General features: G+C 44.9%; 1 protein-coding gene across 2 annotated transcripts; it reads left to right on the plus strand.

Moving 5' to 3' along the window:
• Window positions 1–1,387: 1,387 nt before the first annotated feature.
• Window positions 1,388–136,220, plus strand: ANKRD27 (ankyrin repeat domain 27). Of its 2 annotated transcripts, none has more exons than XM_029608418.1 (29): window positions 1,388–1,441; window positions 1,740–1,874; window positions 19,143–19,253; window positions 28,756–28,912; window positions 36,120–36,271; window positions 45,108–45,167; window positions 45,285–45,338; window positions 45,435–45,500; window positions 45,580–45,656; window positions 46,638–46,759; window positions 57,974–58,052; window positions 65,026–65,158; window positions 67,793–67,885; window positions 71,964–72,088; window positions 73,525–73,607; window positions 80,388–80,503; window positions 81,059–81,151; window positions 82,382–82,579; window positions 83,431–83,490; window positions 83,595–83,714; window positions 84,971–85,015; window positions 105,716–105,835; window positions 107,077–107,274; window positions 118,964–119,083; window positions 119,858–120,019; window positions 131,719–131,812; window positions 132,651–132,738; window positions 134,024–134,096; window positions 134,360–136,220. In XM_029608418.1, the coding sequence occupies exons 2-29, from the start codon at window positions 1,773–1,775 to the stop codon at window positions 134,834–134,836; spliced, it is 3,378 nt and encodes a 1,125-aa protein (XP_029464278.1). In that variant the 5' UTR covers window positions 1,388–1,441; window positions 1,740–1,772; the 3' UTR covers window positions 134,837–136,220. The 2 variants fall into 2 exon arrangements, with proteins under 2 accessions (XP_029464278.1, XP_029464279.1); XM_029608419.1 differs by having other exon boundaries at window positions 73,564–73,607.
• Window positions 136,221–220,590: the final 84,370 nt, after the last annotated feature.

Below are 220,590 nucleotides of genomic sequence, written 5' to 3' on the forward strand. Positions count from 1 at the left end.
CCCGTCACCTCTCTGCCCAGACTCTCTTTCAGACACACACCCGTCACCTCCCTGCCCAGTCTGTCTCACACTCACACACACACACACCTGTCACCTCCCTGCCCAGTCTCTCTCACACACACACCCCAGTCACCTCCCTGCCCAGTCTCTCACACACACACCCGTCACCTCCCCGCCCAGTCTCTCACACACACACGTCACCTCCCCGCCCAGTCTCTCTCACACACACACACACGTCACCTCTCCGCCCAGTCTCACACACATCCGTCACCTCCCTGCCCAGCCTCCATCTCTCACACGCACCCCAGTCAACTCCCTGCCCAGACTCCGTATCTCACACACCTGAATCACCTCCCTGCCCAGTCTCCGTCTCTCACACACAGCACAGTCTCCTCCCTGCCCGTCTCTCACCTACACACCAGTCACCTCCCTGCCCAGTCTGTCTCTCTCACACACACCCCAGTCACCTCCTTGCCCAGTCTCTGTCTCTCACACACACCCCAGTCACCTCCCTGCCCAGTCTCTGTCTTTCACACACACCCATCACCTCCTTGCCAAGTCTCTGTCTTTCACACACACCCCAGTCACCTCCTTGCCCAGTCTCTGTCTCTCACACACAGCCCAGTCACCTCCCTGCCCAGTCTCTGTCACACACACCCATCACCTCCTTGCCCAGTCTCTGTCTTTCACACACACCCATCACCTCCTTGCCCAATCTCTGTCTCTCACACACACTTTGCTTAGAGCACCAATGCTGTGCTCCCCTTTAATTTCGCAGGGGTAGATTTCCCAGGGCTGCCGCTGCCTTCTCAGCCAAACTGAAGCAGCAAACATTTATTTTAGAAAAATATGCCACAGCACTCAAGCCTTTCTTCCGGCTGTCGGGATATCCCTAGGCTCCCGCGGCCCCCCCATCTGTAATCAGCAGGGCTGAATACAACTTTCACTTTTTGCCTCGCTCACTATTTCATCGGAGAGAGTGAGGGAAGGGGGGAATCCCCGAAGCAACTGGCCACTTCATGCTTGCGATTCGCGTGGCTTTGGGGAATCCCTACTCTGTCGCGGTTCCCTGCCACTTTGGAAGCGGGGAATCCTGGCGCGGGTGACCTCTTTTATTTGTGGCTCGCCGCTGTTTAATTTCAGCACTTTCACGTAGCGGTCACCGAATCTGGACACTGTCATTCCTCCCAGTCCCCCCTCAAACCACCCCACCCGGCTGTGAGATGCACCCCTTCTTCCTGTCTCACCGGCCAATCAGCGGCTTCCTCCTCCCACTGGCAGGAAGAAGAGAGGCTTCCGATTGGCCAGCGGGGGCAGGAAGAACGTAGGAGGCTTCCGATTGGCCAGCGGGGGCAGGAAGAACGTAGGAGGCTTCCGATTGGCCAGCGGGGGCAGGAAGAAGGGAGGAGGTTGCCCATTGGGCCGCGGGAGCAGGAGAAAGGTAAAGGGAATTATTACGGGGGCTTTGGGACACCGAGAGCCGCGACACCGCTTGAGAACCACTGCTCTAAAACTTTAGCATGCTGGGGTTTTTGTTTGTAGCGCATACAGTCATTTGCTTGTAAAAAAAAAAAAAAAAAGGTCTCCTTGTTTGGATGCCCTACATTTTTGAGGAATGCTTCATCAGTGTTCTGTGCAAAAAAAGTTATCGACGAGATTTCCAAAGCACAGGGCATGGACAATAAAGTGGCCCAGTTGTCTGCATTCTTTGTGATGGCGCTTTCCTCTTCTCCTTGCAGGAAATTCTCTGCTTTGCAGTGCCCAGAGTCCATATGGCTATGTATGATGAGGACCTCTTGAAAAACCCATTCTACCTAGCAATTCAGAAGCGGCGTCCTGATCTCTGCAGTAAAGTTGCAGAAGTCCATGGCATTGTAAGTAAGGAGATGTTAGAATGACGTTAGTTACCCTGCTCTGGTTTTTGTTTACTAAAACATGACCGCGTATCTTAATCTCTGTTTTCTCATCCTCCCTACAACATCCTTCCTCCACCCATTAGGCAAGTCATTCCTATCCATGTCCTTCTCTTTCACTGCCTGCTCCTGACTCTGTGCTTTCCACTTTTCTGTGCTGTAAGACTGGAATAGAGTCCCTGAGTTGGTTCATCAATCCCCCCCCCCCCCCCCCTTCTCACTGACTTTGACACTTAGTTTTCTTTCTTCCTTTGAACCATCTTTTTCACTCTTTCTTGGGAATTTTAACCTCCATGCTGCTGACTCTTATGCCTCCAAAGCTCCGCACATTAACCTCCTCATTGGGCATACATCTCTGCTCCATTGCTGTTACTAACCAGCATGGCTGCTGCCTCCTCCTCCTCCTTCATTCTTCCCCTCTTTGACCATCATCTGATAATTTTGAGTTGGCCACTCAGTCACCACCAACAGCTTCAGGAATCTCAAGGCTATTGACCCTTGCATGTTCTCTACTATTGTCTCATCTCCTCTCTTCTGCAATATTGCTGGAGTCATTTTATGAGGCAGTTTCTTCTTACAGCGCTATACACTCCTTTTTGCTTTAGACACTCTTGCCTATCTCCTTACCCTTCCTGAAAGGTGCATCAAACTCCAGCCTTGCTTAAATCCCAGAAATAATTTCCTGCATTCCTCCAGTAGGGCATCTCTGGCTAAAATCCCATTGCCATGCATGCCTCCTCCTAGTCTACTGTTGCATTTGCCAAGCAAGACTACTATATTTATTTGACAGACTCTCTTTTCCAACCATTGTCATCTCTGCCATAGTCCATCTCCTCCTCAAACTGCCTCCCCCTCACCCCCCTTCAGTCTCTGCCCGGGCAATGGCTGCCTACTTTTCCATGACAAAGCTCCCTAAGTTGGGTTTGAGCTCTCAACCAGATCTTGCTCTCCCCCTCCCCCACTTCATTCCTCTCCCCTTCCTCTGGTCCCTAACACGCTCTCCTCCTTTTCTGAACTCACAATGAAGGAAACCAGTCCATCTTCCTCAAAAGTCGCCCCTTTCAATCCTCTGATCCCATTCCCATTCTGCTCCTCAGCACCCGTTTAGATTACCAGGGAGACAGAGGTGTGAAATCGCACTAATGCTTGAATGGTATTCCCTTTGAACACGTGTGCACTTTTTTCTGTAAATAGGCTTAAGGAGCTGCTGGGATTAGTGCAGTAATTGTAGCAGATGAGGACTTTGCTCAACTTTCAAGGGGGTATCTGAGCAGATATTGCTTCCAGTGCCAAATGGTGTCTAGTTTGAAGTCACTGCCATTGAAACAACAGCTTTAGTCTGTAATCCAAATGTAAGTTTGTAAGTGCAGGCCTGTTTTTAAAAGCGACACCTAAAAAACATTTTAAGCTTAAGAATGGCAAAGAACAAACCTACAGGTGGTGCATGTTTGGCACAGACTGAAGCCATTGTATTGACTTTCTTCTTTTCTGAAGCTTCAGTAATGCAGCAAGTTTGTACCATGAAGTTGGAGTCACGCTCTTTGCATTAGATGCAAGGTTAGTTTGAAGAGTTTCCAGATGGGAAAACGTGAGGTCAGCTGCACTTTGATGATTGATTGGTTCTCTAGAGCATCCCTTATGATCAGAAATGATTAAAGGACAATATAGGATTTCTTTCTATATCCCAGTTGCATCTGGACAAAGAGCAGCGCAGTGGTGCTGCAGTGTTGGGTGTTCTTGTATGAAGTAAAGCAAGAACATCTTATGGGGAGATTAGGTCAGAGGACTGACGTTATCAGCAGACAAAGAAGGCAGCAAATGAGCTGAGAATAGTTAAGGCGGGCGGGGGGGGGGGGGAATTAAAGAACTGTGGGGGATGTGAGCTGCTTATGGGATCAGCTGTTGGGCGAGAGGGTATCGACTGGCATGGGAGGCAGTGAGGGACTGGTGTAGGGTGGCAGCTGAGTTGGGGGACAGTTGGGGAGTATGGGGGGGAAGTAGGGTGCATGTGTGTGTGTGTGTGTGAGAGAGAGAGAGGGGATCAATGCCAGGGGTGGAGGGAGAGTGAGATAAGAGGAAAAAGAATCTTTCTCCACTTCCGCTCCCATCTCGTGCTGCATCTTACTAAGATACCTTTTCTGCTACCCACAGAAAAAACCCCCCAAAAATATACAGGAAACCAAGGTGGAGGCATGACCTGGTCACATGTGGTTGCCTCCTTGCTTTTCCGCTTGCCGAAAAGCTTCCTTATGCCTTGCTGTCTAAAAGGATGGGGGAGAGTACAAGACACCATGCCCTCACGGTCAGCAGTTTCCGTTTTTCCAGGATCCCTGCTGTTATGGGGGACTCCGATGGCTCCGCTGCAGTTCTTAGAAAGGGAGCGTCAGATTCGCCAGGAGAAGAAACACCGTTGAGCCCCCCCCCCCCCCCCGACCTGCGACCTCCTCCTCCAAGTGGGTGATGTGGATTGAATGTGCCACTTGGAGATGAACTCACTGAAGTGACCGCACAGGAGGGGGAGCCCCTGTGTGCTGGCATCTGTTGGGAGGGTAGCCTTGCCGGTAGAGTTAGATTCTGGGCCTGAGGAGCCTGTGCATCTGTCCCCTGTCTTTTTATTTTTTTTGGGGGGGGGGGGGGGGTGGGAACTGGTGCTGCTTGCTCCGGGTCTGTGTTTACATCGGGACCCTCTTGGATGGACTTTTCGGGTACATCTGGCGAGACTCTGTCTGGGCTGGTTAGTCTGGCGGTGGTTGTAATGGACTCCTGTGGATCTAATAACTACAGATGGCGAGTTAATTTCTGATTGCTCTTCCAAACTTTGAAGTCTGTCACATAAGATTGAGGCTATAGTTCTGCTGCCTGTGGGACTGATGAAAAAACATGGTGGTGAGGTTACCAATCTTCAGTCTCTGAAATGCGACCATGGTTCAAGAACATGGGGCTCTTTCCAGATGGGTTGAGTACTAGAAGAATTAGGAGAAACACCTTGGGACTGAGCACACTAATCCTTTATTTAATAAGATGCCTTTCCTTCCCTCCTTCTCAGAAGGCTCAGGTTTCTCCAGTTTCTTTTCAAATGTGTGGCTTTACTTTCTTGGAAACCTCTAATATTGAAGTTTCAGATCTTACCACTTTACTTGTCTGTTTTTTGTTACTGAATATGTTTTGAGCTTTGTTGTGAAGCTTTATTTTTGGAATATTAAGCTGTAAGAATATTCCTGGATTTAGCAAGAACAGCTTGGGACAGGCGGAAGGGATTCCTTATCAGACAAGAAGTATGTGAGTTAGATGCCTCTTTTCTACTAAGATATCCCTGTAAATGTATCATTGGTATTATGGTTTTCCTTTGTTTCAGAGCAGCTACATATTTTTCTTGATTCAAAACAAAATCGGTCATTACTCCCTAGGTAGGACCGGTTGAGGTAATTGGAGAGCAGCTTTATTCATGTTTTATTGCCGTTTTCTTCTACTCCCTGGGCTTCCATTGGCTTCCCCTTCTTACTGTTTTGTGGGCTATTGGTGCAGAAGGAAAATTATTAGCTTTTGAGTAAATGTATGTTTTCTTCTGATGTTTTTGTGTATCTTGGTGTGTTTCTTTACAGACTCTCTCATGTACTTTGTAAATTTGTAAACTTAAAAAGAACCAAATAAAAAATCTAGACCTATGAGAGGTTGTAAAATAACTCCATAAATGTAAAGTATTAAATAATGTAAAATGTTTTCTATGCACATTTGTGCCATATGCTGTAAAACTCTGAAATGAAACTTCTCCAGAATTGTCCCCTTCAGAATTGGATCTGTTAATAGGGCAGATGGGTTTGGACTTGTGTGTCTGAGGTGGCTCTTTCTGGATAACTCTTTTTAACTTTCTTTTTATTTGAATTTCAGCATAATACAACAAGTGTAAACTTTAACTGAATATTTAGCTGAACTTACCTGGATAACTTTAGGACGGCAGTTTGTCCAACCAAATGTACTTGGCTGAGTATTGGCACAGCCCAGACAAAGTGAAACTGTGCCCTGGGAACAATCCCAGTACCATTCTTACATGAGTGTTGAACTCCCTGCACTTTTTTCTTTTTTGGCCGGGGAATGGGGATAGTGGGAGAGAAAGCATTCAGCTCAAGGGTTTTGTCCATTGTGTTTAAAATTTTGCTGAATTTTTAGTTGCACTTTTTTCCAATTTGCTTTGTGTGGCTGGATGAGTTACTTGAAAATGCTGCATGAAAATATTGTCCTGATTGGATTGAATTGAGGTGAATATGCTTGGTTGTCAAGATATAAGAATTTAAAGATATTTTTAGACACTAAGGAAGTAATTTTTTCAAAGGAGTTGTGTGTGTAAAAGTAGCGCATATCATAGCAATTTTCAAAAGCTCACCTACATAAGTACAATCTTCTGAAAACTACCTCCTGAGCGCTGTGCTTGGATCCTACCCCCAGTCTGTCAGAACTTAAGTTGTGCTTTGCAAGTTTGGAAATGAGCAGCTGAGGGCTGGTGCCAAATTTCTGGTTATGTGACTGTGGATGGCCTTTCCTGGTTAGGAAAGTCTGTTCCCTCCAGTCTTGTGCGCAGCCTTGTGACAGCTCTGTGTGTGGATCAAAGTATTAGTCTGAATAGATGTAGTATCTCTCTTTGAGAGAGATAATCTTTTGTGGGATTTATTTCAACCATTTGTGTAGCAGCTGCTCTTAACAGAAGAAAAACCTTTTTTTTTTAAATCCAAAATAATCAATATAAATAATTATCAGACACACATTTGTTTCCAGTTAAGATTTGGGGAACTTTGAACTGGTTTCCATATATGATTTTTGTCCTGAAAACAAAACTCTGCAATACATGATATGGTAAACCAGTGGAAAAGGTGGTAATATGTATATAATATGTATGTGTAACAGCAATAGATGCTGCTAGTGTGTGTTTGTTTTTTTTTTTCTCAAGGTTTGTTTGCATGTTGCCTGTTTTAATAAGGGTTAACAACACATTTCAGTTGTAAGGGAATTTCTTTGCCAGTTGTGGTTGTCCTGACGTTTTGCAGAAGCTTTTTATCCTAAGATCAAGAGGGGCAGGAGGCATTGTAATGAGGGAACCTCTGGCTATCCTTCTTTTTAAGCAGGCACAAATGTGCAGGCCTGGATTTACGAGTACGCATCCTGGGCCTGTGCCTAGGGTGGCAACAATCTAGGGGCAGCAGGCTAGCCTGAAGGTTTACTGCCTTCCACCTGTGCTGAATGGTATTAGGCAGAGAATAGATCTCTGCTTCCTGGTTCAGCCCCCTCCTCTACCAGGCAGTGTGCAGGGAACAGGAGGGGGAGGGGGGTAAGCTATTCTGCGACCTGATCCAGCCTTTCCACTCTGGGAAGATAGTGGGGTAGGGGGGTGGTGGTATCTGTATGCCAGATTGGGTGGGAGGTTAGAGAGTGGATGTAAAAGGGAGCAGGCCTGCAGCACAGTAGAGATGACACCTTTCCCTCCCCTTACTGCAGTCCTGATCCTTTTTAAATAAGTGCCTTGGATTTTATTCCCCAGATCCTGGAACCTCCCTTCTTCCTATCGACTCACTCTTCCCTTCCTTGATCCCAGATTCCTGATCTCACCTCCTCTTACCTCATTCCTGGTCATCCTCCCTTCCGGTCCTCATCCTTGAGAATTCCTCTCTTTGCTGGTATATCAGATCTCTTATCGTTACCCAGTAAATTATACTATTTTATTTTTATGATGTAAAATAAAAGATGGAAATGATTGTCAATCTGTTTCAGAATTTTTCAAATTTTTACCACAATCCTACTTGTGAACTGCTGCGGGAAACTGGGGGTGTACCCAAGATCACTTTATGGTAGGGGGGGGAGAGATGGAGGCAGGGTGACAGCCCCTGGGGCAGCAAAATCCTAACTCCCATCACTGCAAATGTGGAACTAGAGCAGACAGATGTGAAACACTAACTTCTGATGCAGGAAGGAAACGGGCTTTAACAAATTTTAAGGGTTTAAGAATGCTCGCGGCTTGTGGTGCGGTATTTATTTATTTACATCTTTTTACTATACCGACGTTCAAGACTAAGAATCTTATCACGCCGGTTTACATCGAACCAAAATTGGGAAAAAGTTACAAATAAGTATCTTCAAATCAATTAAATATAAGATACAGATGAGAGAATAAAATACAACAATGGGGATGACATAACATAAACTGTTAAGAGTAGTTTAGGTGGCACGATGTTGCCACTCAAGAATTTTCTAGAGTAAACCAGATCTCGGTGACAAGTTTAAACCCTTGCAATATTTTTGTTTATTACATTTTCAATAATTTTATAATGACACATTGTAAATGAAATATAGGTATTTGTAATGATTACATAAACAATTTTCAAAAATAAATTTTCTCATATAAACTACATACCTGACTATTAAATGTAATATATACGAGCTAATTGTAAATAAGCGGTTTAAAAAAGTAAATAGGGATCTCACATCCCATATATCAATTAACAATCGGAGGTAACGCTGGGCTTCTCGTTATCTGCTTCTAGCCATTCTCTGTGGTAGTTGGGGTACAGGAGTCCAAAAACATTTGGAGCTGAGAAACTTCAAGAAATGTATTTGATTTGAATAATTAATCTCATGTCTGCAAGGATACTTCAAGATGAATCTAGTGCCAATAGCTTCTGCATCTGGTCTCAAACTCAAGAAATCTTTTCTCCTAAATTGGGTTATCCTAGCCAGATCTGGATAAATCCAGATTTTGTAGCAGTGGAAAACTTGCAAACCTTCGTTTCAAAAATAATCTCAAAACCGCATCACGATCTGTTGTAAAAACAAACGAAACACATAATGTGGCCCTTTCTTAATTTCAGTAGCTATTGACCTTTCTAACATTTCAGACAAATCAAGAGATGTTCCCGGTTCCCCCTTTTCAGCTGAAATACCAGATGCAGATTTTACTGGCAGGTAGAACAACTTAGAAAAAACTGGCAAATTTTGCTGTTACATCTTCAGTATTTGCATCAAATACCTATTAAACATTTCTTTTGTGGAAATTAATCTAACCGTTGGGAAGTTCAGTACCCGAAGACTCAAATATTTTATAGAATTTTCTATATATTCTAACTTTTTTTTTTTCATTCAGCAATTCAGATTTAACATATTTCTGCTGAAACACCTCTACTTTTTCCAATCGGTTTTCACATTTTACTATATTTAATTTGTTTAAGGCTACTGAATTTTCCAGGTTAGTAAAACTCTGTAGAGCATTCATAGTATTCTGAGATAAATTTACTATAGCTTTCTCTAATGATTTAATCGCAGTCCAAAGTGAGTCAAGTGTAATCTCAGATGGTGTTTGAGGTATAATTAAATCCTCCTTCTGCTTGGGCTCTGCTTCACCCCCCACAGCCTGGTATCCTCTCATCCCACCTTCCCCTGGATGGGGCACTTCCAAGGCCCATCAAGTTCAGATGTACAGCTCTGGGGCTGAGTGATTATTGCCTCGGCCAGCAGAGCTGACTCCCGCTCAGCTCGACTTCCGCAGCGGCCCTCTCCTACGGATTCGTGCACAGTGTCTACGTAAAGAAAGACAAAATCCGTGGTTGAGATGTTATGGGTTCAGGAGATGAGGGAGATTTTAACATAAGAAATTGCCATGCTGGGTCAGACCAAGGGTCCATCAAGCCCAGCATCCTGTTTCCAACAGTGGCCAATCCAGGCCATAAGAACCTGGCAATTACCCAAACACTAAGAAGATCCCATGCTACTGATGCAATTAATAGCAGTGGCTATTCCCTAAGTAAATTTGATTAATAGCCGTTAATGGACTTCTCCAAGAACTTATCCAAACCTTTTTTTGAACCCAGCTACACTAACTGCACTAACCGCATCCTCTGGCAACAAATTCCAGAGCTTTATTGTGCGTTGAGTGAAAAATAATTTTCTCTGATTAGTCGTAAATGTGCCTTTCTCTTAGTATGCGGCATATCACACCAAACTAAAGTTCAATATTTCAGGTAAATAGAACTTTCTTAACGACAACCTCTGCTAAGAACCAACTTAATTCATAGGGGCTTCAGGAGGTAAAGAGATCAGAAAAAAATAGTAAAACACTGGAAATCCAGGAGATCTTGATATTACCAAGTTGCTGGAGAGTTTTAAAATAAAGCAGCGCGGCTTCGGCGACGCACTGGTGGCGACTTCGCGGCGCAGGAGAGCCGGTTTTAAAGCCCTACCGGTCCCTGCCAGCTGATGTCACAGGAGTGCGCTCGAGCCCCTGTTCTGTACGTTTTCCTGGGAAGATAGCTGTGGCATAGCGCAGGACGCCGGAGCACTGGTCTTCCCATCTGTTCTGTCACCCTGGCCGTATTGAGATCAATGGCGAAGATGACACCCAGGGGACCCTCTTCCGTTTGACTGCCAGTGTTTTAAAGCTAGGTATTTTCTTCTTCCTTCAGGCGTTAGCATGTGCCAGGGGCTCTCTTCCTTTCTGGATGACACTCTGATGCTCAGCTTGGCTTATTAGAGACCCCTGCGTTCTGTGAGCAGCTGCTCGCTATATCTGGGAGAGAGGTTACATCTCGGTTTGTAGTTCCTGGGACCGACTTGCAGATGACTTGAAAATAACTTTTTTACATGAGGCTTTTTTGTCTGCTTGGAAGGAAGAGTGGTTCTGCATTTTTAGTATTCATGTTCTCAGATGAACATGTGTTATTGATTGACCATGATGCCGCCTTTCCAGTTGAAGTACAGGGAGATAAAACGACTTGCCCAGGGTGAGTCAGAGGGGAGTCTTGAACTCATGGTGACATTTCACTCTGTTCAGTGGCTTGCAAACTTCTCAGAAACCCCCTCCCCTCCCCCAGTGCATCAGAGTTTCAGGATATCTACAGTAAATATGCCTCTGTATGTGAGAATTTCATGCATATTCGTGGTAGATATCCTAAAAATCTGACTGGCTTGGGAACCTATAGGGTTAGGTTTGATCCCCTACCTATCTTCATGTATGTTTACAGATGAATTCAGAGCAACTTTAAAGAAAAGTGTTTTTATGTGGTGTGTATGGCATCCTAGCAAGTGTAACTAGGATTTTGAGTTGGAACTGTTTCAATTTGTAACCTGGTGTACAAATTCAGGGCTCGATGGCCTAATAAGGTTGAGGTTTTAATACTTATGGAGCTTCAGTTTCTGGACTCCTAATGAGACAGACATAGTATAGGGTATTAATCATAAGTGTATACACTTCTGAAAGACGAGAGAACTAGCACGCCGAGTGTGTTTCTTGACCGTAGGCTTGTTCTGTATTTCTAACTGTTCCTCCAAGACTCATTTCACAATAGAAACGGCAAGATTTTCTAACGCAGCAAGCCTTTCTGGAAGCAGTATTTTATATCTGTGCTTCTCTGAGCCACCTGCACTAGCCGCAGAGAATAAAATTACCGCTCTTGTCTCTGCTGCCTCTCTGCCCTCATTCAGAATTCTGGCTTAGTGAGACCCAATCCATTTTAAATGAGAGGGCAGGCAAGCCTCCTGCTGTTCAACAGTGACTCTGGCTCCTGCTGTGGCCCTGCTAGAGTCCTCTCTTAAAAGCTGCCACAGAGAAAAATGACGGCTACAGGAATGTTGCTAGTACATTTTTAAAAAAAGAGCTATTTTGAATGTTTATCTTCAATGCTTGTGATAGAATAGTGATTTGGTTTGCATTTAAATAATTTGTTGCTAGAACTGTATTGGGAAAATACTTGTCCAAACTTGTAAATCTTTACTAATGCAGTTCAGAGATATGTCCTTATTTACCATGAGTAAAACTGGGTTCTAACAGGAGCTTATTTTATTTATTTAACAATCCTTATATTCTGTTGCTTCCAGAGATCAGTTTGGTGCGGATTACAATAAATACATTCATAAAATAGTACAATCTAGGCATTTACATTCTATGCCAGACAGCACACACAAAATAAAAACTTTTTTTTTTTAATCATCCCATTCCGCATTCCCCTGACTAATATAATTTGAACCTAATCATTACCCCCAAAAGCTTCCAAAAAATAAACTGCCTCTAAATATTTCCTAAATACCTTATTATCTTGCTGCAACCTCAGAAGGCAGTTTGTTCCCTTCGTTAGGAGCTAAGTAAGGAAATACATGCCTTCTAGTTAGACCCTTCTTATACTGGTTGGCCAGGGGAACTACTAATAATTGGGTTCCTTCTGACCTTAAAGATAGACTTGGATTATAAAGTACAATATTATCTTTCAGAACACAAGAAGATAAGCAATTTAATAATTTAAAAACAAATGTCATAAGTCAAAACCTGCATCGCCATTTGACTGGCAACCAATGTAATTCCTTAAGTACCGGAGAGACACGATCTCTTTTTGGTATTCCACCTATTTCCTGCGCAACTGCATTCTGCACCAACTGTAACACTCACAGCAATAATTTCGGCAGACCAATAAAAAATAGTCTACATGACTAAGCACCAATGGTTGTACTATAATTCTAAAAAATTATATGGCAATAACATTTGCAATGGTAGAACAAGCTTTAGTTTATAAAAAGCAGTTTTCATTACATGATATATCTGGAGTTTCAGTGATAACTCAGTCTAAAAAAAACCTCCCAAACTCTTTCTCAGATAAAATTGGGACAGAATGTGTCTCTGACAACCTAACTCTTCTCTTCAATGCACTTTGCAACCCATAGAATTTTGGTCTTATTCATATTCAAAAATAAACTGTGCTTTCTCAACCAATTTTGAATCTGCTTCATAACTTCTTGAACCAGTTTCTCAGGAATATCACCACCAGGACCACAGGGGAGAAAAAGTTGGAAGTCATCAGCATATATAAAATATCGAATGTTCAACGAACGAAAAATGACTCCAGTTGGCGCCAAATACAAATCTATAAAGCACAGGAGACAACGCTGAACTCTGTGGTACACCCCATTTAATAGGATGCCAAGAAGAATGTGTAGAACCGATCTGAACTCTTTGCACTCTATTTGTCAAGAAAGTCCGGAACCAGTTTAAAACTATACCCCCCTACTCCATAAGAAGACTAAGTTCTTTTCAAAATATCATGGTGGAGGGTGTCAAAGGCTGCAGACAGGTCAAGCCACACCAAAATATCTGTTTGACCCTGATCTAAGCAACCTAACAAAGTATCGGTCAATGACAAAAGCAACAACCCTGTCGAATAGTCCTGTCAGAAACCAAACTGAATATCTTCCATATAATTTTCTAACTGGTCCAACACAACCTTTAAAAATTTTTTTGCTATAGTTTGTAAGTTAGAAATGGGATGGTAATTTGCTAGCTCTAGAGATGATACTGATATCTTTCAATGCTGGCCTTACAGTGGCCTATTTCCAGATGTTCGGTATGACTCCTTCTGCTAAAGTTTGTTAATCAAACAGTAAATCCTTCAGATTTTTAACAACTGAAATGGGCACAGGTCTAAGAGTGACCTAGTTGATTTCAAGGATGTCACTTTAGCTTTAATTTCCTTTACTGTAGTTACTTCAAAATAACAGCACTGCATTTTCAGGGCACAATGGCTGAAGCTCAAAGAATCAGTAAGCAAAGAACCAATTTGCTTCTGAAGTCTCAATTTTATCATCAAATTAATCAACCTTCAACCCACAATCCGGACTTCTAAACAGTCATTACTAGCTCCCTGTGTAAGATATCTCACTATCTTAAATAGCTCCAATGGCTTATTAAAGGATTTTTTCCAAATTGGATATAAAAAAATTTTTTTTTGCCTTAACACAACGTTCTCGGTACTTCTTCATTGCTTCCTTACATAAAAAGAGGCATTCACTGTCCTCCTTCCATTGCGTTTCAACCTTTTGAACAAATCTTTTCATCTCTGCAATGCTATGTGTATACAGTGCAGCACATTTACTCTTTCTCCCAGGACAAGCAGGATGGAAGTCCTCACATGTGGGTGACATCACTGGATGGAGCCCTATCACAGAAACCTTTTATGTCAATGTTTCTAGAACTTTTGACTGGCACACTGAGCATGCCCAGCATGCCATAATCCTTGTAGTCACAGGGGTCTCCCTTCAGTCTTTTCTCCACGCTGCGGTTTGCCTTGCGGTTAGGAGCTCTGAGAATTCTCACACAATTTTCCTCATGGAAAAAACTTTAAAATCACTTCATTAAAAAGTTCCCTCATAGGGGTTTCCCATCGCGATAGTGTTTTTCATCGCTCGGTGAGTAAAGTTCACTGTCCCCGGTCTGTTCCTGCCCCTACCTTTTTCGGTGTCTGCAGGCCGTCAACCTCTGCCATCATGGCAACAGGTTTCCGAAAATGTCCGGAATGTCCCCGTACCATGTCTGTTACCAACTCCCTATGATGTCTATGTGCTGTGCCTCGACTCATCACATGACGTTTCTCACTGCCCAAGTTGTGCCCAGATGACTCCGATGGGTCGACTCCGAAGGGTCGACAATATGGAGACCCTGTTTAAAATCATGCTGACTCTATCGACGTCCACTCAATCAACACCGGCAGGAGCATAGAAGAAATTAGTCATCAAACCTCGCCGGGAGCACCAGGGCAGCGGTGACCATCCGTCACAGACTCCATCTAAGGCATTGATATCATCTTCCTCTGTGCTAGAGAGACCCGACTGAGCACTGAGGGAAGCACCGGCAGACATGAGTCTACTCCCGGTGTCAGCACCGACACCACATCGGCCTCGATGGCTATCGAGCCGCTTGCAAAGAGGACACGGGTAGAGGAGCCCTTAACACCCTCTCCACCAGAAAAACCAAGGTGATCCCCACCGATATCGGTGCCGGGTACTGAGCCCCCATAAGACCCTGTGCCAGTAGCACCTCCACAGGGTCTTGTGGGGACAGTTTCATCCACCAGGCAGTGCTCGATGCTCTCTGAAACTTACAGCCATCGATGCCGGCCCCCCTACAGACACAAGACACCAGAGCCATCGATATTTATACCATTGCTAACCAGACTGGGTGCACTCACCAGTGCCCTTCCGACACAGCCCGGGCCACCGTGTCAAAGCAACCTGAAAGTCCCGATTCCCATTCCGGGATGCTCGGAGGACGAAGGCACAGATTCCAGTCCCCTTTCAACAACACCGATACTGGATCCGATGCCTGGTCCATCAGGTCTCTCGGGACAGAGAGGCCCACGTTTCCCTTCTGTGCTGCCGAAACCCACACCGGTGCCACGTCATCTTCCATTGAGGCCATCAAAGGATCCATCGGTGCCAACACGTCCTCCAATACCAACCTTCTTCCCTCCCTTAGGATCTCGACTAGATAACTTTTCTGTCACATGGGAAGATGTTGACACCAACACATCCACGGAGGACATCTTATCAGAACCATCTCCTCCAGAGGAGAAAATCTCCCCCAGAAGATCTCTCCTTCGCTAATTTTGTAAGGGAGATGTCGGAGACAATCCCCTTTGACCTGATTACAGAGGAGGATACACGCCACAAAACATTGGAAGTTCTCCAATTTGTTGTTGCTCTGAAAGAAGTTATGGCTATCCCTGTCCACAAAGTGCTAATGGATCTCCAGCATCGTCTCTGGGCGTATCCTTGTACTGTCCAGCCAGTGAATAAGAGGAAAGATGCAACTTGTCTGGTCCAACATATTCCTTGGTTCCAAAAGCCACAACTACCCCATCAATCTGTGGTGGTTGAGTCTGCTCCAAAAAACAAAAAAGGCCAGAAGACTGCGACCTCTCTCTTCAATACCTCCTGGCAAAGACCAAAAATTCCTTGATATTTTGGGTCACAAAAATATTTCAGGGCTCTATGCTAGTGTCACGCAATACTGTATACCAGCTTTACATGACACAGTATCAAAGGAATCTCTGGAAGCAGGTTCAGGGAATAGCAGACTCTTCCCCAACAACAGCAAGATAGTCTCAACGCCATACTACAGAAAGGCCTTGAGGCTGGGAAGCATGAGGTTCGTGCTGCTTACGACTCCTTGAAACAGATTCTCGCTCGTCGGCAACAGGAATCGGTGCTAGGAGGTGGGCCTGGCTGAAAGCATCTGACTTGAGACCTTAAGTCCAAGACAAACCTGCTGATTTGCCATGTACGGATGAAAACCTTTTTAGATACAAGACGCAGTGGCTCAACTAAAAGACCACAATGAGACCCTGTAGCAATTATCTACAGTTACTACTGAGGCCCCTTCCTCTGCAAGGAGATCTACCAGAAGGGACCTTAAAATGGTTTTCTATCACCTACATGTCACGTGAGGCCAACCAGGCTGTCTCAGAGCACAACCTCGACAGCCTAAAACATCCAGGAATTCTTTGCTTCCATGTTTACTAATAGGATGTTGGGGAGATATCAATTCCGGAGGTGGTTTTCAAGGGTGATTAGTCAGATGAACTGAACCAAATCACTGTGAACCGGGAAGTTGGTTCCTACTCTGTTTCCTGTCTTTTAAACAGTTTGTAATCCACGAAAGGACATCGCCTCCTATCCCATGACTTTTTAGTTTTCTTAGAAGCCTCTCATGAGGGACTTTGTCAAACGCCTTCTGAAAATCCAAATACACTACATCTACCGGATCACCTTTATCCACATGTTTAACCCCTTCAAAAAAATGAAGCAGATTTGTAAGGCCCGAAAGGGAATAGGCACTGCTATTGATTGCATCAGTAGCATGGGATCTTCTTGGTGTTTGGGTAATTGCCAGGTTCTTGTGGCCTGGTTTGGCCTCTGTTGGAAACAGGATGCTGGGCTTGATGGACCCTTGGTCTGACCCAGCAGGGCAATTTATGTTCTCAATCCTAGAGGAACATTGCCAGGAAAAGTCTTCCACTAAAATGCATTAAAATGTGACTTTGCAGTTAAGCTGAAGGAGGTAAAGAGAGAGGAAGAAGGCGAGAATGGGGAAAGCTGCAGAATGTGTGTGCATGGGATAGGTAGAAGAACCTTGGATGAGTTGCTGAATGAGGGAGGGAAATGGATCTCGCTTTCCAGAATGTTCAGATGATTTTATTTAACACTTTTCTATCCCAACCTTCATGAATAAATTCAAATCAAATCGGTTTACATGTAACAAGGGGTAGAACTTAACCATTTGACAAGAGGCGAAAGTTACATATAACAAGGAGGTAGTAACTTGGAGGGCTAAGTTAGCCGGAGGCAAAGGACAGCAAAACTGAATAAACTAAATAAAGAAACAGAGGCAAAAATATCAAGCCTAAACTAGGCGGGGCGCCTAGTCAGGTAAGCAGAGTCCTGTCTGGTAGAAAATGGATGGTTTTGAAAGTTAAGGGATGGCTTGGAGGAAGAGCCAGGTCTTAAGTTTTTTTCAAAAGGTTAGAGGGCAAGGTTCTAGCCTGAGGTCAGTGGGCAGGTTATTCCATATGGCCGGACCCGCTGTAGAGAATGCTCATTCTTTGGTGGTTGATAGACGCGTGGATTTCTTTGGGGGGACTTGCAGGCTATCTTTATACGCTTCTCTGATGGGTCTTGTGTGTCTTAGTATTAAGTGTGTGTATTATAATTTGTGTGTCTTAGTATTAAGTATTAGTATTAAGCGGATTGATCTCTGTTCTGCGGCATGCCATTGTCTTGCAGCCTGAGAAGTAAGGATACAGAATAGATTAGATGCCCAAAGGTAGTCCAAAAATGAGCTTTATTTGGAGACGTGATCTTAAATGTGCCCGACTCAGGCCGAGTTTCGCCCCACTTGGGGGGGCTGCCTCAGGGGCTGCTTTTCGAGTGGGGATGATACTTGATCACTGTATCCACAAAAATTGTTGCATTACCTACAGACCACCAGACTATCAGAGAAATTGTGATTTAATGTTATGAGAGCACGCTCATACACATTAAAGACGTGCTATACACAGCCCCCAAGTGGGGCGAAACTCGGCCTGAGTCGGGCACATTTAAAGAGCACGTCTCCATTCAAATAAAGCTCATTTTTGGACTACCTTTGGGCGTCTAATCTATTCTGTATCTTGACGGCTTTCTTAGACAGCCTACTCTCCTGTTTCGTTAGCCTTAGAAGTAATGCAGCCTTAACTGGGTTCCATCAAGCATAGCTGGGCAGCCCTTGAGTTGCTGAAAACGTGACTTATTCTTAGAATTCCCTTTTTCACACCGCAGGCTCCAGTCTGATTCCTAATGGGGCAGAGCCCCTGAGACCTGCATTATGCTCAATACCAGGACTTTTACCAGATTTACTAGTGCCATTCAGTAACTCAAGAAGCAGAGCTCCTGTCTTTTTGTCTAGCAGGCTTCTAGTTCAAAACCCAGTTGAACCTTTTTTTTTTTTTTTTGCCACTTACAACTGTGTATTCTGACAAGCGGTTCATTGTACAGAAGATCCTACAACTATTGGTTAAAATACTTATCCTCGTCATGTAAGTTGTCCGAGAAGAAAACCGTGATTATTCTACTTCAGTGCAAGCAAATTTAATGTGAAAATGAAAACAAAACCATTAAGAGAATTGATGTAGATAATGCTTACTGTACTTGCTATTCAGACTAACATGCAACTATAGTTTTGGAAAACATGTTACCCCTTTCCTAATAGGGTTGAGAATATGCTAGGTCCTTTATATGTTGAATTTTTTTCACAGACAGGGTCTGTTGCTTTGGTAAAAAAAACAAACAAAAAACAACCCAAAACCGATGTGAACAGTTGTGTTTTGAAGGAATAGGCATGTGGATTTATGTTGAAATCATGGTCCTTGAGGTGTTTGAAATATTAATTTGCCATCTCTTGCATTGGAAGTACAGCACTTGGAACTTCCCCAAAATACAAAGCAAATAACTGTATGTATGTGTGTGTACTTTTTTTTTAAAATTTTAAACTATACAAATTTAAATGGTAGCGATGGGAAATGTTGATTGTGTAGTTACCTACATTGGATTCTAAATCATCAAGAGGACCAGACTTCCAGATTGTGGGAAGCCTTGTCTGAGCTTAAATCTTACTCAGAAATTGAGGACTTGGCAATCGGGAAGCCCATGCCATTTATATGCCAGGGATGTATTTTAGGTTTTGCATTACCAGTATATTACGTTTATTGCATCTCCAACCTGCTCATAGTGATGTACAAAGTATTTACCCAACCTGCCATTATAAAATTACTACAATCAATCCATTGTATTTTATTGCTGTATTGTTTGCTCATTGTATTTTTGTTGTAAACCAGTTTGAAAGAGGTGTTATACAATTGTAACATAACATATATGAAGTGTTCTCTTTAATTTCAGATACTGGTACCATGCAAAGAGAGCCTGCCAAGTAACCTCTACTCGACGTGTCCTTTTGAGTCCTATGTACTGAAACCATTGGAAGGTGGCTTTCAGACACTAAATGGAAAGGTAACCCTGTATTTTAAAGAACCTGACTGTAGCAGATTGCTCCATGAGCAGAGAAGGCAGGACCTCCAAATTCCTTCAGGATAAGACTTCAGAGATGCTGTTTATAGAAATGACAGCAAAAAAAAGGACCAAATGGTCCTTCTAGTCTGCCCAGCAAACTTTATTGCAGAGAAACATGGGGGTCGCCTGCGCTGGGCAGGCGACCCCCATGTTTCTCTGCCCAGAGCAGCCGTTGCTACCCTTAAGTTATCCACAAGCCTTATGCTTCATGTACTTTCCTTATGGCTATAGAAGCAGTCCTGTTGTGGGCTTTTTTTTGTGTGTTTTTTTTTTCTTTTCTTATATCTGTGCATCAAAGTCAGGGTGTTGGTTGTCTCCTGAATCTAAATCCTATTTCCTGCCACATTCTCCCCCCCCCAAATCAAAGCAGAGAGCGGTGTTGCGGTTGCATCAAGGCTTATTAGTTAAGGGTAGTAACTGCTGCTCTGTGCAGGTTACCCCCATGCTTGTCGGCTCCCCAGACCATAAAAGTTGGGGCCCTCGTTGATTGTTGTCTGAATCCAATTCCCCTTTTCCCCTGCTGTTGAAGCAGAGAGCAATGATGGAGTTGCATTAACAGTTATCAAGGCTTATCGGTTAAAGGTAGTAACCATCACACCAATAAAGTTACCTGCGTGCTCCCTTTTCTTTTTCCATCTTCTAGCCTTCAGGGATGCTCAGTGTTTATCCCATGCCCTTTTGAATTATTTCACTTTGTTTCTCTTCACCACCTCCTCTGGAAGGGCATTCCAGGCATCCACCACCCTTTCCATGAAGAAATATTTCCTGACTGTTCTGAGTCATTCTCCTTGAAGTTTCATTTTGTGACCTCTAGTTCTTCTAATTTCTTTTGAACAGAAAAGGTTTGTTTTGTGCATCATTAAACCTTTCAGATAGCTGAAGATCTGTATCATATCTCCCTGCACCTCCTCTCTTCCTGTGTATACATATTGAAATCCTTCAGCCTCTCCTCATAAGTCCTCTGTTACTGACCCCTTACCATTTTGGTCACCCTTCTTTGGACCGCCTCCATCCTGTCTATATCCTTTTTTAGATACGGGCTCCAGAACTGAACACGGTACTCCAGGTGAGGCCTCACCAAGGTCCTGTACAAGGGGATCATCACTTCCTTTCTCTTACTAGATATTCCTCTCTCTATGCAGCCCAGCATTCTTCTGGCTTTAGCTATCGCCTTGTCACATTGCTTCACTGCCTTCAGATTGCCAGACTATCACCCCAAGGTCCCTCTCCTGGTCCATGCACATTCGTCTTTCACCCCCCCCCCCCCCCCCCATCTCACAAAGCTCTTTTGGATATTGCATCCCGGATGCCTGACTGTGCACTTCTTGGCATTGAATCCCAGCTGCCAAATCTTCACCCACTTTTCATTCTCTACTCCTTCAGGCACTCTGTTGCAGATCTAGTATCATCCGCAAATAGACAAACTTTACCTTCTATCCCTCCTTCAGTGTCTCTCACAAAGATACTGACAATACATTCTCTTGTGTAAAAGTTGTCTCTCCCATTTCCTTCTATGCTCTGGTCAACCAGCAGGGGTCCTTCCACAGGGTCGTCTTTAATGAACACAGACTTGAAGTATTTAATATTTCTACCATTTCTTCGTCTGTCTCTACACATTGCTCCTTGTCATCTTTCAATTTCACGGTGCCTCTTCGGGCTTTCCTTCTCTCTCATATATCTGAAAAATGTTTTGTCACCTCACTTTACCTCTTTGGCAATCCTTTCTTCCGCTTGTCCTTTTGCTGTCTTGATTTTCTTTTTGTCTCCCTCAGTTTTGCCAGATATTTTTTTTCTCTTTTTGGGATCCTTTATGCTGCCTGATCTTTTTGCCTTTATTTTTTCAGCCACCTCCATTTTAGATCCAAGTCTATTTCCTTTTCCTTGTACTATGTTTATTTTTCTAACCTAGGTTTGTTGCCTTTGTTAATAGCTCCCATTTTCTCCTGCTCTTCTACAACTTCCTCCCAGCTGCCATCCCCATTTTGTCAGAATCCATATTTTTGAAATTCAAAAACTTGGGTCTTCGTGCGACTTCTTGGTATCTTATTTGCAATACCCTTTCAGGTATATCCTGCCCAGAACGACTGTCTGAGCTAAGTTTACATTTCTTCCTTGAATATCTGAAATTTAGCAGAAAACAACGTGCTGCAGCCTGTTTTGAACGTTCAGTGGAGGGTTATGTGGCCTTCCTCCGCCTCCCCATCTCTCCAGCACAAGCTCCACATGGGGCTCCTACTTGCCCAGGCTGACTCCAGAATGAATCCACTTTCTGCCATCCTACTGATCCACAGGCAATAGCGTCCCTGTATTAAAAAAAAAATCATAATTATTTGGGGAGACCAGAGTGAAGGAAAGAAATAGATTTTGTCTTGAAATGGTGGGGGTCAGCTTAAAATGAATAAAATTTAACTGGATTTCGCCTACCTTTCTAAAACAGGAGCTAAACCGTCCTAGAATTCATGGCTAATACCTGGGATGCCATTTTCAAATCTATTTTACGTTTCTCAGATTGAAGTTATATTTTTTTTTTCCAGGAAGTTTTTAAATGCTTAAGGCCATGTTTTAAAGACCAAAGAAGTAAACTGGAGCCTGTAATTTCATAAAAGCGGCAACAATAATTATGACTGCTATAAACTGGTCCAATAAAACATGTTTTAAATCCTTAATTTAAAAGTCAAGCCATCTGCAGCTCCAGTATAATGAAAAATTCAGAGTATGGTGTACCTGTATTTTCCTGCTCTGTAGTTGGACAAAATAGAATATTAAACCTGGTGTACAGATGTACTGTGTGATTATACATCTCTATAGCGATATTAATACTTACATCCACTGCTATTGAATTATAAAAACTGTATAATTGTTTTATCTGATGTTGTAGTGGAGCAGAAGAAGCAAGCTTGCTTACTGTAAACGGTGTTTTCCGTAGATAGTAGGATGAATTAGCCAAGTTATTTGGGTGACGTCATTGGCGTTCTCACGGACATTTTCTCCAAGGCAGAGTGTTGCTTTGCTGTGCCTGCACAGCATTTCCCATGCGCAGTGTGTCATTGGTCTCCTCAATTACTAATAACGCTAAAAGGCAGCACCATGGTCAGCCAGGAGCAGAAAAAGCATGTCCAGGGAGGAGGAGGGGTACTTATGGCTAATTCATCCTGCTATCTACCGAAAATACTGATATAGTAAGCAAACTTGCTTTCTTCCATTGATAAGCAGGCTGAATTAACCATGCTATTTGGGAGTCCCAAGCTTCAGGTAAAAATAAAAATGCATTGAACAGAGGTATTAGACATCTGCAGCCACCATCACGTCTGATGTCCTACCTTGTTAAATTTTTTTTTTTTTTAAACTCCCCAGCAGACATGGTTTTCTGGCTAAGCTCACTTGATAACATTGCCTGCCCCAACCCACTATCTGAGGCCGCCAGCTGGTCTAGGCAGTAGTGTGCAGTGAAGGTATGGACCGATGACCAAGTAGCCGCTCTACATATTTCATCAATGGGCACATTCCGTAGATGTGCGATGGAGGACGCTGTGGCTCACACCTGATGAGCAGTAACGGAAACCGATAAGGGCAAATGTGCTGAATTATGACAGAATTGAATACAATCTGTGATCCACTTGGATATCGTTCTCTTGGAAACTACTACTCCCAATGATTTAGGGTTAAATGAGATGAATAATTGTGAGGATTGTCAGCGAGGCTGAGTCCTCTGTTTATAGTAAGCCAGTACTGTTTTACAGTCCAATAAATGGAGCAGAGACTCGTTTATTCTTATGTGGTTTAGGAAAGAAGGTAGTGAAATGGGTTGATCGATGTGAAAAGCTGAAACTGCTTTAGGTAGGAATTTGAGGTGAGTCCTGAGTTCTACCTTGTCGTGATAAAATTGCAAGTAGGAAGAGAAGTGAACCAAGGCCTGTAGTTCGCTCACTCGTTGGGCAGAGGTTATTGCTATGAGAAAAACCACTTTCCAATTGAGAAAATACAAATGTCAGACTGTAGAGGCTCGAAGGGACCATTCATTAGAGCTAACAAGACCATGTTCAAATTCCAGGACACCGGGGGTTTCCGGACAAGAGGATGAAAATTGAAGCGTCCTCTTATGAAATGAGATACCAGGAGGTGGGAAGCTACTTGAAGAATCCTTGTCCCTTTCATGATATGCATCTGTAGTTCTTAAGTGGACTGTATGGATTATGTTGCTGCTATAATAATTTGCTGAATATCTGCTGAAAGAGTCGAGCCTTGCAAGATCTCGTGTTCAACATCCAGGCCGATGGATGCAGGAAAGAGCAGAAAAGATGATGAAGGGAGCCTTTCCTCCTAAGTCAAGAGATCTGGGTCTTGACTGAAACCTAACGGACCGCTCTTGGAATACTGTACCAGATACACAAACCAGGGTTGTCTCGGCCACGCGGGTGCTAGGAGTATTATATGAACTCTATCCTGGATCATCTTCTGAACTGTTTGAGATGAGAGGAATCGGAGGAAACGCATATAGGAGGCCCCTCAACTACGACATGAGGAAGGCATCCTGTGCCCTTCTGTGCCGGCTTGGACGGATGGAACAGAACTGCGGCATCTCTTCAATTTTGTTAGGTGGTGAAAAGATCTACCCAAGGTCAAACCCCACTGTAGAAAGATTCCCTCTGCCACTGACTGGTTGAGCAACCATTCGTGAGGATGAAATACTCTGCTGAGACGGTTGGCCAATGTGTTTGCAATCCCCAGTACATATGTGGCCTTTAGGGTCATTAGGTTGTTGAGGGCCCACTCCCAGATCCATACTGCCTCTCTGCAAAGAAGCCAGGACCCTGATCTGTCCTGCTTCTTCACGTAAAACATGGTTACCTGATTGTCCGTGTGAATCATGATAGCATGGTCCTGCAGCAGATGAGTGAAGGCCATTAGAGTATATCTTGTGGCTCTGAGTTCTAGGAGATTGATCTGGTAAGTCTGTATCTCTTGTGACTATTGACCTTGAGTCTTGTAATTCAGGAGATGCACTCCCCAACCCTACAAGGATGCGTCCGTGGTGAGGACTAGGCTGTGTGAAGGGTTGCGAATTGAAGCTCCTATGGTCAAGACCTCTGGAGTTAACCATCAACAAATTTCGTCCTGCATGGAGTCTGACAAGGTTGAGAATACTGGGCCCATTGAGATTTCAAGCCCCATTGGAGATGCCGCATATGTAGGTAACTACATGAATGGCTGCTGCCATGTGACCCAATAGTACAAGGACTTGGCGCACAGAGACTATCGATCTGAGGAGTAATTCTGTACACAGATGATGAATCTGCTCGATCCTCTCTTGGGGAAGGAAGGCATGAGCTAGACAGTCTTTTCTGGTCCCTATGAATTGTAGAATCTGGGTCGGTTTGAGTACGACTTGTAGTAGTTGTTGATGAGAAACCCTAGAGACTCCAGACAAGTGATTGTTAAGAACATAAGAAAATGCCATACTGGGTCAGACCAAGGGTCCATCAAGCCCAGCATCCTGTTTCCAACAGTGGCCAATCCAGGCCATAAGAACCTGGCAAGTACCCAAAAACTAAGTCTATTCCATGTAACCATTGCTAATGGCAGTGGCTATTCTCTAAGTGAACTTAATAGCAGGTAATGGACTTCTCCTCCAAGAACTTATCCAATCCTTTTTTAAACACAGCTATACTAACTGCACGAACCACATTCTCTGGCAACAAATTCCAGAGTTTAATTGTGCGTTGAGTAAAAAAGAACTTTCTCCGATTAGTTTTAAATGTGCCCCATGCTAACTTCATGGAGTGTCCCCTAGTCCTTCTACTATCCGAAAGAGTAAATAACCGATTCACATCTACCCGTTCTAGACCTCTCATGATTTTAAACACCTCTATCATATCCCCCCTCAGTCGTCTCTTCTCCAAGCTGAAAAGTCCTAACCTCTTTAGTCTTTCCTCATAGGGGAGTTGTTCCATTCCCCTTATCATTTTGGTAGCCCTTCTCTGTACCTTCTCCATCGCAATTATATCTTTTTTGAGATGCGGCGACCAGAATTGTACACAGTATTCAAGGTGCGGTCTCACCATGGAGCGATACAGAGGCATTATGACATTTTCCGTTTTATTCATCATTCCTTTTCTAATAATTCCCAACATTCTGTTTGCTTTTTTGACTGCCGCAGCACACTGAACCGACGATTTCAATGTGTTATCCACTATGACACCTAGATCTCTTTCTTGGGTTGTAGCACCTAATATGGAACCCAACATTGTGTAATTATAGCATGGGTTATTTTTCCCTATATGCATCACCTTGCACTTATCCACATTAAATTCCATCTGCCATTTGGATGCCCAATTTTCCAGTCTCACAAGGTCTTCCTGCAATTTATCACAATCTGCTTGTGATTTAACTACTCTGCACAATTTTGTGTCATCTGCAAATTTGATTATCTCACTCGTCATATTTCTTTCCAGATCATTTATAAATATATTGAACAGTAAGGGTCCCAATACAGATCCCTGAGGCACTCCACTGTCCACTCCCTTCCACTGAGAAAATTGCCCATTTAATCCTACTCTCTGTTTCCTGTCTTTTAGCCAGTTTGCAATTCACGAAAGGACATCGCCACCTATCCCATGACTTTTTACTTTTCCTAGAAGCCTCTCATGAGGAACTTTGTCAAACGCCTTCTGAAAATCCAAGTATACTATATCTACCGGTTCACCTTTATCCATATGTTTATTAACTCCTTCAAAAAAGTGAAGCAGATTTGTGAGGCAAGACTTGCCCTGGGTAAAGCCATGCTGACTTTGTTCCATTAAACCATGTCTTTCTATATGTTCTGTGATTTTGATGTTTAGAACACTTTCCACTATTTTTCCTGGCACTGAAGTCAGGCTAACCGGTCTGTAGTTTCCCGGATCGCCCCTGGAGCCCTTTTTAAATATTGGGGTTACATTTGCTATCCTCCAGTCTTCAGGTACAATGGATGATTTTAATGATAAGTTACAAATTTTTACTAATAGGTCTGAAATTTCATTTTTTAGTTCCTTCAGAACTCTGGGGTGTATACCATCCGGTCCAGGTGATTTACTACTCTTCAGTTTGTCAATCAGGCCAACCACATCTTCTAGGTTCACTGTGATTTGATTCAGTCCATCTGAATCATTACCCATGAAAACCTTCTCCATTACGGGTACCTCCCCAACATCCTCTTCAGTAAACACCGAAGCAAAGAAATCATTTAATCTTTCCGCGATGCTGTTGTAGGAATACTTGTTTGGGGGAAAACTAACAGCCAATTGTCCAGATAGGGAGTTGGACGGAATACCCAATGAACTGTTAGGGGAACGGTCCAGCAGAGAGTCCTGACAAACTGATTAAGGTGACTGCAGCCAAACATCCTGTTTCTTATCTGGAACTGGGGATAGTAGTATCCCTGGAGAGGGAGGGGTGCGGTCTGGAATCCTGTCCCCACCTGGACCTAGGAGATGCGGAGGCGAAACCTCTGGGTGTAAAGATGAGAATGGGTTCTTGATAATGAAGGAGATCTGATCCTTGGCCTGTTGGGAGTGACTGGTATGTAGATCCCCAGGAGGCCCGTATTACAGTGCCACTGCAGGTGACAGAGAACATATTCCTCGAGAGTGTACAGCCACAGGCAATATGTTTGAGAAAGGTGGATGGTCCCAGGACACTTCCTCCTGTGCAGGACATCTATCTCTGAGTGTTCCTCCTGAAGAATGAAGTGCTGGAGGTGCAAACGGGAGGACAATCCTAAATAAACAGAACTGCTGTCCTGAGAGGAGGTTGACTTGGAGCTGATGGAGACAGGCTTGGCAGGAGAAACCCAAGGGGATGGGATAATATGTTCAGAATCAGGTCTACGTTTCACCCCGAACAAGACAGGGATCTTTTCTTCCTTTGATGTGGCTGTTTTGGGAGTCACTTCTCTTAGTCAAGACAGCGGGACCGCATGTATCATTTCCCTTTGACAGTGCATGCGTCGAATCTGTTCGGTGCATCAAAGAGGCATCATGTGTGGTCGGGTGACGTATTTGTATCGTTGCATCGTAGGGAGTGGCACAATTTTCATCGATTTACTTCCTGCGTTGTTCTCTGCTTTGAGGTTTGCGCCGATGCTTCCCCAACAAAAACCTCCTGGCAATGTCGTGGGGAACAGTTTGGGGTCCTGGGAATGAATGAACAGAGCACCTCGGGAAAAGCATATAACTTCCTAATGCAGAAGAGGCTCCTTCCTTGTCCCGGAGCCTGGCTATCTTGGCTGTCCTCTGCCTCTGCGGCCGCAGTCTCGACGCAACGCTTGGTCTGGGCCTAGGCAGAGGTAACAATAGTTGTGGTTGTCAATCATGGATATGATATGCCTGCACTGACAATATTTGAAACCCGGCTCTTTTGAAGACGTTTTAAAGAACACTAAAAAGTGCTGTTTTGAGGATCGCTAGCACGAAAAATAAGAAATTCCTATGAGGAGACTTGAGGAGAAGGGGAAAATAAATCCGTGCCTGAGCGTGGAAAAAAATGAACCGAGCAGACCGATGTGCTGTGCACGGGAAGCGCCATGCAGGTGCAGCAAAGCAAAACTCCTGTTTTGGAGAAAAGAATGTCAACGAGAGCGCAGTAGAAGACGTCACCCAAATGGCATGGCTAATTCAGCCTACTTATCGACGGAAAAGAGAGAAATCCAAACATACAAATGCTGTTATCACTCTTTGCTATAATAGAAATGTTTAAAGTACACTTTTTTTTTTTAGCGATCTGCAGGAACCTGTTTATCTACTTGAAAGATTTCATTGAAAATCACAATTTGATTTCTATAGACATTGATGGCTTGAGTTTTTGTGTGTGTGTGTGTGTGGGGGGGGGGGGGGGTTGCCCAATAGCTCCTCTTTTCTACCCCACCTTATAGCTTATTCGAAACATATTCTGGTGTCATGAACCAAGGACTTTTTCCCTATATTAATAGGACCTAGCTTCCCACCGTTCCTAGTCTGTTCATTGCAGCAGTGGGGTCCTGAGGATAGCAGCCATACACCAGGGTACAGGGTCCTTCCAGAACCCTGTATCACGGATGCTAAATATGGCCACCAAATGTCAGCCTTAACAACGACCACATCTCCTTCCTCTCCCCCCCCCCCCCCCCCAAATGGGACTGTGAACGCTGCCTCCACAGCATCCCTAGCCCCGGCTGATCTGGGCTGCAGATGGACTTCATTTGGCAACTGATCCAGAGAGCACTGCTACAAAGTCATTTGGCCCATCCCACGGAGTTTGATTTTATGCATGTATCTATTTTTTAATCTGATGGTTTTGCATAGGCATGGAATATAAAAACTTTGAATTGGGCTCATTGCCATAAATGCTAGAAATAAAGTGAAAGGAAAATTATTATAACTTGGCAAAAGTCGTACTTATTATTATTAATTTATTTTTTTAATTTTAGGAGATTCTTATACAAGGCAACTTGATCAGATTAGGAAATGGCTTTAATTTTAACCTCTCAGTGCCTGTCCTGTTTGAAGAAACGTTCTACAATGAAAAGGAGGAGAGCTTCAGCATCTTGTGCCTAGCTCGCCCCTTGGAAAAGGATCAGAGTTCGGGTGGGTATTGTCGGAGGACACATTCTCAGTTTATGTTGGTCTTTACACAAGGGGAAGTTAATTGTGGCCATTGTACTACAGATTGCTCTAACTGCTCATCTTAACCTTTTTTGCAAATAAGTGAGGCCACAGGTACGCAGCTCTGATCCTTGAGAGCCGCGGATGGGTCCGTTTTTCAGGATAGCCGTTAAAGAACATTCCTCTGTTGCATTTGTGTACCTTTTTAGTTTAAGAGCTTTGGTAATTGTATGCTTGGATATCCAGAAAACCCCAGCCATCGGCAGGGCTGACAGTCTGGAGTTGCCTATCAAATGATCGTTTTCTGGTCTAGTTCTTTCCTTGGCACAAGCAACACATCAGATTTATTTTTTAAAAGACGTGACCCAGGGGGTTGAAAGATTATTTAAAAACATTTTGAGCCAGACCAAAGTTTGAGGCACCAGGGAGTGCTCCAGTCCTGAGGGGGTGGAGTAAGGGTAAATGTGGCAGTGCTGCTTGGCAGGAGGGGGGTGGGGTGGGTAGAGAGGGGCATTGAGTTCCTCATCAGAAAAAGCTTCTGCAGACTGCGGTACACTCTCACGGACCTGTCTGCCCTGCTCATGGGTAAAGGATATGCTCAAGGATCAGCCATGCAGATACTTACATCCATGGGAATAGCGAACTCGGAGGCGGGATTGGATCAGGGAGAGTGACAGCACACATAATTTTGCATTTTCAAAACCATGTGTAGCATTTTCTTGGTGGGGGAAAAATATGCAGCAATATCATATACAAATTGCTGTGGTTATTTTTATTTTTTCCCCTAGGCGGGTCTGCAAAAGGGAATATATGTGCGTACTTCAGGTCTGGATTTAGGCACAGGCAACATAAGCAACTGCCTCTGGTGCCAAATTTTTATAGGTGCTGAAGTGTTGGCACTGCTGCTTATGCCTAAACTCTGACTTTTCTAGTACCTGGACAGATGAATTCAGGACCAGTTGGGTTATGCGCCTCTACTAGCAGATGGAGAAAAGCTGACATCGCAGTACATATACTCCTGCAGTGACATCAGACTTGCAGTATTCTCAGTCTCCCTACTGGAGATTGATTCAGATTTTTAGAAGGAGAAATAAAAAAGAGATTTAATTTGCCCTGCTCTCCTGCGGTGATACTAAATGGTCCCTCCCCCAGTTGAGAATTCCTGAAGTGATTTCAGTGGTCCTTCAGATGATTGCCTTGGTTCACTAGCTGGTTTTTTTTTTTTTTTTCAGCTGGCATGGACTTAGCTGATAAAACAGCTGAAAGGCAGCGGGTGCAGGAAGCAGAGCACGACGGTGACGGTATATGCCCTCTCCCCCTGCAGCTGGAGACAGTCTCTGTACTTAGTCGGGAAAGGTTGAGCTCAAGTGAAGTTTAAAAAAAAAAAAAAAAAAAGACAGTAGAAGGGTCATTTGTAAGACCTTCCCCCTTCCTCCGATCTCTGTGCTCGGCGCACCGTTCCGACTTTCGTTCCCACTCCCAAATGTGTTAAGGGACTTGGGCAGCCTGGCAGGTTGAGCAGCCCAGATGGGCTAGGCCCTACTGTTAGGCTTTTCTCTGTGCGCCACGTGGTAGGCTGCTGCGGTGTTTTTCGCGTGCTTTCCTGCATGTTAGACTGCCCTCTTCAGGACCATCGGTGTGTGCAAGTGCGTTTGGCTGTGTCCAGGTTGTGCATCCAGTTCTTGGGCATCCAGGTGGTGATAGCGGCCATGTTAGGCGCTCGCTGCCTGTGCGCATAAGTTGGGCTGCATTGGTTGTGCACTTAAGTTGGGAAGGCAGCAGTGCAACACCTAAATTTTACAGCGTGAATTCAGCTGGACACACACCTCAGTCGCCGGTGCAGTGTACTGACAGAGACTGATGGCAGCTGTGACTAAGAAACCGAAGTGCCTTTCCCTCTGCACTGCCTGTCATATTCGGGCATCTCAGCTTGGTGTACTCTCTAACTTGTGCCAGCGCTGCTTAGAGGTTCAGGAAGAATTATCTTCTGATTTTACCAAGCCTGGTTCTTCCCAGCCTGATGGCGGCCTGGGTAAAGACATCTCAGGAGGGGCGCCTGACCTTGGAACTCCCTTGACTGGTTCATCAGCGGGGGACAGTAGCTCAGTGGGCACAGCACAGGTGCCTTCTGGTTTTGTCATGGATCGTTCTGTCTTTTTCTTGGGTTGAATTTTTTTTTTTTTTTTTCAATTATTGCAATCCTTTCTTCAGGCGCAGTCATCCACCCGGTCAGGTCAGAGTGCAGGCGGTGACTTCTCACTCGCCTGGTACTACTGTTAAACCCCAGAGTACACCTAGATTGGCAGCAGGTCCTCCCGATAGGAATCTGGATGATGAAGCCGGTTCTGACTCTCTGGAGGATGGGGGAAATTCCTCCGGGACTAGAACTGGAACTAATGTTGTGGCTCTTTCATAGAGATGAGCTACCTGCTCTGATTTCCCAGACTTTAAGATGCTGGGAGTACCTGGGGTAGATTCCATATCTGAGCCAGAAAAATCCCATTTTAGTTTCTTTGCATAAAGCCTCTTATTTTTTTTTTCCCTGTTATGGAAGCCATTCAAGAATTGATTGATCTTGAGTGGGATGTCTTCGAGGCTAATTTCAAAGGGGGTCGGCCTTGGAAGGCCTGCACCTACTGGATCCAGTGGCGAGAGAATGTTTACATTTTTGCAAAAGTGGACGCACTTGTCTTTGCCGTCTCCGAGCAGACGACTATCCCCGTGGAGAGGAGTGGCCTTGAAGAATGTGCACAATAGGAGGATTGAGGCCATCCTTAAGCATTTGAATTAGTGGCAATGACCTTCCAGATAGCTTCTTGTTTCCTTGTAGTTCTGTCCCTTTTTTTTTTTTTTTTTTTTTTTTTTTAACTTCTCTCTCAAGAGGTCAATGAATCTGGAGTGGATTCCAGGGCAGTTATGGAGCCAGCAGTCGCTTTTTTTGGCAAATGTGAGCTGCGATTTGGTCCATACCTCAACTAGAAGGATGACTTCTGTAATAGTGGCCAGGCAACAGTTATGGCTGAGAAATTGGTCGCCCAATGCAACCTCCAAGGCTAACCTTACGAAATTGCCTTTTAAAGGTTCACTCATTTGGTAGCGATTTGGAGAAACTGGTTAATAAGTGGGGCGAATCCTCTGGCAACTGAGGAACCGAGGATAAGAAACAGAAACCGCCCTGTTTTGGCATGAGGGGTCATGACAGGGGATCCAAGCGTTTTTGTCCCTATGGAGGAGTGATCTTTCAGAGAACTCAACCTTTCAGTAAGTCTCAGTTCTTTTTTCCCAGGCAGCCAAGACGGGGTGCAGGCTCAGGTAGTGGAACCTCCCGAGCTTCCTAATGAAGGTTTGCAAACCTACCCCGGAGCCAGGAGATAAGATGGGTGTCTCTCTCTCTTATCAGGGGTGGGCCGAAATCACATTGGATCAGCTAGTTTTGCAGGGTTCCTTGGGATGCTTTCATGATGTCTCCCTGCCACTCCCCTCAGAAGTAGTGGGCAGTAGAGCGTACATTGTCAAGGCTCCTCAGTCTGAGGGCTATGGTCCCAGTGCCCATTTCTCAAGAAAAAGATGGGTCGATATTCCATTTATTTCGTTGTGCCCAAGAAGGAGGGTGCCTTTCGTCCCTTCTTGGATTTCAAAGGGGTCAACTGTCATTTGCTGGTGACATTTTTGCATGGAAACATTTTGCTCGGTGATAATGGCCGTGCAGTCGGGGGAATTTCTGACCTCCTTGAATCTGTCAAAGGTGTACCTTCATATTGCCATCCGGTTGGAGCACCAATGTTTTCTGCGTTTCATGGTGTTGGGGTGCTGTTATCAGTTTTGGGCACTGCCTTTTGGTTTGGCCACCGCACCCAGAACGGTTTCCAAGGTTATGGTGGTGAAGGCAGCAGACTTGAGAGAATGGGATCCTGGTACACTCATATTTGGATGACTGGCTGATTCGGGCCAAGTCTCTTCCAGAGAGCCGTCTGGTGACCTGCAAGGTGATCTCCCTGTAGCAGGAGCTCGGTTGGGTGGTGAACCTGCCTAAGAGCAGTCTTCAGCTGTCTCAGTTGCTGGAGTATCTTGGTTTTGGGTTTAACACGAAGCAGGGCAGGCTTTTCCTGCCAGAAGCTCGTATTTAGAAATTGATGGTGCAGGTGTGTCTGAACACTATTTGCCCAACAGTGTGCTCCTATCTGCAAGTATTCTGTTTGATGGCAGCGACCTTGGAAGTGTTGCCATGGGCAAGGGCTCATGTGCATCCTCCTTCAGCACTCCTTGCTGTCTCATTGGAGCCCACAGGGCTATTTGATTCAGCTCAACCTGCCAATGGAGATCTGCTCTCAACTACAGTGGTGGTTACAAGTGATTCATCTAAGAAAGGGAGTTTCCCTAAAATCACCAGACTGATAAGTACTTGCGACAGATGCAAGCCTTCAGGGTTGGAGAGCTCACTGACAGGACATGACAGCGCAAGGGCACTGGAATACTGAAGAGTCTCTGGAACATCAATCAACTGGAAGGCTGGGCAATTCGCTTGGCATGCTAGCAGTTCAGCAACAGGTTGCAGGGTTGAGTGGATGGGATAATGTCGAACAATGTAATGACAGTGGCTTACATCAATCGGCAGGGAGGAACCAAAAGCCAGCAAGTGTTGCAGGAGAGAGACCAACTTATGGGATGGGCAGAAGTGCATCTTCAGGAGATCTCTGCTTCGCACGTTGCAGGAAAAGACTATGTAGGAGCAGACTTTCCTAGTAGGGAGAGTCTGGACCCAGGAGACAAGGCGTTTTAGTTGATAGTGGATCACTGGGGTCTTCTGATTCTAGACCTGCTGGCAACTACTTGCAATGCATAGGTTCCTCGATTCTTCAGTTGCAGGAGAGATCTGAAGTCCTTGGGTATCAGTACTCGCATGCAGGAATGGCTTGAGGACAAGCTGCTATATGCCTTTTCCCCTGTGGCCAATTTTGGGCAGAATTGATCCTCAGAACCAGGGTCACAGAGGGATGGCACCAGATTGGCCCAGGACACCATGATATGCGGATCTGCATCGGCTTCTGTTAGATTCCCCCCTCTGGTTTCCAGCATACAGGAATCTTTTGCAGCAGGGACCTGGTCTTCACGGAGATCCAGCTCTGTTTCGTTTTATGGTAAATGTAACTGTACTTGTTAAATGTAACTGTACTTTCGGACACCACAGTTCTAGTTTTTGTTTATAATGCACTCCTGTTCGATGTAAACCAGCAAGATATGTTTTCATGATTGCCGGTATATAAAAACTCTAAATAAATAAATAAATAAAATGGTATGGCCCTTGAGAGGACTTGCTTCCTGAAGCGTGGATATTCTACTGCGGTGATTGCCACCTTGCTATGAGCAAGAATGTTCTCCACTTCCTTAGACTGTGCGGATTTGGCGAGTTTCAGGCTTAATGTGTGGATTGAGGTGTTCTCTCATGAGGTTATGATCCCACTCATTCTGGAATTTTTGCTGGATGGATTGGCTCTTAATTCCTTAAAAGTGCAAGTAGCAGCTCTTGCCTGTTTCAGGGGTCAGGTAAATGGTAAATCCTTATCAGCTCATCTAGATGTGACCCGTTTCTTGAAAGGAGTGAGACATCTTCATCCTCTCTTGCGGTTGCTGGTACCCTTGTGGAGTCTTAATCTGGTTTTGGTTTTCTGGGCGGCCCTATGTTTCGACTGATGTGTGGTCTTTCCTTGCGGTTACTGACCTTGAATTCTGTGTTTCTTGTGGGATTTGTTCTGTGTGTCGAATTTCTGAGCTGTAGGCCTTGTCTTGCTGGGAGTCATTCCTTCAAGTGACTCCAGGGGTGACTATAGCTGTGTACTGTTCCTTTCTCTTTGCTAAAAGTGGTCTCAGACTTTCACTTGAATCAGTCTATTTCCCTACCATCTCTGGATAGAGAAAGAGATGCAGAGGAATATTGACTTTGAGACCCTTGGATGTCAAAACGTATCTGGATGTTTCTAAACCTTTTTGGAAGAAGGGTTGCTTGTTTGTCCTCCATGGTGTTAGTATATAGGGATAGCCGGCTTCGTGGGGAACAATAGCTCGCTGGATTAAGGAGGTAGTCACGTATGTGGATGCTGACAAGCTGTTACCTAGTCAGATTAGGGCTCAGGTAGTGTCTTGGGCGGAAGTTAAATTGTTGTCTCCCATCGATATTTGCCGAGCTGCATTGTGGTCCTCCTTACACATACTTTTCCCAGGGAGGACGCAACCTTTGTACGTGCAGTTTTGATAGGGCAGGAGGCTGCCTGTGGTCCTATTTGGGAGTAGCTTGAATACATCTTACTGGTACTGAATTCATCTGTTTGGGTGCTTGGAAATGAGAAATTACTACTTACTTTCATTTTCCTTAAACTAGATAGATGAATTCATGTTCCTGCCCTTGGCTGCCAAAATGATTGTGTTATGGACCTCCTGCATGGCTACGTGTTCCAGGGGTTCAGTGTTTCCTGTTGGTTGAGTACTAAAATGGTTATCTGTTATTAATCAAGTTTTTGCTAGTCTGTCTACAGTTGGCTTTTGAAGAGAATACAGGCAGGCTGATGTTGCTGCAGGAGTATATATACTATGACATCAGCTTTGCTGGTGGAGGTGCATAACCCACTGGTACTGAATTCATCTGTCTGGTTTAAGGAAAAGGAAATTATCAGGAAAGTAGTAAATTTCTCAATGGTGCCACACTGTTGCTGCTCTTCTCTTGCGGCATCTACTCTAATGGCAGCAGTAGAGACTACTAAGAAAAACATCAGCATGGGGGTCTTTCAAAGGCCTTTTGTACTGATGGGACTCTGCAGCACTCTACCTCTTGTATGGGTTTCCCTGGTAACAGCCCCTGCAGGAGGAGGGGGTGGAGTGCCGCAGAGCCTATCCATGCCCTTGCCTATATGCGCACATTGGCTTAATCAGGCCCTGGCACGCTTTCCCTTTTGGAGAACTTGTGCAAAATCCATGGGAAAAACATTTTGTCCATGGCTTCTTCAACTACCCACCTGGTCTTAAACATTAACCCCCCCCCCCCCCCCCCCCCCATATCACAAGAGCGATTGTTGTGTGCTTTTGGTCTTGGCCAGATGACGGTAATGCTTAAGTGGCTTATGTTCAGTGACTGGCGTCCCCTTCAGTGCGCATTCGATGATTACCCTTCTTCGGTAACTCTTTCTTTTCATTTCAGAGGAACCTTCAACCACATCAACTTGTTCTCTGAAAACAATAGAAGACGTCAAAGAAATTTTAGGGAGGCACAGTGAAAAATTTGACAAAAACATTGCGTCTTTTCACAGTACATTTAAGGAGCATGAAAGAAAAGGCCTGAGAAACCACATGGTAAGTAGCAGGCTGAGATTTGGGCAAATTCAGGAATCTGATGTTATGCATTTCCTGCATTTCAGAGCTGCTAAGTTTTGTCATTTCTGTTGGTGGTTCCCCAGTAATTCCTGTGGAATATAGGGACTTTTTTTTTTTTTTTGTGACCTTTTTGACAAAATGTGAAATCTTGAACCAATGAGAACTTGATAAGCAGGTATAGCAATTTCTTTGGTTTGGAGTAGGGATCCCCAAATGTCACAACCCAGTTGGGTTTTCAGGATTTCCACAATAAATACCGTATTTTTCGCTCCATAAGACGCACTTTTTTTCCCCCAAAGGTGGGGGGAAAATGTATGTGCGTCTTATGGAGCGAATATAAAAAAAAAACCAAACAAAAATCTAACAAACACCCCCCCCCCGACTCCCCCAAGACCTGCCGACTTAATTTCCTACAACCCCCCCCCCAAGACCTGACAAATTAATTTCCTGCAACCCCCCACCCTCCTGACCCCCCCAAGACCTGCCAAACGTCCCTGGTGGTCCAGCGGGGGTCCGGGAATGATCTCCTGGGCGTGGGCCGTCGGCTGCCAGTAAACAAAATGGCGCCGACGGCCCTATGCCCTCACTATGTCACTGAGACCGACCGCTGCTATTGGTCGGTCTCAGTGACATAGTGAGGGCATAGGGCCGTTGGCGCCATTTTGTTTACTGGCAGCCGACGGCCCTATGCCCTCACTATGTCACTGAGACCGATCGCTGCTATTGGTCGGTCTCAGTGACATAGTGAGGGCATAGGGCCGTCGGCTGCCAGTAAACAAAATGGCGCCGACGGCCCTATGCCCTCACTATGTCACTGAGACCGACCAATAGCAGCGGTCGGTCTCAGTGACATAGTGAGGGCATAGGGCCGTCGGCGCCATTTTGTTTACTGGCAGCCGACGGCTCACGCCCAGGAGATCGTTCCCGGACCGCTCCTGGACCCCCGCTGGACCACCAGGGACGTTTGGCAGGTCTTGGGGGGGTCAGGAGGGTGGGGGGTTGCAGGAAATTAATTCGGCAGGTCTTGGGGGGGTCAGGAGGGTGGGGGGTTGCAGGAAATTAATTCGGCAGGTCTTGGGGGGGGTCAGGGGGTGGAGGTTGTTAATTTAAAGGGTTGGGATGGGGGGGGGGGGTTTGGGGGTTCCCACAGAAAGAAAAATTTTCTGATCTGGGGAGTGGACCGAAATGGCCCTCCCCAGACCCGAAAACAAAATGGGGAGAAAAAAAAAAACTATGCACTCCCCTAATTTGCTCCATAAGACGCCCAGACGCAGAGCCGGTTTAGCACAATTTTTTTTTTTTTTAATTTTCCCCCTCTGAATCCTAGGTGCGTCTTATGGTCAGGTGCGTCTTATGGAGCGAAAAATACGGTATATATGAAATCTGCATACAGTGGAGTAAATGCATGCAGATCTCATGTATGTTCATTCTGAAAACCCAACTGTGTTGCGGCCCTTGAGGACATAATTTGGGGGATACCCTGGATTAGAGCATGGGTTTACAACATCGACCTGCTCTACAACTCCAGCCTTGCCCTTTTGGTTTGTTCCACCTTCAGGAAGACATCTACACACAGTGGCTGTCAGCCTGGTGCTAGACGAGCCCTTAGCCAGCCTTGTTTTCAATATATCCACAATAAATATTCATGAGAAATTTGCCTACAATACAGGCAGTGCATGCAGATCTCATCCATGTGTATTCATTGTGGATATCCTGGAAAACCAGAGTGATTATTGGCTCCTCTAGGACCATGTTGGGGACTACTGTGGGAGATGGTTCTTTATTTTGTGGCTGTATGTGCTGCCTGTGCAAAGCTCTTGCTGGCTAACAACAAAACATACATATTAAAATGAAGATCAAAATAAAAATATGAATTATATCAACTGAGAATACATAACAGAGCAAAAAGGCCAACCTGAACAAATGTGTTAACATGCCTTTTAAAAGTTTTTTATGGCAACGAGCCCCAAAATGTTGGGAACGGCGGTAGAAAACGCTCATTTCCCCCGTCTCAGCCAGATGAGTCTGACGCACTGTTGGAATACCTAAAAGCCCCTCTAGCAGAATCGCAAACCTGGAGTATCGTGTTGGCCCAAGTATCATGGACAAAATAAATGCCTGAACCACAGAGTGGAAGTTCACCACTGGTAACAGTGGTCTAAGACCATGTAGTAGTTTTGTTTTTGTTTTTTTAAATATAAAAACAGATTTAATGACTGGCTTGGTTTGCTTGATAAATGACAAATTGGAGTCAAGTAACACACCTAAATTCCTAGATCATTATCTGACTTGCAATTTTACGGCTTCAACAGTAAATTCAGATGGAATTAATGAGCTGTTGCAATGTATCACTAAAATGTGGCAGATAAATTTAGCAGTAAGCAAGGAGAGAATCAGATGTAACTGCCCAAGAGGTTCCAAGAGGGATATAGAATTATGTCATTTGCTTATAATCTGTATCTCTCACAGAGCCCAGCCAGTAGGTTGCAAATTGACGAAAAATAGATATTCCCTGTACGTACCCAGATCAGCCTAGACTCCTGGGTTTTGCCTCCTGTCCAGCAGATGGAGACAGAAATTTTTGCTGACATTGCCACGTAACCTGGTGTACCACCTGCAGTCTGGAAACTTGGTTTAAAAAAAAATTATATATATAAAAACCAGGACACCTCAGAACCAGGAGGGATGGCCCCACCAGGACCTGCCAACCTCCTGAGGGGAAACTTTTTTTTTTTTTTTTTTTTGTGGATATTTCCCCTCAGGAGGTTGGCAGGTCCTGGTGGGGCCATCCCTCCTGGTTCTGAGGTGGACGAGCAAGGGGTTGGGGACCCTTATTGCTTGGTCCTTCACCGCCGGGGGTGGATATCTGGTGGGACTGGTTCCCTCTCTCTCAGGAGGACTTGCAGAGTTTGCTGCCACTCTTGTTCTGAAAGGGAAGTAGCTTTGTTCATTTCTGTAAAGTTAGAAAAAAAAAGTAAATTTATTTTTTTATTTTTTATTTTTTTAATCTGTTGACTGAGTGAGAGTGGAGCTGAAGCTCAGCAGGGGCAGGCTGAGAGCATGCAGCACGACAAGTGCACTGCATGTGGCAATGCGCGCACACGGTGCTCTCATGCTGACTTTTTTGTTCCTGCTGCCTCTGGGGGGGAAAGGGCAGCTTTGGACGACTGTAGCGGCATCAGAAAGGCAGCACGGGCCTGGAAGGCTCTCGGGTGCATTGGGGGGAAACAGTGAGCCCCTTCCCGATTAGTGCGGGAATGGTGGCCATTTTGTCTTCATGGTTACTTCAGAGGCTGGGGGGGAAGGGTATTTAACTCTGCCGCTGTCCCTGGCAGATTGGAGCCTTGTGGAGGGCTGGGGAGCCCAGGGAATTAGTAGGGTGAGGACGAGGACCTCCTGGGAGAGGATTCTGATGATTTTGAAATATTTCATCCTGTTGCATGAGGTTTATTGGCAAGGAAAGCTTGCGGGGTGGTGTGGTTCTAAGCAGGAGGGGTTGGTAAGTCTGCAACCCAGGAAGAGGTCCAGGGTTTCATGGGCTACTGGGGCTACATGGGTTCGGCAAGTCCTTGGTATGCCCGCTTAGTCAAATGCTGCAGACAAACTCTGATTTGGAGGACTGGGATCTGCCAGAAAAGGATCCTCCTGAGGCGGATCTTTCTTCAGCGGGACAGGATACGGAAGAGGGGCTGGGACAAGCCCTGGCTGTTGAGGGGGATGATCTGAAGGTGGTTTGTCTTTTTTTTTTTTTTTTCCACAGGGAAGAGTTAGGGCCCCTGATCCCCTATGGTCATTAAGGAGTTAGGGATAAAGGTTTTGGGAGAGGAATCCAATCAGGAAGAAGTGGATTCGGTCATGGATGGCTTTAGAGGTCCAGCGAAGGCTCTTCCTTTCCATAAGTCAGTTAACTTAGTGGTCGGGGTATGGGATACTCCGGACATCGGCTTGAAGGTTGGTAGAGCAATGGATAAATTATATCCTTTGTCAGAAGACATGCTTGAGCTGTTGAGGGTTCCAAAAGTGGATGCATCAGTGTTTGCAGTTACTAAAAAGACAACCATTCTGGTGGCTGGTTCTGCAGCACTGAAGGATCTGTAGGATAGGAAGCTGGAAGTCCATCTCAAATAGATTGTTAAGGTGTCTGCCCTAGGCATATGTGCTGCAATGTGCAGGAGATTTATACTTTGGGCTGGACTGTGATTAGGTGCAGCAGTTGCAGGCGGATAAAGCAATATCTATCTGCATCAGATGTAAAGCAGGCGGAGCGGCTAGAGGCTGTGGTGGCCAATGGAGCCGATATGACCTCATTAGGACTTCTTCTAGAACAATGATGTCTGCAGTGTCAGCCAGGCGACATCTTTGGTTGAGAAACTGGTCAGCAGATGTTTCATCCAAGTCTGTTAGGAGCATTACCTTTCAAAGGAAAGCTGCTTTTTGGAGAAGACTTGGAAGAGCTGATAAAACATTTGAGAGAGAATAAAGGACATAAATTGCCTGAGGATAAGCCGAAAGGGGGAAAAGGATCTGTTTCCTATGCATTCTCAATTCAGAAGGAATAGGGTTTCAGGAGGAGCCCAGAGGCAGACCACTGGGAGGCAGCAGTTCTGGAACCTGTCCTTTTAGAGGTGAAAGCTGGACAGAGATGGCTCTGGCCAGGGTGCTGGTGGAGCCAACTCTGCCTAATGAAACGAGGCTGGTCCATTCCTCAGTTCCAGTTATAGGGGTCAGTTTTATTATTATTATTTATTTATTTTATTTATTTATTTTTTATGAGGAGTGGGCCAAGATCACATCGGACCGGTGGGTCTTAAACATAAGACCAGGTTACACTTTAGAATTTGCTCGTCCATTAAAGGACTTATTCATGGTCTCTCCTTGCACTTCTGTGACCAAAAGGCGAGTGGTGCAGGAAACCATCAGTCACCTACAGATGCTGGGGGCTGTTGTTCCCGTCCCCCCTAGAGAAGCGAAGGATGGGAAGGTATTTCATATTTTTTTGCAGCGGTGCGCAAGGAAGAGTTCTTGGCTTCCCTGGATTTGACCAAGGCGTACTTGCACATAATGATCCAGCTGGACCATCTGAGATTCCTGCAGTTCATGATCCTAGGGACGCGTCTTCAATTTTTCGCCTTTCCATTCAGATTGGCAACTTCTCCGAAGACCTTTACCAAAGTGATGATTGTGGTGATGGCAGCTCTCAAGAAGTAGGGCATCCTAGTTCACCCTTATGTGGATGAACTAGTCAGAGGTCCTTTGCAGGCAGGCAGTGGAGTTGGTATTGCAGTGGGTGAGATCCCTGGGTTGGCTAGGAAATATGTCAGTCATCTTTCCCCTTCTCAGATGATGGAGTTTCTGGGGGCATGTTTTGATACCAAGGTAGGGAAGGCGTTTCTCACCAGGGAATTAATTTGCAAATTGCAGAGGCAAGTTCACAGTTTGTTAGAGAAGGCGGTGCCCAGGATGTGGTATTACTGCAGGGTCTCTGTTCCATGGCTTCCACTTTGGAGCTGGTTCCTTTGGTGTTTGCTCATATGAGGCCTCTGCAATCGGCATTGCTCTTCCCGTGAAACTGCTCTGATAATGGGTTCCATCTACCTCTTACAGAGCTAGCCAGGACCAGTCTCTCATGGTGGCTTGGTCGGGAGCAGTTGTGTCGCAGAGTGGACTTGGAAGTTCTGGAGTGGATAGTTGTTACCACCAATGCCAAGCTCAGTCAACAGAGGGCTAGGAGTCAGCAAAGGAAGCATTGTGGTCTATTAATCATTTAGAGATGAGAGTGGTTCAGTTCACATTGCATGCCTTTCTACCCCTCTTGCGAGGGCGGCCATGAAGGATCTTGTCAGATAATGCGATGGTGGCTTGCCTCAACTGACATGGTGGTACCAAAAGTTGTGTGGTGGCTCAGGAAGCCCAGGAGTTAATTCGCTGGGCAGAGCAGCATCTGGTAATACTAGCAGCATAGCCAAGATAGACAATGTGCAAGTGACTTTTCTCTGACAACAACTGGATCCCGGAGAATGGGAGTTGTCAGAGGAAGCAATGCGTCTTATCCGTTGCAGATGGGGCAGATCCCACATGGACTTATTGGCAACTTGGCGAAATGCCAAGGCACCATGCTTCAGTTGCAGAAGGGATCAATGCCTTGGTTCTTCCTTGGCTGCAGGGTATTCTCCTTTACATATTTCCGCTGTGGCTGCTGGTGGGCAAAATATTGTGGCGAGTAGAGATTCATCTGGGAGACAATCTAGTGGTACTGGAGTGGCCTCTGTGGCCATGGTTTTCAGATCAAGCGGCTCTCCTCTGTCTCGCAGCTTGGCGTTTGAGAGAAAATGCTTAAGGGAGAATATTCCGAGGATGTCTTTCTAGCTTGCAACAGAGTGGAAATGACTTCTGCCCCCTTGGCGTATGTGAGAGTCTGGAGAGTTTTTGAGGCTTGGAGCGCGGCGCAGGTGGTTGAACCTACTGTAGCATCTGTAGTGCATATTCTGACCACCTTGCAAAGAGTACTGATGAAGGGGCTAGCCTTTAACTCCCTCAGTTCAGGTGGCTTTGGGCTGTCTTTGAGGCAAAGTGCAGGGAGCGGCTCTAGATGCACTTGCGTCCTCCGGTATGGAAGTTGTGTCCCTCCTGAAGTCTTAACTTGGTCCTTAAGAGGATGTGTGCAGCTCTGTTTGAGCCTCTTAGAAGGGCAACTTTGAAAGATCTTACCTTGAAAGTTGTGTTCCTGGTGGTAATTTGTTCCACTAGAAGGATTTTGGAGGTTCAGGCTTTATGTAGGGATCCTTTTCTGAGAATTCTGGAGTCTCGTTGTGCGTGGATCCTTCCTTCCGAAGGTGGTGGTGATCCAATTAAGTCAATCGGTAGAGCTTCTGGCCTTTCCAAATGTGGATACTATAGTGTATTTTACCCAAATCTTGGATGTAAAGCGGGCGTTGTTGCAGTATCTTAAGGTCACTAATAGCTTCCGGTTGTCAGACCATCTTTTTGTGCTATGGAGTGGTGCAAAAAAAGGTCATAAAGCTTCAAAATGCACCATAGCACAGTGGTTGAAGGAAGCCATTGGTCTGGCATACATCTCTCAGGGTTGTTGTATCCCTGAGGGTTTAATGGCTCACGCTACTTAGGTGATGTCCTGGGCTCAATGTCAACAGGTATTGCCATAAGAAACTTGTCGGGCGGCTACTTGGAAATCATTGCACCCTTTCACCAGGCATTAGTGTTTGGATGTCCAGGCCCTGGAGGACATGGGCTTTGGTGAAAGTGTACTTTGAGCGGGACTCTTGTAGTCCCACCCTGTTTAGGGAAGCTTGGGTATATTCCAGGAGTCTGTACTGATCTGGGTACGTGCAGGAAAAAGAAAATTGGTTCTTAACTGCTAATTTTCATTTCTGTAGTACCACAGATCAGTCCAGAGTTCCGCCCGGTTGATATGGGGAGAATTGGAGAATCTGCTTGATCTGTTGTAATTAGTGTGAAGAATAGCACAGATTTTGTTTACTTCCTCACGATTTTAAGGTTGGAAAGATTTATCCATTATAAGTTTCCACTTCCTTCTGATCGTTCAGGGGGATGTGAGTACTTATAAGTATGGGGGTGACTTGTATAGCATGGCAGATACTACCTACTATAAACTTGCTGGCAGACTGCATGGACTGTTTGGTCCTTTTTTGCCATCATTTCTATGTTTCTGTGTTATTTGTGGCTGTGTTCGTTAGTATCTTGGCTTGGGTACTTCTCAATACTGAGGACCTACAGGTGGCATACCAGGTTATGTGGCAGTGTCAGCAAAACTTTCTCTGTCTCCATCTGCCGGAAGGGAGGCAAAACCCAGGAGTCTGCACTGATCTATGGTACAACAGGAACGAAAATTAGCAGGTAAGAACCAATTTTCCTTTAAACAGTGTTGTCGAAAGGGCTGAGCCCTGTAGAACACCAGTATGCATCGGAAAACCTGTTAGATGTATTTTATCCAAATCTTGCTTGCTGCAGCCTGCCTTCAAGGTAGGATTGAAACCAACTTGAGGACTATCCCTGCATTTACAAATTTTCTCAGCCAGTAGAGGAAAATGTTTGTATTGATTGATTAGTATCAAAAGCAGCAGAGACATCAAGAATGGTAAATACATAACTGTTGCCACCATTGAGACATCTGATGGCATCAGCTGTTGAGAGAATTAGGATCTCTGTATTCAGATTTTCTGAACCTGAACTGAGAGCCATCCAGAAACTGTGGAAGACCATCAAAGTTCATGAATTGCTTCTATACAGCCGATTCAATAATCTTTGCAATAAATGAAAGCGAGGAGATTGGCCAATAGTTGGTCAAATTAGAAGGATGTAGCACTGGCTTTTTCAACAAGGACCTCACCATGCTTCCTTTAGTGTAGCAGGCATATGGCTTTCAGATAGCGAGTCCTCCTTAGCTTTTAAAATAGGCTGCCCATTCAACCCTTGCAATGTTGCTAACGCCTTTCAGTGTAGAGATAATGTTAGAAATTTCTAACTCTGAGACAACTTTGTGTGTATTTACTGTGTTTGGTCACCTTAACAGGAAAAATGAAACAACATAAGGAACATTAATTTTGGAAGGTGCTCTGGTGATCATAACTGTGAAGCCCCAGTTGGTGGTATTAAAGAAATCATGTGTCTGCTTGGGACCGTAGCTGGTTCTGTCTTCAGCAGTAAGGAAGTCTAGCTGAACAAATGGATTCAGATTACTTAGAAATATATTTGTTAAATGTCGTCATAAAAAGATCCCTGTCTTTTTATAAAGTGATGATATTTATTACTGAATCTGGTGTTTTCTGGTCTTCAGGACTCTGTTAATGCACTTTACACCAAATGTCTTCAGCTATTGTTAAGAGACTCTCATTTGGTAAGCTTTTTTTATTTATTTATTTTTCCGTGTAACAGTTTTCTGTGCTGCCGCTGTATTTCTATGCTTGAAATAGCTAAATATTCATTTCCCTTTGTATATGTCTTTAATATTTAGAAAATCATTGCAAAGCAGGAACCTCAGATGAACCTGATAAAACAAGCAGTAGAGGTAAGGGCTCAACAGAACAATTATTGAGAATTTTTAATTTTATATGGGAAAAAAACTGAGAATATTAAAGATATATCTTTCTCCCTTGCTCCACAGATGTATATACACCATGGTATTCATGATCTAATATTTAAGTATGTGGGAACCATCGAGGCTAGTGAGGTAGGTCTGGAACGCTGTTAATCCTGCTGTACTCTGAAGCTTTTCTGGAGTATTTACTTAGTTAATTGTTTGTTTGCAGGATGCAGCCTTTAACAAAATTACAAGAAGCCTGCAAGACATCCAGCAGAAAGACATAGGGGTTAAACCTGAGTTTAGGTGAGTCACATAGTTGCATGTTTAGGCCGTATCGAAAAGGTCTCTAGTCAGTTTTCTGATTGGCTTACAGCTAACTTTCTAAGACAGTTGGCTCTTCCAATTTGCCCAGTTGAGATCCTTCCTCCTGGTTTTCTACTATCCTGGGTAGATGAGCATACAAATTCCCATACATAAACCTCCAGCTTCCTACCCAATGTCTTCCTGCCAACCCTCAATCCACATCCCCCTCTTCCTCTCTGACAAAACACATTTAATCCAAAATCTGACGGTGTTGACCTTCATCACTCCCCACTTGAAGGCTAAATCCAGCCTTGTCATTTTCCTCTGATTCATACAAGACTGGTACTTTAGAAGCCAATACCCAGGTTCCCTTCCAGGTCTCTGTACCAAGTTTAGTATTAACCCACACAGCCATTAAAGTTAGTGAGGCTGTTGTCTAACACATCCAGCCTTCCCATGCTTATTTGTTTGGGTTTTAAATGTGATCATTCAATACATGTTACCCCCGGCCTTCTTGGATGTCCAGTGCTACTGCTGTTTAAAGCTGTAAATTCCAGCAGGATACCCCAATGCCATTTTGGAAGCTTGATGCTGTTTTACCACTGCTGCCCATGGTAATTCAGAGGAAAAGGAAAAAATAATGTCCTATTGTATGCCTGGAGTTTCCCACCTTTTCTCTGATAGTTGGTAGAAGGCCCTGATCAATTCCTTTCCATATATGCTTGGTCATACTTGATATATTTACTCCAAAAACCAGCTCAGGTTATGCCTTACTAAACTTTTCTTGTTCCTTTGCATACTTGTCAAGAAATCTGCTTATTTTTCTGTCCACTTTTTATTATCCTTAGACAGTCTGCCTGTGATTTTTGTAGTATGCTATTTGCATTGCTAGGTTTAATTGGAGCTGTCCTTGTTGTAGCCACTTGTGTTTCCATGACATCATGATGTCTGTTCTGCATTTTTATTTTTATTTTTTTGTAGTTTCAACATTCCTCGTGCAAAGCGAGAACTGAGTCAACTGAACAGATGCACTTCACCACAGCAGAAGCTGATTTGTCTGTGGAAAGTGGTGCAGATTATTATGCAGTCTCCAAGCCAAAGAGGTTTGTATTCCAAGAAAGAAGCCGATAATGATTTATTAATTTTGAGAGAATCATGCCTTTCTTTTGTTGGCGTACCTCAGTTGTGAAATGAAGACCCACTGTGCCCATGCAATATGTAGTTTTCTTGGTAGATGATAGCAGCTAAAGACCCTTTGACCCGCTCATTCTGTTCAGTTTCCATCTCTTAGCTGTAAGAACTTGCTCGTCTACTGGGATAATGTGCCTTATAAACGTTGGTTGTCTTGTCTTCACTGTTCAGTTCTCTTCTACTCCGTATAGACAAGCACACAAATTTGCATGCTTAAGCCAACACCCCTGGCTCTACTCAACTTGTCAACCCTGTTTTTACTATAATGCTCTGTTCCAAGCATTTTAAAATTCTGCCATAGATTGGATTCCACACCCTCTGGTTTAATTATAATTTTACTTGAGCTTCACCCGACTTTCCAAGGTGGTTAACCCAGTCAACACAGAGTGCATAAAAATATAGAAAATAATATGTTTATCCAATTTTATACACTGCATTCCTGGCCTAAATAAGATTGTTCAATGTGGTATGCAAACATTAATAAATCCATGTTTTATCTTTCTTCTAGAATGTAACACAATTGTTTTAGCTGGAGTGCCGTAGCAAACTTATTCCACTAGTAAGGTGTTGCCACTTAAACTGTACTCTTATTTATATTTTGCACGTCTCTCTCAAAGCAGCAGTAACTAGCAACACCCCTTGACTAGAGAGCAGCTGATACTGTGGAACATGCAATGTTAGTTTTTCCTTCATATAGAGGGGACAATTCCCCTTGATTACTTGAAACATCAATAATGATTAATTTAAACGAATGTGGGCTTGAACTGGGAGTCAAAGCAATAATCTCAAGATTGGCATTATCTAGAATATTTAGGACAACCATTCATCACTCTAGCTGCCACATTCTGAACAACTTGTAGCCTATGTGTGAGCTGTTCTGACAGGCCCACATAATAAGTTATTACAATAATCCAGTTGTGACATACATAAAGCTTGGATCACCAAATGAAAAGACTTTAAAAAAAACCCCACAATTGTATGTGGGTTTAAAAAAAAAAAAAAAAATCAACCTTTTGTTTAAAAATCACATTTCTTACCATTTGAGAATCATGGGAGGACCAAATTAAACTCATTATCCGAGTTTACACCTAAACTCTTGAGTGTAATAAAAGCTATTATCTTTCAACTCAATCTGAACAGATATGGAAGCCAACAACACATCTTGTGTTCCTACCATCCAAAGTTCTGTTTTTTGAACATTTTAAACCAGTTTGCTATTAAAAGAAAACAGTTTGCCAGTGTCTTAATTTCACTTCTTGTATTATGGGGTCATGATCTGAATGTTGTCATATATACCTTTTTAATCCTAACCCAGCTCTCAATTTCCTTACACATAAAGTTAAAGGGAGCATGAGGAGCCCCACAAGAGACAGCTTCAAGGGTGAACAACCACCCCACTTTAAGGATACAACAGGTGTTCTTTCCAAAAGGAATGATCCAATCCATTGGGCAACCAAGCTTCCTAAACCTACTGTTTTTATATTTTTCCACAAAAAAATCACAGCTAAAGTAACTAACTAACTTACTGTCATTGTTCTACTCCATTTTGCCCTCTTGATGTACTATCCTGGAGTTAACTTTCTTGCCATTGGCCACATTAACCCACACCACTGGCACTCCCTAAACAAACTTATGGCACGACACGAGCGGTAAGCGCCGAGACTAGGTAAGGTAGAAACCTTTTCTTCTAAGTCTCCGGGCTCCAAGGCTTGAACAGCCGTACCAACCTTTCTCAGAGGTTTAAATCGGGTTGAGCAGCCTTCCTCTGGCAGGCCCTGATCTGGTCGAGGGTCTACACATGTGGAGACTCTCCGGGGGGGGGGGGGGGTCGCCATCTTGTTGCCAGGGTCGTCGGCACCATCTTCCCCCCTCGCCGGCGGTACACGTGGAACAGGCCAGAGGCCCGAGGCGCATAATTTGAGTGCGTCCGTAGGGATACACGCTTAACTGCGCGCACATCTGGGTTGTGCACACAGCGGCGCGCACAACTGCACGCATAACTGGGCCACGCGCACAAAATCCGCCGCCTGCATGCATAACTTGTGCGTACGTACTGCGCATAACTCCTGCGCATAACTCCTGCGCTCCAGGCACATATAATTCTCGCACGGATGAATTTTTAAGCCCTACAGATGTACAAACAAATGCACCACCATCCAAGAAGGCCAAGGGACCCTTTCTTTGCCGAGCCTGCCACTTGAGAGCTGTGTAACCTGAATTAGAATCCCTGCTGTGCCAGCAGTGCGAACAGAACCAGGGAGAGCCCAATCAAGACCTCACACAGCCAGGAGAGGGATCCTGAACCACTGATGATGGCACCCCGGACCTAACTCTGTCCAACTCAGCACCCCCACAGGAAGGTTCCTCCGGGGCTACCACTACAATCCCTTCTGGCATCATGGACCAAGGAACCTTCTCCTGGGTGGAATTTTTCAAAGGGCTGCAAATCTTTGTCCAGGCACAACCAGCCCAGGCTGTCCACTTGCTTCAAACTCTGCCGAAAGCACAAGCACTTCCCAGCACCTCCTGAGGCTCTAGACATGTCTCTCCTACCCAAGATCTTCCTGGATGGGGAGCCAGACACCTCAGAGGAAGAAACAGACTCCCTGGAAGAAGGGGAAATCACCCCAGGGATGAAGCCATACTGACCATGCTCCGATTCTTCCACAAAGACGAATTACCAGCCCTCGTGTCCCAAACTATGAAGACACTGGGTCTCCCAGGCACAGAGACCCTACATTGGAACCTAAAAAGAATCCCATGTTGGTGTACCTCCGTAAAGCCTCATGCTATTTTCCTATGTTGGAGCCCATCAAGAAACTGGAATGGAATGCTCCAGAGGCCAGTTTTAAAGGGGGACGGGCACTAGAAGCCCTATACCCGCTGGAACCCACGGCCAAGGAACTTCTACGCTTTCCTAAAGTGGACGCTATGATCTGCGGAGTCTCAAAACGCACCACAATCCCTGTGGAGGGAGGAGTGGCAATGAAAGACGCCCAAGACAGAAGGCTGGAAGCCATTCTTAAGCAGTCCTTTGTCTCAGCAATGATGCTACAAATTGCCGCCTTGGTGGCACGTTCCTGTTTGATTCTCTCCAGAGACACTACCATGCCTGGAGAAGCGATGGAACCTGCGGTGCCCTTCCTCACCAATGCTACCACTGACCTTGTGTGCACATCATCCAGGGGTGTCGCCGCTGCGGTGGCGGCCAGAAGACAGTTATGGCTCCAAAACTGGTCGGCTGACACAACTTCCAAGGCGAATCTCACAAAAATGCCTTTTAAAGGATCTCTCCTGTTTGGAAGCGAACTGGAGAAGTTGGCCAACAAATGGGGTGAATCCCTAATATCCCGATTTACCTGAAGACAGGAACAAAAGAACATATCAGCGCTCCTCCCCCCCCCCCCCCCCGAAGAACCAAGGGAAGAGGATTGCAGCGTTTTAAACCTTACAGGAACACACAGTCCCAAGCACCTCGTACTTGGTTTCAGTCCTTTTGGAACAATCGCATTAAGAGAGGAGCAAGCTCAGGGGCAGGCTCTGGCCGTGCCCCACAATGAGAAGATGCAGATCCATCCACAGGAAGAATACATAGGGGGCAGACTTACCCTCTTCTACCAAAGATGAGTCGAAGTAACATCGGACAAGTGGGCCCTAACATTCGAGAGGGGTATGCCCTAAAATTCCAAAGCATCCCCCCACACAAATTTATGAGATCGCCATGCCACTCCCACTCCAAGAGACTGGCAGTGGACACCACGCTAGCAAGACTACTCAGCCTGAAGGCAATAACTCCGGTGCCTACGTCTCAACAAAATACTGGTCACTATTCCATCTATTTTATCATTCCCAAGAAAGAAGGAACATTCTGACCCATCCTGCACCTCAAGGCAGTCAACCGTTACCTGAAGGTATCACACTTCCGCATGGAAACCTTACACTCTGTGATAATGGCAGTGCAACCGGGAGAATTCTTAACCTCCCTGGACCTATCCGAAGCCTACCTTCACATCCCGGTCCATCAGGACCACCAGTGCTTCCTGCGCTTTGCGATACTGGGCAATCATTACCAATTTTAAGCGCTACCCTTCGAACTAGCCACCGCTCCCAGAACCTTCACCAAAATTACGGTGGTGGTAGTAGCGGCTACACTGGGGAAAGAAGGTCTGGTACATCCTTGCTTGGACGTTTGGCTGATCAGATCAAAGTCTCCGGAAGGGAGTCGCCACGCGACCACCAGAGTCAAGAACTTACTACAAGAACTCGGGTGGGTCGTGAACACAGCCAAGAGCTGCCTATAGCCCTCCCAGTCACGAATACTTGGGAGTCCAGTTCGATATCAAGCTGGACAAGGTTTACCTTCCCCCTCCAAGGAGAAGGAAACTACTGGGTCAACTGTGAAACCTTTTGAACTCTGTTCGCCTCAAGGTATGGGACTACCTTCAAGTCCTCTGCCTCATGACCTCAACTCTGGAAGTTGTTCCTTGGGCAAGGGCCCATATGCAACCACTACAACGCTCCCTACTGTTACCCATTGAACAAAGAATACAATACAAAACTTTATGCACCATTCATAAACTGATACACGACGAAAAAGCAGAATGGCTGAACACAGCCCTCCGCTTACATACCCCACACAGAAACCTAAGGTCAGCAAACAAAGCACTGCTAACTATATACCATCAGTCAAAACAGCCAGATTAACACAAGTAAGGGACAGGGCCCTATCACTAGCAGGACCGATAATATGGAACACCATGCCGGTAGAAATCAGATTGGAAAGAGACATCAAAACATTCAGAAAAAATTTAAAAACATGGCTATTTAAGCAAGCATACCACAAAGAGAATCAAGAGTAGAACCCAGGGAACTGTTATTGCGGTCAAGCAAACACCCACACAAACACACTCCTTCCTTCTTAAAGTGTGTCTCCTCTCCTATATTCTAATCTCCACCTTTATCTTAAACTTCAAAGAACTAAAGTTAAGTAACACCAAACTTTTAGCAGAGTTAGAAAATCTAGACATAACTTATAACACTCACCAAATAGTATTTATTATGATATAATGTTACAGTATTTTTGATGGCACCTGTGTAAGAGTTAGAATTCCAGACACTTTATGCAACATAGTTTTTGTGCCTTATTGTGAACCGTTGTGATGGCACCCGCTTAACGACGGTATAGAAAAGATTTTAAATAAATAAATAAATAACGGAATCCAGTGTCCCAGAACTACTCAATTCGCCTCCAGCTACCGACAGAGGTTCGGCATCAGCTTCAATGGTGGCTACAAGAAGAACACCTAAGCAGAGGTGTAAAGCTATCCGCACCAAAGTGGATCTTGCTCACCACGGATGCGAGTCTGCGAGGGTGGGGAACCACTGTCAGGAACTAACAGCCCAGGGACAATGGAACAAAGAGGCAGAATGGAACATAAACTGCCTGGAAGCTCGAGCGGTCAGACTCGAGCTTCCAGGCCTGCCTGCGATTCAGCCACAGACTCCGAGGCGAGTCTGTCAGTCATGTCTGACAACACCACAACCGTGGCCTACATCAACCGCCAGGGAGGAACCAGGAGCCAGCAGGTGTCTCTGGAAATAGACCCTCTCATGGAGTGGGCAGAAACAAACCAAGGGATTTCAGCCTCCCACATTGCGGGAAAAGACAACATCTCAGCGGATTATCTCAGCAGAGAGAGCCTAGACCTGGGGGAATTTTCACTGGTGGACACATCCTTCCAGATGATAGTGCATTGATGGGGCCCCCCCAGCCATGGACCTCCTAGCAACTCGTCACAATGCCCATCCCCAGATTCTTCAGCCACAGACTAGAACCACAGTCTCCAGAAATTGACGCTCTCGTCCAGAACTGGCCAGAGGAAGACCTCCTGTATGCCTTCCCACCCTGGCCGCTACTGGGCAGGGTCATTCACAAGAGAACACCACAGGGGAGTAGTCCTACTAGTCGCCCCAGATTGGCCAAGAAGGCTATGGTAAGCAGACATGCGAAGACTTATTGGCAGGGAATCCTCTGAGTCTACCTCCATACAGGGACCTTCTTCAGCAGGGACCGATCTCCCACGAAGACCCGGCTCAATTCTCTCATACGGTATGGCCCTTGAGAGGACTAACCTAAAGAAGCGTGGCTACTCAAAAGCCGTGATTGACACCCTGCTCCAAGCACACAAATTCTCCACATCTCTGTCTTACATATGGATCTGGAGAGCATTTGAAGCCTGGTGTGATGACCGTGCCCTCCTTCTGAGGACAGCCAAGATTCCCACGATCCTAGAATTCCTACAGGATGGCATGCAGAAGGGGTTATCTCTCAACTCCCTCAAAATTCAAGTCGCTGCACTGGCCTGTTTCAGGTTCGAAGCGGACTTCATCAGACTATCAACTCATTCTGATGTGTCTTGCTTCCTGAAAGGAGTTAAACAATTCCGGCCACCTCTAAAGTGGCTGGTGCCTCTGTGGATCCTCAACCTAGTACTAGACTTACAAACAGCTTGTCCCTACGCCTCTTGACCTTAGACTGCATTCTTGATCGCAATATGCTCAGCTCTGTGCATTTCCGAACTTCAAGCATTATCCTGTCAAGAACCGTTCCTCAGGTTCACCCCAGGCACCATATAGCTGCGTACGGTACCATCCTTCCTTCCGAAAGTGGTTTCCCAGTTCCATATGAACCAGACCATATCCTTACCATCACCAGATGAACACAGAGACTCAGAAGACTCATGCCTCCTTCACTACCTGAATGTTGGCAGAATCCTAGTTCGATACCTCTTGAGATTGGAATCCTTGTGCAAAACTGATCCACCTGTTCATTCTTCACAGTGGAAAGAAACAAGGGGAAGTGGCATCGCGGGCGACCATAGCCTGCTGGATCAAAGAAGTCATTAATGCTGCCTACATAGAGGCAGGAAAACCACTACCTCTACAGGTCAAGGCGCAGTCTCCTGGGCTGAAACCAGGCTGCTTTCGCCAGCTGAGTTCTGTTGGGCGGCGACATGGTCCTCCCTGCACACATCCTCCAGATTCTACTGCCTGGATGTCCAGGCCAGGGAGGATACAGCCTTCGCAATGGCAGCACTAAGTGGGCCATGGGCAGCCTCCCACCCGGTAGGGGAGTAGCTTTTGTACATCCCAACCAATAGTCAACAACCAACTCTCAGACTACCTAGAAGATCATAACATCCTACTACCAGCACAAAATGGCTTCAGGAAACTATTCAGCACAGACACTCCTCACCCTCACCGATACCATCCTTCGAGGACTCGACTGTGGCCAATCCTACCTTTTGATACTCCTTGATATCTCCTCCGCCTTTGACACTACTAAACAGACTCACAGAAATCGGACTATGCGACACCACCATCAAATGTTTCAAATCATACCTCAGACAGAACCTTCAAAATAAAAAATATACAACAGAATCCCCCCAAATACCTCTACCTCACGGCATCCCGCAAGGCTCTTCTCTCTCATCCACCCTATTCAACCTTTACCTCTTCCCCCCTCTGCAGATTCTTCTCAGAATCAGACCTCTCATACTATGTCTACACAGATGACCTATAAATCTTACTCCACTTAAACAAAACCATAGAAAACACACTAAAAACCTGGGCCCAACTCCAGTCCAAAATAAGAGCTACTCTCACAACTGTCCCTCTCCCTCAACCAAAACAAGACCGAAATCTTATACATAACAAACGACCACACCACACTCCTCCCCATTGACCCCACACCCAACTGCACGGGGACCCAGCTCATGCACGTCTTAAAAAACCTTGGAATAACATCGACAATGAACTAAACCTCAAACACCACATCTTCTCAATGATCAAAGACAGATTACAAACCTTGAGAAAGCTCAAACCACTCCTCCATGCCCAAGACTATCAAACTGTCCTCCAAAAGATTCTCTTCTCCAAGCTCAACTACTGCAACTCTCTCCTCCTTGGCCTCCCTGCCTCCACCCTCAAACCTCTACAGGTACTACAGAACGCTGCTGCCAGATCCATCACAAACAGAAAATGCGACCACATCACCCCCATCCTCAAAGAACTTCACTGGTTACCCATCAACTACAGAATCCAATACAAAACCCTTACCCTCATTCACAAAAAAAATAATCAATAACAAGATGAACTGGTTAACCATTGCACTTCTCCCTCACAAAGAAGCCTCCGATCCACCAAATCCAGGCTCCTCGCTATCTCCCCCCCCCCCCCCCTCCCTAAAGCAGCTCACCTTTCCTTAGACAGAAAATGCACCATATCAGTAGCCGGCCCCACACTATGGAACTCCCTCCCTCTCCAGCTCAGAATAGAACACGTGACACAAACCTTCAAAAAAAAAAAAACAACTCCTCAAAACATGGCTTTTCCTAAAAGCCTTCCCGCCAGAGACCTAGCCCACCCTCCCCCAACCCCGCATCTCCAAGAACACACTCCTCTGCAACTGCCATCACCTGCAAGTGAAAGCAGTTCCCCAAACCCACAGCCGCCCCCCCCCCATCTCTCACCCCCCCTTCGTCAAACTCAACATACATTGTCCCGTTCCCCCTCCCCCCCTTTCCTCCAAGCTGCCCTCGCTCCTTGTAAACTCCTCTTAAGCTATGAATCTAACCCGCTCCTAACCTATGTTACCATTTTTGTGAGCCCCCAATTTTCCTGAACCCATGTACGATATGTATTATAACTAGTTCCTTGTTAACTGTTCTAAGTTATACTGTAAAAATAAGCAGCCCATGTCTTATTTACTGTTCAGTTTTATGTGAACTGATGTGATATCTAGATCGAATGTCGGTATACAAAAACAATTAAATAAATAAATCCCATTGGTCCTGAGTCCATCTGGCTACTCGCTAGGAAATGGAGAAATGACTTACCTGATAATTTTGTTTTCCTTAGTAGAGACAGATGGACTCAGCATCCCGCCCAAGGCTGCTCCAGAAATAGAGAACCTTGGATATCAATCTCGAGACTGTATGGGTAAGCCTCGGCCTACCTTTATGTTAAGACACCCGCGTTTATTGCTTCAGCGCACCAACGGGCTCCAGTGCCAAAATGTTTTCATATATAATCAGTTGAACCTGATTATATATATATATATATATATATATATATATATATATATATATATGAAAGTTAATCAAGCATACTCAAGTGTAATCAAGTATCAAGCAACATATATCCACACTGGCTTTTCGAGGAGAATATTGAAGAGCTAAGCTTCCTGCACGGGTATATGTAGTGACATCAGCTTTGAAATCTGACTCCGTCTCCCATCTGCTATCAGAAAAGCACAATACCCATTGGTCCTGAGTCCATCTGTCTACACTAAGGAAAACGAAATTATCAGGTAAGTAATTTCTCCATTTTTAAAAAGCATTTACTTGAGTAAATGGCTTTTGAGAACTGCTACAATAGTAGTTACATTTACGTGCATAACTGCTTTTGAAAATTACCCCCAGAGTCTTCACTGGGGTATGTCATTGGTAGGGGCAAAAAGCTGTTACAAAGAGCCAGGTTTTCACTAGTTTCCTGGGGCCAGTCTGGCAGGAAGTCCTGTAACTGAGACTGAGCCTGTGACAGTTTTCTTCCTGATGGTGACGAAGCCCATTATGTTTGGGGGTGGCACTTCCAGTTACACCTGAGTTTGTGAGTGCAGAGGGTGAGCAGGTATATAGGAAGTAGATTAGGGCTAGGCCTTTGATAGTTTTATAGGCTAAGACTAAGAGTTTGAATTTGATGCAGTAGAGTGCCGGGAGCCAATGTAGGGCTTTCAGAACAGGGGTTATGCAGTCAAATATGCTTTTCTTCACTGTTATGCAGGCTACAGCATTTTGTGTGAGTTGCAGATGGTGGTTTAGGTTGTTGGGGACTCCAATGTAGAGGGAGTTGCAAAAGTTAAGGTGGGAGATTTTCAAGGCCTTGACAGTCGTGAAGGCATTGTCATTCAAGAGAGGTCAGAAACGACAGAGTTGGTGGAAATAGACAAAAGCCATTTTGGACACTGGATCTGGGCTGTGGTGTCGAGTATAAAACCTAGGCTCCATTCTTGGGAGCTGAAGGCTAGGGTCCTTCCATTAAGAAGCACTTTTGCAAGGAGGTGGTTGGGTTCTTTCTCCCAATTCGTAGCATCTCTGTCTCTCTTGGAGTTTAAGCTTGCAATGTTTTGGTGTAGCCAGTTGACTATTTTTCATAAGCAGTAATCGAAGTTGATGGTTGAAGCTTGGTTCTTGTTGAGTGGAATCTGTAACTGCATGTTGCTGACATAAGACTAGTATTTTATTTAAAATTTTAATATTCTGCCTAGACCAAGATGAAACTTGACATTCTCTGAGCTTGCCCAGAGAGGGTGGAGTGTGGAGGGCATATAAAAGTTGAATAATGTAAGTGGTAGGCTAGAGCTTTGTGGCACACCTCCAGAAGAGTGCAGGAGGTTGGAGAGCTGCTCCCAGTGCTACAGATTGGTTGCGGTCAGATTAGAATTATGAACAAGAACAGTAATAACTATTAATGAAGTATGTAAAGATCTTTTCAAATAACCAGATCTTTTGTAGCTTTCCAAATAGAACTAGGTTTAATACTGACTTAAGGTCTTGCAGGATAGCATTCCAGCAAGCAGGTACCATACATGAAAAAGCTGTTTTATTAATTTTGTTGCTTTCTATCCTATTTGAAATATGTAATAACTTCTGAGAACAGCGCAGAATGCCCTGGTGCATATTGAACATGGGAGCTAAGATAAATTAAAATATTTTCCTGGTTGATTCTCTGTTCTCTGGGTTACAGGAAGCCAATGAAGCATCGTGCTTCTATACCTAGATATTAAATGCACAGCATTTGGTTTGATTCGCTTGAAGTCTCCTCAGTTGGTACATGGAGCACTACGTAGTGGGGATTACTGTAGTCTAAGCATGTTATAATTAATGCAGGAGCTACTGAGATTAAATCTTTTTTTTTTCTTTAACAAAGGGTACGGATTATGGATGTTCCATGAATGGTAGAAGCAGGCATTTGGCTCAGTGGTAAATCTGTAATGGTTTATCGAGATTTTAACTGTTGGTCTGTTAACATCCTGCACTATTTATTTTTTCCTGTTTCTTTTTCAGTTAACATGGAGACCATGTGTGCAGATGATCTTCTCTCAGTCTTGCTATATTTGCTTGTAAAAACAGAGATTCCTAATTGGTATGTCCATTTAATAGATTTTCTTTTTCATAGTAATAAAGTAGTAAAGTATGAAGCATTTTTACAAATTGACTATTCGAAGCAGCAATGCCACTGAAAGGCAATAAATAATGCATCCCTTAGAAGTAACCTTCTTATATATCCTAAGCTCTTCCCTAGAAACTCATCCAAGGTATGTCAGATACTTGCCAATGATACAGTTGTCATTGCCTTTCACTGGCTTAGTTATGCATGAATTTGGAAATGCGCACTGCACTAGGTCACAGTCCACATGGCTCTTGGATGATTGGGGGGAGGGATTGTACAGCTCTTGGAATAAAGCTGTACAATCTTAAAAAAAAAAACAAAACTCCTGAAACATGGCATGTAGCACGGATAGCTACAGGCGATATTAGATTGTTTTATTATTATTATTATTGTTTCTTACTGTGATAAGGCAGTTTACACAAATAATTTAAATACCTTGATTCTATTGACTAGAAAACTTTTAAAATAACTTCTTGTTTTTTTAGCTAAAATCCAAATGTAGGGTCTGAGCTAAGACCCCAAGGGTAGTCCCTTCTTGGCCTTTCGGTTGAGATTGAGAATCCTGTACAATATGAGGGATTAACACCCTACTGCTTGACTCCCTTGGGGACACAATTACATTATGACCATGGCCAAAGCAGGTTAAACCTCCTGCTTAAAAAAAAAAAAAAAGTGACTTTCATTAATGTAACACCAGGAAACTATTCAATTTAAATTAAAATATTAGTTAGAAAGGTAACCAGTCTTAAATGCAAAAAGCCATTTCAACAGTGCTCCGATGCAATACTATTGTATTTTAAATATTGCAGATCTATGCAACTTAAGCAATGGTGCTTTAAACGTTAATGGAATAGATTTAATCTGTTTAAAATATTTGATTTTTGATACACTGATGCTTTATCAGATGCCATCCACTCATGGTTGAGTAGGAGTAAGCGTATTCCACTAAAATATATAATTCTGCAATAGCTTACCAGATTGCAGAGATTTTTCCCTTTTATCTAGGCAAAAAGGAACCTGCAGTACTTGCAGGTTTCCTGCAGAATTTCATAAACTTTTAATCTGCACATCATTCATCTTTATGGAGAACATGGTACATCTATGAAAAGATCAGTTACGATCCCAGTAATTGAGACTTTGTTTTGGATATTTGCCATTCCCTGTATGTACCCAGATCAGTCCAGACTCCTGGGTTTTGCCTCCCTGCCAGCAGATGGAGACAGAGAAAGCTTCACTGACACTGTACATAACCCAGTGTGCCACCTGCAATCCCTCAGTATATTTCTCTGTCTCCAGCAGATGGTAACTGGTGTAAAACCTGCATTCTGGAGAGAGAGGAGGATTAAAAGACAAAATTTCTGGATCCTCCCAGGGGATTGTGAGGTCCGGGGGGGCCACCCCCCCCCCCTGGTTTGAGGTAGATGAGTAGGGAGTTGGTGACCCTTCTGATAGCTCGGTCCTGGGATGGACGTCTGGTGGTCCAGATCCCTCATCCCCCACGCGACTGCCTGCAGTTCTGCACTGCAAGCCCAGTGGAGCAGGGAAGTGTCCCTTTTATATGGTTTGTCCTGGGCTGGGTTGCTAAAGTTTGGTGAACGGAGATGGATATAACCAGTGGTCTGGCTCTTTTCTGATCTGCTATGCGGCCTGTGCTTCTGGAACCTGAACCTCTGCATTAAAGGAATGTATTGGCTTCTCTGTATCTCTTATTCTCAAGAGTAAGAAAAAAACCAAGGAACTAGTTAGAGGAATATGTGCAGCAGTGTGGTGCCTGGGGGAAAGCTACCTTAACAGCTCGGGGAGCTCAGCGATGGGGATTTTCAGCAGCTTCTCTGCCTGAGGAGGACACACCGGGTGTTGGCTTCGTGGCACTGAGGACTGTTGCCCTGCTTATCGAGGTGATGGTGGTGCCATGGGTGTGGGGAGGAGCAGCGTGTGAGTGCAGCAAAAGTGGCATGGCGTTTGGGGAGGAGGGGGGAGGGGTTAGCATTGAGCATGACCGCATCGATAGAACAAGCCTCATGGGTGAGAGGTTCTAGAGCTGAGGCTTTCCCTGTCAGCGTGGAAACGGTAGCCATTTTTTTATTTCCCTAGCAGTGTCAGTGGGAGAGGGCAGGGGAATCCCCTCCAAAACTATCACCAGCTGTTCCCTGTCCCACAGAGAGGCACATGCACTGAGGAGTCAGATGTGGTTGTGGTAGAGGTCTTCTGCCAGTTTTAATTTGCTTATGTGCAAGCATGTTTAGTGGAACAAGCCCCAGTCTCCATGGATTCTCGGCCAGTCAAGAGGCCTAAGCTGTTGAGAAGCTCTTCAGGCCGATGATTTTCATTGTTGGATGTTAAATGGATCTAGGCCTAAACGCGCTGAAGGCGCAAGCAAGCTTTGCTTAACTGTGTAGTAGTCCATGGCAGTGGTTCTTTTTCCGCATGTGTAGGCGTGTGCGCATATTCTTGCTACTTGGCAGTTTCATTTGCATTAAGCCGTAGCCTAGATTTATGTGCATATGTCTGCATCCTAAACTTGAGCGCATATTTGCGCAGGTACTTGAGCATAAGGCTGTGACCTAGACTGGAGCACGTATTTGCACGTGTCCTAGAGGGGTGTGCCTGGACCCACAGGAGGCTGCCTAGAGCCGAAGTGCAGGTGCCAGGGACGAACAGGTCAAAGTGCCTTGCTATTTGTGAGGCTTGCCGTCTGATAGCATTCAGTTCTCACTCTCTTTGTGTCAGTGCTGTTTAGAAGTTCAAAGCAATTTCACTACTACTGCTTTTGCACATATTGGGACATCCCCTCGGCCTATGGTGTCTCTGCAGGAGAGTAGAGTGGGAGGGTGAGGCAATAGTCAGTTCTCCTCCTCCTCCCTTGTTCCTGGGGCAGAAGCTTCCCCGAGAGAGAGAGGTTGGAAAGAGCAGGTTTGGGCCTATGGGTTCCGATTATAGATCCATCCTCCTTCTCCTGGGTGGAATGTTTCCAGGACCTGCAGACCTTTCTGCAGGGATGCCCAGCGAAGGTGAAGCAACATTAGTGGGCAAATGCCACAGGGAGGCTGTCCCTGAAAATGTTCCTGATGAGGAATTGGCTTTCTCACCTCTAGAACAGGGAGAAAAACTGTATGAGTGCCGCTTCGGACTCTGCTCAGATTTTTTTTTTTTTTTCTTTTTTTTCACAGAGATGTCTTGCTGAGTTTATTGGCTCAGACCCTAAACATGCTTAGTGTGGCCGGAGGTCAATTTTAAGTTAAACTTCCTGTTTCTTTTCCCCCCATATCCAATTCAAGAGATATTGGATTTAAAAAGGTAAATGCAGCTCTCAAGGTTCTCAGCTTCCACATGGAAACTCTGTGGTTCTTCATAGCAGCAGTACGCAAGGGAGACTTCCTGGCATCTCTCGCCTTGATAGAGGCCTATCTGCACATGGCCATCAGTCCAGAGCACCAGAGATTCTGGAGATGCATCTCCAGAATCTCTGGTGCTCCGGACTGATGGCCATGTGCAGATAGGCCTCTATCAAGGCCATGTGCAGATAGGCCTCTATCAATGCTCCGGAAAATGTTCCCTAAAGGGAACATTTTCAGTTTCAAGCCCTTCCCTTTGGCTGGCGACTGCTCCACTTACCTTCACCAAGAGTGATGGTAGTGGGGATGGCCATATTGCAAAAGGAGGGTGAGTGGTGTATCCATATCTGGATAACTCGCTCATTCGTGTGAAGTCTGTTGACAATCGGTACAAAAGGTACTGATGTGCTTGAAGTCTCTAGGATGGGTGGGGAACATAGCAATGAGCCATTTAGTCCTCTTACAAATTAGAGTATTTGGAAGCTCAGTTTGACACACTGGTGTAAAGTGTTTGTTTCTCATGGAGAGATTGCTGAAATTGCAGAGTCAGATTTGGCTTCTGCTAGAGCTTTCGGTGCCTAGGGTCTGGGGCTATTTACATGTCCTAGGTTCTATGGCGTCAACACTGGAATTAAATCACTGGGTGTTTGCACATGTGCGGCCTCTGCAGGGGGCTCTTCTTTCCCATTGGAATCCGTTTAGAGTTTCATCTTCTGTTAGAGGGGGAAGCCAGGGACAGTCTTTTATGGTGGTGTAATCGCACCAGTCTTGAGCATGGTGTGGAATTGGAGATTCCGAGTTGGCTAATAGTCACCGCCGATGCAAGCCTCTCTGATGGAGGGCGGTGTGGCAAGATCAGTCGGTGCAGAGCCAGTGGTCGAAACAGGAGGCCTCATGGCCTAACAATCGGTTAGACAAGAGTGGTGCATTTTGTATTGCTTGCCTGTCTGCTAGTACAGATCCTATCAGACAATGGACGACGGTGAGAATTTGGAGGATCTTCCGAGTCCTGGTCTGCTGTTGGAGTGCAGCCTCAGTCTGTTCAGGCTTTTTTACGGAAAGGGACTGGTCTTTAATTCTCTGAGAGGCCAGGTAGTGACGCTGTGTTGTCTTCAGGGGTAAGGTGCAAGGGTATCCTCTGTCTGCACATCCAGATGTTATACGGTTCCTTCAGAGAGCTAAGAACTTGCTTCCTTAGGTGAGGAACATTTATTCATCTTAGAATCTGAATCTAGTCCTTCGAGGATTGTGTGAGGCTTGGTTTGAACCACTAAGGAGATCTATGATTAAGGACTTGACTCTTAAAGTTGTTTTCTTGGTGGCTATTTATTCAGCCAGGAGAATTTGAGCTTCAGGTGCTGTTGTGTTGAGATCCCTTCCTACAGATGTCTGATTCAGGGGTATCTTTATGTATGGTGCCTTTTTTATTGCCTGAGGAAGTCTGTGTTCCATCTTCGTCAGACAGTAGAGCTTCCAACTCTCATGGATTTGGATTTCTCTACGCTTCACATGGGGGAGCTTAGATTGGAGGCATTCATTATTGAGGTATCTAAAGGTCACTTATTTCACCTCTTTGTAGGTCATATCACTTTTGTACTGTGGCGTGGTCTAAAGAAGGTGGTCCTTCAGTGTGGTGACTGAAGGAAGGGATCGAGTTGACTAACTTTTCTAAAGAGCGCCCACTGCTGGGGTTAGGGGTGCACTTGATGCATTCTTGGTTGACTTCCTGGGCTGAGTCACAACAGATGTCTCAGCGTGAAATTTGCTGGGTGACTATTAGGAAGTCGTTGCACTTTTTTTTTTTGCTAGGCATTATTGCTTGGATGTGGGGGGATCTGGCTTCCATGTGCTTTAGTGAGAGTGTTCTACAAGCAGAACTCTGCATGTCCTGGGTTTGGGGTGCAGGGATCTGTCTGCTACAAGACACTGCCAGCTGTCCTCCCACCTTACTTGCGATCCTAAGTCAGGTAAAAGGCAACATGTATTCTCCTCAGAAATAGACTTTTATTTATCAGATTTGGCAAGACATAGCATTTAGAAAATGACGACTTCCTCTAACATCCTGGCTACGAAACACCAGTTTTCCCGAAAGAAAGTTCTGTATCATGGGTGACGATGAAACATGCCATAAACCTTAGCCTGTTTAAGATATTAATACTTACCCTGATTCCAACTTCAGGCGATACCTCTGTGCAGGAAGGAGGCTCGCTTCTGGCTCTAGTGCTTGCCGGCTGTCTGGGCTGGTTCTCACCCTTGCTAGTCTGACTCCGTGTCACTCTCCGCACCTGAGCTGAGGTCGCCTCTTTCTGATCACCTGGCCACACCTAATCTTCTCCCTTCTCGATAGCAGGGAGGGCTGGTTTGCTTCTGGCCCCACTTTCACTTCCAGGGGACACCTCTGCACAGGTTCTTGCTCCCTGGGTTTGCATTCAGGGTTTGTGCCTCTTCTTCCTCCGGAGGTCTGTTGCTTGCCTCCCTGCTCCCTTTTGGTTTCAGGATCGTGCTCCCAGGGGGTTCGTTCATTCATTTTTTTTCCTCTTCCTTGCCCCCCCCCCCCCCAAACACCCGTCTTATACTTCCTTGCTGAAGAATATGCATAATCTCGTGGTGGGTGGAGTGTGTGTTGCTGCATTACAGGTCTTTTTCCCCCCCCTCCCTATTACTTCAGGAGGAGAACCGCTATGTCTGTATGCCAAGCTGTGAGTGTTTTTCTCCATCACGCTGCCTGCCCCCCCCCCCCCCCAAAAGTGTGAGTCTTTCTGACCACTGTTTGCTTGGCTGTGCCTGACACTTGCTTAGGATCTTAAGTCATTGCCTCTCTGTCTGCCTTAGATTTTCACAGGACTGACAGTGTATTAGGACAAGGCCTCTTCATTTTCCACAGCAACAAGGTTTAAAGCACCTGGGCAAAATTCCTTCTCTTGCTGTGTCTGGAGCCTTTCAGAATTTGGCCTGTACATGGCTATTATAATTCATAATTGGTGCATCATTGGTAAACAGGAGGTATCTCCCTACGGTACCACCTGAGTTAAGGGGGAGCTTACGTACATCCCAGAAGCCTGGACTGATCTGGGTATGCACAGGGAAAGGAAAATGTTGCTTCTTACCTGCTAATTTTCGTTCGTGTAGTACCACAGATCAGTCCAGAGACCCGCCCATTTACTGGGGGGGGGGGGGGGGGGAGGGAGACAGAGTCTGCCGCTCGTACTGTTGCTTTGTATATAGTGTGAGTTGTTGGAGGTTTTTCAATGTTGATCACTAATGTTAAATTTGGGAAATGAGTTTTCCATTGTCTTTTTGGACAACTTCACCTTCTTCCAGCTCGTTGGAAGGGAGAGAGTTTGCTTAGCAATTTAAGGTTGTTGATGTCGGCTTGGGTACAGATCAATACTGAGCGACTGCAGATGGCACACTGGGTTATGTACAGTGTCAGTGAAACTTTCTCTGTCTCCATCTGCTGGCAGGGAGGCAAACCCCAGGAGTCTGATCTGTGGTATTACAGGTAAGTACCAATTTTCCTTTTTGCAACAGATCACAGTATGCTTTTTGTAAATGAGGCCTCTCCGTAACCAGCCAATAACCAAAAATGACTGTTACTTTAACATTTTTAGGATGGCAAATCTGAGCTACATCAAAAACTTTAGGTTTTGTAGCTCTGCAAAAGACGAATTGGGATACTGCCTGACCTCAATTGAAGCTGCAATTGAATACATCCGTCAAGGAAACCTCTCGGAAAAATCAACAGTAAGCCTCTTTTCTTCTGTGGTTCCAATAATGCTTTTAGCAATCGGGGCAACGAAGACTTATGATATAAATGGAAATTCAAGCCTGTGCTGATGAGATCGCCTCAAATATAATATAGCATTCATCTTTGTTTTTTTTCCTCCCTTCTGTTGAATTCCTTTCCCATTTCTTGGTTCCGCTTCAGCTTAATTGGATTGACCATACATGATTGGAAGATACATTTATCAGCAGTGTGACCTGGACCAATCAAAGGCACATATAGGCTGATGCAATATAGTGCGCTCAGTTGAGTGCATGGCTTAACATGTGCTTGGACACACCTTTTGGACACGTGTCCAAAACCCTTTATGCAATAAGGGGATTATTTATTTATTATTTATTTATAACTTTTCTATACCGAAGTTCAAATAAGAGTTAATTATCACTCCGGTTTACATTGCAACCTTGAACAAACAGTGACAAAAAATAATTGTCTTACATAGAAGAGGAGGAGAAACTTGGATACAACTTAAGCAAGGGGAAAATATAACAAATCGAACTGTTAAGAGCTAAAAGAGTTGTCTTGTTGGGGTGACGAGGAAAAATCTAAGGGAAGGGTTGGAGAGGTGGGGGATGGAAGGTATGCGGGTTACCATAGCTTTAATGAGAGTCAAACCATTAGTGTGTCCAAACCAGCACATAGCTAATAGCGCTCATCACATGTAAATTCATATTAATGAAGCTATTAGCTATTACCCATCTATGCAAAAAAAAAAAAAAAAAAAGTGTGCCAGATATACACATTTTTACTCTCAAAAATTAACGCCTGCCCCTGCTTTTCTGTTGTTCCTCCTACTTAATATCGTGGTGTTATTAAGTCGAAGGAACCGAAAATAGGAGCAAGGAAAAAAATAAATTTTAATAAAAGTGTCACCGGTGGTCAGGTTAGGAAAATCAGTGCCTGTCAGTTGTTTGAACAATTTTTAAAAGTCTTCAGGGTTGAAGTGTTAAGCTCAGGGGGGGTCCTAGATTTTTTAAAAAGTCATTTTGTGCTTATAAGCATTGAATTATTGAAATTACATGATCACAAATATGTTTGCTCTGTTTATACTCTCCCGGGTTGGGCAGGGCCCTGTGTGCAGCATCCTTGTTTGTTCTCCAAAGCCAGTCTGGAAGCTGCTTTTTTTTTTTTTTTTTTTTTATGTTTTGGGCTTGCCTGAACAACAACATTTGTCAAGCTTTCCTGTGATGTCAAATAACATTTAGGGCTGAATTTTCAAAAGGATTAACATTGCATAAAAATCTTTCATCTGATCACAAATGGGCTTTTGAAAATTGGGGGGGGAGGGGTGTTGTGCATGTAAAAATATTGCTAAAGTGATTTTGTGTGGGAAAACATTTAGGTGTATGCTTGTGATCTAGGAAACTGCGTGCGTCAATCTACATGTCCGCATTTACACCTGGGCCCTAGCAGGCTTTAATGCGCGTGCGTACCTTGCCCTGGGCTCTGTGCGCACCTTGCCCTGGGCTCTGTGCGCACTCGCTGATTTTCAGAGTGGACTTAACATTGATCTACATGCAGACTTTTGCCCCCGGGCGGGCTGTTAGAAAGTTACCCTCCCTGTTTCTAATCTTCCAAAACGACCTGCTATTTTTATTTCTTCTTTCTGGCATAGTGAATGTCCAAGTCAGGGAAAATATGGGGGTCCGTTTTCAGCCGCTGTGCAGCTCGGCTAGTTAGCCAGACAAACGTATCCGGCTAACTAGCAGGGTATATTCAGCGGCAGTCGCGCAGCTGAATATACCTGGTTATCTTAAAGTTAGCTGGTTACGTCTAACCGGCCTACTTCAGGACAGCCCTACAGTCTGACTAGTTAGACGCAGAAGTTAAGCAGCTAACGCCACTGCTTCTCAGAACGCCTCTTGCCTGCCCGTGGATCGCCCCCTTCTTACCCAGCTAGAATTTAGCTGGATAAGGGATAAATATAGCCAGGTAAACCATGTGAAATGGATAACTATTTTGAATATGGTCCTCATGGTGATCTGTATAACATCTGGAGTTGGCTGAAAGCTTCTTTATAATAAACATTGAGAACAATGAACCCTGGTATGATTCTGTTCTATTTCTGTACAGAAGTAGATGTTGCTTTTTTTCACTGAGGGGAGAGCAAGGTTCAGAAGCCATTTACCTGTGCAAATGACTACACACACACACGGGTAAAAGGGCTTGTGGAAAATTGCCCGTTGTATGTGCTTAAAAGCATGCACAATGTTCTACAACACACAGACTTACCTATATCGTACAGGAGGCATTCCTGGGGCAAGTTTAGGACAGGGGAGATGGGTGTCATTTTAATTGGGCACAAGTCTCTGTGGGGACTTTTTTTTTTTTTTGCTTTGCCCCTTGTGCAATTTTCAAAGTGAAAATCATTTTAAAAATGTACCCCCTCCCCAAATGATATTCAAGTACAGTGTGTAATAAATATGAACAACCCTGACTGAAACCAAATTGCTTTTAAAGAATAGAATTTGGCGGCTTTCTATTGACAGGCATGCTTCTATTTTTAAAGTGTCAGAATGCGTTTTAATGAATTTTAAACCATGAGACAATTTTGTTTATAGAAAGACATGTAGTCTTTTGTTTTTGTTTTGCAGGAGTCCAGTGAATTTAACGACAAGCTATTCTTCAGGCAAAGAATGAACTTGCTTTCGCAAATGTCTACCACTCCCATTGACTGTTTGTTTAAGGTGAAGCATGAAAAGCAGTTACTGGCAGCAGCAGACAGCTTTGATTGATCAGCATCACGGCTGCTGGAATATAGCAGCGTGGTTAAAGTAGCCCATGTGAATTATTCTTTTAAATCTGGTTCTAGTTCTTTGGAACCTTTTGGTACAGACTGCTTTAGGTTATGAAAAAAGTGACCGAATCCAGCACAACACTGCCCTGCTGTGTGAGGCAAATCCGTTTTCAGTCCTCAGCGGGTGGAGCTGACATCCCAAGAGAATCCAGGTGCCACAGGGCTAACGTTGTGGAGTGAACGTGGCACGGTCACACTAAAGCATGGATTCCCAACCCGTGGAGGAGGAGGACCACCTCAAATGGTTACAAAATCAGTGGACGGGGGGGGGGGGGGGGTGGGAGTCACAAGAAGCAGAGCCAATCCACCCCTCCCCCCTTCTCCAGACCTCCATTCCAACTTACAAGCATCAGTTTGCAGCCTGTGAGCCTGGAAACTCATGCAGAGGGCTGGAGCCTTGAGCATGCACTTATTTAAGAAAATTATATTCTGCATATTCCAGTGTTCAAAACAGATTCCAGGTTTACATAAGTATAATTAAGTAAATAAAATAGACCACAGACATAAAACGGAATAAAAATATATATAAAACCAGTAAAAGGAAAGGCAAAAAATAAATAACACAGCGATTCGGAGGCCCTGCACTTACTACTTCTGCTGGTTTCTTGTTTCAGGAAAGTGGGTCTGTTTTTTTTTATTTTGGTTGACACCTGAGGTCATGTGACTCTTCCAGTGTTGAAGGGCAGTTGTATTGGATACGTTTCGGGGTAACTCTGCACTACAACTTTGACAAAAGTTAATTTTCTCTCATTTCCCCCCCCCCCCCCCTTATTTTCCACCTGATCTGAACATTCCCCCATATTGTTGCCTGGTTTTTAATTGTGACTTTATCTTGGCCAAGTTGGGGTAATATCAGTCGAAATGTGTTTTGTTTTGTTTTTTTTCTCCCACTGTTCATCCTCAATAGTGATTTGGGTTCCCTGGCTGTGGACCAAAGCAGGGGAGGAGAAATCTTGCAGACTGACCCTCTCTGAATTGCTTTTCTGCCAGCGGAGGGTGGAGGTGATTGAAGTAGTGGTGATGGTGCTCGGGCTCCAGCTGCCTGAGCTCTGTGCACCCCGGCTGGCAAAAGTCTTGAACCCAGAGTCTTCTACATTACAGTCGAGTCATGGCGTGGGCCCTAATAATATCCAGGTTTTTCACCCTTTCTTCCCATCCTCTCATATTTGGTGGATGTGTTTCCTAGCATAGTTTTCTCTTGTATTTTTATTTTTGTGACCCAGCGTTTTCTTTCAACTCAGTTGGAACCAGGACTGAAGTCTGCTTCCATGAACTACCCAAGGATGCTTCCCCCTATTTTGTATCTCTGCCTTCAATCATGGACCTTGAATCTAGCCACCATGTGTCAACTTTTTAAGCAATGGGCCATGATTACCCCCCCCTCCCTCTTGCCCTGCCCTTGGGATTGTGAGCAGTGCCTCTGCTGAATCCTTAGCTGACTCTGGGATCAGACCAGAAATCTTCTACATGGCAGTATACAGCACTTGCCACCTGAGCTGCCGGGCCACGCTCTCACGCATGTTCCCTGTATGTACCCAGATCAGTCCAGACTCCTGGGTTTTGCCTCCTCTCCAGCAGATGGAGACAGAGAAAGTTTTACTGACACTGCCACTTAACACGAAGTGCCACCTGAAGTCCCTCAGTATTTCTCTTTTTTCCAGCAGATGAAAGAGGTGCAAAACCTGCAGTCTGAGTTTAAAAAAAAAAAAAAAAAGACTAAAAGATTCAGGAGTGCTTGCCTCCCAGGGGGTTGTTAGGTCCTGGTGGGGCCATCCCCCCTGGTCTAAGAGGCAGACAAGCAGGGGGTCAGGGACCTTTTGCTTGGTCCTTTATAGCCGGACAGGGCAGAAAACTTGGGGTTCTGGTTCCCTTGCCCTGAAGGACAAACTGAGCCTGTGGCCATTCTTCTTTAAGGGAAGTATTTCAATTTGTTTCATTGCCTATTCAAGCTTTTTTCTTAAAAATAAAATTATACAAGAAAGGAAGTAATTAAAGGCAAAAGGAGTGAACAGGGGTTGCCATGGGATGGAACTCTTTACCCCGGCTCTTCTGCTTAAGTGATTGGGCGACTCAGTTTTTATTTCCAGTTCCTGATACCTGCTGTTCTAGAGGAACTAGGTATAGAGATCCCGCGAGAGGAATCTCAATTGGGAGCAGTGAAACCCGGTCATGGTTGGCCTCAGGGGCCCAATGAGGTCTTTTCCATTTCACAAGTCTGTCAGCGCGTTGCTGTTTAGGGAGTGGGATACTCCCAAAACAGGCCTGATGGTCAGTAGGGCCATGGATTAGTTGCATTCTTTGCCAGAGGATACGCTTGAGCTTCTGAAGGTCCTAAAGATGGATGCATCTATTTCAGCTGTTCCGGTTGCCAGTTCTACAGCTCTGCAGAACCTTCATGATAGGAAGTTGGAGGTGCACCTCAAGAAGATTTTTCAGGTGTCTGCCCTTGGCGTTTGGGCTGCTGTGTGTAGCAGCAGTGTCCTCTGGTTCATAGAAACATAGAAATGACGGCAGAAGAAGACCAAACGGCCCATCCAGTCTGCCCAGCAAGCTTCGCATTTTATTTTTTTATCTCACTTATCTGTTTCTCTTGGCTCTTAGTAACCTTTTGGTTCTATTTCCTTTCCACCCCCATCATTAATGTAGAGAGCAGTGTTGGAACTGCTAGCTTAATTAGTTAGGGGTAGTAATCGCCGCAATAAGCAAGCTATACCCATGCTTATTTGTTTACCCAGACTATGTAATTCAGTCCTTGTTGGTTGTTGTCTGTATATAGATCCACTTTTCTTCATTCCCCCTGCTGTTGAAGCAGAGAGCTATACTGGATATGCGTGCGTGAAGTGGCAGAAGGTGGATCCTTCCTGGAGCCTTAATATAGTCCTTAAGAGCATGTGTGCGCCTCCATTTGAACCACTGAAATGAGCTACTATGAAAGATTTCACTTTGTAAGTTGTGTTCCTGGTGGCAATCTGTTTTGTTCACCAAATCTCCGAGCTTCAGGCCTTGTGATGTAGGGAGGCCTTTTTGAGAATTTCAGATGCAGGAATGTCCTTGAGAACAGTTCCTTCCTATCTGCCGAAGGTGGTGTCGTCATTCCACTTAAATGAGTCAGTGGAGCTCCTGTCCTTTCCAAGTTTGGATCCTATAATGCCTCTGGCGTTACGACGGTTGGATGTAAAGTATGTTTTGTTGCAGTACCCGACTGTCACGAACAGCTTCCACTTGTCAGATCATCTTTTTGTGCTGTAAAGTGGTGCCAAAAAAGGTTCATAAGGTGTCGAGCCACAGTTGCGTGGTGGTTGAAAGAAGCAGGAGATCTGTAGAGTGGCAACTTGGAAATTATTGCACACTTTCGCCAGGCATTACCGTTTGGATGTCCATGCCCCAGAGGCCATGGGCTTTGGTGAAAGTGTGCTTTGAGTAGAACTCACAGTCCCATCTTGTTTAGGGAAGCTTTGGTACATCCAAGAAGTCTGGACTGATCTGGGTATGTATTGGGAAAGGAAAATTTTGGTTCTTACCTGATAATTTTCATTCCTGAAGTACCACAGATCAGTCCAGAATCCCACCCAGTTGAAGAAAGGGGTAATTGCAGAGTCTGCGCGATCTGTTTTAGTGGGATTACTCTATAGAATGGCACAGGGTTTTGTGTGGGCGCAGGTTTCCTCTTCCTACTACTCGTTCAGGGGAGATTGATTAATCAAGGTGTCGGTTCTATTTGTTTGAGTTCTGGCTTGGGTACAGTTCAATACTGAGGGACTGCAGGTGGCATATCATGTTAAGTGGCAGTGTCACTAAAACGTTGTGTCTCCATCTGCTGGAGGGGAGGCAAAACCCAGGAGTCTGGACTGATCTGTGGTACTACAGGAACGAAAATTAGCAGGTAAAAACCAATTTTCCTTTTGTTAAAAATGTGGATCTTTTCCTTCACTGAAACTTTTTGACTAGCCCAAGATCTTGTTTTACAGCACATTGCCTCAGGCAACCAAGAAGAAGTGGAGAGATTGCTGAGCCAGGGAGAGAGTGATGAGGACACGGTACAGATGTGCCACCCTCTCTGCTCCTGCGATAACTGTGAAAAGGTTGTTTCTGGGTAAGAGGAATTCTCATTTGCATTGTAACTTTTTTTTTCCCTGCGGTATCAATGAATTGTGAATTAATAAGCTTTTGCGTTTTCATGCTGCCTCAGCATGGTAAAATTCCACTCGTAAATAACCCGGTAAGCCATCCTTACTTGCCTTCTATGTTTACATTCTCTTATCCCTTTTTTTTTTTTTTTTTTTTTTTTTTTAAATCTCTCTCATACTAATCAATGTCTTGGGTCTTCTCAGGGACAATCCTGACGGCTAAAACATTAATTAATATGAGAGAATAATGTAAAGGGAATTAATTTTTACCCACCACCTTGTGTGCAAATCTCTACTTAGACCTTTTGTTTTTCCAGAGATTTTGATTTTTGGGTGCTGAGTCCCAGAGTCTCTGTATCTCATCTATGCCGCTAAATGATTTGATCTTTGCTGGTATCACTGATACACTGTTTTATTTTATTTTTTTTTTAATGTCCTGGCAGTTTCTGCCTGCTTCTTTTGGTTTCCCTGCTCATTTTAAATTAAAATTGAGATTCCATTTGATGATTTTTTTTTTTTTATTTTATTTTTAATTTTGGGAGAGACCACCAAAGTACTAGAATTGAAATGGTTTTATAGAAAAAAGGTTTTAATTAGGTAAATGGCAGCCAGAAATGCAGTTCTTATCAACTGGATAGAAACTCTAGTTCTCGCTGTGGATTTTCATTAAGGACAATGGCTTTGAAATGCAAAAACAGCGAAAACAAGAAAGCAAAGTCCTTTGTGCTAGTGTGCCTAAATTATAGGCTGGCTGGGTGACTGGAAGAATCAATGACAATGAAATGTTCAAAACTGCACAGTAAATGAATGAGGGGAGGGTTAAATTTTTTTTTTTATGAAAAATCAGTCAAGCTTTTTTTTTTTTTTTTTTTTTTTTTTTTAAATGAGTGCACCATCAGAGTAAAGTGCTGCTCATAGTTGTAATCATTAGCTGTTTGTACAGATGGCTTTGCTAATATAAAGATTTTTTTAAAACAATTTTTCATTGTATATTTCAACCAATGTAAGAGATATAAAAGTTACGATTACATTTAATCTTGAAATACTTTTTTTTAACTGTCTTTAAAGAGCAGTTCCCAGCAAAGCCAAGGACCTAGGCAGGATGAGGAGTAGCATGGCTTCCCATCTACCCTATCCCGTAAATATATGTATTCAGTATTTCTAGTGTACGTGGAATTCACGCCAGGGAGAGCTTGTGCGTGTAGTGCTGGGCTGGAGAGCAAGGAAGTTCTCATTGGTCTCCTCAAACTTATTTAGACTTTCATCGTGAGCCTTATAGCTGTATCGCCTTACCATGCGTGACCTATAAAATGCTCTGCTTACCAGGAACTAACACGATGATAAAAGCCGGAATCATGTACGTTTTTATCTTTGCATTTTCTTCTCCTGCCACGGATTGTAGGAGGTTGAATGATCCTTCTATTGTCACTCCATTTTCCAGAGACGACAGAGGTTATACACCACTTCATATTGCTGCTATATGTGGTAAGGTTGCATTATAGTTATTAATATCAGATGAAATTGGGAGAAATCTTGGATTGTATCAACATAGAATAGGAAAAATAACTTTTTTTTTTTTAATCTATTGAATTTATAATACTTTTTTAACTTATTTTTAATTTTATAGCCTGCTGAGCCACAAACCTCAACAGGGTTACAAAATACACACATAATTATTACAAACCACATATAAAACAAATTTAAAGAATTAAAATATATATTTTTTTTTGTTCTAGCTGACTGTAGCAGTTACTGTATTAGTCCATTAATGCTTCTGTACCCAATTTGTCATCCCTCCCGCATTTGTCTGTTTCCCAATTAGGAAGGACCTCCATGGTGCTCTATAACAAGTGAAGGGGGTGTGTGCTTTTTTTTTTTTTTTTTTTATTTTGGTGTCCCTAGTCAGATGCCCACAAGGCACTGTACATCCGAGATGAGGAGAATGGGAACCTCTGGCCTTGGTCTTCCATTATTTTTCAAATTTGTAACCTGCCTTTCTCCAGGGGCTGCAAGGTGGTGTACAATTTACTTCCAATACAATCTAAACAATTAGTGTATACAGTCTGCTGCTTACATTTTGCCTCCTTTAATATTTTGTTTCCACTTTATTTCTTTTCAAGTTGTTGCTTAAATTTTTGAAAGACTTTCCAATAACAGCATATAATATTTTGACACTTACAACATCAATAACAAATTTTGCCTGGAATAAGAGTAGCAGCAGATGGCAAGCACAAGGCCTACTGTTGTCTTTTGAATGCACAACATATGAGAGAGATGTTGGGTTTTATTATGTAATGGAGACGGGAGTAGTTATCATTTAGTTCTCCTAATGACTTGAACTGTGACTTTTTTTTTTTTTTTTTTCCTGCCACTATGCAAAATAAGAATCTTTTTCCAAACCAGCAGATTCCAGATCTGGGCTTCAAGAAACAATTACAACGAATGTTTGAGAGACATGTTGGTCTAAGAACAAAATATTTTGGCTTCAGTCTCCGCTGTCACCAAACGAACCACCATTCCAGTGGTGGGAGGTACGGCTTTGAAAGATACTCAGGATCGTAAACTGGAGCTACATCTCAAGCATATTTTTGAGGTTCTGGCCTTAGGTGTTCAGGCAACAGTCTGTAGCAGTCTCATGCAGCGGGCAGATCTCAGGTGGGTACAACAATTGCTCAGCACCCAGGACCTCCCATCTGTAGAGGCGAAACAGGCAGAACGGCTGGAAGGCGCTATTGCATAGGGGGCTAATGCCCTTTACGATATCCTCCGGGTGCAGGCCAGAGCAATGACTTCAGCGGTGTCGGCCAGGCGACTTCTTTGGCTGCGGAATTGGTCGGCGCGTCCTTCCTCGAAGTCGCAGTTGGACATGCTTCCCTTCAAGGGTAAGTTGCTTTTTGGTGAGGACCTTGAACAGCTTATTAAATCTTTGGGAGACAAAAAGATTCATAAGCTGCATGAGGACTGCCCTAAACAGTCGGAAGTCCTTTTTTCCCTCGCGCTCTCATTTCCAAGGGCAACGTCGGTATAAAACCAGAGTGCGGGGATCCTTTCAAAAGGGGTGCTCCCTCTAGATCACAGTCATGGTCTCATTCCTTTCGTGGCCACCGTCCCTTCCGGGATGGTAACCTGCCAGGCTCAGCCGCAAAGTCCTCCTCGCAATGAAATACGGCCGGGCTGTTCCTCCGTTCCCAGCTTAGGTGAACGTCTGTCCCTATTCGACAAGGAATGGGCCAAAATCACGACTGATCAGTGGGTCCTCGATGTGATCGAAAAAGGCTATGCGTTAGAATTTGCTCGGGATTCCCGGACCGGCATCTGGTCTCTCCCTGCGGCAGTCGGAAGCACCCAGCGGTATGTCAGATGCTTGGCTGCCTGCAAGACCTCGGAGCCATAGTCCTGGTTCCTTTGCTGGAACAGGGCTCTTTTCGCCCAGTCCTGAACCTGAAGAGAGTCAATCGAGCCCTTAAGGTTCTTCATTTCAGAATGGAGATCCTGAGGGTGGTGATTGCGACAGTTCACTTGGGCAAATTTCTGGCCTCTCTCGACCTGATGGAGGCCTACCTCCATATCCTGATCTGCCAGGAGTATCAGAAGTATCTTCATTTCAACATCCTGGGGCAATACTTCCAGTTTCGGGCACTCCCATTTGGTCTCGCCATAGCACTGCGCACTTTCACCAAGGTCATGGTTGTGGTGGCGGCTGCTTTACGCCTTGATGGAATCTTAGTCCATCCCTACTTGGACGACTGGTCCATTTGGGCAAAGTCGGAGTCCCTTTGCAAGGCAGCGGTCAAGTCTTGCAGTCTCTTGCCTCCCTCGGCTGGATAGTCCACTTTCCCAAGAGCAATCTTCAGCCCTCTCAGGTCCTGGAATTCCTGGGAGTTTGCTTCGACACTCGTGTGAGCAAGGTGTTTCTGCTTGAATCTCGGGCGCTCAAGCTCATGGATCAAGTGCAGAATCTGCTGTCCATCTCGGTGCCTGTGGCCTGGGACTACCTTCAAGTCCTGGGCTCTATGGCTTCAACTATAGATTTGGTTCCTTGGGCTTTTGCGCATATGCGTCTGTTACAGAAAGCTTTACTGTCCCGATGGAAGCTGGTCTTGGAGGAGTTTCTGACACCTCTGCCATTCTTGGACTCTTTTTTTTTTTTTTTTTTTTTTTAAATTTTTTAACCACTTTTTTTATACAGACATTAAAATACACATCATATCTGTTTACATCTTAACAGAAGGTGGAAATTACAAAGAACAGGGGGAGGGGGACAACCTAAAAAACAAAAGGTAAGAGACTCTAACGGGGAAAAAGAAGAACTAAAACGAAGAGAATAAGTGGGCAAGGGAACAAATTTACAGAGATTACTGGGTGCGTGTTGCTAGGTGAGGTTTGGTGGCAAAAAAGGAGGGGAGGGCGAAATGGGAACAGGGATAGGTGAAATTAATCTGGAAAAGCCTGGTGGAAGAGCCAGGTCTTTAGCATTTTCCTGAATTTGAATGGGCAAGGCTCCAGGCGGAGGTTGGAAGGTAAAGCATTCCAGTGCGTCGGGCCTGCAATTGAGAGAGCATGGTCCCTTGTTGCTGTGAGGCGGGCCTTTTTGAGGGATGGGACTTGTAGTGTGGATTTGAGGTTTGCTCTGGTGGGGCGGGCAGATTGTGTGAGTTGGAAGGGTTCGCTGAGCCAGGATGAGTTATTTTTGTGGATTTGTGTATGATGGTAGGAGTTTTGAAAAGGATGCGTGATGATAGGGAGCCAGTGTAGTTCTTTGAGGATGGGGGTTATGTGGTCAGTTTTGCATGCGTTGCTGATCATCCTTGCTGTCAGTCACATTTTGTAGTATTTGTAGGGGTTTGATGGTGGAGTAGGGGAGGCCTAGGTACAGGGAGCTGCAGTAATCAAGCTTGGAAGTTAGGGTGGCTTGGATGACAGTTTTGAGATCATGTGTGTGGAGAAGGGACTTGAGCTTTTTTATAATATTGAGCTTGTAGAAACCTCCTTTTAGGACGGAGCTAATGTGTTTTGTTTTGTTTTTTTAGGTTCAGCTGTGGGTCGATTAGGACGCCAAGTTTTCGTACAGGGGGCTGAGATAAGAGGGAGATGGCCATAGGGTCATTGGAGGGAAGGAGCTTGATGGTCTGGTGGTTGTGGATGAGGAGAAGCTCAGTTTTTGATGAGTTGAGAGCAAGTTGTAGGGAGGTGAGTTGTGAGTTGCCGATATGCAGTGGTGGCTCTCGCTCACTCACCTTCAAGGGCATGCCCCTGGAAACTCCCAGTGGATTATTGTTACGATGGATGCCAGCCTCTCCAGATGGGGAGCGGTGTGTCAAAATCAGTCTATCCAGGGCCTGTGGTCTGCTGTTCAATCCCGGCAGCACATCAATCGTCTGGAGGCCCGAGCTGTTCGCCTGACACTGAAGTTCTTCCTTCCCTTGATACGTTGCAAGGCAGTACGCGTCCTCTCCAACAACACCACCACTGGGAAGGAAAATTGGTTCTTATCTGCTAATTTTCGTTCCTGTAGTATCACGAATCAGTCCAGACTCCCGCTCTGTCTGCATTTATCTCTGATTCATCCGCTCGAAGTTTTGTTCTTCATTCACAGCATTTTGGATAGAGTTGCTTCCTATCAGACATTTAAGGCACCGGAAGTATCTATTCGATAGATATATATGTAAGAGCGGTTATTTACCGGGTTTTGAATTGTTCAAATGGGTTGTTCAAATTTCCAGTTGCTTGCTTGATCTTAATACAGTTATCTTTATATTTTCTGCTTTGATAACGTTTATACTGAAGGGACGCAGGGGGGCTCTGTCCTGATATAGGATACCTTTTCAGTTTTTCTCTGTCTCCATCTGCTGGACAGGAGGCTCAACCCACTGTCTGGACTGATCTGTGGTACTACAGGAACGAAAATTAGCAGGTAAGAAACAATTTTCCTGTCTTCCCCCATCTGCCATGAAGGACCTTTGTGTCCATCCCATGCACGCTTGCATTCTGCCACAGTTTTGGCTTCTATAACCTCCGCTGGAAGTGTGGTCCAAGTGCCTACCATCCTGTCTGTGAAAAAAAATATTTTCTTGCATTTCTTTTCAGCTCCTTTTGAGCCCTTGCCCTTAAGCTTTTCATTTCATTGAAAATGGTTCCTTATGGTACTTTGTTGAAGCCCGCTAGATACATAAAGTATCTGAATGTAGTGCACTTTGAAGTGTCTGAAAGACAGAATATTCAAATACCTTTAATCTTCCTTTTCCCATCTTCTAGTCTACAGAATTCACCTTTAGCTCCCTCAGATTCTCTGAAAATGGCTGTAGTGTGGCCCATGCATCATATTGGTGACTTTTCTTTGAATTGCCTCTGGTCGCTGTCCCCTGGTAGTTGTGGTCTCCAGAATTAAGTACAGTCCTGAAGGTGGAGCCTTAACAGAACTGCAGAGAGAGACTCCTTCACTCTTTCTTGTAGTGATGCCTCTTGCTTATGCACCCCAAATGTAGTAGTCACCTTCCCCCCCCCCCCCCCCCCCCAACTGCTTTGACATGCTGCCTGGATACCTTGAGGCCATCCAAGATGCTCCCATCAAGATCCCTTCCTGTTTGGTGACTGCTAGTGCATCACCTCCAAAAAAAAAAAAAAAAAAAGTATCTGGCCCTTGGATTTCTGCATTGTAAATGCTTGGGATATGCTTTTTGGGGGATTAAAATGAAGTTACCATAAATTTTGCCAGTTTTTTTCCAAGTTTCAAAATCCTCTTTTACCTAACTTACCCCCTCTGGCACGTCCATTCTTGCCAATTGTCATATCTGCAAACTGGCACACTTTCTCTTCTAACCCTTCTCCGGTGTCACTTATTAAGGCAATGAAAAGGTGGGAACCTAGCACCTACCCTTGTAGGTGCTAGGTTCACACTTTCCCTTTACCACAGCGAACTCCATTGACCACCACACTCTGAGTTCTGTTGCTCAACAAGCTTTGTAATTTTTGTTCCAACCTCCAGACCTGACTAGCTTGTTCACCACTCTGTGTGGAATAGTCAAAAGCTTTACTGGAATCCAGAGAGGCCACATTTACTGCTCCCCTGTTCTACTCACTTCAGGATAGAATTCAGATTTGTGGGGCGAGATCTTTCCCCTTGTGCAACTATGGTGCTCACATAGGATTCTGTAACCTGTTAGCTTCAAGGTACTCTTTCTGTGCTTAAACACCACTGGTATTAAGCTAGTAGGTCTGAAGTTTTCCACTTTTATTTATTTTATCCACATTTATTAATCACTTTCAAGTTAAAATGTTATCACCCAAAGCGATGTACAAAATAAAAATACAATGGTAATAATCATAGCATAAAATACCAAAAAACCACGCACCATTCAAACAAAAACCTACACAATTTTTAACTTGCTGTGTACTATCTTCTTTCTTATCAGGATACTATTTCCTGGTAAGCTAAGTAAACCACTTATCTCCTCTTTATGAGTAATAAATCTTAGAATTTGTAGACATAAAGCAGGTATTTAGGGTTTTTTCCCCTAAATTTAACAAATTGGTTTCTTTCCTCACCTCCTTAGGAAGAGTATTCCATATATTTAGGAATGACCTGTGACCCAAGCATAAATGCTTGAAATTTCTTACTGGAGGAAGTTATAAATGTTGTCCCCAAATTTCTTTTGGGGACATTCCACTCCAGAGTTCCTTCTAAAGAAGGAGAACCCATGCCATTTAAAACTTCAAATGCCAAAACCAAGTTTTTAAATACAGATCTGTCTATAACGGGTAACCAGTGTAAATCATGCAATAATGGTTCAGCAGCACTTCTACGAGACGTCCCCAGGACCATTCTTGCTGCGGCGTTTTCAATCACTTGTAATTTTACGAATAGACTGACTTGGTAAACCCATGAGAATTGCATTGCAACAATCCGATGAAGATAGGATTAAAGCATAAGCAACCACTTTTAAGTACTTTAAACCCCAAATATGGTTTCAATTGTCTCAACATTTTCAATTTGGGATAAACAATTACGGACCACGTAAGCGACGTTTATCAGAAGAAAAATCTGCATCAAGACTCACCCCCTAGGGATTTAACTTTATCCCCGTTTCCACCCTTGTGGAGCGGCACTACATCTGCTCTTCTCCGGACTCTTAGAATCTCTTCAGCGATAAGCTGAACAGAGCTGTGAAGGCCACACACTGTGTACTCCTAGTTCTGATGAGATACGTAATGCATTTTGTTCCAGTGATTTACACTCAAAATCATTAAATTTTTTTTTTCCCACAGGGCAGGCACCATTGATTGACCTGTTAGTCTCTAAAGGTGCTGCAGTGAATGCTACAGATTACCACGGATCGACGCCACTCCATCTTGCCTGCCAGAAAGGATACCAGGATGTCACTGTAAGCAACTGAAGATTAAGCAGCAGTTACAGTGGTGGTATATATCAAAGCAGAGCATGCTAATGCCTTTAAGTGTAGGTTCTGCTTAGTTTGTAGGCCATGCCAAGGGTGTTGCTAGCATTGCTGCCATACTTGTAGTTATAAGTCTAGGAATGACACCTGCCACTTCTGGTTGGCCTTGGATTTGGATGAAATGGTAGCAACGTTAGCAGCGTCCAGCTCCCAAAGTAGTTGAGACATTGGATGCAGCTGTCTGCAGATGTTGCTTTAAGGGTAGTGCCTGAAACCCTCCCTCGGAGGGCTGCCTGCTGTGCTCCTAGACTGAGCCTAAAAAGGTTTATAACCTCTAACCTCCCTCTCATGTGGTATCGCAGAGCTCTATGCATCATATTTAAAGCAGAAGAGATGGAGGTTTATTTAATTACCACGATAGCTTGGTTTCATAACAAACGTTGTACTGAGACTGTACTGTCTCAAATTCTTCTTTTTTTTTTTTTTTTTTTGTTTACCCTTTTAGTTTTGTTACTTATAGTTTGACTTTCCTTTGCTTTAAAGCTTCTCTTGTTGCACTATAAAGCATGTACAGATGCTCAGGACAATAACGGGAACACCCCACTTCATTTAGCTTGCACTTATGGACATGAAGATGTAAGTAACCTTTTAGAAGTGAATACTCTGGTATAATTTTTACCTGCACCTGTAATGAACATTTATTCTTTAACAGTAACATGGAAATATTTGAAGAGCTGTTTTTAGATGGTCATTTGAGTGTATACAAAGATCATTTTTATTAATTCTGATAACCTAAAATCAACCACTCCTTTATGTGGATAAGTTTATAACATTGCAGGTAGCTTATGTGGCATCTTAAGTGCGTAAGGCATGCCAGTTTTCAAAGTGAACTTGTGCACACATGTTTCCTTTGTGAAGTTCTGTGTAAGTTCAAGCTCAGACTTGCTTGCATAAAGTTGCAGCTGCTCTTTGCAACCCGTAACTTATATGTGTGTGTGTGAGTGAATTTACACATACAGGGGTTATTTTTCAAAGTATTTACAACATGACCAAATAGCACATATGGTAGCAGCTTTCAGAAGCCCAGTTACACAGGTGATGTGCATTAACGCATGTAAAACCCAGTTTTAAGCATGTAAGTTCTCTTGAAAATGACCCCTATACTTTTTAAAATCGGAAGTATGCATGTGCATCCAAATTCCACCCCAGCTTTGTTCCCTGGAACTCGTAGCTCTTTGGGTGTGTGAAAGTGTGCACAATTCCCAGGCAACTTTAGAACGAGCCATTTTCGTGCATAAACCTGTGTTTTATGCAAGTAAATGGCTTTGAATGTTCACCCTTGGTTGTGGATAAATTGGAACGAATTGTATTTTTTTATATAGAAAATAACTTTGCCCTTGATGTTTATATTTTCTTTACATGAGTTCAGAATATTTGTCTTGCATGCTTGTACATTATCTCCCTTTCTTATTTATTTTTTACATTTAACAAGTGTTGGCTGCTCTGTAAATACTCAGAAAAGGTGATATTTTTGAGTATCCTAGAGATTACATTTCCCACCGATACTCTGTCGTTCTTTCCTGTCTCTGTATGCTACCCGCCTACTAATCTCTCCATGCTTAGGACAAGACAACCTTTTAAGAGCAAGATAAAAAAAAAACAAACTTCATTAGTAATTACAGAAATCAGTTTGGTAGTGAGTTTGCTCTATATGATTTTCATGTAATTAACTGCCATATACTATAACTGCTAAAGTTCAGAGAAGACAGATTGGGGAGGGGAGGGAATAGAACTCAGAACACACTAACGTTTAGTATTTCCTGTTGTCTTGGAGTCTGCATCTAAATTTTCTCTGTTTGCTTCCAGTGTGTGAAGGCTCTGGTCTACTATGACGTGCAGTCCTGCAGACTGGATATTGGGAATGAAAAGGGTGACACCCCTTTGCACACGGCGGCTCGCTGGGGGTATCAAGGGATCATAGAAGTGCTGCTTCAGAATGGCGCCAGCACAGATATTCAAAACAGGATGAAGGAAACGCCATTGCAATGCGCTTTAAATTCCAAGGTAGCTCTGTCTGTTCACTGCTCTGAGTATATATGGGGGGAAGGGGGGTGTTAGTAGTTTCGAGTTCTTTCTACAAGGACTGCTAGCAACTAAGAGTTTGATAGTGAATAGACAGTGCTACAAGCACTTCTTACACACCATTCTATAAACGCTTGCTACGTTAGGAGACCAAATGCCAGGCAGCCCTCAAATCAAGCTGGCTTAAATGCAAGCAGCCTTCTGAGCAGGATTCCAACACAAGGAAGCTGTGGTTGCAGCTGTGGAACTGCTGGAAAGGAGCAGCCCAGGGCAGTCCCATGCCGCCGTCCTGGAGGAGCCACCGCCTTGCCTGTCCCCTGCTACCAGGGGGGGGGGGGGAGCGTGAGCCGGCACTGTAACGGCCTAGAGCAGCCGCCTGCTGCCAAGCCACAAAGGGAGAGAGAGAGAGAGCTGCCACTGTAGTGGTCCTGGGCAGCGGGGGAGCGGTGAGGAGGAACAGCTGCTGCAGCCCCCTGCTGTATGCCACGTATAAAGGAGTCCTATTGTGGATGGGGAAGGAGGGGAAAGAGACTGACAGAAAGGAAGCAAAGATCAAATTAGAAAAAAGCCTTTAGCACGGGGGGTGGGCCTGAGGTTGCATGGTCGAGCTGGCGTTTCCATGTAGTGAAACCGTCACCAGCAGGTTGATCCTGGGCAGATGAACCATTGCCCAGTTTCCCAGTTATTTTTTTTTGTTTTAGCATCCTTTGAAATTTCAATTCAGTTCAACTGGGGTGTGAGCTATAAGTATACAATTTAATTACATGTAAATCGAGCGTTTGCCTAACTTTCTCCTTGAGTATTGCCAAATGCGTCTTTATTTCTTCCGACAGATTTTGTCTCTACTGGAAATTAATTCTGTTAGACTTGAAAGAAGGCAGAGCACTTCTGAGGTAATTAGTAGGGTGAGCTTAAATGCATGGGGAAATTACTTGGGTATCTTCATTAAACAAATGTTTTTGGTTTTCTTTTTTCCTTTTTATTGCTGCTGTAAAAGTCACCAAGTAGGTCTCCTCTGTGTTCCGCGGAGTCGTTCGGCGGGGGATCGTCCGCATCGAGCCTGTCTTCATCATCTGCAGATCCCAAACAAGAAGACGTGAAAAGCGGCAGTAAAGAGGTACGGGCGCATGAGTCCCGAGCTGCCGAGGCTCCTGTAGAGATCCAGTAAATACGGCCATTCGGAAGGCCGCTTCTCACCACTTTAATGTAAGGAAGCCTATCAAAGCTCGGTACCAGTTAGCTTGTCTTCCAGGACAGCTTTCTTATGATTGATCTGCATTTTTTTTTTTTGGCCAATTCTTGGTCTGCGCATTCTATTTGGTCACATGCTTTGTTCTCGGCGCGTCGTGGCAGCGGCTTTAGGCTGGTTTGCCTTGCAGCGGTACTAGAAAGAATCATTGTGCATAGCTCAGTTAAAGGGAGCCAAATTTTTTAGATCCTTCCCTTTTTCCTTCTGAACTGTATTTAATTTTGGAGGGGCAATAATTTGTGAAAGTTGGTCTTGCCTGGGGGACATTTGCCAAAAGATAAAAGTTCCTCCTCCCACATTTTGAATTGTTTTCATCAGCTTAGTGAGGGAGAAAAACATGTTTTCCATTTTGTTGGAAAGGTTTCTCTGCTGTGCCCTATATATATATCGGAATAGTTTGAGCTTGCCTGTCAGACGGTTAAATTCCTGGTAGTTTCAGTGACTTTAACTGTGAGTTATCCTGAGGTGTGTAAAAACAGATTATGCGCAGGAGTAAACCTGTGCAGGACAGAGTCAAATACTGCCAAATCATTTTCACCTGCTTTTCAAAGGAAGAAAAGTAGGTTTATGAGATCAACGTGTCTATGCTCATGGTTCCTGTCCCCTCTCCACCCCAGAACATGTTAGAGGGATTCTGGACAGAGGCATTTGTTGGAGGATCCACATATATACAAGGATGCACGTGCATTCTGGAAAGTAGGCTCCATTTGCGCAGCTTCCCATCTTGCGTCAGAAAACAAATTGTGGGCCAAATATCTCTGTGTTGTGCACAGTTGATGCAACTCGGGGATTTTGCAGGATTGAGGCCAATGTGGAGGAAGAGAGTCTCCTAAGACACTCGGCACTATTCAGTGAAACAGCCGCCATGCAGTTTTATTTCTGCAGTGCCAGAATGCATGTAGGCTGCATTATCTACTGCTGGGATTTGGCTCTGTATCTCTTTCTAACATTCAAGGCATGGCCTGCTAATGAGGGATTTCATAACTGCTTGCTCGACAGCAGTAATTTCTACAAGATCAGATTAAGAGGTGAATAAAGTGCATTGGATTTTCAGTTCAATTCCTACATTTACAAGGGCCATTAAACCTCTCTTCCCCTTTATTTTTGTCTTGTCTTTTATATAGGTAGAAAAACTCTTAAGAGCTGTTGCTGATGGTGATCTGGAAATGGTAAGTTCTTATGACGAAGCGCATATAAAAATAAATGCTCCTGAAGCTGGAGAACTTCCTAGCTGTGTCATCGAGTTATAGAAACCAGGAAGTCAATGTTCAGTAAGCGAGCAAACGGGAAAAGCCGTGTACATAAAATTATGTACAGATGTTTACCGGACTGTTCAGTGGGACCTGTGTGCATAAGTCTGCTGCTGAATAATTCTGCATAAAATTATGTGCAGAATTTTATCCGGCTAACTTTAGAAACAGCTGGTTTTCCAAGCAGACTTCCACGTATAACTTTATCTGGCTGGCACTGAGGATGACTCTCAAACAAATGCATGCAGAGGCATATGCGTGAATATATGGCCGCAAGCGGATTTGTGCTAGTATTTTATAATCTCTGCTTATGATATACATACATTTTATAAAATGTGTATCCCTACTCGCAGCATACATACAAATACATGCAATGCATTGAAAGCGCATACTTTTCCTACCTGTTTTAAAAATATGCACGTCTATTTTATGCATAACAGTAAAGTAGGACTTCCGCACGTATGTCAGCCAATTTTAAAACATTTGCATGTAAATGAAATTAACCAGTTTACCAAACCAGTCCTCCAGATTATCAAGACGTCTCTGATCCTTCAGCCTGAATGCCCTCAGACCTCCCACCCAGTCAGTACTACACGATCATGTTTAATATCACTTTCCCCTGATAATTGGCAGGTGTAAAAACGTGTGGGCATGTTGGCAAATGTATACGCATACATTAAGGTTTAAGGTTTATTGCTTTTTCTATACCGTCACATCAGGGACCTTCACAACTGTTTACAAACTGTTTCAGAGAAATACAATAATATAGTAAAATAAACAGCTAAAATTAAAAAGATAAAAAGTATAGAAAACACATAAATGGTAACTTGTGAGCGCAAGTGTTGGCCCTACCTAGGAAGACCCCCCTAGATTCCACTTTCTTATATGCGCGTAGGTGCTTGCGAATGTGAAAATGCAGTCGTATTTTCAACTTTTATAAAGTACGGAATACGTGAGTAGAGGCTGCTTACGCACTTGTAACGCTCTGAAAATTCACCCCATAGTACATAAAGCTTTTAACCATGCTTTGGAAATGCTTCCAGCTCCACCTTTGTTTATACGGGGGAAATACTGTGTGCAAAACAAGGTAGGGGGTTCAAAATTTTAATATTGGTCTGCAGCTTCCTTACTCATCCACAAGGAATATCTAGTTGCTGCCGCCCAGATCTCTCCTTTAATACCCCTTAATTCTGCATAGTGCTGGCTGCAAAAGGGATATCTTCAGAGTGTTTACTGTTTTTTGTTTTTTTTTCTTCACACAATTGCGCCTAAAAAATCCACAGAAAAAACAGACGAGGCCAGACCCGCTGAGCCTAAAATGGCCGACAGCCCTGATGGTGCACCTAATTCAGGTTCAAACGGCAGACCTGGCATCAGCTGTAGTTGTGATCTTTGAGAAGACGCTAAGCACACTTACCTCCTCGTTTTGCTGACTTTCAAATTCAACTTCAAGACATGCAGGGGAGGATTTCCTCTACAGAGGATCGAGTTTGTAAGTTGGAGCCTGTACACACTGAAAGCTCGAATGTGAAGAATAATTTCCTATCCAAAGTTGAAGACCCGGTGAAACAACTTGAGGTTTGCGGGGTTTCCAGAATCTTTCAGATTTCTCCCTTCGTACTACCCTGCTGGCTGGAGATTTCAGAGGACGCGGGGCCCGTACGCATTGAGCGAACACACTGGCTGGGACCTAAAGTAGATTCTGTGCTTAAGCCCCTGAGCTCTGCCCATACATTTGAAATTCTCCGACTCTATAGGAAAACTTCCACTCGCTTATGAGGGCCATAAAATTGTAATCTTTCAAGATTATTCGGCACAGGTCGCAGCAAAAAGAAGAGCATTTGCACCAGTGTGTACACAACTCTTTTAAAACAAACAAAACATTTTCCAGTAATCTTGCAGTGCCCTGCTAAACTGAGTTACACATTGAGGTAAATCTCTGGTTTTTCAGTCTGTTGAAGCTGCCACTGTTTCTACAAAATATGGACACTTGAAGTCTCATTATTCAGATTTCATTTTTCTCCAAGAGGTAGTTATCCTCTTGTGCAAGCTGCAAATGGCTGTGCTTAATTTACATCTTTGCTTGCCAGTTTTAAGAAATGTATCCATGGATTTCTAAGTAATTGCTCTGCTGTAGTGCATATTTTTTGGGTTTTTTTTTTTCTTCTCTTTAATTTTCAAGAAGGATTTTTTAATGTTCTCTGCACTTTATTTATAAGGGGTTATTTTCCTTTTGCATATGACTGAATATGGCACTGATTTGTCCCTATGCCATTAGATACCGTTATATATATTCTACAAATTTACCTCTGCTACTATTCGACATTGAGACACTCCTTTTATGTTATCTGTCAGCATACATAAGAATTAACTGACATTTGTATTTATATTGCTGGACATTTAGAAGGTCTAGTGTTTAATTTCTTGTTTTGAAAGTGCAATTCAAGAATTTTCTACTCATCAAATACCACCTGTGTTTGGTCACAGTCATGGATTATTTAGTTTTAATTGGTTTTTTTTTATTATTATTTATGGTGTGCACTTTAACTTTCCTTGATGGGGGGGGGGAGAAAAACAGTTCCTTTCTTTTTGAACCGGCCTGTCCTGGGAGCATAGTAATGGCGGCAGACAAGGACAGACGGTCCATCTGGTCTGCCCAGCCAGGCCTCCCACGGTAGTATCTGCCGCGCCGTGCGGATCACCCCCGTGCACCAGTCGGTGCTGCTTGACTGCTTTGCTTATGGGCTTGGCTGTACAAGCAGTCCTGTGCTTTTTTTTGTTTTCCCCTAATGCCTGAGCATCAGTACCCCAGACAGTAACAGTCATGGCTGGTGTCGGTTGTCCCTAAATCCAAATTCCTCTTTCCTTTCAGGCTCTATTTCCCCCCCCCCCCCCCCCCAATTAAAAAGCAATGTTTCACTTGTATCAAAAGCATCAGGGGCTTATTGGCTAAGGGTAGTAATCGCTGTACTGTGCTGCTTACACCCAGAAATCTTGCTAGAGCTTTACTCTGAAGTTTATTTTTCTCTCTTAGATTTATTTATTTTTTATTTTGCTTTGATTGCTGCATCCTGACAATAGTTTATTAAAGAGATTTTGTTTTGGGGACCTTAGCAGACTGAACTGTGTCCCCTCCTGCCGTAGATGGTGCTGATTATTCTAATCATGGGGGTGAGAGGATTTGTTCCTGAGAGATTTCTTTGGTCTCTGTTTGATGTTAGCTTTGTTTAATAATATCTAGAATGTGAGGTTTTGGTTCCTTTTTAGAACTGTAGTGGTATCAGCATATTTGTGTGAGCGAAGCTGTCAAAGTACTTTCCTTACTTATTCTCATTCTTTCTGAGAGTTTAGGCTGGGAAATTCCTGGATTTCTTTCCATTTCATTTCACATCTCACTCTTACTCTTTCTCTATAACGGGTCACGTCTCCTGTGCTGAATGTTCTACTTGGAATGTTCCAGGTATTAGTTCTGTTACAGAAGGCTTTAAGGTATTGCAATACTTCAGACGCCAACATGTACTTGCCTAGAGCCCAGACAGATGAATTCAGAACCAGTGGGTTATGCAGCTCTGCCAGGAGATGGAGACTAAGCAAAACTGACGTCACAGTATATCTACCCCTGCACTGACAGCTTGCCAGTATTCTCCGTCTCCAGCAGATGGTGGACATACATCTCCCTACTGGGGATTGCTTCAGATTTTAGAAGGAGAAATAAAAGGAAAATTAATTTGCCCCGCTCTCCTGTGGTGATAACAAATGGTTCCTCTCCCAGTTGAGAATTCCTGAGGTGATTTCTGTGGTAACCTCAGATGAGTGCCTTGATCTGGTAGCTGGTTTTTCAGCCAACGTGGACTTAGCTGTTTAAACAGCTGAAAGGCAGGGGACCGATCACAGCAGTGAGATCACAGCAGGAGAGCTTTGTGTAGGGCTTTCTCCTCTCCTCTGGGCTCAGCATGCTGTTCCGATGTTCATCCCGCAGCCTGGTGGGTTGAGCAGCCTCTATTGGCTAGGCCCCGTGCTGAGGCTTTTTACTGTACGCCGTGTGGTAGGCTGTGTCAGTGTTTTCATGCACTTTTTTTCCTGCACCTTAGGCTGTTCTCTTCAGGACCATCGGTTTGGATAGTGCATTTGGCTGTGCATCCAGGTTGTGCACCCAGTTTTTGTACGCTTAGTCGGGTGTCTGGGCGTCCAGGTGATAGCGGCATCCGTGTTAGATGTGCACTTCCGTCTGTGCACAAATTGGACACGTTGCTTCTGCTCAAGTTTTGGGGCGCCTAAGTTTTTTTATAGCAAGGATTCAGCTGGACACACACTTTTCAGTTGCCCGTTAAGTGTACTGTCGGACTAATGGTGCCTATGGCTAAGAAACCTAAGTGTCTTTCCCTCTGCACTGCCTGTCAGCCTGGTGTGCCCTCTAACTTGTGCCAGCACTGTTTGGAGACTCGGGGAGAATTATCTTCCTCTGCTTTTACTAAGCCTGGTTCTTCCCAGTTTGATGAAAGTTTGCGTAAGACGTGTCAGGAGGGGCATCTGATCTTGAAACTCCCTTAACTGGTAGCTCAGTGGGCACAGCACAGGTGCCTTTCTGGTTTTGGAATGGATCCTTCTGCCTTTTCTTGGGTAAAAGTTTTTCGAGGATTACAATCCTTTCTTAGGGCGCAGTCCTCAGTACTGTCTAATCCTGCCAGGACAGAGTCACAGTCTGGTACTACCGTTAAACAGCGAAGTACACCTAGATCGGCAGCAGGTCTTCCCAATAAGGATCCGGATGGCACAGATGAGGAGGCTGACCCTGACTCTCTGGAGGATGGGGAAATGCTTCCGGGACTAGAACTGTATATGACTGTATTATGGTTCTTTCATATAGATGAGCTGCTGGCTCTGATTTCCCAGACCTTGAAAATGCAGGGACTGCCTGGGGTGGATTCCATGTCTGAGCCAAAGAATAATCCAAATTTGGTTTCCTTGCATAAAGCCTCTTGTTTTTTTCCCTGTGATGGAGGCCATTCAAGAAGCCAATTTCAAAGGTCAGGTTTTGGAATGCCTGTAGCCTCTGGATCCAGTGGTGAGGGAGTGGTTGCATTTTCTGAAAGTGGATGCCCTTGTCTGTGCAGTCTCCAAGTGGATGACTATCCTCATGGAGGGAGGAGTGGCCATGAAGGATGTGCACAATAGGAGGATTGAGGGCATCCTTAAGAAAGCACTTGAAGCTGTGGCAACGAATTTGCAGATAGCTTCTTGTTCACTGGTGGCTCGCTCTTGTTTACTTCTCTTTCAGGTGGTCATTGACTCTGGAGTGAATTCCAGGGCAGTTATGGAGCCAGCAGCCACCTTTTGGCAGATGTAGGCTGAAATTTGGTCTGCGCCTCAGCCAGAGGGGTGGCTTTGGTAATAGCGGCCAGGTGTCGGTTATGGCTGAGAAATTGGTTGGCTGATGCGACCTCCAAGGCTAACCTTACAAAATTGCCCTTTAAAGGCTTGTTTTTGTTTGGGAATGAGTTGGCGAAACTGGCAAATAAGAGGGTCAAATCACCAGTTCCTCAGTTACTGGAGGATCAGAGTGTTTTTGACCCAGTATAGAGGAATGACTTTTTAGAGGACTAGGCCTTTCGGGTAGGTCTCTGACCTTTTCATCCTAGACAGCCCAGACAGGGCGCAGGCTCTGGTAGTGGAATCTCCCGAGGCTCCCAATGAAGAATTGCCAACCCACCCCCAGGAACAGGAGATAGGGGGATGCACCTCTTTTTTTTTCCCCTCCCCCCCCCCCCAAGAGGTGGGTCGAAATCACAATGGTCCTGGACTCGCCAGCCATAATAATGGGGGACTTCAACCTCCATGTAGACGCCTCTCCCCTCACCCCTAACTGTGAAGCACTCCTTACCACCCTGGGTGCTATGGGCTTTAAACAAATCATAGAAAAACCTACCCATAAAGCAGGACACACTCTGGACCTCATCTTCATCAATTCTAATATATCTTATAAAAATGATCCTATCTGTACCACAATTCCCTGGTCAGACCATTCAATAATTACAACCACACTCATGACTCAAGAAAGCCCTAAACCTCCTCAACCACCTTCCACCATCCAATTTAGGAAAACCTGCACTTCTGACACACTCAGTGATCATCTCACCAAAGAACTCCCCAATCTGGACACCACTAGCCCAGATGCAGCCTTCCTCTCTTGGCACAATATCACTGAGGCAATAGCAAATAAATTATGTCCTAAAACGGTGAAAATAATCAACTCAATACAGAAGAAGAAACAACCCTGGTTCTCCCCAGAACTCAAGCAGATGAAACAAAATCTCAGACACAAAGAATACGAATGGCGCAAGATCCCCAACTCCACTAATTTATCTGATTACAAACGCACCCTCCACAACTACAGGATCACCATCTTAAAGACAAAAAGAGACTTCTATGCCCACAGAATACACGACCTTCAATTTGATGCCAGGACCCTATTCTCTTACGTCTCCCAACTCACAAAATCACCTACACCCACCATTCCAGACGACCAAGCACAAACCAAAGCAGACGAATTAGCACTCTACTTTCAGAAAAAAACTGCAGACACATTAGCACGCCTACCGAACAATGCAACTCCAACCTCCATAATTTTCAATTCCAGGACTTATATTGGGGCCATCCTTGATTCCTTTGAACCTACAACACCACTGGAAATCGAATCTATACTTAAGAAACTAAAACCATCAAACCACCCAACAGATCACATTCCAACTAAACTACTGCTTCTCATCCCGAATACTATTTCCAGAGCATTGGCCAACATTATAAATTGCTCACTTGCCCAAGGAATCTACCCGGACAGGCTGAAAACCGCATCCCTCAAACCTCTCCTGAAGAAACCTAACCTCGACACAAGTGAACCCTCCAACTTCCGCCCCATATCTAACCTCCCTTTTTTAGCAAAAATCATGGAGAAAGTTGTTAATACACAACTTTCTGTATACCTGGAAGAGCACAATATCTTTCACCCATCCCAATATGGCTTTCGTAAAGCAGCTAGTACAGAAACCCTACTTATCTCCCTTGCCGATCACATCCTCATGGGCCTAGACAAAGGTCAATCTTTTATCCTAGTCCTTCTGGACATTTCATCCGCATTTGACACAGTGAACCACGCCATCCTACTAAATCGCCTAGCAGAAATCGGATTAACAGGATCTGCACACAGCTGGTTTAACTCCTTTCTAAGTAACAGAAGCTTCAAAGTAAAAATCAATAACAACGAATCCCCAGATGTCAAATCAACATTAGGAGTACCACAAGGCTCTTCCTTGTCACCCACACTATTCAATATATACCTCCTGCCCCTCTGTCAACTGCTTACGGACCTAAAATTAAAATTCTATCTCTATGCAGATGACGTACAGATTCTGATTCCCATTACAGAATCTCTCCCTAAATCTCTCGCCTTTTGGGAAATCTGCCTCAAATCTATAAACAGTCTGCTCACCAACTTGAATCTAGTTCTGAATGCAAATAAGACTGAACTCCTAATCATCTCCTCGGACCACTCGGCCTTAATCAATCCACCAGCAGGCAACACCCAGATCACGCAAGTAAGGGACCTTGGAGTAATCATTGATAACCGTCTGAATCTTAAGAAAGCCATCAATAACACTACCAAGGACTGCTTTTATAAATTACAAGTCATGAAAAGGCTCAAACCCCTCCTCCACTTCCAAGATTTCAGGACAGTGCTCCAAGTCACACTCTTTTCCAAAACAGATTACTGTAACTCTCTTCTCCTCGGGCTCCCTACTTCATCTATCAAACCATTACAGATGCTCCAAAATGCTGCGGCAAGAATCCTGACTAATACCAACAGAGGAACACACATCACTCCCATACTACAGAACCTGCACTGGCTGCCAATCAAATATAGAATATTACACAAGGCTCTCACTATAATCCACAAAGTCATTCACAACCAACAACAACTAGACCTCCAGATTCCCCTTAAATTATACTCATCAGACAGACCGATTCGAGAAGCATATAAAGGCACCCTGCAACCCCCTACAACGAAATCTACTCGCCTATCATCTACCAAAGAACGAACCTTCTCTACAGCTGGCCCAACCATCTGGAACAAGATGCCCACAGAACTCAGATTAGAACCATGCCCGTTTACCTTCCGCAAAAAACTTAAGACATGGCTCTTCATCCAGGCCTTCACTTAACCTACAGTTCCAGCAATTCCTCACTAATTCAGACACTGACTCCTACCTAAACTCTCTGACAAGTGTAGCCTATACACTTATGCCTCTTCTCATCATATTATTGTATTATCTAATTTGTTCAGTTATGCCTTCTATCGCTCCGGCTATCCTAGCCCTCCAGGTTAATACCCCTTGTTATATGTAACTTTCATTTCTTGTTATATGGTTGACTTTGTTATTCCCCTCATGTTATCTGTAAACCGATCTGATATGAATTTTCTTTCATGAAGGTCGGTATATAAAAATGTTAAATAAATAAAATAAATAAATAAGTGATACGAGAAGGATGTGTGCTGAAGTTTCGCAGTGTTCCTTGGGACATGTTAATGGTGTCTCCCTGTCACTCCCTACAGAAGAAGCAGGCAGTGGAGTGTACATTATCGAGGCTCCTCAGTCTGAGGGCTGTGGTTCCAGTGTCCACGTCTCAAAATATGGGTCGATATTCCATTTATTTCTTTGTGCCCAAGAAGAGGGCTCCTTTCGTCCCATCCTGGACCTCAAAGGAGTCAACCGTCATTTGCATGTGACTCATTTCACATGAAGCATTGTGCTCAGTGGGAATGGCCGTGCAGTCAGGGGAATTTCTGATCTATCCGAGACGACATCTCTACATGTTCCCATCCAACTAAAGCACCAACGTTTTTCTGCGAGTCACAGTTTTGGGACACCATTATCAGTTTCGGGTGCTGCCTTTTTGTCTGGCCACTGCTCCTAGAATCTTTTCCAAGGTTATGGTGATGGTTTATTTGTATTTATTTAGCTATTTTATATACAGTCGTTCCAAATAAAGATCACTATTTTACAACATGACGTACATAATATATCCATTGACAATTACATTGACTTAATGAAGTCAAACAACTTGCATATTAAAAATTGACACATACTTGGGGTAAGGTATTTAGTTCAGAAGATAGGTTCTTAATGACTTTGTCCTTGAGGGTGTATGCTCTGTGTTCAGGTGATTTTAAGTTAGGATACAGGCATTTTGAAATAACCATGTTTTAGGTCACGTTTGAATTTCATTGTTTCTGGGGTCAGTCTTAGATACTCGGGTAGAGAGTTCCATAGCATTGGGCCAGCTATTGAGAACATGCAGTCTCTTATTTTTGTTAGGTAAGTATTCTGTAATGATGGCACAGCTAGTAGCCCTTTGTTTGAGATCTTAATGATCTCTGTGGCCTGTATAATTGCAGAGCTATATCTACCAAACCAGAGTTGTTAGAATGGCTGGCGGAGTGTATTAATGTTAGGACTTTATAGTTGATACACAATTGTACAGGTAGCCAATGAAGAGCTATCAGTGAATGTGATCGAAATTCCTTGAACCAGTTAAGAGTCTAGCTGTGGCATTTTATAATAGTTGTAGTTTTTTAAAAGGCGATTCCTAGATCAGTTAGAAGTTGAGAAAGCATATAGATGTTGAATAGAGTTGCTGAGAGAGCTGAACTCTGGGGGACATCTGCATCAATCGGGAAGGTGTCTGACAAGTGGTTGTCTAGTTTGACTTGGAATGACCGTTTTGATAGGAATGAGGAGAACTACTTCATTACATTGCCGTCAATTCTGATTGTTCTCATCTGCTGGCATAGTAGGGTATGATCAACCGTGCCAAAGGCTGCTGTTAGGTCTAGTACCAGGAAATAGGATTCTTCATTGTTAAATCCCCATAATATGGGGTCCATTAAGGATACAAGTAAAGTCTGTTGTGGCAGAGTTGAGGATGGAAACCTAGTACACCCATTTCTCACAGGACAAGCAGGATGGTAGTCCTCACAGATGGGTGAAATCATCAGATGGAACCTAGCTCGGGGGCTCCACGCGGGGTTCCCCTTCAGTCTCATTTTTTTCCGTGGTGCAGTTGCCTTGCAGGTTTTTGGAGCTCTTCAATTTTTTTCCCAAAAAGAAAGGAATTGTTCTTTCTTTGCCAGTTCTTTCCCACTCCGGGGTCCCCCTTTGTGAGTCGGTTCCTCCGGCGTTCAGTAAGTAAAATTTTCATGTTGCGGTTGGTTCCCGAGTGTCTGCCCCTCTGTGGCTGTTGGCCACTGACCGCACATCTTTTTTCGATGGCGACCGGTTTTTGGAAGTGCCCCCAGTGTCTGCAGGCTGTCCATTATGGACTTGCGTGATGTTTGCGTCTTTTGGCTGGGACCTTCCCACGGTGTCCATCCGGTGCCCCAGTTGTGCTCAGATGACACCCAAGGGCCGGCGTGCCTGCCTGGATAAGATGGAGCACCTGTGCGGTCCCTGACAGTCTGTTCCATCGACTCCAGTCCCAGGGAACGTCTGGCCAGGGTGATCATAGTGACCAAGGGCCTTTGCCCTCGGTGGCCCGCCGCAAAGAAAAGGGCACGGGGGATCGCTCCTCCTCTGCGTCGAGCCAGTTCAAGACATCTGGATTGTCTTCCTTGGCGCCGGAGAAGGACAGGGCCGAGCATAGAGGGAAGCACTGACACTGGCACAGACTGTAGTCCCTGCACGGTGCCAGCACAGATACCGGAGATGTCTCGGCCGAGCCCCCTTCTTAAGAGGCCCTGGGGCGAAGAAGCCCCCATCCTCTTCCAAATCTGGGAGCCCAGGGTGTTCCCCATCGATTCTGGTGTTGGTTATCGAGGCTCCAGCTACACCCCCATCTATGCTCACTACGCCTGAATTTCGGGAGGAGTTGGACCTCACAGGTGCTCCATCTTATCCAGGCAGGCGCACCGGCCCTTGGGTGTCATCTGAGCACAACTGGGGCACTGATGGACATCGTGGAAAGGCCCCAGGCAAAGGATGCAAACGTCATGAAGGTTCATAATCTAGAAACTTTGACAAAAGTATACGGTGCCGGGCTCCATCTGATGATGAAACCCATCTGTGAGGACTAACATCCTGCTGTCCTGGGAGAACACCTTATTACAGTGCTCCCAAAACCTGGCACGGATCCTTCTCTTCCAACTTCTTACCTACCTATTTCTCTGATCAACTGTGGTGATACATTTTTGGCAAATACTGATATTGTCTAGAACAGTGGTCCCCAACCCTGTCCTGGGGGCCCACCAGCCAGTCGGGTTTTCAGGATATCCACAATGAATATGTATGAGAGAAAATTTACATGTTATGAAGACAGTGCATGCAAATTCTCATGCATATTCATTGTGGATATCCTGAAAACCCGACTGGCTGGTGGACCCCCAGGACAGGGTTGGGGACCACTGGTCTAGAATATTACCACCTTTTAATTTTAGAATCCCAGGTTGGCTGTGTGAGGAGCTGCCATTCAGTTGTTAATGTTTTGCAAATTGATTGCGTCTATTGAACAAACCAATATTTGTAACTTGGGCTCTTTATTAGCTTTGACGCCGAAAAAGCCTTCAACGGGGTCAACTGGTAATTCCTTTTAGAAACACTTGGGTATAAGATTGGAGGTTATTTTTTGGAAGTTTTAAAGGAACTATATTCCCTTCTGGTAACCTCCTTTCTTTTTTTTTTTTTTTTTTAAATCAATGGTTTACCATCTAGTGTATTTACTTTGAATCCAGGGAACGAGACAGGGATGCCCTTTGTCCCCACTGCTTTTCTTATTCTCTTTGGACCCTCTGCTGACAACTTTACATAATAATCTGGGCATTCTTGGTATCCCTATTCGATTTTCATTTAAAATAGCTGCTTTTGCTGATGACATGCTACTGCAAGTGCTCAATCCAAAAGATTGCCAAGGATTTTACATGCGTTTAAATAATATGGGGATTTGCCAGGCTTAAGTCTCAATCTAGACACATATGAAGGGATGCACCTTGGGACTTTTACACCTGACCAATGGGAGGGTGAATTTCCATTATTTTATTTAAAATCTTTTGTATACCACCTATACAATTTTAGGTATGTCTAAGCAGTTTACATAAATAAACATACATAATTAAAATGTGAAGATAAGCTTAGGCAGGGAGTAAATAAATATTACAAAAATCAAATCATAAAATCACAGTAAATAAGACAGGAAATTTTTAAAATACAAATCAGAAGAAAGGGAAGAGTTGTCATACTGCTTGAAGCTTGCTAAATGCAATGGAACATAGATATGCTTTTAACATTTTCTTAAACTCCTTTGTATTTGATTAAAAGCCTGAGTAAATCTGGGATTGGATTCCAGAGGGTAGGGCCTGCTACTGAAAAGGCGCATCTTTTCGTTAAATCGAACCTTGCCATTTTCATTATAGAAAGGTTTTTTATCGATAGTCCGTAGGTGATGTGGTGGTTGATACAGCCGCAGTGAAGAACAAAGCCATACAATAGAAGGTTTGTAAATTAAGTTATGAATAATTATCAAAACTTTAGATTGAATGCATTGTCGTATAGGAAGCCACTAGTGATTGAAAGACTGGGGTGATGTGGACCCTAGAGTTTATATTAGTAAGGAGATGGGCAGAGGGATTTTGAACCAGTTGAAGTGGGTGGAGAGAGAGAGGTATTGGGAAGCCCTAGGTATAATGAGTTACAATAATCCAATCCTGAAGGTTTTAGTCTTTTTAGTAAATGGATTTTGTAAAATGAGTTTTTCATAGCTGAGGAAATATTGGCAGACATTGATAAAGTTGAGTCTAAAGTAACTCCTAAATTACGTGCCCGACTTGAGATGGGAATGATACAGTTTTCAAAAGTAAATTCGGGGGGGACCACAGGAAGAGTGAGGGATGGTAGATATATGTATCATTTCAATTTTGAGGCATTCAATTTAAGATGGTTGTGAGAAAGCCAGGTATTTATGGCTTTCAGGTACAGATTAATTAGGGCTAATGTATTAGACCAGGATGAGGTGTATTGTATAATAAACTGAATGTCATCGGCATAGATTTCAAAGTTTATGCCTAGACCAGCCAGCAAATGACAGAGAGGAAGCAAGTAGATATTAAATAGAATAGCGGCAGAGAAGAACTTGCGGGACACCAGAAGTAGTGAAATACTAGTTTGAGAGGTGCTGCCCAAGATTAACTTTTTTGGGGGGCAGTTAAATGGAAAGGACTTTGAAGGACAGTGGCCTCAATGCCTATAAATTGTAAGTTTGCAAAAAGGATGTCATAAGTGTCAAAGGTGGCTGAAATATCAAGGAGAACTAGAATATAATTTATGTTGGAATCACAACCACAGATAATAGTCGAAAGAAGAAAGGAGGAGTAATTCAGTGCTGTGATGTTTGAGGAAACCATGTTGGTTTGGATGAAGAATATTGTCATTGATATAATCAGTTAATTGATGGAGAACTATGGATTCTATAGTCTTGGCTAAAGTGGGCCATAATGCAATTGGACGAAAGTTGGTGACATTGGTGGGGTCTAATGATTTCTTTTTGGGGCTGGATAAGATAGATATATTTTAATGTGCTTGGGAATGTACCAGTACTAAGTGACAGATTAACAAATTAAGGTAACGCAGATAAAATAAGTTCTCAAATGTCTTAATAGCTGTCCTGAACAGGGGTTTTAAGGACTATTGGAAGCCTTCATGTTAGACGACTCCACCATAACTCGTATACTCTCTATTAGTGAAATCAGACCAAGAACAAATAGCTGGAGGGAGATTAACTTGACGGATAGGAAAAAGAGTGAATACAGAGGAGATCTTATTTGTCTTATCTCTAAAATATTGTGCAATATGATCACAGAAAACATTGGTAATATGATTGGATGATTCAATTTTTACTGTAGTTGGGGATTTCATGATATTAAACAAGGTACTGGGGTTGCCATTGGCTGCCTGTATTTTGTTAGCATAAAATTTATTTTTTGACCATAATCAATTTTGTTTTGTATTTATTTAAATGGAAGAAGTAATCGTTTTTACGTTCAGGAAGTGGGGTTTTGTGCCAGCATCTTTTAAGGTATATTAATTTAAGTTTCATATTACGTAATAAAGGAGTGAACTAAGAAGCATTAGGCCTAGAGAAGGTAGTGCAAAGTTTTTCTGGGGCTATAGATAGTCAAGAGAACTAGAAATTGAAGAGTTCCATTTTTCAACTAAGTGATCAATATCTGTATCGGCAGCAGTAGGGATAGTAGGGAGAAGAGTGATGGCAAAAGATTCTGGATCAGCTTTTTCTCCAAGGATAAGCAGGATGGTAGTCCTCACACATGGGGTGACGACATCAGATGGAGCCCGGCACGGAAAAAGTTTGTCAATGTTTCTAGAAACTTTGACTGACACACTGAACATGCCGAGCATGCCACTATCAACGCGGGGTCCTCTCCAGTCTTTTTCCATGTAGCTGAAGCCTCGTGGCTGTAGAGCTCACACCTTTTTTTTTTTTTTTTTGCTGTGGAAAACATCATTTTTCTTCCCGAGCCCCATCGGGTCCTTGTTTTCAGGTTTTTTCTCTCGTTTATTGATAAGTTCCTTGGTAATGTGCACTTGATTAATGACTGTGTTGCTTCTTGGTGGCCATCGGGATCTGGGGGCATTGCATGATGTCCATGGCTGTAATCTTTGTGCCCAAAGGACCCCCAAGGGTCATCTGGCATGCCTGGACAAAATGGAGAAGCTGTTTGGCACAAAGAAATCAGAAACAGTGGTGTCTGGGACTTCAACACTGCAGGGCAAGGGAATCTCTGCCACGACCCCCTCTGTATCCCCTCCTCTAATGAGCCCCGGTCCAGAAGTAGAAGCAGGGGACTGAGCAAGGTACATATCCTCGTGTTCCAGATCAGGTTCCTCTGCATCTTCCTCGGCTCCACGGAGGGAGCGGTGAGCACTGGGAATGAATGAAAAGGCTTGGGGGATAACCTGCCCAGAGCAGCAGTTACTACTCTTAACAGAATCATGGGGGTAACCTGCATGGAGCAGCATTTGCTGCCATGGGAAACTTGCTGGGCAAATTGGATGGGACCATATTGGTCTTTTTCTGCTGTCATTACTACATTATTATGTATGTCCAGGAAGCACCGGCACCGGTTTTCATTCTTGAAGACATCTGACCACGGATAGGCACAGACATTGTCCGTGCTCCCCCCCGAAGCAGTCCTGTGCGGAGGATGTTGTAACTTCCGGACAACCCGAGGAACCTCAGCGATCCCCACCGATACTGGTGAAGGGTTTGGTTCTCTTCCCCCCCCCCCCCGGTTCTGGGGGCAATCCAGTTCCACTGCCACCTCCTCAGGGTGTCTTGTCTTCAGCAGCCTTTGAGGAGGAATTGGAGAGATGTGTGCAGCTGGCGGTCAGCTGGGCCTTGCAGTGCATCGAGCCTCCAATTTCACTAGTACCGCCACCACCGCAGGAGCAGTCTTCATTGGCGCTTGCGCCTCTGGAGCGGCTGGACCTGCTGCTCGGTGTCTTACTGATGCAGCCAGCCCCAATGCCTTTAGTCCCTTCACTATCAAAGGGTGCATCACTGCTGCCTCCACCAGTTCCAATTCCAGTGAGTGATTCCTTGGATGAGGAAGGGTCATTGTGGTCGGCGCCGAGGCTGTGCATGACTCCCCGACCGGCACTAGCCCTCCCAGAGCTTTCAGGCCCTGTGCTGTCAGCCATCGATTTTCCCCTGGCACTCATGATGCCTATGGGACCATCGATGCCGATGCGCCCCCGGATTCCATTGGTGCCTACTTCTGTCCCAACGATGCTCCAGAGGCCTTCGGGGTCTTGACTTAAGACTCTAGTTGGGGCTCCACCTCAAGTGTCCCCTGGCTTCCATAGTGAGGAGGATGCGCCCCTACGATCCTTGGGAGGGAGAGGCATCAGTTTCCTCCACAGATAAATCTGAGGACTTGCCTTCCGAACCTTCTCCACCAGAGGAAATGTGTAGTCCCCACCAGAGGATCTGACATCTGCTGTATTTGTAATCGCCATGGCACCACTTGTGATCTTGTTCCGTCATTCAGATATTTTGGTGGAAGGTGGTATCCTATGTGAACAGAATTACGGGTATTGACATTCCCTGTGATCCAGCAATAGTATTTGATAATTTTCTTTTCCCCCTGGAAATTAATATATTAAACTTTGGTTACGTGGCAGTTTTTGAAAAGATTGAGGCTAAATCAGCCTCTCCCAGATTGAAGGCTGAATGTCTGCATATATAGATTCTTTGCCCCACAGATTGAGGAGCCAACTTTTAAACGACTTAAGATCTGTTATTTTTTTTTTTTCATATCTTGTGGGTAGTACTTTATTTAGAGTAATGGACATGTTTGTCATGCTGACACTAGGGATAGTTATTGTTTTGGTGATGTTAATCTGTTGAAAAGTATTTTCTTTGATATGAAGAGCCCCTACACTGTAACCATGTTACTATTGTGATTTTTACTATTCAATAAAAAAACAAAACATTTGACTTATTTTCTGCTCTGTTTAGTAAATTCTTTCTGACACGTACTTGGCTTCACATACTTAGAAAAGTTGAATATAGAAGAATGGTCATGATCAGTTTTGACTTGACAATGCATTACCAATTTGTTCGTTTTTCATGAAATTTGTTTCCATGTTCAGGGATGATGCTGGAAAGAATAAGTCTCTTCGTCATTTGTTACACAAAGTTTTTTTTTTATTTACGTTTCTCTGATTGGGCACGTCCCCATGGGAGCTGAATTTTTGGGGTAGCATGCCCGGCTCGGGGTCATGTGACTGACATGGTGGTGGTGGCCTTGCAGAAACGTGATGTGATAGTGTGTGGTGTTGCAATAGGACGGGATTGTGGTGGCAGTGGGGGGAGGCAGTGGAACTGCCTTCTTTTTCGTGCAACATCAGGAATCTTCAGAATTAGGCGACGATAGTTTACCCGTGACTTTACACCTTGAGTTGATTAAACTCAAGCTGCTCCTGGAAGCTGGCCCTCTTGTAAGACGCTGGGGATGAACAGTTTGAGGGGAGAGATGTTAGGTCTAAGAAACGTTCCTGCTCTGTATGGCATTTTTTTTTTTTAATTATCTTAAGGCTTGGGGATAACTAGACTGAGCGAAATTGCTGTCCTTAAGAGAAACCATGGGGGTAACCTGCACAGTGCAGCAGATACTACCATAAGAAGCTTTCTAGACAGACTGGAGGGGACCGATTAGTCCTTTTCTGCCGTCATTTCTATGTTACCGTGTTACATTTTAGAAACGTGGAGCCAGGGCAGCCATTTTTCTTTAAACACTACGCGTTGGTTCTCGCCTGTTCATACTGTAGTATGGTCGGGTTCTTGCTAGTCCTATTGGGAAGCAGTTGTAGATAGGGATGTGAATCGTTTTAGGACGATTAAAATTATCGTCCGATAATTTTAATATCGTCTTAAACCGTTATGGAACACAATACAATACAGATTCTAACGATTTATCGTTATAAATCGTTAGAATCGTGAGCCGGCACATTAAAACCCCCTAAAACCCACCCCCGACCCTTTAAATTAAATCCCCCACCCTCCCGAACCCCCCCCCAAATAACTTAAATAACCTGCGGGTCCAGCGGCGGTCCGGAACGGCAGCGGTCCGGAACGGGCTCCTGCTCCTGCATCTTGTCATCTTCGGCCGGCGCCATTTTCCAAAATGGCGCCGAAAAATGGCGGCGGCCATAGATGAAAAAGATTGGACGGCAGGAGGTCCTTCCGGACCCCCGCTGGACTTTTGGCAAGTCTCGTGGGGGTCAGGAGGCCCCCCACAAGCTGGCCAAAAGTTCCTGGAGGTCCAGCGGGGGTCAGGGAGCGATTTCCCGCCGCAAATCGTTTTCGTACGGAAAATGGCGCCGGCCATACGCGTATGGCCGGCGCCATTTTCCGTACGGAAAATGGCGCCGGCAGGAGATCGACTGCAGGAGGTCGTTCAGCGAGGCGCCGGAACCCTCGCTGAACGACCTCCTGCAGTCGATCTCCTGCCGGCGCCATTTTCCGTACGGAAAATGGCGCCGGCCATACGCGTATGGCCGGCGCCATTTTCCGTACGAAAACGATTCGCGGCGGGAAATCGCTCCCTGACCCCCGCTGGACCTCCAGGAACTTTTGGCCAGCTTGTGGGGGGCCTCCTGACCCCCACGAGACTTGCCAAAAGTCCAGCGGGGGTCCGGAAGGACCTCCTGCCGTCCAATCTTTTTCGTCTATGGCCGCCGCCATTTTTCGGCGCCATTTTGGAAAATGGCGCCGGCCGAAGACGACAAGATGCAGGAGCAGGAGCCCGTTCCGGACCGCTGCCGTTCCGGACCGCCGCTGGACCCGCAGGTTATTTAAGTTATTTGGGGGGGGTTCGGGAGGGTGGGGGATTTAATTTAAAGGGTCGGGGGTGGGTTTTAGGGGGTTTTAGTGTGCCGGTTTTTCGATTTTTCGATTTTTCGATTTTTTAACGATTTTTCACGATTTTTCACGATATTTTACCCCCCCAAACGGCAACAATACGATTCCCTCCCCCTCCCAGCCGAAATCGATCGTTAAGACGATCGAGGACACGATTCACATCCCTAGTTGTAGACCATCTTTGTGCTTTAATTATAATGCTGCCAAAATGAGTATGACCAGAAAAAAAAAAAAGCCCTTTACAGATGTTATAACATTTCAGAGCTGAGCAGGGATCCTAAAGAGCTTTAAGATCTTTGCTTGGAATACATAAAGCCAGCCTTGTTTCATCTTCAAAGCAAGTAGAGTTGTTTGTGAAATTTCAGCCTTTATTTTTCCAGTTAACATACTACAACGGTGTCATTAAAGCTCTTAGTGCTACCATATAGTGTTCCATGTTTCAGACTGAATAGATTTATATGTGTGAGTACTAGTGAAAAGTGCCTGGCATTGCTCAGAAAGTCGGGTCTGTAACGGCCTTTACCAAAATGAGAGTAAAGCTTTTGGAATGGGAAGGCTGAGAATATGGTTGAGAGCAGAAGTTAAAGCAATTGTCTTATGTGATACAAACTCAGATAGCGCTGTCATTCTAGGTCTTTAAATCTCTTTACATTGGAATTTGTTACTGTGCAGTCTCTTTCCCCCTGAGGAAGCCAGACTGGCCAAACAAAGGCCCTTTGTTGGAGAAATCAGAGGATTGTACTGTGGGGAACAGTGGATCACTTTTTGGAGTTTTTTTTTTGAGTGAATGGAATTAGAACATTGTGCACCATTTGCACAGTTTATGTGGACCTAGTACTCATGGTGTGTTGCACATTTTCAAGGTTTTAAACAAAAAACCCCTTGAGAGGGAACTTGGATTTGTTAAGAACAATTGTAAGTGAGTGTGATAAAATATTTGTTATAAATGTTTTACTATGTTTTGTTTATGCTCCATGTCATTTTTATTATATAAGTATTTTTGAACAATAAAAACGTGTACATTTTGTATATTTAATACCAATTAACATTCTGTGTATTGTATTTATATATAGATATAGTTGTTTAAACCCACAGAATATAAATGTTTGCATGGGTTTTATTTTATGTCTATGCAGTTTAAAATGTGCAGGGTTTTTTTTTATAATGGAGCACAAAGCACTGAAAACAACCAGTCTGTATCAAAATAACATTTGGCCAGCAAGCGGTTTTTGCTTTAAATAAGAAACCTTTTTGTTCAAACATATCAGATGGTTTGCATAGAGATTATGCTTTAGCCATCTAAGAATGAAATACTTCCTGCCTGTAGATTGTGAGATTGTAGCTATAAAAAGGCAAGCATTTTGAACTCCAGTCCTTGTCCCTTTCATTTAAAAATAATTATCTTGATCCCTTTGACGTAAGCCAACACCGGTCCTCGGTCTAATCTTTGAAATCCAAACTGACGGGATTTAAGAGATGTGGCGTGCAGGCGAGTGGTGAAGGCTTGATTAAGCGAGGAAGGAGTCACTGGTGGTTTGCTGTACTGCCACTTCTTCTGTTGCTGCTGTTTTCTCCATAATCATTTCTTTATTTGTGTAATCGCTGAGGATGGAAACCCGCCTGTGACGCGAGACTGGTATCATAAAAAAAAAAAGCTGCCTAAAATTCACGATCTGTTCATAGGCCATCTGTGTCTCAGCGCTTTGTTTTTCCTGATTTCTGAGTAGCAGACAAATTCAGGGTTTCTCTAACCAACCTATTTATCACCCCTCTCGCTTTAGACTCTTTGAGCTGGTCTGGCAATATCCAACAGGTTGTGCAGTGTGCTTTACTTGTCCCTTTTGCCCTGATATTGCCAATGAGTGTTGACATGGTTGTAGGAGGCCTGCTGTATCTGGTCCTTGGTAGCTAATGCACTTCAAATTTCGTTGGACAGTGGGGTACATGACAAGTAGGGGTGTTGTACCATATATATATTTTTTTTTCTTAAATTTCCAAATTTGTTTGCTTATAGTTATCGTGCTAATTTTGGTTTTCATTATGGACTCTTGTGTGCATATACTTGCATAAGCATTAGATATTGAAAGCAAATGCGCTGCAGTTTAGTAAGTGATTCATCACACTCTTTCTTGACAGGTGCGTTACCTTTTTGACTGGGTGGATGAAGATTTGGATGATGGAGAGGAAATGAATACAGGGAAGTTGGAGTTCTGCCATCCGTTATGCCAGTGTCCAAAATGTGCTCCAGCACAAAAGGTTTGCTTGGATGTAGTCATCTCGTGAAGTGAACATACTGTGTGCACTTCTGCCTGGGAGTCTTTTTCTATTTAGCAGAGGCCCAAAATACAATGATCAAAATTCTGATAGGAGATTTCTCAGGAAAGGCCCAAATGATTTGTAGTGGATTTGCAAAAGCAGGTAAGAGAGGGGGAGTTTCCGATTTTGGTAAATTGTAAGTTCTGTACTAATTATGATTTTAGTTTCTTGATAGATTACTGAAATGTATCATTGAATGAATAAAAATGAAAAGGTAGCCATTGTTTCCACTTTGACTTCGTTAGGAGGGATGCAATCTTGGGCACAGGATATGCAGATGTATTTTATAGAATTTCTGACCCACCTTTTGTGGCATCCTTTGTATAAAGTGCTATTTGTGGCACAGAATAGTTTTGCCAGTCTTAAGTATTTATTCATCAGATTTCTACCATTTTCACTTTTCGCCTTGATTGGGGGGGGGAGGAGGGGAGAGAGTTGCAGTTCATTGCCAGAGGTCAGTTTGAAAGCTGAATTAAATTGCAGTGATTAAATGCATTTCCTTAATGGAGGGTTTATGACCTATTTTAAAAATAACCTTGTGGTGATCGTATCACGAGAAAGGGTCATCTCTGGGACTGTTTTTAGCTGCTAAGCCATTAGAGGTCACTATTGAGTGGTGCGGGGGTAACTTCTGCCAGCTAACTAAACTAGATATTCAGCAGGAAACCTAACCTGACGAGTGAGGGCTTAGATTTAACAGAGTAAGTTTAACGATAACTTTCCATCTGCTTTCCATCACCATAACCAGACCTACCTGGCTAAGTTTGTCTTCCTCCCCCATCCCACCCCCAGCATGCCGCCGCCTCCTTTTTACTTTAGCCTGGTTAAAACATATATTCACTGTGAGGGGTGGGAAACGGAAACCTCTGGGTGTGTTCGGCCATCTCCCAACCTTAGTCAGACAAACCCATCGAATGTTGGCCTCTTCATATTTTATATCCTGTCTCGCGTCCTGCTTCATTAAAATTCCTTTTCACTGTACATTTAGCCAAAAATCGTTGTTCAGTAATGTGCCTAACTGTCCTGCCTTTCTAGAGAAGGTCGCTACATTGTGGTTAAAAATGGCCAACATTTCGATGGGGCTTTGACAGGTCTCTCCCATGTCTTTGAATAGCTCTCAAAAAGAGTTGTTGTGCGCTGTTTAGAAATGCCTTGCTGATTTTAATATTTCCCCCCCACAGAAGTTTAGCAGAATTCCGGTTAATGGGCTTGAAGTAAATGTTACCAATCAGGAGGGATTCACGCCTTTACATGTCGCCGCTCTGCATGGTCATTCTGTTCTCGTCTCCCTGCTGTTGAAACACGGCGCTAACCTTGGCGCAAAGACGGCCACTCGCGCGGTGCCTCTTCACTTAGCCTGCCAAAATGGGCACGATCAGGTAATCCACGCTTACGAAAGCAAAGTGTGTGTCTGTTTGGTGCATTAATGCTTTTGTTAGGCGCGGACAAACCATTTTACACAAAAATAGACTGGCACTAGAAGGGGGAGGAAGAAATGATTCAGATAAGAGGGAACAGAAGAGAAGGCAACTAAAGGTGGCTTTAGGTGAGATCTGAATGGAGTGAGTGAAAGAATCATTGATGTAAAGAGAGGGAACACAGGGATCCAGGTCATGATACCAAATCTGCAAGAAACAGGTCCGAGGTTGATGGGGAAAATGCATGCTGAACCATAGACAAGGGTGAAAGGGGGGGGGAGGAAAGTGATGGAGAAAAATGAATGACTGAAGGTATTCTGCTCTAATTGGCAGAGTGGAGAGAGTATAAGCTGAAGAAAGTGTGTGGAGGGGAAGGGATGTGCATGTTTGGATTTATTTAAAAAAATTAAAAAAAAAAGTGGATTTTAGTGGCTGGTAGATGAAGGTATGTATTGAGAGCCGAAGTAATACTGAAGTGGAGTAAAATGTGAGTTTGGGTGTTCTCTAAAGAATAGCCCAATATCAAAACGGATGGTTAGTTTTTAGAGTCCGCTTGTTTTTGTAATGAGGGAGGAGGAATAGCCTAGTGGTTAGTCCCGCTGTCGCTCCTTGTGACCTTGGGCAAGTCACTTTACCCTCCATTGCCTCAGGTACAAAACTTGTAAGCCCTCTGGGGATAGGGAAATACAAAAGGGGTTACAGAATTCCTCTGTACAAGGAACAGAAAATATTCTTATTAAAAAAAAAAAGTCATAGTGCACAGACTTAGAGTGAGAAGGGGATATAGTGAATATATGAGATATAATGGAATGGCATAAAAGTGGATGCATATTGTGAAAATTAAGGATGGCCAAAATTGTGGGAGGGGAGAAAATATAATAAACAATTGGAAAATTAAACTAAAACAGGCTTCCAATCTGAGCTCTAGGGGCATAGAGTTCCAGAGAGTAGGTCCTGCAATAGAGATGGCTCGCTCCCTAGTGTGGAGGTAAGGTGTGCAGTTTTGAGGGTGGGGGTGTAGAGGGTAGCTATGTGAGCTGTTCTAGTCGGACCGATGGATGGAGGAAAGCGTGGGGCATCATCAAGCCAGGTGAGATTGTGGTTGTAAAGGGATTTGTGGATGATTGTGAGGGTTTTATGTATGATGCGGGCAGAGATGGGGAGCCAATGCAATTTCTTAAGAATGGGGGTGATGTGGTCAGCTTTACAGGTATTAGTAAGGATTCTGGCCATTGCGTTTTGCAACATTTGTAGGGGTTTAATGGTAGAGTAGGGGGAGGCCTAGGAGTAAGGAATTGCAATAGTCCATTTTGGTGAGACTGTACGGAAGTCTTGGACATGGAGGAGTGGTTTGAGCTTTTTGAGTATATGGAGCTTGAAGAAACATGACTACATCATCAAGATGGCAGGGCATTTTGATGAACAGTAAATCACAATTAACATACAGTGCTCATTTCAGAGCCCGTTTAATAATTTTGGGTGCATATCCACATTGTAAAAATTGGTTGTACATAATTGGGGCTTGTTGCAAAAATTAATCTCTAGCTGAGCAATTAGGATGGCAACTAGAGTAAAATAAGTGTTTTTTATCAGTTGGTTTGTGGAATATCATGATAGAAAAAGTAAGTTTTATGAACAGTAACCAAGAAAAATTTGGGAACAATGTGTACAGTAAAAGAAAATTGAATATGATTGACTGGCTAAATTGTTGTAATAAACATAAACTGAATTTTGGAGCCTTGCCAAATTTAAAAATACATAGTTTTATGTACCTGAGCCAAGTGATGCAATGGGACCAAAAACGTGAAGGGTATAAAAATATAGCTTCAAAGTGTGACACACATAGGTATGCGAGGTCAGAACCATAGTGGCTCCCATTGCAGTGCCTTTAATTTGTTGGAAAAAATTATTATTGAAAGTAAAGAAATAATTTGTGAAAGCAATCCAGATGAATTTGACCAGAAAAGTTACCAAAACAGAAGGAATTTCTGAGCGATGGGAGTAAAATAAAGGCAACCAGATCAATGGCTTCTTGCTGTGGAATATTTGTGTAAAGGGATTCTATATCTAGGGTAGCTAGAATGAAATCAGGATTTGGTCAAGAGTGGTTATAAAATGGCCGGAGTCACGGATATAGGATGGTGCTTCAGAGACAATGGGCTTTAGAAAATCTACAAACCATGATAATGGTTCTAAAAGAGGATCAATCCTGGAGATGATTGGTCTCCCCGGTGGGTTCGTGAGCGATTTGTGAATCTTGGGATTAATATAAAAATTAGGAATATGTGGGGGCGATTCTGTCAAAAATAGGGCTTCGCGGTTAGTGATGAATTAAGCTTCTAAGGCTTGTTGAACCACAAAAGAAATAAGAGTTTGAAGAAATGATGTGGGGTCAGTAGATAAGTGTGTATAGTATGAATGCTGGCGTTCTACTTCAAGGATGTAGGCATCGCGATTAAGGATGGCAAAGCCTCCCCCTTTATCTGCAGGTTTTAAAATTATAGAAGAAAGGGAATTTAGAGCCCTATGATCCTGCTGAGACATATTGTGAAAGTGATGAGTGTGTTTCTCAAAAGACTGGAGATCATGTAACACTAAACACTCAAACGATTGTAAAAAAAAAAAAAAAAAAAAAGGGTCAGTGAAACCAGGAGGTGGTTGCCATATGGACTTAGTGACACCAAAGAATAGCCCATCTAAGGAGAAAAATTATGGGAGAAGGAAGAGAAACTTTCTAGACAGGAAAGAAAGAAGTAGCCTTGCTGGAGTCTTCCTTGGAGTTAGTGAGAGAGAGGTGTCTGCCATGAAATTGGAAAAATGGATGGTTTGACAACTTTCACTCAACACACTTGATCCATTAACTATTCTTTTGGTTTAATTCTGTTCTGAAGAGCTGCCTATATTTTTAAATGGAGCATTTCAACCTAATTAATACAAAATCAGACCTTGGAATTCTCCTTGCTGGTGCACGATACTAAAAAATACAAAACATAGCACTATAGCAGGGCTTCTCAACCCATTCATCGGGGACACACCTAACCAGTCTGGGTTTCAGGACAGCCACAATGAATGCGCATGAGAATTTGCATGCACTCCCTCCATTGTATGCAAAGTTCTCATGCATATTCATTGAGCCTACCCTGACTCTTAAAACAGTTGTTATCATTATCCTAAGCACTTCGTTCCTTAGTCTTTTTCTTTCCAGCAATCTTTGCTTCCAAGTTTACCTCCCTTGTTGAATGTAACTTTGTTCTTCCTGTTACCTACGGTTTCGTTACAGTTCCCCCTTTTTGATGTAAACCGACCTGATATGGTCCCTACCATGAAGGTCGGTATAGAAAAGTGTTAAATAAAAATAAAAATTGTGGCTATCCCGAAGCCCAGACTGGTTTTGTCCCAGAGGAAATAAGAACCGTAGAGAGAATCTTTCTTCTTTTTAAATTTTGAATTCAACTCGTTGGAATAGAATTGTAGTACCACTAGGGAAGGGGACAGCAACACTCTGCCGAGACTGAGGGAACACTGTACTTGCACAAGAGTAATCTGATAGGCTGGGAGAGGTGCTGAGGGTGGGCGTGCACAGCTCCAAGAAGCGAGCCCAAAAAATGACAAAAGAAAAGAACTTTTTCACCTGCAGGAATTATTTCAGTCTAGCTGATGGTTGGCTGAAAAAGACTTTCCTAGCATGTAGCCAGATGGACTCAGGACCAATGGGTATTGTGCTCTCCTGATAGCAGATGGGAGACGGAGTCAAATTTCAAAGCTGAAGTCACTCAACATATACCCATGCAGGAAGCTGAGCTCTTAAGTATTTCTCTGTCTCCATAGCAGATGCGGACACTATCCCACACACTAAAATAGTGTTAGCAATTACAACAAAGAAGAAAGAGAGAAAATTTTACCTTCAAGAAGATGAGCCCTGCTCTCCTGTAGTGAAACCTAAGGGTCCCTCCCCTGTCGAATTCCTGAGGTGATTTCTGAGATCCCTCAGAGGTAAGCCTTGGTCTGGTAGCTGGTCCCCGGTGTGGACTTAGCCCCCAGAGTGGCTGAAAGGCAGCGGGTGCAGATTTGAGCACGGCAGTGAAGGTATTTCCCTCTCCCCCTGCAGCTGGAGACCGCCCGGCACGTGACTGGTAAGCGCCGAGACCAAGTAAGGTAGAAATCTTCAAATTTAAAGCTCCGGTCTCCAGAGCTCGAATAGCCATACCGATCGTTCCTTCTGACAAGGTTTATAAGGACACCGATCGGGTTGAGCAGCCCGGCCTAGGCCCCGATCCGGTGCAAGGGTCCACATACGTGGAGACCCTCGGAGGGTGCCATCTTGTGAGCGGGGTAGTCAGCACCATATTCCCTCCTCGATTGGTGATACGCACGGGGCAGGCCAGGCGGCCAATGCGCCTAACTTGAGCGCGTCCATAGGGACACACGCTGAGTTGTGCGCACCCCGTGCACACAACCATGTGCACCCTGTGCGCGTAAGCGAGCGCACCCGGCACACACAACCAAGCATTTCTGTGCGCATTGCTGCACGTGTAGCCACGTTTTGAGAGCTTCCCCATGCACAATCGATGGCATCACCTTCCAAGAAGGCCAAGGGACACTCCCTTTGCATAGTCTGCCACATAAAAGCCACGCAGCCTGAATTGGAGTCCTGCCTCTGCCCGCAGTGTGAAGAGGCCCAGGGGAAACAGAAGTCCGGTCCCCTACTGTCGAAGGGGTCAGGAACTACGGAAGACTGTTCCCCGGACCTATGTATCTCTGACTCTGCCTCCCCTCAGGAGGGCATCTCTGGGGCCCCAACTCCAACCCCCACCTGGGCTCTACATGGACCCAGGGACCTTCTCCTGGGTGGAATTATTCAAAGGGCTGCAAACCTTTGTTCAGGCAGAACCAACCCTGGCTGCACACAGGCTCAATCCATGCCGGAGGCACAAGATCCTCCTGGCACTGCTTGGATTCCTCAAGGTATGCCTCGCCTAACCAAGAATTTCCCTAATAGGGATTCTGACACCTCAGATGATGAGTGACTCCTTGGAAGAAGGAGAAATCCCTCCAGGGATGGAACCATACCGAACCATGCTTCACTTCTTCAACAAGGACGAATTACCAGCCTTGTTTCCCAGACTCTGAAGATCCTGGGCACGGACCATATGGCGGAACCGTAGAAGAACCCCATCTTGGTGCCCCTGCATAAGGCCTCATGCTACTTTCCTATGATGGAAGCCATCCAGGAACTGATTGACCTGGAATGGAATGCCCCGGAGGCCAGCTTCAATGGGGGCCGGGCCTTGGAAGCCCTATACCCTCTGGAACCTGCGGCCAAAGAGCGCCTGCGTTTCCCAAAAGTGGACGCTATGGTCTGTGCAGTCTCAAAGTGAACAACTATTCCCGTTGAGGGAGAAGTGGCACTGAAGGACGCACAGAACAGATGACTGGAGCCCATCCTTCAGCAGGCCTTCGACGCAACAGCAATGACACTGCAGATTGCTTCCTGCTCCGCACTGGTAGCACTTTCCTGTTTACTCCTCTCGAGATACGCAAATACGTCCAGAGAAACGATGGAACTGGCGGCATCCTTCCTCACTGACACAAGCTCAGATCAAGATCAGCCAGGGGTGATACCTCGGTAGTAGCAGCCAGAAGACAACTATGGCTACGAAATTGGTCTACGGACGCAACATCTAAAGCTAATCTCATGAGAATGCCTTTTAAAGGATCTCTCTTGTTTGGAAGCGAATTGGAGACCTTGGTTCTCCCTTGACTGGCTTCTCCACAGGAGAGGGCAGTTCTGTGGGACCATCCTGGATCTTAAGAATATCACCATTACCAGTTCCAGGTGCTACCCTTCGGTCTAGCAACTGCCCCCAGGACCTTCACCAAAATTATGGTGGTTGTGGCGGCAACACCGAAGAAAGAAGGGATCCTGGTACATCCTTACCTGGACGACTGGTTGATCAGAGCAAAGTCTTCGGAGGAAAGCTGGCAGGTGACCAGAAGAGTCAGGAGACTTCTACAGGAGTTCAGATGGGTCGTAAACTTGGGCAAAAGCAGTCTACAGCCCTCTGTCACTAAAGTACCTGGGAGCCCGGTTCGACACCAAACAGAACAAAGTCTTCCTTCCTCCCCCGAGGAGAAGGAAACTGATGATACAATTACGACAATTGATGACCAATGCACTCCCCAAGGTATGGGACTACCTTCAAGTTCTTGGCCTCATAACATTAACCCCGGAGGTCGATCCGTGGGAGAGTTCACTGATATATCAAGCCTTGAAGTAGAAAACATGCTTAAACAGCTAAATCCGGCCCCACATTATATAGACACATTACTCATTTTAGAACTCAGTTTCCTGATGTTACTGCCACAGCCCTAGCAAAAATTATAAACCTTTCCCTTGAGGAAGGGTATATGCCAGATATATTGAAAGGAGCAGTAATTAAGCCAATATTAAAGGAAAAAAAACATGGACCCCCTAACTCTAACCAATTACAGACCAGTTTCAAACCTGCCATTGATTGCAAAATTAATTGAGAAAACAGCTCAAAAACAACTATCAGAGCTTTTAGAAAATAACATCCTTTACCCATCACAACAAGGATTACAGAAACACTCTTACTCGCACTAACAGATTATACTAAGAGGATTCGACAGTAGAAAACATTACATTCTCGTACTACTTGATCTATCCATCAGCATTTGACACTGAATCACGAAATACTAATCAAAAGGCTAGAGGAAATAGGACTACACAACAAAACAATCAAATGGTTTAAATCATTTCCTAGTAAGAGTGTTCAAAGTACAAATTAATAATACCTTGTCCAAAGAAATTACACTAAAAACAGGAGTACCTCAAGGATCATCACTATCAGCAACACTCTTTAATATTTATTACCACTATGCCATCTCCTCGCAGGGCTAGGAATCATACACTATGGGGTGGATTTTAAAAGGCGCGCGAATAGCCTACTTTTGTTTGCGCTCCAGGCGCAAACAAAAGTACGCTGGATTTTAGTAGATACGCGCGGAGCCGCGCGTATCTGCTAAAAACCTGGATCGGCGCGCGCAAGGCTATGGATTTTGTATAGCCGGCGCGCGCCGAGCCGCGCAGCCTACCCCCGTTCCCTCCAAGGCCGCTCCGAAATCGGAGCGGCCTCGGAGGGAACTTTCCTTTGCCCTCCCCTCACCTTCCCCCCCCTTACCTTTGTCGGGGGATTTACGCCTCCCTCTGGGAGGCGTAAATCCCCGCGCGCCAGCGGGCCTCCTGCGCGCCGGGCCGCGACCTGGGGGCGGGTACGGAGGGCGCGGCCACGCCCCCATACCCGCCCCCAAAACGCTGCAGACACGCCCCCAAAACGCTGCAGACAACCGGGCCCGCCCCTGACACGCCCCCGACACGCCCCCCTCGGAGAACCCCGGGACTTACGCGAGTCCCGGGGCTCTGCGCGCGCCGGGAGGCCTATGTAAAATAGGCTTCCCGGCGAGCAGGGCTCTGAAAATCCGCCCCTATGTCTATGCCGATGACATTCAATTAATCCTACCATTTGAAGACACCATTGAAAAAACACTAAGCTTAGCCAATATGTGTCTTGAAATAATCAAACAGCTTTTAAACCAAATGGAATTGGTAATTAATATTGAAGAAACCGAATTCCTACACTTAGAAAGAAAGAACATTAACATAATTCAAACTCCAATAATACTCAAAAGCAATCAAAAAATCGATTTCGCAAAGAAGGTATGCAACTTCGGCGTTATAATAGACACAGAGCTAAACCTCAAACAGCACATATCACTAAAAGTTAAAGAAGGGTAAACTAATGGTACTAAGGAAATTAAAACCACTACTGACATTACCAAACTTTTGCACAGTGCTCCAAGCACTAATATTTACGAGCACTGATTATTGCAATGCATTACTGCTAGGATTACCATACACATCAATAAGACCACTGCAAATATTACAAAATTCTGCGGCGAGAATTCTCACAGGCAAAAGAAAACGAGATCACATCACAGATACACTAGCAGATCTACATTGGCTACCTATCGAACAAAGAGTTCAATAACCCATGCTCTAGTTACACAATGTTAGGTTCCATATTAGATGCTACAACCCAAGAAAGAGATCTAGGCGTCATAGTGGATAACACATTGAAATTGTCAGTTCAGTGTGCTGCGGCAGTCAAAAAAGCAAACCATGTTGGGAATTATTAGAAAGGGAATGGTGAATAAAACGGAAAATGTCATAATGCCTCAATATCGCTCCATGGTGAGACCGCATCTTGAATACTGTGTACAATTCTGGTTGCCGCATCTAAAAAAAAGATATAATTGCGATGGAGAAGGTACAGAGAAGGGCTACCAAAATAAGGGGAATGGAACAGCTCCCCTATGAGGAAAGACTAAAGAGGTTAGGACTTTTCATCTTGGAGAAGAGATGGCTAAGGGGGGGATATGATAGAGGTGTTTAAAATCATGAGAGGTCTAGAACGAGTAGATGTGAATCGGTTATTTACTCTTTCAGATAATAGACTAGGGGGCACTCCATGAAGTTAGCATGTGGCACATTTAAAACTAATTGGAGAAAGTTCTTTTTTATTCAATGCACAATTAAACTCTGGAATTTGATGCCAGAGGATATGGTTGGTTCAGTTAGTATAGCTGTATTTAAAAAAGGATTGGATAAGTTCTTGGAGGTCCATTACCTGCTATTAATTAAGTTGACTTAGAAAATAGCCACTGCTATTACTAGCAAAAGTAACATGGAATAGATTTAGTTTTTGGGTAATTGCCAGGTTCTTATGGCTTAGATTGGCCACTGTTGGAAACAGGATGCTGGGCTTGATGGACCCTTGGCTGACCCAGTATGGCATGTTCTTATGTTATTACCCAATTCACCTCCAACTACCAGCAGAGGTTCGGGCCCAGCTCCAATGGTGGCTACAAGACCACCTAAGCAGAGTAAGCTTATCCCCACCGAACTGGATCTTGCTCACCACGGATGCGAGCCTGCGAGGGTGGGGAGCCCACTGTCAGGAACTGATGGCCCAGGGACAATGGAAGAGGTGGAATGGAACATAAACCGCCTGGAAGCTCGAGCAGTCAGACTAGCGTGCCTGCAGTTCAGTCACAGACTCTGGGGCAATTCAATCAAAATAATGTCTGACAATGCGACAACAGTTGCTTACATCAACCACCAGGGGAGGAACCAAGAGCCAGCAGGTGTGTCTGGAGATAGACCCCCTCATGGCATGGGCGGATATAAACCTACAGGGGATCTCAGCCTCTCACATCTCGGGGAAAAGACAACATCTCAGCAGACTACTTCAGCAGAGAGCGCCTAGACCCGGGGGAATGGACGCTGTCGACCACAGCCTTCCAATTGATAGTAAATCACTGGGCCTCCCAGCCATGGATCTAATGGCAACCCGTTCCAACGCCCAAGTTCTTCAGTTGCAGACGAGAATCACAATCCGGGGAATCGACACTCTTGTCCAGACCTGGCCACAGGAAGACCTACTGTACACCTTCCCTCCATGGCCACTACTGGGCAGGGTCATTCTCAAGATAGAGCATCACAGGGGACTAGTTCTACTAGTAGCTCAGAACTGGTTAAGATGACCATAATACGCAGACATGCGAAGACTACTTGCAGGGAGCCCTCTGCCTACCTCCACACAGGGACCTTCTCCAGCAGGATCTGATCCTCCACAAAGATCAGTCTCGATTCTCTCTTACAGTCTGGCCCTTGAGAGGACTCACCTGAAGCAGCATGGTTACTCAAAGGCTGTGATTGACATCCTGCTCTGAGCGTGCACGTTCTCCACATCCCTGTCTTGCATACGGATCTGGAAAGTATTCAAAGCCTGGTGTGAGGACAGCAGGATTCTCCTGTGGACAGCCAAAATTCCCATGATCCTGGAGTTCCTGCAGGATGGCATGATGAAGGGGTTGTCACTCAACTCCCTCAAGGTCCAAGTTGCCGTGCTGGCCTGCTTCAGAGCAGACGTGGACGGCAGCAGACTATCAACCTATCCAGATGTGTCCCACTTCCTGAAAGGGGTTAAATAACTCCGGCCACCCCTAAAGTGGCTGGTGCCTTTATGGAATCTCAATCTAGTATTAGACTTCCTAGCGGGAACTTCCTTCAGACCAGCACGCGGTCTGTCACTACGTCTCCTAACCTTGAAGACGGCATTCTTGGTGGCAATATGTTCAGCTCGTCGCATCTCCGAACTTCAGGCACTATCCTGTCGAGAACAGTTTCTTAGGTTCACGCCTGGGACCCTCATTCTTACCAAAAGTGGTTTCCCAGTTTCACTTGAACCAAACCATCTCGCTACCATCTCCAGATGAACATAAGGACTCTGAAGATTCACGCCTTTTTCGCCATCTAAATGTCGGCAGAATCCTCCTAGTCCGATACCTGGAAAGATCGGAACAGGTGCGCAAAACGGACCATCTGTTCGTCCTTCACAGCGGAAAGAAACAAGGGGAAGCAGCCTTGTGGGCGACCATAGCCCACTGGATCAAAGAAGTAATCAAGGCAGCCTACATAGAGGCAGGAAAACCCTCACCTCTACAAGTTAAGGCTCATTCGATGAGAGCCCAGGCAGTATCCTGGGCGGAAACCAAGCTGCTGTCGAGCAGCGATGTGGTCCTCCATACACACCTTCTCCAGGTTCTACCGCCTGGATGTTCAGGCCCGGGAGGACACAGCCTTTGCAAGGCCAGCACTAAGTGGGCCATGGGCAGCCTCCCGCCCTGTCCGGGAGTAGCTTTTGTGCATCCCATTGATCCTGAGTCCATCTGGCTACACACTAGAAAATGGAGAAATTACTTACCTGATAATTTTGTTTTCCTTAGTGTAGACAGATGGACTCAGCATCTCACCCATGGCTGCCCCAGAATTCAAGAACCTCGGATAACAAACCTCGAGACTAAAGCAAATACGGGTAAGCCAGGTCCTACCCTAGTTCAAGACACCCATAGTTTGTCTGGTGTCTGCATTAATTGATTGAGTGCACTGGCGGTCTCCAGTTTGGAAATCAGTTGAACCAGTCCAAGTTTAATGAAGTTGAATCAAGTTAGTTAAGCACACATATATATCCCCAATAGCTTTTCGAGGAGAATACTGAAGAGCTCAGCTTCCTGCTTAGATATATTTATTTATTTATTTTATTTATTTCAAAAGTCTTCTATACCGTCGTTAAGTTAGGTAACCATCACAATGGTTCACATAGAGGCACGATAAAGTAAAATATGATTCGTATAGATTTACAAGTTAACCATGTGCCATCAAAGTACGGTAACATTTTTATAATGTTACCATACTTTGATGTAGAGTAACATCAGCTTTGAAATCTGACTGTCTCCCATCTGCTATCAGGAGAGCACAATACCCATTGGTCCTGAGTCCATCTGTCTACACTAAGGAAAACCAAATTATCAGGTAAGTAATTTCTCCATTGTAAGCAAGTTAATTCACTATAGTAATGTGTTAACATTCTGAAAAAAAATTAATTAGCACAGTGTTCAATAAACATAGTGTTGCAAAGCATTGCTGATGTTTTAGCATTTGACATGCAAACTGTGAATTAGCAAAAGGATCCTTAAAGTTCAACATGTAAGTTTTTATTCCTCCTAGGTGGTAAAGTGTCTAATCGATTGCAGTGCTAAACAGAATAAAAAAGATGCAAATGGAAATACGCCTTTAATCTTTGCCTGTCTGAACGGCCATTATAAAGCTGCAGCATTGCTGCTGGAGGTAAGGTTACATCCAGGTAATTTCTTTGAGAATATATTCTTTTTGGATTCGGTGCATTCTCGACGAGTAGGACAAATTATTCTCTTGTGCTTTCTAAACGAGAAATGGCTTATGCTGGCGAACTCTACCCTGTGAGCGGGAGGAGCATGAGAAGCCTGGGAAATGTTGTGGTCTTTGAAAGCGTTAACTTTTTGGAAAGGTTTAATGATGCAATTAAACTAACACTAATTGATTTACATGAAATAATTTAAACGTCATACAGAAAAGCGTATGGGTGGTGGGAGAGGGGGAGCAGTGACCTGGATTCCAACTTCTAGCGACCAAGTAAATTCAAGGATTATTGATAGCTGGGGAAATATCGAAATACACTTGGTTGTGCGAGAAAAGGACAGAAGGTGACACAATGAGATGGGAAGAAGGTATTGTCTTGATCAAATTTTGTGTTTGTCCTTCAAGGACAGTGCCTCAGTTGTACTTATTTAAAACCTTATATCCCGCTTTATACAATAAAATCATTCTAAGTGGGTTACATCTTTATCCTAAATCCAGATTAATACAGGCGAAGCAATAAAACACTTAAATAGGTTAAAATCTGGTAAAACAATACAGTCAAACTGAACTGCAAGTAAAGATTATCCTCTGGAGTGATTTTAGTAAAACATCTTAAAAACCCATCTTTTGCCCAAACTCTTGTAGTTTGCTTTTACTTCTTGCTATTGATTTGCTCGCTCCTTTGTATTTTCCATCATTTTAACACTGATTTGTGCCTTCCAGCGTGGTGCCTTGGTAAACACATCCAATAATAAGGGAAATACAGCGCTCCACGAGGCGGCGAAAGGGAATCGGGAAGCCTTCGTGGAGCTCCTCCTTTCTTACGGAGCAGCTGTCCACGTGAGGAACAAGCAGCAGTGCACTCCGGTGGACTGTGCGAAGGAGGTACGTGGAAATGGTGGCAGAAACGTGGGAGAGGCAGAGAGGTTTTAAAAATGTTTTTATCCTGCAGGCGTTTTATTGTTTGGTTTTGTTTCATGATTTTCTGTATATTGTCCACAGTTTAACTTGACGCTGCACCTCTTTCAATAGCCTGTAAGGGCCAGGATGGCTGTGGTATAAAAATATTTTAAATAAAATGGGGGGGAAAAAAATCACCATTGCTTTCAGTAAGTCACTGTTAGAAGCTTTTAAGCTATTAAGATACTGACTGGTGCTCCATTCCAAATGCCCCTCGCCCTAACCAGCACTTTGCCACAGAGCAACACAGGCAGAAAAAGACAGGGAAAATAAGTGAACCAACTGGCAAAGCGTAAACAAAAAGGCAGTTCTAAAGTGCATCCCCCTCCCCCCACGTACACATCCATATGTACCTATACCCCCCCAGAAACTCTCAAGTGCACAACTCACCCACAAACACCCTTCCTTACAATTACACCTGCTACCTACAAACACATCCGTCCCCCCCAGATACCCCCCCCACGCCACTCACACTAAATACAGCAGTATACCCCTCACATACAGACCCCCACATCCCCGCACACCCATCTCCACCACTCACATCCCTGCCTATCCAGATGTGCGTGCGCACACACGTGTTAATGCATGGCGAGACAGTTCTACACTGCTGGATCCTCTGAGGATAAGGGATATAATAGGTCACATGATTCATTGGCGCACCTATTGCACGCCTCATCTAGCTACCTGGCAGTATCTTCTCGCACGTTTTGTTAGGTGACAAGACAGCCATTGGAATGCACTTGATAGTGTGGAAATCAAGGAGAACTAACTCCTCCCCAAAATGGAAGGTTATGTAACTCACGATTTAAAATCCTATATCCAGAACATTTTATCTTATTTTCATCAAAACTGTTTAGGGAGGAGAAATAGCTTCATAGAACAGCAATTACTAAAAGTAAAATATGATTTAAAATTGGAGGTAGGCTAGCAAATCAAATTTAGTGCATTGTAGGAGCATTTAAAAATTGTATGCCAAATCTGATAGTATAATTTGTCACTATTCAGCATTTGTACAGCGTAATGAACCATCTGTATCAGTGCTTCCCAAACCTTCATCCAGTTTGACCTTATTTTTACACTTAAATTCACCTGGCCCCAGACAACCAAAACAAAATAGCAAACCTCCATTCCCATCTCGCCCTATTCTTCCACCCTTAGCTGACCTTCGCTCCCTCTGCTCTACTTTTACCTTGTGGTAACCCCTCCACACAGATGTATCTGGTTTTGCACAAATGTAGTATTTTTGTAGAGGACCCCCTCTGTTCATCGCTGAATGTGTATAGCTCTGGTTCACCTTTTCATTGTGTGTACTGTAGCGGCAACAGTCTGTTTCACTGTATAGCCAGAACTCCTTACAGACCATGCCCAATATCGCACAAAAATTGTCAGTCGTGTTTCGATTCTTTAGAACAGGTGTGGCCAGCCTGTTACCCAAAGAGAAGCCAAACAGTCCGAATGCGCAAGAGCCTCATGTTTGCAAAAGATGGAGAGGGAGAGAGGTCTCCTCTTTCTCTCATCCCCATCAGTATCTCGCACTCTCCTCCCACTAGTAGGTTGGGGTTTTTTTTTGGTTTTTTGTTTTTTTTAGCATCGCTGAGCCCAGGTAAAGATTAAAAAAAAAAAAAGGTTGACCATTTTATGCAGAGACAAAGGGGTTTTTAGGACTTCCTCCAGTCTCTGTGCTTGGCGCACCATCCCGACATTCGTTCCCGCTCCCGTTGGGGTTGGAACTGGGCAGCCTGGCGGGTTGAGCAGCCCCAGTGGGCTAGGCCTTGCAGTTAGGCTTTTTCTTTGTACGTCGCGTATTAGGCTGCGGCGGTGTTTTTCGCACACTCCTGTGCGTGTTCTACTCTCTACAGGCCGTCAGTGTGCGCAGTGCACTCGTTTTTATGTGCTCCTTTTATGTACACAACCGTTTGTATTTTTCACGCTTTGGGACTTGGCGCGCAAGTTGTTCGTGTGCCTTGTCTCCTTCTGAGGCACTTCAGTTCTGTGTGCATACATTTTTGATCGTGAGATGTGCACATGCGCATTTTCCGCCGCGATGGCACCGGTAAACGAGAAGCCTAAGCGTTTTACTATTTGTGTTGCCTGTCATATTAGGACTTCTCAGCGTAACCTGGCTTCTAACCTGTGTCGGCACTACTTAGATGCTCAGGGGGAGATGTCTTCCTCAGATTTTGCTACGCCTGGCTCCTCCCATTCTGATAATGGGTTGGTTGCAGCCTTGGAGGGACTCCAGACCTTGGTTCTCCCTTGACTGGCTTCTCTGCAGGTGAGGGCAGTTCTGTTGGACCAACTCCAGTTCCTTCTGGGTTTGGCCTGGATCCAGCTGCTTTTTCTTGGGTGGAAGTTTTTCAAGGCTTACGAGCTTTTTCTTTAGGCACAGTCCTCTGCTTTACCCATTCCTGTCCGGTCGGACCCTCAGCAGGTGGCTTCTCCCTCTTCCAGTCCTATGCTTCAGCGCTGGAGCTCGCCTTGGCTCCCTGCGGGTGTTTCCGACAACAATCAGATTGGCATGGATGATGAGGTTGATCCTAATTCCCTGGAAGATGGGGAACTTCCTCCAGGATTGGAACCATATCGACCCATGTTGTGGTTCTTTCATAGAGATGAACTGCCAGCTCTGATTTCCCAGACTTTGGGATCCTTCTTCAGCTCTAGTAAAAACTGCTTTTCTGTATACCCTCCGACTTAATATCATGGCTATATTGAGTCCGAGGTCCCAAAAGTTAAAAATAATTAAAAATTAAAAAAAAAAAATTTTAATCGGGCTGCGGCTCACTGGTTGAAAACCGGACGCTCAATTTTGCCGGCGTCCGGTTCCGAACCCGTGGCTGTCAGCGGGTTTGAGAACGGACGCCAGCAAAATTGAGCATCGGCTGTCAAACTCGTTGATAGCCGCCGCTTCTGTCAAAAAAGAGACGCTAGGGACACGCTAGTATCCCTAGCGCCTATTTTTATCGCGGCCCTAATTTGAATATTTTTTTATTTATTTTTTTTTGTGAATCGTGCGCACAGGAGAGTGGTCTGTGCGCGCGCCGGGAGAGTAGGTGCTCACCCGCCCTCCTGTGAATTTTACCTTATCTGCCTGTATAGTGTTACTATAGCATGGGTTATTTTTCCCTACATGCCACTTATCCACATTAAACTTCATCTGCCATTTCGATGCCCAATCTTCCAGTCTCACAAGGTCCTCCTGCAATTTATCAAAATCCGCTTGTGATTTAACTACTCTGAACAATTTTGTATCATCTGCAAATTTGATTACCTCACTTGTCGTATTCCTTTCCAGATCATTTATAAATATATTGAAAAGTAAGGGTCCCAGTAGAGATCCCTGAGGCACTCCACTGCCCACTCCCTTCCACTGAGAAAATTGTTCATTTAATCCTACTCTGTTTACTGTCTTTTAACCAGTTTGTAATTCTCGAAAGGACATCGCCACCTATCCTATGACGTTTTACTTTTCCTAGAAGTCTCTCATGAGGAACTTTGTCAAATGCCTTCTGAAAATCCAAATACACTACATCTACAGGTTCACCTTTATCTACATGTTTATTAACCCCTTCAAATAAGTGAAGCAGATATGTGAGGCAAAACTTACCTTGGGTAAAGCCATGCTGACTTTGTTTCATTAAACCATGCCTTTCTGTATGTTCTGTGATTTTGATCTTTAGAATATTTTCCACTATTTTTCCTGGCACTGAAGTTAGGCTAACTGGTTTGTAGTTTCCCGGATTGCCCCTGAAGCCCTTTTTAAATTTTAGGGTTACATTAGCTATCCTCCAGTCTTCAGGTACAATGGTTGATTTTAATGATAGGTTACAAATTTTTACTAATAGATCTGAAATTTCATTTTTTAGTTCCTTCAGAACCCTGGGGTGTATACCATCCGGTCCAGGTGATTTACTGCTCTTCAGTTTGTCAATCAGGCTTACCAAATCTTCTAGGTTCACCGTGATTTGGTTCAGTCAATCTGAATCATTACCCATGAAAACCTTCTCGAACGGGTATCTCCCCAACATCCTCTTCAATAAACACCAAAGCAAAGAGATTATTTAATCTTTCCGCAATGGCCTTATCTTCTCTAAGTGCCCCTTTAACCCCTCGATCATCTAACAGTCCAACTGACTCCCTCACAGACTTTCTGCTTCGGATATATTTTAAAAAGTTTTTAGTGTGAGTTTTTGCCTCTACAGCCAACTTCTTTTCAAATTCTCTCTTAGCCTGTCTTATCAGTGATTAACATTTAATTTGCCAACGCCTATGCTTTATCCTATTTTCTTCTGTTGGATCCTTCTTCCAATTTTTGAAGGATGTTTTTTTTGGCTAAAATAGCCTCTTTCACCTCACCTTTTAACCATGTGGGAAATACATCTGGACTGTGCTTCTAGGATGGTTTTGTTTTTTTTTTAACAATGTCCACGCCTCTTGCACACTTTTTACCTTTGTAGCTGCTCCTTTCAGTTTTTTTCTAATTGTTTTTCTCATTTTATCAAAGTTTCCCTTTTGAAAGTTTAACACAAGAACCATGGATTTGCTTACTGTCCCCCTTCCTGTCATTAATTCAGATTTTTTTTGTATTGAACATTTTTATTGGATAATGCAAAACATATACATGCCATGTAAAATTTCTTATGGGCAAACCCGTTATCCAAAAGTTTTTGGTTTTCCCTCCCCATCAAACCCGGCACATAACACAATCTACAATGCACCAAATAAAGTACACCAAATAAAGTAAAATACACAGGTGGTACAAATAATCCAGAACAATAAATAAGAAACAAACGACGTATAGCCAGAAAGCGCAAACTCAGCCAGGGCAATAACTATATAGGGAACAACAATGACTATCTACTGTCCCTCTAAGCCCAATGAAAGTAGGGGGTCTATGGGTGACCCCAGTGTGGACGTGCCAGTTTATGTATGAGAGTGCCTTTGGAGCCATTCCTCAAAAGGCTCCCATGTCTTTTTATAACTGGACAGCTGATCCCGGCGGCATGCTGTGATCTTTTCCATGGCTCGAATACCTAGTAATTTAGCCTCCACTAGACTCCGAGAAGGTGCTTCCTTTGTTCTCCACCATCTTGCCACCACCATCCGAGCAGCGATGGCTAAATAACAAACCAGCCTTCTTTTAGAGCTACTAAGGGTCTCACTCCCGATCCCCCAGTAGCCAGAGTTCCGGAAGCAATGGCAACTCTTCCGCTAACATGGCCTTATCCCATTCCTGTATTTGCACTCAGAAGTCTTGTATAATCGGGCAGGACCACCAAATATGAAAGAAAGTCCCCAATGTGTAGGTACATCTCCAGCAAGTATTTGATCGAAACCGTGGGATACCATTTTGCCAATTTGTCAGGGCAGAGATACCATCGAAACAGCAATTTATATTCGTTCTCAATCATAGCTGCAGACATAGAATGCCTTCCCAGGCCCTGAAAACAAGTACCCATCTATCAGTATCCCAAGAGCCCCCCATATCCTGTTCCCATGCTCTAATATGTGCAGCCGGGTAGACCCCTCCTGTCTCCCAACAGTTTATAAAGTTTGGATATTAATTTAGATATTTTCTTATTTTTACACAGAATCTCTCCATCAGAGAAACCCCTTTAATAATATCCCTATGAACGGCTGAGTTGTATAAAAAGTGTCTAAGTTGCGCATAGGCCAAAAAATCAGCCGGTGGTAGGGCATACTCTCTCTGCAAAAGAGAAAACGATTTAATGTCTCCTGCAGACCAAATCTGAGAGACACGAGTGAGTCTCCTTCCTTCCCAGACCACGAAGGGTCGAGTCTCCTGTCCCGCTGGAAAATCCGAGAGAGAACACAACCTGGTTGGGAAAAAATAACATTTTTTTCCCAGTCAAAACCTTTCTCCACTTGTACCAAATTGTCACCGTTCATCTCAGAGCCGGCAAGATATGCTGGCCCCTAAGATCTGGCTTCTTTATATCCCAATAGATATCTCCCAGATCTCTATAGCCCAGGTTAAACTGTTCAGTCTTCATCCAGGGCTTTGTATTGTGGGTGAAATGGGATTCCACCACCACCTGCAATTGGGAGGCAATATAATATTTTGTTTAATTTGGAACCCCCAATCCACCCCTTCTCCACGTCCTATAAAGAACCTGTCGAGCCACTCTAGGAGGCCGTTTTTTCCAAATGTATGAAAAGAAACGGCGTTGCAGAGAATGAAACCAGTCATCTGCAATCAGACATGGAAGTACCTGAAACAGATAACTAAGTCTAGGGAACAGATTCATCTTTACAATGGCAATCCGTCCAAGCCATAACACTTGATACCTATCCCATTTCTGCACATCCTGATAGATGTTACGAAGCAGGGGATCATAGTTAGCCGTGAATAAATCGGCCCATTAATTCACCCATTACCTCTCTCACCAAATCCTGTGCTCCACTGAGAATTAGATCTAAAATTGCTCCCTCTCTTGTCTGTTCCTAAACCACTTGCTCCATAAAACTTTCATTTATTCCATCCAGGAACTTTATCTCTCTAGCATGTCCCGGTGTTACATTTACCCAGTCAATATTGGGGTAATTGAGATCTCCCATTATTACTGCACTACCAATTTGGTTAGTTTCCCTAATTTCTCTTAGCATTTCACTGTCCGTCTCACCATCTTGACCAGATGGATGGTAGTATACCCCTATCACTATAGTCTTCCCCAGCACACAAGGGATTTCTACCCATAAAGATTCGATTGTTCATTTAGTCTCATGCAGGATTTTTATCCTGTTGGACTCTCTGCCATCCCGGACTTAAAGCATCACCCTGCCTCCCAGATGCTCCTCTCTCGTTCAGTTAAGATCCTAGTCATACTGGATTTTTTGCAGGATGGGTTGAATAAAGGATTGGCCCTTAATTCCTTGAAGGTGCATTTTGCGGCTCTTGCCTGTTTCAGAGGTCAGGTGAATAGTGGTTCCTTGTCATCTCATCCTGATGTGGTTCATTTTTTGAAGGGAGTGAAGCATCTTGGGCCTCCCTTGAGGTTACCGGTTACCTTGTGGAGTCTTAACTTGGTGCTGGACGTTTTGGCGGGCCTGACCACTGCTCAGCCTTTCCTTGTGGTTGTTGACCTTGAAGACTGTTCCTCATGGCTATATGTTCAGCTCGTCAAATTTGAGCTGCAGGCCTTGTCTTGCCGGGAGCCATTCCTTCAGGTGGCTCCAGGGGCATTACCGCTGCATACTGTCCCATCTTTCTTGCCCAAGGTGCTCTTGGACTTTCATTTGAATCAGTCCATCTCCTTGCCATCCCTGGATAAGGTCAGGGATGTGGAGGAATATCGCTTCTTGTGCTCCTTGGATATCAAAAGACTTGTGTGGTATTTGGAGGCTTTTGAAGCTTTTCAAAAGCTAGATCGCCTGTTTGTTCTCCATGGCAGGAGTAAGCAGGGCGCTCAGGCTTTGTGGGCTACTATAGCTCGCTGGATGAAAGAGGTAGTCAAGCCACATATGTGGATGCTGAAAAGCCGTTGCCTACTCAGGTTAGGGCTCATTCCACTAGGGCTCAGGCAGTGTCGTGGGCAGCAGTTAGTTTGTCTGCTGTTGATATCTGCTGGGCTGTGACATGGTCCTCCTTATGCAGGTTTCCCAGGTTTTATTGTCTGGATGTGCAGACCCGGGAGGATGCAGCCTTTGCATGTGCGGTGTTGACTGGATCACGGGCAACCTTCCACCATGTTGGGGAGTAGCTTTGATACATCCCACTGGTCCTGAGTCCATCTGTCCACGCATTAATGGATAATTTTGTTTTTCTTAGTGTAAAGGTCAAATGGCAAGGCATTCCATATTACTGGAATGCAACATGTGTAAAGCCCTCGACCGGGTAGATTGTCCTTTCTCTCAGTCCCTCCACCTTGTGCCCACCAATCGTTTTCTCTCTCTCTCTCTCCTTCCCAATCAATGTCTTTGGGTGGAGAAGTGAGCGAGAGCCAGTCGTGCTTCTTGTTCTCATACACTCACACCCTCACCTTGCCACTTCTGATTTTTATCTTCCCTGTCCCACTTTGCAACCTATAGCACTGTCATGCATCCTCAGCCTTCCTCCTTTATCAACACAGGCTCTCTTAACCTCACACTTCACCACCTCAGGATCTCTCTCTCATAACCCCTGATACCACTTCTGGCTTTTTCACCCTCACCCACAACATATGTTATTTTCTATAACCTTTTGTTATATCCTATAACCTTTTGTTCCATGTACCACTGTTATAATATGTTATAATTTTTTTTTTTTTTTGGTTACCATGTTATAATGTAAAATAGGGCGGACTACGCCCTATTCTCTTGGTTATCTGGAAACCGATGTGATATCTCGATTGAATGTCGGTATATAAAAGAAATAAATAATAATAATAATAATAATAACTTCACTACCTCTAGTTCTCTTCCACATGCTCTCCCTTTCCTCTAGCTTTCTCTCACCATTACCACCTTTCCTCCAGTTCTTTGAAACCCCCCATACCCAGCTCTTTTTTTGCCTCTCCCACTCCATTTCACACACAACTTCCTCTCCCTCTGTCTATGGCCCGCATCCTAGCCCTGGTCCCTCAAACCTGCTTCAGAACATGTGACGGTGTGGTCCTTGGAGAGGAATCATGTGCCAGAAGCCCAATTTGCATTACTGACTTTAAGGAGAGAGACATTCATCCTCCACCCTTACCTGCCCCACAGCTCTCAGCCCCACCTTGTGCTGTACCTCAGTATCCATGGTGAAGGCCACACCTAGAGTACTGTGTACAGTTCTGGTCGCCCCATCTCAAAAAAGATATAGTTGCATTGGAAAAGGTACAGAGAAGGGCGGCCAAAATGGTGAAAGGGATGGAACAGCTCCCCTGTGAGAAAAAGCTAAAGATGTTGGGCCTATTCAGCCTGGAAAAGACAGCTGAGGGGGGATATGATAGAGGTCTACAAAATCATGAGTACTAGAACTGGTAAATGTGTATCTATTTACTTTTTCAGATAATAGGACTAGGGAGCACTCCATGAAATTAGCAAATAGCACATTCAAAACAAATCAGAGAAAATTATTTTTCACTCCATGCACAATTAAGCTCTGGCATTCATTACAAGAGGAAGTGGTTAAGGCAGTTATTGTAGCTGGGTTTAAAAAAGGTTTGGACAAGTTCCTGGAGGAAAAGTCCACAAACTGTTATCCAAGTAGACTTAAGAGAGATCACTGCACGATAGTAGCATGGGATCTATTTATTGTTTGGGTACTTGCTAGGTACTTGTGACCTTGATTGGTCCACTATTGGAAAACCAAGGTACTGGACTTGATGGACCCTCAGGCTGACCCAGTATGGGAACTTCTTATATTCTTCTTCACTTGCTACCTCAGATCTCCCAACACTCAACCCTTTTCATGTCACTCCCCCTGGAAGTATCCACTCTTCTGTTGCACTGCTTCTGCCCAAATATTCACACCCCTAACCTCCCTCACATTCACTACTTCAAACATGCCCCTCTGAGTATTCACTGTCTGCATTCAACTCCTTCTCCTTTCACCCCTTTTCAACATTCACTCCAGAATGAATAAATAAATAAATTAAAAAAAAAAAAGTAGGGAAACGTGGATTCTCATCTAACTAGAATGATAAAGCTAAGGTTAAGCCAGGCAGCGGTTACCTTAAACAGCAGTCGTATGGCTGCATCGGGCTTTCAGGAAGGCTGGGATAACCTGCATGGAGTGACCATGATTAAAACCAAAACAGAAAGGAGCTTGGGTGGCAGACTTGTTTTGAACGACCACCTTGCTAATTTTGGTAGCTTAGTGGGTTATTGCCAAACTTGGTAATAAGACACAGAAGGGACCTGGCCATTGGATTAAGTATTGGTCTTCTACAAATCAAGGAAGAAGATTGACAAGGCGTGAAATGGCCCTAGCAGTGGAGGTGGTGGCAGCCAGCACGCTGGCAGGTTCTGGACTTGCCTGGGGCAGATGTGCAGGGGAGTGGTGTTGCTATGCATATGGGGATTTGTGGTAGAAAACCACAGTAGGAATCTGAACTGGATCAGCCAGTGATCTTTGTCTGCAGGCATTCACAATGCTTACAGTGTTATTTACAATGCACTGAATTGTCCAGACTTGGAACAGCTATGGCAGAGAGAAGATGCAGTCAGGCAGAAGGTCCTTTGAGATTTAGAAGCTTCTAGAAGGTCCTCCTCTGCTTCCTAGTTCCTAATGACATTTATTTTTCTTTTTTTTCATTTAATAAAATGTATTAATCGCTTCACACACAAAGACCATCTTCCTCCGTTCCCATTTGCTTTGCTTCATTATGTCCAAAACTTCACCTTGCTGCGTGTCATCCCTCTTCTCAGTGTTGTGTTCCATCATCTCAGCTCCTAAGTTCAGGTGACCTCTCCTATACGAAACTGATGAGATTTCTGATTATTATAGATACTGATTGTAGTAGTTAAGATCTAAAGCGAACTGGTACAGAGGACATCATCGGGTCTTTTTCATCAGAGACTAATGGAGTTATCATCATTCATGGAAATGTCACCATGTCAAGGGTCAACTTTGGAAGTGAGAGAGATCGATTTTGTTTCGTTTGGCCTTCAGGATTCGGTGCCTTTGTTCAGGCTGTTGCTTCTGTTTAAATCTCCTAATCCTCACTGCTTTAGAATGATGTTCATTGGCCACCACATCTACCCAACTGATCCCTCTGTGGTCCTCTCCCGTCCAGTCCCTTCCCCCAGTTCACCTGACATAGGGAAGCAGAGTTGGCAATCGGTCACTGCAGCAATAGTAGTAGATGATGGAGGGAGCTCACTCACAGGTCCTGGCCTCCGCATGGGTTTCCAGTCTAAAAAAAGAGCCCATGCGGGAGATGGCAGCAGAGCCTCTGAATGGGCAGTGGCTCACAGGCCTTGCGGTGACTGCAGTGGCAATGGCAGAGCGGAGGGAGGGGAGCAGTTGATGGCAATCGAGGGGGTGGGGGCTGGAAAACCCAGTTTCTTGTGACCCCTCCTCTCCACCATCTGGGATTTTTTCCTTTGTTAATAAGGAACTCACTATTTTTGTGCAAATTTGATATTTGGGCTCATCCCATTGAAATACTGATGTGGCTCAGCTGTTTTTTGAAAGAGTAAAACCTGTAATTTTGCTGAAAGAGTGGTTTTAGGAGAAACTTTATTCAGAAAGAGGACAATAAATAGGTAATAGCAATCACTGTGCTTGCTGTCAGCATGGCCAGTGACATCTCGTGGGCACGAAAGAAGAAAGGTGTTACTCTGGTCCACAGAGAATAAATGCCAGGCCAGGGAACATAAAGGATTTCCCCCCTTTATTTTGGTAGGGGAAGTTTGCTGTTTGAAGTAAAAACAAAAACAGCAAAAAAAAAACCCCAAACCAAAACACCAGCCTTAATCTGGAAGATCTTAAACAAACAAACAACAAAACCCGGTGGCTATCGTTATGTGAGACTCGGGCTCTTGCACTGTGGATATGCACTCGGAACTGACTCGCACATTGTAGTGTTTAGCAAGACTTTTACTGGCTAGTAAAATCACTTTAAAAGTTGTATTTATGAGCAAGAGCTACTGCAGTAACTTAATACAGACTGTCTTAACTTCTTTTTTTTTTTTAGAATTCAAAGGTTATGCAGCTCCTGCAGGCAGCAACAAACCATGCGATGACATCCGAGAATGACTTAACAGCAAAGCAAAGCATCAGGAAAAAATGTGAGAAATGTATAGTATTTTCTTTGCAGAAAGGACACGTGGCTCTCCAGTTCATGGTTTTTTTTTGGTTTTGTTTTTTTGTAACTATATTGGGCCGTTAGTAGGGGTAGTACTTGGTGCAGGGCTTCAGTAATACTGTGGTTTTATGTCAACACTGCGTTTTGTGCATTTCATCATTTTGGTGCAGGGAGAGTTCAGCTATTCTATGTAATTCAACATCCAGATACTGCTGTGCAACCTAAAATGCAGGCAGTTACCCAGTGGGAGGATGAGCGAGAAACGCCACGTGTAGCAATCTGAGTCCTGCTTACCTGAAAATGTTTGCATAAAATATGATTTATGTGCATGAGCGGAGAACATACTTTGTGCACAAATCGTGTATTATGTGCATGAATCCCACATACAGGACCCCTGCACCATGAACTCAAACGTTCAGTCCCATAGACTTATAGGAGCTCCTGAAACTTTACTCCACCTCTGACCAGGAGTTAAATTTCCAGTGTTAAGAAAACACCTCTCTGCATTAGGGATTTGCATGGAGCAGCGCTAATTGGTGAACACAGTTTTTTGTGCGCACAGAAATAGCCTGTGGTTGTGTGCATGAGATGTGCGCACAGCCAAGCGTACCTTATTACATCAGCCTGTAAGTTTGTACTTGAGACAGTGGAAGGCGATGTGACTTGCCAGATATCACAAGGCACGTCAGTTAAGATTTAAACTCCGGCTTCTCTGGTTCTCAGCCTCTGCTCCAACCACATCAACTTCCCTTTTAATTCTGTCTTTAAAATTGGTGCATGCTGGTTTCTAGCAAGTGGTTTTGTACATTTTGTGTTTTAAGCTACCAGTAATGCAGATCAGCACGAGACGGTGGAGGATGTGCGCAAGCAACAAATTCAGCTTCTCCATTCTATCAATAAATTTAACAAGTGAGTACGGATTCTGATTATTCACTTGTTGAGAACTCACTCCCACGTAATTCCTGCTATTCCACGCTGGTGCTGCTTGATTATAAAACTATCCTAGGATGTATGATCCATACCAAGTCAGAAATCTCTTATTTATTGATTTATATTCTGCCTTTCACCCACTTCAAAGTGGATTACATTCAGGTGCTGCTTTCCTGTCCCCAGAGGGCTCAGCTTTGTATCTGAGGCAATGGAAGGGAGAATGTCTTGCCCAAGGTCGCAAGGAGCCAACAGGAGCATTTGAGCTGTGGCTTCCCAGCTTCATTGCCCGCTTCTCTGACCACAAGGTTGCTACTCCATAGCTTGGCCAATTTAGCTACAGATTATTTAAAACACAGCTAGAATTGTGTCTGATTTGGGATGGTATGATCACAGTACTTCAGCCTTTAAATGATCCTCTTCATTGGTTACCAATTTCCTGTAGAGCCTAATTTAAAATGTTATCATTTGTCTTACAAGATCGAGGCCAAAAGTATTTAATTGACCAGATTTGTCAGTATTGCCCTAGAAGAGATGTAACGTTCTTCCTGTAGTTCCCTTGTTTAGATGTCACTTTGACAGAATCCAGACATAAGACCTTTTCATATATCTCTGGAATCCCTTACCTAGGGAATTGTGATCTAGAGACAATTATTTAACCTGGCGGTATACTTCTGCATTCAGTTAGTTTGGAGTTTTTCAGATGATTCTTGTAGGCTTTAGGGTAATGGGTAGCTGTGTATTGATTTTTGAGCTGGGTTTTATTTTAATTTTATCATGTCTGTTTTGTTGAGTTTGCTATTTTATGTTGTAGGTCTGTTGGATTTTATTTAAATATAAAATAGTATAATGTTCTTGCCCAGGACCCTTGTTGCAGGGATGTTTGTATTTATAAATGTGAGTGCTAACACCTGTTTGTTTATCTTTTGATATTATACGAAGGGGTTTAACATTGTTATGCATGATTTGTATTCTTAGATGGTTTGCAATAAAACTTAGGGTGTATAGGTCATTCGTGAACTGGCTGGAAGCCCACTTGGTTAAGCCTTTGATAATGCTGCCAGTGCCATATGCTGCCACCTTGTGGTAGAACACGTTCAGAAAACTTTATTGGCATGACTATTGTAGGTTTTCCCAAAGTAATATACACAACGATTAAAACAAGAGTTAAGAAAAGAACAGAATGTGATCAGCTTTTACAACCTGTAGATACACTGCTTCTGGTTCATGTTTTATTTTCTGTTTTTCCATTTTTGCATGTGTTTAGGTCTGTGAATTTACGGAAAACCATGACAAGAGATAAAAGTGTCCCTAATTTTGGTGAAGACCTCGTGCATCAGGTGAGATTAAGGAAGGTTATTCAGATGTTCCTCTTTTTTGTGCTGTGAATGTTTTATTTCTGTCATTGGCTAATAAAATGCAGTGTTCTAGGTCAGTCTTTTTATTTTTTGACACATTACTAAAAATTATTGGACCCCCTTCCTTGTCTTCTCGAGGTCCCACACCTACTTGTCTCTTCCATGTGTGAAGAAAGTACATTGCACCAAGAAATGTAATTTGTATTAGGTTGTGAGATTTTCTAATGTGTGCTACTTATTTACAGTTCGCAATCAAACATTTCGACAAGAGCAAGTTGAAATCTGTAGAGTCGTCGGAGCTGAACCAACCTGAGAGCGCTGCTGTAGAAAATGCTGGAGACCCTGTAAGAGAGAAAGTGGTGGAAGTTGCCCTCAAGACTAAATTGATGCATCGCAGACACTCTCTTAATGCGGTGTATTCACCTGAGAACTCTAGTGCTCATACTGTGTTAAATAGCATGAACCAAAGTAATTCCCTGGCTGAATGTTGCAGTGAAGACGAGAGGCTGAAATGCCAGGAACGGTTAGAGTTTCTGAACCAGCCGGGGGATGCTGAAAGCATTAGACAGGGCTGTGAAGAGCTCCCTCCAGTGAAGGAACCCTGGGCTTCAGCAGAAGTGGCTTGCACCTGGGACTGGGAATGCTCTGGGCCTCTCCTGGACTCTTCCACTCCGTCTTGCTGTGATGGACCTGAACAGAATTCTAATATTTCCAGTATCTAGAAACGATGTGTTCTCCTCTCAAAGCACTATGGCAGAATGTTGGGTACAGGGTGTCAAGGACATGGCTTCTAGCCTCCCTCTTCTGTAGTTTACGGGCACTGGTATTTCTAATTTCATTTTTGTTATGGGTGAAATAGTTAACCATCACTGACAGAGTTCAGAGCCATGTACCTAGCCTAACGCACTGTGGCGTGTTAGTTTCCTAGAAATGTAATGCATTTTTAAAGAGTAAGTTCAGAAGATCAGTGTTCACCAGCTTTTAAGCTCTTCAATTTTCCGTACAATGAAGAATACTCTACCTGTTTGTTCCAAAATGGCTGGAAAAAAAATAAGAGCTGTGCACTGGGTTGAAATATTTTGAAGCCAGTGTCGTAAATATCTAAGTCAACCTCCATATTCATTACTTAAGCATTGTCTCACCACGGCACTGCTTAGTTAACTAAAAAATAAAACATACCCTTCCTGTAATATTTCAGAAGTGCTCACAGTGCCAATACTGCCCTGTATCAGTTGACTGTTTTTACTTGCAACTTGTTCTTTAACATCTCTAAGCATCTGCCCAGCATGCACTACGATTTGGAAGTGAGATAGAAATCGTATCGTCTGTGCGCACTAGTTACCTACTAGTGCATGTCACTTCACAGGTGACAGCAATGTGGCTGTTTGACTTTACTCAACTTTATAATTAGAACAGGGTCTCTACACATCTGAAAGCTACACTTTAGACTTCTGTTAAGATGCCTTATAATATCCAGTATGGCCCTAGTTTGGATTTTGGCTAATACAACCTTACCTTACAAATTGAAAATGCAACCTCCCAAGCAGATGTTAACTTGTCATCTTCAGCACACTACAGCTGGTTAAAGATGTGGATGAGTCGTTGAAATAGGTTTTGAATTCATATGCAGCATACTTATCCCGACAATTTTTTATTTTTTTTAATTTCTAAATGACCACCTGAAAATGTGATTTATAAACAAGGTAAGAACACTTTACCACACAGCTGGTCCTATGCAATAAAAATCCTTTCATTTTGTGCTATGGGAAGTCTCTCTTGAATAAAAATCCAAGATCCTATACAAGTGTTTTGATTTAAACTAGATCATGTCATATAGCGTGTAGAACAGATGTAGTAAAAGATTAGGTTTCAGCCATTTTATACCGTACTGCCGATACATCTGGCAGAATAGAAAAGCAAGGTTATTTTCTGATTTAAGTATAAAACATGCCACTGTTACTCGTGTTCACGAAAACAAATGTATCTGTAACACTTATATTTTTCTACCAAGTAATTTATAATTTCTGCTAATTTTCTAATGTGCCTTTCATATGTGCCAAATGTTCATGGGTATAATATAATAGTAAAAGAGATTTCTGCACTATGGTGTGTGGTTTTTTGTTTGTTTTTTTGTTGTTTTTTTTACTTGCTTGAGATACTGTTCTATACTTTTTTTTCCCCCATGTTGGTATGTTGTAAAATGTTTATCTAAAGTGTTAGTCTCATGTCCTTTAGCTATTTGTGGAGATTGATGTTCTAAAAGGCACAGAATTGCACAAAAGCCACCTTGTGCATTAAATGGCACAGCATACTATCCCAGTTGGCTTTATAGGGCACAAAATTTTGACTGCTTCACAAATAGCTGGTTTTCATGTGTAGTTGTACACTTGTGAAATGTTAGTGAAAGTAATAGCTGAGAGACTGCAATGCAGAAGTACACAATTCATTCACTAGGAAGACAGCTAGCCTATTTGCAAGAATGCTTTCACAAAACAACTCAGTGAATTGTAGTTGATTTTTTGCAGAATTTTCCGTAAAAAAACAGACAGCATTTTGCTACCAGGCTTATTTTCATATACTCTTCATAGCAAAACACTGCATGAAATTCCATGTATGTTCATACAATTGGCCTTTTTATTAGCAGCTGGTAGAATTATTTCTTGCAACTTCCTTTTGACAGAAGCCTGCCTTAATCCTCCTATCCCAGGCAATTGACTGTACCTTTTATCGGCTTATGTATTGTCCAAAGAATAAACTAACAAATATTCATTTGTAGTATTGCACTGGAAAAACTCAATTGAAAACTTCATGTTTAGGCTGAAAGTGCCTTTAGGGGCAAGGAAGGTATTTCCATATTCAATTAAGAACATAAGTTTTCATATTGGGTCAGACCAAGGGTCGATCAAGTCCAGCATCCTGTTTCCAACAGTGTCCAATCCAGGTTACAAGTACCTAACAAGCACACAAACAAATCCCATGTTACTACTGCCAATAATAGTGGTGACTATTCCTCCTAAGTCAACTTGATTAATAGCAATTAATGGACTTCAACTTATCCAAACCTTTTTTTAAACCCAGTTACAGTAATTGCATTAACCACATCCTCTGGTGGCAAATTCCAGAGTTTAATTGGGTGTGGACTGAAAAAAGAATTTTCTCTGATTTGTTTTAAATGTGCTACATGCTAATTTCATGGAGTGCCCCCTAGTCCTATGATCTGAGAGAGAGTAAATAACCAATTCACATTTACCTATTCTAGACTTCTCATGATTTTATAGACATCTATCATATCCCCCTCAGGGGTCTCTTCTCCAAGCTGAACAGACCTAACCTCTTTAGCCTTTTCTCGTAGGATAGCCATTCCATCCCCTTTATCATTTTAATCACCCTTCTCTGTACATTTTCCAGTACGAATATATATATATATTTTTTTAAGTGGTGAACGGAATTGTAGATAGTACTCAAGGTGCGGTCTCACCATGGAGCGCTAAAGAGGCATTATGACATTTTCACTATTCCCTTCCTAATAATTCCTAACGTTTGCATTTTTGACTGCCACAGCACTCTGATCTGAACATTTCAATGTATTATCCACTATGATGCCTAGATCTTTTTCCTGGGTGATAGCTCCTAATATGGAACCTGACAGCACATAACTATAGTATGGATTATTTTTCCCTATATGCATCACCTTGCACATCCACATTAAATTTCATCTGCCATTTGGATGCCCAATCCCAGTCTTGCAAGGTCCTCCTGTAATGTATCACAATCTGCTTGTGATTTACCTACTCTGAATAATTTTGTTTCATCTGCAAATTTGATTACCCCATTCATCGTATTCCTTTCCAGATCATTAAAAAATATATTGAAAAGCACCAGTCCAAGTACAGATCCCTGAGGCACTCCACTGTTTATCCTTTTCCAATGATGAAACTGATCTTTTAATTCTATTGTTTGCTGTCTTTTAACCAGTTTGCAATCCATGAAAGGACATTGCCTCTTACCCCATGACATTTTAATTTTCTTAGAAGCCTCGCATGAGGGACTTTGTCAAATGCCTTCTGAAATCCAAATATACTACATCTACCGGTTCACGTTATCCACATGTTTATTAACCCTTTCAAAAAATCATAGCAGATTTGTGAGGCAAGACTTCCGTTTAATGGAACACAGCCAGCATGGATTTACTAAACTGTCTTTCTATATGTGCTATGATTTTGTTCATTAGAATAGTTTCCACTATTTTTTCGGTACTGAAGTCAGGCCATGGTTTCCCTGAACAACCTGAAACCCTTTTTAAATATTGGGATTTTAGTGGCCACCCACCAGTCTTCAGGTATAATGGATGTTTTCAATGATAGGTTACAAATTTTTACTAATAGATCTGAAATTTCCTTTTTGAGTTCTTTCAGAACCCTGGGATATATGCCATCTGGTCCAGGTGATTTACTCCTCTTTTAGTTTGTCAAACTGGCCTACTATACATCTTCCAGGTTCACTGTAACTTCATTCTGTTCATCTGAAATCACCCTTGAAAAGTATTTGCAGAACTGGCATCTCCCCAACATCCTCATTAGTGAACAGGGAAGTAAAGCATGAATTTCATTTTTCCAAGATGGCCTTAACTTCCCTAAGAGCCCCTTTAACCCCTTGATCATGTAACAGTCCAACCAACTCCTTCACAGGTTTCCTGCTGTGGATGTATTGTGTAAAGAGTTTTTGCTTCTACTGCCAACTTCATTTCAAATTCTCTTAGCATCTCTTAGCACTGTTTTACATTTAACTTGACCATATGCTTTTACCTGTTCTCTTCAGATAGAACCTTCCAATTTTTTAAGGAAGCTTTTTTTTTTGGCTAAAATAGCCTCTTTGGCCTCCCCTTTTAACCATGCTGTTAATTGTTTGGCCTTCCTTCTATCTTTCTTAATGTGTGGAATACATCTGGCTTGCGCTTCTAAGTTGCATTTTTAAACAATGCCTCTGCCTGTTGTACACTCTTAATCTTTGCAGCTACATGTTTCTGTTTTTTCTATTTTTCTCATCTATCAAAGTTTTCCTTTTGAAAGTTTAGTGTTAGAGCTGTAGCTTTACATATTGTTCCTCTTCCATGCCCCATTCTGTGACTAGGAGCATAGCCGGTGCCATTGTGAATGCAGAGATCAATGGGCCTGGGGCACTCTGGGCCCCACTTGACCACTGCATATTGGGGGGGGGAGGGGTGTGAGATGTTACTGCCATGGGGAGGAAGGAGGCCAGGATGGAAAATTCACCATATGATTGATTTTTTTTTTTTTTTTTGTGGTTTCTGAACATGAGGGTTGACTCAAGAAGCAGCAGGAGTCTTGGGGGGGCTCATGGGGTTCACTATGGTTCTTTAGGAAACTACCCAGGAGCATGGGGATGCACATTCATGCCCCCCCTGCTTCCAGGAGAAGTTAGTTACAACTTCAGAGATGTAGCTAACTTTCAGTAAAACAACAAGGTATATGATTTTTGAGGCAAGCTGTGTTATTTTTATTACCACAATTTACTAGTAACAAGCTGCTTTACATTCATATCCAAAGCCATTTAGTCCCGTACTATCTGAGATAAAATAACACTTGGTATGTAAAATATTGTCTTAGTGCTGTTAGGCATTTAAGAAGCTGAAAATGCCTAATGCAGCTTAGTAAGTGACCCCCCCCCCCCCTCTTAGATTAGTGTTAACTTACTAATGTGAGTCTGTTACTGAGACGAAGCTAAATGTCATCTTACTAAACTAAGGCTTTTTGCATGGCAAACTGAATTGGAAACAGGGCCTGAAAAATAGACTGTAGCCAGTAAATCATCCTAAACCCATAGAGCTGGGGGCTAGATGTACCACATGTCAAAACAAATCTCTCCCACCCTAATTCTTACATACACAGTCATAAGAACATGCCATACTGGGTCAGACCAAGGGTCCATCAAACCCAGCATCCTGTCTCCAACCATAGCCAATCCAGGCCATAAGAACCTGGCAAGTACCCAAAAACTAAGTCTATTCCATGTTACCGTTGCTAGTAGTAGCAGTGGCTATTTTCTAAGTCAACTTAATTAATAGCAGATGTAATAGCACAGCTCTTCAAATATTACTCTACCTGTCAAATTTCAAGGCCCAGATTTCATACTGGTGTACACACAAGATGGTCTCTGCTGTTGGCATGATGCTTTGACTGGCCACTGTTGCCATTTTGTCTTTTAGTTGGCTGGGGGACAGGGGCCAGACCCAGCTACTTACAAAAGCTGTGGGCCCCACACTCTTCCTCTCACTCCAAGATACAATAAAGCATCACAGGACAGGAGATAAATAGAGGTAAGAGAATGAGGTAGTCAAGGAGACACTAAAAACACTTGAGCATGATGAGACCATGTGACCCGATGAGCGGGTAGGCTGCAGGCTGACCCGTGCTCCCGGCTCCCCCGCCGAAAAAACCGGACCTCTCAGCGCCCCTACCGTGCACTGTGGCGACTCCATCCCAAGCGGGGTCCCTACAAATAACACTCGATGCTTTTTTTTTTTTTTTTTTCTCCGAACAAGGACCCAGGGATGGCGGCTAAGCCCCAGAGAAGAGAAAAAACTGCTACATGGCTACCCGATGGCAAGATGGCCGCCGGCCCGCCAAGCCCCAGCTCGCCTGCAGAAAAGCCTGATCTGGTGGGAGAGGTCACACAAGCAGTGGTGCAGGCTTTAGAACCCTGTTTTTCTGAGCTTACTCACAAAATCAGCACTGGCAATGAAACTCTGCAAGAAATTAAAAATCAAGTGGCTGATGCACAGCAAAGGATCGAGACCCAGACTCTCCTACAAAAACAAGACACCTTGCAAAAACAAGTCCCCACCCTGGAAAGCAAAGTGGAAGATTTGGAAAACAGGTCAAGGAGGAACAACTTCAGATTTGTGGGGATCCCAGAATCCGTCCCGGAGAGGGAACTAGCCAAAATCCTGGAAACATGGCTTTTACAAGAGCTGGGATTGGGGGAGCTGCTGGGCAGCATAGTAGTTGAAAGAGCGCACAGACTGGGGACCCGAAATCAGGAGGCCACAAAGCCCAGGGTTGTAATAGCCAGATTCCTGAATTTTTGTCATAAAACTGCCATTATGCAAGCGTACAGGCGTTGCTCTGCACGGAGGTACGAGGGCAGCAGAATAATGATTTATCAAGATTACTCTGCGGCAGTATCCGCCAACCGCAGGGAATTTTCTCCCACATGTGCAGACCTTTTCAATAGAAAAATGAGGTTCACGCTCCAATATCCAGCTAGGCTCCGCTTGGAGTTTAAAGGGACCTGGCATAGTTTTGAATCTGTGGAAGCAGTGAAACAGTTCATCCACGACACTGTGGATCTCAGATGACTCTACTTGGAGCGTTTAGTGGAGTCTTCTTCATTATTCATTGCTACAATGAGTTAGAGATGTTTTCTAGTTATGATATGTTTATCTTGCTAACCTTAAGGTTCTGGACATGGATCATGCTGTATTCTCTTGAATGTTAACCCACTATAAGTTACAAGGAATGGTGGGGGAGCCAGAGGGAAAAACTCAGGTGGTCTGTTACCTCCTTTTTATGGAGGAGTTTGGTAAATGTACAGGGTTCAGTTGGGGAGGGGAGGTTCAAAGGGAGGGTAGGGATCTGGGGTGTGCTGGGGTTTATTCACAGAGGCATTATATGGTGTTTTATCTGTACTTGCTCTTGTTTTACAATTACAAATGCAGGCTAGAGGATCAGAAATTACCAGACCGGGTAGCACCCCTAGGCTGGGGGGGGGGGGGCGGTGCCTCACAGATGAGCATGGGAATAACCCCTGGTTGGTTGTTAATACCTCCCATAAGAAAGTATGGCTGAAAAGCTTAGATGTCTATCCTGGAATGTGGCGGGTTTGGGGTCCCCGGTGAAACGAGAGAAAGTCTTGCAATCCTTGTGATGGCATCATGCAAAAATAGCATTTTTGCAAGAAACTCACCTATCTGCTGCAGAAAGCAAAAAGTTAACCAGAGACTGGGTGGAGAAGGTTTATTACTCTCCTGCTTTAAATTGAAAAGCAGGCGGAACCATATTGATTGGGGAAAAAACGCTGTTTTTGAAGAAGCACAAGTGATCTCTGATACCGAAGGCAGGTTTATCTTAGTTTTGGGGAAATTATTTGGCACGGAAGTCACCTTATGCAGCGTATACGCTCCAAATAATTACCAACACAGTTTCTTTACCAATTTGGTGCAAACCGTTACACTACATAGAAAAGGTTTATTATTCATAGCAGGCGATTTTAACCAAATAATGGACCCAAGCCTAGATCGCTCCCATGCAGGTCCCCATCCCAGAACTGCGAAGCACAGGGGCCTACCATATGTCTGCCGCCAACTACAAGTAGTGGATCCATGGAGGGTTTTACATCCAGAAACCAAAGATTACACACACGTTGCTCGAGCCCACGTCTCAATGTCCCGAATAGATTACTTATTCGTATCCCCACAATGCTTCAATAAGATCGGAACAGCAGAGATAGGGCTCGAAGAATGCTCCGACCACGCTATGATCTGGGTTGATGCGGGGCCAGGGGGTCCCAGGCCGTTGCAGCCTAGATGGTGCTTTCCAGCACACCTTTCTGCAGATAAAGGCTTTCAGGCCTATATTACAGACAAATGGAAGGAATATACTCAACATAATTCCCAACATCAGGACAATCCGACCCTTTTTTGGGCTGCGAGTAAGGCCACGTTAAGGAGGGAGATTATTGCATACGTCATTCGGCAGAAGAAATTAGCTAGCACACAGCTTATAGACTTGGGGAAGGAAGTTCGGAAAGCTAAAGGCAGACTCCTAGCACACCCCACCACCCAATCTAAGCAAGATTACAGGGATTTATTGCATACTTTAAATTGCTATATTCATCGTCGAACACAACAGGATATATTATATTATTCTCATAAATTATACAGATTTGGTAATAAAATGGGCAAACTTCTAGCGAATCAAGTTCGAGCACAGAGGGGCACTGCGTTTATTCCTGCACTTAAGGATAGTCAAGGAAAACGACATACTTCCGGTCCACAAATATGCAAACTGTTCCGGCAGTTTTATGAAAAACTATATACTGCTGAATCTCCACCCCTAGACACCTCAGCAGAACACAGTTTCTTTCGTAATTTGTCACTGCCTACACTTACCATAGAGCAATTAACTTTTTTAAATGCCCCAATCACTACACAGGAAATTTGGGAGGGTATTGGTTCTAGTCAATCTCGACAAAGCTCCAGGCCCCAACGGTTTAAATGCAGACTATTATAAACTTTTAAGGAGCGAAATTGGGGAACCTTTGCGACTTTATTTTTCAGCAGTATCCCAAGAGGGGTTCCCCAAGGAAGCCACCACAGCGTACATCACTGTTCTCCCCAAAAGTGGCAAAGACCCCCCTTAGCCCTGCCTCTTATCGCCCAATATCATTATTGAACTATGATGTTAAATTATATGCTCGAATACTTGCTACCAGGATGAGTGGGATTCTCCCTCCTTTAATATCAAACAGTCAGGTAGGATTTGTGCAAGGCAGGAAGGCGAGTCGGCACATTCTTAGTCTTTGGGTAGCCATGACACATTGCAAGTCCCGCAATATCCCAGCCCTAGCAGTTGGGTTTGATGCAGAGAAAGCATTCGATCGAGTAGCTTGGGACTACCTGTTCTCTGTATTGCAAAGATTTGGATTCCAAGGGCCTATACTCCAGAACATTATGAAACTTTATCAGCATCCCTGCTCCATTATTGTAACCAATGGCCTGCTCTCTGCCCCCTTTGAGATATGTAGCGGTGTTAGACAAGGATGTCCTCTCTCTCCTTTGCTCTATATTCTATCCTTAGATCCTCTTTTAAGAGTCATAAATGAAAACGAAAGGATAAAGGGTCTGAGGGTGGGCAACAACACCATGTTCAAAATTGCAGCTTTTGCTGATGATGTGCTCATTTTTGTGGTAGACCCAGTTCCTTCATTGATGAGTGTACTATCCTTACAAGCCCAATTTGGCATGTTTTCTGGTTTAAAAATTAATATAGACAAATCTGAGGCTATAGACATTACTGGTCAGGTGCACACGAGCTGGCCTGGAGTATTCCCACTATGGTGGGTTACCTCTACGATGAGGTATCTGGGTATCCACATACCGATAGATATAGGCAATATCTATAATGTAAACTTTACTCTGCTGTTAACTGGGACAAAACGGAGACTACAGGATTGGGTGAGCCTACCTTTAACCCTATCTGGGAGAATACAGCTTTTTTAAATGATAGAACTGCCAAAATGGCTTTATGTTATGCAGATGCTACCAGCCTGGATCCACAAACAGCACATAGTAGAGCTGCAAGCAGCACTCAGGAGATACATATGGTGCAATAAAAAAAGCAAGGATTGGACTAGCCATGCTCATGCGCCCCGGCGCCGATGGGGGTCTGACTTGTCCCAACATCCACCGCTACAATGTAGCCCACCTGCTGTGCCATATCCGGGACTGGCTAGGACCTACTGCAGCTTTAACACCAAGAGACTTACTTAGGGATTGGTGTAAGCCATTGGAACTGGGCAATTTATTAGTGGCCCCAGGCTCCTCGCTCCCTGGTCACATCCGCTCTTTCCCATATTTTGCAGCCTGCCGTATGGCATGGAAACGAATCTGCTTGCAACTCCACGTTTCCTGGCAGACGTTAGCTTATGCGACTATTGTGGGACTCCCCACCTTTTCTCCTAGTTGGGAGAACTCAGCATTTACTCACTGGAGGGACGCCGGTCTTACTCATATTTCTCAATTGCTGGACTCTTCGGGAAGTTAATTGTGTTCATTTACGGACCTGCGAGCGCCTTTGGGATCTCACACAGGAGTCTCTTTGCTTACCTTCAAATTAGACACTTTCTGCAAACCTGGGAAGGCCTCCCAACAATGGTCTTTGATCAGGAAAGTCTAAACAAGTTCTTCTCACCCAGACAGCAACAAATGACTTGTGCCTCTATGGCGAAATTATTGCTCCCTCTGGAAACTTCAGACAAACTACTGAAATTAGCGAATATGTGGACACAGGACTTGGCAAGTCCAATATCTGTATCTCAACTGGCAGACTGCTTTAAAGCCATCGCACATAGTGTGGACATTGTGCAGTTGCGAGAAACATGCTATAAATTGTTACATAGAATCTATATTGCTCCAAATGTGGCCTTTAAATGGAAACTGACGACTTCCACGTCCTGTCTGGAATGTGCGGCAGAGGCTGCCAATTTCCGCCATAACTTTTGGGACTGTGCTGTCATTCAATGATTTTGGGACAAAGTTTTGGGCTACCTAGGACGCCTTTTGGCATGGAGCTTGCCCATGGATCCTAAATTATGCCTGTTATCCCTTATCAGAGACACTGTACCAGGGATTTACCGTCAAACACAGCGCACTTTCCTGAGTAAAGCTCTTCTGTTGGCCAACCAAACGATTTTAGCACAGTGGCTTCTCAAGGAACCTCCGACATTCATCCAATGGAGACTGAAACTACATAAACTTATTGTTTATGAACAGCTCTTGGCGAAAACCTCTTCCTCAGCCAAAAGATATGACATATTCCTAGACGTCTGGAAACCTTATCTGCTGTCCCTCAATCCTCGGGCCCGAAGTAAAATTCTGGACCCCACAGTGTAGTTACCTTTTCAGGACTCACATAGACTGAGGCCTATTGTCTACTTTTCCAACCGATGACTCTCATTAGTCCACCAACTCAACCTTTGGCTGTGGGGTTATTGTTTCTATTGACAGCCTGAACGAAACCACCCGTAAGCACCCTGAAAGAAAGGGAGTACTTCACTATGGTTTAATGATCCTGGTACCTACAAGCTATAGACATTTCACAAACCATTGATGACTGTTTATACTCAATATTGCTGTCATGCACGAATGCCGCTATAGGAGAATAACATTATTGGCCGATTGGATCAGTGCTGGGGGGGGGGGGGATAAATAAGTAAGAGGACACACAATGACTAAAAGGCAAACTGTTTATTTATTTATAATGCAGTCACTGGATGGCAACATGATATGTAGATGTCACATTTCAAGTGTTACCATGTGAGGTTCCATCACTGCTATTCTTGCTTGAATGTCTTTTTGTTTAAATGTTCCTTCTCCATGTATGACTTTATCTTATATGTCTTATCCTGTTGCACTTCCTGCTTGTTGTATGAAAAATTTCAGAAATAAATATTAAAAAAAAACAAAAAAACAAAACACTTGAGCATTTCATTAGTGAACAGAAGGTCACTTGTATTTCCCAGCAATAGGTTCTATGAGGTTTTTGGTCACAGTACACAATGTTAATGACAGTAAAGATGATTGTAGACCTTCAGAGACTTGAAGGTGAAGAGAAGTCTGAACCTTTTTTTTTGAGCTGTATACTGTAACTCTTGAGGTGCCTATACTATATGGTGGTTGTAAAAAGGAGGTGGAACAGGGACAAGCTGGGAATGGATGCTACTGCCCTTCCAGGTCAGGGCAGCCAGATTCCTCTCTGCATTTCCTTTTTGCATGCTTCCTTCTGTTCTCTTACCCTGCTCTCTGCCTGTCCTTACTGAGACAGAAGATAAAACTGACACGAATGCGTTTTTAGAATGGCTAACATGGTCCTGGAATAAGATAAGATTTGTCATACTGGTTCAGACCAAAGGTCCATTAAGCACAGGTCAGAAGTACCTAGCAGGATCTCAAAGGGGTAGATAAAATAGATTCCATGCTGCTTAGCCCAAGAATAAGCAGTGGATTTCTGTAATTCCACCTTAATAATGGTTTATGGACTTTTCCTCCAGGAATGCATCCAAACCTTTTATAAATGCACCTACAGTAACAGCTTTCACCACATCCTCTGGTGACAAATTCCAGAGCTTAATAACGCAGTATTACTGGTGGTGTTTCCCCGGACGGTCTACGGGCTGGTGGCTCTGGGCTTCTTGGTGGCCCTGTGGAACCCCATGACTGTCTTCATGCGAGACAGTCGGGAGTCTGTGGATCACATTGTGACGGCATACCACGGGCCCCCCCAATCCGAGGTGGACCTGCGCCACGTCTTCCCGCAAATCTACCGCAAGATGCAGAAGTCGCTGAAAAGCCGCCTGGGCAGGGCTGGCGAGGATGACAGGGCAACGGTGGCGGCCTATGGATTGGGTAGCGTGTACTCTGCTGCCTTGGTGATCGTCCTCTCCCTCCTAATCTTCTTCTTCTTGCTGCTGCACAATGAGGGGATGTCGCTCGCCTTCTTGCTTCTGCTTGTGGAGGGGTTCATCCTGCTGCAGCTTCATGGCTGCAGTGTGAAGCTCTCTGCAGCCTCGGACGAATCAGGTAAGCAACAGGCACCAATAATCTCAAATCTCCTATTCTAGCAATGAATCGAGCACCCTAAAGTGAGGAGCTAGTTATTCATACTCAAACCATTCTTAGGCTCAGGCCAGTAGACTGTGTGGCAGGAATGCAGCAGTCCAGCAGCGACCAAAGAATCTGCACTGGGCCACTGCTGCTCCTTGGAGCTAGGCCTCTGAAAGATTGAATCTCCTGGCCAACAGGACCTGGGGGGTCACATAGAGATGGTGCATTCAGGACTCAGGGGTAGGAAATCTAGCAGGAGAGAGGGCATCAGAGGGGCTTTTTTCCCCCAAAATGTATTAGGTTTTTGAAACAATGAGCTACGAACATCAGAAGATGTAACACAATATGTTTACTAATTTCACAACCTATCTTACATGATTTATATTTATTTATTCCTATCTCTCTTATTCCTAGCTACTATAGCTACCAAGTTTAATCCCCCTGTTATATTGTAACTTTGCTATTTTCAGCCTTCTTGTTTTTTGGTTACTTTCGTTTAATCCTTGTTCCATGTAAACCGGCCTGATATGAATCCCATTCATGAAGTCCGGTATAGAAATATTTTAAAATAAAAAAATAAAAAATAAAAAAATAAATGTATCACCTAGTAAATTCATAGAGAAATTATTTGCCTGATAATTTCATTTTCCTTAGTGTAGACAGACTCAGGACCAGTGGGTTATATGCTCTTCTGCTAGCAGATGGGAGACGGAGTCAGATTTCAAAGCTGACGTCACTCTAGATATACCCCTGCAGTAACCTCAGCTCTTCGAAAAGCCATTAAACTTGATTCAACTGATTTCAAAACTGAAGACCGCCAGTGCACTCAACCAATTATCGCCGACACTGGACAACTGTGGGTGCCTTGAACTAAGGGTAGGCAGCAGCTTACCCGTATTTGCTTAGTCTCGAGGTTCACTTCCGAGGTTCTCCTTCTCTGGGGCAACCGTGGGCAGGAGGCAGAGTCCATCTGTCTACACTAAGGAAAATGAAATTATCAGGTAAGTAATTTCTCCATTTCCTAGCATGTAGCCAGATGGAGTCAAGACCAGTGGGATGTACAAAAGCTGCTCCCGGACAGGACAGGAGGCTGCCTGTGGCCCACTTAATACTGCCCTTGCGAAGGCTGCGTCTTCTCGGGCCTGAACATCCAGGTGGTAGAACCTGGAGAAGCTGTGTATGGAGGACCACATTGCCGCCCGACAGATCTTGGTGGGCGACAGCAGCTTGGTTTCTGCCCAAGTGGCTGCTTGGACCCTCGTAGAATGAGCCTTAACCTGTAGTGGTGTAAGGGCTTTCCTGCCTCTATGTAGGCTGCCTTGATTACGTCTTTGATCCAGCAAGCTATGGTCTCCCTCGAGGCCGCTTCTCCTTGCTTCTTCCCACTGTGAAGAACAAACAAGCGATCCGTTTTGCATTCCGGTTCCGATCTTTCCAGGAGTCTGCTGAGTCTTCCGAGTCATGTTCATCCGGAGATGGCAGGGAGATGGTCTGGTTCAAATGAAACTTAGAGACAACTTTTGGTAGGAAGGAGGGGACGGTGCGCAGCAGTATGGTTCCATGAGCGAACCTAAGAAATGGTGCCCGACAAGACAGTGCCTGTAGTTTGGAGATGTGACAAGCTGAACATATTGCCACCAGGAATACCGACTTCAAAGTTAAGAGGCGTGGTGACAGACCGCGCATTGCTCTGAAGGAAGTCCCTGCTAAGAAGTCTAATACTAGATTGAGATTCCATAGGGACAGTGGCCACTTTAGGGGCGGCTGGAGTTGTTTAACTCCTTTCAGGAAGCAGGACAAATCCGGATTAGTTGATAGTCGGATACTGTCTACTTCGGCTCTGAAGCAGAACAGTGCAGCTACTTGGACCTTGAGGGAGTTGAGGGACAATCCCTTCTTCATACCGTCCTGTAGGAAGTCCAGAATCATGGAAATCTTGGCTGTCCGTGGGAGTATCCCGCAGTCCTCACACCAGGCTTTGAATATTCTCCAGATTCGTATGTATGTCAGGGATGTGGAGAATTTGCACGCTCGGAGCAGGGTGTCCATCGGCCTTCGAGTAACCTCGCTTCTTCAGGCGAGCCCTCTCAAGGGCCAGACTGTAAGAGAGAATCGAGATGGATCTTCGTGAAGAATCGGGCCCTGCCGGAGCAGGTCCCTGTGTGGAGGTAGGCACAGATGGTTCCCTAGAGATAATACCCTTATTCAATAAACATACACACGGTTAATGCGACTCCAACATTGCTCTAAGCTTCAACGGCAAGAGGAAACGTGGAAAAAGATTTGCATTCACAAAAAAAGCGGGGAGTAGCTTGCTTGTTACGGCGGTTACTACCCCAAACCAAATGAGCCTGCTACTTCACGTTCAATGCATATCCAGCATAGCTCTCTGCTTCAACGGCATGGGAGAAAGACTGATACATCATGCATATCTAGCATAGCTCTCTGATTCAACAGCAGGGGAGAAAGTCTCATAGTTAACTTTCAATGCATATTCAGCATAACTCTCTGCTTCAACGGCAGGGGAGAAAGCCAGATACTTCACTTTCAATGCATATCAAGCATAGCTCTCTGCTTCAACGGCATGGGAGAAAGACTGATACATCACGCATATCCAGCATAGCTCTCTGCTTCAACAGCAGGGGGAATGAAGAAAAGTAGATCTATATACAGAAAAAAACCAACAAGGTCTGAATTATTTAGTCTTGGTAAACAAATAAACATGGGTATAGCTTGCTTATTGCAGCGGTTACTACCCCTAACTAATTAAGCTAGATACTTCATTTAGAGGCAGTTCCAACACTGCTCTCTACATTAATGGTGGGGGTAGAAGGGAAATAGAATCAAAAGGTTACTAAGAGCCAAGAGTAACAGATAAGGTCCATCAGGTCTAGAGGACGTGTATAAAGAGGAGGCAGCAAAACACTGCACGGAGCGGCAGTAGCCACAGAGGCGTTCACGGAGCGGGATGCCAGTGGTTGGTGTTCCACCTTCACGGAGCGGAAGGATGGAGGGCTGCCATCTCCAAATTAAAAAAAAACAAAACCCAGGGGTGGGTAAGAGTATGTAAAATTAACGGAGAGTTCAAAGGCTATAGGTATTACCAATTATTAGGCTTATTCAATATTTGTTGATAGTTAATGTGGCTTTCAATGCATACTTCACTTTCAATACATATACAGCATAGCTCTCTGCTTCAACAGCAGGGGAGAAGAAAAACATACTTCACGCATATCCAGCATAGCTCTCTGCTTCAACGGCAGGGGAGAAGAAAAGCAACCAATAAGGGCTGAATAACATAGTCTGGGTAAACAAATAAGTATGGGTGTAGCTTGCTTATTGCGGCAGTTACTACCCCTAACTAATCAAGCTTGATATTTCACTTGGATGCAGCTCCATCACAGCTCTCTACATTAATGGTGGGGGTGAAAGGGAAATAAAACCAAAGGTTACTAAGAGCCAAGAGAAACAGATAAGTATGAGAAAAAAGAAGTGTGAAGCTTGCTGGGCAGACTGGATGGGCCGATTGGTCTTCTTCTGACGTCATTTCTACCTTGGCCAATCCGGGGCCACTTGTAGAACTAGTCCCCTGTGATGCTCTATCTTGCGGATGATTTTGCCCAGTAGCGGCCATGGAGGGAAGGCATACAGTAAGTATTCCTCTAGCCAAGTCTGGACAACAGCGTCGATTCCTTGGGGGTGAGGCTCTCATCTGCAGCTGAAGAACCTGGGTACTTGGGCACTGAGATAGGTGGCCAGTAGCTCCATGGCTGGGAGGCCCCAGTGATTTACTATTAGTTGGAAGGCTGTGGTCGACAGTGTCCATTCACCCGGGTCCAGGCTCTCTCTGCTGAGGAAGTCTGCTGAGACATTGTCTTTTCCTGCGATGTGGGAGGCCGAGATCCCTTGTAGGTTTATCTCTGCCCATGCCATGAGAGGGTCTATCTCCATCGACACCTGCTGGCTCCTGGTTCCTCCCTGGTGGTTGATGTAAGCTACCATTGTAGAGTTGTCCGACATTACTCGAATTGCTTTGTCTCTGAGTCTGTAGCTGAATCACAGGCACGGTAGTCTGACTGCTCGAGCTTCCAGGCGGTTTATGTTCCATTCCACCTCTTCCTTTTTCCATTGCCCCTGGGCCATAGTTCTTGACAGTGGGCTCCCACCCTCACAGACTCGCATCCGTGGTGAGCAAGGTCCAGATCGGTGGGGATAGGCTCACTCCTCTGCTTAGGTGGTCTTCCTGTACCCACCACTGAAGCTGAGAACAAACCTCGGCTGCTAGTTGGAGGTGAATTGAGTAGTCTTGGGACAGTGGGTTCCATCGTGACAGTAAGGAGCTTTGGAGCGCTCACATATGGGCCCTTGCCCACGGGACAACCTCCAGGGTTGATGCCATGAGGCCGAAGACTTGAAGATAGTTCCATACCTTGGGGCATGCATTGGTCATCAATCGTCATAACTGTTCCATCAGTTTCCTTCTCCTAGGGGGAGGGAGGAAGACTCTGTTCTGTTTGGTGTCGAAACGGGTCCCCAGGTTCTCTAGGCATTGAGAGGGCTGCAGACTGCTCTTGCCCATGTTCACAACCCCCACCGACTTCCTGCAGTAGGCTCTTGACTCTGCTGGTCACCTGCCATCTCTCTTCCGAAGACTTTGCCCTGATCAGCCAGTTGTCTAGGTAAGGGTGTACCAAGATCCCTTCCTTCCTCAGTGTTGCCGCCATGACCACCATAACTTTGGAGAATGTTATGGGGGTGGTTGCTAGGCTGAAAGGTAGTGCTCGGAACTGGTAATGGTGACCCAGTATCGCAAAGCATAGAAAACGCTGGTGATCTTGATGGACTGGAATGTGAAGGTAGGCTTTGGAGAGGTCCAGCGAGATTAGAAACTCTCCTGGTTGTACTGCCATTATGATGGTCTTCATGCGGAAGTGTAGTAGCCGCCAATGACTGTTGACGTTCTTGAGATCCAAGATGGGTCGGAATGATCCTTCCTTCTTGGGAACAATAAATAGATGAAATAGCACCACGTATTTTGTTGGGGCGTGGGAACTGGAATTATTGTCTTCAGACTGAGTAGTCTTGTCAGGGTGGTTTCTACTGCCAGTCTCTTGGTGTGAGAGTGGCAGGGTGACATCATAAATTTGTCTTGAGGGATGCTGCGGAACTCCAGAGAGTCGCCTTCTCGAATGATGTTTAGTACCCATTTGTTGGACGTGATCTCGACCCATCTTTGGTAGAAGAGTGCAAGTCGACCCCCTATTTCCTCTTCCTGTGGATGGGTCAGCCCATTCTCATTGTGGAGCACGGCTGGATCCTGCCCCCGGGCCTACTTCTCTCTTGGTCTGTCGGTTCCGAAAGGGCTGGGACCTTCCGGAGGGACGAGGTGCCTGGAACTGCGAGTTCCTGTAGGGTCTAAAGCGTTGCGAGCCTCTGCCCTTGGTTCTTCTGGGTGAGGGATGCTGAGATCTTTTATTCCTATCTTCCAGTAGCCGAGGCACTGGGGATTCGCCCCATTTGCTGGCTAACTTCTCCAATTCACTTCCGAACAAGAGAGATCCTTTAAAGCAGTGGTCCCCAACCTTTTTTGCACCAGGGACCAGCTTCAAGCAAGACCATTTTTCCATGGCCCGGCAGGGCGGGGCAGGGGCGGGGCTTTGGTCATATGAGGGCGGGGTTATGGAGGGGGTTGGATTTTAGTGCACACTTATCATTTAATTATGACATTTATAATGTGAATGTGACTCAACTCACCATAGGTTCTCATATGCATGGCACACTGACCCATGATCGTCATGGGGCTAGATGTAAAAGTACAGTTTGTATCCACGGGAACCCCCCTGACCCACAATAATGGATGTAAAGCAGAATTATGACATTCCCCATACAACTCACCCTACAAAAAAGATATTCTGGTTTTGGTGACATCTCAGTAACAGTAACTCAAACTCCTTCTACTTCCAGGCTCAATAGCCCTACTTATGAAAAGACAGCAGTTTACCACCAATGCATGTCCTCTTGAGAAAACATAACAAATAAGACCGATACAAACGCTTACATGCTAGCAAAATATTTCATCTCGGTAGCAGACACAGAACCGACCTAACATACTCCCAGGATCTGTAGTAATGCACATAAACTAATCTGCACTCAGTTACACCTGCATTATGCAATACACTCAAACAGGAGCAACCCTATCTATGAAAAGGCAACACTACAAATATTAAATCAGGTCCTAAAAACCAATACACCTCTTATTAGGAAAACAGAACTAGCAAGCAACTATAGATCCCCACACAGAAATAATTGTAAAACTATACTAATAAGCAGAATAAATGTTTCAAAACAGCTATGAACAGAATAACATCCAACAATTAAAAACTCATAAAAACTATTAAACATTCTCCAAACACCAATAAAATATTTCAAAAAAGCAGACATCACACAATTAAAATGGCAGTCAAGAAAAATAAACTTAAAAAGCCACTTTTACTTACCCCCTCCAGCAGCTGTCCTACTCCCCTTCCCTGCAGGCCGTGGCACACACCAGAAGCAGCAGTAGAAGCTAAGCTCTATACTTATGGTCCTCTTCCTTAGTGCCCATGACTCTCACACACACACCATACCAGTCATGCCCCCATGACCAGTTTCTGTCTCTCACACACCAATCATCTCCCAAACAGTCTTTGGCACACACACACCAGTCACCTTCCTGAACAGTTTCTCTCATGCCATACACACACACAGGCTTCCCACTCCCGTGTTCTACTTACATATATGGGCTTCTCACTCTCATAATCACTTTCTCTGTCTCTCTCTCTCACACACACACTCACCAGTCTCTCACTCCCATGTTCTCTTTCAGATATATAGGCTTCTTCCTCCCAAGATGTGTCTCACACACACCCAGGTTTCTCACTCCCATGCTCACTCTTCACATGCACAGGCTTCTCATTCCCATAATCACTTTATTTCTCTCTCTCTCTCTCACACACACACACACCAGTCACCTGATCTCGCTCATGCATACACACACACACAGGCTTCCCACTCCCATGTTCTCTTTCAGATATACAGGCTTCTCCCTCCTATGCTGTGTCTCACACACACCCAGGTTTCTCACTCTCATGCGCACTCTCTTCACGTGCACAGGCTTCTCATTCCCATAATCACTTTCTCTCTGTTACACACACACCAGTCTCTCTCATTTCCATGCTCACTCTCCACGTGCACAGGCTTCTCATTACCTGAATCACATTCTCTCACATTCACACACACCAGTCTTTTTCTCTCACGCACACCGTCACCTTACCAAGCAGTCTCTCTCTCTCATGCATGCACACTCACCCAGGTTTCTCACTCCCATGCTTTCTTTCACCCCCACAACACCAGGCTTCTTACGCCCATGCTTTCTCACATACCCAGACTTCTCACTTCCATGCTTTTTCTCTCTCACACACACACACATCAGCTCTCTGACCAGTCAATCACACATGCTGGCTGCCTGCTTCTCTCTCTTTCTCTCACTCACTTCCTCTCCCCCCCGAGCACAAACAGTGGCTGCACCACCTCCTCCTCCAGCCCCCGCAGGCCAAGAAAGAAGAATCCCATCGGCCGCAGGAGGCTCACGTTGCTGTCTCCTTTGCCTATTATCAGCTGCTTCGATTGCTCAGGAGCCGATGCTGCTGTCGCTATTTTTTCATGCAGCACGGCTTTCTCCTTCCCGCGCACCGCGATTCACTTCCTGTTCCGGGTCAGAGGGAGGGGGGGGGCGGGAAGAAGAAAAGCCAGCCGCGGATGCCACAGCTTTTTTTTTTTTTTTGCACCGCTGCCGTTCCCGCTGGGCTTGAACGCGCTGATAGCCCAGCAGCAACGGCAGCAGGGAAGGAAGAGCAGCGGGAGGGACCGGGAGCGCACGACACCCCTGCTGGTGCTTGGCGGCGCTGCGGACCGGCAAAAAACTCCCACGGCCCGGTTCCGGTCCGCGGACCGGTGGTTGGGGACCCCTGCTTTAAAGGGCATTCTTGTGAGATTCACTTTAGATGTTGCATCAAAAGACCAATTCCGTAGCCATAGTTGTCTTCTGGCTGTGACTACCAAGGCTGCACCTCTGGCTGAGATACGCACCAGGTCTGAGCTTGCATCCATCAGGAAGGCTGCTGCAGGTTCCATTGTCTCACCGGTATACGTTCCGGAGTTATTTGCCTCTCTTGAGAGGAGCAAGCAGGAACGTGCCACCAGTTCGCAGAAGGAAGCAATCTGCAGTGTTATTGCTGTTGCGTCGAAGGCCTGCTTAAGAATAGATTCCAATCGTCTATCCTGAGTATTCTTCAACGCAGCCCCTCCCTCAATGGGAATTGTTCACTTTGAGACGGCACAGATCAGGGCATCCACTTTCAGGAAACGCAGGCATTCCTTGGTCGTTGGTTCTAGGGGGTAAAGGGCTTCCAAGGCCCGACCCCCTTTGAAGCTGGCCTCCGGGGCATCCCACTCCAGGTCAATCAGTTCCTGGATGGGTTCCATCTTTGGGAAGTAGCATGAGGTTTTACGAAGGGACACCAGGATGGGGTTCTTTTTTGGTTCTGCCATCAGGTCCGTGCCTGGAATACCCAGAGTCTTCAGAGTCTGGGAAACAAGGGCTGGTAGTTCATCCTTGTGGAAGAAGCAAAGCATGGTTCGGTATGTTTCCAGGCCTGGAGGAATTTCTCCTTCTTCCAGGGAGTCGCCATCATCATCTGAGGTGTCTGGGCAATTCCTGGTTAGGCGAGGCATGTCCAGAGGCAACCAAGCAGGGCCGGGAGGCTCTTGTGCTTCCAGCAGGGGTTTAGCCCAGGGTGCAGCCGGGGCTGATTGCGCCTGAATGAAGGCTTGCAGCCCTTGGAAAAATTCTAACCAGGAGAAGGTCCCTGGATCCATGTTAATCCCAGGGGGAGTCGGCGTAGGAGCCCATGAGGTGCCCTCTTGTGGAGAGGCCATCTCAGAGATGCATAGATCAGACAGTGAGGGACCAGGCTTTGGTTCCCCCTGGGCTTCCTCGCAATGCTGGCACAGGCAGGACTCCAGTTCTGGCTGCGTGGCTCTTATGTGGCAGGCTGTGCAAAGAGAGTGCCTTCTGGCCTTCTTGGGTGCCAGTGCTATTGCCTGTAGCTTCAATATGCGCGTGTAGCTGTAAATGCAGCTGTGTGTGTGCATCTGATTGGACGTGCGCAAGTTAGGTGCATCGGATGCCCGGCCTGCCCCATGCGTACCGCCGGTCGAGAAGGGAAGACAGTGCTTATGTCCCCGCGCGTAAGATGGCGCCCCTGAGGGTCTCCATGTGGGCCCCTGCACCGGATCGGGACCTAGCCCAACCAGGTCTGCTCAACCCGATTGGTGCTCCCTTTTACCTTGCCAGGAAGTAAATCAAATCGGTACAGCAATCCAAGCCGCGGAGACCTGATTTAGTTTTCTGCTTACCTGGTCTCGGCGCTTACCGATCGAGTGCCGGGACGGTCTCCATCTGCGGGGGGAGAGGGCTTTACTTTCACTGCCGCGCTCTGTTTTGCACCCACTGCCTTTCAGCCACTCTGGGGTCTAAGTCCCCGCTGGGAACCAGCTACCTGATCAAGGCACACCTCTGAGGGATATCGGAAGTCACCTCAGGAATTCTCATGGGGGGGGACCCTTAGGTTTCACCGCATGAGAGCGGGGCTTGATCTTCTTTAAGGCAAATTTTCTTTTTCTTTCTTCTTTGCTGTATTTGTTAACACTATTCTAAGGGGCGGATTTTAAGAGCCCTGCTTGCCTAAATCCGCCCAAATCCGGGCGGATTTAGGCGAGCAGGGCCCTGTGCGCCGGTGAGCCTATTTTACATAGCCTATTTTACATAGGCTCACCGGCGCGCGCAGACCCCGGGACTCGCGTAAGTCCCGGGGTTCTCCGAGGGGGGCGTGTCGGGGGCGGGCCCGAACCGCGCGGCGTTTAGGGGGCGTGCCGGGAGCGTTTCGGGGGCGGACCCAGAGGCGTGGTTACGGCCCGGGGCGGCCCGGGGGCGTGGCCGCGCCCTCCGGACCCGCCCCCAGGTCGCGTCCCGGCGCGCAGGAGGCCCGCTGACGCGCGGGGATTTACGCCTCCCTCTGGGAGGCGTAAATCCCCCGACAAAGGTAAGGGGGGGGGGCTTAGACAGGGCCGGGTGGGTGGGTTAGGTAGGGGAAGGGAGGGGAAGGTGAGGGGAGGGCAAAAGGAAGTTCCCTCCGAGGCCGCTCCGATTTCGGAGCGGCCTCGGAGGGAATGGGGGTAGGCTGCGCGGCTCGGCGTGTGCCAGCTATACAGAATTGATAGCCTTGCGCGCGCCGATCCAGGATTTTAGTGGATACGCGCGGCTCCGTGCGTATCTACTAAAATCCAGCGTACTTTTGCTTGCGCCTGATGCGCCAGCAAAAGTAGGCCTATTCGCATAGTTTGAAAATCTACCCCTAAGTGTGTGGGATAGTGTCCACATCTGCTAGAAGATGGAGAGATTTTGAAGAGCTGAGGTTACTGCAGGGGTATATCTAGAGTGACGTCAGCTTTGAAATCTGACTCCGTCTCCCATCTGCTAGCAGAAGAGCACATAACCCACTGGGGTCCTGAGTCCATCTGGCTACATGCTAGGAAACTGTGTATGTCTCTAATCTTTGTACTTTTTAAGAGTAAACAAATAATTGATTCACATTTACTCGTTCCACTCCACTCGTTTTATAGGCCTCTATCATATCTCCCCTCAGCTATCTCTTCTCTAAGCTAAAGAGTCCTAACCTCTTTAGCCTTTCTTCATAGGGAATTATTCCATCCCCTTTCTCATTTTGGTCACCCTTCTCTGTACCTTTTCTAATTCTGCTATATCTTTTTTGAGATGTGATGACCCTAACTACACCCAGCACTCTAGATGAGGCATTATGATATTTGCTGTTTTATTCTCCATTCCTTTCCTAATAATTCCTAACATTCTATTGACTTTCTGGGTTGCTGCTGCATTCTGAACAGAAGATTTCAACTTATTAGCAACGATGACACCTAGATCCTTTTTCTGAATGACAACTCCTACTGCGGAACCTTGCATGGTGTAGCTATAATTTAGTGTAGAGAAACCTAAGTGCACAACTTTGCACTTGTCCACATTAAACTTCATTTGCCTGCCCAGTCTCCTGAGGTCCTCTTGCAATTTCTCACCTGGAGCGTAGTAGGTCTCCTCCTCCTTTCCTCTGCATGGACCAGCAATTGCCATTTTTCTAGGTTTACTTGTATACCACTGGAAGCCAGCAGGTGGCATCAAGAGGAAAAGAATTAAGCATGCTCAGTTTAGTATGCTTATGCTATTTACACAATGCATTTTGAGTTTTCTATGTATGAGAATAGTATACGCATGATGTATCATGCATTTTTTTTTTTTACCATGCACCTATTAATTCTTTGTTTTGCAAAAAGGCAAAGTCAAAGGTAACTTGTAAATTAATAACATGGAGTATCAGGAAGCCGTGATGCGGGTGGTATGAGCAAACCACCACCGGACTGCTCAAAAAATTAAAAAAAATAATTGTACTATTATGGTTGATTTGGGGTAAATGATTGAGTAGTCTGGTGGTGGTTTGATCAGACTGAATGCATCGCAGCTTGTTGATACACCATATTATTAATTTACAAGTTACCCTCTATTTCTTTTTTTTTTGTAGAACAATATCAATCTGCATTGGCTGTACCCTGTTGTTGGGGGGACCTGATAATTCTTTTACCTGCTTGGTTAAGTAATTTTTTATACAAAAGAGTACTCTTCAACTGGAATTACAAAAGGAGACCTACCTGGTCCGGTTTCAACTCAACTTTGTCAGAACTTGTCAATTTCTCTTGGTCTTGCGATGCCTCCGCTTCTGTATTTCAATTTGCAAACAGCGTTACGAGGAGTCAGTCTGTGTATGGACCCCCGCCAATCTAAACCGGTTTGTTAGTCACTTTAAGGTTTCCTACCCGCCCCGTGCCACGGTTGAATTCCCCCGCGGCACCATTGGTTACGGGCTTACTTGCAGGCAAACCCAGTTTCGTGCTGCTTGTTACATTTCAGCATCTCCATACCACGATCCCTTACACTACTATTGAATTTATGGAAGATTTGGTCCCCCTGATGCAGCCCTGATGCAAAACACAGCCGTGTCGGGGTCCTTGTTTATATACTACAATTGAATTGTTTGTTTAGAACCATGCACAACTGTGTGCATATTTATAAATAAAATTCTTCTTGTTAACGGTTATTGACCAGTATGTTGCTTGCCACACATTGTTTTTTTGTATATTTTATCTGTATGTGTGTGCTGTCTACTCTGCCCTTTCTCTGTGCTTTTAAGTACCGGTAATTTTTTAACAAGACAGTTACTTTTTTTTTTTTTTTTGCAAATCCATGGTAAAATTGGTTTGGACCAGCTTTTATTGTACAGGTCCCTGTGGTAGGATGTTTTGGAAGAGTTTTCCTATGAAGCTATCATTATTGCACTGTGAATTTATTCCAATTAGACTTAAAGTGTGCTGACATGTCAGAATGAGTTGAAATGCTAGAATGTAGGTTAATGATTAAAAAATATTTTGTGTTCAGCCTTAAGTTTACAGCCTTGTGAGGAGCCTGGTGCCTGCTCAGCCCCTGCATGGATATCATTTGGGGGTGTGGGGGCAGGAAGAGCCAGCAATCGACCCATGGAAGGATTCTTTAGCCCTGTTTGCTTGCCTCTCTTCAGGATATCTGGCTTCATACCAGCTCTTGGTCCTTTAGCGAGAGATGTTTCCAATAACCCAAGGCCTCTCCCCATCTGCTGACATCTGAGTATGGAGGTTTAAGAACCAGCAGTCACAAGAACCAGCAGTCACAGCCTTGGAAGGATTCTTTGGAACTGCTTGTCTGCCTCTCTCCAGCATAGCTGGCATCTTACCACCTAGCTATTGGCCCTTCAGCGAGAAATGTTGCCAGCTTTGTAATGATCCTGCTGCTAGCTCAGCTGTGGCCCAAGGCCCTGCCTCCCCACTCAGATGACATTATGAGCGGGGGGGATCAAGAACTGTCAGTCAACACTGCAGGCCACACAGGCCAGGTCAAAAAAAGCAAAAAATGTTAAGAAATATTAGGAAGGGAATTGTAAATAAAACAGAGAATGTCATGACGCCTCTGTATCGCTCTATGATGAGACCACGCCTTAAATAGCAGGTGCAATTCTGCTTGCCACATCTCATAAAAATAAAGTTGCAGAGGAGAAAGTACAGAGAAGATTGACCAAAATGATAAAGGGGATGGAACAGCTTCCCTATGAGGAAAGGCTAAAGAGGTTAGGGCTGTTCAGCTTGGAGAAGATATGGCGAGGATATGAAAGAGGTCTACAAAATCATGAAAGGACTCAAAGAGCAAATGTGAACGGTTATTTTACTCTTTTTGGATAATACAAGGACAAGCGGGCTCACCCTGAAGTTAGGAAGTAGCACCTTTAAAACAAATCTTTTGTGGTGTGGTAGGGATGGTATCTCCATCCCTACCACACGATTATTTCTTTTTGGTTCCATCTCTCCGTCGACACTCAGGGGCCCTGATGACCGCTTGTTTGTTCAAAAAGCATGCTTGATGGGGAAACTAATTATTTTGTTATTGTGGAGGGGTAGCGATATTCCGACCTTTTGGATGTGGCATAACGCTTTGCACCGTTTATTACAACAGGAGAATTTGGCGTCAAGGATATCTCCGCTTCATTGTCAGAAATCCCTGCGAATTTGGGACAGCTATATACAGGCTCTGCCTCACCATTCCAGGAGCTTGATCCTTAATGACTGACTACGGCGGACTCCCACAATTTGGTTCTTTCTATCAGCGGAGGTGGCATAGAACTGCAGTGTAAAATCTTTTCAATTGGGGGGGGAGGGTGGATATTTCTACATAACCTTGCATCTATGTGTTTGTACTGCCAGCTGAGGTGTATAAGTGTTTCTGCGCTTTGGTTGGGCTGTTTGGCCTTTGAAATTTGCAATGAAAACCGTTGAAACTAAAACAATTCAGAGAAAATTCTTTTTTACTCAATGCACAATTAAGCTCTGGCATTCAGTGCCAGAGGATCTAGTTAAGGCAGTTAGGGGAGCTGAGATTAAGAAATGTTTGAACAAGTTCCTGGAGGAGAAGTCCACAAGGGAGAAATTACTTACCTGATCATTTTGGTTTGCTTAGTGTGGACAGATGGAGTCGGGCCCGGTGAGTTTATGCTCCCCTGCCAGCAGAAGAAGACAGCACAAGCTGACATCACGGTATATAGAGCCCTGCAGTGACCCCAGCCTCCCAGTATTCTCTTCAAAAACAACTGTGGACAGACTACCAAAAATAACCAACCATAAACGCTGAACTCACGTAAGAGTCTAGGGACCGGATGAACAGGTACCAGTAATTGCTGGGGGAGAAGTCGAGGCTGCAGCTGGAGCATTGGAGAAACCCGACCAAGAGAGAAGTGTGCCCATAAGCAACCTGGAGCCCTTAACTTACAGCAGCCACCAAAAATCACCAGAGAAGGGGAACAGGCTGCTCCCTTTACTTTTTTTTTTTTTTGACTGGGTCAGGGATAAGGGGGGCAGGCGGGACAGACCAACGGTAATTCCCAACCCCCATATCTTATTCTCACCCCCTCCTTTCACCACCCCCTACCTCCATCCCCTCTGTTCACTCTCACCCCTTCTCATCCCTCCTTCTCCAGCCCCCTTGTTTGTTCTCACCCCAGTTCCTCAGGCTCCCTGACTTGTTCTCATTCTTACCACCACTTCAGCCCCCACTGCGCGCTCTCCCTCCTCCCAGTAACTCCCTGTGCTATCTCTGATGCACGCACTGACTCCACATTACGGTCAATCACTTTGCTCTGCTCTGTGCTTCTGCTCCGGTGGTTCTTATCTGTCATCACAAGAACAGTACAGGAGTATGGAAAATTCTTGAGAGTCAGGTGGATCCCAGAGTCGACAGTGAAAGACTGCGACAGTTTTGCTCCCTCTTCCTCACAACAGCCTGACTGGGTGCAGGGGTGGGACAGGCCTATTCTTGACATTTCTACAATATTTTTTCATTTCCTTATTATTTTACAGATGGGTCAGAGTCATTTTGAGTTTATTATCCTTGTAGGGCTGAGCAGGCAGAGTGGAGATGGAGAACATGAAATGTTAAAGTCTGAATATATTGGGCATGATTTTATGTATATGAATGGGCATTTGAAAATTGTCCCTGGGAGGGAGGGGGCATGTGTGCATAGAAAAGCATGCACAGAAGAGAGCAAGAGAGGGAGCAATTTTAGATCTAATTTCAATGGAGACTAGGATTTGGTGAGAGAGGTAACGGTGGTGGGGCCGCTTGGCAATAGAGATCATAATATGATCAAATCTGAATTAATGACTGGAAGAGGAACATGGCTCTCGTGCTAAACTTTCAAAAGAGAAACTTTGATAAAATGAGAAAAATAGTTAGAAAAAACTGAAAGGAGCAGCTACAAAAGTAAAAAGTGTGCAAGAGGCGTGGTCATTGTTAAAAAATACCATCCTAGAAGCACAGTCCAGATGTATTCCACACATTAAGAAAGGTGGAAAGAAGGCAAAACGATTACCGGCATGGTTAAAAGGGGAGGTGAAAGAAGCTATTTATCCAAAAGATCTTCATTCAAAAATTGGAAGAAAGATCCAACAGAAGAAAATAGGATAAAGCATAAGCATTGGCAAGTTAAATGTAAGACATTGATAAGACAGGCTAAGAGAGAATTTGAAAAGAAGTTGGCTGTAGAGGCAAAAACTCACAGTAAACCTTTTTTAAATATATCCGAAGCAGAAAGCCTGTGAGGGAGTCAGTTGGACCGTTAGATGATCGAGGGGTTAAAGGGGCACTTAGAGAAGATAAGGCCATCGTGAAAAGATTAAATGATTTCTTTGCTTCGGTATTTACTGAAGAGGATGTAGGGGAGGTACCCGTAATGGAGAAGGTTTTCATGGGTAATGATTCAGATGGACTGAACCAAATCACGGTGAACCTAGAAGATGTGGTAGGCCTGATTGACAAACTGAAGAGTAGTAAATGTTGCGCGTCCTGGCCGCGTGGGTGCCGCGACCGGGTCTGCTCACCTCGTACTCCCCTCAACCAGCTCCGGGCTCACCGCTGCCGCTAGTTCCCACCGTCCCGTCACTCACCACGGCTCTCTCCGACTTCCTCCATGCTGCAGGCTTCGCAGCGGAGCTCCCTCCGGCACTTCGCGTCTTCGGCCATCTCGGCCCCACCCCTATGTGCTCGCATGGCCGACGTCCTGCCATTTAAAGGGCCAAGTGTGGGAAACCCGATCTGGACGTGAAGTGATGACATCACTTACTCTGACTATAAATAGCGAGGCCCTGTCCCCAGGACCTCTCCTTGGCAATCGGGTCAACACCGTGGTGTAGTAAGCTTGCCTAAGCCTGCATTCCTACTGTCTCCTTTTCCAGTGTCTCCTTGTTCCAGCGTCCCCGTGTGTTCCTGTATCCGTACTCAGGTAGTATCTCCTCGGACTGATCTCTGGTACTAACCTCGGCCTGTCTGACCATTCTCTTTGTCTGCTGCCTGGAACCGACCCTCGCTTGCCTTGACTACGCTCGGACTGACCTTGGTATTTGACCCCTGCTTTGGCTGACCACTTCTGGACTGATACTCTGGCTCTGACCCTTGCACTTCACTCGGACACTCTCTTCTGGCCTACTGAGGCTACTAGACCAACCTGCTTGGAAATTACCCACAGCCTTCACCTGCCTAGACCCGCAGGTGCTGCCTGCCTTGCTCGGAGAACCCTCTTGAACTATTACCTCCCTGAGGTCCCCGGAGCTTCCAGTTCGGGTCTAGTCCATCACCTCTACATCAGCTGCGCACCCTTGCTCATGGTGGGCACACCCCTCCACTACCTCTCCGGGAGCCCATCTGAGGCCCACCTAAGTCCAGGTGGTCCGGGTACCCAAGGGCTCAACCTGCGGAAACCCCAGACTGTTATTGCCGAAGCTCCAGCTAGCCTCGTGTGCTCCGCCTCCTGGTGGCAGGCGCTCTCTGGATCTGACCAGAGGGCCGTACCAATCCTGCACCAGGCCAAGGGTCCAACTCCAGCGCAACAGGTTGCCAAGGCCATGGACTTGGCGGAGTCTCCTGCCTTGCAGGCCATCCCTGGTCTGGTCAATCGTGTCCGAGAACAACAACGGATCATGGAAGCATTGGCTTCCTCCGTGGAAAAGATGCATTGTCAATTTGAGGAAACTGTCCTGTCCAACCCAAGGGGCTCTTGCCCATACCTTGCCCTCTCAGGCACCGCTGGCCCTCCCAGCTCCACTCCCTTTCAATGAGGATCCTCGCCTCTGTCGAGGCTTCATAAACCGTGTGCACAAATGTACCCAATTTTAAGTGGACGTTCTGTGTGCGCAACAGCTGCTTCTACTGCGTAAGTGGGGACATTTTAAAAGGAACGTGTGCCGACGCCATTCCCTGTTTTACCAGTTGCTCCCCAGTTCACCCAGTTACCAGCTAGATCCACCCAGGTACCCCAGACCTTTTACACCCCTCCGAAATGGCTCCTTAGGTTTGTTTGTTTTTTTTACTTGAACGCCTTCCATAGCAGAAGCAAAGTTACATGGCAGAGGACCACGGCATTCATCGGATCGCAGAAGTATTTAAGCGAAACTTTCTGGGTCAAGTCTTGAAACCCCCATGTACTGCCCCTGCCCCGCCCTTTTTAGATGTTCTGAGATGTGCACACAGTGGCATTTATGCATGTATCTGGGCGGCATTTAAAATGTGCTTGGTGTGCGCTAGCCTAACATATGCACATATCCCTAATTTTGGCGAGCATTGGGCTTTTGAAATTCACCTTTTAGATTTCAGTTTTACATTTATACTTCTAAAATGGCCCGTTTCCTAAAATGGGACCCATTCTCTTAAGAAAACCCCAAAACTTAACTACAAGTCCCTGCATGTGATGAGGGGAAAAATCAGGACTGACTCATCTTGGCCCTTTTGACTTCCTACATAGTTAATTCTCATGGGGCGTCCAGTATATACCAAACAATTTTCCCATAGACATAAAATGGAAAAACTCCTTTTCTATAACTGGCCCAAACTCAGATGGGTACTGATCATTATGGATCTGCCTGACTAACATTGCATCAGCAGCAGAGGGAGCCCAAGATCTTCCCAAAAATGTTTACTGTACAGTTACTTCACAATTAGTTGGTTTATTTTATTTTCTGTGCTGTACATTGATGCAGATGAAATCTGAATCTTCCTTGCACATCTCTGATGCTATGAATTCATGCTCCCTTATTACCAGCATATGCACTATTTGTCTTCATCGATCTAGAAAAGATTGCAGCAGTCCTGCATTTTGATTTATAGATTGTTTTTCCAAACAATTCAAAGCTTTGGCCTAATAAGTTGTTGTAAGTGAGATTTTTGACCCTGGATCTGAAGATTTTATGTCCTGAGTGGGTACGATATTACACGTCAATAACAGGGACACGACAAAGCAAGGAATGTTAATTTCCAGGTCAACGAGAGGAATTAGTTAAGTAACTCATGCTTAAAAACCATGGAGTCGTTTAGCAGTGAAATGACTATTCCATTGCGTCTTCCCTTGAAATATTTTAATTTAGACAAAAAAATAAACCTTGGTGAGCTGAACAGGGTAGTTTGAAGTTTCCTGAGGTTCCCTAGACTTGCACTCGAGAGATTCCATTCATCATTTCGGTCAAGAGCACAAATGTTCTTCTTTGTTTCAGGGTCCTGGCCCCATAACCTAGAATATGCTGAATAATATGGGAATTGGTTGTAAACGTATTAGAGCTGAATACAGATGGAATACAAATATATAAAGACTATGCAAGATTTAAAGAATGATGACTGTTTGTCTTGATTACATTTAATGTAGGTCTGTAGGTGATGTTTCTAAAGCACTAGAGCAGTGGTTCCCATCCCTGTCCTGGGGACCTCCCAGCCAGTTAGGTTTTCAGGATATCCACAATGAATATGCATGAGAGAAAATTTGCATGTTATATAAAATATCATTTCTGCATATCCAAAATTAAAGTTCTAAGCTGATTACAAAAATGAAAACAAAATAAATACAAATACTTGAAAAATATAAAATATAACAAGCAAATTAATATACAGAAAAAAATATAAACTCTCCTTATTCAGTGCTCTAAACTGTGACAACAGAAAAGGCTACTCAACAAGCCTCTCCAAATGCTAGAGTGAAATAAAAGGCTTTCACTCAGCTGTAGTGTTTCTGTCCAGGTCATGGATCACTGTGGAGCAATGCGACTGAAGGAAGGCCTTCCTTATTTAAAATTTCTAAACTTCAGCTTGATCTAAAATGATTTGAAACCTTAAGGAAGCAATTTTCAAATAGCTCACGTACTTATAAAGTCTGCAGCACTTTTAGCGAGTGTACTTTATGCTAAGTTTTAAAGAGTAAATAGAAGAAATGAACAGGCGCTACTGTGCCCACATACTTTGCCCCTGCTCATTGGCCGAGATGGGCAAACGCCTTATGTGTACTTGTGAAAATGTCACGTTTGTGCCCTATAATCCTCCTCTGAACAAAATGTGCCTCTGGGACAAATACCTCATAGTCCAGTTAAAAGTATATGCGACGTGGAGGCCCAGGCTGAGGAGGTGCCCTTGCCCCTGGAAACAGGCTTCGAAAATTGCCCTCCTGAATGTTTGCCATGGGGATAAAAGAAGACAGTTGCTTATTTTGGGCTCTGTAGCAGGCACTCTAGGAGAGAGGGGGTGCCAGCATGGCCATTTGGCTAGGGCCTACAATGTTCAAGGGGCCTACTTTTGTTGGGCAAAATTTGAAAAAAAACAAACCTAAATATATCTATGTCTAACATGCATAAATAAAAGTTTCAATTGTAACTGAAGAATTTGCTCACAAAAAAGCTCCTAAACCCTTCTTAAATAAATAAAAATTATTTGGGAAATTTAGGAAACAATTTCTCTTATTAAGTATCACATCAGAACCTTACATAGGGGCCTACTTTTCTTAGCTGGCACGGGCCTAACTCCTGCTCTCTCCGGCCCTGGTAGCAAGGGTCATTACCAAATATTTTGAATTATTCTCATTTTAGGAAGTTTACTTCAGGTTACCAGCAGACAGGGCCGGTGCAAGGGTATTAGGCATCCTAGGCAAACCTTACATTCCGGCGTCCCCTCCCCATACACAATTTTAAATTACACATTTATAACATATTTTACATGAAAAGTGACATTCTGAGGTAAAATTAATATATACGTTATTGTGATAATTTCATGCACTGTTTGTTGCGGTCCCCACCGCTTCCCCTTCTTTAGCTCTGAACACTGCTCACCTCCGCTGCTGGAAACGCCGCGTTCCGCATGCCCGGGACGCCTACGGCTCTGCCGGTTCCTCGTGGCGGCCGCCATTGCTTGCCCGTCTCCCCGCTGCCTCGCGCGCGCGTGAGGACGCACACTATGTACGCACAGTTCCCGGAAGTCTGGCCCCGCCTGTGCTAATGACGCCACGCCCTAAGCCTGATATAACCGGCGTCCGGACGCCTTCTCTTTGCCTTGCAACGAGGTTCACTACTGCCTTGTAGTTCTGAGTTGCGCTTCGTCTGTTCCTCGTTCCTGACTTGACCTTTGGATTGCCTTTGACTTCGCTTCAGCCTGCCGCCTGCTGCCTGCCTCCAACCTTGGTCCGTTCCTGACTTCGCTTCAGCCTGCCGCCTGCCTCAGACCTTGGTCCGTTCCTGACTTCGCTTCAGCCTGCCGCCGACCTTGGTCCGTTCCTGACTTCGCTTCAGCCTGCCGCCTGCCTCCGACCTTGGTCCGTTCCCGACTCCGCTACAGCCTGCTTCAGTTCACAGCCAGCTACAGACTCCGTTCCAGTCTACAGCCTGCTCCAGTTCCACTGCCAGCTACAGACTCCATTCCAGTCTACAGCCTGCTCTAATCCACAGCCAGCTACAGACTCCATTCCAGGCTACAGCCTGCTCCAGTTCACAGCCAGCTACGGACTCCGTTCCAGCCTACAGCCTGCTCCAATCCACAGCCAGCTGCAGACTCCATTCCAGGCTACAGCCTACTCCAGTTCACAGCCAGCTACGGACTCCGTTCCAGCCTACAGCCTGCTCCAATCCACAGCCAGCTGCAGACTCCCTTCCAGTCTACAGCCTGTTCCAGTCCACAGTCTGCTATCGATTCTACCCCAGCCTTCAGCCTGTTCCCGGTCCAGTATTCTACAAACCCGGCCTCACGGTCCGGCCTTCTACAGGTATCACTGCCGCTTGCTGTCCTGTCATCAGCTGGCCCTCGACCTGCACTGCCGGCCTGCAGACTATCTTTCACTCTTTGGACTGTTCTTGCTACACTCCCTGCCCAGGCTTTATCTGCTAATTGACTCTGAGCTGATATCCCAAGTCCCAAGGTTCCAGGACCCTACGGGCTCCTCCTGGGGGGCTCCTGGTTCCCGGGTGAACACCGCCAGCCTTGTGGCTCCGCCTCCCGGCCTACCCGGTCACCCTGGGTAGACCGGCCCAAGGGTCCACTATCCTGCCTGCAGCACCCAACTGCAACACTGTTGTGATGCCAACAAGAAAACTTTGCATCTTGGAATTCATATGGCATCATACCTATTGTGATATATTTCAGCACAGTCCTCCCGTATCAACACAGTACTATCTGCCAATACTCAAAAAATAACAACCCTACCTATGAAAAAGAATACCACAAATATTACACCAGAATCTAAAATATCAATACACCTCCTATCAGGAAAACAGAACAGGCCAAGCTACTACAGATCCCTACAGAGAAACCACATGCTAAAAGAATGTTTCACCTCAGTCTTTGCATGCAGAACACAGACCCTCACCAAATACAGAATAAAGCCACATAAAGTATAAATAGAAATGTGCAGACAAAAACTGAACTGTAAAACGCATCACGCCAGACTCTATACAGTGTAACATTGGAAAACCAAAAATTTCACCATTCCTTGTGAAACAAATCAATAAAATCAAGATATAATATCTAGGAGAAGTCTTTTCTTTCAATTGTAAAAGGATTTTCCTGTTTTCCTTAAACCGCTCTAATTTCTTTATTCCTATCCTGGAGCTTTTCATTACTTTTCTTTATTCCTATTTTTACAGATCAGAAATATAACTTGTGTTAAGAATGTGTTTTTCATATAATATTGAGAATCTGTATTTAATTTTTTCTTTTCTTCTTTGTAAGATTGTAAAATCAGCATAAATAAAAAAAAAAATCAAGATATATAAATCATTAATCATAATTATAAAATCATACAAATAAAATAATTTCAAAACAGCTGATGAATAGAATATCCAATAATTAAAGACTCATGCAAATTTTGAAAGCTTTACCAAACCCCAATAAAATATTTCAAACAGCAGATGTGATGTTCAGGGGCTAATGGGTTTACATTCCATTATTTTTCATGAGGGGAAAATCTCGCGCAACCCTCTGTCTGCCTGAGCTGTTTGTCAGTTGCTAGAGTCGAGACAAATGTACCCTCCTCTAAGCACAGTTATCTCCCATGGCCGTACGCTGGGAAAGTTTGAATGCATCTCATGATCTACCACGATTTGCTAAAATGACTTGGAAGCTGATGTTCGAGTTAACTGCATTCAGTTGGTTGAATGTTCTTCATTCCCCAACCTTCCATTATAATGCTCCATCTTACACAGCTAAATAATTAGATTGACAAAAGCCTAACGGCCTATTTAGCCTAAGCACTGACTGTCCAGCTAACATCTGTCTGTACGTAAGAGTTCAGAGAAAGGGGGGAAAAAAGGAGCAGTACAGTGAAAAAAAAAATTCCTTCCGAGCTTATTTATGGCAATCAGCTTAAGTCACTTGCTCGGCAATTTTTTCTGGACCTGCCAGTTTCAGATTCCTCCAAAACACTCATCCAGTTTTCTTGTGAAGCTGTTTAGTGCTGGAACTGTGAGGGTCACAGCTGTTAGCTGCTGTTGTTCCCCCTTAGCCCGAGGGAATGCCTTTGTTAGGTTTGTGGTTGTTGTTTGGGTAAGAGAAGATCATCTGCGAGCTCCCTGTAAGATGACTTGGTAAGTTGCAAGATGATTATACCTCTTAGTTGTCTTTTTAGTGTGTCTCAACCATATAACACCCTCCCCCCTCCAAAAAAAATAGACTTGGATGCTGGTTCAGTCTGTCTGTCTGTCTGCCCAGAGACATGACTTCCATAAAAATTCACTGATAAAGGTCCAAACTTGGAGGGAAGATGGGGCATGGGCCTAGCTCCTACAGTATTGAAATGTCCTTGATTCAACATAAGAAACATAAGAAAATGCCATACTGGGTCAGACCAAGGGTCCATCAAGCCCAGCATCCTGTTTCCAACAGTGGCCAATCCAGGCCACAAGAACCTGGCAAGTACCCCAAAACTAAGTCTATTCCATGTAACCATTGCTAATGGCAGTGGCTATTCTCTAAGTGAACTTAATAGCAGGTAATGGACTTTTCCTCCAAGAACTTTCCAAAGTCATTTCCAAAGGTCAAAGTTGACGAGCTCTGAGCAAGCCTCACTTGAGCCCTGCTTTCACTTCTTTTCTTGTTTTCCTCAGGAAAATATCCCCAGTTGATCCAATCCTCCAGTTTGCATGCCCAGTACCAGTTTATGAATAGGATGGCACTAGGAGGATGACAATGTTTCTGAAACAATTGCTTTTAACTTTAGAACACATTTTATTTTACAGTGACCAGATATGCAAGTGTGATTTGTTTTTTAAATCAGATATGAAGCAGATGTGAAACAGGAGTCAAATGTATAGACAATCTATGTCTTATATTTACAAAGTGCCTTTTATCTTTCAAAGACCCATTTTAGGATTTTCTTGTAGACCTTGGCTCATTGTCTGTCAGAGTTTCATTTTGTACGCTTTTTTTTTTTTTAATTATCTGTGGACTACAATTATTTCCATTTATTCTCTAGTTTCTACTTCGCTCACCATAGTTGGGTTTTGGTTTTTTTGTAATTAAAAAGTTGTTGGTTATTTCTTGTTTTGCTCTTGGGTCTCTAAGCCTTTAAAGATGGGTTCTATTATGATTTGTTGGTTCTCTGTTGCCCTTTCTATTTTATAACCCATCACCTAATCCAACCACCGTTCTGACCAAACTTGATCAAGGGCCACAAAGCAGAGCTCCTGCAGGGAGCGCGAGACCATCCAGAGGGCATCACATTAATCTATGCCGAGACTCCCTCCCCCAGGGGCTGCAGACGCTGTCTCTGCAGGGTCCCCGGCCCCACCCCGCCCCGCCTGAGGAAGAGATGCCAGGCCCCGGAAAGCAAACCCAGCGCAGCAGCACGAGTAAGCTCGGAGGGCACATTATTTCTCTTCAAGCGTTCACTAGGTATTCTTAGATGTATTTATATATTTTATTTATTTAATCGCATGCATTTTCTCGTTTAATGCTACAACCGAGTCATATATTCATACTAAGCCTTTTACAGAGGAGTGCAGCATGTCAGCTAAGAAAGTATTTGTCTTGGGAAATGAGATACTTGTGATGATATAGGATGGTAATCTATAAATGATTTGTTGATAAAAACATAGGTGTATTTCTCCTGTATATATGTACCATTTTGCATCATAACTGCCTTTGTACTTGGGCTTGTTAAAGTAAATACACCGAGATGGAACATATATAATTGATGTACATAAAATACATACAATTTATTTAACTGCTCTAATTTATGCGGCACAGTTTGTTGGGTTCAGTTGATAGAAAACAGTTATGCTATAAAACGTACTTGGGAGCACGCCTGCATACTGAAATGTATAAAAAGATTAATTAACACGATTTTACCTTTCTGATGAGAGGAGAACCAGCACAGATTAAACAGGCAGCTCCACAAATGTTAGCAAATTGAGAGGCTGAGGTACTCAACTCCAAAATAGTTTTTTTTGAAAAGTTTTGTTTTTTTTTTTAATCTTAGCAAAATGCCCACAAAAACTCAAAAATACTGGCATATGGTCATTTTGCACAAAATCTTTTGTGAAAATCTTTTGCAAAAAATCTTTAGCAAAATTGCATTTCATAGTAGTAAACGTGTGTGCACAGTCCACTGCATGCAACAGTTTACTGAAATTGTTCAGTAATTAGATTGCTGCAATGCAAAATCATGTAAAGCAGCTCATTACTGGGTAATTTTGCGAAAATGGACGTGTGAAAAAAGGTTTCATGGGTCGCTTTTGCCCAAAAATTAAGTACACCTCAGCGACATATAATTATTTTAACTGATGAACCTGGAAAGCGGCGATTCTCACAAACTGCCCCAAAGATTTAAAGGGACCTCAAGGCCTAGGTGAGACCACCCCCAAGTACCAGTGAAAGTCTCGTAGCCCTTACACCCAGACTTATGTATCCTTTGCGGGCCAAAAATGTCACGTTCAAAAACTTTTGTTAAGCTCCGCCCAGTTTTCCTCCCCAAAATCATACCAATTCCCAATTTGAAGTCAACCCTTACCCTCTGTGCCCTTAAAAGCTTACCCCGTGATAGGCTTGTCTTCTGCGGGCAGAAGCAATCCCCACTTCCTCCTGACCTGTCGCCACCTGGTTCCCGAATGGTGCTGACTATTCTCAGGAGCTTTTTAACACATACAAAGAATCTCCTGAAGTCAGCTGGCACCATTTTGGAACTGGGCGGGATGCGGCAGGTCAGAATGGGCATCGCTTTTGCCCCCAGAAGATGATTTCTGTATCCTGTGCAGGGTGCATGTTGCCTCAGTGTTCCAGCCTGTCCTGCCTTGCCTTCTCTCGTCCAGCCTGCTGGGCCTCGTCAGTTCCCCTTGCTTTGATCCTGCTTCTCCTCGGACTGGCTTCCTGGATCTGACCATTGCCTGGACCTTGACCTACCTTTGCTTGCTGCCTACCACGGACCCTTGTCTGGACTCAAGACCTCATTGCTTGCTGCCTGCCCCAGCCTGACCCGGCCCCCAGACCCTCTGTCTCTCCTTCCCTTGTGGGACTATCGTCTTAAATCCTGCTAGCCCCCCAGATTCAGAACCAATGTCAGGAAGTATTTCTTCACGGAGAGGGTGGTGGATGCCTGGAATGCCCTTCCGGAGGAAGTGGTGAAGACCAGAACTGTGAAAGACTTCAAAGGGGCGTGGGATAAACACTGCGGATCCATAAAGTCAAGAGGCCACCAATGAAGAGTGGGTGACTCGCCAGAATGATGGCTATTGACACAATACCCTTATTAAATAAACATACACATGCTTACTGTGACTCCTACATCGCTCTAAGCTTCAACAGCAAGAGGTAATGGAAAAAAGGATTTGCACTCATAAAGAGGGGAGTAGCTGGCTTGTTACGGCGGTTACTACCCCAAACCAAATATGCCTGATACTTCACTTTCAATGCATATACAGCATAGCTCTCTGCTTCAATGACAGGGGAGAAGAATAACTGATACTTCACACATCCAGCAGAGCTCTCTGCTACAACGGCAAAGGAGAAGAAAAAGGGTTCGCACTCAAAACGCGGGGAGTAGCTGGCTTGTTACGGCAGTTACTACCCCAAACCAAATGTGCCTGATACTTCACTTTCCATGCATATCCAGCATGGTTCTCTGCTGCATCGGCATGGGAGAAAGACTGATACATCACGCATTTCCAGCATAGCTCTCTGCTTCAACGGCAGGGGAAAAAAAAAAAAAAAAAAACAAAAACAAAAAACTGATGCTTCACGCATATCCTGCATAGCTTCAACGACAGGGGTGAAGAAAAAAAAGGATTCGCAATCACAAAGCGAGGAGTAGCTGGCTTGTTACGGCGGTTACTACCCCAACCAAATGCGCCTGATACTTCACTTTCAATGCATATCCAGCATGGCTCTCTGCTTCTACAGCAGGGGAGAAGAAAAAAAAAACCAACAAGAGCTGTACAACATAGTCTAGGTAAAACAAATAAGCATGGGTGTAGCTTGCTTATCGCGGCGGTTACTGCCCCTACTACCCCTAACTAATCAAGCTAGATATTTCACTTGCATGCAGCTCCATCACTGCTCTCTACATTAATGGTGGGGGTGGAAGGGGAATAGAACAAGGAGCTAAGAGTAACAGATAAGAATGAGAGAAAAAATGTGTGAGGCTTGCTGGGCAGACTGGATGGGCCATTTGGTCTTCTTCTGCCGTCATTTCTATGTTTCTATGTTTCTAAGTCAGAACACAAGGGCTCAACCTGCGGGAAAAGGGGGCTGGTAAAGGTGAAGTTGTGAGTAAAGTCCAAGGGGGTGAACCTCATTCCTTGCAGCGGTGAGACTGGGGTTAAACTTGATTGGTACTCCATGCTATACCTATTATTAGTGCCTGGCTTCAAAACCAGAAAATAAAGTTAAGAGCTTGGCTATGTGAAAGTGGGATATCTCTGCTCATGCTTTATTTGTCAGCACTTAAAGGGATAGTATTGGGGTCAGAGTTCATGCAGGGGAGAAGGATGGTGTCCTCCCTGTCTGAGGCAACAGATAAGTGGTGGATTAACCCCCACTGTTTCTTTTCAGGCTCACTTCACCATCTGCATGGCCTAAATAAATTTGGGAGAAGGAGCCTTCTACACATAGGGAAATCCCTCCCATCATTTTATGTACCCCAGAATTGAGGGGTTACATTTGTTTGTTATTTTTATTGTGAACCACCACGAGTTGGTAATTGAGTGGGTATACATGTCTAAATAAATATAGCAAGAATCACTATACATAAAGAAGTGCTGAACTGTGTCACACATGCATAGAATCATAATGAAAGCCAAAGAATAAATACCACACCACTATTGACTTACAAAAATTCAGAATGGGAGCTATCATCATTCAGTCTCCCCAGCAAGCTTCTTATGGTAATATCGGCCATGCAGTGCAGGTTACCCCCAAGCTCTTCAGAGTAGGTTCCATTTACCATCTCACGCTGTCTCCGGTCAGTCAACCAGTTTGCAATCCAGGCCATCACCTTAGCGCTGACTCCCAAGCTTTAACACTGTTATTCTTGAACCACTGTTGGTCTACTCAGTCATTTACTTCCCCCCCAAAAAATTAAATTAAATTGTTTTTAAACATAGCACACTTTTCTGCTAATAAAACCCAACCCAACATCAGGAACTCTAGTGCCCCAGGAGTGTGGCACTCTGCTGTTATTTGTGGAGGAACGGTGACTGGAGCAGCTCACTGGCAGTAACGTAGCACCTGATGGCAGTCTGCCCAGTTATCTTCCACAGTGGGGGGATGAGCATATAAAGTCCCATATTTAAACCAACACCAGCACCTCTACCCCGGCCTTGTGTCTTTTACCCATTCTCTCAACCCAGTATCCACCACTGACCTCTATATCTGCATTAAGCATAACCAAATTCTGCCACTGCACTGCCAGCAGATCGCGTGTTACAAATTTACTCTCCGAAGGTGTAATTGTATTTCTTATTAAGAAGGTAAAGCCGGTGAGGTGATCTCTATATCCTGATTACATGCTGAACTTCTGTGATTATCCCTTAGGTAATATTTATGTAGAATTGGATGTTATATCGACTTTCTACTGATCTTTCAGACTTAGGTGAGGAGATGCTGTACAGGTAATTCCCAAAAGATGATACAATAGAATAAGAAGGCTTTTGTTTATAAATTTTTTTTTAGATACAATAAGTTCCTACCTAATAGAGCTTACAATTTAGTGGCTACATGAGGCAGTAGGGGATAAAAGGAGCATGTAGGGAGGTCACGTGATGCGATAGCCCGATAAGCCGCGCTTCTCAGGGCTCCGGGTGCTGGCCTGCAAAAAGCTAACAATCTAAGGCGTCAAACCACTCGAAATTGGCAGCGAAGGGTATTAAGAGGCAGCGGAACAGCTCAGGACACCGGCGATTCGACTTGTGGGCAGCAGAGAATGTCGGCGAAACCGCCCCGTAAAGAAAAGGAAAAACCTAAAAGTGGAGGGGCTGAGCAGAAAATGGCGGACGGCGGGAACCCGCAGGAAACGGCGAGTCTGGATGAGGCGGCGATCTCTCGTATGACTGCCGCAGTGGTGGAAGCGTTAGAGCCCAATTTCACTGGCATCACTGATAATTTTGCCACGCTCAAAGAATCGCTAATAGATATTGGGCACCAGATTGATGGTACGGAGGGTCGCATAGCAGCGGTGGAGGAGGGGCACCAAGCCCTCGTGGAGAGAATTACAGCTTTGGAGACTGCAGTAACTACAGCCGACGCTAAACTGGAGGACTTAGAAAATAGAGCCAGAAGAAATAATCTGAAATTCATGGGCCTGCCAGAAGAGATCCAGGAGGGTGAGTTACAATCTATTCTTGAATCCTGGCTACCTGGGGCCTTAAGTGTGGATTCCCTAGAGGGCCGGCTCACAATAGAAAGGGCACACAGGCTGGGCCTTCGGAGAGATTCAGATACACGCCCCCGCCTTGTGATAGCCCGCTTCATGAACTGGGCGCAGCGTGCTACTATCCTTGCAGCATATCGGAAAAAGAGAGACTTAAAGTATAAGGAACATAAAATAGTGATTTTCCAAGACTATTCAGCTGCGGTGGCAGCTAAGAGACGGCTGTTTTCGGCTACGTGTAATGATCTCTACAATAAGAACATCAGATTTGCGCTCCAGTACCCGGCCATCTTGAAAATCTGGCGGGACGGAAAGATGAGCACCTTTGATTCCCCAGACAAAGTTACAGCCTGGCTGGGGCTGTCTGGCAATAATAAATAGGCACCAGGACCAGCGCTTGAAACGTATGCGCTGCTGCGGGGGGATGGCTGTTTTCCAGCAAAGCGGCTAATGCATGCAGGAAAGATGTGATGATACACGCTGTTTCATCTGTGCTTGGGTGACTATGGAGCGGTTATTATAGTTTTTCGTTCGGATCCCTGGAAGGGAGGACTATTCTACGAAGAGGCTTCAGCTACCCTGGTAATCGATATGCCTTTCGTTTATAGAGGGTAAAATCTCCAGAGCTGACACAAGCATTGGCCACGTGAAATTGCTATGAGATTGACCCTGGCCTATACCTGTTACGCTTTGCCTATGGTTGGAGAGGAACACCTGCGTTTAATGGATGCCAAGTGGCAGTTGCCCTCGGCCGGGAGGAAGGACTGGCCTGAATATGGCATGGCCGTGGAGACTCACCCTTTCGTAGATACCAGTTTGTACTGTTTCGTTTGGCTATCATACTGAGGCCTATGATTATATGATGGTTCTTGAGTTGAAAAATGTTACTATCTATAATGTGTGTAGTACTATCCATGTGAATAGGTTTATGGGATCTGAAGTGTCACTAAGTTTCACTAGGTAGACTGTGGGCCAGCACCTGGTCGCATCGTACTACGGACCCCTAGCCCATAGATGTGGGCCGGATGGATTGCACTGTGTATAGTTGTGGGGGGGCTGCGGGGGGGGGGGGGGGGGGACGACATGGGGGGTTGGGGCATAGGGAGGGGGGGATCTCAAAGGGGGGACATGCATCACATTAGAGTTCATGACTGGATAGATACAGTAACTACGGGACTTGAGGTGGGGGTGGTCCAGGCTGGGGGACCGCTGCCCTTCCACTCCAAACCAGGGATCTGTTGGTACATAACCGCACTCACTACAGGATAGGTTACACAAGGTATATTTCCTGGAATGTAGGTGGTATAAGTACGCCGGTTAAGCGGAAAAAAATACTTACCGCTTTACAAAGACATAAAGTGGGGATTGCTGCCCTGCAGGAAACACACCTGTCCTCGGCCGAAAGCCTTAAATTAAAACAGCAATGGGTAGGACAGTGTTTTTTCACCCCAGCACTTGGACGTAAGGCTGGAGTTGCATTGTTAATCCATAAAAGCCTTAAGTTTGAGTTAATAACACAGGAATCTGATGCTCAGGGAAGATTTCTTATTCTGGTGGGCAGGTTGAATGGCAGGGAGGTAACACTTTGCAATATATACGCGCCAAATGCGTATTCTCATTCTTTCTTTCAGGAGATGGTGGGACGATTAATTGGTATGTCTCGGGGCGCTCTAATCCTATTAGGCGATTTTAATTGTGTGGGCGACCCCAGTGTGGACCGTTCATGACCAGCACTAAATACACCTAACATGTTGGGGAAAGGTGTTTCATATCTATGTGCCGAATTACAGTTGTTAGATATCTGGAGGACGCTCAACCCGACAGAGAGGGATTATACTCATGTGTCGAAGGCGCATTCGACTTTATCAAGAATAGACTATGTGCTGGTATCCTCGTCCCTACTACCTCAGATAGGACAGGTAAAAATTGGTCCCATAGAAATCTCCGATCATGCAATTGTATGGGTGGACATTGCGGATGGCCTTGAGGAGACGCCCTATCGGATTTGGAGGTTCCCTGGGCATTTACAAGGGGATTCTAAATTCCGGGACTTTCTAATTGCTAAATGGGACGACTTTGCGCATAACAATAAGGAACATAAGAATGACCCCTGGTTGTATTGGGCAACCAGCAAGGCCGTAATGAGAGGCGAGATTACATCTTATACCATAGCCCAATCCAGAGCGATGGCTAAAAACATAGTTCGCTTGGAAACACAGTTGAAACAGGCCAGGCAACAGCTGGCACAATTGCACTCTCCTCAGGCCCAAACGCAATATAATGAAATTTTACGTGTATTGAATGGGCTACTCCATGAGAGAGCACAGAGGGGCCTACAGAGGGGTGCTCATCGACTATTCCGATTTGGAAATAAGTCGGGGAAGGTCTTAGCGAATATGGTTCGCTTGGCCAGAGGGAGCACAGTGATTGACAAGCTGAGGAAAGGAGATGGATCGCCCTTGACGACTGGGAGAGAGATATGTGCCGAGTTCCGGAGCTTTTATGAGCGGCTCTACTCCGAGGATAGCTGGGGGGGAAATGTCCAGGAGGAGGAGTTTTTCCGTGATTTGCATATCCCAAAAATTGACCCACAAAAACTAGCATTACTTAATAAGCCTATTCAATTAGATGAGTTACGGAGCGCTATCTTGGCTAGCAAGGCCAACAAGGCACCGGGTCCCGACGGCTTTAGTGCTGAGTACTATAAATGTTTAATCTCTCGGGCTACAGAGGACTTGCTTCTTTTTTATAGAGAGGCTCAAAGGCGAGGGCAGTTCCCTGATGAGACTACGAGAGCCGTTATCACTGTTCTTGAGAAGCCAGGAAAAGACTTAACCTCCCCAGCGGCTTACCGGCCGATATCTCTCTTAAACTTTGAAGCAAAGATATTTGCAAAAATAATGGCGGACAGGATGAGCGGGGTCTTTCCAGATCTTATTACAGAAAATCAGGTGGGCTTTGTTAAAGGCCGGGCAATCAGTACTAATATAACCAAACTGATAGTAGCAATGGAGGAGTGCCGTCAGCGGGGAACTCCGGCGCTTCTGGTGGGCTTTGACTCAGAAAAAGCCTTTGATAGGGTTTCCTGGGATTACCTGTTTTCGGTCCTGGGAAGATACGGCTTTGCTGGAGAGATAGTACATAATATTCAGATGCTCTATCATGCTCCTAAGTCAGCTATTCGAGCTAACGGTCAGGTTTCTGACGATTTCAGATTGCATCGGGGTGTAAGACAGGGCTGCCCTTTGTCGCCATTGTTGTACATACTTTCCATTGATCCGCTCTTACGAAAAATAGAAGCAGATCCGGAAATTCAGGGGTTTCGCCGGGGGAGGCAGGAATTTAAAGTATCTGCTTTTGCAGATGACGTTTTGGTATTTCTAACTTCCCCGCAAGGGTCTCTTGACAGAGTATTAGCCCATCAGAGGATGTTCGGGTCCTTTGCAGGGTTGAAAATAAATGTGGACAAATCTGAGGCTATGGATTTAGGGTTGTCAGTCCGTAAAAATTGGTCCGGGGATTTTCAACTGAAATGGGCGGGTGACACTATGAGGTATCTGGGTATTCTGCTGACCAGGGACGTGGCAAAGCTTTGGGAGACGAATATTCGTCCCCTATTACAAAATATGACTACGAAATTGCCAATGTGGAGATCTCTGCCGCTGTCTTTGAAAGGCAGAATCGCTCTATTAAAAATGTTGGAACTGCCTCGATGGTTGTATGTATTACAACAATTACCAGTTTGGATAACTAAGGCCGAAATTGTAAGCATCAATAGAGTTATACGTACATTCCTGTGGGGCGGACGCAAGCCTAGATTAGCCCTAAAGACGTTGCAGCTCCCTAGTAGGCAAGGGGGATTAGCGTGCCCCAACTGGAGAGCATATAATTTAGCGTGTGTCCTACGTCACATCCAGGATTGGCTAGAGGGCACGGGAAAGTTTACACCGCGTACCTTTCTTTTAGAATGGCTTAGGCCATATACGCCGGAATCCCTGATGCAGGTTAGGGGAAATTACTTCCCGGCTACCTTTCGGGGTCACATGATCTTAATGACAGGACGGAAAGCTTGGTGGTTTCTGTGTAAGCATGTACTTCGATTACAGAGTTCTATCACTCCTTTCATGCCGTTCTGTGGCAATCCCATGTTTCCCAGCGGAATGATGGGGGTGGTTTTCAAAACTTGGGAGGCAAAGGGGATACGACATGTTTATCATATGTACGAGCCGAGATCTCGAAATTTGTGGTCTTTTCAGGATTTCCAACACGTATATGGGGTAAGACCACAAGATTTCTTTGCATACTTACAGGCAAGACACTATGCTCATAGTTTAGTGGGCTCATACACCCTGGGACCGGTGTGGGACCCGTTGCGTGCATTTTTTATGCCCCAGGGCAGGTCAGGCCACTCCTGCTCAACCTTGTCTAAGGCATTACGAGACATACCTGTCACGGAAGCAAAGCTGGTAATCCAAAATAAATGGGTACGCATAGCCGATATTTATTTGGCTATGTCAGATATTGAGGATATTTTGGTAAACTGTAATAAAATATCAGAAAATGTTGTGCTTCAGGAATTGGGATTTAAAATCCTACATTGTATGTATATCTCCCAAGCTCAGAGATATGCAGCCCACCTCAGCGAATCCGCAGTCTGTCTTAAATGTAATCAAGACATGGGGACATATCTGCATGGGCTATGGGAATGTCCTCAGTTGGAGGTTTTCTGGTCAGAGGTGTTGACGAGCCTGGAACAGATCCTCCACATCTCAATTCCCAAAGACTTGAGGCTGTGCCTTTTCAGGTTGCCCCGCGGAGCCCTGCTAGAGTTGCCAGAATGTGATGCGCGTTTCCTGGAAAAGGCGTTGCTCATAGCGGTGCAGACGATCCTGGCCCAGTGGATATCTGCAGAACGGCCATCAGGTGGGCAATGGCATGCACGTCTGGTGTCGCTATTACAACATGAGTTTTGGACGGCACAAACATTACCGACAGCAAAGCAGGCCATTTGTGCTGAGGTTTGGAACAAGTTTTGGTGGTCCCTCACCAGCTCTACAAGGGACTTGATCCTCACAGTTACTGGATACAAATATACACATTCGGGAGAGACTGAGTGATCAGTTTAGGGGACACTGAGGGGTCAGTACTGGAATATTCAGCCGATTTTGCCATGTGTATGGACTGTGATGTATGTGGGGGGGGGATGGGTGGGGAGGGGGGAGGGGTTTCCACTAAGTTTCCACTATGTTCTAATGGTTTCCATTATGTGCTAATGTTTTCCACTATGTTATCATGTTTTCTCATGTTCTGTGTTTTCTTGTAAAATTATAATAAAGAAAGAATTAAAAAAAAAAAAAAAAAAGGAGCATGTATACTAAGCTGCGGTATTTTAACCATAGTAAAAATTACCCTGGGATTTTCCAACCACCAATACTGAGTACTGCAGGTTAGTAAATCCTGCAGTAATTTTCCGCACATTCCCAGCCACAGCTCCGTACCCCAGAGTTGCCATTTCTTTTAAAGGGTTCACCTAGCCCCATAAGTCCCCACCACTACAGCGGCAGGTAAACATTATCCCTGGTGATCTAACGGGACCTCTCTCTTCCACCCCCACCTCAACCTGAGTTAAAAAAATACAAATAAATTCAAAGCGCCCTTAGATCCTTCCCTATTAAGAAAGCCCCCCCCCAAAAAAAGCCCTGCCCCTTACACAAATCCCTCCTCCCAACCCCCAAACCTCCACTCAGACGCTAAGGAAGATTAGGGGTCAAGTATTGTAAAAAAATGTCACCTGTCAGGCAGGAGCTAACGGGCCTTGCTTTTGTCTTCAGTAGACCCAAGAGAGTTCAAGTAAACTTTTCTGGCGGTCCATAGTCCTATGGGCTGGAGAGGGGTCTGGGGCAGAGGGGGGAAGTGCGAGGAATTTGTGTAAGGGGGAATCAGGCTTTATCAGGGGCAGGGCCTAAGAGGGACTCTTAGTTACTTGTATTTTTTTTAACTCCAGTTGAGATGTGGGGCTTTGGGTAGAAACATAGAAATGAAATGACAGCAGAAGAAGACCAAACGGCCCATCCAGTCTGCCCAGCAAGCTTTCACACTTATTTTTCTCATACTTATCTGTTACTCTGACCGCAGAGGTCAGGGCTCTTATTGGTAACTTTTTGGTTCTAATTTCCTTCCACCCCCACCATTGACGTAGAGAGCAGTGCTGGAGCTGCATCAATGTGAAGTATCAAGCCTAAATGGTTAGGGGTAGTAACCACCGCAATAAGCAAGCTACTCCCACGCCTATATGTTTACCCAGCCTGTGCAATTTAGTCCTTGTTGGTTGTTGTCTGAATATAAATCCTCTTTTTTTCATTCCCTCCTGCTGTTGAAGCAGTGCGCTGCGCTGTATATGTATTCAAAGTGAAGTATCAGGCTTGATTGGTTTAGGGTAGTAACCGCTGCAACAAGCAAGCTACTCCCATGTCTATTTGTTTTTCCAGCCTGTACGATTTAGTCCTTGTTGGTTGTTTGAATATAAATCCTCTTTTCTTCGTTCCCCCCTGCCATTGAAGCAGAGAGCTGCTTTGCTATGCAATGAAAGTGAAGCATCAGGCTAATTTGGTTTGGGGTAGTAACTGCCGCATCAAGCAAGCTACTCCCACACTTATTTGTGAATGCAGATCCTTTTTCCCACATTTCCTCTTGCCGTTGAAGCATAGAGCAATGTTGGAGTCGCATTAACCGTGTGTATGTTTATTGAATAAGGGTAGTAGCCATCATTCCCACAAGCCACCCCCATGCCTCTTCTCGTCATTTCATTTCATTCCATTCATATCCTCAAGATGGGAATGGAATGAAATGATCCCTGGTGGTCCCTCTAGGCCACCAGGGATCATTTTTACTGGACACTGGGGTATGTTTATGGGGATGGGCCCACCCATCCCCATAAACTGCAAACTGTGATTTTTTTTATTTACTTAGTAATGCAAACTGTGCTTTTTTTTATTTACTTAGTAATGAGCTGCTTTACATGCATTTACAAAGCAGTTCATTACATACCTGTACTGCGTGGGCTTTGCTGCATTACAGATAACACACAGAATTTCAGATTCCATGCATTATCTGTGCAATAGCATTGCTATTATGCGATAATGCAATAATGCAGCCTAGTAAATGACCTCCCCCCCCCCCCCTCTTAACCCAAAGTGATTTAGCCAAGGTCACAAAGAATGTAAGGATTTGAACCTGGGTTTTCCTGTTTTTTGTTTATTATTTAATTACTCATCATTCCAAACACAAGCTAAAGATGAGTTATAAACAAGTATGCTTGGTAGGTCCCTGTCCTCGAGGGCTTACAATCTGGGTTCACAATCCATTGATGTTTTTCTTTTAGTACCTAAGGGATCGTGGGCCTTACAGCACTGATTGGAATCAGGCTTACTGCAGAAAGGACCATACTGGTTCCCACATCACTGCTCTGTTAAGGCACGTCACTACTCATCATGCCAGAGGCTCTCTCATCTCTGCTTCTTCTTGCAGTGAAGACTACTTAGTATGACTTCATTATAGGTAATAGTAAACACTGATAATAATTTATCTATATGTATTGAATTCTGATTAGGTAGAATGGTGCTCTTGTGGCTTATATGTTTGCTTTATTTCTTTTAGGGTCTAAGTTATTGTTTTTAATGACTTGTACACTGCCCTTTTTGGATCAGGGAGGCGGTATGTAAATCTTTCAACTAAAGTACTGTACAACTGTGCTGTAATCTTTCTTTAACTTTTTTTATGCAATGAATTTGGAAAATAATTTTTTTCAAACTGCAAAAAGGAATGATTGTTTGCCATCATGGAATATGTTATCGATGGTTTGATACAGTTTTTTTTTTTACTGCATTGTGAAGAAAGTTAAATGATGGGCACCCTCTAGAACAAAACATAATTAGTCAAACTGAAACATAAATAACTTAAAACGGTCCAACTAATCTGCAGTTAACAGTAGAGATGGAGGTCCAGGCCGAGGGTAAAGCACCACATCTGTGGGCGGTTTACTGACGAGGTCCACCCTGCCCTAGAACTGTGTTAACCCCAGAAAAGCTGCTTCAGTTAGGACTTAATCTAGAATTTGGATCCCATAGATACCGTGGTCCCTTGCTAAATTCTAAATTTCGTGTGCTGTTGCTGGGTGGCAAGGTTAAGAGATCAGGTTTTATGTATTTTATTTTCTATAATTACATTTCTGACTCTTCTGTACCAAAAAAAAAGTGCTGATTGCTGATTTGGAATGCCTGGGGTATATCACCAGGGTTGTTGTGGGGTTTTGTTTGGTTTTTTTTTTTTTTTTTACCTGTTGATTACAATCAGCCAATTAAAAAAAGTATAAAAGGTGGTTAAAAACAATAAACTGGAGGGGTGGGGGAGGAGGTGCTGAAATGAGAGTGCGTTAGATATGTCAGAGCGAAAGGGTTGTTAATTCTGGGCTGCTTTAAAAGCCACCCGATTCTGTTATGTGTAACTCCTTTACTAAACTGACTGCATGCACATACTATATAGTGTACATATAACATAGTATGTACATGCAGACAGTTTATTATATAGCATGGGCTCTGATTTTTGGGCTTACTGAAGAAATAGTTTTAACCTTCAATACTGCGGTATGACCTGCTGATTCCGGTCATCCTCACCCCTCATGTGGGAGCTCGGCCTCCAGGACCCGCTCTGGATTGAGATTCACCAAAGGTCTGTTCTAGTCGGTCCTGGCAAAATTACTTTGTAAAATGACAGTAACTGCTGAACAGAATTACTAGGTCCTGTCACTTAGCTTATAGTTAAAATAGCTTGTGGCTCACAGAGCTAAGCAACTAATTATATACATAGGATGGGTTTTTTTTTTTTTTAATTTCTTGAAAACAAATTATAGCTCAACGTAGTTATATTCTGATTATGCATTTTAAATAGTAAAGATATACATTTTCAGAATGTTCTTCCTAAGTGGGAAAAAAAGAAATCCAAGTTTATTTACAGACTGTTTTAATTCAATGCAATCCATTAAAGTTGAAAAGGCTTTGGTCCTTTATTTTCAGTTTCTGTTTGATTTTTCCTGGGAATTTCAAACACATTTTTTTTTTGTTATAACATTGAAATTCCCAGGAAAAATCAAACAAACTGAAAACAAAGGTCGCTAGAAATGCTGCACTTTAAAAAAAAATTTTTTTAACCAAAAATATGCTTGGCTTTGAATCTTTACCATTTTGGAAAGGAAGAAAATTTTATATTCTTACACAAAGATTAATTAAAACTATCCAATCACGTTTTAATTTTGAAAAAAAGATACCTAAATGCTCATGCATTGCATTTTTCTGTAATTTATTGCATTGCATGATGTACTGCTTTTCTTTTCTTTCTTTTTTTTACTGTATTCCTCTGTCATTGTCACTGCCTTGTGTGCGCACTTCTGTGGGAGGGAAATAAATTAATCTTAGAAATGAATGAAGGAGAGAATCAGTGACCTCAGTTATCAAAGTTTTCCACTCAATATCGTTGATATGTCCAACCCATTGAGATTTTGTTCCATTTCTTGTATTTTCGAGGGCATTTCAGTGGAGAAAACTCACTGTTACATTAAAATCTATTCCTGTTTTGCTACCCATGTACGGTATGCATGCATTTGTAATGCTGTCTGCCCTGTCTTGGGTGGGGAAAATGGTAACATCCTCCTCATGAGTTGAATTTTCCCTGCTCATAGCCTTGAACCCGCATTGCTGTAACACGAAACACATTTCCTGAAACCTAATTGTCTTGACTAGCCTGTAAGCTCCACGGGGCAGGGACTGATTGCTTTCTTCCGAGTGCCTGCACAGCGCTGGGTATCTCTAGTGGCGCTCCGGAAAGGAGACGTAACAGGAGGAGTAACAAGGCAGAAGTTCCTTGTCTTGAAATCTCACGTATGCATGATCACTTTTGTTTCTCCAGTAAAAGGTATCGCTTAGATGCCCCCCGACCCAAGGACATTGTTGCGGCAGGGAGTCAACAAAGGATTTTATGTGCACGCGGCAGGCAAATCTTGCGGGTTGGATGCCCCGCGCCTGTAAGTTTATTGCTTAAGTAACTTGTGCAGGAAAAGGATCGCGTGCCCTTCAGCCACCGAGCGCGAGCCCAGACATCCCCCCCGGGAGGAAGGGTCTCCCTTAAGAAGCGCAGCACGAGGCGACGCTCCCATTGCACCGCCCGCGGCGATCAGCGCCCCCACAGCCTCCCATCGCTTCCTGCAGGCTCGGGGCTCCGGCGGCCAGGGGTAAGCGCGGCTCGTTACGCTCTCGGAGCCGGACGTTTCTCTTCTTCTGCAAGCTGGGCGGGGGGTAGAGACGAAGGCAGAGCCACCGTTTGGGTCTGGGGGGCTGTGTGCAGCAGGTCTCGCTTCTCCCGGGGGGGCCACGAACCGGCCGCAGTCAGGGGGGAGGGGGGACAGTGTCCCCGGCTCTCACGCCATGGCCCTCCCCAGCCCAGCCTGCTGCTGGGTCCCAGTTTGAAGATCCAGACCAAGGTAGGCAAGCGGGCCGATCTGTCATCCCCAGTGTGGCGGCGGCGCTGGAGCTCGCTGCCCACGATCCTGGCCCCTACCCCCTACCTGCACCGCCCGAGGTTGAATTTGGAATAATTAAGGACCCCTCCTTCCGGAGCTGAGCTGGGCAGAGCAGGGAGGTCACTCTCTGCAGGACCCTGGCCAGACAATCAGTAAAGCTGAAATGTTACTTAGCAACCTGCGAGGGAGAGAAAGGAAACCGGGAGGGCTGTTAAACGCAAGCCGCCTTTGGGGTCCGTGCTGGTGGTCTCAGCCACAAGCCAAAAACTTCATTTTCCAGCCGACTGGATTCGCACGCACCTTTTTCAAGCTGAAATCGTAGCAAGGCATAATTCCGACACAAACCCTTCTCTACTGCGCCTTTGTTTGCACGTAGCAAGTAATAACCAACAGAAGTCTAGGCTGGGTTTTCCCTTTTGCAAATGTGGCATTATATTCTGTGACTTGATGGAGTTTCTTGTTTATTTATTTATTTACATAACTTTCCATTTTGCATTGAGCTAACCTGAAGTAAGAACAATAATCAAAGTCCCAAGAGATGCAAAGGTAGCTGTAGCTCTTACATCTGATCCATGAACTTCTACTCCAGCAGTGCTTCAGACAGCAATTGACCAGGAGCTTCAGAGAGAGTCGTTTGCTTCCTGAACATAAGAGAAGGCCAGGTGGGGTAAAGCAACAGGTGAGACGTGGTTATTTGGAATTACTCTACTCCAAAAGCCGGCTATCAAAAGCTATTGCATTGGGGGTCACTATTAAGTAAGAAGAGCTATACCTTTATGCTAATTCACTGTTACACCTTTCTCTATGATGATGTCTGTATTCAAATGTATTCTAGTGCTGGACAATTCCTTATTTAAGATGGACGCCAGGACAATTTTATAAGCACGGACATAACTTAGAAGGCAGTCTGGGGTGCTTGGTAGGCATCAGATGTGAGAAGACAGGGCTGCAAGGGAGCAGGTGTTTTGGTTTTTTCCTCTCTTCCCCCTCCCTTATTGATTCATATTTAATTTTTAAATTCCCTGCCAGAAACATAATGGGCCGGATTTTAAGATTTACACGCGGGCGTAGATTTGTGTGCGCATGTTATAAAATCCGGGGTCGGCGCGCGCAAGGGGGTGCACACTTGTAGGTCTTGCGCGTGCTGAGCCGCACAGCCTTCCTCAGTTTCCTCCGCCCCCCGCTCCGAAATCGGAGCAACCTCTGAGGGAACTTTCCTTCCGCCCCCAGCCCTACTTAAAACCCCTCTTACTTTTAACTTAGAAGTTGTGCCTGCCTCCGGGCAGGTGTAGGTTGTGCGCTGGCCGATGGCCGGCCCGCGATCCTGGGCACAGCAGCAAATGGCCACTGTGCCTGGAGGCTCCAGCCCTGCTCCACCCCCCTTTTTCAAGCCCCAGGATATACGCGCGTCACCGGGCCTATTCAAAATAGGCTCGGCACATTTAACCCACCTGGATTTACGCGCGTAGGCTCTGAAAATCTGCCCCAATCTTTTTGTGGTGTCTTTCTCCTTCCCTCTCTACACTTTCTCAGGGACAACGCCCAGACGGCACTGGTGAGTTTCCCTCCTGAACCAAGGTCGGGAAGAGCGTGGTAACTGGGCGAGAGCAGTTTGGAAACAGCCAGAGAAATAAAAAGGCAGATTCTGGCTGTTCCTTAGCTGCAGTTTATTTACTGTGGGGAAAAAAAACCCCCCAAAACAATCAGTGCAGCTCCTCTTAACTTCAGGTAACAGACAGTCCTTAAACGTGGGTTTCTGCCTGCTCCCCATTGCCTGTTTAACCCTTCCAGGTGCTGAGTTCTTAAATTCTGGTGAGGGGCTCCTCCCTTCACCCAGGATTCCCTGTGGGTTTGGATTTTAAGGAGGACCAGGTGAGACAGCTGTGCCCGGTCCGTTAAGGCGGTCTGAGGGAGTGCCCGCTGCATGGCTCTCAGGGACTGCCAGAGGCGATTATTCTTAAAGAGGGCAATTTTCAAAGGGATGTCTGGGGGTAAAAAGTGGTTTACCCATGTAAACAGCCTGTCTGAACATTGCCCAGCCTGCACACTGGTAAAATTACATGTGGGCTTGTACCCGCATTCAGCTGGGGGCGTTCCGGGGGCAGGGTGCGGGTTGGAGAAGAAACGACACACGTGGCTCTTGGTTTTCAAAACTTTGTGTGTAGCTGTGGTCGAGAAAACATATCGACAGAGGACTCGCAGATCACTGCGGGTACTTTTTTTTTTTTTTCCCCTGGGGCAATGCTGAAGTAAAACAATGTGAGTGTTTTTCCTTTGAAAATTGGTCCAATGACCGTTGGTTAAAAAGGCCCCCCGCCCCCAGGCTTTGCAGTAATGCAGGCGTTTTGAAAATTGCCCACAAAATGACTTGGGAAAGTGAATGGCTGGGCATGTTTATACAGAAAAGGTATCTTCTTATCATGTCCTTAATAATCCTCGTGTGCTTTCGGTCAGGGACTTTGATCAAGGGCGTATGGCAAAGAAGGCCTGGGTGCCACGTGGTGGCTGCGTGACCTTGCTGCTTACTCTGTAGGAGTAACTTCTTATAGCTTTTATAATACGGCGCCCACGCTGCTCTCGTACTGAGTGCTCCCACAGTGCACTGTTATAGCCTTAAGAAGACGCTCTCAGGGCAGGACCGGCTAATTCTGTTGTTTGGTAGGATTGACTCTCTCTTGGTGCTGCTTCCACTTCCCTGGTGAAGGGAACAAGAAAGCTTCTGAAATTTGCTCTCCCCTCTGGGCAGCGGCAGTCTGCCTCGCGCTTGTTCGTTTGGCCCCCGGCGGTGGTAGCACGATCTCAGTTAGTTCACTATTTGACAAAGAGGGGGGGGCCAGTAAATCATGACCTGAGAGCACAAGCCACAACCTCTACCATAATCTGTGCACTTCCGCTCGGCACGGTTAAAGTAGGCTCACGCCTTGGGTTGGACAGAACTAATTTTTATAATTGTAGTGGGTGTGTAAATAAGCCAAGGAACAGATGGAGTGCACCGATCCTTTATATTCTCAGGAGCAGATTACTGGTAACTCTTTCTCAGGTTTCCTGCGAGTCACCTTGGATTTTTACAAGTCTTGCCGAATTCGGGCGCACGTATTGTGACAGGTGCACCTACCCCGCGATCATCTCTCCGCTGTCGTCCGGTCCCCCTTCTGATGCGGTGGAGAGTTCAATGCAAGGTTTTTCTGTTACTACATAAATTGATTAATAATACTCCCGTCACCGTGGCTTTTCTTCTGTTCCACGGATCTTTAAGATCTGTACAGAAGGGTTTGTCACAGGTCCCGGCGCCGAAACCAGAGTGAGCGTTTTCATGGGGCAACTTCTCTTTCTAGGAAAGCCATTGACTGAAAAACGTCGTAGGAAACCGAGACAGACTCTTTCAGGAAGGTGCTGGAAACCTGGCTTTTCAAACAGGCGATTGAGCTGGGTGCATAGCCCTATACTGTCAGCGAATCATCTCATCTGGGAGTAATACTCCTATAAGCAGCCATGCCCTGTTGTAAGCGACTGTATGGGCTCAGGTCTCAGTGCTGAGTTTGTAATTATGTGAGGTTTGTTTATGCTGTTTTGTAACGGTTTGCTTTTATTGAATTGTGTGTATTTTTGTAACCTGCCGTGAACTTCAGAGTGTAGAGAAATATAAATATCGGGATATAAATATTCAAAATAAATAAATATACCAAGCATCTTTTTCATAGACACAAAGTGGAGAATATCTTTTAGTGGCCAACTGGCATCGCACAAGCTGCCTCCGGGTCTCTGCACATGAAAATGTGGCAACGGAACACTATTTTGGTTGGGGGGAGGGGCAATCAACCAAACTCTTTGGCCCTCCCTCCCTGTCCCTGCTCTCCACTGGACCCCTCTCTCTCCCACCTCCGTTCCCAGCATCTTCTTTCTAGGAGTGCTGGGACAGGAGAGGATGTCCGAGGGTGAGAGAGACTGCGGGGGATGGGAAGGGGCTATTTGGATTACAGGACAAAAAGAGACTGCTGGAGCCAGTGTGGGAAGACTGGGAGAGATACAGATGGAGAAACCGATGGGGCCAGTGCGGCGGGGGGGGGGGGGGGAACTGAAAGCGATGGAGAGACGAGTGTGGTGTGGGAGGACTGAAAGAGAGGCAGTCTGGTGGGGTCAAGGTGGAGGGATTGAGTGTGAGAGGGAGCCTTGTGGGGGGCAGGGTGGCTGGAGGCATAGAGTGGAGAAATTGAGGAGTAAGAGAGAGAGAGAGAGAGACTGACTAGTAGGGCCAGTGTGTGAGGGGATTGAGAGAGAGAAAAACAGACTGATGGGGCCAAGGTGAAGGGATTGAAAGAGATAGAGAGAGAGAGAGAGAGAGAGACAGCAGGGATGAGGGGAGGCTGAGAGAGCTGGCACTCTATGTACATTCTGATTTCTTTCTTGGTGTGTGAAAAGTTGTAATAAAACAGGGGGTGGGTCAAGGTCCTTATAGAACTGATGTACTTTGAGACAGATAATTATTTGCCTGGATATTTTGTTTGGCTTTCCAGTGGACTACAACTGATGCTGATATGTAACTACACGTTCAGGGCTTCATTCTCCCCACATCATTGCAGTCTATGGAGGGGGGGTGGAGCAGATATTCAGTGGCTTGGACAACGATATTTGGCACACGCAGAAGGAACTGCAATCCATCAATGCTGCTTGCTCTGCCCCCAGCTGTGTCCACAAACACATCTGCATCTTTTACTTACCTCTGGTCTCCCCAGGACCCAAATATATACAATGTGGCTCCAGGCCAGAGCACCGTCATATCCATGCAGCTCTTACGTTTTCTTCTGGGGGTGATTTTGACAGGGCTTAAAACTTTTTATTCTTGACGATAAACAGGAAAGCTACTTGCAAGAAATGCTCAACTTTAACTGTATCACAGAATAGCCCTAGAAAAATGTTAAATATCTTACCCTAATTTTAAACGTGGACCAAAGTTTCCCCATGGACAAGTCACTCTTAAAGGGCCAGCATTATGTTAGTTTTCGAGAGCAAGAGTTCACGTCATCAGATGTGAACTGTGCTTCGTAACGTGGCTCTTTCTTTTTTTCTTTTTTTTCTGCTTCTTTGCAAAGGCCTTCTGTTTATTCAGAAATCTGAACATTAGATGGAACGGACCACTGATTTGCGTGGAGAAGGCATGCACCAGCACAAATCTATAACCCACTGCTTGCTCCGGAGGAAGGTGAAAGTGCCTGCACATGTACAACACATCCTCTTGGAAGGCAAGAAAAATGCATGTGTCTTATCTATGCAGCAGAGCTGACATGCATTGGCCAAGTGTTCTTTTCGGCCAGCTCAGCAATTTGAAGGCTTTTTAGAAGCTATTATTGTGCAAGCTTGTGCTGCATAATAACAACTTACAAAATCAAGTGCAACTTATTTATTTAGATATTTCATGTACTGTCATTCCAAATGAAGACTGTTTACAAAAGCAACATTCATACTGTACATCAACACAACAGGGGTAACTTTCAAAACTGTCTGCATTGGGACCTAATCCGCCAGTGCTTTTTACCAGTTTTCAAACTAAAACACGCATGTACTTTTGCTTTGAAACTTGCACCTGTTTTTTGTGCAATAAAAATATGTGCGTAGAGTTGAATATGCAAGTCTCTGTGGGTTATTTGCCCGCCCCCCTAATAACCTCCACATGCCCTCGGGAATGCCTCCTTCCACTGTGGGACGACACGCATGCTTTTATTCCCATGAAGAGAGGACATTGGACAGCCAATTCATGTGCCAAAAGTGCTATTTACATACATAAATGGCTTTGAAAATTGCCCCTTTCCAGAGGCTGGAGCCTGACACTTAACTCAGCCACGGGGCTCAGCCAAAGGTCTGTCCCAGCCACAGCTAACATGAAGCAAATTTTATCATCGTCCTGTCTCCCTGTGGTGCTGATAGTACAAAACTTATTTTACCTTCCCTACCATAGAGACAAATGCTTACTTTATAGTTTCAAGCAGTATGCTGTACAGTACTGTTTATTTTTAATAATAGCACACAGGATGTAATATTAATAGCTTTCTCACAGTCAGGTTGTAAATTGACTTACATTACCTTCCCAAACCAATCGCGCCTTCGCTCCCATCTACCTTCTACCACCCTTTATTTACAGGCATTTTTCTTCCCTTTCGTGCTGGTTTTTTTTCTTGTAATCTCAATTCATCTTGCCCTGCACTATACTCCATAATGCTCCCCTGCTTGCAAGTTCTGCAGGAAGCTCGCTATTCTAGTGAGGCTGGCATCAGGCATAATCCAGAAGCATGCGCATGCAGTACTTGGGATACTCAGATTCCAGGGGGGGGGGGGGGGGATCTGACTGCCGTCAGGAGTACATGGCTTGGGCTGAGGTATCTTCAGAGGATACTGGCATGACAGGGAAGCTGGGGAGAGGCTGTAATAAAGGCCGAAGCAGCCCTGGTGGCATTAAATAAAGAGCAGGCAAATACAAAGGATTCCAAATCACCTGCGTCAAGCAAGATGTAAATAAAGCAGAGTTGCTTACCTGTAACAGGTGTTCTTCGAGGGCAGCGGGATGTTAGTCCTCACGCATGGGTGACATCATCAAGATGGAGCCCGGCACGGAAAACGTCTGTCACAGTTTCCAGAAACTTTGACACGCTGAGCCTGCCACTATCCACGCGTCCATGTGGGGGGGGGGGTCCCTCTTTGGTCTTAACGAATCATAATGCTTAGTCCTGATTGATCTAACAGCTGCCTTCGACCCTGTGGAAACATAACCTGCTTTGCCAACAGTTTGAAAAACATTGGGATTGATGGAATTGTACTAAAATGGTTCACCTCTTTCCTCACAGACAGATCATTCCAAGTAAAACTAGACGATTTCTTGTCCGACATCTTCCAAATCACCCCTGGCGTAGCACGAGGATCCGCCCTATCAGCAACACTATTTAATAACTACATGCGGCCCATATGCAAATTACTGACAGTCCTGGGTTTAAACTTTTTCATTTTTGCAGGTGATCTACAATTCTATATCCCCCTAACAAAATTTTTTGAAAATACATCTCTAATCTCTGAATATATGATTAAAAGAAAAGAAAAATTAGCTGAATGGAAACTCTCGATGAACCCCAATAAAACTGACATAATTTGGTTACGCCGCAACCTAAGTGAGAGATCTTAGGGGTCCAAATTGATGAAAATTTAACAATGAAAATCCACATAAGCAAACTAATTAGATCTGGTTTCCACAAGCTTCGGATTTTGCGCCGATTAAAACCTCTATTAAACACTACAGATTTCAGAACAGTTTTACAATCCCTTATTTTCTCTAACATTTCATTTCATTTATTAAAGTTTATTAATCGCTTAACACAAAAAGGTCGAAGCGATTTACAATAAAACATACATAAAGCAATTTAAATACTACATATAGAAACAAAAAAACAATACATAAAACATTACAAAACAACCTTGATTTCTGTGATTCATTACTTCTAGGTCTTCCGACTAGTCACCTAAAACCCTTGCAACTTCTGCAAAATGCCACAAACTATTGTCTGGGGCAAGAAAATTTAACCGTATCACCCCAATACTGATGGCTATGCACTGGCTTCCTGTACAGTGAAGAATTCATTATAAAGTTCTAACAATAATATTCAATAACATCCACCTGATTAACAACTATCTACTAGGAATAACTTTTAAACCCCATAACCCCCTGCGAACCCTCAGATAACAGAATAAAGGTCTCCTCGAAATCCCCGACTCTCACCTAACGCTAACTAGAGATAGAGTGATCTCAATTGCTGGCCCAAAACTTTGGAATTCCATGCCAGAAGAACTTTGAACACTAACAGATAAAAAGAAATTCAAAAGCGATTTAAAAACTTTGCTATTCAAAAATGCCTTCCACTTGACTGAAACACCCAGTTCCCCATGACTCACAACCTATATATTTCTTGTACAATAACCCATCTCCCTTGCAATTTCCTTTAATTCTGCTCTTTCTTCATGTTTGATATCTTCCGGTGTATTTTCTCTGTTTCTATAAATGTTTTCCATCTTGTAACACCCACATTATATTTTATATGTTTTATCTGTTAACCATTATGAACTAGTGATTCTCACATGGAATGATGGCATATAAAACATTTAAATAAATAAATAAACATAGAATTCGCGAAAAAATAAAATAACAAACCGAAAGAAACCCAACTCCGCGGAGTGGTGGGCGGGTTTCACGAGGACTAACATCCTGCTGTCCTTGGAGAACACATCTTACAGGTAAGCAATTCTTCTTTCTCCAAGGACAACCTACAGGCCGATAGAGAAAGGTGCGCTCGGCTGTAAGGGGTAAAAGTGGGTGGAAAACGCACGGCCAACCCCCCCACCGAAATTAATAGCGCTTATCACATGCAAATGCAATTGATGAGCCTATTATTTAGTCGCCTGGAATATTGAAAGTAAAATGTGTGGCCAAGTCGCACATTTTACTCTCAGAAATTGCCCAAGGGCAGGCGTTAAGTTCTAAGCAACCTGAAAAGTGTACAGAAAAGCAGAAAATTCTGCTTTTCTGTACACCCTCCGACTTAATATCCTAGCAATATTAAGTCGGAGGAACCAAAAAAAAAAAATAAAAGTTTTAAAAAAATCTGCCCGCTGATTGCTGGGTTAGAAAATGGACGCTAAATTTTGCCGGCGTCCGTTTTCCGAACCCATGGCTGTCAGCGGGGTCGAAAACTGACGCTGGTAAAATTGAGCGTCTGTTGTCGGTCCCGAGGACAGCCAACCCTAATGCTAATAAAGAGGCGCTAGGGACATGCTATTGACCCTAGCGCCTCCTTATTAGCACGCAATTTCATTTAAATAGAGAAATGCGCGCTCAGGAGAGGTGACTGGGCATGTGTCGGGAGAGTGGGTGCTCAACACGGTGCGCCAGCTCTCCCGCACTTTTTAATGATGCTGCAGAACGCTGCAGCGAGGATCTTAACCAAGTCCAACAAAAGAGACCACATCTCACCCATCTTAAAAAGCCTACACTGGCTTCCCGTCAAATTCAGAATACTATTCAAAGTGCTCTCAGTAACCCACAAGGCAATACACAACCTGGCACCACTCGAGCTCACATTCCCTCTCCAACTCCACACATCTTCCAGACCAGTGAGACAAGCCTACAAAAACAACCTTCAAATTCCACCGATGAAGTCAGCATTAAGTAAAAGAGCTTTCTCCACAGCTGGGCCTAAACTCTGGAACACTCTCCCATCAGAGCTCAGATCAGTGCAATGCTCCACTACATTTAAAAAAAGACTCAAGACTTGGTTATTCAACCAAGCCTTCCCATAACATCAACCTGTGAAATATCCCTGCCAATATCCCCTCAGTGGTAACACGCTAGAGAACTATATAGATCTTCTCTAGAAATCACATGATCTTTGGCAGTCTATTATCAAAACCCAACCTCTAGCCTATATTAGGCTCCGTACATGTTAATCATTGTCTTACCCACCTTTTTTCCAAAACTGCACACTCACCTCGCATGAACCGCCCTACGAGTGGATGGATAGAAATGGAAGCGCCATATATTCCTTGATAAGCGCAATAGCATTAAGATGAACTCTTACCGAAGTGGTTTTCAAGCCAGCCTTGGAAAGGTGCAACAGGTAATCTAAAAGCCTCGGTGGGGAACACAAGAAGGGGTCCAGATCATGGATCATGCATACTCTGGACTATAAATGTCCACTCAGCTTTTTGTCTCCTTTGACAAAAATAGTTTGGGTGTCGCAGTTTCTAAACAGACCCTGTCCCATTGGCTAGCAGACTGTATTTCCTTCTGCTTTGCTCAAGCAGGCTTGCGACTTGAAGGTCATATTAAGGCTCATTCAGTTCGAGCCATGTCATTGTTGTTATTGTTTAAAATGTAAACCGAATTGATCAGTAATTCTGTTATTGGAAAGTCGGTATAGAAAAATGCTAAATAAATAAATAAAATAATGAGTCTGCCTGAAAGGCAGCAGTTAACAGATGCAAATGTGCACAACAATTAGTGCTGCTAGAACACGGGAAGCAAGCCTGCAGCCAAAGAAAGGGCCCAAGGCAGGAAGAGTTGGGTTTTCATGGTTGAAAAAGCTTAGAGGACAGACTGACTGAAATGACTGTCACGTCGTCCATCTTTATCCAAGCAATAATGAGAGGCAAAGGTGTGGAGGGAACTCCAGGTTGCCACCCGATATTTCTCGAGAATGGGCACTGCACTTAAGAAAGCCACCAAAACTGACATGGCTCGAACTGAATGAGCCTTAATATGACCTTCAAGTCGCAAGCCTGCTTGAGCAAAGCAGAAGGAAATACAGTCTGCTAGCCAATGGGACAGGGTCTGTTTAGAAACTGCGACACCCAAACTATTTTTGTCAAAGGAGACAAAAAGCTGAGTGGACATTTATAGTCCAGAGTATGCATGATCCATGATCTGGACCCCTTCTTGTGTGCCCCACCGAGGCTTTTAGATTACCTGTTGCACCTTTCCAAGGCTGGCTTGAAAACCACTTCGGTAAGAGTTCATCTTAATGCTATTGCGCTTATCATCAAGGAATATATGGCGCTTCCATTTCTATCCATCCACTCGTAGGGCGGTTCATGCGAGGTGAGTGTGCAGTTTTGGAAAAAAGGTGGGTAAGACAATGATTTGATTGAGATGGAACTACGTGACCACCTTTGGAAGGAACTTCGTGTGTGTACGCAGAACCACCTTATGACAACATTTTGTGTAAGGGGGGGTACGACACTAAAGCCTGAAGCTCATTGATCCTGCGTGCTGAAGTGACCACCACCAAGAAGATGACCTTCCAGGAGAGGTACTTCAGATCGCAAGATCTCAGGGGCTCAAACTGAGCCTTCATGAGATGGGTCAGGACCATGTTGAGGTCCCAAGACACTGCTGGGGGTCACGTCGGAGGCTTAAGCTGCACCAAACCTCGCATGAACCACCCTACGAGTGGATGGATAGAAATGGAAGTGCCATATATTCCTTGATGATAAGCGCAATAGCATTAAGATGAACTCTTACTGAAGTGGTTTTCAAGCCAGCCTTGGAAAGGTGCAACAGGTAATCTAAAAACCTCGGTGGGGAACACGAGAAGGTCTGGTGATCCTTGAGGGTCATCTGGGCACAAAGATCACAGACATGGATATCATGTGCTGCCCCTAGGCAAAGGACACAGACCTCGTGGGGGTCTGTGATGGACATGGTCCAGGGGCACTGGGGGCAGCAGCGAAAGCTGGATGATGCCATGGCAAAAAGAACACGGCACGCGGTCGATGACCGGTGGCCATTGGGAGGCGTTGGTAACCAATCGCAAAGTACCAAAACAAAAACTTACCGATACCGAAGGGAAAAAACTCCAAAACACACGCAGAGGGACCCAATGGGACTCGGGAAGGAAGAAAACAAAAATTTCTCACAAAAAAAGCTCAAGCTCCACAGCCGTGAGGCTTCAGCTTCATGGAAAGAGAGACTGAAGAGGGACCCCACATGGATGCATGGATAGTGGCATGCTGAGCTCATCTGATGATGTCATCCATGTATGAGGACTACCATCCTGCTTGTCCTTGGAGAAAAATAAAACACATACTCTAAATTGTCTGTATGCAAATGCCGGAAATCCAAAATAGAAGATTGCAGAATTCGAATGGATGACACTTAATGAAGATATAGAGATAATAGGCATCTTAGAGACTGGGTGGAAGGAGGATAACCAAAGGGACTCTGAGATACCAGGATATAAATTATATCAACATGGCACAGCAGATCTAACTGGTGAAGGGGTAGCACCAATTGTTAAGGATGGCCTCGAGTCAAGCAGGATGAAAGACCCCCAGAAAACAAAATGTTACGTTCTGTGTGTTAGAACTGGAAAGTGGGCTTTTGGGCCGTGGCAAAAGCTGACTTCACCCACAGGGAGGAGCCCTGTGGGGACTCACCACGACAGGCGGGGTCTCAGCAGTGATGGACACCAGTGGCAATAGTTTTATTGTACAGCAAAGATAACCTGAGGAGCGGATTATTAGACTCAGTCTAGAATAGATGACCTGCAAGCTGGTCTGTCCGGTAGTGGCCCGTAGCACGGGGTAACCCGGGGAATACGTCCTCTTGATGGAACGTGCAGGTTGTCTCCGTTAGTGGTCCGCAGCACGGGGAAGGCCGGATGCCGGTGGTAGAGGTTTGCACAAGACAGTATGGATCCGGTAGTGGTCTGCAGAGCAGGATAACCTGAGAATCCACACAGTGAAGGAAGAGGAAGGTGTAGAGCAGATCCAGTACTCACTCTGAACTGAAGTAGTAGCTGTGGTGGAAGGCACCATGGAGACCCGGTACAGGGATGCTGAAGGGTCGTCCGAGAACAGCTTTGAGGCTCACTGAGAAATAGAAGTGAGGTAGAAGAGATGGCTCTCCAAGGAGCGGATAGCCCCAAGTGCAACAAGGCCCCCGAGGAGCGAGTACCGAGATCACTCAGACAGGAACAGCGAAGTGAAGTCCTAGAATGGTGGAATTAAGCAAGACCGGAATCCTTGCTAATTCGTAGCTAGGAAGGTCAGCTGGGTTTAAGTTTAGTGAGCGGATAACTTCATGTGGTGGGGATGCCCCCGAGGTTCCCGCCATGACGTGGTAAGATGGAGGCAGGAGCGTGCCTTAGATCACCCCGGAAGTAAGATGGTTACTGAGAGCGCCAACGCCATCCCGGGAACGCCATGGAGCTCGGCTTGTGGAAGCAGAGGTGGCCATCCTCCCTAGACTCTGAGCTATAGGCAGAAAGATGGTGAGCAGCAAAGGTCATAGCCGCCTGCGACTGGGCGCAACACAAAATTCACTGTGGAATCTTTGAGGTCTAGCGCGTCCCTAGTGCCTCCTTTTGGACCGGAGCAGTGGCTGTCAGCGGGTTTGACAGCCGATGCTCAATTTTGCCGGCGTTGGTTCTCGAGCCCGCTGACAGCCAAGGGCTCGGAAACCGGATGCCGGCAAAATTGAGTGTCCGATTTTCGACCTGACAGCCGCCGGCCACCTCCAAATTTATTTATTTATTTATTTACTTTTGGAAATTTCGGGACCTCCGACTTAATATCGCCATGATATTAAGTCGGAGGGTGCACAGGAAAGCAGTTTTTACTGCTTTTCTGTGCACTTTCCCGGTGCCCGAAGAAATTAGCGCCTACCTTTGGGTAGGCGCTAATTTCTGAAAGTAAAATGTGCGGCTTGGCTGCCATTTTACTTTCTGAATCGCGCGGGAATACCTAATAGGGCCATCAACATGCATTTGCATGTTGCGGGCGCTATTAGGTTCGGTGGATTGGACGCGCGTTTTCGGCCCCTTACTGAATAAGGGGTAAGGGAAAACGCGCGTCCAGTGGCGGGTTAACAGTGCGCTCCATCGCAGCGCACTGTACTGTATCGGCCTGTTAGTTATGGTGCTACAAAGATACAGGAATCAGAGTAGCTCACCTTGCATCAGGCACAACTAACAGGTAAATGTCCACTGTCTGAGTCTTTCATGAGGTCCTACCAGCTCCCTGGGAGCCCTCCTCAAGCTCTCTAGGCCTGAGCTTTTATGGCAGGATGAAGAGAACCTCCCTTCACCCAGAATCCTTTGCGGCATTCTGCCTTAAGGTAACCTGGGTTAAAAAGCCTGAACCAGGCTCCTTAAGGTAGAATGAGGGAGTTGTCGGTACTCTCCATCACAGGTAGATGAAATGTAATGTGGACAAATGCAAAGTGATGCACATAAGGAAAAGTAACCCAGATGGTAGTTACACAATGTTAGGTTCCATATTAGGAATTAGATCCCAGGAAAAAGGGATCTGTCATTGTAGATAATATGTTGAAATCCTTGGCTCAGCATGTGGCAGCGGTTAAAAGAGCACACAGAATGTTAAGAATTATTAGGAAAGGAATGGTGAATAAAACGAAGAATATCATAATATCTCTGTATCACTCCATGGCTGACCACATCTAGAGTACCGTGTGTAATTCCAATTGCCACATCTCAAAAAAGATGTAGCGAAACTGGAAAAGGGCAACCAAAATGATAAAGGGAATGGAACTGTTCCCCTATTAGGAAAGGCTAAGGAGGTTAAGTTCTTTAGCTTGGAGAAGAGATGACAGAGGGGAGATATGACAGAGGTCTCTAAAATCATGAATGGAGGTAAATGTGAATCTGTTGTTTACTCTTTGGAAAAATAAGAAGACTAGGGGACACTCCACGAAGTTACTAAGAAGCACAGTTAAAACAAATCGGAGAAAATACTTTTTCACTCAGTGCACAATTAAGCTCTGGAATTCATTGTTGGAAGATTTGGTAAAAGGCCGTTAATGTAGCTGGGTTTAAAAAAGATTTGGATAAGCTCTTGGAGGAAAAGTCCATAAACTGTTATTAACCAGGCAGGCTTGAGGAAACGCCACTGCTCACTGGGCGTAAGCAACATGGAATCTTTCTACTGTTTGGGATCCTGCCAGATACTTGTGACTTGGATTGGCCACTGTTGGAAATTGGATACTGGGCTTGATGGACCCATGGTCTGACCCAGTATGGCATGTTCTTATATTCTTATGAAGACTGCTGCACATGAATGTTTTGCAATGTGAAACCATCCTCACTGTCCCCAGTGCTGCTGCATCACTATCGACTCCAGTAAATCTGGCTGCCGCAGTATATCATGAAGCTTAGGAAGAGATTGAGAGACCAGATGGAGGGGCAATGAACACCACTGTACATCTTCCTTTTTAAAATTCATTCTGGCTGCACTCGGTAATCAGATTGTGTGCATCAGTGGCTTTCATTTCCGTTTCCCGAGCTGGTCCTGAGGGTTTTTTTTTTTTATAATCATTATGTAAATTGCTTAAATGAAGCAGATAAAAAAGGCTAATTGCAATCAACATGCTGGAGCAGTTCCCCAACGAGCAATCTTACTCAATCCTCCCACCGCAGCAGCGAGTGCAGAAAAACTCTGGAAGACTGGGGAGTCTGCCAGCCTTCGCTCGGGTTTATTCGTGTTAAGAGAAGTAAAGACAGAGCTAGGAAAAAAAAAAGAAGAAAAGAAAGGATACTGATGGAAATAAATAGAATGAGTCGGAGAAGGCCATGCAAACAAAAAGATGAAATAATGCTCTTAAATTCAGTTGAAGAAAATAAAGAAAGCAGAAATGGGAAAGGAAAATTCTTTGGACTAGGAAAAACCAAACTCTGTAAAGTTGTGAAAAATAGAAAAGAGGAGCAGCTATTTTTTTTTTCTCAGTGACCTGGCACTTTCCTGCTGCTCAGTCAGAAGCAGGGCCAGAAACCCCTGTTCTGAGGCTTCATTTGCAACTACCCTGGGATTTTTTTTTATTTTTTATTTTATATTTTCTTCTCTCCCCTCCCCCCCCCCCCCCCCCCAACGAACCTAGCCTGCACATTGCCCTGACAGTTCTGGGCGGGGGGAGCCATATAGCAGAGCAACATCCAGAACCCTGTAAATCTTGGATCTTCAATCCAGCCACTAGGTGTCACCCTTGAGCAACAACCACAAACACTGCCCTTTGCAGCATCCCCAGACCTGGCCCACCAGGGCAGCAGAAGACCAGGACCGGAAATTGCACAACACAGCCAAGGCGCCATCGGGCCAGCCCTGAGGTGAGCCCCACCTATTAGCATTATATTTCTAGGGCGTAACAGAGGCTGCTTAGGAAAGAAGTTTTGTTTTTTTTTTGTTCTGTCTTTTATAGTTATCTCCTAAGCGTAGTCCCTAGAAGTCTCCTAACCTCCCCCCCACCCCAATTAATAAGCAGATATACTAATTGCATGGATGATACGTTGTTCATTTCTATTTTTCAGGTGTTGGGGCGTCGTCGTGGTGGGGGGTGAATGATTGCACCTCTGGGTTCCAGCTGTCAGTCCCTGGCAAAAAACTGAGACGGTTGCCATAGCAACCTCTCTTCTGCAAGGTTAGGACTTTTCTAGCTATTTATCACAGTCAGCCGGGCTATTGTTTGCTGTTGCTAATTATAATTTTCACGGACCTGGGGGGGGGGGGGTGTCACAGAGTTGAAGCAGGTCGTGCATGTCGTTTGTTTTCTTACATCGAGCTGTAGATAAGAACCGAGCATGCGTGACCCCCCCCGGCCCCCTTTCAGCCAGCGCCTTGCATTATCTGGGCCAAAGAATTTCCAGGGTACGGTGTGTCCGGGAGAGAAAGTAAAAGAAAGGTGTATAACAGCTGTTTGCGTAGTCAGACACTGGGAAGTCGCCTCAGACTTGAAAATTCTTTTGGCGGGGATGTCAAAACAATGCAGTCCCCTGAGGAAGGCTTTCACCGGCCCTGGGTGTTTGACGTCGCATTCAGTGGCCGCTGTGCTTGCGGGAGCTGGTCACCTCCCCCCCCCCCCCCCCGGCGGATGGCACTGCAAAGGGCCGCGGTGCATCAGAAGGACGTCAAGGAGACGGGGCCGGCGAGAAAGTCCAGGGTCACAGCTTGCCTCCGCCTGCAGGGGTTTCTGTTTTAGCTTTGCCCCTTGCTCACAGCAGTAGGACCTGCTTCTGGCCTTTTCCAACACAATTCTGTACAAGCTGGGGGATAGGTTTGCAACTTACCGTGAGCATAAAACAGGAGAATCCCTTAAATAAATCTGGCCACTTCCATGCGTTACCCCTAGAGCAAAATGCATGACCTACAAACCATGAGAAATTACTTTTGCTGATTTCAGCACTGAGAAATCGTGGGATTACCTCAGTAAGCATGGATGATATTCCCAGAGCCGCAGCTAGCATGGGGCCGATATGGCCTCGGGCCCTAGGTGCTGTCCCAGAGGGGGCGCCATCACTTTCAAAATCTGATAGACACTCCTCCGGCCTCCCCTCTAGCGATAAGTTTGGGCACCTCAAGGGCTCAGCGTGCCAGGGGGAGAAGAGCTGCGGTACCAGTTTCTGTAGTCGGGGGAAGGGAGAGGGGTGGCATCCCCCAAATCGGGGGGGGGGGGGGAATCACCAACGCTACCCCCCCCTGCCTATGCGCAGTCAGGGGCACAGAGGGGACCCGCGGAGCTGCAAGAGGCAGCATCGGGCTCCCACCCCCCCCGGAAATCAGGACCATACTCTGCCAAGCGTGAGCCTTTCACCCCGCCCTCCGCAGCCTGAGGAAGTAACTGCGCTTGGAGCTGCCATCGGCTTCCCACCCCACCTCAGCAGCCAGAACGAGCGCGGCCCAAGGAACAGCAAAAGGGGCGGCTGTCAGATGCGGGTTAAATAGGCGCTAATCCACCCCCTAATGGAAGAGGGGGATTAGTGCCTATTTAACGCATGTCCGACAGGGAGTGAATGAGTTAGCGCTCATCACATGCAAATGCAAAAACATAAATGTGTGCCTCAGACGCACATTTGTCGCTCAGATATTAACGCCTGCCTGGAGCAGGCGTTGATAGCTGAGCGCACTGAAAAAAAAAGTACTTTTTTTTTTTTAACGTTAAACAAAACAAAACTCTACCAGGCCGCTTTGAAGACAGACGCCGATATGCTCGGTATCGGTGTTCATAACCGGCAGACGCCGGTAACCGAGGGGTTGCTAGCGTGACCCCCTAATTTGTTTATCGCACGGCGGCCCTCCCTCGCAGGCGCCATGCGTGCACTAAGAAAGTGGGCGCTGAAAAGTCAGCACCCGCTTTCCGCAAATCTTATCGCGTCGGCCCCAAAGGCAGCATCTACCTCCTGCCCCTGGAAGGCGGGAGGAGCCAGCCCATGAAATAACATTAAGAAGAGCTGGCCCGCGGACGGACGGACGGAAAAAACCCTAAAGGCCTCCTATTCTGCCCCTGCAATCAGAATACACAAGCCTGCAAAGAGAGAGAGAGAGCAAAGGACCATCTATGTGTATTTGTGACTGAGCAAATGAGCATGGGTGTCTGTAAGAACATAAGAAATTGCCATGCTGGGTCAGACCAAGGGTCAATCAAGCCCAGCATCCTGTTTCCAACAGAGGCCAAACCAGGCCACAAGAACCTGGCAATTACCCAAACACGAAGAAGATCCCATGCTACTGCTGCAATTAATAGCATTGGCTATTCCCTAAGAGGCAGATTTTATAAATCTGCGCACACGCGTACTTTTGTTCGCGCACCAGATAGATACGCGCATAGCCGCACGTATCCATTAAATTCCGGGGTCGGTGCGCGCAAGGTTGCCCAAAATCGGCAGCCTGCGTGCGCCGAGCCGCGCAGCCTGCCTCTGTTCCCTCCGAGGCCACTCCGAAATCGGAGCGGCCTCAGAGGGAACTTTCCTTCGCCCTCCCCCCCTACCTTTGTCGGCAAAGTTACGTCTGCTGGAAGCAGGCGTAACTTTGCATGCGCCGGGCCGGCTGCCGCGCTCCATGTTCCGGTCTGGGGGCTGGTCCGGAGGCTGCGGCCATGCCCGCAGCGCCGCCCCCGAAACGCCGCGTCACTCGCGACATGCCCCCGAAATGGCGCGTCACTCCCGGCATGCCCCTGACACGCCTCGCCATGCAAGCCCTGGGGCTTGCGCGCACCGCCGAGCCTATGCAAAATAGGCTCGGGGGGGGGGGTGTTGGGGTAGGTTTTCGGGGGGTACGCGCGTACCCCTTTGAAAATCTACCCCTAAGTAAACTTGATGAATAGCAGTTAATGGACTTCTCCTCCAAGAACTTATCCAAACCTTTTTTGAATCCAGCTACACTAACTGCACTAACCACATTCTCTGGCAACATGGTTGAGCATGTGTATATGAGAGAGCGCACAGGAGCATGTGTGTGCATGACTGAGCATGTGAGTGAATGGGCATGTGTGCATATGATTGAGCATGTGAGAGAGCGGAGTATATATGTGTGTGTATAACTGAACATATGATAATGAGTGAATATTTATTTGTGTGTATAAATGAGCATGTGAGAGCAAACGAGCATGTGTATATAATTGAGCATTGAGCAAATAAGCATTTGTGTGTGTATAACTGTATATGTAAAAGAGAAAACAAGCGTGTGCGTGATTGTGCATGTGAGAGATTGAGCAAAAATATGTGTGCATGATTGTGCATTTGCATGACCGAGCATGTGTGTGCGATTGTGTATGAGAGAGCGAATGTGTGTGTGTGTATAACAGCATGTGAGAGCATAAGCAAGTGTGTACATATGTATGACTGAGCATGTGAGAGGGCGAATGAGCATGTGGGTGTATAATTGAGTATGTGAAAGTGAACGAGCTTGTGTGTGTATTTTTGAACATATGAGCATCTGTGTGTATGACTGAGCAGGTGAGAGAGTGAACAAGCGTGTTGCGACCTTTGCTGCCCACCTCCTTTCTTCCTACAGCGCCGGGTCTGGGGAGGATAGCCGCCTCCGCTTCCACACGCCAACCTCCATGGCGTGTCCGGGATGGCATGGGTGCTCCCGGCAGCCATCTTGCATCTGGGGTGACCAAGGGCACGCACGCGTCTGCCCCCTTCTTGTACAAGTCATGGCGGGAACCTCGGGAGCGTCCCCACCGCATGATGTCATCCGCCTACAGTACTTAAGCTCAGCTGACTATCCAAGCTACGAGCTAGCAAGGATTCCTGTCCTGCTTAATTCCGCCATTCTGGGACTTCGCTTTGCTGTTCCTGTCTGGGTGATCTCAGTACCCGCTCCTCGGGGACCTTGTCGCAGCAAAGGCTATCTGCTCCTCGGAGAGCCATCTCTACCTGTCTCACTTTCCTTCCAGTGAGTCTCTTTACCGTTCCTCGGACGACCCTCCAGTGCTCCTGTTCTGGGTCTCCTCGGTGCCTACTCTACAACTTGCTACCTCAGATTCTGAGTGAGTACTGGATCTGCTCTTCACCTTCCTCTACCATCATCGTGTGGATTCTTGGGTTATCCCGTTCTGCGGACCACTACCGGATCCATACTGTTTTGTGCAACCATTACCACCGGCGTCCAGCCTACCCCGCGCTGCAGACCACTACCGGAGATCGCCTGCACAAAGCTTCATCAAGAGAAGGTATTTCCCGGGTTACCCCGTGCTGCGGGCCACTACTGGATCTGTACTACCTTGTGCAACTTCCAGCTTCAGCCTCCGGCCTACCCTGTACTGCGGACCACTACCGGAGAAGCCAGCTTGCAGGCCCTTTTCTTGGACTGAGTCTATTAACCCGCTCCTCGGGTTATTCTTGCTGCATAATAAAGCTATTGCCGCTGTTGCCTATCACTGCTGAGATCCCGCCTGTCGTGGTGAGTCCCCACAGGGCTCCTCCCTGTGGGTGGAGTCGGCTCTTTCCAACACCCAAGGGCCCACTACCTGGTTTAACACACAGAACGTAACAGTATGATTGAGCATGTGTGTGTTAGAGAGAGGGGAGAACATTTGTGTGTAGCAAACAGCTCCCACTCCACCCCGCTAGTCCACAACAATCTTAGAGCATCTGGAAATCAAGTTTCCAGGTATGGAAAGTGGGGAATTTATTGATCCCTGTAAGTTATAATTATTGGGTATTATTTAATGTATCTGCTGTTTTGAAATATTTTACCATATGGAAACGTTTTACATGAATTTTTAACTATCGGATGCCGTTCTATTTGTCAGCAGTTTTGAAATATTTCTTTTTATTAGCATGGTTTTACTATTATGATTGTCTTATATTTCTTTATTTTATTGTTTGATATTTTATGAGGAATGGCGATGTTTCTGTTTTTTGCTTTTTGTACTGCATATAGAACCTGGCTTTTTGCGGTTTCCAGTTCAGTATTTGTCTGCACTTTTCTGTCTATAATTTATGTTCTCTTTATTTTGTATTTAGTGAGGGTCTGTCTGTGTTCTATGCATGTGACAGAAGTGAGGTATTCTGCTAGCGTGTATTTTCTGTGTAGGGCTCTATAGCAGCCTGGCTTGTTTGTTTGTTTTTATTTATTTATTTATAACTTTTCTATACCGAAGTTCAAATAACAGAGTTAATTATCACTCCGGTTTACATTGCAACCATAAAAACAGTGACAAAGTTGTCTTACATAGAACAGGGGTAGAGAAAAACTTGGATACAGCTTAAGCATGGGGAGTAACGTGTCAAAACTGGTAAGAACTGATAAGAGTTGGCTTTTTGGGGTAACAAGGTATTCCGAGGGAGGGGTAGGAATGAGGGATTGTAAGGGGGTTGGGGAGGGTAGCGGAGGGTTACCATAGATTTAATGAAACTAATATTAAATATTAATATTAAATAGCTTAGGCAGCGGAAGAAAAAGTGCTTAGGCATCTGAGCTTAGGAAGAGAAGGTCCGTGGAGGATGAGGCAAGGACGAGTGTTATGGGAAGGCTTGTCTGAATAGTAGCGTCTTAAGTCTCTTCTTGAATGTAATTGGGCATTGTTCCAGCCTAAGGTCCGGTGGGAGCAGGTTCCACTGTTTGGGGCCTGCGGTGGAAAAGGCTCTTTTACTAAAGGAGGTTTTGAATGTAGGTGTTCTAAGAGTCCCTCTTTGCGCTAATCTCAGAGGACGGGTTGAAGTATGAAGTTGCAGGGGGGGGGGGTCGATAGGTCCAGCGGAGAGATGTTAAGAATGGCTTTGTGGGTGATTACTAAAAGCTTGTAGAGGATTCTGAATTTGACTGGGAGCCAATGGAGCTTCTTAGGGATCGGTGTTATGTGGTCCCTTTTGTTAGACTTTGTGAGTATCCTTGCAGTTGCATTCTGAAGCAACTGGAGAGGTTTAATGGAGTTGTCTGGAAGGCCTTGAAGAAGAGCATTGCAGTAATCGATTTTTGAAAAAATGATCGCTTGTTTTGGTTTCCTGATAGGAGGTTTATTGGTGTTTTAGGACCTGGTGTAATATTTAGTGATGCCTTTTCATAAGTAGGACATTTACTGTTTGAGTTAGGGCTTTTTTTGTTATGGGAGATTTACAATATTGTAATTGCAATTCATTACATGGCTTTCCCAGTGCCAAACCGTACCCAACATGCATTACCTAAGGCCTAATACCATATGGGTTCTAAGTCTTTTTTTTTTTTCTTTTTTTTGCAGGATTTCTGGTTGGCACCATAGCAGTAGATGTACATATAATATATGTGATTTTTTTTTTTACCTCAGAAAAATCTGTTATTATAAATGCATAATTTTGAATTGTGTATGGGGAGGAGGTGGGTGCAAGGCTGTAAGTTTTACCTGGGGTGCTTAACACCAGCCCTAGGGAAGAGTGAAAGAAATGATTGGTTGGAGGAGGACCGTGGAAGGTGGGGGAGGGGAAGAGGAGGATCTGGAGATGAGAGGTTTTCAAGAGCAGGAGAAAGGATGCAGCTGTTGAGGGGAAGGACAAGGGGAGCTGGAGATGGTAAAAGGAGCAACTCAGTGAGGGGAAGATGGAGGAGTGAGAAGGAGGCAATAGAGGGGAGATTTGGGGAGGATTGGCATAGAGAAGGGGGGATGAAATCTGGATGAGTGAATAGAGAGGCCGAGATAAAGAGAGAGAAGAAAAGGGAAAGCTTGATATTAGACAGAGGAGTAGGGGAGGTACTGAAGAGACACGAGAGAGTTGAAACAGAACATGAACAGGAGACCCTGTAAAGGAGGTGGGAGACCAAGAAGAGGAAACCAGTATAAAGAAATGAGGACCAAAGTGATTAGAAAAATAAAAGCCAGAGCAGAAAACAGCATTTTATATTCAGTTTAGTGGATGGATTCTGGCAACTTTGGGAAAAGTGCAGCTCATGCTATCTTACTTTGCACAATACAGGAGGAAATGAATTTCGGTTTCTCTTTCTCTGGTGTTGCTTGGCAGGCAGAATCTGGTTTCGTGGGGTTTCCAGTTTTTGAATGGCGCCAGGACCCCTGTATTGGTTCCAATTGAGCTGGAAGCCCATGGGGGCAGGAGGAAACTGCTGGATCAAAACAGAAGTAAAACTGAAAGCCCCATTTAACAGAGTGTCCTGGCTCATCGGGTCGTGTGTTATGCTCAGGCCCTTTTTCACTTGGCCACAGCTGCCAAATAGCCTGGCTACGGAGCTGGATGTTCACGTAACTGAGTAAACGGGCTCCTGCATGCCTTTCCATGTTCCTAACTTCTTTTCGTTTATTTGCAGCCTTGCATCAAATCACTGAATGTTCTGGAAGAACCTCAGAGGTGTAGGAGGTGTGAAGTTCCCGCTTTTGTGCTGCCTGCCAGTTAACACGTCAGCCGTTCCTTAACTAATGATAAATTGCGTGACGTGTTGGGTGCCCGAGGAAATAAATGAATGCTCTTGATAGATGCTGATTAATTTGATTGCTATCAGTGCTGTGACAGCGAGCTCCAAACGGACCAATTGTGAGACTGAATGTTTACATAAGTTGAACGATTTCAAAACAAATGATCCAGTGGGGTTAATTTACAACTGGTTCTGTTGCAGGCTGGGCACCATAGCTTCTGTTAGCAATAACGGGAGTTCTGTCTAAATTTAGCATAAGAAAATCGGTATGGGAGGGGAGGGGGTGATGATAGTGGGTGTTTACAATCAACGGTGATTTATGTTGTTTTAAAACAGAGAAATCCCTGCCTCTCTGAGGCGATTAATGCAAGGCACATAGCACTGCTGCCACCTCTGTACATTATCTCCCGATTGCAGCCAGCCCGGGGGCCGTGTGCCGCACTATAGTAAACTCCCATTTGAGGCTGCTCTCCATTAGGGCCCGGTAAAGCCCGGGGCTGTCATGGCAACGATGCGGTCAGGCCCCGGGGTGAGGAGGCTACTGCTGCAGCGACCTCTGCTGGGCTCTCATCGCCCAGGAAACCTCCTTCAGGCTGCTGAGGGTTACTGAGAGTTGCCCATGATTGCCGGCCTAGCTGAAGCGTACACGAGGGGGGGGAAAAAAAAAATCAGGATTAAAAGAAATATTTAGTGTCAGTGTCAATAGTGGTGGTAGAATAAGGCGTACGAGTCGCTGCTCCATGTATTTTCTAAGTCAAGTCTTAGTTGCATAGAGGGACTGTGGTGGGGGTGGAATAGGATTTCTGCACGCCTATTTCTTTGCTTTGATCACACGTCCTTACTGCAAGCCCCTGATTGTTTGTCCCGTGATCCTTAGAGTTCACGGTGCGTTGGATACCTCTTTTAAGACATTCTATGGATTGAATATCTATACCTGTATTGAATATCTTTATACCTGTGCCTCAGAGATGGCGCCCACTACTTTACACTGGAGAAGGCACCTCGTTTCCAGAGATTTGCTTTCCTTGATTGTTCAGTTTCAAGTCGACGAGTCACCTTTTTTTTTGCCCTTTTGCCCTCTCTTTAACCCCAGCCTGAGGGATGGACAGGATGTTTTGCTGGCCAGGAAGGCTGTCACCCTTTGAGTCTATCCCTCCATAGTACTTCTTGTCCCAGTAGTAGCAGCAGCCTTCTTTCCTCCCTCTCTCCTCTCCGTCCCTCCCTCCCTCTCTCTGTGTTGCCTCTGCAGCACATAAGAAGTGCCAAGCTGGCTCAGACCAGTGGGTCCCTTGGAGCCAGCATCCTGCCTCCACAAGTGGCCGGTGCCAGGTTCTTGGAAGTGGCCGTCAGGAAACAGGAAAAGTCCATTCTGTGCCGCTCAACCCCCAGAAGCAGGAGGTTAGAAAGACCTGTGCAGCTAAAAGAACAGTTAATGGACCTGTCCTGTGTCCCACCCGCTCAACTGGACCCAACAAACCGGAGACTCAGACTCCCGTGTCTGTGTCTGAGCACTGGGGCCTGAGACGCCGGTCCGGCCCCACTGAACATTTCTTAAGGAAAGATTGGGCAGCAGCCAGCTGTAGAAGGACCCCTGTTAATATGGTATTGCGATATGTTAATAAGTGTTTACAATGTTAATTTGCAGTCCAGTGTGGGAAAATATGTCCTTTGTTCTTTTCCTCCTCATCAGTTACAGCCACTGACTGCGGTTCAGGGACAGTCTTAGCCTTGACTTCACTATCTCTTCACGAGGTCTGGCTCCCCATTTCGTGCCGCCAGACTCCCTCTTGAGTCTGTAATTGTAGCCAGAGACATAGGAGAGGAGCAAAGGATGGGAACGACCACCATGAGGATTTGCATTTCCCAACCTGAACCATAAAGCACCCTTGTTTTCCTCAAGAACGTATGCATTGGTTTCTGATGAACAGGGATTGAAAATTCCTGCAGGACCTTCTTATCAGAGGTGATATCCACTCTCCCTGCAAGCCCCTCTACAACTAATGGGGCAGATATTTAAAAATTCCGGGGGTCGGCACGCGCGCAAGGCTGCGCAAAATCGGCAGCCTGCCTCCGTTCCCTCCGAGGCTGCTCTGAAATCGGAGCGGCCTCGGCAGGAACTTTTTTTTTTGTCCCCACCCCTCCCCGGCCCTACCTAAATCCTCCCCCCTACCTTGTTCGATGGAGTTACGCCTGCGGCTGGCAGGCGTAACTTGTGCGCGCCGGCTGGCCAGGCTCCGACACAGGCCGCTGTGTCCAGGCACTTGGCCACGCCCCCCGGACCACCCATTTTAGCAAGCCCTGGGCCTTTCGTGCATCCCGGGGTTTTTAAAATCTACCACAATTTGTTTTTTTTTTTGGGGGGGGAATTGGTGGTGGCAGTAGAAGTACATGGTGAGGGTTCACACCCTCTCTCCCAGCCCCCAGCTCTCTCATTCTCCTCCTTCTCTGCCCCATCCCACCTCACCCGGGTGCAGGTATATTCTCCAGTCCTCCAACGCCCCTGCAGAGCTCTGTCTGTCCTCCCCCTTTCTCTTTCCTTCCTCCCATTTCAGCCCTCTCCCTCTGCTCCCCCACCCCTGCTGCAGCCCTCTCTTGTTCTCCCAGACCCCAGGTAGGCCAAAGGCAGATGAAGACCAAAAGGCCCTCTGTCCAGCAAGTTGCTTGTAGTAACTGCCACTCCTTGCAGGTGCCCCCATCAGTTCTGTTCAGGGTAGTAACTGCTGCTCTGTGCAGGTTACACCCATGCAGAAATGTTACCCCCTAAAGTTAACATAGCTTACCCCTTTCTTCACTCCCAACAAGAAACCTTTAGGGATTGGCAGTTTATCCCATACCCTTTTGAATTCATTTCACCACCTCTTCTGGGAGGGCATTCCAAGCATCCACCACCCTCTCTGTGAAGAAATACTTCCTGATGCCGGTTCTGAGTTGTCCCCTCTGGAGTTTCATATTATGAACCCTAGTTGTACAGTTTTCTCTCCAATGAAAATGGTTTGACGTTTGTACATCATTAGTATCTTTCAGGTATCTGAAGGTCTGTATCGTATCCCCCCCTGCACCTCCTCTCCAGGGTGCACATATTCAGATCCTTAAGCCTCTCCTCATAGGTCTTCTGAAACCGACCCCACACCATTTTAGTCGCCTTCCTCTGGACCGCCTCCATCCTGTCTCTGTTTTTGAGATTCAGCCTGCTCTGCCCAGTCTCAAGGACTCCTTCAGGGACCCCGATTGGGTCAAATGTGTGGCCTGCTCCTTCCGGGCGCAAACGGGGATTGAAGATGCCTCCCCCCTCCTGCTGGGGCTCTGACAGGGCTGAAAACATGGCTTCCTCCGGCCAGGCTCGGACCAAGCTGAAGCCTACTTCTCCTACCGGGACCTCACACGGGCTGAAAGCGCAGCTGCCGCACCTGCTGAGAAACACCACTCACGCCAGGCAAGCAGGAAAGTGGGTTTTTGAAATCCTGCAAATGGAGCTGCTTTTTTTACGATTCCAGGCCTCCTGTAAAGGCCCTGAATTCTCTTTAACTCCTCCACCAGCGCAATTTAATCAGATTTGGAATTCAAAGACCGACACAGGAGACCCAGAACTTTCTAGGATACAATAATTTTGGTAATTGAAGATGATTACAATAGCCAGTGTAAAATCTGGGTCAGACTAAAAGGCCCCTTCTTTCTCTAGCAGGGGCTGGCAGAGGTGCTCAGAGGAAACGCATAAGAAACGGGCTGTGCAGGTGGAATCCAGTCATCACTAGCACGGCATAAAAACATGCCGTACTGGGTCAGACCAAGGGTCTATCAAGCCCAGCATCCTGTTTCCAACAATGGCCAATCCAGGCCATAAGAACCTGGCAAGTACCCAAACACTAAAGTCTATTCCATGCTACTGTTGCTAGTAATAGCAGTGGCTATTTTCTAAGTCAACTTAATTAATAGCAGGTAATGGACTTCTCCATGAACTTATCCAATCCTTTTATAAAGACAGCTACACCAACTGCACTAACTACATACTTTGGCAACAAATTCCAGAGTTTAATTGAGCATTGAGTAAAAAAGAACTTTTTCCGATTAGTTTTAAATGTGCCACATGCTAACGTCATGGAGTGCCTCCTAGTCTTTCTATTATCCAAAAGAGTAAATAACTGTTTCACATTAACCCGTTCTATATCTCTCATGATTTTAAACACCTCTATCATATCTCCCCTCAGCCGTCTGTTCTCCAAGGTGAAAGGTCCTACTAACCTCTTTAGTCTTTCCTCATAGGGGAGCTGTTCCATTTCCCTTATCCTTTTGGTCGCCCTTCTCTGTATCTTCTCCATTGCAACTATGTCTTTTTTGAGATGCGGCGACCAGAATTGTACACAGTATTCAAGGTGTGGTCTCACCATGGAGCGATACAGAGGCATTCTGACATTTTCCGTTTTATTCACCATTCCCTTTCTAATAATTCCCAACATTCTGTTTGCTTGTTTGACTGACCCGATGATTTCAATGTATTATCCACTATGATGCCCAGATCTCTTTCTTGGGTGGTAGCTCCTAATATGGAACCCAACATTGTGTAACTATAGCATGGGTTATTTTTCCCTATATGCATCACCTTGCACTTATCCACATTAAATTTCATCTGCCATTTCGATGCCCAATTTTCCAGTCTCACAAGGTCTTCCTGCAATTTATCAGAATCTGCTTGTGATTTAACTACTCTGAACAATTTTGTATCATCTGTAAATATGATTACCTCACTCGTCTTATTTCTTTCCAGATCATTTATAAATATATTGAAAAGTAAGGGTCCCAACACAGATCCCTGAGGCACTCCACTGTCCACTCCCTTCCACTGGGAAAATTGTCCATTTAATCCTACTCTGTTTCCTGTCTTTTAACCAGTTTGTACTCCATGAAAGGACATCGCCACCTATCCAATGACGTTTTAGTTTTCTTAAAAGCCTCTCATGAGGAACTTTGTCAAACGCCTTCTGAAAATCCAAATACACTACATCTACCGGTTCACCTTTATCCACGTTTATTAACTCCTTAAAAAAAGTGAAGCAGATTTGTGAGGCATGTACTTTTTGAACAATTTTTAGATGCTGTGCCAGTTTGCATTATGCTTTATAAGTGTTCAATTTTTGATTTTATGTCCGTTTTATTGTAAACCACTTTGAACTGAATCAGTATAGGGCTGGAACTGTCAGATCTGTTGTAGGCTCTTATGACATGCACGTTTCATTTCTCCAGGTGCTCTCTCTTGAAGGGGTCATTCGGACTTTGGGGTAATACAGTATTTATTAAGTTTTATATACCGTCACTAAGACAAGCCATCGTAACGGTTCACAATACAAAAAAAAATAAGAACAATCAATAATACAATCACAAATGCAGTCATAACACTCTTATACATAAAGGGGCGGATTTTAAGAGCCCTGCTCGCCTAAATCCGCCCAAATCCGGGCGGATTTAGGCGAGCAGGGCCCTGCGCGCCGGTGAGCCTATTTTACATAGGCCTACCGGCGCGCGCAGAGCCCCGGGACTCGCGTAAGTCCCGGGGTTTTCGGAGGGGGGCGTGTCGGGGGCGGGACCGAGCGCAGCGGCATTTTCGGGGCGTGTTGGGAGCGTTCCGGGGGCGGGCTCGGGGGCGTGGCTACGGCCCGGGGCAGTCCGGGGGTGTGGCCGCGCCCTCCGGACCCGCCCCCAGGTCGCGTCCCGGCGCACTAGCGGCCCGCTCGCGCGCGGGGATTTACTTCTCCCTCCGGGAGGCGTAAATCCCCCGACAAAGGTAAGTGAGGGGTTTAGACAGGGCCGGGCGGGTGGGTTAGGTAGGGGAAGGGAGGGGAAGGCAAAGGAAAGTTCCCTTCGAGGCCGCTCCGATTTCGGAGCGGCCTCGGAGGGAACGGAGGTAGGCTGCGCGGCTTGGTGCGCGCCGGCTATACGGAATCGATAGCCTTGCGCGCGCCGATCCCGGATTTTAGCGGCTACACGCGTATCTACTAAAATCCAGCGTACTTTTGTTGGCGCCTATTCGCGGTATTTGAAAATCTACCCCAAAATAAGAACTGTTACAAATAATAACTAAAAATGAACATTAAAAAATAAGGCCTAAAAATGTATAAAGTAAACACTGTAGTAAATAATAAAATAAGAAATTCATAAAATAACACTTGTAAATAATAACTACAATTAAACAAAATTAAGGCCTAACAATGTACCATTAAAATACAAATATATTAAAATACAGTATTCAAATCATTGTCCAGCCAGTGCTGGGATTCTTTTTTCTGCAGATGCTAAGGTGAGATATTAGTCCTCTGTAAGCTGCAATTGCTAAGCTATCCATTACAGATGCCTCATCTTTTCTCACTGCAGTTGGCATAGCTATATAAAGTACATAACCTAATAGCGGGCTAGCGATGTACGGCTGACTGTGATAAGAAACAGGTTAAATACTTTTCAGTGTAAGGACAAGACCCTTGCACTGCAGACACCAAGGAAGGCATGAGAAACTACTGAAAGAACAACCCTTTTTGGTGTTATTGTCTGTACCACACATACTCTTTTCTGGTGTCTCTAATAGCACTTGTGATGACTTCCTGCACTTGAAAACTTAATAAACTCAAATGTGAAGGCATTTCAGTCTTCTGATGCCACGGAAAACCTGAACTATGCAGTATTTCTTGCCCTTGAAACTTGACCCTGATTTCAATATAAGCAACACAGGCAAGTCCCTACAGTTCTAAATTTAAAAAATGCCATCCAGCAGGCCTGGAGGTGAAAGAGTCACGCTGCCTGTGATCTTTAGGGGTTCCTACACCTGTGCCTCAAGCAAAATCAGTGCAGAAGTTGGTCTCTACTCTGTCCTGGTTTTCTTCTTTTTATCTCCCATCGTCCTCTTACTGTGTCCTCTGTATGTTCCTCCACTGCTATTTTGTTATCGGTCAGTATGCCTCGAGGCTCTCTCCTGGTCTTTCTATACTTCTTCTCTTGGTGCTCTGATCTCCTCTCAGTACCACTTTTGCGCTGACGACTCCCAGATCTACTTCTCTATTCCAGAAATTTCACTGAGAAGCCAGTTCCAAATCCCATCCTACTTCTCTGGCATCACGACCTGGACATTCCACCACCATCTTACACTTAAGCTCAAGATAGAATGTCTTGTCTTTATCCCCAAAACTGCTTCTCCTCGTTCCTCTTTTTTTTTTCTCTCTGTGGATAGTGCTTTCTTCTTCCCATTTCCTTTGGCTCGTAACCTTGGAGTCATCTTTGATTTCTCTCTCTCTCCTTCTCTGCGCTCATCCAAAACATTGCTAAAGCATATTGTTTCTTCCTCTATAACATCACTAAAATTCATCCCTTCCTGATCATGCTTCCAAAACGTACATCCATTCTCTTATCAACTCCTGCTTAGACTGCTGCAACTTGGTCTTCATAGGCCTCCAGCTGAACCATCGTTTTTCCACTGCAATCTATTCAAAATTTGGATGCATGACTTATTTTCCTTCAATGTCACTATGACCATATAACCACTCTTAAGTCATTACATTGGCTCTCTATTTATACATACAATTCAAGCTTCTCTTACTCACCTACAAATACATTCAGACTGCTTCCTCTTTGGGTAAGTTGCTCTTAACTGTGCCATTCTCCTCCAGTGCCAGTTCCCGACTCTGTGCTTTCTACCTTGCTGCATTGTACGCTTAGAATAGCCTCCCTGAGTCAGTGGGTCATGCTTCCTCTTTGGCTATGCTCAAAGCCAGTCTAAAAGCTCACCTTTTTGAGGATGCTTTTCACTGCTAACCACTTCTCTCTAATAAGTACACTTCTCATTGATTCTTGTTTGTCATGTATGTTTGTCTAGCTGGTCAATGATGGAGGTTCCTTCCCTCTACAATACCTGGTAGATCAGCTGGAAGACATGCAGGTGCTCTAGTCTCTGCTTGAGTAGAACGGGAGAAACCATGCCACAGGAGACATGACCGTCTTTTCCCTGAAACTGGAGTATTCCGTGACTTGGCAAAAGAACACTTTACGTTTTTAAAGAGGAGGGCCTTATTCTCTCACTGCTTATCAGTCAACTTGGTGATTGGAAAAAGAGAAGCTTGGGGCTGGGAGACAAAAAAAATAATTCTGACATCAGGCATCAATTATTAAAATGTTATCTGTTTACACAAATTGGCTTTGACAATCATTTGATATGTGAGTGCTTTTTGAATTAAGCCGGCATATAAGCTGTCCACCACCCTGAGGGTTTGTTTGTATTGGCTGCATATTCATCTTCATTTAATGTGCCACTCGACACTTTAAGGACCTGTAGATGACAGCCGTGTCACGGCTGAGTATTTTAATCTCTTCTTTATCTAGACACAGCCTACGTGTATATATTTTTTTTTATCAGTCGTATGAATGATAACGTCTGTCTTCGCTCGGAGTGCCTACGAAGTTAATGTGGATGTAGATCAGGATGTGGGCTGCACGGCCATTACAGGCAATGCTAATGATGAAACTGATGGTACAGCGTCGAAATTCCCCATGGTAGTGTGTATGAAATATTAATAGCTTTACTTCAGTTCACTATGACATATTTAATGGTGTTATGAGACATAATGTCTTTATGTCACTACATATGAATACTCCTTTGTGTTAAAGAACGCGGTTTCATAATGGAGTTGGGAGGCATAGTCCAACCAACTCTTATCACATGAGGCAATGTATCAAATAGTACCGCAACGTGTGGCACATATATATACTGATGCTTTAAATATTTGATAGCTCAGTCTTTTAAAAAATACAATTATCGAAAGGTTGTCACCACTTTTAAATAGCTTAATGTTCAAGGACTTTCGTTAGCCGTCCGTTAATTATTGTGAACTGTCTGTAAAGTTGGCACACAAGTTACTGGCGAAGATAAAAGCTGCCACACAGCATCTAAAGTGTCTGGAGGGCTCTGGCAATTGTCATTCACAGCTGTGGTCAGCTCTAGCAGCTGCATCGTGTTTGCTGTCGCTCTGACAGGATAGCAGCAGTGGGAAAGGAAACAGGGAGGCTGTGGATGCTGGAAGGCAGGAAGGACTGCAGTTGTGATCGACAATCAACTGCCTCCCATGGGCCTTCACCATCTTTTTGTCAAATAGGTAATTCCAGCTCACTGAAGACATATTATTGCAGAGAACCTGTCTCCCCAACAGTGATGTTTAATCAAAGATTTAATTATTTAAAAGTGGCATGGCCTTTCACTTCTGACTTTCCCCCCTTTCTTCTAGTGCAGTGGTTCTCAACCCAGTTCTTTGGGGAAATACCCAGCCAGTCGGATTTTCAGGATATCCACAGTGAACATGCACGAGATAGACTTGCATGCACTGCCTCCACCATATGCAAATCAATCTCGTGCAAATTCATTGCGGATATCCTGAACATCCAACCAGCTGGATCTGTCCCAAGCATGAGGTTGGGCAACAGTGTTTTACTATGCATGAGTATGACAGCTGGAGTTGGGTTGGATTTTTTTTAAATTTTCTTTTGGCCCAGACGTGTCTCCGTGTTCAGGAGATATAGAGTCTACAAATCTTTTGAACAGGTGGATCCTTTATGACCGTGACTGGCCAGCTGTCGTCTCTCCCCCACGTTATTCCCACACCATTGTGAATGTAACATGATGATCAAGGACATACAATTCTGAGTGAGAGAGAGCAACTCGGTCACTTTTCTGGACAGTGTGTTGGTTTTGTGTGCTAGTTCCACTTAAGAGCCGCTTTATTCAGGAGATGGGTTTTGAGGGTCAGAAAATGTTACATAATAGAAATGCTGCCGGGCTGCCCTGAGCACTCTTCAGTTAGGGATGAAAAATGTCAAGTGTCTGGATGTGAATACAGCCTAGCAGGCTGCTGCCATTTGATACCGCCTCATTTATAAATCTTGCAGTCAGATGTCAAAACTGATGAGTTTATATGGAAA

The sequence above is a fragment of the Rhinatrema bivittatum genome, chromosome 7 (genome assembly GCF_901001135.1).
Source record: "Rhinatrema bivittatum chromosome 7, aRhiBiv1.1, whole genome shotgun sequence".
NCBI classification, from domain to species: domain Eukaryota; kingdom Metazoa; phylum Chordata; class Amphibia; order Gymnophiona; family Rhinatrematidae; genus Rhinatrema; species Rhinatrema bivittatum.

Coding starts and splice junctions, on each gene's coding strand:
- ANKRD27 (XM_029608418.1), top strand. CDS start 1,773: ATGGCTATGTATGATGAGGACCTCTTGAAAAACCCATTCTACCTAGCA. Junction 120,020..131,718: donor CGGTGGACTGTGCGAAGGAG/GTACGTGGAAAT, acceptor TTTTTTTTTTAG/AATTCAAAGGTTATGCAGCT. Junction 134,097..134,359: donor GTGAAGACCTCGTGCATCAG/GTGAGATTAAGG, acceptor ACTTATTTACAG/TTCGCAATCAAACATTTCGA.